Source organism: Phocoena sinus, chromosome 19, assembly GCF_008692025.1.
Source record: "Phocoena sinus isolate mPhoSin1 chromosome 19, mPhoSin1.pri, whole genome shotgun sequence".
Classification (NCBI taxonomy): Eukaryota; Metazoa; Chordata; class Mammalia; order Artiodactyla; family Phocoenidae; genus Phocoena; species Phocoena sinus.
Window position 1 is genome coordinate 47,026,755 of NC_045781.1, and position 258,334 is coordinate 47,285,088.

Sequence of the window (258,334 nt, forward strand, 5' to 3'; positions counted from 1 at the left end):
TAAGCATGTTTTCATCCCAGTCTGTCAAATGGGGATTAATAAAGCGGAGCCCCATCCCTATTTTATTCTTGTGACCAGCCCCTCTCCCCCCACCAGAGTCATGCAGTGCCGTGGCCTTGACTCAAAAGTCCTGGAAGGACTGGGATGTCAGGCTGGGCTAGAAGGGCTGGTGTGACTCCCAGTTACAGCAGTTATATGCTGTTGCTGTCAGAATCCCTGACTCGAGTCTCTCCACCCTCCACCTACCAGCTTGCCTTGCTGGGCCCCAGCTTTCTACTTCTCAGGCTCCCCTGAGGCAGGAGCCGCTGCTCCTCCCTGGAGGCCCAAACCTTTCCCTGTTCAGGAAGGCACCCCAGGGGAGAAGAAGAGGCTTCACGAAGACACCACAGAGTTGCAGCTAGGACCTCAGTCTTCTGAGACAGCCCATGACAGAATGTACTGTAAAGAGGGGTGAGGGTGGGAAAGCTCCCTCTGTGAACAGAGGCAGGCTCACTTCTTTATTCTCTGGCCTCTGGGCCTATTGGTTTAGGGTGGTTGTTGAATACACTAAATGCCATGACTCAGCTTGGAAAGAGGCCAGGGCAGCTGCCCCAGAGGCTTTGAACGTTGTGGGGTGTTGTTCTTGTGGCCAGCGTCTCAGGCTCTCCAGAAGGATGTAACTTTTGGCCTTAAGTGGTTTCCTCGTAGATAATCCCTTCACCCATCTCCACGGTAGGAGTCTTCACCAACCCTGAGGCCTATGGTGACCTAAGCCCAGCTCATCCCAAGAGGTCCAGGGTCTTGCTGTAACTGACAGCAGGGGCCAGTTCTCCATCTGCAAGCACAGAAGCCAGGCCAGCTCTGGCTCTCACACGGTTCCATCCTTGATGGCTCCCCTTTGTCTAAGGATGCACTGAATGGAGCAGATGCCACCAAGTCCAGTCTGGCTGTGCTGCTTCATAACTGTCAACCCCCATCTTATAGAGAGCAAAAGTGAGGCCGCAAGCAGCCGCCCAAATTACAAAGGAGAGACGGGTGCCAGAATTGACGCTTGAGGTCTGAACCCCAAGTCTGGAATCCCGTGAGCAGGTCTGGCTGCCCAAGTCAGGGCTGACGTGGGAGACCTGGAGGACACACAAAGGGGCAACTGACATGAGAAAGGGGATGGGCAAGCCATGGAAAGGCTTAGAAGAGGAGCCCTTGTTAGGAAAGATGAAGACCGACCGAGAGGGGATGAGATGGGAGGCTAGGTGGTTGTGAATGATAATTTAAGATGAATGTAGACCGGCTTACCAAACCTCAGAACGACTTGGGAAGCATGGGAGAAGTGAAGTGAAGCCCCACCTCTAACTGAACAAAACTCACTTACCCTGAGCAGGGAGAGGATAAATGGATTCAGAAAACATTTAGAGGGACTCACAGATCAATGTGATGTTAATCACATAGGTTAAAAAAATACAAAACAGATTAATCCAGGTTTAGATGAATCAAGGGTCATTGGGGCATATTCCCGCTGCATTAGGGTTCTCCAGAGAAGAAGAACCAGTAGGACATAGACAGGCTGAGGGTTCTGCTGTCTGCAGGCTGGAGACCCTGGGGAGCTGACGGTGTAAGTCCTAGTCCAAGCCTGCAGGCGTGAGCGCAGATGGACAGGAGGAAATGGGTGTCTGAGCTTAAGGAGAGAGCAGATTCGCCCTTCCTCCAACTTTTGTTCTATTCAGGCCCTCAGTGGGTTGGATGATGCCTATCGACATTGGTGACTATGATCTTCTTCTCAGTCTACCCATTCGAATGCTGTTTCTAGAAAACCCCTTACAGACATGTTTTACCAGCTACCTGGGCATCCCTTAGCCCAGTCAAGTTTGCACAAAAAATTAACCATCACACCTGCCCCGTCCAAATGCTTCTTCCAGAGACAGAGCCCTGGGCTGGCACTGCAGAAGATGCTAGTAGGTCTCAGGGACGATTTAGTCCAGTCTTCTCCATGGGTGGCGTTCTCCTCCTACTTCCGGACATGTCTCCCCCAAAGCACTGGGCTCTGTGTTCAGAGACAGGCAGACAGGTCTTCCTTGCCGAATCTTGTCTTCTCAGAGGGTTTACATAGGAAGAGAGGGGCACAACCGCCCTGCTGGACAGAGGAAGACCCCTTTTGGGAGGTAACTGGGCATTATATTTCAAGGCCTTGAAAATGTCACCTTCCCTGACATGACACTTCCACTTGTAGCAGTGATCTGGAAATGATCAGGGATGCAGGTCCAGATCTCAGGACTAGGCAGTTCACCACAGCATCATGTATAATGACAAAAAGTGGGTAACCTTAGTGGCCAATGGTTGAGGACTGATGAAACAAATTGTGGTACAAGCATGTAATGGTACATTATGCAGCCGTTAAAAATCGTTTTCTCAAAGAATGTTTGAATAAATGGGGACGTGCTCATAGTACATACCATAAGTTAAAAAAAGAATACAAAACTACATACACCAGTGCGGTCCAACAGAATTCTGTGCTGATTGAAACGTTCAATACCTGCACTTTCCAGTAGTGTAGCCCCTGGTCACGTGACTGCTGAGCAGTTGAAATCTTTGGCTAGTGTGACCAAAGAACTGAATTATGAATTCTAATGAATTTAAAATTTAAATCAAAATATCCACACATGGTTACTAGCTTCTGTATTGAGCTTCACGGGTAGAGTATAATTCCAGTTGTGTTAAGAAAAGCTATGTAGGGCTTCCCTGGTGGCACAGTAGTTGAGAGTCCGCCTGCCGATGCAGGGGACACAGGTTCGTGCCCCGGTCCGGGAAGATCCCACATGCCGCAGAGCAGCTGGGCCCGTGAACCATGGCCGCTGAGCCTACGCTCCACAACGGGAGAGGCCACAACAGTGAGAGGCCCGCGTACCGCAAAAAAAAAAAAAGAAAGAAAGAAAAACTATGTAAAAATATAGGGAAATAGACTGAAAGTATCCCAAAATGTACACAGCAGTTTCCTCTGTTAGTAAGACTATGCGAGATTTATGTTTTAATTTTTCTGCTTCCAAATTTTCCAACAATGAATGGTTGCCTTCGATAATCAGAAGAAAAAAGAGGTACATCAGGAGGGGGAAGAGAGAGGTCAAGCCCCGTGCAGACAAAGCTCCCACTGGCAGGAAGGCCTCGCGCTGGCCGAGTTGGCCTGGGAGCTGGGGCCATCTGTCTCATGCAGGGCTGATTTGACAGAAGTGGTGTGCCTCTGGTGACTTGGGTCTTCTCCAAGCTGCCGGGCAACCTCGCTGACACACTAGACGCTCGGCTTAGCCGGGGTGAGCACGTGTGCGCGCGCACATGGGTCCTGCCATCTGTTGCCAACCTGGCAGCTGAGTATTGCCTCTTCAGACGTGTTTGCTGGGACTTGGGTGGATTTTGTTGTGTGAATTTCTCGCTTGTTTCCCAGGCCTTACTTCAGCTGCTTCTCCAAGTTACTGATGACTTTAAGGGGCTTCCCTGCAAAGGCCTCTGAAGGTAGGAGAAAGTTCCTGCAGGTGGGTCTCAGCAGATGTCAGGGAGGAAACCTGGGCTTACTCATTATGGTTTGCTGGTGCGTCAGGAATTCAGGAGTTTGAATTATTTGAAGTGGTAAGAATAAAGGAAATGGAATTTTCCTAAATACATAGCTGGAGGCTTTTACATTTTTTCTAGGTAGGGAGGCCATAAGCAGCGGTTCTCAAACTTCAGAGTGCATAAAATCATGGGGTTCCTGTTCAAAATGCAGATTCCGGGCTTCCGTGGTGGCGCAGTGGTTGGGAGTCCGCCTGCCGATGCAGGGGACACGGGTTCGTGCCCCGGTCCGGGAAGATCCCGCGTGCCACGGAGCGGCTGGGCCCGTGAGCCGTGGCCACTGGTCCTGCGTGTCCGGAGCCTGTGCTCCGCAACGGGAGAGGCCACAACAGTGAAAGGCCCGCGTACCGCAAAAAAAACAAAACAAAACAAAATGCAGATTCCTAGTGTTAAATGCCCAAAGTTATTAACCCCCCTCCTTTTACAGATGCAGAAATGGGGGCAGAGGAGGCCAAGCCATATGCCTGAGGGCACCAGCTGGTCAGCAGAGCTGGGATTAGGGTGTCCTGATTCTCCAGCAAGGGTGTCTTGACTATATCGCACTGCGTCTCAGTCACCTGTGGCAGATGCTTGGCGTTAACGTAAGAGTTAGACAAATGTGGGTTCCAACCAAATGTCACCAACAAGATGTCCAACAACTCAGTTCAGTTCATTCACTATCTACCCAGAGTTAGCGCAGACCCCATAGTATGGGCTCAGCCACACAAGACTGCCCCGCTTCAGACGCCAGCTGAGAACGGGCTGCCGAGGCTGCTGCCCATGCTGCCGCCCAGCTCACAACCACCCATCACGTGTGATAATTTGCTAGAACAACTCACCGACTCAAGAAGATGCTCTCCTTACGAAAAATGTTATAAAGGCTACAGTGAAATGAAAATGGTCCAGAGGGGTCCTGAGCAGGAGCCTCTGTGCCCAGCAAGTGGATGTGGTCAGCAACTTAGAAGCTCCCCAAACTCTGCTTACGGGGTTTTTATTTAGGTTCCATTATGTTGGCATGATTGATTAAATCATTGCCATTGGTGATTCTTTTTTTAAATTATTTATTTTTGGCTGCGTTGGGTCTTTGTTGCTGTGCACGGGCTTTCTCTAATTGCGGTGAGCAGGGGCTCCTCTTCGTTGCGGTGAGCGGGCTTCTCATTGCGGTGGCTTCTCTTGTTGCGGAGCACGGGCTCTAGCTGCGCGGGCTTCAGTAGTTGTGGCACGTGGGCTCTAGAGTGCAGGCTCAGTAGTTGTGGCGCACAGGCTTAGTTGCTCCGTGGCATGTGGGATCTTCCCAGACCAGGGCTCAAACCCGTGTCCCCTGCATTGGCAGGTGGATTCCTACCACTGCGCTACCAGGGAAGTCCTTAGCCATTGGTGATTGATTGATCTCTGGCCTCCCTCTCCAGAGGGAGGGATGGGTGGTGGGTGGTGGTGGAGGGTGGGGATGGAAGTTCTAAGGGGTCAAAGGTGTGGTTTTCCTGGTGACCAGATCCCATCTTGAAGCTGTTGAGTTGGAAGCTATTCCATAACATCTTACGGAAAAACCCGAACGAACTTTTTGGCCAGCCCAACACTTGGGCTCGGGCTCCCCCAGGAGTCCTCTCATTAGCACACAAAGAGAGTAAATTCCAAGGGTTTTGTGCCAGGAACTGCACAAAAAAACAAAGTATGTATTTCTTGGACCACGTGGGGTATTTGCAATATTTTTAAAAATACAGTTGTAGGGCTTCCCTGGTGGCACAGTGGTTGAGTATCTGCCTGCCAATGCAGGGGACAGGGGTTCGAGCCCTGGTCTGGGAAGATCCCACATGCCGCGGAGCAACTGGGCCCATGCGCCACAACTACTGAGCCTGCGCGTCTGGAGCCTGTGCTCCGCAACATGAGAGGCCACGACTGTGAAAGGCCTGCGCACCGCGATGAAGAGTAGCCCCCGCTCGCCGCAACTAGAGGAAGCCCTCGCACAGAAATGAAGACCCAACACAGCCAAAAACAAATAAATAAATAAAATTAAAAAAAAAAAAATACAGTTGTACTGCAAAGACAGAATAGGCCTCTACAATGATGCTTATTCACACCATTTCTACCCCCAGCTGTCTATAGAGGTCTCAAGGGCACACACAGGTCACACCAGACACTGTTGGTGCAGGAGGGCTGGGTGTGTGTGTGTGTGACTCGGGGATGGGCAGGCTCCCCTCCCTGTGTCTCAGGATACCAACCTCAAACCTCAAATTCAAAGGCCCTGTAATGGAGCTCAGTGGCAGGGCTGTAACAGAACTGTGAGGTCCAGCTAGAGACAACAGCAAAGATGAGGCAATCTGATGAGGTGTCTGGGACAGAGAGGGTCCACCCCGCCACAGATGCAACCTCAGGCACCCAAAGAGCTTCCAGACTTAAAAAATGTCTCCCAGGGACTTCCCTGGTGGCGCAGCAGTTAAGAATCCGCCTGCAAGTACAGGGTACACGGATTCGAGCCCTGGTCCAGGAAGATCCCACATGCCGTAGAGCAACCAAGCCCGTGAGCCACAACTACTGAACCTGCATTCTAGTGCCTGCACGCCACAACTACTGAGCCCACGTGCCACAACTAGTGAAGCCCGCGTGCCTAGAGCCCGTGCTCTGTAACAAGAGAAGCCACTGCAGTGAGAAGCCCACGGACCGCAAGTAGGGGAAGCCCAAGCGCAGCAATGAAGACCCACCACAGCCAAAAATAAATGAGCAAATAAATAAATTTATTTTTAAAAAGAAGTCTCTTATTTGTCAGTCAGGGTGCCTCAAACTCGGGCAGGCTTCGGTTATTAATGTAGAGGTGTTAACTGGAAGAAGTAAGGCATTACATCATTACCAGACATTAGTAAGGTTAGTCAGAGGATAGTTCCCTCCCTCCCTGCAGAGGCCCAGCAACACTCCTCCACACCCTGAGGAGACGGCCACACCTCCACAGCGACCTCATGTCACAGCTGTGGCCCAGGGCCCCGGGGTGAGCTCAGGATGCTGGGCAGAGTTTGAACACAGGCAGCTCCATAACTTCCACTAGAAAACTCAGACATTGACTGTAATTCATTTTGGTGTCTTTAAATTTCAAGCTCATTTATCCAGGTCAGGAACCATTTGTTTGCATCTAACAAGTCAAGGCCTACGGTAGCATCTTTCTAACATATGGCCTGTTTGTGTGCACCTGTGCAGCCTTGTGGGTGAGGGGAAGGCTGATCGGCAGGGATCACACCATCAGCTGTGCTGGGACAGGGCACGTGGCCTGGTACAGACCCCTCAGCTCCCCCAGCCACCCAACCTGCTTTTCAGAGAAAGGGGAGCTGGGGCTGGAGGGGTTGGGCATGTAGTAGTTCACCTATGTGAATCACTCATCTCCTGGAGAATGTCTCAAAAGCAGCTTGGAGGGATCATTCTGGAATGCCTGCTGGCCCAGAAAAGGAGGCAGAAAAAGCTCCTCGACACCCAGCAAGCTCATCACCATGGCAACCCTCCATCCCTGAACTGCCCATCCCTTGGCTATCTCTCCCTAAGGAGACTGACTGAGGTGATGCAAATTTAAATGTGGGCTTGTCTTTCTTTCAAAAAAATTTATCTTGAAATATTACAGATAAATAGAGTAGAAAGGTATAATGAATAACATAAATATCTGTGTCCCCAACTCCCAACTGAAGATATAAACCCACATCATTAAACGAAGCTCCTCTGTTACCTTTCTTGTATTGTATAACCTTCCCAATCCCATGAGAGGTAACCACTATGCTGAATTTAGTGTTTATCACCCATTTGTTTATATATATTTACATTGAATGAATATATGAATATATATAATTATATAGTATATATATTACTCTGAGTCAAAGGACAATGTCTTTCTCATGTTTTAAAAATTTTATTGAGGTGAAATTCACATAACGTAAAATTAACCATTTTAAAGTGTACAATTCAGTGGCATTTACTGCATTCATGATGTTGGGCAACCATCACCTCTATGTTCGCATGCTTTTGAACTTGTATAACTGGGACTGTACGTCAGGTGTTTCGCATCAATGCTGCTTAAGAGGTTCATCTGTGTTGAGGCATGTGGCCCTGGCCCAGTCGTCTCACTGCTGTACTGTACTCCACTGTGTGGCTATTTCACAGCTGGCCCCTTCTCCTGATGGGCACTGGGTGGTTTCCAGGTTTTTACTATCACCAATGAGCCTGCCTCCTTGTGCACATGCTGGTGCTTCTCTAGGATGTCAAGCCAAGAGCAGAGCTGCTGTGTCACAGGCCGAGTGCAGCTCCAGATTCATGAGACATCGCCAAAGTGTTCTTCAAGGCGGTGCTAATGTATACTCGCAGAAGCCTGGCTGTCTTGGGGAGCTGGGAGCCTTTAGTGTGCGATTTAATTAGAGTAACTTAACACTTGGATAATGTATTTCATTTAACAAAATACTGTGAGGTGGGCAGAGCAGGATTATTAAGCATTCTCAGAAACCTTTTGAAGACAAGGAATCTGAGACACAGAGGGAGGGACTCAACCCGGATGGCAGGGCTACAATCTAAGGTTAGAGGCAGGACGCCAAACCCGCTGTAAGATGTTGCCAGTGTTCTCCTCATGTTACATTTCTCCCTTCCCTCCCTGACACAGTCACCTTGTCCCTTACTTGAGCGGAGATCTGTCTACACCATCAGCTTTCTGAGGGTACAACAATGAAGGATCACTGGCAGACCATGGAGAGGGGCTCTGGAAAGGAGAGTCTCTGGGGACTGGGCAATTCCAGGCTGCAGGGAACCAGGGTGGAATCTTCCAGACTTCCACAGCCCACTTTCCCTCTGTGGTCAACTTCGTGTGCACAAAGATTGCATCTGGTGGTCCTGTTGGATCTAAGTTGCCTTAAGAGGGCATGAAAAAAAAGCTGCAGAAAAAAAGGAAAGCCTGAAGCAGGAACCCTGGGTACACCTGTGTGCCCAAGGAAGGAGGTGCAGTGGGATGGCATTTAAGATACCTCGACTCTCCGAGGTACTGTCACCTGGGCACCAGCCCCTCCTCCCCTCACTCGCTGAAACCAGGCAGCATCCCAAAGAGGAGAGGGCAACACTGCCTACACCGTGTAGCACAGAAACTTGGTTCTGGGGCAGGGCTTATGCCTCCCCACCGGCCTGTCTGCCCAAGGCCTGAGTGTGTCTAGGTGAGGCAGCACACTCTTCCCCAAAGAGAGGTTCAGATGCTGCCCCAGGGCACAGAGGACTGGAAGCTGAAGCCCGTGTGCCCAAGCCTTTGGTGTACTTCTGACGCAAGCTTCTGGCACTGGAGTGTGCCAGCTGCCATTCTTCTCAACTGGAAGCATCTCTTCATCTTTGGCTGCTCTGTCCCCTTGCACTCAAATCTTTCCTTTCCAACGTGAATCCTCCAACTAGGAGCTGGGATCCAGAAGGCGATGAGAGGCTGTTTCATCTCGCCGGCAGGGCCCCCCGCCTTCTGTCCTCTAGGCATAAGACACAGGTGTGACCACTGGCAGTCTCGCAGTCTGATCTCAAGCAAGTTTCCTCTTCTGGTCAGATAACTTGTGAGGAAGCACCAGGCACATGGAACCACTGCATCATTTATTGATGAAGCTAAGAGCTTCTGAATCCTTCCCCAGGAGTCCACCATCTTACACCAATTCCTATCTGTTACTGGTTTTTTGGTAATTAAAAAAAAAAAAAAGAGTCATGGACTCTTACCCAACATGCCTGAGCAATTCCAGTTCTGGCTAAAGACTGATACCAAATACCAGAAGAAGACTGCACTCCAGAGAGCCACGCCGCACACACCGTCTCTGTCCTGCTGAGGCCAAGAGGCAGCACAGCACCTGGAGAGCCCTGTCACCTGGCCTTCCTGGTCCCTGCCTGGCTACCAGCAGCACCATCACGCCATTCTTCTCTAGGGAGGTTTTCTGCACCCTCCTGCAGCACCAGCTACCAGCTGGCCTGCTGGACCTGTCAGTTCTCAGGAAATCGGGCCCTGGGCGCCTAGTCCTGTTCCCCTCCTCAGCCCCAGTGGCGCACGCCTCACTCAAGACTTAGCTCTTAATGCGGCCTTTCTCCCCTAGGGACCTCATGCAACGCTCCTAATTAGAGGACTGCGCTCCTTGGGAAATAGGTGAACAGAACACATAGAGAAATCTGTTCTTATTCTTTGACCTTATGCTGTTTTAGGGCAGTTTTTTTCAGTAATGGGAAGGTAACAGATGCTCTGGAAATGTGATGCGTTTATCTGGGACAAGAAGACAAAGACTGATGGCAGGAGCAAGGCCAGGAAACTCATCTCTCAGGGATTCTCTGGACTCCACAGACCAGCAGGAAGTATCCTTGGCTACCCTCCTCAGTCATCCACGCCACGGACAAGGGAGGCGCACGGTGCCCGGCAAAGGGCTACTGAGATGCCTCCCAGCGCTGACTCAGGCCCCCACTTCCTGCAAACATTTTCCTTGGCAATTCCCAACTCCTAGATAAAGAGATGTCACTTCCTTTGGGAGTCAGGCAGATTAGTTTTCACTAAGTGTGGATGTGAAGAGCTAGATAAAATATTATCCACTTGTTCTTAAAAACTGTGGGCTATGGTTCAAAGAAGACTCTGACAGAAAAGATGATTCTCAACTGAAGATGCATACACCTCAGTCAGCCCGGCCACCCAGCCTGGCCTCAGTGAGTAATGAGGGTCATAACCTCACAGCCATGCAGGGCTGACAATCAGGTCTTGGTTGCATGAGGTTCTGCCCACATATTAGAGGACTGGAGGGGGAGACCTGTGCATGTTCCCTGCTCATCTCGACCCTGTGAGGTTCTGGTATTACTCAGGCCACTTACAGACCACAAAATGAAGGTTCAGAAAGCTGAACTGTGCTCAAGGTCACAGAGCTGGTAGATGTCCAGGCAGGATTCTGAATTCCAGTCTTTGGAAGCCTACCTCCCCCAAACCTGTCCGTGTTACTCAGGACATCCCCACCGCCAGCCCACAGGGGCAGGATGTGCTGTTTACTGCTTTATTAATATGAAGTTTGGAATTTAAATTTTCCTAAAGAGTTAAAAAAAAAAGTCCTTTGGAGTCTTCTTTGACAAACCAAAAATTAAAGCATTACTGAGGTGAGAGCACACGTGAAGTTGACTTTGAGAACATGAAAATGGCTGAAGGAAAAGAAAAATCCCTAATGCAGCAATAGTGTATCCTTATTTTCAGCCTCACATTATACCAGCAAATAGGAATCCCATTCAGGAGAGAGAAGGAGATCAGGAGAGAAGCAGGAGTGGAACTGAGAACAGAGCTGCCCGGGGACTTGGTGTTCCACCAACACTGGCAAGCCTCTTCACAGGGAGCCCTACAGCCTCTGGGGGTTCACGTGTGTGCAGGCTGGTCACTCTCTCCACCATGGTGGCCAGGACAGGCCTGGGAGGTGCTGGCTTGGCCTGGTGGACTTTGTAGCAGAACAAAGGAAAGGTGAGTGCTGTCATCTTCACCAGCCTCTCACAGGACCAACCTGTACTTTTTTATTTTTATTTTTTAAAAGACAAACTATTAAAAGTAAAATGAATGAAATCACATGAGATCAAGATACAAAGACAGAAATTCAATGTAGAAAAAAAGACCTTGCTGGGAAACAGTCAATGGGAAACACGGGAAACATTTCAAAGACGCACAAAAAGCTCACGTTGTAAACAGGATTAAGCTGCTGTAGGTTCCTCATCACATCAGGGTTTCATTTTGCTCAGCCTGAGATCTCGCTCGATTTCAAACTGCCTGTGATCCACTCGGTCTAGAAAAGCTTTCCGTTCAATGTACCTGGAAGAAAATGAAGGTATCTGTCAGCAGATGCAGTAAAAGAAAATGCCTCCCCTGCACTGTCCTGTCCCCCGCATCCCTCACCCCGGTGTAAAGGGGTTCACTTGGCCTGTGGGATTATCAGGTTACAGCAAACATAAACGGATGACCACAGGTGGTGCCCAGAGTGGACAACACGACTATTTCAGGAACATCCAGACCACTCCCATTTAGTCTAAACAAGCACGTTTCTCGTTCAGATGTGAGTGAAAATAGAATGAAAAAGAGAAACCAACAACTTATCAAGGGGAAGTACATTAGAGGCTGAAGGCAAGAAAATGTCGCAATTTTGTAACCAGGTTTTAAGGAAAGAACAGGGGCTCCCTCAAGCCCAGGTTCAGAGCCTGGCTTGGTTAGACATTAGCAGACCATGCTGGTCAAGGAGCATCGCTTTTCTCAGCAGCAAAATAGTGACACCACATTTCCTGGCCTTGGCGGTGAGCTGAGTTGGTGGGGAGAGAAAGCTATGTACCCTGCACACACGTATCAAAATGTGGGAAAAGGTGCCTCTACAAATGGAAGAAACCCAGTAAGAACTACCTCCTGGGGCTGCAGGGAAGGTGAAGTGGGCTGAGGTGCGCAGAGCGCTCACCGTCGAAGGTATTTACCTGCAGCTCCTTCCTTCCCCTCACCCTTCCCACCTTTCCTTGTGTCCTCCACCCAGATGCAGCCAGGGTGCTTCTGCGAGGACGACAGAAGAGGCCTTTCCTTAAATTCCTCCAAGGGAACGAGGTCAAGCACCTCTGCCATCCACGGCTCACACACAGGGTCCCCTAAAAGCTGGTGGTTTGCCCCTCATCTTGGCCAGGCTCAGCAGACAAGGCTTCTGTCGGCCTCCCAGGCAGGGTGAGAAGGAAGCACAGGGTTGAAGCAGCAGGCACTGTGAGGAGAAGGCTGGCCGCTGAATGAGACACAGCTGCATTTTCGTGCACCTTCTGGCCTGAACTGTGCTGCCGCTTGCCTGGGGGGAGGGGATCTCTGCTGCTAATTAATCTGTTGAGAGAGCAAAACTGCCACTGAAAACGGGAGGCAGAATTGAATCTCTGCACTAATCTTTCCTTTGTTGCACTGTGGAAAATGTGCATCTGTCATTACAAGGTCATTACGTTTAGGGTGAGAACGTTAGCAGGTTCAGGACCCTGTGTTCCTTTGCTGAGTTCAGGGCCTCGCTTGCCTGCCCACAGCACCCTGTGAGGAGCAACCCAGCCCAGCCCATCCGCTCTCCAGCCAGGCCTGCGGCCACTAACCCTATACCTCACTACAGACAGGGTGGCAGCTCTCAGCTTGAATCCCGACCCTGCGGCTTGCTAGCTGTGTCTCTGGGTAAGCCACGTGACCTTGCTAATTCTGCTTCCTAATTTGCCCGCCCCCCCCCCCAAAAAGGTAATCATCCTTAATCATTCCTACTCTGAAGGGCTGTTGTGGGGATTAAATGCAATAGTGTACATATTATGCCTAGCACAGAGCAGGTGCTCGATAAAATGGCAGAGTTGTCACCATCATTTCGGGAAGCCAGCTTCTGTCAGGGTTCTGAGGACAATCAATCCAAGGGGAACAGTCAGCTCTCTTGACGCACGTTATCAGCAACTACTAGCTACCACCTGGTCTGGGATCAGGAACTCAGCTGCTGTGTCAAAATTGCCAAGGAGGGGCCAGAATGGCTGGAAACACAAGGGCAGGGCCTGCTTGTAGGCTTGACATAAGCCCTCAAGGTCAGGTCATCAAATTTCGCAAATGAAATCCAGGATGTCTGGTTAAATTTCAATTTCAGATTCCCCGGCAGATGGGGAAGCCACAGACACTGTGGACCCCTTTTGATAAAGTGTGAAAGCAGGAGAGACTGTGGCCGGTAAGTAGACACATGACAGAACAAATTCATCTTCTGTCTACTACCAAGGGACCCATGATTCCCCAGTGGGGACTGTTAACCGAGATCACTGACGGGCTTTGTCACACTACAACCGTCACCCCTCCCCACCCCAGCCCACAGGCCCTGGTGAAGACCACGACGGAGATCAGTGTTCTGACAGCCTGCGCTTTAACTGCCTCTCTGGAAGTTCCCAAAGAACAAATGCGGGAGCCGTGGTTCAAGACAACTTTAGGGCATGTTTCAAGAGAGCCATTACCTAGGGATACCTGAGAGAGCGGGCCTGGGGGCGCAAAGAAGAGGAAGTATGTGGCTTTGAGCATTTGTGGTCTTTCTTCTTGACTTTCCTTTAAAGAAGAGGAAGTGATACTTAAATTAAGATGCTCACTGAGCATGAATAATGCCTTGCAGGTTCCCGGAAGCGGTGCTGGTGCCGGGTCCGGCTGACTTTGAGACTATCGAGAGCGAAGCCAGGCTGGGTGCTAAACAAGCAGGTGCAGGCAGAGTTCAGGTTTAGGGAACGCCTCAGGCAGCAAAGAGGGGCACATATGCAGAATGCAATTCTCAAGGGCAACCCAGACAAAGGCCATCAAGGCAGGTTTGGCGACTTCATTCCCCCGTTCACAGCATCTGCAGCTGCTAACCGGATCCTTGCGATGGCTTTGGTTTGCGGCCAAGAGCTGACCAGGAACAACACTTCTACTCGACATCCTCCTCCCACCCTCAAGACAGAAAAGGTGCCAAGGATGAGGGTGGCTCTGACATTTACTATGTGTGTGACTGTGGGCAAGATACTTTATTTTTCTTCTCCGTAAAACAGGAATAAAAATTATAACACCCCTCTGACACTACAATGAAACTGTGAGAAGTACTCTGTAAACAATAAAACCAGAAATGGCTATGAGTGTTGTGCGGTTCTTGCTTCCCATTTCTGACCTGACTGTATCACTATAAAGCCTCAGAAACTGGGACAGCTGGAACAGGGACCAAGGGACCAAATGCCCCAGAAAGAGGAAGGGCTTGTGGGGAAGGCTGCCTCCTCCAAGGTGGCCCGAGTGGACGACCTATTTAAACTGAGCCTCAGAAAGTTTTCAGGCACCTTAAGCGGGTTACAGTCCCAGAAGAGAACCACCAGCTGACAAGTGCAAGGCTTCTTTTCTGGTCTGTGCCCAGCACTCCTGGGGACCCAGACTGATTCAGCCCAGTCTGCTGGGAAGGGCAGAGGGGATCATCCCTTCCCACCACTACTGCCTTATGTGGCCCATTTAAGAGGCTGCAGCTCTTCACTGTCATTAATAAAATAAGCTAATAGCACCAAAACCTAAGGGATTTTCTAAGCTTTCCCTTTCAGAACCAGGTTAGACACAATAGGCTCGGTCATCTTTTTGATCCTGCAACCCAAATTACTTTTCTGCCACCAATTTTCTTGAGATCTAGGCCAATGTGGAGGGAAGGAAAAATAGAAGAAGAGGACGAGAAGGGTAGAAAATGCTTCCAGAGAACATGTTAGTACCTACTTCTGGGAAACCAGGCTGCAAGTGAAAGGACGCCCATCCACCCCCACAAGAAGGCAGAGTTCTGTGGGGCAGCTGATCCCCAAAAGCTCCGCCAAACAGTCACATCCGCCCACGAGAGGCGTCCTGCCCACTGGTCAAGAAAAGAAAGAGCACAGGGAGGTGCAGGGAAATCCGAAGCAGGCACATAACGGAGGACGTTTCAGGGCTGCGTTATCACTATGCCCCCAGCAGAGCCAGCAGGCGTTCTGTGCAGCATAAACCTGAGAAGGAAAGTGGACCAACACCAGAAAGCCACAGGCAGTGCAGGCCGTCTGGGGCTGGAATAAAGCTCTGTGATGGAAGTACTAAGAGGTGCATTTCTTTGCCCTGAGAAGTGCAAGTGAAAGAAGCAATCTGCTCAACATCACACAAGGCCTGTGCAAGAGGATGACTCGCAAACACCTCGAGGGCCAAAGTGAAAGGGTGGTGATTTTAATTTTCTTGTCCACTGCTTTCCTCCCATCTCACCTCAAGATTGTGCTCGTTCTGAAAGAGTGACTCTTGGGGGTCATGAAGATAGATTCTTTGGAGAAAGAAAATTATTTTCTCTCTCCTTCATGCCTCTCCGAATCACAAGCACACCTGGTCTCCAATCAAGCTCCATGACCTTCAATTTGATTGCCAGCAGCAGCCGAGACCAAGCCCGTATTCCTCTGATTTTCTCTGTGTTGATCCCTCCCCCCAAACCTGCTGGCCTCTACCTCAGCAGTGTTGGAGAGACGCGCTGCTGATGGCGAACACTGCCAGGGAACCTAGTGCGATCAGTTATAGGAATAGAGGGAAGCAATGTTAAAGGCCTTGAGTGCCGACTGGGGACACTGATCCTGAAATGCTGGACTGCGCCCTGGAGTCCATGGCTTAGAGGAAAGGCAGCGATTCTTTGCTGTGCAGCTGACCTCTTTGGAACAGGCATTTTAACCAACTTTGCTGTCTGAAAATGGTGCCTAGGTGGAGGTGTCATTCTGACTTCTCATGCCCTTATTTTCTGGGTGGTTAATTCCAATCTTACTAGGTTCCAAAACAAAGCCATGGCTGCCTGACAGCTAGTGGGATGTGCATTTAGACAGTGCAATGGCTCAGCGCCTGCTCTGGGACAGATGCTCTTCTAGCACCCCGCTGGTGGCGGGGTGGTGAACCAGACCCTGCCCTTCCGGGCTTACCGTACATGAAACAAAACATGACAACATGTATCAATTGACAATAAATGAGATGAAGAAGGTCAAAGAGGGTGATTTGATGGAGGCTTCCTAAGGTGGGGCTACTCTGAGAGAGTGAGAGTGGCATCTGAGTGACACAACAAGAGCCCACCGTGGAGGAGGACCCGGAGGAGCAGTGCAGGGGCTGGGCCGCCTGGAGCAGGGGAGAGGGTCAGAGGTGGGCAGGGGACGGCTCGGGGGGCCTGCAAACGCCAGGGTAAGGAGGTGAACACTCGTTTAAGTGCTACTTAAAATCAGCAGGGAAGAGAGGAAAAATGGTTTGTACTTTCAAAAAATCATTTTGGCTGTGATGTAGAGAAGAATGGAGGGAAGGTACAGATACAGAAGCAGGGAGCAGAGCTTGTACCGGACTGCAGGCAGCTGGGATGGACCAAAATACTTCATGACAGAACTGTCTACTGGACTTTCAGGATTGAGTGGAAAAAGGATGCTCCTAGGGCTTTCTTTCATCAGTTGGGTGGATGGTGACGGTGCCATTTTCTGAGAAGTCTGAGGAAGGAGTCTGTTTATGGAAAGAAAGCAAGCAGAGGTATCTCAAGCTATCCGAAAGTAGAGCGTCCCTATAACACCTCTCTTAGCTGAAATGGCGTGAAGTGAAGAAGCAATTGCCTTTTGGTGAAAACGAAAATCCTCTCCAGATTTCTTTCAGTTAGGGAGAAAATGTAGAGGTCTTTCGCAAAAGCAAAGTGGTGTAAGCAAGCTTTTGAACAGTGGGGGATATCCGTATTTGGTTTCGGATGTTAAGTTTGATGTAATGTCTTGGACATGCAAATGGAGATGTCAACTAAACAGCTGCTACGGGAGTCTGCAGCTCAGTGGGATGGTCAGGCAGGAGAGAGCTTTTTTGCGAGTCGTCAGCAGAAAATAGTACTTAAGCCATGGAATTAGCTTTCCTGGGGGAGAGAATATGAGGAACGACGGCTGCCCATCACTCAGCCCTGGGACTTCCCTACTTTAAAAGCCCAGAGAAGGAAGAGAGGCCAGCCTGGGAGACAGAGAGGAGATGCCCCCAAGCTGTACTGGCCACGGCTGTGGGAAGTGTTCCTGAAGGCTTGGCAGGAATACACCAGGAAGGGATTTAGAGGAACAGAGCACCTAGCCTTCCAGTAAGGCCCTAAGCTTGGCGTGGTCAGTAATGGCAGACAGAAGAAAGAAGAGGGGGCGGAGACTTGGGGTGGGGTGGGGGGAATCCTATCTATAAACATGCCAGACATTTCCCCTACTTATTTAATTCCCATTATAAACCTAGGAGTACACTGAAGAGTTTCTACTTCACAGATGAAGAAACTGGGGCTAGAGCACATGGCAGGCTGGTAGAAGAGCCAGGATTTGAATTCAACTGCACTTCAGTTTACTGTAAAATATAACAAACACGCACACACACAGAGTATAAAATGGGCAAGGCAGATGAATCATTATATAGCAAGCCAAGAAGCAGAAGATGAGCACCCTAGAGAAGTCCAAGCCGGACTGGGAGAGCTTGCTTTATAATGATTCGCAATTAAGCACAACTAGATTGTAATGTCAGAGGAACAGAAACTTGAAAGGGAAGTGGAAATGTGGGCAGGCTCACACCTGGCTGGGCTTGGGTGTTGAGTGAAAGTTATGAACGTGCCTCCTGAAGGCTGGCAGCATTCGGCTCCTTGACCTGGTGACAGCCTGAGAACTCAACATAAATAGACATATACTGTGTGCGTTCTTTCGTGGCTTGCTTCTTCACAAATTGACCTAATGGACGCATTGTTTTTGCCCATTTTTGACCTTCTTATAAATGGAATTAAAACAAATAAATATAATACATGGAACCATACTGCATGAACTTCTTTGTGTTATTATGTTACTGAAATTTACCCATGTTCATTCCAATTGGTAAAGAGTATCCCGGTGTGTGAACACATCACACTTTATTTGTCTATTACAAATAGACATCGGAGTTGTTTCCAATTTGGGGATGTTATGAAAAGTACTGTTAATTGAGAAGCTACCTGTCAGTCTAACTGCCCCTCCTTTCAAAGAAATCTCTTTTTTCTGGCTGCTCTTAAGATTTTTCTCTTTGTCACAGGTTTCCTGAAACTTCACTCTGCAGTGTGGATTTCTATTTTATTTATCTTGGGATTCTTTGAGTTTTGAAAAGTCTGTAAAGAGGTGTCTCTCATCTCTTCCCACGCTGTCCTCCAGGAGGCTTAACTTCCCTCTTCCTTATTTTTTGTCTCTCTGAACAATATTCTGGATGATTTCTTCTGGCTCTTTTCCAGTGCATGTATTTCTCTTTTCTGCTGGTCTAACTACTATTAAATCTATCCCTCTCGTTTTTAATTATGGTTATTAAATTTTTCATTTCTAGAAATTTTGTTTGGGTCTTTTAGGCCACGTTTTATAGTTTCTTCTTCTTGCAAATATTTTCAAGTTTGTCTACTTCTTTAAATACAGTAGGTATAATTGTATTAAAACCTGTCTCTGATATTTCCATTGTCTAAATTCTTCAGCTCTGGTCCTGTGCCTGCTGTTTCTTAAGGTGCTTTGCTTCTTTATGTGAATATTTTCACACAGCAAAACTGCTTTTAAAAAATTGGACAGTAGGGCTTCCCTGGTGGCGCAGTGGTTAAGAATCCGCCTGCTAATGCAGCCCTGGTCTAGGAAGATCCCACATGCCGCGGAGCAACTAAGCCCGTGCGCCACAACTAATGAGCTTGTGTGCCACAGCTACTGAAGCCCGCATGCTCTAGGGCCTGCGTGCCGCAACTACTGAGCCCACATACTGCAACTACTGAAGCCCACGTGCCTACAGCTCACGCTCCGCAACAAGAGAAGCCACCGCAATGAGAAGACTGCGCACCACAATGAAGAGCAGCCCCCGCTCATCACAACTAGAGAAAGCCCGCACGCAGCAACGAAGACCCAATGCAGCCAAAAATAAATAAACTAAATAAAATTTAAAAATTGGACAATAATAATCCAATATTGACCAATGTAGTTTCAAATTCTATTAAAGCTTTATAAAGGGAAAGATGGGATAGCACTTACTGAAGTAGAATTACTATCAAAACACAAAATGCACAACATAATCTTTTAACCTCAATTCCATCTTATTTTAGTCAGGACTGTATTACAGGAATATTTTTTATCACTATCCATGATTTGGATTCTTGTATAGGAGAACAATTTAAGTATGGTGTCTGTAAAAATGTCACAGTCTCATAATAAATATGGTAGAGGCCAATCATTACTCATAAGTAGCTTTTTTGAGATGTTATCAAATAGGACCTTTCCCCCTTAGTTTCAGCAGAGATCACTTTTGTTCCATGGTAATACTTCTTGGGATTCTCCACATATTCCCTCAGAGCAGACTCTCCCCAGGTGGCCTCTGCTCTCGTTGGCAACTGTGTAAGAGAATTTGGGGGCCTGACCAAACAGACCTTTCAGGTTTGGCTTGTGCTTCCCACCCTCTGACACTGTGGCACTGGGCACACTTCTCAGTAGAAATCTTCTTGCCCTTCTCGACAGTCCCTGTTTTGAAGTCAGCTCTCTAAGTTACATACGTGCTGGAAAGGCTCACCCAGCAGCTGACTGTCTTGCTCTCATTTCTAGAATTTAGTTGCTGTGGTCTAGTGAGTCTCAATCCAGGCTGTGCACGAGAAGCACCTGAGGAGTGATTTAAAGATACAGGTATCTGTGACTCTTTTTTTAAAAATTGAGGTATAGTTGCTGTACAATATTATATCCGTTTCAGGTGTACAAGGTAGTAATTCGCAATTTTTTTTTTTTGGCCCAGCTGCAAAGCTTGTGGGATCTTAGTTCCCTGACCAAGAATTGAACCCATGCCCCCTGCAATGGAAGCGTGGAGTTCCTAACCACTGGACCGCCAGAGAATTCCCAAGTAATTCACAATTGTTAAAGGTTATACTCCATATAGTTATAAAATACTGGCTATATTCCCATATAGCTTATTTATTTTATACGTAGTAGTTTGTACCTCTTAATCCTCTACCCCTGTCTTGCCCCTTCTCCCTTCCTTCTCCCCATTCGTAACCACTAAGTTTGTTCTCTGTATCTGTTTTTTGTTTCATTCACTCGTTTGTTATATTTTTTAGATTCCACATGTAAGTGATATCATATAGTATTTGTCTTTCTCTGTCTGACTTATTTCACTAAGCATATACCCTCCAAGTCCATCCATGTTGTTGCAAATGGCAAAATTTCATTCTTTTTTTGTGGCTGAGTAATATTCCATTGTGTGTGTGTGTGTGTGTGTGTGTGTGTGTTTGTGTGTACATACACACACCACACAGATATCTGTGACTCTTGATTCAGCGGTGCACAGGGGTGCCCTTGTCATGTAACTCTGGAAAAACCCCCAGAAGATTCTCATGCTTAGCCAAGGTAAGAACCAGAGTAATAGTTCCCTCCCTGGACTAGGGGTTGGGCCCTTTAATCTGCCAGGAGCTAGGAAAGGCAGTGAGTGGAGGTATGGGGTGGGCACTAGAGAGGGCAGGTGAGAAGAGCCAAAGGCAGAGCACAGAAGTCATCAGATCTGCATTGGAAAAATACAATCAGATCCGTGGAATCATCTGGCCAGGCAGAAGAGGCTCAGAGACAGAGGGAAAAGCAAAGAGCTTAAAGGTTGTATGCTATTAGCTGTTCCCTAACCCAGTTATGTGATTTTCCACTGCCTGAAAAGTCCTCATTGGGCAGATGTCCTTTTTAATCTTGTTTTCTCTTCCAGCCTACATTTTCTTATCTCTCCCTTATCTTCGACAGCACCACTCCTTACTTTTATAAGACCTCTATTAACAGAACAACACTGTCTAACCCATATAATCAATCCTCAGAGAAGCAGTAAAGTGTGGCACGCACTGGCAGTTCCTCTGCTGCCTGAGATCACCAGGCAAACATGGAGAAGTGGCGGGGCTGAGTTACTAGAGCTGAGTCAGAGTGGGGAGGTTCAGGGCATGCATCAGAGGCCTTCTGCAGGTAACACTGACTCCTGCTTGTGCTTTCTTGTGGGCCCTTCCCCAGATGGCTATGGTACTTCTACCTCTGTCCTGTGGCAAACCATCTTTGACAGATGGACTTAGAAGTCTGGTAGTTAAACAAGCTCATAAAGTCACTAAAGACATTTTTTTTTTAATCTACTGATCAGCTTCTACGTTCATTCAAATACTCGTGAAACCTAATCTAGAAAAATGACCCCCCAAACAAATCCCTCACCTATCTTTATTATAATTTAGCTTGTAAGTAACCTGAATGACTACCACTTAATACACACGTTTAAGTGACAGTGACAGGCAGTTCTGCAAAGGGCTTTATGTGGACAGGGCTTTATGCCTTTCTTATCGTGCTCCACTTTATTGCACTTTGCAGATACTGTGTTTTTTAACAAATTGAAGGACTGTGGCAATCTTGTGTTGTCAGATGATTGTCAGCATTTTTTAGCAATAAAGTATTTTTTAATTAAGGCTTGTACATTGTGTTTTAGATATAATGCTTGCATCCTTAATAGACTACAGTATCGTATAAACGTAACTTTTATATGCACTGGGAAACCAAGAAATTCCTATGACTCACTTTATTGCGATATTTGCTTCATCGCGGTGGTCTGGAACAGAACCTGCAATCTCTCTGAGGTCTGCCTGTGCTATATACATATATGCATGATATATATATCACATGTTTTGTCTCATGAGAGCCTCACAACCACCCTAAGGGTGGTATTACTATCTCAGTTTTACTGGTGAAGGAGCTGAGCCTCAGGGATGCACAGCGACTGCAGGGAGAGCCCCTGCTGGAGAGGGGCAGGCATGTGGAGTACCAGGGCTGTCTGACGGGCCATGCACACTTCCTTTCACTGTTAGGGGTGGGGAGTGTGGACCTTGAGCCATGGACCCACTTCTGTCGTAACTTTGTTCTTGGCTCCTTCTGAGGTTCCTAAGTACTCAGTGAACACCGTTTCTCTCAGGACATTCCTGTACACAGTTTATGGACACCCTCTTTGTATTCCAAAGTGAAGAGGAAGAGGGTGCATGTGATGGCCCAGATGCTGTCTGAGGGCTGGTGTGTCACATAGGTTGAAGCCAAAGGTGAAGCCCCACCCCGGGCCACAATGACACGGACAAAATATCCCACAATACCCGACAACATCTAGGCGCTCTGTTGACTCTGCGTTTGATGCACTGAGCTTGTCTGGCTTCTCAGAAGGCCAAATAATTCAGATGAGGCCGAGGCTGATACGGTGAGCCAGATCTGACCACATGAACAAACGAGGTGACTTACAGTTCACGGGAGCTGCAATTCAGCAAATTCAGCTTGGCAGACGTGCCTCTCCCCGAGAGAAGTGCTGCTCACGTGCCCTACCACCCCCTTCCTGTCACCCCAATGTTTTCCTCACCGACAGGACCTGCCCACATTAGAACACAGCTTCAACAACAAACCAGAGAACTCATGTTTTTTGTTTTACCGTGAAAAGCTCCTGCCTACTTAAATTGGGTGGCGCACGTGCAATGAACTAGCCCAGGGTTTGGAGGATTTTCAGAGAACAGAACGCACTACTTCTTACCCCTCCTTCCCCCGGTTGTGGATGGCTAGTTCCTCGCCAATGCCCTCCTCCTCCTTGAAGCTCTCCCAGTCCAGCTTGGACTTCTCTAGGGTGCTCATCTTCTGCTTCTTGGCTCCTATCTTCCCCAGAAGGCTGCTCATGCCACTTGATCTTTTTAACCTAGAGAAAGCAAAAACATGAAACATGTAGCAGGTAACAACTCTAATCTCTTGATTGATGGTTTTTCTGATTGGCACGGGCCTCCCTAGATTCAAGCGATTTATCTTAATGGGAGCCATGTTTGCATCCAGGGTACTTCCTGTCGCTGTGGAGAGCACAGTAAGGAGACCAGAATCCTAATGCACTCTTCCTGCTCAATACCTCTGACCACTCTAACGACCTGGGGATAGGAAATCCTGAAGACCTCTGTCTGCTCTGTATGACAGACAGGTCTCTGCTTGCAAGGAGGGAGAAGTGCAGCATGATTCAGACATGGTTTTACAATCACATGCCTTGCTTCATATTCCAGCTCGAACCATGTGACTTTAGGCTAGGTATTTAACTACATCTGCCTCGGTTTCCTAATCTACAAAGTGAATGCTTACTCACAGGGCTGTAGTGTATCCTCTATAAAAAGTGCTTAAAACAGCAGCTGGCACAGAGCAAAGGGGCAATAAATGTTATCCATCCTGAATCACGGTCATCATCTGTGCACTAAAGCCCCAGGGAGTCCCTTCAAGAGAAATAGAACCAGGTCCCAACACTGATGAGCAAGAGTTACAGGATCTTAAAAAGACCCTAAGATCAGTTTCCTTTCAACTCCTGTGAGTCAGGACCCTGGTTTTTCCCAGGAGGTGGAGAACATTCCTCATCCTGAAAGCAGGGAATGTACAGCCTGTGCTCTACTTGCTGGTTATGCTGTCGTGGACGGTGGGAGAAACCCCATATGTCCAAGTTCAAGTCCTGGCAGGTCAAATGTTTCTAGTCAATGTTAAATGTATGAGATAAAATAAGCAAGACAGAATGCAGCTAGTAAGAAGGTGGTACTAGGGGAAGGAAGTATGGAATGAACATGGCTTTTGGTCTCTTTAGAAAGTAAAACAAGTTATATACCAGCATACAGGAAACTAGAAGTCATTTTCTGCTTTACTGGGATATGCAAGAGGGTTAAAACATTTAAAACCTCTCTGAGCTAACATCACAAGGCCTACTGACAACATCAATACTAATACCTCTCACTTGCCTAGAAGGCTCAAGTGTTTCATAGCCATTTCTCATCTTACTCTCCCTAGTGCCGTGAAAGAGGACCACTGAGTCTCAGAGTTGGAGGAGGAACTTCAAGATGATCTTGTGTCTCACCAACCATTCTGAAATCCCACCTTCCTGCAGCACAGGGCCAGTGAGGGGTGGCTCACTACCCCTGCCCTGGAAAAAGCCGATAGGCCAGTGTCCACACTGAACACAAGACTCCTAGTGCTGAACCATTACCCTCCACACTCTCCTTAGCTTCCCTGTTGTGGTCATACCCTACTACAGGCTATCAGCTTAAGATCAACTCAGAAGAGGCTGGGCAGGCATCACTGCCCTCATTTGGAGTTGAACAAATGAAGTGCAGAGAGGTTAAATGATACAACAAAGGTCAAACCAACAGAAGATGCAGATCCAGGGCAAAACAAGGCTTTTCTGACCCTCGGTGTGGTGCACTGTGCTGTCTCACTTCTAACGTGAGAATTTACTCGAGAGATTTTCTGACGGCTATTTTATTCCCAATTTGCTTAAGGATTTTCCAAAGAGCTCTTTATGAGCTTTTGATTCATATCTTCTAATTCTTTTCCGGATAACAGTCCCTACAACAATCTCTCCATCAACACACACAGACTATATTTTACCAGGAACAGAGCATAAGTGGGGAGGCAGAAACTTAATATGGCTCAAATCTTTCCCCTTCTTACCTGCTTCACTGCTACTGTCCTGGTTCTCATTTTTATATTCTCACCTGGATGATTAAGCAGGCTCTTCACTTGTCTCCCTGCTTCTGTCTTGTCCCACCATCACTCACCTGCTCCATCCTGGCATCTATCCTACATGCTGTCTTCACCGTGAATTTTTGAAAATATGAAGCTTATCACGTCTTTCTGGTTAATGTCTCCTCCTTGACCCCTAATTACTCTTACAATAAAGTCTAAACTCCTTCGCTCGCAGAGTTCTTCCTGATCTTCTCTCGCCACATCTCCCCTTGCAACCTACACTCCAGCCACACCTGCAGTTCACCTCTCCCGGTCCCCCTCCCATTCATCTGGTCTTGCCTTAGCTTAGAAACCGCTTCCTGCAGGAGGCTTTCCCAGACCCTTCCCCCAGTCTCTGAACTAGATACCTCCTGCTGGTGTTTCTACTGCACCCCTGTTCTTTTCCCATTACGGCACTGCTCCTCTCCGTAACAGGTGCTTTGAGGGCTCTACGTTCAGCTGCTGCTGCACTGGTCAGCTCTGAGGAAGCTCAGAGCCACTGCGGACAACATCTCACCAAAACCACACGTCTGGAGGCTTTCCATTTCTGGCTGCAGGGTGTCCCTTGACCCTGCCTACATGCCAGAAGCACTGTGGTGGAGTGGTTGTGGCGGACAGGAGCTGGTGGCTAAATGGCCCAACCTCTTGTCCTCACATACGCAGTCCTGGGAGGTACACTGAATGCTTCTCAGAAGTCCTGATGGCTCGTGGCCTTGGAAATGCGTGCACTCTTGTATTGGCTTTTCTGCCTTCCCTGCCTCACTTTTCCCACCCCCTCAACGCTTGCTTCTTGGGACACCTCCCCAACTAAACCACCTGCACTCAAAGCCTTACCTAAGGTTCTGCTTTGAGGGGGATCTAGCAAAGATGTTGAGGAGAAACATGACTTTCCCTTTGCAGGCTCTATATCGTGTGGATACTTAAGTTCTGGGTCTCCAAATCTCTCTCTAGCACATGGATATAGTTCTGTAAACAGTGGACACTCGATAAACTCAACAATGTCACCTGGATGACAGAACCAATTAGTGGGAGAGAATCAGATTTTTGTAGAATAAAGGTGTTCAGAACACTTCTAAATTGGGGAATTCTAAGGGGAGTAATTTCCACTTATATTTGCCAATCACCTCTCAGCAACTCAGGGTTCCCCATTTTATCTGGGCAGCACCACGGCTCTGTACACCACCTCTCCCCGACAGCCTACAGCTCTGACAGTATTACCAGAATATACCATCTTTTCAACAAGTCACTTCGAGAAGTCTATGGGAAAATGATTTTTGCCGCATAGCAGTGAAAAAGGTTCTAGAAAAGGAAAAGTCGTAATCCCCCTTTAAATGAATATCAGCAAAATTTCACCTGTGCTATTATGCTTTAGGAGAAAGCTTCTATGTCTGCTTGCATTGGATCATTAACACGGTGTATGATTTCCTAATTTGATGGCCTCAAAAGCAAAATTACCCATCTTGTATTTGAGGCTAAATCAAAGTGAACGACACATTTATAGTAGCAGCCAAAACATGCGGAGGCTCATCATCACGGAGAGACCAGCACTTGGTTCCTGGAACCTGGAATGTGGGGTCTCACACTCACTCCCCACCTTGAAATGGGGCTTTAGTGGCATAATCCTGGCATCATTCCATTGCAATTTTCAGGAAGGCAGATTTACCCTGACCTTGGACCCCTCTATCTCTGCTGTTAAAGTTCATCCATCAGGCTTTCGGGAAAGCTGAGGCAGGCAGGAAAGAGCCAGATTCTGGGCAGCGGCTGCTGGCTGTCTCTATTCTGCTGTGAAGGAAACTGCAGAGAGCGCCTCAGCCTACGGCTCCCCCTCTCAGAACTGCAGCTAGGCCAGGAGGGAGCAACTTCAGCACTGGCATCCCACAGGCATTTAGCAGGTGTGTACACTGGAAAACGGGGGCAAGGGGAAGGTCCGAATGCCCTTGGAGACCTCTCCGCTGTCAGCAGGAACCAGTGCAGTTACAGGCATCAGAGCAACAGCAACACTGACTTCTCTTTGGTCTGGATCCTAAGCCATAATGGCAAGGGACTACCAGAAAGTCGGCTTTGACAGCCCAACCCCTCCCCCAGCTGCAGCTTTTCCAGTCTTGGTTCTAAAGTGGGATGAGCTGTGTCACAGAAACCACATTCAAGAGAACCTTCACCCACCTGTTAGAGGTCAAAGTTCACAGGAAGGCACCCTGCACTTGCTCCCTCACAGACCGCATCCAGGTTATACTCAGACATATCCAGACTACTGCTGCCGAGGTGTTTTCAATGTAACAGTGACATTTCAACCGCCTCCTCCTACTCTACTGATCTTACGACCGTAAGTTCGTAAGATGTGAGGACTAATCCTGTCTGAGGAGCACGGCCTTCACTCTAAGCAGGTGGCTTCCGGGCCATCAGAGAGCACGGCTGAGTGCACAGCACACTTGTGAAAGAGCCTCTTACTAAGCCTTTTTTCTCGTGCTTTCTGTCCTGTTCTCCATCAATCAGCAATTATCCCAATTCCCTTCCCACTGTACCAAGCCCGATGACGTGTCCCAACACCAGACACCAACCAAGACCTCACAAAAAAATATTCAGAATCTCAGAAGAGTAAGAGGGACAAAAAGGGCAAAATGACCATTGTCTTTTTCCTTGCTGAATTCAAAGTTTACAATGATAATTTGCTAGAAATTATGCTGCCTTTTAGCCCCCAGAATGGAAGTTTAACAAAATTCACTGCAACTAAATGATAAACTCCATCCTGTTGAGTCTATTATAAAGAGATTAAAGTAACATGTTTTCTTTGCTCCAGTCCCATGAGCATGGACACAGAGTCACTCAAATGATTTGTTTCGTAGCAAAAGCACTGCTTTATCTGGCCATGCTCAGTGATGCTCTGGATCCTGCTGTTTATTTATGAGAGGTACTGGAAAGGAGCTGGGAAAATAACTTCTTAAACAGAAACAGAAAGGATGAGAGGACACAACAACTGGTTGTGAAGAAAAGGTGGGAACATCTTTCCCATAACCTTTAAAATCAGCCTCAGGCACTCAGCTGTCTCACAGAATAGAATTTGAGGTTCAGGAATGAATTTAGAGTCATTCATTCATTGGACTCATCCAACAAAGATTAATCAGAAATTACTGTACACCAGACAATGCGCTTGGAACTGGGGATACAAAAATATATAAAGCATAATCTTTGGCTTCCAGGAGAAAATCTAGTAGAGGAGATCATCATCCAAAAAAACTGTGACCAAATACTATCAGGACACAAAACAGGGAGCGGCTGAGAGGCTGTTTAATGCAACCTCTTTATTTTAGACATGAGTTAACTAAAGTCTAAGAAGGTTAAGAAATCTGCCCAAGTTCACCGTGGGAGACTTGGGTCTGGTACTCAGTGCTTTTGACACCTGGCCTGTCTTTTCCACCTTGCTGATACTAGAGCTGAGGACAGATAACCTTTGGAGATCCCTTCCACACACCAATTTCACTGCTGATTTTGGGGTTGGGGAGGATATTCTTATTTTCCCTGTTGTCCTGGAGCTTACTGTACACAGGGCCCATGTCTTACTCATTCTTGGCTCACCCAGCATAGTACAAAGCCTTGCCATGGTACGTGACCACTACATGTTTAATACGATTCGATAATGGACTTATCCAAGTGAATCTTATAACAGAAGGATTTAACACTGCACTTGGACCAACAGGAAAGAAAAGGAAACGCCACAATTAGACAAGCAAGGATAGGGTCAACACATGTGCATGGAAGCACTACTGACCTTTACTTAGAACTTCAACATACAGAACCCAGCTCAAGCCTACGCCTTCTCTCTCACAACCTGCTTAACCACTAACAGGCAAATTATTTGGAACAAAGATTCTTTGGCAGAGATATGCAGTTTCCTTAGTGTTTGTCATCTGTTTACAAGGCAGGAGTGGACTTATTTGTAGCTTACCCATGGACTACTTTCCAGAGCCATACAAGGGTCTGGAACTGGCACGGTACTTCCTGAGAAATGGGAAGAAAGTTTATGATGAAATTCTTCAGTGAGAGCTGTCTGATTGAAACCACTATTCTCTTTCAGATCTTCTTTGGATTAAGCTGAAATCCCGAAGAATGAAATGTAAAGCCCTAGTCTCTGGGCCAATTTCACTCCCCACCTGTGTAAGTCTCTAAGTAATCTCCGCAAGGCCCAAGACAAGATGACTCAAGGAAATGGACTGGAAGCCAGTGGTAAATTAGGAAAAGAGTTTAAATCCCATTCACTTCCCAACATTGTATTGACAGTATTCTATGGGACATCGGGACTCAGGAAAGTGGAAAACCAGAAATATTGACATTGATACACTGCCAGCCAAAAAAAGGCATCTATCAGCAAAAGGTGAAATAAAAGCTGGCAAACAGCAGCAGCTTCCGTTTTTGTACAAATAGAAAACGATCTGCTACTCAGTTATCTATCTTATGCCAATCCAAGAGCAAAGGGAGGGACTTCCCTGGTAGCGCAGTGGTTAAGGACCCGCCTGCCAATGCAGGGGACACAGGTTGGCGCCCTGGTCTGCGAAGATCCCACATGCCATGCGGCAACTAAGCCCGTGCGCCACAACTACTGAGCCTGCACTCTAGAACCCGCGAGCCACAACTACTGAGCCTGTGTGCCACAACTACTGAAGCCCGTGTGCCTAGAGCCCGTGCTCCACAACAAGAGAAACCACCGCAATGAGAAGCCCGCGTACCACAATGAAGAGTAGCCCCCACTCGCCGCAACTAGAGAAAGCGCACGTGCAGCAACAAAGACCCCACGCAGCCAAATGTAAATAAATAAGTAAATAAATTTTTTAAAAAAAGAGTGAAGGGAACGTAAGTTTGTCTGATTTGATTTCCACCGCTCTGCATCTTTATAGCATGTCTATGAAACATACCTGATGATTCTGGTTGCAAAAGCCCTGAATTCTAAGCTTCTAAAACACTATATTATAGAAAAAGCCCCTTTCAACTCTTCCTTCCCTACCTGTTAAGCACAGAGGTCTATTTTGCCTGCTTTGGCCTTTGAGCTGCTGCTGGGAGGACTATTCTAGCTGACTTGGTTCTGTTTAAATGGACGGCTCTTCCTATAGAAGACATTCATTCACAGTCAGTTCTCCCCAGAGCAGTAGGGATCTTCTAACTGCACAGTTTCTGGTCTCTCTTGCGATAAAGGTCATTTATTTTTGAGACAAGTAACTTGGGGTTAGGGACTCTCAAGTGACTGAAATGGACTTTTTCTCTGGGACAAACTAACTCATCTGCTGGGCAGCAGTTTATTTGCATCATATGCCAAGAGAAAGTTAATGCCCCTCTTTGTGAAGAACAGTCGTCCACTGGTCTATTGTTCTGCTGAAACCAGCTCAGTGGGCTTGCGCCCCTTGCCACAGAAGGCAATTGTTTGTTTTTATTGTTGTTTGTCTTTATTAATCTGCCTAGTTCAGACCTTTCAGAGAGGGTCAAATTTAGACAAGCATTAGGAAAGAATGGGTCCTTTCCCACACCATTCCTTGGTGCACGTGAGGCCTCTGCAATGCTTGGTTCACACACTTAATGCAGAGAAAAATGCTGTATGAAGATGCAAAAGGGCTTGCGTTGCCAGGTGGGTGGGTGAGCTTTAGGGTATGCGAGCATCCAGTGCACTCCTGCTTCTGCGGTATGGAATGTGATGGCACCAGAACAGCAGTGTGGTCTACTGAGAAATTTCCCTCAACTTTCCTGTTTGAAAAATGTCAAACTGACAGAAAAGTTGAAAGCAGGGAACGACTATTACCTAAACACTCTTCACTTAGATTCACCAATTATTAACATTTTGCCACATGTGCTTATCTTTTTTGGGGGGGGGATGATTCATGCTCCTTCACCTCTAAATACTTTGTGTGTGTCTCCTAAGGACATTCTTCTACGTAAACAACACCTTATATTATACCCAAGAAATCTCACATTGATAGAATGGTGTAATCTAACTTAAAGTTCATATTCACATTTCCCTCAATGCCTCCCCAACGGCCTTCACATTTGTTCTCCATTGCCTCCAATCAGGCACCACATCTGGGGCTCCCTTAGCCTCCTTTAATCTAGCAGAGTCTTCTGCCTTTTGTTTGTTTTTTGGTCTTTGATAGTCTTTTGAGTCTAGGTTGGTTGTTTTACAGAATATTGCTCGTTTAGGATTTGTCTCTTTCCTATGCCAAATATGCCATGTACATGAGGTAGGGTACTTCTTACTGCACCATCACATAGTAATGGACACACAGTGTCAGGTCAGCCCAGGACTCATGATGCTAAGTGTGGCCCCTTGGGTAATGTGGGGACTCATTTGTAAACGAACATTCTCTTCTCTGTGATTAATTTGTAATTAATGTGTAATATGTAGAATAATACCTTCAGGAAGTTCTGACTGCTTATTTCATTCCTCACCTATAATGCCTTGGCCATGTCTAAGGACAGACTGGGGTGAATGAATAGTGAAGGACCCTATTTGAAGGATAAATATGCAGAAAATCCCAAAGGGATCAAAAAGCTCTGGCTGTAAGAAAGTCTCTAAAAAGGGAAAAAGCAGTAACTGGAGAATGGCCAATGGTTATGAGATCATCAGCAGAGTCCTAGACTAGATCTGCCAATGGTGAGCACAGAGGTCTCTGGCCAACACGGAAGCATTCACCTCGATACCTGGATACTCTTCTCAAGGGCTGGAGGCCTGGTGCGCTTAGGGTTAAGTGACGTGAAGTCAGTGGCAAAGCAAAACCCTCTGGCCTACCCACCAGACTTCTAGGAAATACTACTGAATTTCCCTTCTCCTTTGTCCCACTCCCCTGTGGTTGTATCTCATTCCCTGGGGAAGAGATAATGCCACATCCCTTCCTGCCTCTGCTCCAGCAACTTCCTTCCTCACACAATTCCCATGATGGGGGCTCAGGGCAAAGCAGGGAAGGGCCTCCACCATTTCACAGCAGTTGGGGAGTGAAGGAGGCCTGGGGGCTCTCCAAGGAGGAAATGTTTAGTTTATTGGGAATGAGGGTTATGCCTGGGGAGGGGAGGGACACTTTCCCCTTGAGGTGCAAACTGCTGTTGCTTTAATTTGTATGATCAGGTAGAGTTGGGGAGAATAATGTATTGACCAACACAAACAGGCCATTTACATTTCTGAGACCGAATTTTAAAGGAATTATTAAATACAGCTTCTAACAAAGCCCATAATGACATTTTTCTTTATGCAGAACCCTGGGAGCTCAACTGAGGAAGGCACAGCTTGTTTTTCCTGATACTGCTTCCATATGGGCTCCAACCAATCACAGCCACAGAGGCAAAGGAGAGATGAGGCAGAATCAGGATCTGGCGGCTAACACATCAAGGCCCTTCCGAAGGAGAGCTCTGTTGGTTTCGTCCTGTGACTGCACCAGGCCAGGGCGGCTCTGCGGACTGCCTGCCTGGTCTGAGGGCAGGAGCCACACTCACCCTGATCAATCCCATCAGGAAAAAAGCACATCTGTCAGAGACACCAGCCAACATGAGAAGCAAAGCCCAGAAGATACATGTGCTCCGACTGGCTTGTTTTGGCTAATTGCTGATTCAGGAGTTGGCATGTTTTCTCAAACCTCATTCTGTTGTTTGACTCCCGGCTTGCTTTTTCTCAGGCAGGTCTCCATCTCCTCATGAAAATGTCTGAGGATGTCAACTTTAAAATACATTTTTAAATTCTTGGCCACCTCCCAGGCTGAGATCAGGTCGAAGTTTCAGTCAGACCAGATGAGTCATGCCTGCGCTCCTTTCTAGAAATGGGTAGGCACAAGGCTTTGAACACACAGGAGTTAGCTAGCACACATTTTGCAAAATTACTCCCCTCCATGACTCAACTTCTTACCACTACTAAATAAGCATGCAGTGATTCCCGACACCTCACAGTTCTGCCGTGTGTGTGTGTGTGTGTGTGTGTGTGTGTGTGTGTGTGTGCACTTTATGGTCCTTTCATTAGATGGGGCTGAATAGTAAGAAAGGTAATTGCCAGCACGTGACACTCCTCCTGGGGCCCCGACTCCAAATCCCTCTCGGGGCGGCATATGCGCTGTCACTCGCTCGCTCGCTTGCCAGGGCGTCTTCTCTGGCTTCCTAGAAGCCGCTATCCTGGTAACTCAGGGGGCAAGTCAACGAGGCCCAGATCCCAACCTGCCCCACTCCAGGGCAGCTCCCATCTATCCTCAAAAAGCCAGGACACACCATTATCCACAGTTTTCCCATTGTCACAGGACCCCTTTACAATGTAGGATTTAAAGAGTCCTTGGGAAGCAATTACCTGCACAAGCATGATCAAAAGAAGGGGGCTGTTTCAAGCCTGAGCCCTAGGTGTCACTTTGCTAAAGCAATGCAATGGATTTCAACAAAGAAAAATATCTGTTCCCACGGAGTCTGGTACAGAAAGCAGAAAACTTTCTTTTTACTGCACTCAGGAAACGGTTTTCATAGATGTTAACCGCAGCTGGGTAATCTGTATAACCACAACATAGTTTCTCTTTAATAAATGGAAGATTTTTACCCACTGCATCACTGACTACCAAAAAGAATTCCCACCCTCCATCTCTAAGGCAAGAAAAAAATGATAAGGATAAGTAGAGTCCCTTTCCTTAATCTGCCAGCTAGGGGTTGCTAAAGTAGCTTTTTCATTCAGAAATGTAGATTGTTCTACGAGGTTCCTGTCATCCAACCCTACTGCTGAGTGATGGATGAACCTTGAACAAACCCAGTTTCTTTGCACGCTGGGATCCCCTCAGAGCCTTTATGACCATGATCCACAATGGGTCATAACGTAAATGTATGACTATGGATCACAATCAATAAGTTTGAAAAAGGAGCTTTAGCGACTACTGGCTGGGAGATGAAGGTGTGGTGAAACAAAGCTGGCCAATGTTGCCACGCACAGATGGTTCAAGAAAATGAAAACAAATCAAAGCAAATTCCACCAACTAAAGATGTGAAGGGTGGACTGTTCAGTTCTCTGATTCATCCTTGTATATTAACCATTTGTCCTGGGAAACTTGGCATCACTCTCTCCCTGCTGTGAGAGCAAGGCCTCTGACCTGTGGCTCCTTGCCCAGAAGCCAGGAGCAGCCTGGGGGAGTCTGTGGCCCTCTCCTTGGGGGCAAGTGGCTTCACGATGCTGCTCTCATCACTGTGAGGCCCAGCTGGTAATTCAGCAAAGACTGAGTGAGCATGTTCACCATTCTCACTGCCCAGACGAAGGAAGGAGGTTCGGAGCTAGGGGTGTCGACACTGATGATCTCATCTGAATGATATAGCTAAAACTAAAAGGGCACCCACGCAAAAACACACAAAATGAAAATTTACCTAGTTGTAACGAGGAAGAGCTTTTCTCTAAGAGTGAAGATAATAGAGACGATAACCCAAATATATGCGCTACTGAAATGATTTGTATTCTAAAAGAATGCTGGAAAATCTGATGACACATCATTTTTTATTCTCACTTAATACTTTTAAAAACAGCTTTACTGAGATATAGTTCATATACTAAAGAATTCACTCATTTAAAGCATGCAAGTCAATGGTTTTTAGTATATTCAGTTGTACAGCCATTACCACAATCTAATTTTGGAACATTTTATCACCCTCTCAGAAAAAACCCCCTCATACCCATTAGCAGTCACCCCCATTCCTCTAGCTCCAGGCAACCACTAATCTATTTTCTGTCTCTACAGATCTGCCTATTCTAATATTAATAGTTTTATTTACTATTATTTTTATTTTTTAAAATTATTTTTTTGGCCACTCGGCGTGGCATGCACGATCTTAGTTCCCAGACCAGGGATCGAACGTGTGACCCCTGCAGTGGAAGCACAGAGTCTTAACCACTGGACTGCCAGGGAAGTCCCAGACAGCTAATATTTTTAAATCTTAAGTTTAAGATTATACAGTTGGTATCTGCTGTAGCTTCCTATGAGAAATACATTTAAACTTTCAACTTGTCCCCTATGTTGACAGTCATATGTAAGTTTCATAAGGCTGAGGAAAATCAGAAATCTAGACTTCAGACAGGAATACTGGAATATCTGAGCACTGCTTATATAGCTAAGTCCCGCATATCAACAGTACTACTTTGGAACTGTGTTTTTAAAGCAGTGAGACATAGCGGCTTAGCATTCCGTGCAGAAACCTGCCCCTGCCACTTAAGGTTTTTTTTCTTTTAAAACCCTGGGTGAGTAAATTTATCTGAGCCTCAAGTAACCAATTAATAAAATGAGGATAATAATAACTACCTTGAAGCATGATGATTAAATGAGATATTCATCAACTCAGCCTTTATTCATTGAGTGCCTTCAGTGTGCCAGACTCTGCTGGCCACTGAAGATAGAAACACAAATTTCTTATCCTCATTTAATTCACTTGCTTGAGACAGATATGCAAACAAGAATTAGATTATGAGAAAAGCGCTACACAGCAAGTGCAGTAGGAGCCTAAGAGTGTGAATTGCGGAAGGCTGTAGAAAGGGAGGGGGAGGTGTCTGAAACGTGAAGGATGAGAAAGAATTTGCCAAGGGGACAACGTGGGATAGGAAGTCCAGAAAGAGATAATTACATGCTCAACGTATGTGAGCGCACTGAGCAGCATAATACCTGGCACACAGCAGAAAGTCAACACTTCCTGTTGTTCCTGCTCTTACCCTCTCATGTCCTTGAAAAGATGCTTCTCTAGAATACAGAAAGAAATTAAAATCTTGCTGCTACAGAAAAATGATTGATCTGAGACTTTAGGAGTTGCTTGTTCTATCTGTTCCTGAGGCTAATTCACCTCTGGCAGCAAAGTATATTTAAAATTTTGACATTTTCCCCCCACAAACTTCCAATTTTGAAAAGTTTCAAACCAAGAAAAGTTGATCTCCCTTGTCTAGAACACTCCCCTTGCCTATAGAATGGCCCACTATTTGGACTTGTCTGATTGTTAATGTTGGCTTCTTTGAGGGTATCTGGGAGTCTTCTGGCACTCGAACCCTGGACTGCTTTTCTCCATGTACACTCACTGCCTGACTGATTTCACCCAGTCCTAAAGCTTAAATACCATTCATTTGCCTCTGACCTCCAAATGTCCTATTTTCAGTCCAGACCTCTCTCCCTAACTCCAGAATTTCACTCAACTGCCCAGTGGGCATCTCCATTTGGATGCCCAGTAGACCTCGCCTGCAGCAGCTTTCCACACCTTAGTAGAGGGCAACAGCACCCGCCAGGTACTTACCTCTCCGATCTCCTCTCGTAACTAACTGCCCGACTCATTCCGCTTCAGGCGTGCAACACCTTTGCAAGCCATTCCTTCCACCTGAAATACTCTCTTCCCACATAACATCTTGTTAACTTCCTTACCTCCCTCAAGTCTGTGCTCAAATCTCAAACTTCTCACTGACACTTAACGCTTATCATCCTATTCAATACTCTAAACTTAACTCTCACCCCACAGTCCTGATTTCCCTACCCTCCTCGGATTTCCTTTTCTTCGTAACATTCAGCATTTTCTAACACACCACATAATTTATTTATTACGTTTAATGTCTATCTCCCTGCTGGAATGGAAACTCCACAAAGGCTTGAGCCAACATCTGTTTTGATCACTGATATAACTCAAACACCCGGCACAGTGCCTGGCACTTGCTAGGCACTCAGTAAACATTTGTTAAAAGAATGTATGAATATTGGGAAAATGTATCAACTTCGTATATTATAAATAGATTCCAATAATGATATCTACTAAAATAACAACTCTCGATGTTGGCTCATCTCATAGCTGCTGTCCATCCTTCACTGGGTTTTCTTCTACAGGAGACGTAAGTACTTCAGAGCAGGCACAGGAAAAGCATTTGTTCATTGCAACAGATGGCAGACCCCTCCGTGAATGGCTGTCAGGAGCCTGGAATCTGTCTTAGGCTGGCCTCGGCACCACTGGATGAGAGCCTGCAGAATGCTCAACATCCTTGCCGTAAACTGTAATCTGGGGTACACAGGCTAAGCGGTCCTAATTGAAACGCAAATAAGGGACAGAATTAAGGGGAATGCTGGATGAATCTTTGCTTTTTTTGGTCTATGACAATAGAATTTGCAAGAAAAAAAAAAAGTGGGGCTTCCCTGGTGGCGTGGTGGTTAAGAATCCGCCTGCCAATGCAGGGAACACGGGTTCAAGCCTGGTCCGGGAAGATCCCACGTGCCGCGGAGCAACTAAGCCCATGCGCCAGAACTACTGAGCCTGCTCTCTAGAGCCCTCAAGCCACAACTACTGAAGCCCGCGCACCTAGAGCCCATGCTCCACAACAAGAGAAGCCAATGCAATGAGAAGTCCACGCACCGCAACGAAGAATAGCCCCCTGCTCGCAGCAACTAGAGAAACCCCGCGTGCAGCAACGAAGACCCAACGCAGCCAAAAATAAATAAATAAAATAAAATTTAAAAAAAGTGATATTTGCATTCATATTTTGTGATAATGAAGCCCTGGAACAACCAGGTCAAGAGACCTAAGGATGGACTTAGCTGAGGGTGGCAAATGAGTTTTTTTCTCTTGTCACTGGCTACCTCACAGCCAGGCTACTTTTGTCTGTTTGCTCTTGGGGGCTAGTTTTAAAGTCATAAACTCTACTACGTTATGAGCCAGAAGCAATGCCTGAGTCCAGCCTTGAAGCTAAAACCAATACTGGATGGATGTAATTGGAGCAATTAGCTAACTCAATAATCAGCCAACTGAACAACTTCTTGTCAGAAGCTGCCAGAAAGAATTATTCAGGTGTACGGATTTGCTACAGGCAGCAAACTGAGCTGCAGCAAAGACGACCACTCCCTCCAGCTGTCACAACCAACTATGTCAAGGTAAGAGAATCATGCAGATACGACTTTCTCGCTTGTTCAGTGGGCAATTGAGTTGGTGTACCCAGTGGAAGGGATCAGATAGTGAAGAGCACCTAGAAAAAGATGCAAAAAGGAGTGGGTTCTTCTCACTGCTGGGGGTCTGGGTGCCTGGTGAGAAGATCCTAAAAACTTCCAAGGCGGGGGGCAGAGGGGGGCAGGGAGGATGAGGTCATATGTGAAGACTCAAGACTTCCAAATGGCTTCTGACCATGGAGTAATGTCCTCACAATTCTGAAGGAAAATCATTTTCCACCTATAATGTTATACCCAGCAAAACAATTAGTAAAATGTGAAGACAGAACAAAGTCATTTTCAGACACTCCAAGTTTCAAAAATTTATCTCCCATAAATCATTTCTTCAGGATGTAACTGGAGGATGAGCTCTATCAAAACGAGGGAATAAACCTAGAAAGAGTAAGACAAAGGATCCAAGAAACAGGGGAGCCACACAAAGAGGGATGAAAGGCAGGCCCAGAACAACAGCTGCACAGGAATCCGAGAGGACAAGGAGCCCAGACCTGAGCAGGAGGATGGAAGGCTCCAGAAGGGACTGGGGATGGGATGTAAATGACAGATTATCTGACATAGTGGAGACAAATACTGAGATGGATTTCACAGCCCTGTTGGAGAGTTTGGGAAAAATGTGATAGGGACACAGAAAATGAAGCAAACTAACAAATAACATTCATACATAAAAGGAAATACAAGGGTAGTCCACACCCGGGCTCAGGGGAGGGGCAGTACAAGAGTGTTAATTCCTCCTCTTCCAAAACAGGAGTTGGTGCTTCTTAAAGACAAGAATTAACAGGAAGTTAATAAATGATGTCTTTTTAAAAATGTGTAATATTGAAAAAACAATAAATAACAGTATACTAAACACAGTAGTTTAAATCACAAACAAAATAATACCAGAAGAACTAGCTAAAAGAGTTTAAAGTGGTTGCCTCTGGAAAGCAGGACCCAGGCCTGGGTCAGGAGACTGCATAATACATTTTGTTTTTATAGATTTTTAAAATTTTTATTTTGTTTATTTCATCTTTGGCTGTGTTGGGTCTTCGCTGCTGCACGTGGGCTTTCTCTAGTTGCGGCGAGCGGGGGCTACTTTTCGTTGCGGTGCGCGGGCTTCTCAATGCGGTGGCCTCTCTTGTTGCAGAGCACGGGCTCTAGGCGCAAGGGCTCAGTAGTTGTGGTGCACAGGCTCAGTAGTTGTGGCTCGCAGGCTCTAGCGCACAGGCTCAGCAGTTGTGGCGCACAGGCTTAGGTGCTCCACAGCATGTGGGATCTTCCCAGACCAGGGCTCGAACCTGTCCCGCATTGGCAGGCAGATTCTTAACCACTGGGCCACCAGGGAAGTCCTAATATACTTTGCCTTTTCACACTATGCATCTGTATGACTTTGAACTGATAACCAACCTGGGTTAATAAATCTTAATGTGCCTTTTAGCAGAAAAAGAAAAGAAAGGAATTCTTCTGAGAAGTCATCAGTCTGGCTATTTCTCCATTGGAAAAGCTGGTGAAATGATCTGTTCCCCAGTGAGTGCACTGCTGAAATGATGAAAGAGATGAAAGCTAGAACACTCTTCCCGCACTTAATAGAAAAGGTTTTGCAGGATCATATTTATTTCTCAGTAGGGTTTGTACGCTGTTAAATTTTAGAAAGACAAAAAGCTTAGATGCCTGCCCCTTCAGATATATGCTGTGCTGCAGAGTCAAAGAAAATCAGGGGAAATGGCTAATAAGGGACATGCCTCTGTCAAATGAGAATTAGGAAGGGAAGTCTGAAATGTCACTGAGATTGTCATCAAGCCAGAAAGTTTGTTTTAAATAGGGGGAGGGAAGTAAAAAAGGCAATGAAAGGAAGTCTTTAAAGCCTTTCATTCTATATTCTGGTAGAATACAGCCATTATTAATACAGCCCATTCCTTCTTTCGCTCTCTCCACAAGCTGATTAAAAAAATAAGGAAGGAAGTTATGGTGGTTAGAGCAGGGCATTAATAAGATGGTCTGACTTCTGGGCTGCACTCCTAATTCACCTGCTGTGTGGGCTTGCCCCACTTTGGATAAATCACTCCGTCACATTTTTTACTTCAGTGACTGAGACGTAGAGAGACCAATTTAACTCTGTGAGAGGCCGTGAACATTGTTAATCATTAATACTCTGCAAGAGCCTCTGTGGAAGAGAGGTACTGCAGCATCAGTTACTCATGATCATCTGGAAAGGCCAACAATCATCCATGACTTGCCTCCTCTTAAAGCACCTGGACCACCATAGCTGTGAAAAGGTTTGCTTTTTCTCCTCCTGTAATTAATTAATCCAAACAAAACCCTTTAAAACAACTGAAACATGTGAAAAGGAACAGGAAAGAGGGTAATAATAAGGACAAACTGTTGCAACAATCCCACCTGTCCAGCCAATCTTGCCAAGCCTGAAATGCTCTGAAAAACATCTATCTGTATTTCCCTGGGATGTAAATACCAGGAAAAGGCTGCTTGCTGGCCAGCAGACCTAGCCTGGTGTTGTATGGGAGAAACCATCGGCTGGAAGTGGTGCAGTGGGTGGAGGAGGTTTCCACCAGAACGAAGGAGAGAGAGGGAGAAAAGGCCAGGTAAAGCACAGTAAGAAGCTTCTTGACCCACTTTTTAATTACTCTCACTAAACTGTTAAAAATAAGGCTAAAAAACAAAAACAAAAGGTGGAACACTCCCAGCACAATCTAAACCCCACCAAACTGAAAAAAGTCTGGAGAAAAGAAGACCTCCTATTCAGCAGGTCAGTTGATGGGCTAAGGGAATGCGTATGGAGGATGAGAAATGGCTCAGCTGCCCCTAAAATCAGTCTCCCTGTGAATACATTCCATGGACTCAACTAATTCAGTGATCCTTCTGGAGCCAGCCATCTATTTCATGTTGGCCTCCCATCTCATAAATGCTGTAACCTACCCCCAGTCAGGTTTCAAATACTCCTAGCTCTCTTGATTTACAATGAAACGTTGACTATCAGAACATGAAGTATGTATTTGCCATAAGTCTTGCCAGTGACTCTTTGCCATTTGGGGGAAAAAAATTAATTTAGTTTATGCATATGGTCAAAATACAAAATGACCAAAATAATCCCCTAGCCACCGATTCTTTTTCTCTGAAGCAACAACTGTTTACCAGTTTCTGGTGTCCTTGTGCAGTGTTCTCTGCATATGCAATCACTGACAGTCCACAGGTTATCTCCTCCAGAAGCTGATTTCCTAGAGCTGTAGGTAGGACCTAATTTCCTATCTGAACACTTAAATCTCCATATATTTAGTTTTTATTGGGGTCTGGAAATAAAACTCTGCAAGTCAGAGTTTTAAAATCTGCTTCTTCCTGCCAGAGCTATTTCATGCATATCCAAGCAATGTACATTTGTATATATTCTCTTCCCATCCTGCACATAAATGATTGTATACCTCTACACTATCCTGCTCCTGGCTTTTTTAACTTATTTATGTATTCCAGGGATCATTGTGTATCAGTACATAGAGCACTTTCTCTTTTCCAAGCTGCATGTTGTTCTATTGTATGGAAGAACCATAATTTATCAGGCAGTCACTACTATGGACTTCGATGACAATCTTTTACCATTACAAACACGGAGAGCCACATCCTTGTCAAAGCACTATTATCTAACTTTGGGATCTCTGCCAATCTTGTGAAAAATAGCATCTCCTTGTCATTTAAATTTGTTTCCCTTTTTATGAGGGAAATTCAGCATCTTTTCTAATGTGTAAGAGCCATTTATATTTCCGTTCTGGTGAGTTTTCTTTGCCCTTTTAAAAACTGGGTGGTTGATATGTTTCTTATTGATTTGTAGAGGCTCTTACTAGGGAAATTTGTACCTTGTTTGGATTTAGTTGCAAATGGATTTCTCCTAGTTTGTTATTTGTCCTTGTTTATGGTGGTCTTTGCCATGGGTTTTTCTTGGCTTTTTTTTTTTTTTTAAGGAATATATCAGCATTCTTTTAAAAAGGCTTCAATCAAACTAAATGTCCATCGACAGATGAATGGATAAAGATGTTGGGGTGTGTGTGTGTATATGTGTATAGTAGAATATTACTCAGCCATAAAAAAGAATGAAATAATGCTATTTGCAGCAACATGGATGGACCTAGAGATTATCATACTAAGTGAAGTAAGACAGACAGAGAAAGACAACTATCATATGGTACAGCTTATATATAGAATCTAAAATATGACACAAATGAACTTATATACAAAACAGAAACAGACCCACAGACATAGAAAACAAACTTACAGCTACCAAAGGGCAAAGGGGGGGAGGGATAAATTAGGAGTTTGGGATCAGCAGATACACACTACTATATATAAGACAGACAAGCAACAAGCACAGGGAACTATACTCAATATTTTGTAATAACCTATAAGGGAAAAGAATCTGAAAAAGAATATATATATATGTATAACTGAATCACTTTGCTCTACACATGAAACTAACACAACATTGTAAATCAACTATACCTCAATAAAAATAAAATAAATTAAAAAGACTTCAACTGTGCTGTGTCTTAGTTAAAATGGACTTCCCTACTAAGGCAGGTGACATCAGAATGGTCTGTTTGCCGAGGGGAATGATCCAGCTGAAGTGAGAAGATGAAGGTGCGGGATTAAGGGGATAAATGCAGGAAAAGGCAAGGTCACTGAGAGGAGCAGGGCACGCAGTGGATGGGGGACGAATACGGTACTAGGAAGGGCAGGATCCACAGGTACAGGCGCTGGACAGATGGCGGAGCTGCTGCTTCTAAACTTTCTCCTTTTTTTTTTTTGGGTGGGGGGGCAAACTGTCCTACTTTGAAGCACAGGTCCTGAGGCTTTACTGCCCCTTGTCCCTCCTTATTGTCACCAGCTACAGCTTTCTCCAGTCACTCCCTTGTCACTGACAGCTTGTTTGTTCTTAGCCTCTATCAGATGATTTCAATATCCACAGATGATCCAAACTTGTTCTCTCAATTTTTCAAATTTCTCAGAGTCAGGTAACTTTTTTAGTCCAACTCAGCCACCTATTTGCATAGGCTTTCTCTGACAATCCAACAAACCTCCACAACCTTTACTTCAAAGGTTCTACTCTCTGATCATTTCCTCTTACCGTTCTTTGCTCAAATACTTTAGTACTTCCACTAACTTCAACGGCAAATCCAGGAAGGAGGAGGAAAGAGAATTTGGAAGCAGTGATGGGGTACAAGGAAGATATTTATTTCAACTCCAGGTTTTGGGAAATGAAAAGTGTAGGAGAAAAAACAGCAGCCCCCTGAGGTTGCTGTAGGGGAAGCAGTGTTTCCAGGGGACCACTTGGCCCAGTTTCAGTGAAGGCATAAGGTAAAGGGATTATTCATCAAGGAAGTTGAATCAGCAGGGGCTCAGAATGTATCACCCCAAAATATGCCACTTCAGCCTATTGATATTTTGAATTAAAGGTACTTGAGAAATAGCCAGTAAAAGAAGGACACTGATCCTCCTTTGTCCCAGTAATCAGCAGGAGATAACCTCCCACAGGAAAGGTACCACAGGGGTAGAGGGCATCCTTATCACCAGATATAGCCAAGAATGCTGAATAAACCAAACTTGTTACTTCTTCACCAATTTACTACCCCAAGCCCAAACCCCTTTGTCTTGTCAGTTCTTCACAAGTTTATTGTTTCTTTATCTAAAAGGTATAAAAGCTTCCTGTTTTGGTCACTTCTTTTAAGTCTCATACTTTTGTGGGGCACTGGTACATACAAAATTAGATTTGTTTTTCTCCTGTTAATCAGTCTTATGTCAATTTAATTATTAGACTAGCCAAAGGATCTAGGAGGGAAGAAGGGAGATTTTTTCCACTCCTACAAAACTGAAGGGAGGTCACTGAGCTCAAACTACATGCGGGTATGAAAGGATAGGGAGGGACATGGTGGGGATAAGAATCTTAAAGATGAGCATAATCTGGAGACCTGGACTTGTGGTGGCATCCACAGTGGATGTCAGAGTAGACCGTGACTGAGGGCTCTGGGCGGCTGCTTTTGCCTGTGTCTACAGATGTCACTGCTGTCAGGAGCATACAGCTGCTCAAGTTCCGGATTACTGGCCTAAGGCATTTTCTGCTGAGTTTTCTCCCCCTTTATTAATGCTTCTTTTGTTTCCCCCTTTAATTTTTCTGGACAACATCTCTCTGGTAATTCTATAAAATAGGAATCATGAGCGGGAAACTGAGGTCTTGCACACGTGAAAAATGCCTTCACTGGCCCTTAATACCTGAGGGATAGCTTCCCTGGGTATGGGCTCTTAGGTTCTACAGTATTTTCTCTCAGAACTATGAATATGTTGTTTCATCATCCTCTTGCATCCAGAGTTGCCAATAAGACTCTGATACCAACACGATTCTTGCTTCTTTATAGGCTGGACTGTTTTCTCTATCTGGAAGCTTTTAGGATTTTTCCTTATCCTAGTCTTTGAGACTTCCATTATACGTGTAAAACATATAAGTAAGCCCTCTTAACTTGATATATTCACAGTGGGCCATTTCATTCTAAGGGTCTTATTTTCTTCTGTTTGGGAAACTTTCTTCCTTTATTTCTTTGGGTATTTATTCCCCCCTCCATTTCTTCTCTTTTACCCCCAGAACTCATATTCTATGAATCCCGAAACTTCTGAAATGACTCCCTTTGTTATAGTTACTTTTCTGTCAGCCTATCTCTTTATTATTTTATAACCTAGGAAAATTCTTTGGCTCTTTCCTCTGCTCACTACTAATTCCCTTTAACTGTATCTTATTAGACTATGGAGTCCCTTCAATGAGGTTCTAGCTAAACAATCATGTTTTATTTCCAAGATCTAGGAAATAAAATTCATTCTTTCCCATAAGAGTCTGTTCTTGTTTCATGAATGAAACTTTTTTTTTTTTTTGTGGTGCGTGGGCCTCTCATTGTTGTGACCTCTCCCGCCATGGAGCACAGGCTCCGGACACGCAGGCCCAGCGGCCATGGCTCACGGGCCCAGCCGCTCCGCGGCATGTGGGATCTTCTTGGACCGGGGCACGAACCCATGTCTCCTGCATCGGCAGGCGGACTCTCAGCCACTGTGCCACCAGGGAAGCCCGAAATATTTTCTTTTTATTCCTTTCAGGGTATAAACACACTTCCCTTTAAGTCTCCTTTACATTCTATTTATAGTATTTGGAGCCTCCAATGTTAGCTTTTCAATTTCTTGAGTTTGGAGCTTCTCTCATGACTCTGGTTTTCTTGTGGTTTGATTTGTGCTAGTTCAAGTGATGTTCTAGCTCCCCAGTGTGTAAATGCTACAACCATTCACCACAGCCGTGTCCAGTAATTACATGGGAGAGGTGGGACATTCAGGACTTCTGGATTCCGGTTTCTACCTTTAATATGATTCCATCTGCCTTCTGTCCTTCAGGAATTCCTCAAACTTCCAGATTATCCCGAACATTCTTTTTTTCCAACATTGTTAAAAACATGTATCTTTCTGATATATTTAGGAATTTGGGGCAAATGTGTGGCAGCATGTGTTCAATTTACCATCCTGAGCCGTCTTAGCAGTGACCATTTAGCACTGACCAGGTAGAGAGTGTTTAAATACGAACCACCAATACCAAGTACCTGACAGATAAATGCCTTACAGTAGAAGAGAGATTCCTTAGAAGTCTCTAAGTGGCATATGGAGAAGATGATTGATCTCTTTTCTTTTCTTTGCTTACCTCCTTACAAAGCCTCCTATCACTTTTTATGATTTTCCGGGTACTGGTTTGGGGATGCCTCAATAGGACAAACTCTTCTGGTTAATGAAATAATAACTGTAAGTTAATCAACAAGCACTTTGGTTTTCTAAACCAAATGTAACACTAGCCTAATGAGTCATGAATCAGTTCTTCAGAATCTAATCAACTAGTAAAATCACATTTCTAGAATTGCAAAGCTGAGAAATGACCCTGTAACAGAGGTATCTACAACAACCTTCAAATCATAGAACATCACAATCAATCGCTAAAAGAAAAAATAATTTGGAGGAAGAAATAATGTCTGGCTCTTAAAAATAACCTAATTTAAAGGAGACTATTCTTTCTCCAATAAGCTGAAGACAGGATCTGCCTCCGTTAATAAATGCTGGGTTCATAACATTTACTTACAGAAGTAAACATTCCTTTGCTTTTTCCTATACTGAAATGTTTACACAAAAATCAAATACTTCCGTTGCTCAATTCAAAGCAGTTTCTTGTCAGAGTAATGGGTGGGGAAATCCTTCAATAAAATGTCATTGCCTTGGGGTAAAATGCAACATAAAAAATACAAGACCACTTCTATTAAGGTTCTTCAATAAGAGGAAAATATTTCTTTGAATGATATTTCTATCTGCAAGTGAAGTTAATGTTCAAATTAAAAAATTTCAGAAATCAAAGCCCCCTGGTAGACTCTCCACTTCTCTGCCACTTGGTTCTTTCCTCCCCTTCTCTTTCTCATTTGCTAAGTAAGAAAGAGTTAACTCATAAATTAGAGGAATGTTGTTTCAGCTCCAAAGAAAGCTTTTAAGGAGAGGGTCAATGCAAGGACCAGATTCTTCATTAACTCATTAACAAGACAGGTCACTGTGGCCTCAGGGTTCATTTATCAGCAGGAAAACCTCAGCTGGTAATGGCTGGTTGTTTCCTGCACATCTCAAAATTCAGAATGGAGAAGTAGACTCCATTGTGAGTCTGTTTCCTGACTTGGAAGGAAAGAAAATATTTTCATGATGACTATTCTTTTCTCAGGCTGGTGTTACATTTGGCTCAAAGGCACAATGGGCAAGCTGGGGCTTCTAATCCCACAGCACTTTCTAATGCTTTTTTGTTCCCAGTTAATTACATTGTAATGATACTATGTATAACCTCACTGGGTTTCACCAATGAGGCACTAGTTTTTAAACGAATTTTTATGTGTTAATACCTATAAATTAGGCAAGCTGTAGCAGTAACTGCCTGCCCATCCACCTGAACCACATATACCATCAGCTACAGTTCTCTTCGGTGGCTGCTGTTCTTGACTGTGAACTACTGTTCATAGCCCACAATGGATTCAAAGCTATTAATAACCCTATGGAAACCCAACTAGTTTTGCTATAATGTTCAGAAAGGCTTTCTTCTGTAACGTTGAGGTTGGCATCTACTTTGAGGAAGAAAACCATGAAAAACTGAGCAATCACTGTGCTCTCAAAAGAAGACTGGTAGTTTCTCTCCAAAATACGTGACTGGTTGGATTAGCAGAGAGCTTAAAGCAAAACTCCAAACTAAAATCTCTCAGTGGGGGAACTGTAAGTAGAGCTTCTGTGCACTTGGCATTGCTCTGGCAATTAAGCTTTGGGAAGGCTTGCTGCAAACTGCAGGTTGCAGCAGGGAAGAGGGGGACGAAAACAAGACCTGATTTCTCACCCTCCCCTCATAGCCCTGAACCAGCAATGCTGACATACCTTCCACAGCTCCAAGAAAAGGCAGCCACAGCATTTCTGGAGGAGTTAAAGCTGTTGCGCTTTCTCTCCACCTCTAGCATTTTGCATCTGCCACCATTTCTAAGGCTCCCCGTCTGTGTTCGTTCTACTGCTCTTCTCCAGCAGCTAGTCTGGGAGGCAGTATGGTACAACTGAAAAGACCTGGCTGGAGGCATCAAAAGCTCTAGGTCTTCGGACTTTGCTCTGGTCCTTAGCCTCTCTGAACTCCCTTTCCCATGGTCTTTTTCATTTCTAAAACTCTACTGGCGTTTTCTTAATTGCTAATACTTGTACAGCACACAAATTCCACGCTAAACACTTCAAATACGCACTTCAGGTGACTGAATATCACAGGCCATGCCAAGGATGTTCCCAGTTGCTAGCACGCTGCCACAAAATCCACTGCCAGGACCAATTTGTGGAGTTTGCTGCACTAGAGGTTTTATAATCCTCTGTTGACATCAGAATTTACTTTTTATTATAAAATGTAGAGAATAGTGGTGCTTTCTAATTGTTATTTTTGGGAAGAAAATCTTGGATTTTTGAAAAACCATTACTCACTATAGCTACACATCCATGTTGGCACTTCTATTTTCACTGATATCCTTCCCCACTCCCCAGGAGGAAAAAGTCAGTACAACAGGAACTTATGTGTACAAAACTCTGCCATGTATCTGCTTCCTAAAAGCTTTGGCAAAAGAAGAGTGTTTTCTTTACCAGCTGACTCATTAACAGAAAGACAGTAAAAGTTTGTTTAATTAGAACAAGAGGGGCAGGTAGTAAGGAGGTCACTGCTGGCTCATCAGTTGCCATCCCCAGTGGCTGCCAACGCCAAATGCAGTTCAGGTTCTGACCGATTCCTATGTTATCAGAGTACCTGTTTCTCTATCTGCACATGAAAGCAGAAGAATTCTTTCTCTAGGCTCTAACTTGGGAGAAGAAGAAAAAACACTTAGCGGTTAGGCGGTTTGGTTAAGAGTCAGGAACCTCATCTTGCCTTTGGAAGAAACCTAAGATCAGTGACTCTCAATCATGGGCAATTTTGCCCCCAGGGAACATTTAGCAATGTGTGGAGACATCCGGGTAGTCATAACTTGGGGAGAGAGGAAGAGGTATGACTGGCACCTAGGGGGCAGAGGCTGGGGATGCTGTTGAACAGCCTGCAATGTACAGGACAGTTCTCCACAACAAAGGACTATCCAGCCCAAATGTGAGGGGAGCAGGGGCTGAGAAGCCCTGCCAGAGGTGAAACAGCACTCCTTCCATCCCAGGAAGCAGCTCTGCTGCAACAACGACAGCAGTCTCCCTGACATGGCGCACTGAGCTCCTTGGAAACATACAAGATTTAACATCTGGTCCATCAGTGAACATTCCCTATGAGCTCTAACTTCTGGTTGTTCTTGGGAAGATGGAGACTCGCTTGGGAGAACAAAAAAGTCTCTAGACTGAATTTAGAATCTACTGCATGATACTAAACATTTCTAAATAACATTCAGCAAAACCCTTTCACATTTTAGCTGGTTAGAGAACAAAACGAGGGTGGCACTAGATAGCCAGTTTTCTCTGTGTGCACATGTTCTCTCTTGTTTCACGGCAGTTCCTTTGTTGAGGATTCTACCTTTGAGCAGTCCTCAAGTGGCCTGGGTACAGCCTGGCTACAATTCCTTCACACTAATGTGTTGACTCCATTTTTCTCCAGCAAAAAAGGCGCTGATCCGCATCATGTAGATGGGAAGCAAATGCTAATGGAACTGTTCCAAGAAGGAAAGGAATTTTAGAGAAAGTATATGTATATGACAAAACAGCTGGGGCAATTCCCACAGTCTTGAAGGAAGAATGAGGCCCCAGAGCACATGAGGAAAGCCTGGGAGGGAGTTCATGACTTCATCACTAGTTCAATTATTTTAAAAGCTTCCAAATAGACACTAAGCAATAAGCTTTGGAACTGCGTTAGCTAGTACATACGCTAAGTAGAATTCTCAAAGGTGGCCTGATGAGCTAAAAATCATCAATATCCTAATATTGACTAACCCTACTACTTCCTGCTATATCACTTTAAATCAGTTAATCAATGAAAGATCAGCTCATGCCAGGTTAATTTCCTAAGAAGGCAAAGAAAAGGGAATAATTCGGTGGATGATTTGATATTTGTGTAGACTGGGCAACAGATGAGTGTGTGACATTTTCTGCAGAATTTTAAAGAAGCATTTGTTTAATTATAAGGACATTTCAAGAATCTCAGTAAGGGGGCTTCCCTGCTGGCGCAGTGCTTAAGAATCTGCCTGACAATGCAGGGGACACAGGTTCGAGCCCTGGTCCAGGAAGATCCCATATGCCGTGGAGCAACAAAGCCCATGTGCCACATCTACTGAGGCTGCGCTCTAGAGCCTGCAAGCCACAACTACTGAGCCTGTGTGCCACAACTACTGAAGCCTGCACGCCTAGAGCCTGTGCTCCGCAACAAGAGAGGCCACTGCAATGAGAAGCCCGCACACCGCAACGACGAGTAGCCTCCTCTCACCGCAACTAGAGAAAGCCTGCGCACAGCAACGAAGACCCAATGCAGCCAAAGATAAATAAATTTATTAAAAAAGAAAAAAGAATCTCAGTAACAAACAATTTCCCCCTTATCCCCAAATTAAAGCAGCATGAATAATTTTAGCACTCTTATTTAGTATAATTATGGTATGGTAGAATATGCCGTAATAAGCCATAGTTACTTAGAACCCAATGGACTGGGGCTTCCCTGGTGGTGCAGTGGTTGAGAGTCCGCCTGCCAATGCAGGGGACATAGGTTTGTGCCCCGGTCCGGGAAGATCCTGCATGCCGCGTAGTGGCTAGGCCCGTGAGCCATGGCCGCTGAGCCTGCGCATCCGGAGCCTGTGCTCCAGAACGGGAGAGGCCACAATAGTGAGAGGGCTGCGTACCGCAAAAAACAAACAAACAAACAAAACCCAATGGACCACTGTTTCACTGTTGGAGGAAACTAACCTCCAGCAGTGGCACACAAATTCTGAAGCCAATGAAAAGCTTACCCTGTCAGTATATACAAGGCTTTTGGGGCCTATATAAGGTTTTTCATTGCTATACACAAACATAAAAAGGAATCAGGGTGATGGCTGCACAAAAATGAGAATGTACTAAATACCACTGAATTGTATGCTTTAAGATATCTCATTTTATGTTACATGAATTTCACCTCAATAAGTAAACAGAGGAATCAGGACTTAAACCACTTTAATTACTTTAGAAAACAAAATCATGGAGAGAATGCCTATTAGATAAATACCTATAACATTAATGATACAATTCAGAACCAAACAATCATATTATAGCTCATGTACAGATGATGTTTTATAGTAGACATATATTCACATGAGAAGAATAGCAAAAAAAGAAGGAAAGCTGAATGAAAGACTACTCAAAGTAAATCTCTGAATGAAAATAATGATCTTTAAGAAGAGCCCAGGAGCAATATAATTTACAAAGAATATCCCTAAAAGCTGTGAGAGATTTTGGTAATAGGAGATTAAAATCATTTGTCCCTCTTGTGACTGGTTTGAGGTAGACTAATGTGGAAGTAGGAATATAAGGAATGTGACAGAGTGAACGTTAAAATCTTGGGAACTGTTAGATCTCTTTAAGACACACGTTATTTGGTCCTAAGTTGGTGTCCAGCTGCCAGAAGACCTGGTCAAGTAATCAGTGACTGCACTGAAGCTGCACCAGGGAATAATCAAGGCCTTCTTGCAATGAGGTCTGGAGGCTTCCGGGTTTCCACCCAAGAAGAAAGCGGAAATGTCCATTAAGAGAAAAATAACAGAAATGGATGATAGTGTGAGCAACACTGAATGATAGCTCAAATGTAAAGGTTCAGTGTTCACAATGCATCTCCCATGAGGACTCGCCTTGCTTAAATTCCACTGTACACAGTGCTTACTAGTACCTGTCTAGTGTTAAGAACAGAATGGTAGTGAGATTATGCCCTGGATTCTGACATGAAAGCTCCTGATGAAATGTAAATTAAGTTGCCCAAGGACCAGTAATTTTAATTTGCCAAAGTTCTCTTGGAGTACATGACCTACTGCACATAGTAGCAGATGTACAGATAGGATGAAGGAAGTAAGAATAAACTACAAGGTTTCTAGATATTCTACACGGTGCATACTTTGATGTTCCAAGATAACTCTAAAAACTTCCACTCAAAAAAAAAAGTCAACACTCCCTACGAAAGAGATTGGTATGCCATCCAAACTCTGGAAATAACCCTGCTCCATTCCTCTCTTCTGAGGTAGTATTTTGCTGCCTAATAAAGACTTGAAAATCCAGTCAGTCATCAGGACTTCCCCACCCCACCCCCAAAAAGTGACTGAGCTTTTCTTGGAAAAATGCAGATGGTCTCATCTATCCTTGCTGAGTAACAGCAAGTAGTTGGTGCCACAATGCATTTTGGGAGCTCAAGTTCAGTAACAGGTGTCAGTATTCCTTTGTTAATCAATAGAACACAAATCCAAAGTGACTTGGAAAAACTGAAAAGAACAAAGCAATAAAAATAAAATAAAATTAAAAAGATAAAGAGGGCATCCCTGGTAGCGCAGTGGTTGAGAGCCCGCCTGCCGATGCAGGGGACACGGGTTCGTGCCCCGGTCCGGGAAGATCCCACATGCCGCGGAGTGGCTGGGTCCATGAGCCATGGCCGCTGAGCCTGTGCATCTGGAGCCTATGCTCCGCAATGGGAGAGGCCACAACAGTGAGAGGCCCACGTACCGCAAAAAAAAAAAAAAAAGAGAAAGAGAAAAAATAGCAACTTTACAGTAGAGAAACGTGGCAGACTCTCCTTTAACCAAATGATCAAAGTTAACATCACTAGCAGCAAGTTGATACCATGTGTGATAAGAAGGGCACGTTTCCTCTCTGACAGTCTTTCCAAACATCCATAGTCCCAGTCTCATCATGAAGAGAACTCAAATGGAGGGACACTACAAAATACCTGATCAATACTCTTCAGAAGTGTCAAGCTCAAGAAAAATAAAGACTTAGAAGCTGTCACAGATTAGAGGAGACTGTGTAGAGATGGCAACTAACTGCAAGGTAGAATCTAGGTTTGGATTCAGGAACAAAGAAGGGACATTAGTGGGAAAACTGGTGAAATCCAAATAATGTCTGTTTCTTAGTTAATCGTATACCAATGTTAACGTCTTTCCTTTTCCCTCTATAAATTTATTTATTTATTTATTTATCGGCTGCATTGGGTCTTTGTTGCTGTTTGCAGGCTTCCTCTAGTTGCAGTGAGCAGGGGCTACTCTTTGTCGTGGTGTGTGGTCTTCTCATTTAGGTGGTTTCTCTTGTTGTGGAGCATGGACTCTAGGAGTGCAGGCTTCAGTAGTTGTGGCATGCGGGCTCAGTAGTTGTGGCACATCGGCTTGGTTGCTCTGTGGCATGTGGGATCTTCCCGGAGCAGGGCTCCAACCCGTGTCCCTGCATTAGCAGGCGGATTCTCAACCACTGAGCCACCAGGGAAGCCCCCAATGTTAATTTCTTAAAGTTTTCTTTCTTTTTTTTTTTTTAATTCATGGGCAATCCTCATATTTCTTTCTCTTATTTGTATTTGTTAATCAACTTCTAACGCGCGCGTGCGCGCGTGTGTGTTTTAAATTTATTTATTTATTTATTTGGTTATGCCGGGTCTTAGTTGCAGCTCACTGGTTCCTCAGTTGTGGCCTGAGGGTTTCTTACTTGTGGCATGCAAACTCTTAGTTGCAGCACGCATGTGATATCTAGCTCCCTAACCAGGGATTGAACCCAGGCCCCCTGCATTGGGAGTGTGGAGTCCTAAACACTGCACCACCAGAAAAGTCCCTATGTTTTAAATTCTACCAGTGATTTCCTAAATTTTTCAATTGGTATTATAAATCCTTCTATTTTTTTCCTAAGTAATATTTGAACAGATACATATGGACATACACAAATGATTCTTTTCTCCTTCACTCTCCCACTTCCCTAAACTCACATGACACTGAGTTTATGATCTGTTATTATTGTTTATCCTTCCAGATATGTTTTGACTCATTAGCATTCACTTTTGATTAATTTCTTAATTTTGATAAATGAATCAGGGTTATGTAAGACGTTTTAATATTACAGGAAGCTGGATGAAGGGTTCAGGGAAACTCTGTACTGTCTTTACAACTCTTCTGTAAATCTAAAATTATTTCAAAATAAAAATTAAATAACAACAACAATTTAAGCCCAAAGCCTAAAATTTCTTCAGCCCTGCCTTGGTGGTCACTGTCTTGTCTTAAATGGGAAAGAAATGCTCATCTAACATGAACAAGTGGAAGACTGGAGTAAACTGTACATTGTTTTTTCCTTTCTGGCTTACCTTCATTAAAACTTTACTGAGCATGGGACTTCCCTGGTGGCACAGCAGTTAAGAATCCGCCTGCCAGTGCAGAGGACACAAGTTTGAGCTCTGATCCTGGAAGATCCCACATGCCGCGGAGCAACTAAGCCCGTGCGGCACAACAACTGAGCCTCTAGAGCCCACGAGCCACAGCTACTGAGCCCACGTGCTGCAACTACTGAAGCCCACATGCCTAGAGCCCATGCTCTGCAGCAAGAGAAGCCACCACAATGAGAAGCCTGCACACCACAACAAAGAATAGCCCCCGCTTGCTGCAACTAGAGAGCCCGCACACAGCAATGAAGACCCAATACAGCCATAAATAAAATAAATAAATTTATATATTAAAAAAAGCTTTACTGAGGGGACTTCCCTGGTGGCACAGTAGTTAAGAATCTGTCTGCCAATGCAGGGGACACGGGTTTGAGCCCTGGTCCGGGAAGATCTCACGTGCCGCAGAGCAAACTAAGCCGATGTGCCACAACTACTGAACTTGTGCTCTAGAGCCCGCAAGCCACAACTCCTGAGCCTGCGTGCTGCAACTACTGAAGCCCGTGCGCCTAGAGCTCGTGTTCTGCAACAAGAGAAGCCACTGCAGTGAGAAGCCCGCAAACCGCAACAAAGAGTAGTTCCCGCTCACCGCAACTAGAGAAAAAGCCTGTGCGCAGCAATGAAGACCCAACGCAGCCAAAAACAAACAAACAAAAAAAACAAACAAAAAACCTTTACCGAGGTAATAATTTACTGCAAGCTCTTTTTTTGATATTGAGATATAATGTGCATGTCAAAAGATGTATGTACTCTTTTAAAGTGTACCTTTCTGTGGTTATTAGTAAAGACACAAAGCTGTATAACCATCACTATCTAATTCTACAACATTTCCACTGACCTTCCCCCTGCCAAAAAAGAAACCCAAACAAAACCCTGTACCCATTAGCAGTCACCCGCCCTTCCTTATCCTGTCCAGCCGCAGACAACCTTTAACCTACTTTCTGTTTCTATAACTGCTTAGTCTGGACATTTCCTATAAGTAGAACCATACAATATGTGGTCTTTTGTGTTTGGCTTCTTTCATTTACCACAAAGTTTTCAAGGTTCATCTACATTGTAGCCCAAATCAGTACTGTACTCATTTTCAAGGCCAAATAATATTCCATTGTATGGGTTTTACACATTTTATTTATCCATTCATCAGTTGATAGACATTTGGGTTGTTTCCACCCTTTGGCTGCTATGAATATGTACTTGTGTGGACAAGAGATATCCAATTGTCCCGGTACCATCTGTCAAAGTGATTACACCTTCCCCATGTAGCTGTCTTGGCATTCTGGCCAAAAATCAACTGACTATAAATGTGAGGGTGTATTTCTGAACTCTCAATTCAATTCCACTGACCTATACATCTGTCCTTATGCCACTACCACAATGTCTTGACTATTGTAGCTTTGTAGTAAGTTTTTTTTTTTTTTTTTTTTTTTTTTTTAATGCGTTACGCGGGCCTCTCACCGCTGCGGCCTCCCCCGCTGCGGAGGACAGGCTCCGGACGCGCAGGCCCAGCGGCCATGGCTCACGGGCCCAGCCGCTCCGCGGCACGCGGGACCCTCCCAGACCGGGGCACGAACCCGCGTCCCCTGCATCGGCAGGCGGACTCTCAACCACTGCGCCACCAGGGAAGCCCTGTAGTAAGTTTTTTAAAATTTTGTTTATTTATGTATTTATTTATTTGGCTGTGTTGGATCTTAGTTGCGGCACACAGGATGTTCACTGCAGCATGCGGAATCTTTTGTTGCAGCATGTGGGTTTCTCTCTAGTTGTGGCACTCGGGCTCTAGGGTGCGCAGGGCTCAGTAGTTGTGGCGCACGAGCTCCAGTGTGCACAGGCTCAGTAGTTGCGGCTCACAGGCCCCAGAGCACGCGGGCTCAGTAGCTGTGGCACACAGGCTTAGTTGTCCCGTGGCATGAGGGATCCTAGTTCCCTGACCAGGGATCAAACTCATGTACCCTGCATTGGAAGGAGGATTCCTAACCACTGGACCACCAGAGAAGTCCCTGTACTAAGTTGTTTTTTTTTTTTTATAAATTTTTTTAAAATTATTTATTTATTTATTTATGGCTTTGTTGGGTCTTCGTTTCTGTGCGAGGGCTTTCTCTAGTTGTGGCAAGCGGGGGCCACTCACTATCGCGGCCTCTCTTGTTGCGGAGCACAGGCTCCAGACGCGCAGGCTCAGTAATTGTGGCTCACGGGCCTAGCTGCTCTGCAGCATGTGGGATCTTCCCAGACCAGGGCTCGAACCCGTGTCCCCTGCATTGGTAGGCAGAGATTCTCAACCACTGCGCCACCAGGGAAGCCGCCTGTACTAAGTTTTGAAGTTGGGAAATGAGAGTCCTTCAACTTTGTTGTTCTTTTTCAAAACTGTTTTGGCTCTTGTGGGTCCCTTAAGTTTCCATATGATTTTTAGAATCAGCTTATCAATTTCTATAAAGAAGCCAGCTGGGATTCTGATAGGAGTTGCACTGAATCTGTAGATCAATTTTGGGAGTACAGCCACCTTAACAATATGAAGTCTCCCAATCAGTGAAAATGGATGTCTTTCCATTTATTTAGATCTTTAATTTCTTTCAATAATATTTTATAGATTTCAGTGTACAAGTCTTAAACATCTTTTGTTAAATTTACTCCTAAGTATTTTACTCTTTTAGATGCTTTTGTAAGTAGAATTGTCTTCTTCATTTTGTTTTTGGATTGTCCATTGCTAATTTATTGAAATACAATTGATTTTTGTAGTATACTGATTTGTATCCTGCAACCTTGATGAATCTGTCTACTACTTCTCATAGTTTTTAGATGATTAATGAGGATATTCTATATAAAAAGATCATGTCATTTGTGAATAGAGATTTACCTTCTTTCTTTCCAATTTGGTTGCCTCTTACTTCATTTTCTTGTCTAAGTGCCCTGGCTAGAACCCCCAACACAATGCCAAATAGAAATAGCATGAGGGGACATCCTTGACTTCTTCCTATCTTAGGGGGAAAACAGCCAGTCTTTCATGATTAAGTATGATGTTAGCTGCGGTTTGGTTTTTCATAGATGCCCTTTTATTGGGTTGAGGAAGTTCCCTTCTATTCTTAGTTTGTTGAGTATACTTCACTCCTTTATTGTTTTTCACAAGTGATTAATATTCCACTGTATGGATACAGTATAATAAGAAATGTATTTGGCCCCAGTTTCCTGGAACACAGCTCCCAAACCCCTTGGGATTTCCTGAGTGCTAACAGCATCTTTTGTTATTCATAGCAAGAGCTCCTTATGATCACACTGGAGTTTATGCTGAACGAGGTGACTTAGGATAGTGCCCATAGATAGCTTCAGGACAGAGCTGGTCACAAGAACGACCAAATGGTTAGAGGCCATCAACCTCTGGGAAGGGGAGGAGGGACAGAGATGAAGTTCTATAAAAACCTCTAAAAAGCAAAATGTGATGAGCTTCTGGGTTAGTAAACACACTGAGGTGTTGGGCGAGTGCTCCCAATACCTTACCCTATGCATCTCTTCCATTTGCCTGTTTCTGAGTTGTACTCTTAATAATAAACTGGTCAACATAAGTAAAATGCTTTCCTGAGTTCTGTGAGCCATCCTAGCCAATTACTAAACTTTAGGAGGGGGTCATGTAACTCCTGATTTATAATTTTTTTTAATCTTTTTTAAAAAATAAATTTATTTATTTTTGGCTGAGTTGGGTCTTCGTTGCTGCGCATGGGCTTTCTCTAGTTGCGGTGAGTGAGGGCTACTCTTTGTTGCAGTGCGCGGGCTTCTCACTGCGGTGGCTTCTCTTGCTGCAGAGCATGGGTTCTAGGCGCTCGGGCTTCAGCAGTTGTGGCTCGCAGGCTCTAGAGCGCAGGCTCAGTAGTAGTGGCGCACGGACTTAGTTGCTCTGTGGCATGTGGGATCTTTCTGGACCAGGGCTCGAACTCGTGTCCCCTGCACTGGCAGACGGATTCTTAACCACTGTGCCACCAGGGAAGTCCCTGGTTTATAATTATTTAGTCAGAAGCATGGATAGCCCGGGTTTTGCACTTGGTATCTCAAGGGGGGCTATTCTTATGGGACTGAGCCCTTATGCTGTGAGGTGTACATTAACTCCGGGCAGTGTCAGAACTGAATTAAATTGATGAACACTTAGGTGGTGTCTGGAGAATCACAGTATTGGTTGGTGTTGGAAAACACCCCAGAATGGATGTACGTTTTGTTTATCTGTTCATCAGATGATGGACATTGGGTTGTTTCCACTTTTTGGGTACCATGATAATGCTGCTATGAACATTTGTGTACGTTTTTGTGTGGACATATTGTTTTCAGCTCTCTTGAGTATATACTTTGGAATAGAACTGTAGGTTTAAATGGTAAGTTTATGTTTAACTTTTTGAGGAACTGTCAAAATCTTTTCCAAAGCAATTATAGCATGCTGTATCCCACCAGTAACATACAAGGGTTTCAATTTCTCCACACCCTCACCAACATTTATTTCCATCTTTTTTTTTTTTTTTTTTTTTGCGGTACGCGGGCCTCTCACTGTTGTGGCCTCTCCCATTGCGGAGCACAGGCTCCGGACGCGCAGGCTCAGCGGCCATGGCTCACGGGCCCAGCCGCTCCGCGGCATGTGGGATCTTCCCAGACCAGGGCACGAACCCGCGTCCCCTGCATTGGCAGGCGGACTCTCAACCACTGCGCCACCAGGGAAGCCCTATTTCCATCTTTTTGATTATAGCCATCCTAATAGGTGTGAAGTGGTATCTCACTGTGGTTTGATTTCCATGTCCCTAATGAATAATTATGCACTGCAAGTTTTTAATTAAATGTTATTTTAAAATTATTGCAGACATTTAATTGGATGCAACTTAAGCAAGGATAGCCTTAAATCATGTAGAAATCCTTGCCGGAAACCACAAAAACACATATGCATAAAACTATTCATTGTGGGACTCTTTTATAATAACAGAAGACTAGAGGGACTTCCCTGGTGGTCCAATAGTTAAGAGTCCGCCTTCCAGTGCAGGGGACGTGTGTTCAATCCCTGGTCGGGGAACTAGGATCCCACATGGGATTAGGGCAACTAAGCCTGCATGTTCTAGAACCTTCTCATCACAACTACAGAGAAGCCTGCGTGCCCCAATGGAGACCCAATGAAGCTAAATAAAAAGATTAAAACAAACAAACAAAAAAACCCAGAAGACTAGAAACAACCCAAATGTTTAATGAACAAAATTAACTGAATAAACTCTGGTACATTCATACGATGAAATACCTTGCATCTGAAAAAAAACGAAAGAGGAAACTCTCTAAGCACTACTATCAAGTGATCTCCAGAATGTACTAAGTAAAAATGCAAGGCAGAGAAAACTGTATATAGGATACTATGTGTGTGTTAATCTAAGTAAAGAGAAATAAATGTATCTTTTTTTGTCAATGGAAGGATAAATCATTAAAAAAAGATTACTTATACTATAAAGAGAGAATAGGTAGAGGGAATAGAGACAGAAATTGAACTTATTTGAAAATTTGCTTTTATAGATTTTGCATTAAGTACAAAATAAAATTTAAATAGAAACAAAAGCAATCTCTAAAAATTAAAAATGAAATAAAACAAACTAACTTAATATGTATCTACTTGGTAGCATCACAAAAAGAAATACTATTCCAGGTGACTTTAGATCACAGTAATTTAGCTATACATTTCAAGTGAAATATACCCTAAGGACAAAAAAAACTGCAAAAACAAAACAAAAAACCTAACTTACACTATTTGTACTAATCCCACTTGGTGGTGGTACTAAGACTATTATGTGTATATTGTGAAATAAAGCAAATGGGTATTTGTGTGATATTCTATCAATCCTGCTGTTTGTTCTCAGTTTAGGAAGATAAAAGTTTCAGATTTAAGATAACCCGAGAGTCCTAAATTTGTTTCAGACGGAGCAGTACTGCCTTTACAGAAAGGAAATAAAAATAAAACAAAACAAAACTCTTTGTGTACTGAAAAGTCCTTGGGACAACGACCAACTCAGTAGTGCTAAAAAGAAACAACAGGCCCAAAATGGAGTCACTTATGCTAAGCCCCATAAATACTTAATACTACTAACGTAACTGCAGTTTCACCTCTCCCAGGAGTGGAATTATAAACCAACCAGTCTGAAATTTCTTAGTCAGCACTAGAGAGATAATCTACCTAAAATGCCCTGCCTTCCCCTAAAGGAAGGTATACCTTACTTGAAAAAATCCAGTTTTTAAATTTCCTTGTTCCACCCTCTTTCTGCTTATAAAAACTTTCCATTTTGTAAGGAGCACCTTTCTATCAATATCTGGTAGATGAGATGCTGCTTGATTCATGAATTGCTTAATAAAGTCATTAAGATCTTCAAATTTACTCTGCTGAATTTTGTTTTGTAACACTAGCAACTAACATTCCTTATCCCTAGTGTCTTGAAATAATGCTCCCCACTAAAAGGCAACAGGGGTCCTAGGTTAGATAACCTACACCAGGTCTGCGTCAAATGTACAAAATGAGCCTGGGATATTTTGTCATACCAGATAACCCGGAAGCTATCAAAGAGTATTAGGGTTATTGTCAAAAGGACTTGTGACCTTACTTGAAGAAGTACTCACTGACCAGATGAAACAATTTGGGAATCAATAAGGGTAATGACTGCAATATCCTTGATTGATTTGAAATAATATCAAATGTTTAAATTCATGAGTTCATAATAAAAAATACTAATTTGTATTTAACTGGAGGATGTTAGTGAATCAACTCATACTGAAAACGGGTACATAAAAAAGAAACAAGCATTTATCCTGTCTTTCCTATATGAATTGGGACCAAACAGATGAGGAAGAGTTGATATGTATATGAGTATTACAGCTAATAAATGAAGAGAGAATGACACCGTCACTGCTATAGGTTGACTTTGTCTCCCTGCTCTCTCCAATGCACACTGAAACAATCCCAGTGTGTTGGTATTTGGAGGTGGGGCTTTTGGGAGATGATTAGGTCATGAGGGTGAAGCCCTCACGAGTGGGATTATTAGTATACTTTAAAAAAGAGGCCCTAGGGAACTCCCTTACCTCTTCCATTGTGAGAGGACAGTGAGAAGACATCTGTCCATGAGCCAGGAAGCGGGTTCTCACCAGATACGGAACCTGCCCGAGTCTTCGTCTTAGGATTCCCAGCCTCCAGAAATGTTTATAAGCCACCCAGTGTATAGTAATCTGTCACAGCAGCCTGAATGGACTAAAACAGTTTCCAGTTTGCAATCGTGGATGGATCTAGGATCTAGGATCATAACACCATAAAAAGAGAAAGCCAGACATTATGTGTCTCCTAATACAACATCACTCTGATACAGTTTTGAATATAAAACAGGATGTGGGAAACTCTACAGGACAAACTACTTTCTTCAACAAAAACATAAGAAAAATAGATGGAATGGAGACCTAAAGATTAAAAGGGACTAAGAAGAGCAGTGGTTAAGAATCTGCCTGCCAATGCAGGGGACATGGGTTTGAGCCCTGGTCCGGGAAGATCCCACATGCCGCGGAGCCACTAAGCCTGTGCACCACAACTACTGAGTCTGCGCTCTAGAGCCCGCATGCTGCAACTACTGAGCCTGTGTGCCACAACTACTGAAGCCCACACGCCTAGAGCCTGTGCTCCACAAGAAGAGAAGCCACCACAATGAGAAGCCCATGCACCGTAACAAAAAGCAGCCCCCGCTTGCCGCAACTAGAGAAAGCCCACACACAGCAACGAAGACCCAATGCAGCCACAAATTAAAAACAAATAAATAAATTTATTTTAAAAATAAAATAAAAGGGACTAAGAGATATATCAACCAATTATCATGCCTGAACCTTACTGAATCCTGATTCAAACAAACTAAAACATATGAGACAAACTGGATATTTAAACAATGATTGAATATTTGGTAATATTATGAAAACACTTACTTTTTTCAGGTGTGACATGGTATTATGATTCTGTTTAAAAAGAAGAGAAACATATTGAAATATTTATCGGTAAATATTTTTATTTTAGAGATATATATATAATAATATTTATGAGTAAACTCACATATCTGAGATATGCTTCAAAATAATATGATGAGCCTAGACAGGGGTACAGACGAAGTAAGACTGGGTACTAATGGTTAATTATTGAAGCTGGGCTAAAAAAAGAAAAAAAAAGGACCATGCTATTAGAGAGATAATAATTTAAAAACTCCTTACCAACAAAGTTCTTAAACCTTTCTTTCTTTCTTTTTTCAGTTTTTAAGATTTTTATCGTTTTACTGAATCTCTGTCCTATGCCTCTTTCTGGGAACAGAAGAGACTATTTTAATTGAAGTAGAATGCTTATACCCTCTACTATAACTAATTTTTATGTCTAAAAGAAGAATTTCCACAGAAACTACCATAAAAACCCACTCTAAAGAATCTTAATTATACCAATCATGTCTCCAATGAAGTAATATAAAACGTTAACTATTTAAATATACAGTTGTCCTTCAGTATAAGGGAATGGTTCCAGGACCTTCTTTGGATACCAAAATCCGTGGATGATCAAGTCCTTTATATAAAATGGCAGAGTATATGTATATAACCTATACACAATCTCCTGAATACTTTAAATCATCTCTAGATTACTTAATACCTAATACAATGTAAATGCTATGTAAATAGTTGCTGGCCCTAAGCAAATTCAAGTTTTGTTTATTGGAACTTTCTGGAATCTTTTTTCTGCATATTTTCGAACCTGTGGATACGGAGAGCCAACTGTATAAGAAGAGTTAAATGTGGATCTTAGCCTTCATGTAATTCCTCTTTCTCAAAGAATATTTAAAGTCCAGACAGAACGAAAGCCTTCATTTAGAAAACTGCCAGAGCAAATATACAAAGGGAAAATTCCTGCCTATACTGGGAACAACAGGCACCTCACAACATGTCCATGGTCCCTCCTCTCGCAACCACAGCAGACATCAGTAATCAACCACTTCTTTCCTTCTGAATCTCCACAGAGCTTCATGGCAATATGATAACCAATTAGTATTATTAGGTGTCAGGAAACCTATTTGCCACCCTTGTTTATCTTTCCTTCTTCACTTCCATCTCCTTGGAAAAGCATCACGATAGAGTGGAAGGAGCTCAGACTTTGGACTCAGATAAACCTGGGTGGGAATCTGGTTTCTGCCTCTTATTACTTTGAGCAAATGAACAAACCTATCTAAACCTGTTTCTTTATCTGTAAAATAAAACAATTCCCTAGGATTAGAGACGATATACATGAAGCAGCCATGGTGGGGGTTCACCAAATGATAACTATCATTACCACCCTCTCCTGAGGCTTGCTGAAGGAATACAGGATATAAAGCCGTTACAGCTTCCACTACCTGAGGGATGGCAGAATGTCTACTAGAGCTGGGGAAAGGCATACTGGCCCACAAAGAAACAGTAAACTATTGCCTTTAAGAGGCAGTCCTACGGAGGAGTAATATGGGGAAGCTCTGCTGTGAACTGTGGCGATCTGTGATGAAAGAGCAGATAGGGGTGTACACAAGCCAAGTCACCCTTTAACTGGGCTAGAGATGATTGCTCCAGATTAACAACTAAGAATAACTTGTTACAGAGTTAGTTGTAGGGGCACTTCTCTTTCCCCACTAGGATTTCAGTCCTTTGAGGACAGATACCCTTTTCTTCCTTCTCTGTATCCCTAGCACAACACTTTGCCAAAAACATTCTTCACTGCCAGGCAGTTAAAAGGGAAAGAGAGAAAGAGAGAGAGAGAGAGAGAAAGAAAGAGAGAAAGAAAGGGAGGAAGGGAGGGAGGGAGGCAGGAAGGATGGATGGATGGAAGGAAGGAAGGAAAGGGAATATTGACACTGACTGGTTCAAGATGGTGGAGTAGAAGGATGTGTGCTCACACCCTGTTGCAAGAGGACCGGAATCACAACTAACTGCTGAACAATCATCAACAGGAAGACACTGGAACTCACCAAAAATGATACCCCACATCCAAAGACAAAGGAGAAGCTGCAATGAGACGGTACAGGGGGCGCAATCACAATAAAATCAAATCCCATGACCACTGGGTGGGTGACTCACAAACTGGAGAACACTTTTACCACAGAAGTCCACCCACTGGAATGAAGGTTCTGAGCCCCATGTCAGGCTTCCCAACCTGGGGGACAGGCAATGGGAGGAGGAATTCCTAGAGAATCAGACTTTGAAGGCTAGCAGGATTTGATTGCAGGACTTTGAGAAGACTGGGGGAAACAGACTCCACTCTTGGAGGGCACACACAAAGTAGTGTGCGTATCGGGACCCAGGGAAAGGAGCAGTGACCCCACAGGAGACTGAACCAGACCTACCTGCTGCTGTTGGAGGGTCTCCTGCAGAGGCGGGGGGTGGCTGCAGCTCACCGTGGGTACAAGGACACTGGCAGCAGAAGTTCTGGGAAGTATTCCTTGGCGTGAGCCCTCCTAGAGTCTGCATTGGTTCCACCAAAGAGCCAGGTAGGGTCCAGTGTTGGGTCACCTCAGGCCAAACAACCAACAGGGAGGTAACCCAGCCCCAACCACCAGCAGACAAGTGGATAAAGTTTTACTGAGCTCTGCTCACCAGAGCAACAGCCAACTCTACCCACCACCAGTCCCTCCCATCAGGAAGCTTGCACAAGCCTCTTAGATAGCCTCATCCACCAGAGGGCAGACAGCAGAAGCAAGAAGAACTATACAATCCTGCAGCCTGAGGAACAAAAAGCACATTCACAGAAAGAGAAGATGAAAAGGCAGAGGGCTATGTACCAGATGAAGGAACAAGATAAAACGCCAGAAAAACAACTAAATGAAGTGGAGATAGGCAACCTTCCAGAAAAAGAATTCAGAATAATGATAGTGAAGATGATCCAGGACCTCGGAAAAAGAATGTAGGCAAAGATCGAGAAGATGCAAGAAATGTTTAACTAAGATCTACAAGAATTAAAGAACAAACAAACAGAGATGAACAATACAATACCTGAAATGAAAATTACACTAGAAGGAATCAACAGCAGAATAACTGAGGCAGAAGAACGGATAAATGACCTGGAAGACAGAATGGTGGAATTTACTGCTGTGGAACAGAATGAAGAAAAAAGAATGAAAAGAAATGAAGACAGCCTAAGAGACCTCTGGGACAACATTAAACACAACAACATTCACGTTATAGGGGTCCCAGAAGGAGAAGAGAGAGAAAGGACCCGAGAAAATATTTGAAACGATTATAGGCAAAAACTCCCCTAACATGGGAAAGGAAATAGCCACCCAAGTCCAGGAAGCACAGAGAGGCCCATACAGGATAAACCCAAGGAGAAACACATTGAGACACAAAGAAATCAAACTGGCAAAAATTAAAAACATAGAAAAATTATTGAAAGCAGCAAGGGAAAAATGACAAATAACATACAAGGGAACTCCCATAAGGTTAACAGCTGATTTCTCAGCAGAAACTCTACAAGCCAGAAGGGAGTGGCATGATATACTTAAAGTGATGAAAGGGAAGAAACTACAACCAAGATTACTCTACCCGGCAAGGATTTCATTCAGATTAGATTGAGAAATCAAAAGCTTTACAGACAAGCAAAAGCTAAGAGAATTCACCATCACCAAACCAGCTCTACAACAAATGCTAAAGGAACTTCTCTAAGTGGGAAACACAAGAGAAGAAAAGGGTCTACAAAAACAAACCCATGACAATTAAGAAAATGGTAATAGGAACATACATATTGATAATTACCTTCAACGTGAATGGATTAAATGCTCCAAACAAAAGACAGAGGCTCGCTGAATGGATACAAAAACAAGACCCATCTATATGCTGTCTACAAGAGACCCACTTCAGACCTAGGGACACATACAGACTGAAAGTGACAGGATAGAAAAAGATATTCCATGCAAATGGAAATCAAAAGAAAGCTGGAGTAGCAATACTCATATCAGATGAAATAGACTTTAAAATAAAGAATGTTACAAGAGACGAGGAAAGACGCTACATAATGATCAAGGAATCAATCCAAAAAGAAGATATAACAATTTTAAATTTATATGCACCCAACACAGGAGCACCTCAGTAATACATACGACAACTGCTAAGAGGTATAAAACAGGAAATTGACAGTAACACAGTAATAGTGGGGAACTTTAACACCTCACTTACACCAATGGACAGATCATCCAGACAGAAAATTAATAAGGAAACACAAGCTTTAAATGACACAATAGACCAGATAAGATTTAACTGATATTTATAGGACATTCCATCCAAAAACAGCAAATTACACTTTCTCAACTGCACAAAGAACATTCTGCAGGATACATTACATCTTGGGTCACAAATCAAGCATCAGTAAATTTAAGAAAACTGAAATCATATCAAGCATCTTTTCCGACCACACCACTATGAGATTAGAAATCAATTACAGGGAAAAAAACGTAAAAAACGCAAACACATGAGGCTAAACAATACGTTACTAAATAATCAAGAGATCACTGAAGAAATCAAAGAGGAAATTAAAAAAAACCTAGAGACAAATGACAATGAAAACACGACGATCCCAAACCTATGGGATGTGCAAAAGCAGTTCTAAGAGGGAGGTTTATAGCAATACAAGCCTACCTCAAGAAACAAGAAAAATCTCAAATAAACAATCTAACCTTACACCTAAAGGAACTAGAGAAAGAAGAACAAACAAAACCCAAAGTTAGCAGAATGAAAGAAACCATAAAGAACAGATCAGAAATAAATGAAAAAGGAACAAAGGAAATAATAGCAAAGATCAATAAAACTAAAAGCTGGTTCTTTGAGAAGATAAACAAAATTGATAAACCTTTATCCAGACTCATCAAGAAAAAGAGTGAGAGGACTCAAATCGATAAAATTAGAAATGAAAAAGGATAAGTTACAACAGACACTGCAGAAATACAAAGCATCGTTAAGAGACTACTACAAGCAACTCTATGCCACTAAAATGGACAACCTGGAAGAAACAGACAAATTCTTAGACAGGTATAACCTTCCAAGACTGAACCAGGAAGAAATAGAAAATATGAACAGACCAATCACAAGTAATGAAATTGAGGTCCAGGAGGATCTCACATGCCACAGAGCGGCCGGGCCCATGAGCCCTGGCCACTGAGGCTGCACGTCCAGAGCCTGTGCTCCACAGCGGGAGAGGCCACAACAATGAGAGGCTCACTTAGTGCAAAAAAAAAAAAAAAATCTTCCAACAAACAAAAGTCCAGGACCAGATGGCTTCACAGGTGAATTCTATCAAACATTTAGAGAAAAGCTAACACCCATCCTTCTCAAACTCTTCCAAAAAATTGCAGAGGACAGAACACTCCCAAACTCATATTACAAGGCCACCATCACCCTGATACCAAAACAAGACAAAGATACAACAAAAAAAGAAAATTACAGACCAATATCGCTGATGAATATAGATACAAAAATCCTCAACAAAACACTAGCAAACAGAATCAAACAACACATTAAAAGGATCATACACCATGATCAAATGGGATTTATCCCAAGGATGCAAGGTTTCTTCAATATATGCAAATCAATCAATGTGATACACCATATTAACAAATTGAAGAAGAAAACCACAGGATCATCTCAATAGATGCAGAAAAAGCTTCTGACAAAATTCAACACCCATTTATGATAAAAAAAACTCTCCAGAAAGTGGTAATAGAGGGAACCTACTTGAACATAATAAAGGCCATATACGACAAACCCACAGCAAACATCATTCTCAATGGTGAAAAACTGAAAGCATTTCTTCTAAGATCAGGAACAAGACAAGGATGTCTACTCTTGCCACTATTATTCAACATAGTTTTGTAAGTCGTAGCCATGGCAATCAGAGAAGAAAAAGAAATAAACGGAATCCAAATTGGAAAAGAAGTAAAACTGTCACTGTTTGCAGATGACATGATACTATACATAGAGAATCCTAAAGATGCCACCAGGAAACTACTAGAGTTAATCAGTGAATTTTATAAAGTTGCAGGATACAAAATTAATGCACAGAAATCTCTTGCATTCCTACACACTAACAACAAAAGATAAGAAAGAGAAATTAAGGACACAATCCCATTCACCATTGCAACAAAAAGAATAAAATACCCAGGAATAAACCTACCTAAGGAGGTAAAAGACGTGTACTCAGAAAACTATATGACACTGATGAAAGAAATCAAAGCTGACACAAAAAGATGGAGAGATATAACATGTTCTTGGATTGGAAGAATCAATATTCTAAAGATGACTATACAACCCAAAGCCATCTACAGATTCAATGCAATCCCTATCAAATTACCAGTGGCATTTTTTACAGAACCAGAACAAAAAATCTTAAAATTTGTATGGAGACACAAAAGACCCCGAATAGCCAAAGCAGTATTGAAGGAAAACAACAGAGCTGGAGGAATCAGCCTCCCAGACTTCAGACTATACTACAAAGCTACAGTAATCAAGACAACATAGGACTGGCATAAAAACAGAAATATAGATCAATGGAACAGGATAGAAGACTGAGAGATAAACCCACACATGTATGGTCAACTAACCTATGAGAAAGGAGGCAAGGATATACAATGGAGAAAAGACAGTCTCTTCAATAAGTAGTGCTGGGAAAACTGGAAAGCTACATGTAAAAGAATGAAATTAGAACACTCCCTAACACCATACACAAAAATAAACTCAAAATGGATTAGAGACCTAAATGTAAGACCGGACACTGTAAAACTCTTAGAGAAAAACACAGGAAGAACATTCTTTGACATAAATCACTGCAAGATCTTTTTGACCCACCTCCTAGAGAAATGGAAATAAAAACAAAAATAAACAAATGGGACCTAATGAAACTTCAAAGCTTTTGCACAGCAAAGGAAACCATAAACAAGACGGAAAGACAACCCTCAGAATGGGAAAAATATTTGCAAATGAATCAATGGACAAAGGATTAACCTCCAAAATATATAAACAGCTCATGCAGCTCAATATTAAAAAAACAAACAGGGCTTCCCTGGTGGCACAGTGGTTGAGAGTCCGCCTGCTGATACAGGGGACACGGGTTTGTGGCCCGGTCTGGGAAGATCCCACATGCCGCAGAGCGGCTGGGCCCATGAGGCATGGCCGCTGAGCCTGTGCATCTGCGTCCGGAGCCTGTGCTCTGCAACGGGAGAGGCCACAACAGTGAGAGGCCCGTGTACCGCAAAAAAAAGAAACCCAATCCAAAAATGGGCAGAAGACCTAAATAGACATTTCTCCAAAAAAGACATACAGATGGCCAAGAAGCACATGAAAAGCTGCTGAACGTCACTAATTATTAGAGAAATACTAATCAAAACTACAATGAGGTATCACCTCACACCAGTTAGAATGGGCATCATCAGAATATCTACAAACAACAAATGCTGGAGAGGGTGTGGAGAAAAGGGAACCCTCCTGCACTGTTGGTGGGAATGTAAATTGATACAGCCACTGTGGAGAATAGTATGGAGGTTCCTTAAGAAACTAAAAATAGAACTATCATATGACCCAGCAATCCCACTACTGGGCATATACCCTTGAGAAAACCATAATTCAAAGAGTCATGTACCACAATGTTCATTGCAGCACTATTTAAAATAGCCAGGTCATGGAAGCAACCTAAATGCCCATCAAGAGATGAATGGATAAAGAAGAGACTGTCATACAGAGTGAAGTAAGTCAGAAAGAGAAAAACAAATATCGTATATTAACGTATATATGTGGAACCTAGAAAAATGGTACAGATAAACCGGTTTGCAGGGCAGAAATTGAGACACTGATGTAGAGAACAATCGTATAGACACCAAGACGGGAAAGCGGCGGGAGCTGGGTAGTGGTGGTGGGATGAACTGGGAGATTGGGATCGACATATATACACTAATATGTATAAAATAGATAACTAATAAGAACCTGCTGTATAAAAAAAAAAAAATTCAAAAAAAAGAATAAAAAAAGAAAGGAAGAACAAAAAGAAAGAAAAGGAAGAAAAGAAAGGAAGGTAGGCAGGCAGGCAGGCAGGAAGGAAGGAAAAGAAAAAAAAAAGGCAGCTTCACTTAAGAACAAAGCAGCAGTTTGCTGAGAGTCTGCCACGAGCACTACATTTGCCCATTTGTGGAGGAGGAAGCTGAAATTAGGGTGGTCACACTCCAGGACATGGCTGTGGTGGGGTGCAAAGCCCTGGTCTGCCTGACTCCAAGCTTGAAATCATGAGAGTGAGAAGCTCACAGATGTGGAGGTCCCCCCAAATCTAAGACATATCTACAGGGGAGGTGTCTCCATGATGGTATAAAAACATGGCGGCGTTGTTGGTCTATTACTTTTGGACAAACACACTGTCATTATGCAAGATGTTCACATTAGGGGAACCTGGGTGGAGGGTACATGGTATTCTCTGTTCTATCTCTGCAACTCTTCCATAAATCTTACGTTTATTTATTTCCTTAAATGTGGCAGAGAAAAGGAGAAAGTATTATTTAAAAAATTGCTGCCTAAATGCAATGGGATAGTCTGGATTGGATCCTGGAATAGCAAAAGGACACTCAAAGGAAAACTGGAATAAAGTTTAGGGTTTGGTTAAGAGTTCTGTCCCACTGTTGATATCTTAATTTTGACAAATGTTCCATGGTCATGTAAGATGTTAAAATTAGGGGAAGCTGGATGAAAAATACATGAGAACTCTATCATTTTAGCAACTTGTCTGAAATAAACTATTCAGGTTATTCACTATAAAATTATTCTAAAATAAGACCCTTGCTTTTATTAAAAAACCTAAAGCAGTAAAAAATTAAGTGAGGACTTCCCTGGCGGCGCAGTGGTTAAGAATCCACCTGCCAATGCAGGGGACACAGGTTCGATCCCTGGTCCAGGAAGATCCCACATCCACGGAGCAACTAAGCCTGTGTGCCGCAACACTGAGCCTGAACTCTAGAGCCTGCGAGCCACAACTACTGAAGCCCATGCGCCCTAGATCCCTTGCGCCACAACTACTGAAGCCCGTGTGCTCTAGGGCCCACGTGCCACAACTACTGAGCCCATGTCCTGCAACTACTGAAGCTCACGTGTCTAGAACCCGTGTTCTGCAACAAGAGAAGCCACTGCAATGAGAAGCCCACGCACTGCAACGAAGAGTAGCCCCTGCTTGCTGCAACTAGAGAAAGCCCATGTGTAGGAACAAAGACCCAACGCAGCCAAAAATAAATAAATAAATAAAAATTAAGTGAAGTAAATATTCTATATACCATATTTATAATTGTATTTGTAATGAAATACAATTTTATTAAAAATGAGGTTAATTTATTAAATCTTAATTCTTAAATAGATATCTTTTCATATTCTATTTTATGAAATGGGAAGTAAGCATAAAGCTCTCCTGCCAAGAGTGGTGGTCTCCAGGAAAAGCATTTGTGCAACTGAGTTGCAAGCTAAATCTGCTTTCCCAGATAAACTATGGTTATTCATACTTGGGTATTTGGCAGACATCTTCTCATTTCTGAGAAATGAAAGAAGTCTGTCATTTGAAGGAGAACAACTGACAGTATTTGCTGCCAATAATAATTCTGAGCTTTAAAATTCTGGAAAACTTGTATCTACCACTGTTAGCTGGACAGCTTCCCGGTACTTGAAGACTTTCTGATGAGATTGGTGGTGATACTAATGAATATAACTTGTTAATGAAATCAGTCAACATTAGAACTGTACAACCCAGTGAACTAGTATTTTCCAAATAACTAATGCATGGTGTTACAAATCATGCATATTGGTAAAAAAAAAAGAAATTCATTCAAAATGCAAGACCAAAGATTTTAATGTAATAGTACAAAATCTGATCAGTTTTCAGATTCCACATTGCAATTAAAGTTTAAGATACTACCATTGGAGGGACTTCCCTGGTGGTCCAGTGGTTAAAAATCCACCTGCCAGGACTTCTCTGGCGGCACAGTGGTTAAGAATCTGCCTGCCAATGCAGGGGACATGGGTTTGAGCCCTGGTCTGGAAGGATCCCATGTGCTATGGAGCAACTAAACCCGTGCGCCAAAACTACTGAGCCTGTGCTCTAGAGCCCGCGTGCCACAACTACTGAGCCCGCGTGCCACAACTACTGAGCCCGCGTGCCACAACTACTGAAGCCCACGTGCCTGAAGCCTGTGCTCCGCAACAAGAGAAGCCACCGCAGTGAGAATCCCGTGCACTGCAATGAAGAGTAGCCCCCACTCACTGCAACTAGAGAAAGCCTGCACACAGCAACGAAGACCCAACGCGGTCGAAAATAAATTAAAAAAAAAAAGTCTACCTGCCAATGCAGGGGACACGGGTTTGAGCCCTGGTCTGGGAAGATCCCACATGCTGCGGAGCAACTAAGCCCGTGCGCCACAACTACTGAGCCTGCGCTCTAGAGCCCGCATGCTGCAACTACTGAAGCCCGTGCTCCACAAGAGAAGTCAACACAATGAGATGCTCGTGCACCTCAACAAAGAGCAGCCCCTGCTCGCTGCAACTAGAGAAAGCCTGCGCTCAGCAATGAAGACCGAGTACAGCCAAAAAAATAAATTAAGAAAACAAAACAAACAAATCAACCGTAGGAAAAAAATAAGAAACTACCACTGGAGAACTTCATGTATTAAATAAAGACACTCAAGTGTTTGAATTTGGTGTGCTGATGAATTAGGTGCTAATGCATAAAGCCACCCACAGTGGCTGTGTTTTGTTAAGCTAGTTGATGTTTAGTATTATGTTTTTAAACAGGGAAATCAAGGCGCTGCTTTTTCAAGAGGGGAGTTATATAAAATATTCTCTTTATTTGATGGATTGTGCTGCCTAATGAAGCATGCCTGCAGCAAAATAAGGAGGAAGGGCTGATGTTGTCTTTGGCCCTTTTGCTGTTGGAGTTCCTCTGAGACAGCCTGCAGCATGTCCCTGAAGGCATGCTCTATGCCTGCAACCCTGCTTCTAAGGCTTCCAGGGAAAATCACAGAGCTACACAGATCCCACAAACCTATCATTTCCAAACTCAGACCTGCTTGCTCAGAAATCCTAGGGAGTGACTGTTTAGGAAGCTCCCCTTTCCCATTTCCCAGAGACCATCCCAACCACCACCACACTCCTTGAGTCCCTAACATCACCTCCTCTTTCCTGTAGGGAGTAAATAGGAGCTATCAAGCAGGAACTCTTTTAACTTCCAGGTCATTTCCCTACGTGGAGGCTCTAAGTGTGTATTCTCGTAGCTTCTATTCCAAAACTAATGCATGCCCCTGAGCTGAGAATTCCATCCATCTTTTCCCACCTCCTCAGCAACGTCACTTGTTTAAATACACCTCTTTCCTCTATTTTAGCTTTTCCCTCTGTAGCTGCTCCAAAAGTCTGACCTCACTTGCTCTACCCCTTCCACAGCCCTCACTCCTTCCTTCTCCCACTGCCATTTGGGCTCTGGCTTACTCCTCCTTTGAAACCACCTGGTGGAGGTCGCCAATGATGTCCTAGTTACCAAAGGCAAAAGAACCTTCTCTCCCTCTTCCTTTTGTTGTAGGTACTGGGAATGTGGGAGTTCTGGACATTTTAAATTACTGAATTGAGACCATTATTTAGAGTTAAAGATCTCAGAAAAATAAGGCTCAGCTAGAGAGTTCATCCAAAGCATAATAGGAGAGGCACAGAGAAATTAAGACACTTCTCAGTATTCTATAATTAGGAAGTAGCAGATCGGGACTTTGAAGCCAAGAAGCTAGGCTCCTGCTGGCTTAACCTCTCATTAAACTGCTACTTCTAGTCTCCTGTATTTTTTAAAATTATGTACTTCAGAGGCTTTCCCCATAAGTACATACTGATCTCAGTGTTTAATGGCTGCATTATATTCTATTGTGTAGATATACTATATTTCATTAGTCACATATTGATTGGTATTTAGACTCTTCAGTTTTGCTATAACAAAAAAAAAGTTGTAATAAACTTTCTTAAAGAAAAGAAACTACCATCATTCATATTTTGGTGTAGTACCACAAAATGATATCCAAAATTATCTAAACAGCTATTAAAATATGCCTTCCTTTTCCAACTACGTATCTGTATGAGGCTGGCTTTTCTTCATATCATTCAACCAATATAACATATTAAAACAGACTGAACAGGGCTTCCCTGGTGGGACAGTGGTTTAGAATCCGCCTGCCAATACAGGGTACATGGGTTTGAGCCCTGGTCCGGGAAGATCCCACATGCCACAGAGCAATGAAGCCCATGCAGCACAACTACTGAGCCTGCACTCTAGAGCCCGTGAGCCACAACTACTGAGCCCACGCGCCACAACGACTGAAGCCTGCGTGCCTAGAGCCCGTGCTCTGCAACAAGAGAAGCCACTGCAATGAGAAGCCAGCACACTGCAATGAAGAGTAGCCCCCACTCGCTGCAACTAGAGAAAGCCTGCGGGCAGCAATGAAGACCAAACACAGCCAAAAAAAAAAAAAGACTGAACGGAGCAGCAGACCTGAGAATCCAGCTATCCTCTATTAAACCAGACATTAAAGAGAGAAAATCACACCATGACTCTAATCTGTTGGTAAATATACTTATTAAGCAACCTAAATGCCCATCAACAAAGGAATGGATAAAGAAGATGTGGTACATATATACAATAGAATATTACTCAGCCATAAAAAGGAACGAAATTGTGCCATTTGCAGAGACGTGGATGAACTGAGAGACTGTCATACAGAGCAAAATAAGTCAGAAAGAGAAAAAGAAATATCGTATATTAACACATATGTGTAATTAAAAAAAATGGTACAGACAAACCTATTTGCAAAGCAGAAATAGAGACACAGATGTAGAGAACAAACGTATGAACACCAAGGAGGGGGGTGGGTGGGATGGACTGGGAGATTGGGATTGATGTACGTACACTACTGTGTACAAAGTAGATGGCTGGTGACAGCCTACTGTATAGCACAGGGGGAAAAAAAAAGAAGATACAATCTGTTTGCAAGACATATATTAAGTTAACCTTAAAAACGCATTCCCATATACATTAGGTGCAGACAAAAACTGTTTGATTCCACTTATACAAGGTACCTAGAATAGTCAAATTCAGAGTCAGAAAGTATATTGGTAGGTGCCCCCCGGGGAGGGGAATGGGGAGTTAGTGTTTAACAGGGACAGAGTTTCAGTATAGGAAGGTGAAAAATTCAGGAGATGGATGATGGTGAGAGTTGCCTAACAATGTGAATGTACTTAGTGCCACTTAACTGTACAGTTAAATAAGGTTAAAATAATATGTTATATATTATGTCTTTTACCACGATAAAAACAATTTTTAGTAGTATGTAGTTACTTGTTTATTATGTTAACATGTATCAGAGTTCATTATTGTTATTTGAAAATGAGTTAATAAGTATTTAAAATTGTTCTCAGTTTTAACCTTTTATACTACAAATGACAGTTATAACCAACTCAGTAAATTTTTTTTTTTTTTTGCTTTACAATGCTGTTAGTTTCTACTGCACAGCAAAATGAATTAGCTATATGTATACATATATCCCCTCTTTTTTGGATTTCCTTCCCATTTAGGTCATCACACAGCATTGAGTAGAGTTTCCTATGTTATACAGTAGGTTCTCATTAGTTATCTATTTTACACATAGTATCATCAGTATTTATATGTCAATTCCAATCTGCCAATTCATCCCCCGCCCCCCACTAGCACTCAATAATTTTGAAGAGTGCTAAGAGGTCCTGAGAACATAAAGCTTGAGAACTGCTGAGGTAGGGTAACATGCATACAAGCTCCTTTTCTCCAATAGGGAAAAAAAAAAAAGCCAGATTCTTATTAACAGGGAATCATTCACACCACTGGCTCCAAAATAGCAAAGCTCTGCAGAGGCTGATATGCTGTGCAGTGAATCAAGCGTTGAAGTTTTCGTTAGTCCGTGCATTTAATTTTTACCCCCAAAGACTCTTTTTTAAAAATTTTATTTCTTTATTTTTATTTTTGGCTGAGTTGGGTCTTCATTGCTGTGCATGGACTTTCTCTAGTTGCTGCGAGCAGGGGCTGCTCTTCATTGTGGTGCGTGGTCTTCTCATTCTGGTGGCTTCTCTTTGTTGTGGAGCACAGGCTCTACGCACGTGGGCTTCAATACTTGTGGCACTCGGGCTCCGTAACTGTGGCTTGCAGGCTCTAGAGGACAGGCTCAGTAGTTGTGGCACCCGGGCTTAGTTGCTCCACAGCATGTGGGATCTTCCCGGACGAGGGCTCGAACCTGTGTCCCCTGCACTGGCAGATGGATTCTTAACCACTGCGCCACCAGGGAAGTAACCCCCACCCCAAAGACTCTTAAAGAGCAAAAAAGTAAGACAAAACAACAAAACCACCAAATCTCATGCCTTGGATTTGCCAAACCACGAAGCCAGTCTTTCCTGAGACTCCATGCCTTTGCAGCCTGTTAGCAGTTTCCCTGACCATTACCACCTCCACTTAGTACTAAGGCAAGTGGCTTGCCTTCTATCAGATTCTCCTATCTTTTCTCCGGGGATAACAGTCCTAAGCAAATTTGGAGACATATTCAGCACCATTAAAAGTAACTGGTTTTGAATTCAGAATAAAGGGATAACTACCTCTGGCCTAATAGGGATGTGCTTCACTGTCTACTTGACTAGAGTCAATTTCGTAAGTACCATCTAAAGTTTTCAATGTTTTGTTTACTGTGCTATCAAACCCCACGTTTGCATTGCTAACGGATACACTCCAAAGAAAGCTGAAAACGATCTGCCAGAGAGAGAACTAGTTTTCTACTTGGCTGAATCTTGTGTACTTTCTACCTTTTCAGATGCTGGTCTCCCAATAGAGCTTGGAATAGCCATTTTGTGACTTACCCACACATACCTCTTACCCAATCAAATAAAAAACGTCTTCTGGAAGGAGGTCCCTTATACAAGACAGCTTTATTTCACAGACTTGGGGACTTTGGAGTGGAAGTCAGGGAAGAGCTGGCAGTGTCTCTGAAGAGCATAATGCGTCTAATTAGTCTTAACCACTGACTGGGTGTTGAGGCACATGGCTGGGTAGTGAGTGAATAAAGTTCCTTGGAGCCAAAGTAGTGGGATAAATTCTAAATCCTGCATTAGATGAGTAAGAAAAGCCCTAGGGAAAATCAAGCAGAAAAATATCTATGGTACTGGAAGATAAGGAAAGTAAAACCATTTTTCTCTGAAGATCAATTTATACATGTAGAATTATATCCACTTATTTACTGTGTCATAATACAAATAATTTTAACTATAAGTGGGGTCCATGTAACTCTTATCAGTTACCAAGGCGTCACCAAAGCCTCAAGGCTACTGGACTATCCTATTAAGATTTAAATAAAATTGGTTCAATCTATCATCTCACAGAGAAAAAACATGTTCCCGCCCACTCTCTTCTGTATATTCTTAGAGTCTTTTATTAGTTGCTTTCAGCTTCAATTTTTTGGGTTGTGTTGAATTTATAGCCTCTGCTCTGTCACTCATCTTTAGCACACACTGTCTATACACACAGTGTTACGCATGCTGGTACCCCATGATGGACAACAACGAATTCTGCCATCAATGCAAAGCTGCAGGCCATATCACACTTTTCCAGAAAGCCTCAGGATGGAAGTGGGGGTGTTGGTGTGGAGGAGGGAAGCCTCAACCCAGCACAGTAAATGACTCAGATGGAACAGAGAAATCAGCCATCTGTGTTGCTGGGAGTCCCTGGGAACTTTTTACCACCTATCTCTTCCTCTAAAGGTCCTAAAATGGTCAAGAACTCTCTGGTATTGTATGTCAAATTTACAGAAAATTGTATATGTGTAATTTTTCTAGGAGGTAGGTCCTTAACTTTCATCAGATTTTCAAAAGCCTCAAGATCCAAGAACAGTGAAGATGTACTTTATATTTAGATGAACATCAAAGTGCACTCTAAATAGTAAACAAAATTGTCTCCCCACTAGATTAATTCAATCAGTAATGGGGAAATGCAAACTAAAGCCACAGGACATACCATTTCACACTCATGAAACTGGCAATTCCGAAGTTTGCCAATGCCAAGGATTGGAGCAATAGGAACTCTCACTTGCTGCTAGACGGGTTCAACCACTTAGAAAAACAAAGACATAATCTTCTTAGGTTAACATTTAAACATATTCTAGACCCAGCAAATTCACTCTTAGGGCAGTTCTCAAACTGCTGGTTTTAACCCAATGGATCATGAATCAATTTAGTGGGTCACAACCAGTATTTTATTTTAATGAAAGTGAATGGAATAAAATGTTATATTTTTACCTCATTACACATAAACAGTGCATTTTGCCTTATTATATTTCTTACTATGGGGGTCATGGTTAAAAACATGTCCCAAAACAATGACCTGGAGAAACACCTACACACGTGCATAAGGAAACGTGTATGGGAATGCTCACAGCAATATTTTTCCAAGAGCAAAAAATGGGAAACAATAGAGGAAAATGCAAAAATTGTGGCATACTATGGAATATAATAAAGCAGTGAATATGACTGAACTAACGCTACCACATCAATGTGGATCTCAAAGTAAGGTTGACTGAAAAAAAATCAGTCAAAGAAGAATACATACTGTAAGACAACATATTTCAAGTTCAAAAATGAGCAAAACGAAATAATAAATGTTTCAGGGTACATACATGGTAACAAAAAAAAACTAAAGAAAAGTAAGAGAATGATAAAAATAAAAGTTAAGATGGTAGTTACCTCTTTGGGGTTGAAAGGGGATGCAAAACAGAAGGATACACAGGGAATTTCTAAAGTTTAATAATGCTTTCTGGGCTTCCCTGGTGGCACAGTGGTTGAGAGTCCGCCTGCCAATGTAGGCGACACGGGTTCTTGTCCCGGTCCAGGAAGATCCCACGTGCCACGGAGTAGCTGGGCCCGTGAGCCATGGCCGCTGTGCCTGCATGTCCGGAGCCTATGCTCCGCAACAGGAGAGGCCACAACAGTGAGAGGCCCGCGTACCGCAAAAATAATAATAATAATAATAATAATAATAATAATGCTTCCTTTCTTAAGCTGGGTAATGAGTGTATGGATGCTTGTTTTGTTTGTATTTCTTAGGTATACATTACGTATGTTTTTTGTATGCAGGCAATATCTTACAATGAATAGGAAAACAAAGCTCTGTCACTAAAATTAGTGTAACAGCAACAGCAGTACTTTTGCTGGTCACCACCATTCATAAGCCCAGGTTTTGATCTCTACTATTACTCTCCACTAAAAAGAACCAGGACCGAATGGGAGATGACTCCATGTCCTGGGGCAAGATAACAGTCAATACTGTTCTGGTACTTTCTAGCATTGACAGAAAGCAAGGATATTTTTAAGTCTGTCAGAGTTGTGCTGAAAGGATTAAACAGTCAGCTTAAAGACTATGTTGTTAGCCAGACTGCGACACTGCATAAATCAAACTAATTTTGTAAAAATAATTTAGCATTACAAATGGAACGTCCAGAGGGTCTAAAATGGGTTTCTGTACATGGAAAGGAATAGTAGTAACTCCTTTCCTTCTTCTCAGTAACACCCATAGGGAGTGTAAGGTAAAGACAAAAATAGCAGATATTGACAATAACTTCTCTGTGGCTGATCAAAATCCCCCTTTCTTAGTTTTCTATTAAGTGCAAAAAATCAAGATAACTGGAAATTAGCCAGCAGTTTACTCCAAACCAGATAGTTATAAGTTGTTGTTGTTTTTTTAAAATCTCGGTGTTTTTATTTATTTATTTGGCTGTGTTGGGTCTTAGCTGCAGCACGCGGGCTTCTATTTGTGGCGTGTGGGCTCCAGGGCGCATGGGCTCTGTAGTCTGCGGCACGCAGGCTCTCTAGTTGAGGTGGTCGAGCTCAGTAGTTGTGGCATGCGGGCTTAGTTGCCCAGAAGCAAGAGGAATCTTACTTCCCCAACCAGGGATCAAACTCATGTCCCCTGCACTGGAAGGCAGATTCTTTACCACTGGATCACCAGGGAAGTCCCAGTAAGTTTTATAATAATCACATTTATAATATATTTTATGTTAAGTTGTTTAAGGTGTTTAAAAGAACAAGCCACATTAAATTTTAGTTAATGTTTAATATTTAAACAACATTGTCAATAGAGAAATTAAATAATTTACTATGAAACCACAGAAATACTACAGGTAAAATAGTTAAAATGTCACATATAAGACTTCTTTTTTTTTTTTTTAAAGAGGATCTAGAGATGGCAGTCTTTTTTTAAAAAAAATAATATATTTATTTATTTATTTTTGGCTGTGTTGGGTCTTCGTTGCTGTGCACGGGCTTTCTCTAGTTGCGTCGAGCGGGGGCTACTCTTCGTTGCGGTACACAGGCTTCTCAATGCGGTGGCTTCTCTTGTTGCAGAGCACAGGCTCTAGGCGTGCGGGCTTCAGTAGTTGTGGCTCACGGGCTCTAGAGCACAGGATCAGTAGTTGTGGCACACAGGCTTAGCTGTTCTGCAGCATGTGGGATCTTCCCGGACCAGGGCTCGAACCTGTGTCCCCTGCATTGGTAGGCGGATTCTTAACCACTGCGCCACCGGGGAAGTCCTAAGACTTCTTTATTAAAAAGTAAGAAATAGCAGTTGATTGTCCACATGGTTTCCAGTAATATTAATCCAAATTCTTTAGTGTTAAGATTCATTTTTGGCTCTCCTTTCAAATATCCTACCACCCATTCCCTAATCTCCTTCCTAAAATAATTCATTAATTCAACAAATATTTATTGAGTGCCTATTTCTAACATAAATTCTTCTGGGTGCTGCTGATACAGAGGTGAGTCAACCTAGCAGACTGGGTTCCCACTGTCTTGGGGCTTATGTCTTCATCATATAAACATGGCCCTCTGCACAATGAAAATACCCAACCACTACCCAGTAATGAGAACCTTCACAGGTGAAATTCTGGGTTTAAGTCATAGATTCAGGTCCCCATAAATGCTCCCAGAGTGATACTGCTATCAGTGTTAGACTTTGCTACTTTGGGACAAGAAGAGGTCCAGCAGGAACTAAAAATCCCATCTCAAACAGAATGTTAGGTCAGATATTACAAAGACTTAGAAAGGGATAACGATTAGAAAAGCTCAGAGAATGAAACATTTACAATACACAATAGAACTCCCAAGGCACCTGTAGCCTCCATAAATATACCATGGAAAATAACACATGGGCATGTTCTCTACTAGTCTGGGTTCTTTCTGAATTTCTCATGTCTGTTTCCTCTTTGGTTCCCCTAGTTTCCTTGTATTTGTTTTCAGAACTTTTGTTACTTCGTTGCCCTCTTCCTTCTCCTATTCTGCAATGTGCAACTATGGCATGGACTGGAAGCAAGGCCTAGAAAAACAACCAAAAGAGCCTGTCTTGACCAATAATTCCCATACCTACAGGAAGTTATTTGTATTAGATGAAGAAACTCAGAAAAACCCAAGTATTCAACGAAGTTATTCTTTCCCAGAGGTGCTTTTGCCGCCATCAAACACCTGCTATTTCCTAGAGTGTATGATCTCTACAAATTAGGTGATGACAGTTGTGGGACAGTCCTGGGTCACTACTATACTCTATTTTTACTTCTCTGCTATACAGGCTTCAATGCAAAAATGATCTTCATAACCAAAAGGAAGTCTCTATATGGACCAATGGTTTTTGCTTAGTCTGTGGTGTAGCATCCTACTTTGGGTGGAGAGGTGGGGCCAGGCTGCAGCTCTAGGAGTGTTGATGCCAACATTGTGCTGAAAGATCAGTAAAGTGGAAATTAAAATACAGCTTTCTACTCTCCTGAAGAGTCAACCTCCCGTCTTCCTTCTAGGAAAGGCATCCCTATGTCCTGGATTTTCCTGGACAATCCCATCCCAACTTTTACTTTACTCCTTAAAGTATAACTACATTTGACTTTTCTTTGGAGGGTGGGGCAAAGGTGTTCATTTAGGAAAAAAAAGAAAACAAAAACCCATGAAGCTTATTTCACGTAGCATAATGCCTTTCAGGTTCATCCATGTTGTTGACTTATTTTTTATACCACTGTACAACTCTTCTGGTAAGTAAATCTACAATTAAAAAAAAATGGCGGAGCAGGTATGCTGATTTTTGGTTTGGAAAATATGTTCACCATAGCTCAAAAAAAAAGTTTGGCACAATCTATAAAACAAGCTATGAGCTGAGGTACCTTCCAGAAGAGTACACTCTGCTCTTCATTCCTATACTTATTAAGCAAACCTAAGCTAAAGATCTGTTTATAAAAGGGAAACAAATTACTTTACTATGAAACTACCCTTCACTGTGCATCTTCCTAGTAATGATTATAAACCTTCTGCTCCACTGTTTTGCACAGAAGAGGCGATAATTCTTTTTATAAATAATGAAACTACACGGAACCTGAGGCAAGGGCAGGAGTGGACCTCAATGGCTACAGCAAGAGCACTAGCTCTTATTACTATGGCAGTGGGAGATCTTGCGGCAATGGAGGGTCTTGTAGCTCTATGAACAACTGCTGGCTTTGAAATCCAGCTGCTTGCCTCTGACAACCCAGCGGTGAATGAGCTAAGAATACTATAAGAACCACCACAAGGAAACAGATGAAACATTTGGCCAACTTCATCTAGGCATGAAGAAATGTTTGGTGTAATGCTCTTTATTCCAGCATTAGAGTGAGATTTGGTTTTTTAATGTTTATTTTCTTTAGAGAAAAACATAACAAATCAAAGAATGAGATGGAGAAGAAAATCTTTAAAATAGCAAAATGGTTTCACGTATGAAAGTCTGAGCACAAAACCTTTTTGTGGCCCCCTCTTGTGACACTCACCTTTAAAATGCTTACTAAATACTTACTGCTCATCTAGTATACAATCTATGGGGAGCCTGAACAAATGCAGGAAGCTTTTTACCCACACAAAAACGGTATTTGGGCAGGATATCTATATTCTGGCAACTGTCCAGAACTGCTCAGCATTGACAAATGGGAAACTGATGTGAGTTTCCCACAGATCCTCATTCATTCATTTTATAAATATATACTGACAAACCATTATAAACCAAGTACTAGATTGAGAATAGTGAACAGATTTGATTCATGCCCTCAGGGAGCTAACAGTCTAGTGAGGGAGCAGAGAGCTGAAAAAATAAAATATACAAGAAAATCCATGTAATTACAAATTCAGGTAAGTGCTACAAAAGAAAAGAATGTTTTGTAAGATTCTTTCGTTAGAAAAGGGGCTATGAGAGATAAAGACAGTGGGAACCGAATTTAGATTGAAGAAGTGTCTCCTGAGGCTCTTTTCCCCTCTAAATAAATGTACCTAAAATAATTTTTAAAAATCTATTATTTTAAGCACCTTTCTGCCAGAAGATAAGGGCTTTATTTAATAATTTACTTTTTAAAAAATGGTAATCAATGTACAAGGCACAACATTCAAAAAGTATTTGAAAATATGTCTCCCTTCTCTCTCCTGTCTTCCAGTTACCAAATCCTGTCTCCCCTGAGACAAATACTGTTATTAGTTGCCTAAGTATCTTTCTAGAGATAATACTAAACTAAATGTAAAACAAGGCCATTCTTCTGAATTCTTTTTTTTTGTTTTGGAAAATATACTTATTTTCCATAAAAATGTTAGTTTTACTAACATGTAATGAGTTTATTACTACTTGAAAATAAATGTTTTAAATTTCTTAGTTTTAATTTCTAATACAGTAACAGATATCAAAAGCTCTTTGGGTTCTCAGTAATTTTTAGGAATGTAAAGAAGTCCTAAGACCAAATAGTTTGAAAACCACTAATCTAGGCATTTATAAATGTACGTCAATTGTTCACTTTTAACCCTACTAAACCCTGGTCATCTACTGCATCGTTTTTCTTAAATACATCTTTATTGGAGTATAATTGCTTTACAATGGTGTGTTAGCTTCTGCTTTATTACAAAGTGAATCAGCTATACATATATATATATCCCCATATCTCCTCCCTCTTGAGTCTCCCTCCCACCCTCCCTATCCCACCCCTCTAGGTGATCACAAAGCACCGAGCTGATCTCCCTGTGCTATGCAGCTGCTTCCCACTAGCTATTTTACATTTCGTAGTGTATATATGTCCATGCCACTCTCCCTTTGCCCCAGCTTCCCCTTCCCCACCACCCGTGTCCTCAAGTCCATTCTCTGTCTATGTCTTTATTCCTGCCCTGCCACTAGGTTCATCAATACCATCTTTTTTTTTTTTTTTTTTTTTTTTTATCATTTTGGTAAATGTTTTACAGTGTGTTTTGAGTATACTGGCAATGAGATGGAAACCAAGTTACTTACTTGTGGCTACAATGTGCTGTGGGTTATTTGGCCATCAACACAACACAAATTTCACCATGGTGACTGGCTAGTTGTTTTTCTATTAGCACCTTAAACATTTAATGTATTAGCATGTAGTACTACTCAAAGCCCATAAAGAATTTTCAGAAAGTAATTATAATGTATATGTCATAGCTGAAGTTATTTTTTGCTTTTGTTTTTGTTTTTTTTTGGCCATACCATGTGGCAGGTGGGATCTTAGTTCTCCAACCAGGGATCGAACCCGCACCCCCTGCATTGGAAGCATGGAGCCTTAACCACTGGACCGCCTGGGAAGTCCCTGTCATAGATGAAGCTGAATGGCAAGGTTAAACACATACCTGTGGTAGGAGAGTAAAGAGACAAGCTATTTTTAAATGAAATAACACAGTAATAGTGGAGTGTCTTTTTTGGACTAACCCTCCCACAGTCAGGTAACAATGATAAACTCTGGACAAAACATGAAAAACAAGTATTTAAAGGCACTAAAGAGCAACAAAAACCAGCCAGACATTGGAGTGGAGTCAAATGCCAGAAGAAGGGAGGCGGCTGAGAGAGCCCAGTTATATTGCTTTGCCTGTGGGCACGCGCCAGTCCCTGTGGCATGGAGTGGCTACAACTCAAGCGGAAAACTGCATTTTCATGGCAGAACTGCCCAAGTCAAAAGCACATGATTATACTCTACCTACTTGCAAAGAAGGAGCCAGCAACAGGAATATTCACGACAGTATTTTCTTCCCTCTATTATAAACACAAGATGCTCAAAATAATAGCTATAGGGCTTCCCCGGTGGCACAGTGGTTAAGAATCCGCCTGCCAATGCAGGGGACACGGGTTCGAGCCCTGGTCCAGGAAGATCCCACAAGTTGCAGAGCAACTAAGCCCCGTGCACCACAACTACTGAGCCAGCGCTCTAGCGCCTGCGAGCCCCAACTACTGAGCCCATGTGCCACAACTACTGAAGCCCACGCACCTAGAGCCCGTGCTCCGCAACAAGAGAAGCCACCACAATGAGAAGCCTGCACACCGCCACAAAGAGTAGCCCCCGTTCACCACAACTAGAGAGAGCTCACGCGCAGCAACGAAGGCACAACGCAGCCAAAAAAAAAAAGCTATAAGAAGAGTCTGACCAAGAGCTAAGAATCCTCAAATAAATAAAAAGAAGAGTGAACACAATCTAGTGGTAACAAAATTCAGATATATATGGTTTTTATATTTGTTCACGAATAACTCAACACTGGCAGGAGGCACACACCGGCAATTTCAAGCCTCCAGCCAGGAGTGCTGACTAGCCTCAACAAAGTGTCAACTTACTGCCAAAGGACCCAGATCAGTGGAACTTTCCAGTTCTCTAAGGAAGCAATATATAGTTGCCTGCAAAATGGTTCCAAAATCCAATCATAACTAGAAATTTTAAAAAGACTCAGACCAGGCTCTGAGCATCAAATAACTTCATGAAAGAATCAACAGAAAATCTAAGAGCAGCACTCTAGTTGTGCCTCAATCCAGGGTTTAAGATCTGGAAATAATTCTACTTTTTAAACTGCTTGCAAAGTTCATTCAACTCTTCCTTCCAGGGACTTCCCTGGCGGTCCAGTGGTTAAGACTCCACGCTTCCACTGCAGCGGGTGCAGATCTGAACCCTGGTCAGGGAACTACGGTCCCACACACTGTGCAGAGCAGCCAAGAAATTTAAAAAATAAAACAAGACAAAAACTTCCTTCCAGGTTTTGTTTCATGGAAAAATACAATAAAATCATCATATTTTAACACAAGGAGTGCTAACTTTTATTCCTGGCACCTCTGTACCCCACAAATTTAAAAGAACACACACATTCAAACACCCTTCAAAAGCCTTTTTGAATCCTAAATAAGCCAGAACATTTGTCAGGGAAGGGGAAAATAAAAGCCTCAGCAAGGAAACATTTTAGTTCCAAAATTCTAAAGGCAAACTGCTAACCGAAAAGGGAAATTAACTTTAGCAGTCTTAAGATAAAGTTCATGACCTTGCTGTTTTAAAGGAATTCCTAGGCATGGAGTCAGATCATAGACTCAATTCCCAGTTTAGGAACTGAAACAATTCTGGCCTGGAGATAAAACGGTGATGAATTGCTTGACACACCTCTGCTGGAGCAGCTGCTCCCATCTGTCCACTTCCCTCCCTTCCTCTAAAAGCTACTTCAAGGTCTGGATTTATCAGTTACATGTGCTAATTGAAAAGAAGGCACATTTCCCAGGTCACATTTATGGAAATAACATGCTGGCCCATTTCAACACTCACAAACAGATGTTAAACTGACCAAAGTATATTTGAATAATCTCATCTCACTTGTTCTTGCTAACGCTTACTAATTGGTTCTCTTATGGGACTTTCTTCCCACAAAATGACTGTCCATATACTAAGTTTTATAAATATTAGGATAGTTGTTTTGCTCAGACAAAAAGGAAAATAATTGCAGAAGAGAAGAGTTTTTCAAAAGAACTTTTACACAGTGGGCATTAAAAACTCTCCTAAGCCAAGGCACAGAATTCTGGCTTCTTTTTCTTTGTGACCCTCCATCCAGCCTAAACTTGCTGTGTAACTAACTGATCATGAACAAAACAGAGGCAGTTTGAACTCCAGCAGGAGAAATACACTATATTTAAAGGGTCTGCTCCCCTAAGACTGTTCTGATTAGAGCTCTGAAGCCATTTTGTCCTTTACAAGGGAACCCTGACTTCCTCTACACAATTCACCCATCCTAGCTGCGATAACCATTTCTATTTGAGAAGAAAACTCTAATGAGTTTTTATCACTTTTCTAAATATGAAGCAGCGTCTACAAACACACTATTTACCATAAAGCAAAATGGTAGGGCTTCCCTGGTGGCGCAGTGGTTGAGAGTCCACCTGCTGATGCAGGGGACACAGGTTCGTGTCCCAGTCGGGGAAGATCCCACGTGCCGTGGAGCGGCTGGGCCCGTGAGCCATGGCCGCTAAGCCTGTGCATCCGGAGCCTGTGCTCTGCAACAGGAGAGGCCACAACAGTGAGAGGCCCGCGTACCACAAAAAAAAAAAAAAAAAAAAAAAAAGCAAAACGGTAAATAAACTAAACGTCCCTATAGAGAAATGGTTGTATAAGTTACAGAACATCCAATACAGAACACTATGCAGCCATTAACAGGAATATCAGATAAATCTATCAATACAGGCACTAACATGATATGTGTCAGTGGGTATTTATGTTTTTAAGCAAAAATGACAAATTTCAGGAAAACAGGCTTGGATGACTCCATTTGTGTAAGTAAAACTACCTTTTATATGTGAAAAAAAAATTCCCAGCACAGATACAAAGATTACTAAATGCTTAGGGAAAGGTCTAGAACAGAGCTATTCAATTGAAATATAATGGAAGCAACAAATGAGAGTCACATATATAATTTAAAATTTTATAGTATCCATATTAAAAATGTAAAGGTGAAGTGAATTTTAATCATTTATTCTATTTAACCCAATAAATTAAAAATGTCACCATTTCAATAATGAAATTGGTACAAAAATTGAGATAGTTTGCTTATTTTTTTCTTACTAACTGTTCAAAAATTAGTGCATACATTACACTTAAAACACATCTCAATTTAGACTAGCCACATTTTAATGCTCAGCAGTCACATATGGTTAGTGAGGACTGTACTGGACAGAGGAGGCCTAGAAAGAGAAACATCAAACTATTAACTTTCATTTTGTTTTCTATATTTTTCTGCATTGTTTGAATTTTCTAAGCAACTGTTTAAATATAAAAATGATCAAGACATCAAAAACCTAAACATACAAGCCAGAATGATACGGGTTCTTTAAAAAAAAAAAGGAAAGAAGGAAAGGAGAAATTATCTCAACCTCAGGTTAGGTAGACTTCTTAGGACACAAAAAGCACTAACCATAAAAGAAAAAATAAGAGATAAATTTGAACAAAATTTTAAATTTCTACTCATCAAAACACACCATAAAAAGAAATACTCAATAATAGCATTTATATCTGACAAAGCACACATATCCAGAATATATAACGAACTCCTACAATTCAACAACAAACTGATGAACAACCGAATAAAAAATGAGACTGGAGGAGACATTTCATAAAAGAATATATACAAATGGCCAATAAGCACATGGAAAGACGTCAGTATTATCAGTTTTCAGAGCAATGCAAATGAAAACTTAAGGAAATACCATTTCACACCCACTAAAATAAAGACTGACAAAACCAAACACGTACCAGGATATGTACCAAGTGGAACTCTCATACACTGCTGGCAGGAATATAAAATAATACAATCATTTTGGAGATCTGTTTGGCAGTCTGTTTTTACATTAAACACACATCTACCCTATGACCTAGAAATCCTATTCCTAGGTATTTATTTACCCAAGAGAAATAAAAACATATGTCTTCAAAAAGATTTGGAAACAACCCATCAACAGGATGGATAACCTGGTATATTCTCATACAATGGAAATAAAAAGGAATGAATATGACACAGCAGCTTGGGTGAGTCTAAAACACATTATGCTGAGTAAAAGAAGCCAAGCACAAAAGAGTTACACAACATATTTGATTTACATGAAGTTCTGGAGTAGGAAAACGAATCTATCATTAATAAAAATGAGTGGTTGCCTGGGGCAGAGGGTGCGAGGGGGCTGGGAAAGAGAACCAACTAGAAAAAGGCATGAGGAAGCTTTCTGGGGTGATGGAATCATACTACACCTTAATTCAGATGGTGGCTACATGGATATATACAATCATTAAAACTCACTGAACTGACACTAAGGCTCCTGTGATAACTAACCTACTCCCTGTCAAAAAAGTCAAATGTTATGGGGAACCAAAAAGCACTCAATGGATGCTGTTTAATACATCTTCAGAATAGATGAAGACTGAGAAAATAATGAAGCTTGGAACATGGGGAATTATCACTAAAATGTCCTCTATAATTCTTGATGTGAGTCCACATGAATCTCTTCAACGTATTTTCTTCTAGTTTTATTATTTATAAATGAGATGAAGGGATGCTAACCACAACTAAAATGATATCCTATCTCTCTGCAATCTTGCCTTATTTACATCTCACCCCTTTCTTGAATATTTTCAATGTATATCCATATAATAAGGCATCTAGCTGAAATAACAAAAAAAAAAGAAAAGAAAAAAGATGGCAAAGAAGTGAAGAAACTAAATATGAGAAAAGATAGAGAAAGGACTTCCTGTGTTCAAGTACAATCTAAATTTAGTTCGAAAGAAGGAAAAACATGAAGCCATTAAATATGCTCATAATTGAAAGTCAGGGAAATGTTTCAAAAAGTCTTTTCCCCACTGGCCATCCCCAGTTCATTCAGTTCTTTTTTTTTTTTCTTGCAGTAAAAGCTGTAAGAAAGTCCCTGAAAGCAACAAAGAGGTAGTCGCCCCAAACTGTCTTAGCAATAAATTGGATATTGTGCCAAGTGACAGAATGTTTAGCTCATGTCTCTATAACATCTCCTACATCTACTCCATTTACTGCAGCACACAGCAACTTCGCTGGCAGTCACCAGCCACAGCCTGAACACTTTAATAATGGTGCATATTATACAGCAAAATCCCTTAGGTACATTTTAACCCAGCACCTATACTAAATGGAGAAAACCACCAAACAGTTATCCAAAAGGAAACACAAAGTTAAGTGCAGGAAAGGCTGAGGGAATACCATGTACTTCCTGACTAGAAAACAAGGCTTCTAGGCACATATCAGAGCTTTTGCTCACTCTGCAAACATGTGCATTGTGTTGACTTCCCTGGTGGAGCAGTGGTTAAGAATCCGCCTGCTAATGCAGGGGACACGGGTTTGATCCCTGGTCTGGGAAGATCCTACATGCCGCGCAGCAACTAAGCCTGTGTGCCACAACTACTGAGCCTGTGCTCTAGAGCCCGTGAGCCACAACAAGAGAATCCACCACAATGAGAAGCCCGCGCACCGCAGTGAAGAGTAGCCCCCGCTCGCCACATCTAGAGAAAGCCCACATACAGAAACAAAGACCCAACGCAGCCAAAAAAATATATATATATTCCCTTAAGATGTGCATTGTGAAATGTATTGCTGTGGAAACAACACTTCTATAACAAGAGGACAAGTCAACCTCAAATAAAGGAAATAGCAGGAGTGGTGAAATAAGTTTTGTGTAATGAGTAAGGAACTTCCCACATGTCTATGCTTGAAGTATGGCATGATTAAGCTGAAATGAAATGTCATTCTAATCACATAATAGACATTACAGTCTGTTTCCGGGGTCAGTTACTTGCTGAACACAAGCTTGTGGAACCAAAAACACTCTGCTTTTAAGATTAAGACTGAGAGGAGAGGGGCTTCCTTGGTGGCGCAGTGGTTGAGAGTCCGCCTGCCAATGCAGGGGACATGGGTTAGTGCCCCGGTCCGGGAAGATCCCACATGCCACGGAGCGGCTGGGCCCGTGAGCCATGGCCGCTGAGCCTGCGCATCCGGAGCCTGTGCTCCGCAACGGGAGCAGCCTACGTACCGCAAAAAAAAAAAAAAAAAAAAAAAAAAAAAAGACTGAGAGGAGAATACAAATAACCAAAAAGATAAGAATGAAATCTCCTTAGATCTGAGTTTACCTAAGGCTTTTTAAAAATGGTGATCATTAATAAAAGCTATTTATTTATTAATGCATCCAATAAATGCCTATAAATTATTTTCCATGTACCAGAGTGGACATAAAAAAAAAAAAAAAGATACAAGGCCTATGCCTTCAAGCTCACAGTGTAGTGGTACACACCAACATGTAAACTGACCGAGTACAGTACAGCAAGTGCAGCAATAAAGGCTTTTAACAGATGCACTGGAAAGGGATATCAGTTAAAGTTTTTAGATGAGACACAGACACTGACTCTAGCTGATAATGACAGCAAAGAAATTTATTTTTTAAATATTGGGGGAAAAGAAAAGATACGGGGGGCTTCCCTGGTGGTGCAGTGGTTAAGAATCCTCCTGCCAATGCAGGGGACACGGGTTCAAGCCCCGGTCTGGGAAGATCCCACATGCCATGGAGCAACTAAGCCTGTGTGCCACAACTACTGAGCCCACGTGCCACAACTACTGAAGCACACACACCTAGAGCCCGTGTTCCGCAACGAAAGAACACACCACAATGAGAAGCCCACGTACCACAACAAAGAGTAGCCCCAGCTCACCACAACAAAGACCCAATGCAGCCAAAAATAAATTAAAAAAAAAAAAGATACCGGGCTTTGCAAGTGTCCACAGGACACATACCAAGCTAGGCCATATCCAGGGCCATAAAACTAATGTCAACAAATTTAAAAGAGGTGAGGGGGATGGACTTCTCTGGTGGTCCAGTGGTTAAGACTCTGTGCTTCCACTGCAGGGGGCATGGGTTAGGTCTCTGGTCAGGGAGGTAAGATCCCGTGTGCCACATGACGTGGCCTAAATACATAGATAGATTCATAGATAGATCAGAACAGCAATCAATCAATCAATAAATAAAAGAGGTGAAATCAAAAGGAGTGTGTTCCTTAACAACAATGCAATCAAATGAGAATCAACAACAGAAAGACAACAGGAAAACCTCCAAACACATGGAAACAAAACAATACACTTCTAAATAATGCATGCGTCGAAGAGGAGGTCTCAAGGGAAATTTAAAAATATATTTAACTGAATGAAAATCAGAATACAGCATGACAAAATTCATGGGGTACAGCTAAAGCAGTGCAGGAGAGAAATTTCTAGTACTAAATACATACATTATAAAGAGGGAAAGTCTAAATCATCAATCTAAAGCTCTCACCTCAAAAATCTAGTAAAAGAAGAGTAATATAGGGACTTGCCTGGCGGTCCAGTGGTTAGGACTCTGCGCTCTCACTGCTGAGGGCCTGGGTTCAATCCCTGGTCGGGGAACTAAGATCCCACAAGGGGTGCAGTGTGGCCAAAAAAAAGAAAAAGAGTCATATATATGCAAAGCAAGAAGAAGTAAGGAAATAATAACAAGCAGAAGTCAATGAAATTGAAGACAGAAAGACAATAGAGAAAAAAAGTCAAGGAAACAAAAAAAGAGCTACTTCTTTGAAAGGATCCATAAAATCAACAAACCTCTAGCAAGATTAACATATATAGAAGACACAAATTACAATACTGGGAATGAAATTGGTTATCACTACAAACCTCACATACATCAAAGGAATAATAAGACAATGCCACAAAGAACCCTACCCACATAAATTTAACAACTTAGACAAAAATGGGCCAATTCCTCTAAAAACACAAACTACCACAACTCACCCACTATGAAAGAGATAATTTGACAAGCCCTGTAAATATTAAGGAAATAGAACTTAAAAGAAAATCTCTAGGCCCAGATGGTTTCACTGGAGAATCTACCAAACATTTAAACAAGAATTAACATCAGTTTTACACAATCTCTTCTGGAAAACAGAAAAGAAGGGAACACTTCTCAAATTCATTTTATGATACCAAAACCAGATAAAGAGAGTAAAGAAGAGAAAACAAATACCAACATTCCCTCATAAATCCTTAACAAAATATTAGCCAATAGAATTCAATTATATATATATATATATATATATATATATAAAGAATTATACACCATGACCAAGTGGGGTTTATTCCAGGGATAAAAGCTCAACATTTGAAAATTAATCAATGTATACTAGCATAAGGACAGATATATACATCAACAGAACAGAACCCAGAGATAAACCTAATTAAGGTCAATTAATTTTTGACCAAAGTACCAATACAATTCAATGGGGAAATACCTTTTTTCAAAAATGCTAACAACTGAAACAACTAGATATCCACAGGCAAAAGAAGGAAGCTGGACTCCTACATCATACCATACACAAAAATTAACTCAAAATTATGCAAAACCTAAATGTAAGCACTAAAGCTATAAAACTTTTGGAAGAAAACATAAGCATTAATATTTGTGATCTTGGGTTAGGCAACAGTTTCTTAGCTAAGACACCAAAAGCACAAGTGACAAAAAAATAACAAAGATTAAGGATTTCATTTAAAAAAAAAAAAACACAACTATGCTGCAAAGGACATGAAAGTGAAAAGATAACCCACAGAATGAGGGAAAGTATTTATAAATAATATATCTGATAAGAAGCCTGTATTTAGAATATATAAAGAACTCTTACAACTCAATAATAAAAAGACAACACAATTAAAAATGGGGAATGGGGCTTCCCTGGTGGCACAATGGTTAAGAATCCGACTGCCAATGCAGGGGACGTGGGTTCGAGCCCTGGTCCGGGAAGATCCCACATGCCACATAGCAACTAAGCCCGTGCACCACAACTACTGAGCCTGCGCTCTAGAACCCGCAAGCCACAACTGTTGAAGCCTGTGCACCTAGAGCCCATGCTCTGCAAAAAGAGAAGCCAACGCAATGAGAAGCCAGCACACTGCAACAAAGAGTAGCCCCCGCTCACTGCAACTAGAGAAAGCTCGCACGCAGCAACGAAGACCCAATGCAGCCCAAAATAAAATAAATAAAATAAATTTATTAGGGGTCGCTCTGGTGGCGCAGTGGTTAGGAGTCTGCCTGCCAATGCAGGGGACACGGGTTCAAGCCCTCATCCAGGAAGATCTCACATGCCGCAGAGCAACTAAGCCCGTGCGCCACAACTACTGAGCCTGTGCTTTAGAGCCCACGAGCCACAACTACTGAGCCAATGTGCCACAACTACTGAAGCCCACTCGCCTAGAGCCCATGCTCTGCAACAAGAGAGGCCACTGCCATGAGAAGCCTGCACACCACAACGAAGAGTAGCCCCCACTCGCTGCAACTACAGAAAGCCCATGCGCAGCAACAAAGACCCAACACAGCCAAAAATAAAATAAATAAATTTATTTAATAAATAAATAAATTTATTTTTTTAAAAAATGGGGAACAGATTTGAATAGACTTCTCAAAAAAAGATATACAAATGGCTAATAAGCACATGAAGATGATCAACATTACCAGCCACCTGGGAACTGCAAATCAAAATTACAATAAGACAGCACTTCACACCCCCAAAGATGGCTATGATCAAAAAGACAGTGCTGATGAGGATGTAGAAAATAGAACCTTTGTGGAAATGTAAAACAATGCAATTGCTTTGGAAGACAGTCTGGAAGCTCCTCAAATAGTTAAACACAGTTACCATATGATCCCACTCACTCCCACCCAAGAGAAATGAAAACACACGTCCACAGAAAAACTTGTACACAAATGTTTATAGCATTATTCACAATTGCCAAAAAGTGGAAACTGACTTGAATGTCCATCAACTGATGAATGGATATCCATACAATGGACTATTATGTGGCAATAAAAAGAAATGAAATACTGAAATATGCTACAAAATGAATGAAACTTGAAAATATTATGCTAAGTGAAAAAGCCAGAAACAAAAGACCATGTATTATACATTCCAATTACATGAAATGTTCAGAATAAGCAAATCCATAGAGAAAGAAACAGACTGGTGGTTGCCTAAGCTGGAAGTGGAAGGAATGGGGGGGTGGGGGGAGGAAATGGGAAGTGACAGCTAACGGGTACAGGATTTCTTTCTGAGGAGATGAAAATTATCTCACATTGGTCACAGTGATGTTTGCAAAACTCTATGACTCTACTAAAAAACACTGATGTGTACACTTTAAATGGGTGAAGTGTATGGTATGTGAATTGCATGACAATAAGGCTCAATAAAAAAAATAAATCAACATTATCCATATTAACAAGCTAAAGGAAAACAAATCACTTGACTGTATCAATATATACAGAAAAAGCAATTGACAAAATTTAACACCCACCCATGATAAAAACCCTGAAAAAAATCAGAAACAGAGGGGCACTTACTCAACTTGATTAAAAGCATCTACAAAAAGCCTACAGCTAACTCATACATTATAGTGAAAGATAAAAACCCTGAAAAAAATCAGAAACAGAGGGGCACTTACTCAACTTGATTAAAAGCATCTACAAAAAGCCTACAGCTAACTTATACATTATAGTGAAAGATAAAAACCCTGAAAAAAATCAGAAACAGAGGGGCACTTACTCAACTTGATTAAAAAGCATCTACAAAAAGCCTACAGCTAACTTATACATTATAGTGAAAGACTGAATGTTTCTCCCTCAGACTGGGAACAAAACAAGGATGTCTGCTCTCATTGCTCTTATTCAACACAGCGCTATAAGTTTGTGCCAGAGTAATAAGGCAAGAAAAGGAAAAAGCATACAGAGAGAATAAAGGATAAAACTGTCCCTATTTGCAATAATGATTAACTACCTAAAAACCCCAAGGAGTCTATTTTTAAAAATCCTAGAAGTAATATGTGAGTTCAGACAGGTTACAGGATATAAGATAAACACACAAAAATCAATTATATTTCTATATACTAGCAATGAACATGTGGACACTGAAATTAAAAACACAACACCAGTGGACTTTCCTGGTGGTCCGGTGGTTAAGAATCCACCTTCTAATGCAGGGGACGCAGGTTCGATCCCTGATAGGGGAACTAGGATCCCACATGCCACGGAGCACCTAAGCCTGCGCGCCACAATTACTGAGCTCATGCACCACAACTACAGAGCCCACGCGTTCTGGAACCCGAGTGCCACAACTAGAGAGCCCCTGCGCCACAACTACTGAGCCTGCATGCCACAACTAGAGAGAAGCCCACATGCCTCAACGAAGAGCCTGCATGCTGCAATGGAAGATCGCGTGTGCCGTAACTAAGACCCGATGCGGCCAGATATAAAAAAATAAATAAATATTTAAAAAAAAAACAATACCAGGGAATTCCCGGGGCAGTCCAGTGATTAAGACTCCATACTTGCACTACTGAGGGCACAGGTTCAATCCCTGGTTGGGGAATTAAGATCCTGCAAGCCGCGCAGCACGGCCATATTTTTAAAAATAATAAATAAAGTCAATTAAAAAGAGAGAGCTGGAGTGGCTATACTGTTATCAGACAACATAGACTGTAGAACAGAAAAATGTTACTGAAGATAAAGATTGACTTAAAAAATACAATACCATTTATAATCAATCAAAAGAAAATGAAAATTAGGTACAAATCTAACAAAACACGTACAGAACTTAAATGCTAAAAACTGCAAAATGCTGATAAAAAAACAAAGCTCTAAATAAATGGAGATACATACAATGTTCACTGATTGGAAGACTCAGTATAGTAAAGATATCGATTCCCCTTGGATTGACGTATAGGTTTGTATTAGTCTGCTTGGGCTGCCATAACAGAATACCATAGACAGGTGATTTAAAACAACAGAGAGGCATTTCCTCACAGTTCTGGAGGCTGCAAATCCAAGATCAAGGTAAGACCTCTCTTCCTGGCTGGCAAACAGGTACCTTCTTGCTGTGTCTTCACATGGCCTCTTCTCTGTGAATGTTTGGAAAGAGAGGTTTCTGGTGTCTCTCCCTCTTTTTTTTCTTTTTTTTTTTTTTTAATATTTATTTATTTATTTGACTGCACCAGGTCCTAGTTGCATGGCACACAGGATCTTAGTTGCATCATGTGGGATCTAGCTCCCTGACCAGGGATTGAACCCAGGCCCACTGCATTGGGAGCTGGAGTCTTAACCACTGGACCACCAGGGAAGTCCCTCTTCCTCTTCTTATAAGGAGAGGGGTCCTACTGGATTAGGACCCACCCTTTATGACCTCATTTAACCTTAGTTACCTCCTTAATACCTTATCCCAAAATACAGTCACATTGGGGGTTAAGGCTTCAAAATATAAATTTTGGGGGGGAGGGGGACACAATTCAGTCCATAATAAGGTTTAATGCAATTCCTATCAAAATCCCAGAGTTTTTGTAGATACAGACAAAATTATTCTAAAATTCATAAGAAAAGGTAAAGGAACTAAAATTGTTTAAAAAAATACTTCTGAATAGAAATAATAAAGTGGGAGAAATCAGCCTACCAGATTTCAAGATTTATTTTATAGGTCAGTAATCAAGATTGTGGGATAGACACATGTCAATGGAACAGAGAACCCAGAAACAGAACCATAAGCCAAACTGATTTTTGACAAAAGGGCAAAAGCAATTCAAAGACAGCCTTTTCAACAAATGGTGCTAGAAGTAGGACAGCATAGGAAAAAATAAATAAAATAAAATAAAATAATTAAAAATCATGCCTTATACAAAAATTCTTAGACTTGACACTGGAAGTAAAATCCATAAAAGGAGAAACTGATAAATTGGACTTCATCATAATTAAAAATATATGCCCTGTGAAAGATCCTCTTAAAAGGATAAGACAAGCTACACACTGGAAGAAAGGATTTGCAAACCACATATCTGATAAAGGACAAATATCTAGAATTTACAGACAACTCTTAAAACTTGAAAGTCCAAACAATCCGGTTAGAAAATGGGCAAAAGACATGAACAGTCATTTCACCAAAGAGGATATATATATGGCAGAAGAGCACATGAAAAGGTATTTAACACCTTAGGGAAATATATATCACTACACACCTACTGGAGTGGCTAAAATAAAAAATAATGACCATGCCAAATGTTGACAAGGATGCAGAGAAACTAAAATCCCTTACACACTGCTGCTGGAAATGTGAAATAGTACAGCCCCTTTGGAAAAGTTCGGCAGTTTCTTATAAAAACTACACATTCAATTACCACATGACCCAGCAACTGACCCCTCTCAGAACATTTACCTCTGAGAAATGAAATTTTAATTGTGGTGAGCAGAATAATGACTACTACCCCCCCAAAAAAAATACTTACTTCCTACCCTCCTGGAATCTATGAATTAGTTATCTCACCTTACATGCAAAAAGGACTTTGCAGATGTGATTAAGGATATGGACCTTGAGATAGGGGAGATTATCCTCGATTATCAATCTGGGCCCAATCTAATCAAAGGAGTCCTTAAAAGTGGAGACCCCTTCTCAGCTGGGTTAGAGATGAGATGAAGGAAGGAGTAGACCTTCACAGTTTGAGAGGGAAATCAACCAGTTGCTGCTGGCTTTGAAAACAGGGCGCCATGAGCCAAGCAATGTGGATGATCTCTAGAAGCTGGGAAGGTCCATAGCTGAAAGCAACAAAATGAGGACCTTAGTCCTACACTCACTAGGAACATAGACCTGCTTTGATTTTAGCATGGTGAGACCACAGTGTTGAACTTCCAGTCTGCAAAACTGTAAGACAATAAACTTGTGCTATGTAAGCAGCTACACTTGTAGTAATTTATTACAGTAGCAATAGAAAACTTGTTCACACAAAAACGACACACTTATGGGAATTCCCTGGTCGTCCAGTGGTTACGACTCAGTGCTTTCATTGCTGTGGATAGGGTTCAATCCCTGGTTGGGGAACTAAGATCCTGCAAGATGCACGACAAGGCCCACCCTCGCCCCCCAAAAAAACCCCACACAAGCTCACACACTTACATTCACACAAAAACCTGTACACAAATATTTGTAAAACTTTATTTATGATACTGCAAGATGTTACCATAAGGGGAATCTGGGTCAAAGAGTCAAGAAAACTGTGTTATTTTATACAACTGCATGTGAGTCTACAATCTCTCAAATTACAAAGTTTAATTAAAAAAAAAAAGGTATTGGGTTACTCATCAAAATCCAGGAGGATTCAAGAACAAAGTTCAGAGGCCAGAAACAATGCCCCCAAATCACACTGCAAACCTAGACTGATGAGGACGCTGCTGTCATGGACACCATCCACATACTGCAGCTGGCACCCCTACGTAGGCCCAAGAAGATTTGTGGAATTCCCTGCCTCTGCCTCATTAGGCCTGGACTCAAAATGCTGGGCACATAGCTGATTCATGAAGCCCAGGTTCCTGACTGAAAACTAGCTACAAAGGGTGCTGGGAAATCAAGGGTTTTGAATATTCAGCTCCTTGCCTCCCATGAAGGGTGGCATTTATGAAATTTCTTGCAGATCTCTGAGGAGGTCAGACCAGACAGACAAAAAGAAGGTCCAGGGTCTTCCCTGGCAGTGCAATGGTTAAGAATCTGCCTGTCAATGCAGGGGACATGGGTTCGAACCCTGGTCCGGGAAGATCCCACATGCCTCGGAGCAACTAAGCCCGTGCACCACAACTACTGAGCCTGCACTCTAGAGCCCGTGAGCCACAACTACTGAGCCCGCGTGCTGCAACTACTGAAGCCCGTGCACATAGAGGCTGTGCTCCACAACAAGAGAAGCCACCGCAATGAGAATCCCGCGCACTGCAACAAAGAGTAGCCTCCACTCGCCACGACTAGAGAAAGCCCACATGCAGCAACAAAGACCCAACGCAGCCAAAAAAAAAACAAAAAAAAAAGACGGAGCTGAAACAGGGAGTTACAAATAGACTGATACAGATATGAGGGAATTTCACATAAGAAAGTTCATGGATGTTTTAGAAATTACATAAAAAAATATTCCCAGATATTTTGTTTCTGAACAGAACAGGGAAAACCAACAATGGGAACAATGCAGTAAATAGCTCAAAAGAGAAAAGAAAAGCATCAGATATTTAAGATACAAAGTTTTTTTTTTTGTTTTTTTCAGGTACATGGGACTCTCACTGTTGTGGCCTCTCCCGTCGCAGAGCACAGGCTCTGGACGCGCAGGCTCAGCGGCCATGGCTCACAGGCCTAGCCGCTCTGTGGCATGTGGGATCATCCTGGACCGGGGCACGAACCCATGTTCCCTGCATCGGCAGGCGGACTCTCAACCACTGCACCACCAGGGAAGCCCCAAGATACAAAGTATTTTAATGGTGAAAATCAACAGGTTTTAGGAGAAGCACCAGTTCATATCTGATATGAAAGATAAGTCATCAAATGTATTTTTAAAGAGTATTGGGTATTTCTTCCTATGCTCAGAGTGATCAGAAATATTTCCTTTGAGTTACTCAAATTCACCACTTGTAATGAACAACTTGGTACTAGTTGCAGGGAAACACTTTTAAAAGAGCAATACAGGGTATCTGCCCTTAAAGAACTCACTCCAGTTCAGGCAAGATGAATGTTTAATATAACCTAAACATTTTCCAGATAAAGACCTAGAAATGCTAGATTAAAATATAACAAAAATTATTTTAAATGTATAGCTGAACCCACAAGAAAGAAAGGGAAACCCCCAGGGTGCCTGGATCAAAGAAGGAACTGAAAACCACAGTGGTAGCATGTAAGTTGATATAGTGGCTACAAGGGGGTGAATGGGGTGGGGAAGAAGTTTCAATAACTTCCGCCCTGGGTTTTGTTATCCACATGATAACAGGGCTGGTCTTGGACTTATAAAAGGTGGAACACTAGAACCAAAACCTCAAATAAAGTAGAAGCTACTTTATCCTCAGGGAAAGGACACACTAGGAAAAATTCACCTAACAGCCCATGGAGCAGACAAGAAAACATCTCTCTGCTTGGGCAGTAGGGAAAAGGGGGAAAAAAGTATCCCCTGAGAACTGGAACCCTGGGCCTGCAATCACATGGAGTTGGGGTTCACAGTTACTTTAATTATAATAGCTGAGTGTTTTAGAAACTTCAAAGCAAAAAAAAAATTAACATAAATATTAGCCCAAGCCAGGGCATCTAGTAGAGAATTCATCTCCACTTTTGAGAAATACAGCTTCACTAGGCCATGAGATCACTCCAAGACAAAACCTTACTAAAGATGAGTAAAGAATACTAAACACAAAAGGAAATAATCCACTATAAAAGAGACAACAAATGAAATAAAGACAGCTTTAGAACTCAAAGAACTTCTGATAAAAGAACCATCAGACAGACACTATAAAGGAAGTACACTTAAAATGATTATGAATATAAAAGAAAACCTCAAAACCATATGAATGAGATACCATGAAAAAAATAACAGGCAGATTTGAAAACAAATCAACTAAAAATTCTAAAAATAAAAAACGCAGTCACTGAAATGAAACTCAATGAACAAGTTAAAATAGATCAGACACAGCTGAAGAAAAAGTAAAAAACTAGAACACAGGAAACAGCCAGAAGGCAACTCAGAGAAATAGTGAGATGAAAAATACCAAAGAAAAGTGAAGTGATACTGAGGACTAAATGAAAAGATCTGACATGTAGGAGTTCTAAAAGGAGATAATAAAATGCAAACAGACAATATTCAAAGAGATAATGCCTCAGAAATTTTCAGAACTTTCAAAAGGCATGAAGCCTCAGATTTAAGAAACAAAACTAGATCCATACCATCTACATTGTATTGAAACTGCAGAAATCCAAAGTCAAAGAAAAGATCTTAAAAGAGCTTTATTCTTCTTAAGGCATGAATAAGAAAGAATAAAATAACTATACTTCATGGTCCAATATTTAAAGGGCCATTAGTGGAACAGCAGTAGAGAGAGAGGACCTGTATCAGGAAAGAGTGTGGGAGGGCAGAGCTGGGCTTGAAAAATGGGCAGGATTCCCATAGATGGGGAGAGATGAGAGCACCTGGGGGTGGGAGTGGGTTGTCTGAATAAGCTGAGGGAGGAAAATATGGGGCAAAGGGAAGGACTTCTTTCTGGCTGCCAAACAGAGTAACAGAAAAAAGTGTGGTTGGCTGGAACTAAAGTAGTATGTTGTTCACTAATATTAGGCTAAAGCATTTGAACTTAATAGTAGGTAACAAGGATCAAATTTTTGAGCAAGTGATAGGCTCTAAACTGAACTTCTGCCACAAATCTCTTATCCCAGCAGCAGCATTCCGGGTGCATATAGGAAGAAGGACTGTTACCTTTAAGTAAACTTAGGAAACAATTCTAATAGTCTAAGCTTTTCAAAAGACTTTAGAAAATATTCCAATTACCACAGAGAGAATCTGCAGAAAGACCCAGAAAAAAGGCAATGGGAATGAAGATGAAATATAGAGAGAAGAGGGGGAGGAGAGGGAGGTAAGAATATAAATGAATATTTATAGACATTTTGATGGTGGAATTAAAAGGACTTCAAGGATTGGGCTGTGGGCAGAGGGGTGGGGGTGGGGTGGGCAGTGGGCAGGAAAAAGAAAGGGAAGAAGACAGCACTGAGGTTGAGACTGAGTGAGTCAGGAAATAGTGGTGGTATATTTTTTCTCCAGAGACAGGCAGTGTGACCCAGCAGAAAAGAACACTGGAATACAAAGAAGCTTTAGTTTAGGACTCTCTCTGACAAGCTACTTAACTACACAGACTCCATTTCTCCAGCACTGTAAAATGAAACAAGTTAAGAGAAAATGAATTAAATGTTGGACCACTGTGGTGTCAAGGGGATTCAGAATAAACTTTCAGCAAGCAGTGAGAAATATGCAGTGAGGGTCTGGAGCTCAGGAGAAAGGCAGTTCTGAAAGGACAGAGAACCACCAACATAGAAGAGATGGTTAAAGCTGTTGGAGTAGATGAATGACATTATTTAAATGCATAAAGAGAAGAGGCCTGTGAATCTTGAGATACACAAATGCAGAAAAGGTACCTTAGAGTCTTATCAGGAAGGGGTATCCTGAGATAGTGTATCATAATTAGATGACATACCATACTGAGAGAATGAAGTTGTGTGCCATTTTCCATTGCTAATCAATTTCCCCAAGGATTGATAAAATGTAAGGAAAATACAAGCCTTTATCATGAACTTTCCCTACTATCTGGGAAGCACAGATCCTTTGCTTTCATTACGGTGCTAACCAAAGTCCTATTTCAAAGGAGTTTTAAAAATATATAACTCCGGGGGCTTCCCTGGTAACGCAGTGGTTGAGAGTCTGCCTGCCGATGCAGGGGACACGGGTTCGTGCCCCGGTCTGGGAAGATCCCACATGCCGCGGAGCAGCTGGGCCCGTGAGCCATGGCCGCTGGGCCTGCGTGTCCGGAGCCTGTGCTCCGGCAACAGGAGAGGCCACAGCAGTGAGAGGTCCGCGTACCACAAAAACAAAAAAAATGTAAATATAACTCCAGTTTTATAAAGACAGATACTTCATAATCTAAGGCTTCATGCTGAAATTCTGCCTGGCTCATTCTTGTATGATACTATAAAACACACAGCTAATCCACCAAGTTAGCCCAATAGGAAAGTTGGCTTCACCACAACAAGACTGAGAAATTGAGGTCCAAACAGGTCCAATGTAAGCTACATCAGAATAACTTTCTGAAAGGCTATCAAAAACTTGGATTTAGTTAACCCACAGCACATACAGAAACATGGCTGGGAGGCAGACATGATGCTTGTGGTTACTGTGCTCTAAAGGGAACGTCCTCAAATCTTTTCTTTGAAACTAGTTACACTAGACAAGAGCCCAAGATCAAGAATGTTTTGTAAATGGGATCCCTTACATCTTTCTAATTCTCATTTCTGGTCCAAATAAGTTATGTCACACTCTTCTCTTTTGGTTCCTGCCCCCTATAGTTCACCATTCTGCACGCAGCTGGGGCAAAATGATCCTGGTTTAAAGCAAAAGCCAATGCAAAGTGTGGGTTTTTCCTGCTCATTCTAAATAAGCAGCTACTAATTGTAAATATTGCAAATTCAAGTAAAGTCTAACATTCAAAAGGCTGTGACTGCTTTTTATGGTCATAAGCATCCAGAATTACTGTATCTAAAGATTAATGATTTTCAGAATCTTCCATTTTCTTAATGATATAGAAATATTAGCCTAGGTTACAAATTTTAAATTATTTCAGCTGAAATTTATCATAGCTTCCCTTGGATAACAGGGTTTTGGCAAGAATCCAGAGCTAGTAACTGAATATAGTAAGTGCTGCACCTCAAATCAGCCTGATTTTCAATCCCTGACCAAAATAATCAGAACACAGCTTCTCAGCCTCTCCCGTAAGAAAAATCCCCCAATCCAAATTATTTATCAAATATGTATCTTTCTATATAATCATAACCTTCCACCAAACAGCAGCAAGATGCCTGTATCAAAACGTGATCAGACCAGGAAGAAATAGAAAATATGAACAGACCAATCACAAGCACTGAAATTGAAACTGTGATTAAAAATCTTCCAACAAACAAAAGCCCAGGACCAGATGGCTTCACAGGCAAATTCAATCAAACATTTAGAGAAGAGCTAACACCTATCCTTCTCAAACTCTTCCAATATATAGCAGAGGGAGGAACACTCCCAAACTCATTCTACGAGGCCACCATCATCCTGATACCAAAATCAGACAAAGATGTCACAAAAAAAGAAAACTACAGGCCAATATCACTGATGAACGTAGATGCAAAAATCCTCAACAAAATACTAGCAAACAGAATCCAACAGCACATTAAAAGGGTCATACACCATGATCAAGTGGGGTTTATTCCGGAATGCAAGGATTCTTCAATATATGCAAATCAATCAACGTGATACACCATATTAACAAATTGAAGGAGAAAAACCATATGATCAACTCAATAGATGCAGAGAAAGCTTTCGACAAAATTCAACATCCATTTATGATAAAAACCCTGCAGAAAGTAGCCATAGAGGGAACTTTCCTCAACATAATAAAGGCCATATATGACAAAACCACAGCCAACATCGTCCTCAACGGTGAAAAACTGAAACCATTTCCACTAAGATTAGGAACAAGACAAGGTTGCCCACTCTCACCACTCTTATTCAACATAGTTTTGGAAGTTTTAGCCACAGCAATCAGAGAAGAAAAAGAAACAAAAGGAATCCAAATCGGAAAAGAAGAAGTAAAGCTGTCACTGTTTGCAGATCACATGATACTATACATAGAGAACCCTAAAGATGCTACCAGAAAACTACTAGAGCTAATCAATGAATTGGTAAAGTAGCAAGATACAAAATTAATGCACAGAAATCTCTGGCATTCTTATGCATTAATGATGAAAAATCTGAAAGTGAAATTAAGAAAACACTCCCATTTACCATTGCAAAAAAAAGAATAAAATATCTAGGAATAAACCTATGTAAGGAGACAAAAGACCTGTATGCAGAAAATTATAAGACACTGATGAAAGAAATTAAAGATGATACAAATAGATGGAGAGATATACCATGTTCTTGCATTGGAAGAATCAACATTGTGAAAATGACTCTACTACCCAAAGCAATCTACAGATTCAATGCAATCCCTATCAAACTACCACTGGCATTTTTCACAGAACTAGAACAAAAAATTTCACAATTTGCATGGAAACACAAAAGACCCCGCACAGCCAAAGCAATCTTGAGAACGAAAAATGAGCTGTAGGAATCAGGCTCCCTGACTTCAGACTATACTACAAAGCTACAGTAATCAAGACAGTATGGTACTGGCACAAAAACAGAAATATAGATCAATGGAACAGGATAGAAAGCTCAGAGATAAACCCACGAACATATGGTCACCTTATCTTTGATAAAGGAGGCAAGAATATACAGTGGAGAAAAGACAGCCTCTTCAATAAGTGGTGCTGGGAAAATTAGACAGGTACATGTAAAAGTATGAAATTAGAACACTCCCTAACACCATACGCAAAAATAAACTCAAAATGGATTAAAGACCTAAATGTAAGACCAGACACTATCAAACTCTTAGAGGAAAACATAGGCAGAACACTCTATGACATAAATCACAGCAAGATCCTTTTTGACCCACCTCCTAGAGAAATGGAAATAAAAACAAAAATAAACAAATGGGACCTAATGAAACTTCAAAGCTTTTGCACAGCAAAGGAAACCATAAACAAGACCAAAAGACAACCCTCAGAATGGGAGAAAATATTTGCAAATGAAGCAACTGACAAAGGATTAATCTCCAAAATTTACAAGCAGCTCATGCAGCTCAATAACAAAAACACAAACAACCCAATCCAAAGATGGGCAGAAGACCTAAATAGACATTTCTCCAAAGAAGATATACAGACTGCCAACAAACACATGAAAGAATGCTCAACATCATTAATCATTAGAGAAATGCAAATCAAAACTACAATGAGGGCTTCCCTGGTGGCACAGTGGTTGAGAGTCCACCTGCCGATGCAGGGGACACGGGTTTGTGCCCCAGTCCAGGAAGATCCCACGTGCCACGGAGCAGCTGCGCCTGTGAGCCATGGCTGCTGAGCCTGGGCGTCCGGAGCCTGTGCTCCACAACAGAAGAAACCACAACAGTGAGAGGCCCGCATACCGCAAAAAAAAAAAAAACAGAGAAAAAAAAAACTACAATGAGGTATCATCTCACACCAGTCAGAATGGCCATCATCAAAAAATCTAGAAACAATAAATGCTGGAGAGGGTGTGGCAAAAAGGGAACCCTCCTGCACTGTTGGTGGGAATGTAAATTGATACAGCCACTATGGAGAACAGTATGGAGGTTCCTTAATAAACTACAAATAGAACTACCATATGACCCAGCAATCCCACTACTGGGCATATACCCTGAGAAAACCATAATTCAAAAAGAGTCATGTACCAAAATGTTCACTGCAGCTCTATTTACAATAGCCAGGAGATGGAAGCAACCTAAGTGTCCATCGACAGATGAATGGATAAAGAAGATGTGGCACATATATACAATGGAATATTACTTAGCCATAAAAAGAAACGAAATTGAGTTATTTGTAGTGAGGTGGATGGACCTAGAGTCTGTCATACATAGTGAAGTAAAGCAGAAAGAGAAAAACAAATACCGTATGCTAACACATATATATGGAATCTAAGAAAAAAAAAAGTCATGAAGAACCTAGGGGTAAGGCAGGAATAAAGACACAGACCTACTAGAGCATGGACTTGAGGATATAGGGAGGGGGAAGCTGTGATAAAGTGAGTGAGAGAGTGTCATGGACATATATACACTACCAAACGTAAAATAGATAACTAGTGGGAAGTAGCCGCATAGCACAGGGAGATCAGCTAGGTGGTTTGTGACCACCTAGAGGGGTGGGATAGGGAGGGTGGGAGGGAGGGAGACGCAAGAGGGAAGAGATATGGGAAAACATGTATATGTATAACTGATTCACTTTCTTATAAAGCAGAAACTAACAAACCATTGTAAAGCAATTATACTCCAATAAAGATGTTAAAAAAAAACACAAAAAAACGTGATCAGAACATAAGAATCACTGACTGCTATACTTAGGACAAATGACATGCTTTACTGACATTAAAACATTTCGGATATGGGGATATATGTATATGTATAGCTGATTCACTTCGTTATAAGTCAGAAACTAACACACAATTGTAAAGCAGTTATACTCCAATCAAGATGTTTTAAAAACAGGGCTTCCCTGGTGGCACAGTGGTTGCAAGTCCGCCTGCCGATGCAGGGAACGCGGGTTCGTGCCCCGGTCCGGGAGGATCCGACGTGCCACGGAGCGGCTGGGCCCATGAGCCGTGGCCGCTGGGCCTGCGCGTCTGGAGCCTGTGCTCCACGAAAGGAGAGGCCGCAGCAGTGAGAGGCCCGCGTACCGCGAAAAAAAAAAAAATTAAATTAAATTTAAAAATTGGGGGATAGTAACTTCCAACACTATGGACATACAGAGAGAAATAACACACAGCATTTTAAAGAATCTATAATATACAGTCTCTAAATTGGCTCACGATTGCTCTCAGTGTGTTTATAAAACTCAGATTTTTACCTGAACTCTTAAATAACTGAGAAATAATTAACTTTCATGATTTGATACAATATGGAGACTACCTATAGGTGATACCCAAACCTTAATTAGTTCTTTAACATTTGCCAAATGCACAAAAATGTAGCAATAGATTAATTCTTGAAAAAAAAGTTTTCGGTAAAGGTTTTCAAAGGAGGGGAAATTTTAAGCCACAATGCAAACCAGCAGGTTATGAAGACTCAGTTAACATAATGATTGTGGAGAAACCCTGAATACTAGTAATGGCGTGCAGAAATGGGCCCTCCCTCTCATGTTAACACTGGAGAGATTTCAAATTTTTCTTGTCTATTTGGCAGCATTTATTATGATTTAAGGTGCACACAGTTGATGAGCCAGCAATCCCACTTCTAAGAATCTGTCCTCCAAAAATAACAGCATGAGAACATAAAAAAATATATGTGCAAGGATTATTACGGAACTATTCATAACTGTAAAATTTGGAAAACTAAATGTTCACCAATAAGGGAATGGTTATTCAAATTATAGAATGTTCACACAACAGAATATCATGCAGGCATAAAAAAATGTAGACGTTTATACTGGACCTGGAAAGATGCCTAAGATAGACTGTTTAAGCAAAAATACACGTTGCAGATTAATGGAGAAGAGTGAGTCCATTTTTGTTTTAATGTTATATGATTACAATATACTAGCATAGTAAGGGAAGGACTGGAACATAACTGATAACCAGCTAAAATTATTAGCCTCTGGGGCTGGGAATGAAAGAACAGGCAGGTAGCAAGGAAATTTCACTTCCTTCTTTCTGAAAAAAATTTAAGTGTTAGGACTGTAGGTCATTTTTCACTTTCTTATTTGTAATTCAAACAACAACGGTAAAAGCTTTTAGATCTCAAGGAAAAAAATGAGAGAAGAAAAATCATCTTCCACTTTCTAAGCACAATGGTAAAGTTTAAAACAAAACAAATTCTAATAAAAGAAAGATGTAGAAATTGTATAACACACAGAAATCTCATACCAAGAGAATAATCTAATTAGAGAAAAATGTATAGCACTTATATACCAAATCTTAGGGACGCTTCGTGTTCCTGGGATCTTGCCAAAGACAAGCTATCTTTTCAGGGAGACTCTGCCCTCTAGTGTACCCTAAAAGAAGCTAAAGCACTCAAAGTAAATCAATAAATTCGTGTTATAACCAAAATATTTCCACTTCATTTCTAGAGCATCACAATCTTCTCCTTAAATGAATGTCTCCATATCCAAATATGTCTCCATATTTCCAAATCGATTTCCTATTATCGTACTGAGTAAACTTTATGAAAGTTATAGCTTCAGCTACCTATTCTTTCCATTCTTCCCTACACTACCAAGAAGCACCCAAAGTACTTTCCTGAGACCTATTTCACACCAAGAAAAAGTTGGCACAACCAAGGGTACAGGAATATAGCAAAATAAAAGTTTAAAATTTTATAACACATACAGGCACCTGGCTCTTAAACTCACAGATTGTTGAAACTTGTTGGCACTTTAACTCAAGGGTAAGGGCAAAGGAAAAAAGAAGGCTGCTCTGTGTAATAAAGTTCAACTCCTCATAGGATTTTCTAAAAAGACTAGAATTTGTTCAACTCTGGGCAACACTGAAAACCAAAAGGGACATTTCCTAGATTCATAGTATTTGCTGTAGGTATTCAATCCCATCCTGGTGACTGCAAATGAAAAATGTTCTTACTTTGAAAGCTCTTCTATGTTTGGGATCTCATTTAGACGCCTACATTGCTTGATCCAAATGTCAAAGAGTCTCCAAAAAAAGCGGAGGGGGGGGCGGGGGCGGGGAATAACCACTAATCTCTCCATTCATAATTCTTTCACTTTCTAGCTCGGCCTGGAACAATCTCTTCAAATCAAGAATGTGAATGAGGGGCTTCCCTGGTGGCGCAGTGGTTGAGAGTCCACCTGCCAATGCAGGGGACACGGGTTCATGCCCCGGTCCAGGAAGATCCCAAGTGCCACGGAGTGGCTAGGCCCGTGAGCCGTGGCCGCTGAGCCTGCGCGTCCGGAGCCTGTGTGCTGCAACGGCAGAGGCCACAGCAGTGAGAGACCCACGTACCACAAAAAAAAAAAAAAAAAAAAAAAGAATCCGACTGACAATGCAGGGGGACACGGGCTCGAGCCCTGGTCCGGGAAGATCCCACATGCCGCGGAGCAAAGCCCGTGCACTGCAACTACTGAGCCCGCTAGCCACAACTACTGAAGCCTGTGCACCTAGAGCCCGTGCTCCGCAACAAGAGAAGCCACCACAGTGAGAAGCCTGTGCACTGCAAACAAGAGTAGCCCCCACTCGCTGCAACTAGAGGAAGCCCCCGTACAGCAACAAAGACCCAACACAGCCAAAAATAATTCATTTTTAAAAAAAGAATAAATGAGATGAGATCACCTTTAATAAACTGAAAATATTCCAAGTATTCATGGGGAAATATTTAAAGAATTATTTAATTTCAATTTCAAATCCACTTACTCTGTACCTGCAACAACTGTAGAGGTATACTTAAAAAACAATTGAGGGCTTCCCTGGTGGCGCAGTGGTTGAGAGTCCACCTGCTGATGCAGGGGATGCAAGTTCGTGCCCCGGTCCGGGAAGATCCCACATGCCGCGGGGCGGCTGCGCCCGTGAGCCATGGTCGCTAAGCCTGCACGTCCGGAGCCTGTGCTCCGCAACAGGAGAGGCCACAACAGTGAGAGGCCCGTGTACCGAGAAAAAAAAAAAACACAACAACAATTGAAGAATAATTTAAGGGACTTCCCTGATGCAGGGGACATGGGTTCGAGCCCTGGTCCAGGAAGATCCCACATGCCGCGGAGCAACTAAGCTCATGCACCATAACTACAGAGCCTGTGCTCTAGAGCCCACGAGCCACAACTACTGAGCCCATGTGCCCCAACTACTGAAGCCTACGTGCCTAGAGCCTGTGCTCTGCAACAAGAGAAGCCACTGCAATGAGAAGCCTGCACACCGCAACAAAGAGTAGCCCCTGCTGGTCGCAACTAGAGAAAGCCCGCACACAGCAACAAAGACCAACACGGCCAAAAGTAAAAAAATAAAAAGAATAAAAAGAATAAGTTAAAAGCAAATGAGGCAGAGTATAAGCATCCATGGAAGAACATGAAGGTGAAAGTCAGTACAGGGTTTTCTTGCCCCAACACACAGCATCATTCTGGAGCCGATAAGTAAAGTAATAGCAGTACCACTGAGACTGCCAGAATCAATCATTTCCTCTTAAAAGCTATTTCTAGCTAGTCCTATTCTGGAACAAATGGCTGCTAGAAGAAATGACCTTAAAACAAGCTGGGCAAGGATATTTCCTATATGAGTCCCCTAGCAACACCCTCACATAAGCTTTCTACAACGTAGAATTCAGACCTCAGTAAGAGTCCATTACCATACTCCAATAAAGATGTTAAAAAAAAAAAAAAGAGGGCTTAAAAAAAAAAAAAGAGTCCATTACCAGATAGAAATGGTAACAGCCATTACTCCCCAGTATCACATGTTGTCCACAGCTTCACTGTTGACTGCTGGCAGATTATCAAAGTACAAACACACCTCGAACTCATTTTTTAAATGTGCTATTTTTGGACTTTGCTACTTTTTTAACCTTCTTCACAAATCAACATTTATTTAAGGCTCCCTGTTAGTCATTCTGGGACAAGTTATTAAGGAGTTTAAATCTGAGCCTCATTTTCTCACAGCTACATATACAGTTATTCTGGAAAAATGAAATAAATTTAGCCATTCAGCCTTAATTATCCAGACTGGTGGAGGGCAGGGCTACAGGGAGGATGCCAGTAATTTTACTCTGCTCTTAAGAGTCCCTGGGCTTCCCCGACTTGCTGCGGCAGACACAAGTACCCAAGTTTGAGCTTGGAAGAGCTGCCCGTTGCTATCTGTTCCCTGGTGGGCGCCAAAGGAGGATTCAGTTATGACCTTCACAAATGAGGAGGGAGCATCCTGGTGCTTCTGCTGTGCTTTCAATCAGAATGACAAGTGAGACGCGTCTATTCAGGTGCCACCCAGCTCGGTGGGAGTCCGCTCTCAGCACCTGGACAGGTGGGAGACGAGGTCCCCTTCCCCCAACCCGGGGCGGGCAGGTGGCCCAGGAACCTAGTCCCGAGCTGCCAAGCGCCAGACAACCACCTCCCTCCCATGATCAGGAAACCAGAGGTCACCTTCCCACAGAAACTTTATTTTTCACAAATCTCAAGTGCAAAACACAGACGACCATTTTTAAAAAGCAGAGTCAAATTTTTAACCACAGAATGTCTACAAGAATTATACCTTTTCAAAACACAACCAATTTTTATATTTCAAAAATATCTCAACTCGAATAAATTAATTTCTTAAAAAGTAAAAAAAAATTTAAAAATGTGCTAGCTCCTTCAATTTCATGAGATAAGGATGAGATTAAAATATAGTACAGGAGGGCTTCCCTGGTGGCACAGTGGTTGAGAGTCCGCCTGCCGATGCAGGGGACACGGGTTCATGCCCCAGTCCGGGAAGATCCCACATGCCGCGGAGCGGCTGGGCCCGTGAGCCATGGCTGCTGAGCCTGCGTGTCCGGAGCCTGTGCTCCGCAACCGGAGAGGCCACAGCAGTGAGAGTCCCGCGTACCGCAAAAAAAAAAAGAAAAAGAAAAAAAATATATAGTACAGGAAACCCAGACTAGTCATGGTTAATGAGGGAAAGGCTTACAAAGGAAATGGGAGTAAATAGTCATCTCACTTCCTTCAAAAATAACAAAACACAAAATAGCTTTCAAAAAGTCCTTCATAGGTTATAAAGCTGAAGAGATACTTTTAACAAAAAAGGCCAATTAGGAGGGTAAGAAAGAGTGGTTGTAAGGCGCAGGGGCTGAGAGCCCAGACTTTGGTCTCAAATAGAACTGGACTGGAATCCAGGCTCCACCATCCATCAGCTATACAATTCTAACAAATTAAGGGCCCCTCCCTGAGCCTCAGTTTCCTGAACTCTTGAAATGTTTATGTGGAATAAATGAAATAATACATGTAAAACACTTAGCACTGTGCCTTAAATTTGGCAAACTGTCAATAAACAGAAACTATTCTTTTAAAATGGATATAGAAACATTTAACCTACAGCATGAGAAGACAGTATGTCATACTTAATCTAGAGAACAAACTGGTTCCAAAAGGAAATTAACCTGGTCATTAAAGGGAAACATGGCATTCTAGCATGTGAGAAACACCTGACTACAGGAAGCAAGCGGGTAGCATAAATGAGGAGCAGGGACAGGAACAGGCACAACCCATCTACTCTGCTCCAGCTCCTTACTGCTCTAAGGAAAGAGGGAGGGCAGCGGCACAACTTCTCATTTCTGAAGAAAAACCAGTAATCCAGAGTTTATGTCAACTCTCCTGATTTTTAAATACTGACCGAATAAAAACATCCAAGGACAGATCTGATCCATCAACTTCCAGTTTGTGAATGTCTAACCTGGAGCAGAGTCTCAAACTGGAAACTGAAGGACCCCAGCTCCCTTAAAACAGCATGTCACAAAGCTAGCATTCTGGAAAAGCAAATTCTCTGTACAAACTGTCCTAAGCACTGCAGGATATTTAGTATCCCTGAAACCCACCCACTAAGTACCAATGGTCTCAAGTCATGTGACACCAAAATATCTCACCAGACGTTTCTGAACACCTCCTACTGGCAGCACCACATTCGCTAAGAGTAACAAAGTTACTCTTTGAGGAGGACTTCCCTGGTGGCGCAGTGGTTAAGAATCCGCCTGCCAATGCAGGGGACGCGGGTTCGAGCCCTGGTCCGGGAAGAGCAACTAAGCCTGTGTGCCACAACTACTGAGCCAGTGCTCTAGAGCCCGTGAGCCACAACTACCGAGCCCGTGCACCCCTAGAGCCTGTGCTCTGCAATGAAGAGTAGCCCCCGTTCGCCACAACTAGGGAAAAAGCCCATGCGCAGCAATGAAGACCCAACCCAATGTAGCCAAAAAATAAATAAATAAGTGTATCTCTTAAAAAAAAAAAGTTAATGAGACTCATGAACATCTACTTATGAACAGTAACAAAATAAGGACAGGGCCAGCCCTGAGTCAACTAAACTAAAACCCCAAATTATCATCAAACAGGAAATCTCACTGAAGTAGAAAACTTAGAGCTGGCTGTGGGAACAAATCAAAAGGCTTAACTCCCTCTCCTTACTTCTAACATTAATTATGACAACTGGGTCCATGAGCCATGGCCGCTGAGCCTGCGCGTCCGGAGCCTGTGCTCCGCAATGGGAGAGGCCACAACAGTGAGAGGCCCACGAACCCAAAAAAGAAAAAGAAACATTTCCACCCAGTACTGTGGCTATATCGGTTTTTGTTACATTTTTTTTTTAAAGGGCTGCTGTGTATGCAATACTCGTCAGTGTTTTTATTTTTATTTTTTAAATGAATTTATTCAGTTATTTTTGGCTGCCTTGGGTCTTCAATGCTGTGCGTGGGCTTTCTCTAGTTGCAGCGAGCGGGGGCTACTCTTCGTTGCGGTAGGTGGGCTTCTCATTGCAGTGGCTCCTCTTGTTGTGGAGCACGGGCCCTAGGCATGTGGGCTTCAGTAGTTATGGCTCGCGGGCTCTAGAGCACAGGCTCAGTAGTTGTGGCATACGGGCTTAGCTGCTCTGCGGCATGTGGGATCTTCCCGGCCCAAGACTCGAACCTGCGTCCCCTGCATTAGCAGGCAGATTCTTAACCATTGCGCCACCAGGGAAGCCCCGGTTTCTGTTACTTTAAGTGAAATGCTCAATGATCTCTGTATAAAAAAGACTATATATTGAAACTTAAAAGCCAACAAAGGGCTTCCCTGGTGGCGCAGTGGTTGGGTGTCCGCCTGCCGATGCAGGGGACACAGGTTCATGCCCCGGTCTGGGAGGATCCCACATGCCGCAGAGCGGCTGGGCCCGTGAGCCATGGCCACTGAGCCTGCGCATCCGGAGCCTGTGCTCCGCAACAGGAGAGGCAACAACAGTGAGAGGCCCGCGTACCGCAAAAAAAAAAAAAAAAAAAAGCCAACAAAGTCATATTAACTCATGTCCGAGGAGCTTGGGAGACATCAGATCAACTGCTCAGACAGCAAGACTCTGTTGTACAAATTAAAGGTCCTGGGGACTGACTGCTCAAATACACTGAGTACCAACAGGTCTTCTACCTTCAGTGTGACACTGTAAGGAATTCTATCTCTTCTATCTTTGGGGCAAACACTGCTAAACTGACACCACCCAAGATGTTGTCTGAGACTCAACAATAAAGCCTCTTTTTTTTTTTTTTTTTGCTCAATAGACCGAGAAGACAAGACACAATTACATGGGAAAATGATGTTTTTCACCCTTAGGTTTTATTGCTTTAGGTCACTCTCAATCTATAAGGAGGCAACTAAATAGTAAGCCCTTCATTAAACAAGTTAACGCTTATGGGTAGGATTATAAACTTGAACGGAACTAACGGCCACCCACTGTTGGAATAAAGTAAGTAATAAATGTTGGGTTGAAGGCAAGCAGTAAATGTACCAGCCAGACCCCCACAAACACTGGTAGAAGCTGGATTCAAGTGGCCAACAGTATTGGTAGCAAGGGCTGGAGGGGAGTGGAGGGTGAGAAGTGGATCGAGAGCTTAGACTAACAGAACTACAGGAATTCAGACACATTATGCTGAGCACGGTGCTTTTTTTCTACCAATCGTAGTTTCTTGGCATTTCTGACTCCGGCCGCTAATGAAATTGGGTGTTTTGTTTACTCCATCCGCAAAGCATAAACTTTGGCTTTTTATAGCCAAAGCAGTGTGCTATTTTAAACATGTGGCGGAAATGCACTGTCAGTTACAAACATTTGCTCCTGTGATTTTTTTTTTTTTTTTTTTTTTTTGCGGTACGCAGGCCTCTCACTGTTGTGGCCTCTCCCGTTGCGGAGCACAGCCTCCGGACGCGCAGGCTCAGTGGCCATGGCTCATGGGCCTAGCCGCTCTGCGGCATGTGGGGTCTTCCCAGACCGGGGCACGAACCACGTCCCCTGCATCGGCAGGCAGACTCTCAACAACTGCGCCACCAGGGAAGCCCTCCTGTGATTCTTATTTGCTAGCAAAGGACATGGGACAGGATGTTTTACTCTCCTGCTCTGGTTTTCCTGTATTGCTTAAATCTGTTTAGAGAGAGGAAAAATAAACAAAGTGTTTCTGCTGGGCAATTTCTATAAACTGAAGCAACTCCAAAAATGAAAAAAGTCTGTGGAAAAAATATTTTACTGCATTAAAATAATTTTCTTTTAATAAATTAGATATTTCCTGTAGATTCTTCCCCTGAAAACTTTGCATACCACGTGTGCAGCCTGCAGCACATACTAATGTCTGCACTGATAAAATGTGTACACTTAGACACCCCAGATCAAATGAATTCCTCTTGAGCCTGTCTTTTCCCAAGCATAATTACAACTGTCGAAGCTTTTTGAGATGAATTTCAGAAAAATGATCATGCCAACCTTGAAGGTCATCTTCTGGATTTATTCAGAAATTCAAGGTACATGTATCACAACTAAATGTGTCCCCATTTGCATGTACAAACTGTGAGGACTTTTTTACTGAGGCAGACATATCCTTGTAATCTGTTATGTTCCATTATAGCTTTCAAAGAAACTGATTTTGCTCAAATTTCACTTTACCCCTTTATAATGGAGTCAGTAGTTCATTAATCTACTAAAAGGTATGTCATTGGTTGACCCCTCTAGATACCCTCTATGTCCTCCACGCTGCTCTCTGCCCCAAATGCTGTCCTGTACGGACAAAAGACTCTCTTCTTTATCCAACCTTAGGCTCCTTTGAGACCTCTTCTCGCCTAAGCCTCAATCTTGGCCCCATCCTTGATGGGCTTGCATAGCTCAGTTCAGCAAGAATCCTGCTAAATCAGTTTAAACAGAACTGCCCACTCATATCTGATCACTCTTAACATACGATCAAGTTCTTCATTTGCCACCTCTGATGTATAAGTCCTTGGCCTATCTTCAGCAAGAACCCTGTTAGGTCAGTTCAGCAAGAATCTCTGGTGGCACAGTGGTTGAGAGTCTGCCTGCCGATGCAGGGGATGCGGGTTCGTGCCCCGGTCTGGGAGGATCCCACATGTCGCGGAGCGGCTGGGCCCGTGAGCCATGGCCGCTGAGCCTGCGCTCCGCAACGGGAGAGGCCATAGCAGTGAGAGGCCCGCGTACTGCAAAAAAAAAAAAAAAAAGAATCTCCCTACTTCTCATGTCTCCCCTTAGCACTGTTCCATCCACTGATCATCCTCTCACCCCCAATTCTGTTCCCTAGCTATAAATCCCCAGCTGTCTTTGCTGTATTCAAAGTTAAGTCTGATCTTTCCCCCCATTGTGATAGTCATTAACAACTACTGCAATAATCCTGAATAAGTCTTCCTTACCATTTTAACAAGTACCAGAATAATTTTTTTCTTTCATAAGCCTCAGTGGCCAATGGAGTGCCCTAGCAAGAGATGGGATGGAAGGAGGAATGGAATACTTGGATATTTATTCCCCTGGCTTCCCCCTAGATGGTCCATCACTCAAGTGAAGTTCTCAGCTCCTGACAGGAGGCCCTCCCTATCTTCACTGCCATAAACTGCTCCCTGTCTTGTCCCTTCAGGTTGGTGATGGAGCCTCATTATTACTAGGCCCAGAGATACCATACTGTCCCTCTCCCTGTGGTTTTTCATTATTTTGTGAGTTATTAAACTCTCCTCAAGGTATCCTAATTTGAGGATGCCATCTGTTTCCTGCTGGGTTCCCCTAATACAGATATCATCATAGCAGATTTCTTATCTTCTAAAGGCTATTAGCTCTTTCTAAGAAAAGAAGGCATGAATACAGAATACAGTGAGATTTCCATGAGTGACTTAGTGACTTCAACAAGGTGACCTTGCCAAGCTACCACTTCTCCCTCCTCTGGTTATCTTCATAACTACGGTAACAGTGTTTTCTGAAACACATTGTTTCCAAGTAGAATCTCTAAGCATTAATAGGGATTATTTTAAGAAACACCCAAGGAAGCTAGAAGTAAAAATTATGCTAGTTGAAACTAACTATGCTAGAAACCTAAGGCAGAAGAAATGCTGCCTTTATTTCTATCTAGTACTTAATTTACAGTAACACTTCCAATAAATGCCAAGAGACACTGTTTAATAATACCAGATACAAGCCTGGTAACCCAAAGACAAGCCTGCAGAAGGCTACTTCTGTAAGTAATCTAGAGCAGTATTTGTCAATTTCAGGTTGTAACAGATTGTGAAATCAATGGGTCATAACATTTTTTTAAATGACACATACTATACATAATAATTACATAATAATGGAAATAAAAGAGAAGAGTTCACCATACATAGTAAAGGTAAATATAATTTCACCAAATTTTTATTTCACTTTTTAACATACCTATATTTATGGGTATACTAAGTCATGATGTAAAATGTATTCCTTATTGTGAGTTGCAGTCAATAAAGTTTGAAAGTCATTGGTATGAAGAAAATCCCTTTCAAACAATATAATGATTAGAAGGCTAAAAGCATGTTGCTTCAGCCAAGAGCCTCATATTTTTTATCTCAGCCCTCATAAAAAATATAGTTTATTTCATCACCCTGTACAAGCACTTTTATAACTGAAATAGGGAATTCCCTGGCAGTCCCGTGGTTAGGACTCGGTGCTTTCACTGCTGGGGGCCCGGGTTCGATCCCTGGTCAGGGAACTAAGATGTTGCAAGCCGCGGGCACAACCGAAAACAAACAAACAAACAAAACCCACACTGAAATAAAAATTTTGTGAAAACAATATTTATTCTTACCACATGATGTACTATGACACGTATTCTATTTCATTTCTCTTAAATGATGATTGCAAACCACAGCTTGAAATGTACTGGCCTAGAGTATTAAGAGCGTCAGTCTGGAGAACTCTGTTCACATTACTCTGTTCCTCTCACAGATGCCTTCCTCGGTGTTTACCTAATTTCCACTGTGGTAGCAAGCACTCAAATCCTTTTCCTTCTCAGGTTCCTGTGTAACTACTACATGACTTCTGCCACCTAGTTGCTCCAGTGGGAGAGAAATGCTTGGATTAAGCAGATAAAAAGTATGAAGCAGATGTGGACACAGGCCATCCACACATCCCTGCACTCACTGCCATGACACCCTGAGAGCAGCGTCACTGCAAACACCCGCAGCTCATGGCCTGAGCGCCGTGGAAGCAGCTGAGCCAGCACAGATGGGAGTTGGAGGATAAATATCCCAGCCTCCTTGCCCTTGCCAAGTCCACCAGCAGGACTGATTAGCAGCCACCACCAGCAGCGGCTGGAAAATACACCCTGCACTGGCTACCTTCCCACACCTTTTCACTTCCCTGCTCAGGTTTCCTGGAGTCACCTCCCACACTAATGACTTGCATTCAAACCTTTGTCTCAGGGTTTGCTTTTGGGTAAATGCACACCAGTGTAACACAGTGTTGTTTGGAGCCAGGGCTGCAAAGATGAGAAAGGCCTGTCCTATAAAAGCTCAGAACCTGACAGGAAAACCAATGATTTTTTTTTTTTTAATGTAAAAACACAAAACAAAACTTCACTGTTTTGGGAGGAAAGGATGAAGCAACAAACTGACTTAAGGATCAGCGAAGCCCCTATAGATGACTTGTTCTACCCCAAACACCTCAAGGACAGAGAGCTCCCCTTCAGGAATCAGCAGGTGATCAGTGTTACAATGGGTGTGGTCCATGTTCACTTCTCTGTAGGCTAGTGCCCTGGTTCCTCATACTAACTGTGATGTTTCCATCTTACATACAGGTTAAGAAGAAAGGAATTTTTATTTCCTCCAAAGAAACAATTCTAGTCTTCAGCTAAAAATAAAATAACCCATGTAGTATGGAAAATATGAAGGGAGAAAAACTATTAAGTTCTTGATGATGTGTTAACAAAATTATTTGCAAGTCAGCTTTGACCTTTTTCTGTTCCTATGAGGTCTTTGGGGGTGGAAGCAAGTACTCAACCCAAATCTTTATTACAAGTTCTGATAATCTGCTGATATTTTCATTCAAAAATTATTTTTTAGGGACTTCCCTGGTGGCACAGTGGTTAAGAATCCGCCTGCCAAAGCAGGGGACACGGGTTCAAGCCCTGGTCTGGGAGGATCCCACATGCTGCAGAGCAACTAAGCCCATGCACCACAACTACTGAGCCTGAGCTCTAGAGCCCGCAAGCCACAACTACAGAGCCCATGTGCCATAACTACTGAAGCCCAGGTGCCTACAGCCCATGCTCCGCAACAAGAGAAGCCACAGCGATGAGAAGCCCCGAGCACCGCAACGAAGAGTAGCCCCCGCTCGCCGCAACTAGAGAAAGCAACGAAGACCCAACGCAACCAAAAATAAATAAATGTCATGCTTTAAAAAAAATTATTTTTTAAATGTAAAGTCTACTATGTGTTCAGCTCTGTGGCCAACGCTGTATATCAGGACTTTTTTCAGAATCAAACAAGAAGCCTGTGGCTAATTTTCCTCTGCCTCCCCCGTTTTGGTAAATATTTCAGCAAAGGCACAACAGCAGCAGAATTCCTTCTCTCAGGAAAGGAGTCACGAGAGCTACAGGTAAAGGGTGTCCTTGTACCGAAAACAGCTTCTCCAACGTGCCAGGTACACCTGGACCTGAGACTAGACTACTCACCCTGATCCGGCAGGAAGTGATGGCAGAGCTGAAGGGACATTAGCCTGGGGTTTTTCTTTCTCATTTTGCTTGAAGAAGGATTTGGCTTCTTTAGATGTAGCATCCACTTCCTTAGTCACCCTGTACCAAGGAAGGAGACACCAACTTTACAAGAGGAATAAAAAGAAAGAAACAAAATCTAAGAAAAGGGCATAAATAACAACAAGGAAAAACCCACTGGGCTTTCTGTAAATTCTGGCTGCTGAGCTTTATGATTAAAGTGTACTGTAACAGTTCTAGATAAAGACATTTTCCCCTTATTAATTTAACAAATGAAACAACAGCATATGTAAGTCTGATGTCTCTCAAGTCCCCTCTGTTACTTCTGTCAGCATGACAGTCACCACTGAATCACAGTCCACGTGGGTCACCGATGTGAAGGCTGAAAAGGCCTCTTCCACTGCACCTCACACGCAGATGAGCGCTCACACTTAAGTAAAAGCTGGAATGGGGAGATGGAGTATTTGGGAGAAAAACACTGGCATTATTTCAAGGAGAAAAGCAACAGTATAAACAATTGGGAATACTCTAAAGAAGGCTCCTGCTCTATACCTAACTGCCCAAACATGAAACAAAATTCCTTAAAACCGGCCAAACAGGCAGTGATTTAAGGGTGGAAGAAAGCAACACGATTGAGAATCCTGTCCAGTTTCAAAACTGGAAAAAATGCCCTCAATAAAACTAAGTTCCGGGCTTCCCTGGTGGTGCAGTGGTTGAGAGTCCGCCTGCCGATGCAGGGGACATGGGTTCGTGCCCCTGTCTGGGAAGATCCCACATGCCGCGGAGCGGCTGGGCCCGTGAGCCATGGCTTCTGAGCCTGCACGTCCGGAGGCTGTGCTCCGCAACGGGAGAGGCCACAACAGTGAGAGGCCCGCGTACCGCAAAAAAAAAACTAAGTCCTCTCCAGGGAAGTCCCTGTTTTTCTTTAATTAACAATAATCTTTTGAGGTTCCTACTACCTGGTTTGCAAAAACTTCTATATATCCTGGCTCCTCCCTGACCTCTTCAGAGCAGTCCCTCAGAGTCATCTGAGAGGTTGTCTTCCAGGCTTAAGTCCTCATCAAGCCCGTCAAATAAAACGTAATTCTCCAAAAAAAAAAAAAAACAAAAAAAAAACAAAAAAACTGAGTCCTAAAGCAACAAATAAAAGTATTAATGGTGCCTGAAATTTCAGATAAAGAAGGGAAATGCCTAATGCCAGCCTGGGTTTGCCAAGTCAATAAAAACATTTGAGGAATTTTGTTTAAATGCCAATCTGTCAGAGGGTCCAAGATTATGGTCACTGTGTTATCACGAGTGTTCAAACAGGTCATTCAGCATAATGACAGATGAATCCTATAAATTCCAGATTTGCAGGAATAGAAGTCTCTATCTTTTCTCTTCTTCCTTCTACGCTTCTTAGGACCAAAACCAAAATTTCTCTTTAAGAACCATCTCACTCCTGCACTCAGTACTGTGTCACCCACACAAGTGGCACAAAATAAGAGGCTGAGAGTTTTACATTAAGAATCTTCACTGGCAAAGACTACCTTAATCCTGAAGGATGACCTCAAACAAACAAACGAACACTCTGTTACTCCCCTACTGAAGTTCTTATGATGGCTCACTATTACTCAGAGGATCAAATAGAAACTGCTGAACCCCCCAAATCAAGGTCCCCCCCAAATCTGGTCCTACTCTGTATTGGGCTTAATTTGTGTGTCCCTCTATTCTCCTAAGTAAACCTCTCAGTACTAAGAGTCAAAAACAAGAGGAAGAATTTATATGATAGATTAGACCACCATTCAGCAAATATTCACACCTTCCCTGTGGACCAAGAAGATAGTCCCCTACCCTACCGATGCTGAGCTTGGATACATGACTTGCTTCAACAGTCAATGAGATGTTAGCTGATTTGACAGGAAAAGAAGCTTTAAATGTATTTGTGCTGTTTCACTTGCCCCTTGAGTTCCTCCCTTTAGCCATAAGAACAGTATGCCTCAGGGAGCTGCTGGTCTAAGATGGCTGAAAAACACATGCTGCAGATCTGAACCCAACAAGCAGCTTGGAGACCAGCCTAGATTAGCTGAACCCCAGATATCCAGAAACACATGTTCAACAAATAAATTCTTATTGGTGTACACCACTGTGTTTTGGGATGGTCTGTAGCATTCCTGTAGTAGCCGCTAACACATTTACATTTCATGAGTGAGAACACTGATATCTAAGGGGTTAAGTTACTTTTTCTCATCTAGAGATTAAGTAGCAATGCTACAGAGAGCCCTTCAGTAAATTCTATTTCCCAAAGATGGTTGCCACAAATTTCCCAACCTCCATGCTCTTCCAGAACCTGACACTACCCCAGTGAAAGGGAGAGTATATGTCACCCCCCTTGAAACTGGGTGGGCCTTTGCGGCTGCCTCGACTCACAAGATTCAGTGGAAGGGGCACTACATGACTTAAAAAGCTCACTGAGAGGGCTTCCCTGGTGGCGCAGTGGTTGAGAGTCCGCCTGCCGATGCAGGGGACGCGGGTTCGTGCCCCAGTCCGGGAAGATCCCACATGCCGCGGAGTGGCTGGCCCGTGACCCATGGCTGCTGAGCCTGCGCGTCCGGAGCCTGTGCTCCGCAACGGGAGAGGCCACAGCAGTGAGAGGCCCGCATAGCGCCAAAAAAAAAAAAAGCTCACTGAGAAAAGGTGATAGAGCTTCCAGGTGGCTCTCTCTCAAGAATGTACCTCTGAAACCCCAAGTTACCACACAAGAAGCCTGGCTGCCCCGAAGCCACCATGCTGGAGAGAATACATGGGAATACCACTGAGAGAGAGATACCTAAGGAGCCCGTTCCAGACCCCAGGTGTTTCTTCCTGGCCCAGGCACCAGACATGGGAGTAAATAAACTTTCAAGATGGCCCCAGACCCAGCCACTAACTACAACTGCATGAGAGGTTCTGCACAAGAACCATCTAGCTGAGTCCAGCCACCCCAGAACTAGGAGAAATTACAATAAAACAACTGTTTTAAGCTGCTATAGAGACAACCAACATAAACCTACATCCAAACCTGAGGCTTAATGCAGAGTCCCAGAGTACTGGCCTAGAAAGTTGCTTTAAATCTCCTTGCCCTGGGTAGAATCTGGAGCAGAACTGAGATGGCTTGTGAAGAACAAGTGGAAACTTCCACTTGGAAATGGTGGTTTGAACTCTACTCCCTACCAAAACCCTGCCAAACAGTGGTAAACAAATTTACAAAGGCAGAACTACACAAGGATAAGAACAGGTATAATAGGAGAAAGATGTCAATCAAAATTTTTGAAGGTAGAAAGCAAACACACAAGTAAAAGTTGACTTAGGTCTTTGTTTGCTCTAATCTCTCAAGCTGGTAGCCACGTGAAATGGCCAACAAGCAAGCAGTATCCTAGAAAGGCTCAGTAAATGGAGATACCAGGAAACTTTGAAGGTTGGGGAGAGGAGTGGGGCTAAAACTAGTTGAAAGTTTGTATCAGGAGCGTCTAGGTCCCAGTTCCCCTTCTCTACCTTATACCACAGGCTACTGACCCCTACCCAACCCAGAACCCATTACTCGTTGGAGAAATGAAAATCACATAAGTTCCAGACTCAGATGGCAGGGCCGAAGCCTCATTCTCAAAACGGACAAATTAAATGAAGATGTATCTATTCACTCTTCCTTTGCCACAGCAATCTCAAGGGCTATGTGTTTCCTACGTGTTTCAGACGGCTGAGTTGTAAGATGTAGGGCTACCCAACCTGTGTTGGACTGTGTACCAGTAAGAAATAAATATGTGTTATGCTACAGACTTTCTGGGTTTATTTGTTACCCCAGCATAGCCTAGCAGAGCCTTACTATTACATCAATTTAACTAACAGGAATTTCAGAATAAGAAAATATGGGAAGTTATGAACAAAAAGAAAAATTTCCTAGAAGTTTCCACAATATGAGTGTTCCACAGGATATGTGACCCAGCAATTTATTTTATTTATTTATTTTTAAAATTATTTTAGCCGTACCACGCAGCTTGCGGGATCTCAGTTCCCCGACCAGGGATCAAATGCAGGCCACAGCAGTGACAGTGCTGAATCCTAACCACTAGGCCACCGAGGAACTCCCATGAGCCAGCAATTTAAAAAGATCTACAGGGCTTCCCTGGTGGCGCAGTGGTTGAGAGTTCGCTTGCCAATGCAGGGGACAAGGGTTCGTGCCCCGGTCCGGGAGGATCCCACATGCCACGGAGCGGCTGGGCCCGTGAGCCATGGCCACTGAACCTGCGCGTCCGGAGCCTGTGCTCCGCTAACGGAAGAAGCCACAACAGTGAGAGGCCCACATACCGGAAAAAAAAAAAAAAAAAAAGATCTACAAAAAGGTACGTCATTATGAAACTTTAGAATGCAGGTGATGAGAGAAGATAAAGATCAAGTAGCCCAAGTCATAGGGAAAGTAAAAGAAGACTTTCTGCGAAGTATGTTTTGTTTACTTGTTTTACCACAGTACCAACAAAACTTTTCTACCAGCAACCTAAGACAATTCAGTGGACATTTTCTGAAAAGCGACCTAGATGCAAGCACTGTGTTGAACATGAGACATATAAAAAGATATGACATTGTCTCTGCCCTGACTGGCTCACAGTCCATCAGGACAGCCAACCATGAAAACAAATCATAACAAAACATGATATATAGTAAGTGGCATAAAGGAAGCATGGAAAAAAGTATAAGTTGTGGGAATATCTCTATTAATTTCTTACTGCCAAAGTCTTATTCATGGACTTCCCTGGTGGCGCAGTGGTTAAGAATCCTCCTGCCAATGCAGGGGACACGGGTTCAAGCCCTGGTCCGAGAAGATCCCACATGCCGTGGAGCAACTAAGCCCGTCTGCCACAACTACTGAGCCTGCGCTCTAGAGCCTACGAGCCCCAATTACTGAAGCCCGCGCCCCTAGAGCCCTGCTCCGCAACAAGAGAAGCCACCGCAGTGAGAAACCTGCGCGCCACAACCAAGAGTAGCCCCTGCTCGCTGCGACCAGAGGAAGCCTACGTGCAGCAACGAAGACCCAATGCAGCCAAAAATAAAATTAATTAATTAATCAATTTTTTAAAAAAAAGTCTTATTCATATTCACTAGGAAACAAGTTCTTTAAACTGGAGTATTTCTCTCAGGGACTTTGATAAATGACACAAAGTAAAAATAAGCAGATTACTGTATATTGAAAATACGCCTAGAAGAACTCCACTTTTAACAAGCAATAAGAACAGATTTGCAGGAATTCCCTGGCGGTCCAGTGGTTAGGACTCGGTGCTTTCACTGCCGGGGCCTGGGTTCAATCCCTGTTCAGGCAACTAAGATCCTGCAAGTCAGGCGTTGACCTAGATGCAGACGGGGTGGGGTTGGGGGGGGATGTGCTATCAAAATATCTTTAAGTAGGAGAACAGTTAAATTATAGACCACTCCTAATGTACAAGAGGGAATCCTGACAGGAAAAGGCCCATCATTAGCAACAGTTAATTCAAGTGCTAGCAGAAGGAATTCCATCTTAACTTCATTTTCACTTAATCAGAACTTCCTGAAAAGTCTTTATTTAGGCAGAAACTTTCCATGACTGGCCTCTTCCAAAAGGTGAATCATTTAGGAAATTCTGAGCTAACTGGCTCAGCTGGTTATATGATAGGGAAGGATAAAAAATACTGTATTTCCTCATTCACCAAGGTTAATAAGTTACACATTTTTCAAGTGGGAGAAAACCGAAACAAAAAGGTAAAAATCCTAAATTTAACAATTAAAACATAATTAGAAAAAACCCCAAAAGACTAACTGTGCTAACACTACCTTATACTTATACTTACAAATTCCTCCCAGTCATCAGTAGCTCTTTCTCACATTTCTTAACTTGATACAAAGACAAAAAGGAAAAGCAGAATAATGACATCAAGAGATTAAAAGATATGCTCAAAATCCATTTACCAACTTTGCATCTTATTGTCAAAATTCAGGCCCTCAAAGTTCCTACATGAGGGCTCCTTATAATACTTAAATTTAAGTATAAATAATTGAACTTCTTAAAAAAATCCTGCCAACATGACAATTATTAACAGAATTTTTGGTTTTTTTTTAGGGAGAAGGCGTTACATAGAACTTTCACTTGTCATGTTATACATCTCTGCACGTATGTGTTTAAAGTAATAAGCATATATTACTTTTGAGTATAAAACATATGTGCGTGAGTGTGTATATTTATGGAAAAAAAGTTCTTTATTCAACTGCTGTTTTTTTGATAGACATGGTGCTGCCCTCTTCTGACAAATGATAGAAACAGCAGGTTCTCTGAATACTCATCCAGTATTTAAAACAATCATCCATTTGCTTTAAAAAAATGAAAGAGAAAAAAATTTAAAAAGGAAAAATAGAAAATTTGTGTCAGTCAACTATATTTATAAATATTAATAAATCCACAAAATTTAATTTGATCAGGAAATTTAATGATTTATCATAACAACAGTTATTCACCAGCTTTTCTTATTACTCTCTATGTAAAGTCAATGGTAAAGTTATAATAAATCTTTCTTAGATATCCTATATGACACAGAGGAAATAATGCGAGCCAAGAAAAATTTCCAAAAATTTAAAACCTATATTCCCAACGGTATATTAAACACTTTCTGTATTATTTTTGTAGGACTTCAGTTCACTATCAGTGTTCTACTAACCTCTCTTGGATAGCTCAATACTTCCCAGTATGATTTCTGGCAGCAAAACACATTCTTTTTTTAAAGAGATTTCCCTTTTATTTTCTGTTTTCGTTTGTTTGTTTGTTTGTTTCTTGAGGTACACGGGGCTCTCACTGCTGTGGCCTCACCCGTTGCGGAGCACAGGGTCCAGACGCGCAGGCTCAGAGGCCATGGCTCACGGGCCCAGCTGCTCCGCAGCATGTGGGATCTTCCCGGATCAGGGCACGAACCCGAGTCCCCTGCATCGGCAGGCGGACTCTCAACCACTGCACCACCAGGGAAGCCCCCTTTTATTTTTTAAAATTAATTAATTTATTTATTTATTTATGGCTGCGTTGGGTCTTCCTTGCTGTGCGCGGGCTTCTCATTGCGGTGGCTTCTCTTGTTGCGGAGCAGGGGCTCTAGGCACGTGGGCTTCAGTAGCTGTGGCTCGAAGGCTCTAGAGCTCAGGCACAGTAGTTGTAGCTTACAGGCCTAGATGCTCCGCAGCATGTGGGATCTTCCCAGACCAGGGCTCGAACCCACGTCCCCTGCATTGGCAGGTGGATTCTTAACCACTGCGCCACCAGGGAAGCCCAGCAAAATACATTCTTAATTCACATCATCAAGATTTATTTAATGGATCCCTAAAATGATTATATGGGAAAAGGGTGTCTTTGCAATGGAGAATTCTGACTCATATTGCCTAAGTAGTCTAACTTACTGCCACCAATAATCAGTGTTAATGATGTGATGTAGTGACGAGGACAAAACATCATCAATGTAGTATTTTTGTCTAAAGTGATTAATATGAAGTTAACCATGAGGAAACAATGCAACAACCCAAACTGAGAGACACTCTACAACACAGAGGGACTCTTAAGACTAAATGACTAAATGCAGAGTCAGCTCTACCCACCACCGGTCCCTCCCATCAGGACACTTACACAAGCCTCTTAGATAGCCTCATCCATCAGAGGGCAGACAGCAGAAGCAAGCAGAACTACAATCCTGCAGCCTGTGGAACAAAAACCACATTCACAGAAAGACAGACAAGATGAAAAGGTAGAGGGCTATGTACCAGATGAAGGAACAAGACAAAACCCCAGAAAAACAACTAAATGAAATGGAGATAGGCAACGTTCCAGAAAAAGAATTCAGAATACTGATAGTGAAGATGATCCAGGACCTTGGAAAAAGAATGTAGGCAAAGATCGAGAAGATGCAAGAAATGTTTAACAAAGACCTAGAAGAATTAAAGAACAAACAGAGATGAGCAATACAATAACTGAAAAGAAAACTATACTAGAAGGAATCAATAGCAGAATAACTGAGGCAGAAGAACGGATAAATGACTTGGAAGACAGAATGGTGGAATTCACAGCTGCAGAAAATAAAAAAAAAAGAATGAAAAGAAATGAAGACAGCCTAAGAGACCTCTGGGACAACATTAAACGCAACAACATTCACATTATAGGGGTCCCAGAAGGAGAAGAGAGAAAGGACCCGAGAAAATATTTGAAGAGATTATAGTCAAAAACTTCCCTAACATGGGAAAGGAAATAGCCACCCAAGTCCAGGAAGCGCATCGAGTCCCATACAGGATAAATCCAAGGAGAAAAATGCCAAGACACATAATAATCAAATTGGCAAAAGTTAAAGACAAAGAAAAATTATTGAAAGCAGCAAGGGAAAAAAAACAAATAACATATAAGGGAACTCCCAGAAGGTTAACAGCTGATTTCTCAGCAGAAACTCTACAAGCCAGAAGGGAGTGGCATGATATACTTAAAGTGATGAAAGGGAAGAAACTACAACCAAGATTACTCTACCCAGTAAGGATCTCATTCAGATTCGATGGAGAAATCAAAAGCTTTACAGACAAGCAAAAGCTAAGAGAATTCAGCACCACCAAACCAGCTCTACAACAAATGTTAAAGGAACTTCTCTAAGTGAGAAACACAAGAGAAGAAAAGGACCTACAGAAACAAACCCAAAACAATTAAGAAAATGGTCATAGGAACATACATATCGATAATTACCTTAAACGTGAATAGATTAAATGCTCCAACCAAAAGACACAGGCTTACTGAATGGATACAAAAATAAGACCCATCTATATGCTGTCTACAAGAGACCCACTTCAGACCTAGGGGCACGTACAGACTGAAAGTGACGGGATGGAAAAAGATATTCCATGCAAAGGGAAATCAAAAGAAAGCTGGAGTAGCAATACTCGTATTAGATAAAATAGACTTTAAAATAAAGAATGTTACAAGACACAAGGAAGGACACTACATAATGATCAAGGGATCAATCCAAGAAGAAGATATAACAATTATAAATATATATGCACCCAACATAGGAGCACCTCAATACATAAGGCAACTGCTAACAGCTGTAAAAGAGGAAATTGACAGTAACACAATAATACTGGGGGACTTTAACACATCACTTACACCAATGGACAGATCATCCCAAATGAAAATAAATAAGGAAACAGAAGCTTTAAATGACACAACAGACCAGATAGATTTAATTGATATTTATAGGACATTCCATCCAAAAACAGCATATTACATTTTCTTCTCATGTGCGTACGGAACATTCTCCAGGACAGATCACATCTTGGGTCACAAATCAAGCCTCAGTAAATTTAAGAAAATTGAAATCATATCAAGCATCTTTTCTGACCACAACGCTATGAGATTAGAAATGAATTACAGGGGGAAAAAACGTAAAAAACACAAACACATGGAGGCTAAACAATACGTTACTAAATAAACAAGAGATCACTGAAGAAATCAAAGAGGAAATAAAAAAATACCTAGAGACAAATGACAATGAAAACACAACGATCCAAACCCTATGGGATACAGCAAAAGCATTTCTAAGAGGGAAGTTTATAGCTATACAAGCCTACCTCAAGAAACAAGAAAAATCTCAAATAAACAATCTAACCTTACACCTAAAGGAACTAGAGAAAGAAGAACAAACAAAACCCAAAGTTAGCAGAAGGGAAGAAATCATAAATATCAGAGCAGAAATAAATGAAATAGAAACAAAGAAAACAATAGCAAAGATCAATAAAACTAAAAGCTGGTTCTTTGAGAAGATAAACAAAATTGATAAACCCTTAGCCAGACTCATCAAGAAAAAGAGGGAGAGGGCTCAAATCAATAAAATTAGAAATGAAAAAGGAGAAGTTACAACAGACACTGCAGAAATACAAAGCATCCTAAGACACTACTACAAGCAATTCTAGGCCACTAAAATGGACAACTGGAAAAAATGGCCAAATTCTTAGAAAGGTATAACCTTCCAAGACTGAACCAGGAAGAAATAGAAAATATGAACAGACCAATCACAAGTACTGAAATTGAAACTGTGATTAAAAATCTTCCAACAAACACAAGTGCAGGACCAGATGGCTTCACAGGTGAATTCTATCGAACATTTAGAGAAGAGTTAACACCCACCCTTCTCAAACTCTTCCAAAAAACTGCAGAGGAAGGAACACTCCCAAACTCATTCTATGAGGTCACCATCACCCTGATACCAAAACCAGACAAAGATACTACAAAAACAGAAAATTACAGAGCAATATCACTGATGAATATGGATGCAAAAATCCTCAACAAAATACTAGCAAAACAGAATCCAACAACACATTAAAAGGATCATACATCATGATCAAGTGAGATTTATCCCAGGGATGCAAGGATTCTTCAATATACACAAATCAATCAATGTGATACACCATATTATCAAATTGATGAATAAAACCATATGGTCATCTCAATAGATGCAGAAAAAGCTTTTGACAAAATTCAACACCCATTTATGATAAACACTCTCCAGAAAGTGGGCATAGAGGGAACCTACCTCAACATAATAAAGGCCATTAAAAAAAATTTTTTTTAAAAGACTAAATGCAGGGACTTCCCTGGTGGCACAGTAGTTAAGAATCTGCCTGCCAATGCAGGGGACATGGGTTTGAGCGCTGGTCTGGGAAGATCCCACATGCCACAGAGCAACTAAGCCCGTGCGTCACAACTACTGAGCCTGCTCTCTAGAGCTCGCATGCCACAACTGCTGAGCCTGCGTGCCACAACTACTGAGGCCTGCACACCTAGAGCCCGTGGTCCACAACAGGAGAGGCCACTGCAATGAGAAGCCCGCGGACCTCAATGAAGAGTAGCCCCCACTCGCTACAACCAGAGAAAGCCCACGCACAGCCAATGAAGACCCAATGCAGCCAAAATTAAAATTAAAAAATTTATTTAAAAAAAAAGAACATTTTAGAATAACTAGGGAAAGATTTGCGTAGAACTGTAGCTACCAAAAATGTGGCCTGCGAAACCTGTTATTGGTCTAAGACAAGATAGGTACAAAAATTTTGAATAAGTATTTAGCAACTTGCTTAGCAATTTGACAATGTCACAATATTCAAGACATGAATGATGGACTCATTGCATTAAACAGAACATAGACCAATTCAGGTACCGTCAAACTTGCAAGGTGGTCACATGTGATATTAGTCTTGTGCAGTAAGACCACATTAGTGTGTATGAAAGTTTAGGGTTATTTTATCAATTAAAACCCCAAAATGTGATAAAATTTAAGCATTTCTTTTTATAAATTTTTACAATCATTTTAATTTTTGACCAAGTGTGACTTTTAAAATTTATAGTTTAATAACTAAATTAAGAAAGTAAATTTGGTATTATTTTTTAATCCTCATTTACTGATGGCAAAACAACCCACACTGTATGCTTCTGCAAAAAAAACCCATGTTTCCTGAATGTATCAGTAGTAGTAAACCACATGATGATAATGGAAGTGACTCCGAAGAAATGAAGGACAACCAAGGTCAAACCACTTTTACTCTATGAGCCCTCATACACTGGGCTTGGGTTTTGATCACTCAGCACTAAAACCAGTGAGTTCTCTGCAGAGATGTTTTGGCTAATAAAGCAACAAATCCACCAAAACTTCTGCAGCATTTACATATAAAACATGAAGAAATAAGTTCAAAATCAAAAGAATTATTTGAAAGAAAGAGTACTGAACTAAAAAGTCAATAAAAACAGATACAAAATTCCCTACGTTAGCACTGTGGCCTTCTGAGAAAGGAGTACTTTTGGTTGCTAACTAAGAAAAACATATACCACTCCCAGGACATTAGTAAAAGACTATATCAAAGGTGTCTGCTTGGAAATCTTGACAAAGAAGGTAGTTCAAGTACAACTTTCCAATGACACCATGGCTTAAAGTATTCAGGATCTGGCTTATGATGCAGAAACTATTAACAAAGTTAGCAAAGTGTTTCTTCAATGCAATTTGAAGAACGACAGATTATTGCTAATATGAAAATTATTTTAGTATATGTGATTTAATCATGAGGGTGATATAAAGATTCTTTTTTATCAGTTTTTTGCTGACAAACATTAACTGACACTGATCTGTGTAATAAAAGTAGGATCACATGTCAACAGATGAGATGTGAAGTTTAAGTGTTTGGAAGAATATGTTCCAATGGCACAGCTGCAAGACAGGGAAACAGTTTACATTAAGGAGTCTGTGCTAGAACATAAATTAATACACTGCTTCCTTCATTGAGAAAACTCTTACTACATAAAAAACCCCCCACTGTTCTTAGTACAGTAGTAAAAACTGTGCACTATGTAAAGCTAATGTATTAAATTTAAATGACTATTTTTGATAAACTGAAAGTTGATCATAAATATGCATATGTTATAATGCATGCTGAAGTACAATGGTTATGAAGAAGAAAGTGCCTTGAGAATGATGAACTACAGAATAAACTTAGTACTTCTAAAAGAAAAACAATAACCATATGGTCTCCAATTTTAAAGATCTCAATTGGACAAGTAAGAAATGCTTATTTGCCTGCTTTGTTCGGTATTTTTTTGTCCATGCTGAGCAACTTGTGGGATCTTAATTCCCCAACCAGGAATTGAACCCAGGCCCAGCAGTGAAACTGTGGAGTCCTAACCACTGGACTGCCAGGGAATTCCCAGTTTGGTGTTTTTAAAAATCTTAGTACTTTCACACAAGGAAGTAATTCAACATATTTTTCAGAAACAAATAAACTCTAAGAGTAAAAATGCAAGTTAAAAGCCTGAAGAACAGTTCCTATAGGTTAACATGTTTCACAGAATGTTTTGAATTATATTTTCCATAAAAAAAAAAACCACACATAGGAAATTCATGCATCCAGAATTCCTTTTTCCCACTGAAATATAACTTAATTTTTTTTTTTTTTTTTGCGGTATGCGGGCCTCTTACTGTTGTGGCCTCTCCCGTTGCAGAGCACAGGCTCCGGACGCACAGGCTCCAGACGCACAGGCTCAGCGGCCATGGCTCATGGGCCCAGCCGCTCCGCGGCATGTGGGATCTTCCCAGACTGGGGCACGAACCCATGTCCCCTGCATCGGCAGGCAGACTCTCAACCACTGCGCCACCAGGGAAGCCCAATATAACTTAAATTTAATTATAACTTGACAGGATAAATTACTGGAACTGACTACTTATGAAGCACTGAAGATGAACTCTGAAAATACAGTTACTACTAATCATTTCATGAGGTACCTAGGTCAAATCATTTTGCTGTACACCTTAAACTTATACAGTGCTGTATGTCAATTATTTCTCAATAAAACTGGAAGGAAAAAAAAAAGAAAATGTAGTTAGTACTGGCTTCGTTTGGAAAAAGTAAAAATGAAAATCCTGAACTTAATGAAACTGCTTTAAAATCTACACTTCCATCCTCATTACTTTCACATTATTGTACATCATTGTCTAAATTATCTGTAGTGAAGGACCATGATTTAAAAACTCCAACCTGGTGCAGACCAATACTTTTGTAAAACGCAATAGAAAGAATTTATTAGAAAAATAAATTAAAAAGAGGTACAGGACTTCCCTGGTGGCGCAGTGGTTAAGAATCTGCCTGCCAATGGAGGGGACACGGGTTTGAGCCCAGGTCTGTGAAGATCCCACATGCCACAGAGCAGCTAAGCCCGTGTGCCACAACTACTGAGCCTGTGCTCTAGAGCCCATGAGCCACCACTATTGAGACCACATGCCACAACTACTGAAGCCCGCACGCCTAGAGCCCATGCTCGGCAACAAGAGAAGCCACCACAATGAGAAGCCTGCGAGCTGCAACGAAGAGTAGCCCCCTCTTGCTGCAACTAGAGAAAGCCCACACACAGCAACGAAGACCCAATGCAGCCAATAAATAAATAAACAAATAAATTTAAATAAATAAATAAAAGAGGTACAAAAACAGCCCTTTGAGATGGGTTTATGAGTATTATTTTAAAAAATTAAAAAGAAGAGGAAGAGCACCAACACAGAAATAATTTACATATACATCATCCTCCAGGAGTAGGGCTGTCACCAATCCCACTAAGATTAATTAACAAGAAAGATATAAGCTATTTTGACCCATTAAAAGCTTTAAAAATTAATATAAACAGCACTTATTCAAAGTATGTGTCTAGATATTAAGTACTGGGAATTGATACTTTTAGTTTTTTGCTTCAATTATAGAATTAAAAGGTGATTCCTTCTATTAATCACTTACACTCACACTTTCAATGATCAACATGTATAGTTATAGGGAATTTCCTGGCAGTCCAGTGGCTAGGACTCAGCACTTTCAGTGCTGGGGCTCAGGTTCAATCCCTGGTTGCGGAACTAAGATCCTGCAAGTCACAGGGTGTGCCTGCTGCCCCCTCTCCAAAAAAGGATAGTTATGTAATTCTTTTCCTTTTCTTATTTTGTGCTCATTTTGACTGTATTTATTGAAATGTAATTTTACGTCTGTCTGTTAAATCTTATTGTTAAAAATTTGAGCTTGGGGACTTCCCTGGTGGTCCAGTGGGTAAGACTTCACACTCCCAATGCAGGGGTCCTGGGTTCGACCCCTGGTCAGGGAACTAGATCCCACATGCATACTGCCAACTAAGAAGTCCGCATGCCACAACTAAGAGCCAGCATGCCACAACAAAGATCCCATGAGCCGCCACAGCCTAAATAAATTTTTTTTTGTTTGCGTCTTCTATTTTGTATCTCTTCTTAATTTACTTTTCTAATAATTCCTATTTATTGTGTTTTACAAAAGTATTGGTCTGCAACAGGTTGAAAATTTAAAATCAGGGTCCTTCACTACAGAGAATTTAGATAACAATCTGCATTAATGCGTAATCTACCGAATATGAGAGTTATATCGTGTCACAAAGGAGAAGATCCTTGTTCTTAGGAAACAGTTATGAAGTATTTAAGAGTGAAGTGTTGGGCTTCCCTGGTTGCGCAGTGGTTGAGAGTCCGCCTGCCGAAGCAGTGGACACGGGTTCGTGTCCTGGTCCAGGAGGATCCTGCATGCCGCGGAGCGGCTGGGCCTGCACGTCTGAAGCCTGTGCCCCGCAGCGAGAGAGGCCACAGCAGTGAGAGGCCCGTGAACCCAAAAAAAAAAAAGAAAAAAAGAGTGAAGTGTCATGATATCTACAATTCTCAAATGGTTCAGCCAAAACAAAAAGAGAGAAATACGGAAACAGATGGTGGAGAGAGGGGCAAAACATTTACAAGTGGTGACTCAGTATGATAGGTATATGGGTGTTCAGTGTAATACTATTCTTGCAGCATTTTTTTTTTTTTTTTTTTTTTTTTTTTGGGCGGTACGCGGGGCTCTCACTGCTGTGGCCTCTCCTGTTGTGGAGCACAGGCTGCGGACGCACAGGCACAGCGGCCATGGCTCACGGGCCCAGCCGCTCCGCGGCACACGGGATGCTCCCAGACTGGGGCATGAACCCGTGTCCCCTGCATCAGCAGGCGGACTCTCAACCACTGCACCACCAGGGAAGCCCTATTCTTGCAACATTTTTTTTTTTTTTTTTTGTGATACGCGGGCCTCTCACTGCTGTGGCCTCTCCCATTGCGGAGCACAGGCTCCGGACGCACAGGCCCAGTGGCCATGGCCCACGGGCCCAGCCGCTCCGCGGCATGCGGGATCCTCCCAGACCGGGGCACGAACCCATGTCCCCTGCATCGGCAGGCAGACTCTCAACCACTGCGCCACCAGGGAAGCCCACAACATTTTTGTAAGTGTAAAATTTTTCAGAAAAAAAAAATTGGGGGAGATTAAAAAGTAATACTAAAAGACTAAAAGTGGAAATATGTGTATCTATAACCGATTCACTGTGCTGTAGAGCAGAAAGTAACACAACACTGTAAATCAACTCTACTCCAATAAAAAAATAAAAATAAAAAAAGCCACCACCACCAACAACAACAACAAATAATAACAATAATAAAAAGTTTGCTTCACATCATTTATAAAACTAATAATGCCGGGACTTCCCTGGTGATCCAGCAGTTAAGACTCCGTGCTCCCAGTGCAGGGGGCCCAGGTTCGATCCCTGGACAGGGAACTAGATCCCACATGCCGCAACTAAATTTCCCACACACTGCAACCAAAGATCCCGCACGCTGCAATGAGGATCCCGCATGCCGCAACTAAAACCCAGCACAGCCAAATAAATAAATAAATAGCACAGGGAGATCAGCTTGGTGCTTTGTGACCGCCTGGAGGGGTGGGATAGGGAGGGTGGGAGGGAGGGAGACACAAGAGGGAAGAGATATGGGAACATATGTATATGTATAACTGATTCACTTTGTTATAAAGCAGAAACTAACACACCATTGTAAAGCAATTATACTCCAATAAAGATGTAAAAAATAATAATAATAAATAAATAAATGTTAAAAACAAACAAATAATACCCAACTTTTTTCTTAGATATATTTTCACTAGATGAAATAATTGTTGGAAACTGGAAATTATTTTTAAGAGTATCAACTTTAGGGGAAATTATATTTACAGAGAATAAACAAGTCTAATTAATTACTGTCAAGGAAAATAAATGTGACCATCTATAAAATTGACTGGCAGGCACTTCATCTGTTCTTGTCCAGCTCTAAATTACAGATCTGCTGTTTTCATATTAAAATTTTAAATAAATGGGGAAAAAGAAATTCCAGTCATGTGGCTCTCATCTAGAACGGCCAAGAGTATTAAGCCTATAATGTTTTTCTAAACTAGTAACAAACCTATGAATCAATTAAAAAAATAATATTAAGATGAGGAAATAATATCAGAATCAAATTTCTCTCCAGGTACTTTCAATTCTCACCTGATTTCAAAGGTTTCACTGGGGCTTATACACCAAAGTTAAGGGAAGTAATAAAGGGAGAAATAGCCAGTCACAAAGCAAGGCATGAGTAAGTGAAACCAAATACTTAACTCTTACATTTTCTTGTTTCTGTTCAGCCAACCACTTCATAGTGCCCCCAACTACATTACCATATGTAACAGGACCTTTCTCATATTCCCTGATAATCAATGGAACCACTATTTTCCTTGAGTTCAAATATAAATCTTCCACAATATTAAGATGGGTTGGAATGAGGACAGATGTCTAACACCATTTAGAAAGATGCTCCTTTTTAAAAGTACTAGTTTTGAAGTTTGTGAAAGTCATCTTACCTGACTTCTTCACCAGCAAAATCAAACACCTTGGTAATTTTAACTTTTTCTGTTTCTTTAGGTTTCTCTAGCTCTTCTGCTTTGACCAACAATTTACTTGAACTTGTCTCTTCAGCCTCCTCTCCTCTCTATGAAAAAAGAAGTGTAATCAGTTTCATATAAGGATGAAAACTAAAAGATCCATCCAAACATGTTGTTTCCAGCTATCCTTAAATATTTCATCTCTAAACAGCTAAATGCTTATTGAAATTTTATTTAATTAGAAAGGCTTGTGTTTCCTACCATAGGGAATGCTTTGCTTTTCACTTAGTAGAGTTACTATTAAAAGGCATCTAGTCTGATTTCTGTTGTAAGCCTCAAATCTCAGTTTCCAAATTTAAAAAATCTATCTGGGGAACTTCCGGCATTTCTGGCAAAGCATTCATCCCATTCATCTATTAACTTACTTTAACTTGTGTACGCAGAGGCACTTTTGATTTTGGTCCTACGTCATTGAGGAAGCTGGCCCATAGTTCATCTTCCTTCTTTTTCTTTGCATCCTCTGACTCAATGCCTTTTTCTGGCTCTGCAGCTGCATCTTCTTCCTCACTACTACTTCCTCCAGATTCCTCATTGGCATCCTCCTCGTCCTCTTCTTCTAATGAGAGGCCACCTTGTTTTCTCTTCCTAATCACCAACAGTCACAAGGAAAAGGAAAGACAAGACAAACAGGCAAAATAATTTCAGTTATCCCTTCCTGAATTCCAAACATAATGTTGCAAATATCAGAAAACTTTTAAATCTGGGGACTACTGGTTAACACACCTGATAGGGGAAGTGGGAGAGGTAAGCTGAGATTTTGTGGAAGAAAAAAAGAACTGAGCTCTTACAGTTAGCATTTTCCCAAAGCATTTAGAATCAAAATACAGTGTTCTACTTCTAAGTTAGGACCAGCTGTTTTCACCAAGAAAATACCCAAAATCACCTCACAGAATCAATCTGTTCAGAAAGAGGTTCTAATAACATACATATTCCTGGTATTTTTGACTTTTTAAAAGTCACTCCATGAAAAAAAAAAAAAAAAAAAAAAGTCACTCCATGTGGGGAACAGAGATTGAAGAGAGCCTCAGATTTATTTGCACTGTTTCTTCCCAGAGTTCTGAGGGGGTGGGGAATGGGGAATCCATGTTCCTTCCCACCTTCTGAAGATATGAAAGCTGGAATATACAAAAGCCAAGGATAAAAGAACTGGGTCCAAGACTTAAAAGAGTAAACTGCTTCTTAAGACTATTCTGACTTCAAGTGAATCACCTAATTCTCAAAATTCTCTTTCTACAATCTGATTTTTGCTTCAATGTCCAGGAAGACAGAAACACCAATCAAAGAGAATTAAAGACTTGTATTGAAAGACTCCCTTTTTGAGTTAAATAACTTGTCAGAATTTTCATAATTTTTGGTGGGAGTGCAATTCAGTACCAGGCTTATAGAAGGTAATTTGTCTATACTTATAATTTTTTTTTAACTACATATAACACTGGGTCAAACAATTCTACTTCTACAGATCTAATTTACAAATATACATGTGTACAAAGACACATAAGAAGAATATTCACTGCAGTCTTATTTGATGTAGTAAAGATGAGGACAATCTAAAGGTCTCTCAATAAAGGAATGTTTAAATAAAGTAAGGTATGTCCAGTAATGTAACACTACGCTGAAAAGAAAAAGGTATAGCTAAATATACTGCCATAGTATCATCTCCAAGATGTGAAATAAGGAAAGTGAGAAATGATATGCAGAGTATGCTATTCATTTTTTTTTTTTTTTTTTAAGAGTAGGGAATTCCCTGGCGGTCCAGTTGTTAGGACTTCCCATGCTTCCACTGCAGGGGGCGTGGGTTCGATCCCTGGTCAGGTCAAGTAAGATCCCGCGAGCCGCATGGCCAAAAAAAGAAAAAGTAGGAAATACATATATACATGATCGTACATACACAGAATTATCTCTGGTAACATAATTCTTCTGAGACAAAGCAACAAGGGCTAGAGATGGAGTACATATTTTTTGTAGCAATTGCTTTTTTCTTTTCTTTTGGTCGAACCACGCAGCTTGTGGGATCTTAGTTCCCTGACCAGGGATTGAACCCAGGCCCTGACATTGGAAAGGCAGAGTTCTAACCCCTGGACTGCCAGGGAATTCCCGGGTTTTCAATTTTAAACCAGGTGCACATATTACCTATTAACTTTTTTAAATTAAAGCTCAAAAAATTTTAAAGCTTGCCAGAGAATAAGAATTTAATCCTAAAATGTCACCAAATATTTCCCTCAATGAGAAAAAGGTTAGAAACCATGGCAGTAAGAAATCTATCATGAGACCAATCCCAGCAATCTGGAAGGTTATGACAACAGCCCCTGACTTCTAAGGGCCTTGAGGGCAGCATCACCTGGTCGGAATGCTCTGAGACTTTCTTTTTCTCTCTTTGGTTTTCTGTGTCTGCTCTTCACCATCCACTTCATCTTCCTTCACTAATTCATTTACATCATCTTCACTATACTCTCCACCTGAAATCACATAACAAGGTTGGTCAGACAGACAGGAATAAAGGTTTTCACACCAAGATGAGACATTTTCATTAAGATAAAAATGTAGTACTTTCCTCTGTTCTTCACCAGACTAAAATAGCATTTCCTGAGGGACGTCTTCCCTATTCCTGAAGACTAGGCTAAGTTCTCCTATTCTAGGCCTCCAGGGCAGTCCATATTTCCCTCCTTAACGCACCCCACTTATATTTAATGCTTGCAATTTCTGCTACGCTCCACACACCATGAAAACTAATGAAAATCGCTATCTGTAAGGGTCAAGGCAGAAGACAGTGGGGTAAGCAGGGGCAGCAGAAGCAAGAGTTCTCAGTGTTTATTGCTCCACAGAATTCCAAAAATCTCTTAAATTGAGCAAAGTTTAAATAAACAAACATAACCAAACTGATAACACAAGCCACAAAGAAAGGATTTACTCCAAGGATTTTACTTATTTATTTTTAATGAATTTATTTATTTATTTTTGGCTGTGTTGGGTCTTCGTTGCTATGTGCAGGCTTTCTCTAGTTGCAGTGAGCGGGGGCTACGCTTCGTTGCGGTGCTCGGGCTTCTCATCGCGGTGGCTTCTCTTGTTGCAGAGCACGGGCTCTAGCCACACAGGCTTCAGTAGTTGCAGCTTGCAGGCTCAGTAGTTGTGGCTCACAGGCTCTAGAGCACAGGCTCAGTAGTTGTGGCACATGGGCTTAGTTGCTCTGCGGCATCTTCCCAGACCAGGGATCGAACCCGTGTCCCCTGCATTGGCAGGCGGATTCTCAACCACTGCGCCACTAGGGAAGCCCCTCCAAGAACTTTAGAAACAGTATTTTGACTGTTCATCCTTAGCAAGATGCATTCTAAAGACCAAAAAAGTTCTATTCCTAGTAGTAACATTGGTGTTGGTATTTTGAAACTGTTCCTTTTATTATAGGTAAAAGAAAGTTAAGTAATTATACTAATCTTGTTAGGAATCCAGAACTTCACAGTAAGAAATGACACACAATTATAAAACCAAAGAAATTAAGTGAAAACAAATGTTAAAACTGAACTTAAAATTCAGAACTCTTAACTCTTTTTAAGATAAATATTTTCTAGCTCTGTTCACTTAAATGGCATAGAAGCAATGTCACTCTAGTAGCAACGAGCATTTCTTTAAAGTTCAGATTGTATTCTTTGATATGACTCAAAACAAAAATGGCTCCCTGAAAGGCCAGCTAATTTCAGGTCTGAGGGAAGGAAAGCACAAGGTGAAATGGGGGCATTTTGCTGTGCCAGAAAGCCAGGTAGTTATTTAAGAATAATGGGTCACGTTAAAAGGATATAAGATCCAGCTTGAAAGAACTTTTAGTGGCCAAAAGTGATGACCTGACCATTAAAACGAATAACTGTTAGACTGAAACACACTGAATCGATAAAAAACTGTGACACCTTTATGATATATTTTTTTAAAAGACAGAAAAAATTATTTGTACCAGGGCTTCCCTGGTGGCGCAGTGGTTAAGAATCCGCCTGCCAATGCAGGGAACACGGGTTCGAGCCCTGGCAGGAAGATCCCACATGCCGCGGAGCAACTAAGCCCGTGCACCACAACTACTGAGCCTGCACTCTAGAGCCCGCGAGCCACAACTACTGAGCCCACGTGCCACAACTACTGAAGCCCGTGCACCTAGAGCCCGTGCTCCTCAACAAGAGAAGCCACCACAATGAGAAGCCTGCACACGTCAGTGAAGAATAGCCCCCGCTGGACGCAACTAGAGAAAGCCCATGCGCAGCAACGAAGACCCAACAGCCAAAAATAAATTAATTAATTAATTTAAAAAATTATTTGCACCATTTTAGGTTACTATTAAGATTACTCCCTATTTTGAAAATTGGAAATTAAGGGAAATGAATTAAACATTTATCCTGCCCCACTAATGAGGAAAAGCTACACTTTCAGAAGAACATCAACCAATAAATGTAGAAGAACCACAAAATTAGAAAACCATCACTCTCACACTCAAATGATAGTAGTAATTTAGGCAAGGATTATCAAGTAATGTTAAAAAACAATTTAAGTTTTAACGATTAAGTATACTACCACACAGAATACTTTCCAATTCTAAGAAAAAATCATTACAAAACAGAAGGACCAAACTCTCATCATTCTGATCCAGAAGTCACAACCATGGGAATTAACCAGGTATTTTGTGTTTTCTGATGTTATGCATTATGAAACACTCAAGTCATCTATAATTTATTTTAGCTAAAATTATTTCATTTGAATCCACCAAGTATTTAGATCTAACTTCCAATTTAATGAAAATTCAAGGGACGAAGGAACAACCTAATACCATGAGGGAGCAACCAGACAAAATCAGAAGGTGAGACATTCTGCAGGACATACAGCCTGATCTCCTAAGCCAATCTAAGTCACAGAAACAGGAGTGTGCTAGATTTAAACAGATTTAAGGGATAGAACAACTGGATGATACATGTAGTCCTGAACTCAACGGTGATTTAAACAAAAAAGCTAAAGCCATTTTTGAGTCAACAAGGAAAACCTGAATATGGTTTGTATATTAAATGAGCTGAAAGTTTACTGAAATGGACAGGGACAGAATGTTCACTGAAAAGAGCAGGTTACAAAGTAACATGAAAAAACTATGATTTCTGGTTGGGGAAAAATACAAATAACTACAGCCGGGTATAGAAAAAAGATCAGAGTGGGTTTCACTAAGGGACCAATACTGATAATCTCTGGGTGGTAGGAATGGAATGATTCTGATTTTTTATGTTTAATTGCCTGCATTTTCTAATTTTCTACAAAGTTCATGCACTGCTTTTGTAATAATATATAGCTATTTTTCTTCATAAAAATGGGTGAATGTTGTAGACAGTTGAGACAAAGAGATGCATATGGCTCTGGATCTTAAACATGAAAAAAGATGCTCAATCTCACTGATAAGAAAAAAGCAAATTTTAAATTACACAAACAACCACAAAAATCATGCAGTTACTCTAAGAGTAAGAAACAGAATAACAACCCTATAGACAAAAAAAGCACAAAATGAACAAATCTTTTTTTAATTGAAACTCCAAAGACTCAGAGCTTCCATCACCTTTTCAGTCTCCCATGCTTAATTTAAATATGAGTCAAACTGAATCACCAAAAAAATCTGAGAAAGTGTCTAACATAATAATGCCCAACACATATGTACAGGGTGAATAAAATCACCTTAGCGGAAAGAGATTGTTTCCTCATTCTATCAGGCTAGCATTATTTGATACCAAAGCCAGGCAAGGAAATTACAAGAAAACTACAGACCAACATCCCTCATAAACAGATGCAAAACTCCTCAACAAAATTCAGTAATGTAGAAAAAGAATAATACATCAGGACCAAGTAAGTTTTATTCCAGAAATAAAAGGCTGTTCAAAAATTTTAAATCAATCACTGTAATTCATCACATTAACAGATAAAAGAAGAAAAACCACACATCAACAGATGGAGAAAAAGCATTTGACAAAATTCACCTCTCAGCAGATTAAGAATAGAGGGAATTTCTTTAACCTAATAAAACACATTAGGGGCAGTATATGCAGACTGCCAGGATTCAAATCCCAGCCCAGCTACTATCTAGCTGAGTGACTTTGGGTTCCTCAGTTTCTTCATGTGTGAAATGGAGAGCACAATAGCACATACTTGATAACGTTATGTGATTGAGTTAGTAATGAGTTAGACAATGTAAAGTGCTTAAAACACACACAAAAGGCATCTATGAAAAACCTATAGCTAACATTATACCAAGTGGTGAAACAGTGATGCTTTCTCCTTAAGACTGGGAACAAGTAAAGGATATCCACTCTCACCTGTCCTATTCAATATTACTTTGGAAGTCTATACTAAGTACAATAAGGCAAGCAAAAGAAATAAAAGGTATGCCTATTGGAAAAGAGGAAATAAAACTGTTTCTATACACAGACAATATGATCTAATTTGGGGGGGGAGGGGAGGGTAAAGGTGGCCTTGGAACTGTTAATTTTAGCGGCAGTTACATAACTCTAAGCATTTGTCAAAAATCCACAGAACAGTATAATGAAGAATGAATTTTACCATGCATAAGTTAAAAGTAAAAAAATTTAAAGCATTATTATTATTTGATAGGTAAGAAGTGGATTTATTTAGAGAGATACACATTCCATAGGGAGAATGTGGACCGTCTCTAAAGGCAAGAGCGGTCCCAGGGCATGGCGTCGTCTTGGAAAGTGAGAGCAGTCATGGGAGAAACACGCTCCACAGAGTGTGGGCCAGCTGAGAAGGGAAGAGGCCTTAAAGCATTAATAATATCCACAGAGCAATAAGATACTGCACACATGAAACAAGAACATGATGCTATTTAAAATTTGTGAAAAAACAAAAAAGTTATTCAAAATTAAAAATATCCAAGGGCCAGATTCAACACTGATACAAGAAAACAAAGCACATGCTGCCCAGTGGCTTCTGGAAGTTCCTGGTCCACTAGGTCAAAGAGCTTGAAGTGCTGCTGATGGGCAACAAATCCTACGGTGCTGAGACTACTCCCAATATCTCCTCCAAGAACCCCAAAGTCACTGTGGAAAGAGCCGCCCACCTGGCCATCTGAGTCACCAATCCCAATGCCAGGCTGCACAGCAAAGAAAATGAACAGACAGCTCGTGTACACACTGCACTTGTGTTAATAAAAGCCATAAAACTCTGGGGGGAAAATGTAAAGACAAAAAAAACTCAACAGAGGAGTTAGATGGTAAAATACTGAAATATTCCCATAAAGTGAAACAGAAATCAAAGGGTTAGAAAATAGAGAATAAAAATAGAGGAAGGGACTTCCCTGGTGGTCCAGTGGCTAAGACTCCCCACTCCCAATGGAGGGGGCCTGGGTTCGATCCCTGGTCAGGGAACTAAATCACACATGCCGCAACTAAAGACTCCGCATGCTGCAACTGAAAGATTCCACGTGCCACAACTAAAAGATCCCACACCCGGAGACGAAGATCCCATGTGCTGTAGCTAAGACCCGGCACAGCTAAATAAATACATACTTACATACATACTTCATACATACATAAATAAATAAAAAAATTTTTAAAGTTTATCAAAAAAAAAAAAGTACAGGAAAATAGAACCAGTCCATAAGGTCTAACATAAGATTCAACACATAAATAATGATGATTCCAAAAAAATGAAATGGAGAAAACTGTCCCCCCAAATTTAAAAAGTTCCAGAAGTGACTTCCCTGGTGGCGCAGTGGTTGAGAATCCCCCTGCCAACGCAGGGGACACAGGTGCGATCCCTGGCCTCGGAAGATCCCACATGCCGCAGAGCAACTAAGCCGGGGTGCCACAACTACTGAGCCTGCGCTCTAGAGCCCTCAAGCCACAACTATTGAGCCCATATGCCGCAACTACTGAAGGCTGCGTGCAGGGCCTGTGCTCCGCAACAAAGAGTAGCACCCGCGAGGCAACAAAGACCCAACGCAGCCAAAAAAAAAAAAAAAAAAGTTCCAGAAGGCCCAGCAGAACAGATGAAAACAGACTCATACCAAGGTACAGTATATCACTGTGAAATATCAGAAAATATCAGAAACAAAGAGACAATTCTATCAACTTCCAGAGACAAATTTTATATAAATGAGGAAAAGTTACCGACAAGAGACTTTTTAATAAAAACACTGGAAACTTAGAAAATAATGGAGGAATATCTTTAAAATTCAGATAGAAAATTATTATTATAGAATGCAGAATTACTATTACAGAACACAGAATTCTATACCAAATTAGTAATCATGCCTGGGGGTCAATATTTCACTATTTTTAGATAGTCGAGGTCTCAAAAAAAAAAAGTTTCTAAAAAAATGCATCTTTCCTCAAGAAGTTATTTGAGGATTTATCCTCATTTTGGTGAAACACACCAAGAAAGAAGACATCATGGGACCCAAGGAACAGGGAATCCAAGAGAAAATGGAGGTAAAAGGAACATCCAGAGTGGTGGTGATGATGGAAAATCTTAGGTTTCAAAAACCAAGACAAATTGGAGCAGGTCAGACGGCAAAGATGGACTTCAAAAAGTGAAAGATTATCTAATGAATCTAAATATCTTGGGAGATGATTTAGACAATTTTGAAAGTTCCAGATCAAATCAGTAGTAAGTACATAGACTAAGCAACAACAACAAAATGGCAATTATTAACTCCACAGAAAACTAGTGCAGGAAAAGCAATAACTAACTGTATATACCACATGGTCAGGCCTGAACAAGATGTCCACAAAGTAATTACAAAAAAAGGAAATAATACCAGTCTAACCCAAATTTCACATAGGAACATTGGCAGGCTGGGGAGTTGGGGAGGGTCTGAAGGTGAAACGGTGAGACTAAAGAGGGTGTTAAAATAACACCTAACATGGATGGGTTAAGTCAACAGACAATGGAAGTACCAAATTTTAAACATAGAAAACAGTTTCATGGGCTTCCTTGGTGGCGCAGTGGTTGAGAATCTGCCTGCCAATGCAGGGGACACGGGTTCGAGCCCTGGTCTGGGAAGATCCCACGTGCCGCGGAGCAACTAGGCCCGTGAGCCACAACTACTGAGCCTGCACGTCTGGAGCCTGTGCTCCGCAACAAGAGAGGCCGCGGTAGTGAGAGGCCCGCGCATCGCGATGAAGAGTGGCCCCCGCTTGCCGCAACTAGAGAAAGCCCTCGCACAGAATCGAAGACCGAACACAGCCAAAAATAAATAATAAATAAATTAAAAAAAAAAAAAAAAGTTTCTTCTGGGGAGGACTGACAGGTATGAGGGGTGATGGAAACGGTTGTTTCAAAAATAAGCCTTTCAAAAATATTTGACTATTTTGAAACAGGCGCATGCATAACTCTGATTAAAATGAAAACTAGTTTTCAAATGATCACACTGGCCGATACCGAAGACCAACGTTGGTGGACAAGAATGGAACCCAGGAAACCAACTGGGAAGCTATGGCGAGTCTTAGTGTTAATGGTAGTTCAGTAAGAGCGAGATTGGTGAGGAACTGATCAGAAATTAACCTTCTACGCAGACGCAAACAGAACTTAATGATTGGTTAGACCAAAACAGTGAGAATAAGGACAACTCCCAAGGTTTTGTTTTGTTTTTAACCTGAGCTACTGTACGGGCAGATACTTCTAATGAGATGGGGAAGCCTGCGGAAGGTGCAGGAGGGCGGAAGGGGTAGGTTTGGGTGACATTTACTTTGGCCCGGTTCGGTTTTAGAAGCCTATACAAAAACAAAAAATCCAAGGTCTGATCAGAGAGCAATGGGTATAGACGTTGCAAAGAGGCAAAGGGCATCATTATGTGAACTTTTAAACAACCAGATCCCTTTTGAGAACAGCAAGTGAAGAGACCTATCTGGAACGTGATGCTAGCTAGCAATTCTCTGGGGACGGAAGGCCTGGCGATAAGACTGCCTTTCAGAAGATTTCAGGGCTGGTAAGGGTACGCGATGACCGACCACCGCCAGCTTCACCAGAGGCAGAGCGGAGTTCACGTGCCGGTTCCCGCGCTCCGAGAGGCGGCGGCGGCCGAAGCCAGGCCGTGAGGAGCAGCTGCGAGAGACGTCCCCGTGCACACTTCCTGGGCCACGGGGCCCGCACGGTGCAAGCAGGCGGGCGAGGGCGCGGGGCGGGGACGCTTGAGGCCCGCGCCACGCGGCCACTGGGCCACCGGGCCCACGAACGCCGGGCAAAGCGCCCCTCACGTGAGGCGCGGGGCGGGACAAGCCGCCCCTCGCCTCAGGTGGAATCGCTCACCGGATGGCACGTAGTCTTCGTCCTCCTCCGAGGTGGAGAAGTCTTCGGAGTCGAATTCCTCCATGTCGCTGCCGCGCGGGGCGAACACAGCCGCAGCAGCTACCCCCAACGGCAAAGCTCTAGGGAGAGACCATAGATAGAGCTGCTGCAGGGGCGGCGGTAGCTGGGGTGGCGGTAGCTGGGGTGGCCCCCGCAGCGTACGCAAAGGCGCAAAGAGTGCTACGTAATCAAAATGCGACACTTCCGGGCCAAAGCCCCGGGCTTGACGCTGCTGTGGCGGTTGGCGGAACACGGGCTCCGTGCTGAAGCGGTGCATGCTGGAACTTGTAGTCCCCAGTGCTACCAGACGCTTTGATTTAGTAAATATGCTTAAACGAAATTTGTTTTGTCCACGGGAATACAGGTGACCTTCGTTATTCACCGGTTGGTATTTTTGTATTCTCTTACTTGTTAAAATTTACTGTCACCCCAAAAATCAATATTCGCGGTGCTTTCTGGGGTTATTCGCGGACATGCGCAGAGAGTGAAAGTTTTGAGTCAACCAGTGGTGGCTTGTACCGATGTTGGAGGCAGATGATCCGCTATCTTGCTTCGGCTCTCGTACTCTAAATAAGTGTCCTCTTCGCAATCTGTTTAGTGCCGCGTTTTTCTGCATTTTTTGTGCTTTTTGTTGGTGATTTCGCTGTTTAAAATGACCCCTGAGCGTAGTGCTGCGGTGCTGCCTAGTGTTCCTAAGCGCAAGAAGGCTGTGATGTGCCTTATGGAGAAAATACGTGTGTTGGATAAGCTTCGTTCAGGCATGAGTTGTAGTGCTGTTGGCCGTGAGTTCAACGTTAATGAGTCAACAATCCGGTACATCAAGAAAAAGGAAAAGGAAATTCGCCGATCTGTACGTGAGGCTGCTCCGGAGAGTGCTAAAGTGACATCTATAGTGCGTGAGGAAGCTATGGAAAAGATGGAAAAGCGGCTCAATTTGTGGATCCATGAGATGACAACCGATAAAAAAGGTGTGGTGGACAGCATTGTTGTGAGGCTGAAAGCCAAAGAAATTTACGGTCACGTTACCCAGGGTCAGAAAAACGTGAAACCCTTCTCGGCTAGCGCTGGCTGGCTTGCACGTTTCAAAAGGCGATATGGTGTGAGTAATGTTAAGCTTGCAGGTGAGGCAAGTTCTGCAGATCAGGAGGCTGCGGAAGAATTTAAAAAATACCTGCTAAGTGTTATTCAGGAAAAGGGGTACGTGGAAGAGCAGGTTTTCAATGCTGATGAGACTGGCCTATTTTACAAAGACGTTGGCAAAAGAACCTATATAACGCAAATGGCCTCCAAAGCCCCTGGCTTTAAATCATTCCAGGATTATGCAACCCTGCTTTTGTGCGCCAATGCCAAGGGCGACTTTAAGTGCAAACCCCTAATGGTGTACAGAGCTCCAAGTTCACAAGCACTTAAAGGGAAAAGCGTGAATCATATGCCGGTCCATTGGAGGTGGAACAAAAAAGCATGGATGACTTCTGATTGGTTCCACAGCTGCTTCATACCAGAAGTTGAATACTATCTCCAGGGCAGAAACCTTGCCTTCAAGATTTTGTTAATTTTGGATAATGCCCCAGTCCATTGCTGTGAAGAACTCAAAAATGCCCACCCCAACGTAGAAGTTCTTTTCATGCCCCCAAATACTACGTCTCTCATCCAACCCCTGGATCAGGGCATAATAAAAGCCTTCAAGGCGCACTATACTAGGGAGCTTTATAGCAAGGCTTTTGAGGCTCTCAAAGCCAACAAGGAGACTACCATGATGGACTATTGGAAGTCAGTCACTATACGCAACGTTATTGATTATGTTGGCACAGCATGGGACAACATCAAGCAGGCTACTATCAATAATTGTTGGAAAAATGTTTGGCCGGACTGTGTAGAAAATTTTGAAGGCTTTGAAGGTGTTACAGAAAGTATAAAGAACAGTGTCAAAAACATAATGCATATCGCATGGCAAATAAGTGGAGAAGGCTTTGATGACATGAGAGAAGAAGATGTGGAGGAAATTTTGGCAGAGAAGGCAGTAGAACCCACCAACGAAGACTTGGACGAGATGGCAAAACAAGGCGTTGGAGTCAGTGATGATGAAGATGTTGATGAAAGTCAGCCTAAGAGTCCAGGAATTGTCCCTCTTACAGCGGCCAAAATATCAGAATGGAACTCTGCCTTGGAAACAATTTTCAGTGACATGGAAGAGTGTGACCCTATGCTTGATCGCAGCCTCAAATTTAAGCGCTTAGCCTCCTGTGCATTTGCCCCCTATGCCGAGATGCTTAAAGATTTGAGGCAAAAAGCCAGGCAGACGGGGTTGACCCAATTTTTGGAGCCAGTTTGGGGGGGAAAATTGCCGACTCCATCAACAAGTGGTGAGAGCCAAACCTCTGAGGTTGAACTGACGGATGTCAACCTGCCACCCTCTTCCTCTTCTGCAGAATGAGTTCCACCAACCTCTCCCTTGCTTTTTGTGGGGCAAGCCAAGGTCGAGAGGTTTAACCACACTGTGCACTGTGCCATCACACAGCCTGCAGCTCTATCAACAGTAAGATTTTAGTTAACATTTTTATAAAACTTTAAACGCTTCATCTTTCATTTTTTCAGGACTTTATTTGCATTACTGCACACTATATGGTATGTGTTTACAGTACTGTATGCATTTACTGTACATGAGTACTATATGTGTAGTGTGTGTCTGTATGACTGAGGGGGAGAGTCAAAGTAGTACAATCTGTTTTGTACATTACACAAACATGCCGTCACTGAAATAATTGTTTCATTATAAACACTGCGTATCATTATTTGTAAGAAAGAGATATTAAATTCAGTGTCTTTGAACAGAAACACACATAAAGCAGGGTTATGTACTGATCAGTTGACGAAAATGGTACAACCAGAGACCCACAGGAACTCAACCCTGTATTTCTGCTAACTGAGTGTGCACGGTGACCTTACAGTTATAAGTACTGCGAACGACAAGGATCAGCTCTATTCTGGAATTCAGACATCATCCACACCAGTCCTTCCTTCAAGTCAAGTTAATCCATATGGAAATACAACCATATATAATCCTTGTCATTTGGTCGGATTAAAAAATGTTAATTATAATCCAACTCTGAGAGGCAGTAATCAGATGCAAATGAGATATCATTGACTAACATCCTATTTGTTCAGGTTTGGGTTTTTTCAGCTGATAATTGCTCCCTGTTGATACTCTGGACTAGGGTCTGTGTCACCCAGTCTAGTGTTATCTAAATCAAGGAATAGATGAAACATGTCTGTGATTAAAAGGACATTATGGTGGCTTTATGCCAACAAGCTTTTTAAAACAGTCTGATTACAACATAGTTCCCACACCACAAAATTTACTCATTTAAAGTGCATAGTTCAATCATTTTAGTATATTCACAGACGTGCGCAACCATCACCACAGTCAATTTTGGAAGATTTTCATCACCCCAAGAAGGAACCTCTGACCAATTAGCAGTCACTCCCCATTTCTCCCCAATCCCCAGCTTTAGGCTAATCTTTCTGTCTCTATTTTCTTATTCTAGACATTTCATATAAATGGAATTATACAAGATGTGGTCTTTTGTGACTGTCTTCTTTCACTTAGCACATTTTCAAAGTTCATTCGTCTTAGGTATATACCTGTGGAACTGCTGGACCACATAGTAACTCTGTGCTTTACCTTTCAAGAAACTGTCAAACTGTTTCCCCAAGCAACCATTTCATACCCTCACCAGCAATTTCTGAAGTCTCCAATTTCTCCACAGCCTTGCCAACACTCTATCTTTTTGATTATAACCATACTAGTGGGTGTGAAATGACATTTCATTATAGTTTTGATTTGCACGTCCCTGATGACTAATGATGTTAAGCATCTATTCATGTCTTTATTGGTCATGGTATATGTTGTTTTGGAAAAATGTCTACTCAAGTCCTTTGCCCATTTTTTTAAAGACTTTTTTGATGTGGACCATTTTTAAAGTCTTTATTGACTTTGTTACAATATTGCTTCTGTTTTATGTTTTGGTTTTTTGGCAGCGAGGCATGTGGGATCTTAGCTCCCCAACCAGGGATTGAACCCGCGCCCACTGCATTGGAAGTGCAGAATCCTAGCCACTGGATCACCAAGGAAGTCCCCCTCTGCCCATTTTTAAATTGGGTTGTCTTTCTATTATTGAGTTCTAAGAGAGAGTTCTTTATATATTATAAACGCAAGTCTCTTATAAAGTATATGACTTGAAAATATTTCCTCCTGTAGGTGTCTTTTCACTTTCTTGATGGCATCCTTTGAAGCATAAAAATTTTTAATTTTGATGAAGTCCAGTTTATCTAGTTTTAGTCTAATGTCCCTCTTGCTTTGGGGGTTGTATCTAAGTAGGCTTTGCCTAACCCAACACAAAATTTACTCCTGTGTTCTTCTAAGAGTTTTATAGTTTTAGTTCTTACATTTAGGTCTATGACCCACTTCAGTAAATCTTATGTGAGAATAACAGAAAAATAGATGTGAAATTAGGACCCAGTATTTGGGACTTCACCATTCTTAGCCTCATTTTCCTTGGACAGCATAAATAAACCCTACAGTGACAAACTGGGATGTAGCCTTTTGCCCCATCCCTGGGGGCTGAGTATGGGGAAAAGGATACCCCAGAGTTCTTCAGCAGACTTTCTCCTCCATTATCCTACTTCTCCCACTCTCCTCTTTACAGATTACTAGCACTCCATACATTTGTTCAAATTTACAAAGTTTCTGACCACTTTATGGGTAACCAGGGAACTATTTTCTGTTGTGTCAAATAGTTTAGTAAAGAGGTCAAAAAATTGGTTAGCAGGCCAAATCCAGCATAAAGACATGCATTGTTCGACCTGAAAAGCATTTTACATGAAGTTAAATTAGCGGCCAGATGTGATATTATGATTTCACAGAAATATACATTTCATATACATTTTGGTCATTCAGATGACCAAAATGTGTTTCTCATATATATTTGGCCTTCACCCACAGTTCCTGGCTCACAGCTCCCAAAACCCCTGGAATTTCCTAAGTGTTGAGAGTGGTAAAGGTGTCTTGTGTTGTATGAATGACTTTTAGAAGCACCTAAGGATGGAGCTGGTTGCCAGGACAACTTACCGTGTGATTAGAGGATTGGAACTTTCAGTCCCCACATCCCCACACAGCCCTCCCCTGCCCCACCTCTCGGGAGAGGGGAGAGGGGCGACAAGTTGAATCAGTTCCCAATGGCCAGTGATTTAACGAATCATGCATATGTGATGAAGTCTCCATAAAACCCCAAAAGGACAGGGTTGAGAGCTTCCCAGTTAGTGAACACGTGGAAATTCGGGGAGAGTGGCACCCTTGGAGGGGGCATGGAAGCTCCACTCACCTTCCTCGTACCTTGCCCTGTGCATCTCTTCCATCCGGCTGTTCCTGAATTACATCCTCATGATAAACCAGTGATCTAGTATGGAAAATGTTTGAGTTCTGTAAGCCACTTTAACAAATTAATTGAACCCAATTTATAGCCAGTCGGTGAGAAGCACAGGTAACAGCCTGGACTTGCAACTGGCATCTCGAATCAGGGGGTGCAGTGGGAGTCGGTCTTGTAAGATTGAGCCCTTAACCTGTAGAATCTGGTGCTATCTCTGGGTAGTGTCAGAATTGAGTTGAATTGTTGGACACACTGCTGGTGTCCAAGAATTGTTTGTTGGTTTGGGGAACTCCCAATATACCAGCACTTAAAAATTAAGAGATTTCAAATAAGCTAATTTCCAATTTCCTTTGAAAAACTGGAGAATCTGGCAACACTGGGCACATAATCCCACAAAATATCAATAGAAATAGGCTGGAACTGAGCAATGCCTTTAGACAAATCTCTCCAGCTGGCCACAGTACAAATCCCAACTCCCTACAAGTTTCCTGGTTCACTATTACCATGTTGTCTTGGTAATAATTTATGGGGTCCTTCCTGCCAAACTCAGCATCTTTAGCCCCTCATCCACCATAGTCTCTTTTTTTTTTTTTTTTTTTTTTTAAAACCTACATGTTTTTTTTTTTTTTTTTTTTTAAATTTATTTATTCATTTATTTATTTTTGGCTGTGTTGGGTCTTCGTTTCTGTGCGAGGGCTTTCTCTAGTTGTGGCAAGCGGGGGCCACTCTTCATCGCGGTGCGCGGGCCTCTCACTGTCGCGGCCTCTCTTGCTGCAGAGCACAGGCTCCATACGCGCAGAGCTCAGTATTTGTAGCTCACGGGCCCAGCTGCTCCGTGGCACGTGGGATCTTCCCAGACCAGGGCTTGAACCCATGTCCCCTGCATTGGCAGGCAGACTCTCAACCACTGCGCCACCAGGGAAGCCCCCACCATAGTCTCTTTCCACTGTCTTGGGTTATCACCTTTTTAGAAAAGGTCCTCCTCTGTTTGGTCCTGGATACGTATCTTGGGGGCTTCTGGCTGAACTCTGCATGTATCCTTCAGGGGTACTAGAAACCTGTATCTTGATCGAAGTGCTACCACTTCGCATTAAGTGTATAAATACATAAAAATTCATCAAGCTATACATTTAAGATTTGTGCACCTTACTGTATGTTACACCTCAATTTAAAAAAAAATTAGAGAGAGAATGGATGGGTAGTTTCCTACCAGACATTGTATGTCTGTCTGCAATGCCTGGAACTGCAGCAGTTATCTTGTGAACAGGGGGTAAGCTACCCAAATCAGACAATCCAATTTACTGAAAATGGCAAAGCAGAAAAAGATTTATGATGTCACAGAATACTAAACCAATCTCGAAGCCTCTCTTCATGTGGACTTACTACTGAAATAATACATGTTTTTCACAAACTATATCAGCTTTCAGCCATCCCAGTGTGTAATCATACAAAAGCTTCTTGATGGTAATATATAGCTCACAAAGTAGAGTTAATAAGACTCAAGTTCACATGTAAGTACAGTTTAATCAGATCTTTGGACAAAAATTTTACCATAAACTAGTGAGTTGAACATAAAAGAAATACAGTTAAGCATATATGTTAAGTACTAAAAAAAAAATTAAGTTGGAAAACCTTATTACAAAAGATTAAACTCATTGGCCACTGAAAAAGAAATAACAGTTCTAGTTCACAGAATTAAAAGTAACTCTTTATTGATAAACATATATACCAGAATTAGAAATGTCAGTAGAAAAATAAAATTTAAATAATTTTCTATGGTACAAAGATTAGATCATTTTGACTGTAGCATTTGGTGAAATAATCTAATACAAAAAGCTGAGCTCATTTTAGCCACAACCAGCCTGACAGAGTGCACAAAAAAGAAATGCACGTACACAGAACCTTCTGCATGTGGATAGCTAATGGCACCAGGACTTCACATTCCAGGAAATGGTCTCCTAGGGAAGGTTGGTATGCACTGCAGTTGTAATAAGAACTTAATTCAAACCAGAGCAGCTTTTGGAATCAAAAGCTAACATACAATTTAAAGACTTAGAAAACATAAGGGCTTAAAGATAATTATTTGCATGAACTTTTTCTCACCTAGCTTAGACATTTCCTAGGTAATGTTTTGCTGAAAAAAAAAATGAGTTAACAGCACAAAGAGACATCTTTATCTTGGAATATTCATTACTCATTTGTATATGGATTTAAGTTTACATGAAACGCCTTTACCCTAAAACCTCAATATTAAAGAATCCAGAAATCAGCTTTTTATGGTTGGGGCTGCCTCCTTCCCACTCATAAAAAAAAGGAAAAGTGGATGCACAGCTAAGGGAGGGGTGGTTGCACATGTCTCTAGGAAAGTCAGTAGTTGGCAAAACTTCTCAGAAGCTACATGTGATAAGATTAAAATGTTCAACACAAATGCCAATATTTTTTCATCTGGGCAACCACCCCCAACTAATTGTGTATTTGAGATGAGAAATTAAAAAGAAAAATAAACTCTAAGGAGGAATAGACATTCCTTATCATTCAAATAGTTTCTCCCTGAAAACATTTCAAGCCACAAAGCTCAAGCTATATAAAGTCTATATACACTTATTCACAGGAGAATGTTCACATACTGGGATGAATGAAACATTCAATAATTTGAAGATACCTTTTATATTTGAAGTTTTTAAAAAGAGTGGATAATAAAACAAGAAACAGATGAAAACAAACACAACTTTCAAAATGCATTAATTTTTGTGTCTTGACTCTAAAAGAAAAATAAACCAAATAAATCATGGATCAGTATGTTCAAAAATTAGCATTTAGGGGGAGGAGCCCACTGACCACTGGCCCATGTTCAATTTGTGAAATTCTATCCAAAGGAATGTTTTAGGTGAGAATGCCAAGAGGCATCCTTCAATAGAGATAATTAAAATCATTTCCTACAACAAATTTCTTAAACTGAAGGGCTACTTTTCCAAATCCAGCTCACTGAACTGAAAAATGGAGTCTTCAACTAAAGACTTAAAAATTTGCTTGAAAGAAAGATTTGAGCATTGGAGAGTAATCTTGTTGGGGAATTTGTAAAGACATTTGCCTACATTCCAACTCCTGTAATTTTCCACCTAGTCTATGTGTATATAACACTATAATTTTGATAAGTGGTCTAATGGCCGATTAGTTAAAAGAAAATGTCCAGTTACTTTTTGTGATCCTTTGTAATTTTTCCCTTTGACTATCCCTGGTAAATTGGTCCTCCTGGCTGTTTTTAATCAGAAGCCAGAGTGCATATTGCTTTAAATCAAATAGAATTGCACACGACCTCATGGGCAGTTAGCCTTACACTCACAATGAAAACTTTCCTTTAAAAATGTCAGATTTAATTACCAGAAACTATTTTGAAAACAGATAACATCGATTGCATTTCATACAGAACAGTTTAGGTGGTAAGGATAAAGTTAGATAATTTTTGCAATCCTTTTTCTTTTGAAGGTTACAGTTTTCAGGCCTTTAAATGAAAAAGTAAGTTAGGCATTAGAAGAAAAATTAAAATAGCTAAAATTGGGTTTTAAAAAACTCTGATATTTAATTCTCTTTAAGGATATAAATTCTCTTGAAGGAAAATGTAAAGGGCACAGTGGAAGGCATATCTGAAAATTAAACTTTAGGCACTTTCTGGGAGTGATACCCAATACTGTGAAAGTGAGCTGAAGACCCACCACTAGGTAACCACATTAAGACTAGGAAATCCATAACCACTAACTCTAGTTTAAGCTGCACTTATACAATTTTTCAAGAGCCATGAGTAAACCAAAGTCACTAAGAAAAACAGTAACAGAACGCTTAAAGTATCTTTTTGTGCGTGTGCCTCAATGTTCAAAGAGTGTCCTAAACAATCTGGGTGAAAATTTTCAACTCCCAACTCTTTAATAGAGTATGTTTCCAATTAAACTAAATAAAAACAATAGAATAAAAGTAATAGGAAGAGGTGGTACAGGAGCTTTAGGGGAAAAAGTCTCAATTATCTAGCTTATTTTGATAAAATGTACCAAAAAACAAATTCACATCTCTTAAAATATATTAAATAATCAGAGGTCAAGATAGTTATCCATAAAAATGTCACATCATTCAGTAGTTAGCTCCTTTTTCTTTAAACAAAGGAATCGAAGCCACTACTTGAGTTATAGATTTTTTTGTGTGCAACAGATTTCACCAAATTTGTTCTCAACACGACATTCAACCAAAACCTACTTGGCACTTACTGTCATGAAGATGTAGCAAGAGATGAGTTTGCCAAATTTTAATCAAGATTAGATCAAGTTAGATTTTAGTACAGTATATTCTGCTCAGAAATAAACTAATATGATCCATAATTTCTCTGAAATATGCAACGTTGCATTTTCTCACAGAACATTATAAATTTCAGTGTGAAGGATGCCAACCCAGAAGCACTGCTGACCTGGCTTGCGTAAAGGTACACCCGTAAAACTGCCTGAATTAAATATGTAAAAAAAAGAAAGAAAGAAAAGAAAGTTGATTTGTTTTGGTTGAGAACAATGAGTCCAAAAAGATCTTTAATTCCTGGAGCTTCAAATTGAAGAAAGGACTGAAATGTTGTTCTTCATATACCTTTTCATCCAAGTTGCTTCCCGTTTGAAGAACTAAGAAAACACATTCCATACTGTATTCTTTTTGAGGATTCTATGAAACTTAGGTTCACCATCATAGCACAAGGGTATGTGCTATAGAGTAGCTAAAATCCGTAAAAAGGAGACCACCACTACACAAAATGTCTGTCCAGTGCCCAAGGTGAGGGCTTCAAATGGAATCATTTCCTTTCCTGCTGCTCGGTACACTCCAGCAATTGCTGCACCTGTTCAAAAATTCAAGAATATTTTTTTAAAAAAGGTTAATATAACCAGGAAAATACAGCACTTAAAATTCTACCAGTAGAATGTTCTAAATTTTTTACATTAAAATTTAGACATTACAGAAATGTTTTGTTTTGTCTATTCTTTTTGCTGACTAGGTTTTAAGTATTCCTTATATGGTTTGCAAATCACTGACAAGTGTTTTTAGGTGTTGAAAAGTGACTCCTTTAAACTGAGTCTCTTAGATTTACTGAATAAAACCACCTGGAAGTCATAGCTGAAATCACAAAGACGGTGATTTCCACATAACCTGATTACAAACTCAAAAACATCTCTTATTCCGCATGCATTTAACAGGTACCTAACAAACTCTTGGCAATAAATGACAAAGAATCTTCCCTGTGGGACTGAGCAAGAAATATTTCAGGAGCAGCCACAGGGAAACCCCACTCTACTGTGTACTATACTCAGAGCTCCCCTCAAGAAATGGATGGAGAAAGGGGTGGGAAAAGGAAAAGAGGGGGACCCTAAGCCTATCAAGTTGCTATTCATTCAAAGGGCAAGAGGTGAGGGATACTTGGGGAGTCCTTTCTGTTACCCAAATCATTAATCTTTTTTATTATGTTAGTCACTGTAACTTCCTAGAAATTGAGTAAACAAAACAAAGCAAACATCTCTCTCTCTACTCAGGTACCCTGATTTGCTCACAGGGACTCAGCATTGTACAAAGAAAGTCAAGATTTCAATAGTTTGAAAATAACAGATCCAAACATCTCAGATGACAGCCCTGCCGCCCCCCGCCCCACCTCAAAATGCTCCAAACAGAATTCTCCTTGGTCACAGAAGCTAGCTGGAGACACAAGACAGAAACACAAACATGAAGTAGATTTTGAATAATGCAAGATGAAATATAGTGTTTCAATCAAGTGTCTACACCTTTTACAAATGTGATGTGACGTTATACTGACATATTTTAAGGAGAAGAAAGAACAATACTAGTCAATATCTGTGTTGGTTGCCAGGAACATTTGTGACTTTGAAATGCCCACCGCCAGAGGCAATGCACAAACACTGTGCTCCTAACATCTGAAAGGCACATGTTCCATTGGGCCTCTTTGTAATTTGTCTCCAAAAAAAGTAGGTTGAGTCAGAAGAAGCTTAAAGAAGTTGAACTGGGTCCCAAAGTGGGATTTGGATGATTAAGGGAAGACAGGAAAAAGCAAACCAGAAGGAGCAGCAAAATGGGAAGGGAACAGATTGTATGCACTAGAGTCGAAGAAGGACATGAACACGACATTTACTGCACAATTACTTTATGGTAGATATTCTGGTTAAGTATTTTATATTCACATTTTTTCATTTAGTCATCACACAGCATCCCTATTTTACTGAAGAGAAATCTGAAACAGGTCCTGGGGGCCAGTAATCCAGCAAGGAAACTGGCGCAGAGGGTCTCTAAAGATAGCAGTAGGTGATACAGTTAAAAATATTTTTTAAGGCCCGTTATGGAAACTCCTTAATGCAAACAGGAGAAAACTGGCCTCCTCCCCCGTGTTATCACAAAGGTTTCATCATCTGTGGAACACAGAGAAACTAGGCCACCCTGTCCCCAAAAAATCCCTCAAGTCAAAGAGAGGGAGAATTCTGCTTGAAGCTCAAGGTTTAAATTCACAGTGAAAAAAATTTATGTTTACATGTATACCTACAAAAAAGTCTGAAAGCATATACCAAAATGCAAACTGTGATACCACTTAGGAATGCAGTAATGGAGGATTTTTAATTTTGCTTTCTTATAATTTTTAATTTATATAGAATATACATATTATTTATATTTCATTATGAGCTTAAAAATGATTTAAACTTCTTCTCATCCCCTTGACATGAGCAAAAGCCACCCTTCCCCCCAAAAAAACACCAGACAGGTAAAAATAATTTATAATTATGAATGTTACTCCAATTCTTATTCAGAAAGTCCTGAGAGGAAAAAACAACCAGGTACTTTTCTAAACAATAATTCTTGTCATTAGAATTATTCTTCCATCCTTAAAATAACTACACCTGGATGAGTGGAAGTGCTCTGTTAACCAGCTTGCAAGGTCACAAATCAGTGAAGTGACAGCTGAAGAGAAAGGAGCAGCAGCTTCCAAAAAGACAAATATCTTCTTTTGCTAGTGACCTATTTCACAAGATCTATCTCACAAAGCTTAACATGACTTCCCTGAAGCCAGCGAGACAAAATCTGGCTCAGTAAGTCAAAGATGTTAGCCAAATAAGGGGGGACTGGGGTGAGAAAAAAAACAGGATCTGTGGTTAAAGATCACTCTTTCTTCTTCATCTCATTGAGACATGCTTCTAAACTGGTTCCTAAAATTAACTAACTAGTCAAATGAAACATTTTGACTGTATTTTAATGTCTAACATACTTGTCAAGATTCCAGCAGTAATTGGTCCCACGATGCCCATCAACAGGATGCTTACAGACATGAACCTACCATATTTGTGATGTCTGAGGGTGAAGAGAGCCAGTAATCCAGCAGGGACATGAAAGAAGAGAGAGGACACCAGTGCCCACAGGAACACACCATACCACATCTCTACAAGGGAAAGCAAAGAAAGGTCGTACATCACTGCCTTTCCCAGTGCAATCATTACAAAGGGGTAGTCACTATGCCCAGCTATTTCCTTTACAAAACCATTCAGTTGCAATGGGGGTTCATCAGTCAAATATCCAAACATTGATGGTTTGCGAGGGATAAGTAAACTATGGCCACCTCCTGTCTGTGTACATAAACTCTTACTGGAACACAGCCATGCCCATTCATTTAAGTCTTGCCTATGGCTGTTTTCAAGCTACAAGAGCAGGGCTGAAACAGTGACAGAGACCATATGACCTGCAAAGCCTAAAATATTTACAATCTGGCCCTTTACAGAAAAGGTTGGCCAACCCCTGACAAGCTACCTGTACTCCCAAACACTGAAGAAAAGGTTCACCCAGATTTGAAAATTCACTTAAATGATTTCCCTCCCATAAGGACAAATGTAAGTACCACTGACTGGGTGCTATGCAGTCAATGCCTGATGACCGTCCCTGCCTTCTTGATTATTCAGTCATCTCAAATGGAAAAGCTCTATATACAATTACATTCATTCAACAATCATTTTCAAGACAATGCAGTAAATATCAACCCCTCACCTCCTATTAGGGTATCAAAGCTCTTTAAGACATGAAATAAATACCAGAATATGTAAATGTTTCGCTTAAAGACAAATGGCAAGTGAGAGGGCAGGTTAGAAGAGGAGCTGGTTCCTTCAGAGAACCTCTATCCCTCTTAGGATGACAGTAACTCAGGAAACATTAAGATATTTGTCCAACAACTATGTATACAAACCTATGCATGCGATATCTTGGAAAATACAAAAACAGGAGGAGATACCATCCTGCCCTCATGACTTTACGATTTAGCAGACATAACATTTTCCCCCAGTGGGCCCAGGCATGGCTTCAGAATTCTCAAGAGAGCTCTTTACCCATATATGGATATAATGAAGGTGTCACACTAGATGAAATCTGTTGTCCATCCCTGCACTTGAGGCAGGTAAATACCAGGCAATTTTAAAGATCAGTCAACAGCTCAACTGGGGTTTCTGCACCACAGCACTATTGACGTCTGGACCATTTAACTCTTTGTTGTGGGAGGCTGTCGGCTGTAGGATGTGGAGCAACACCCCTGGCCTCTACCCTCTGGATGCTGGTAGCGCTCTCTCCCGTTGTGGCAACCACAATATCCTGACATTGTCACACGTCCCCTGTGGGCATAATTACCCTGGTTAAAAACCGCTGACCTGCCTGAAGCAAAGGGTTTATAAGAGTAACAGTAGTTAGGATGCAAAGATAGGTGGGGTCACATTACGGGGGGCTTTGAAGGCCAAACTAAGGACTTCAACATGTAAGCCCTACAAGGTACCATCAAAGGTTTTTTGAGCAGTAAAGGGTTGTCAGCACAGTACTTCACAGGTGGCACCTTACACTCCCAGTAGGAACACAAACTAGAAAGCCATCTCTGGAGGGTAAACTGGAAGTGTGTCTCCAAAACAGTCAACTGTGCATACCCTTTGCCACAGTGATTTTACTTCCAGGAATACACAAGGGCAAGGACAAGGTCACGAGGTTCCTGGCAGCCCTGTCTGTACTGGCAAAAACTAGACACCAACTGCATGTCTGTCGATGGAGGACTTGTGAAACCTGTTATGGTGCATCCGCATAATGAAACGTTACACAATCAACAAAAATAGGAGCAGCTCTTTACATACTGAGGGGGTAAGCGCGAACCCACAGTGCGAAGTAAAAAAGCTTAAGCTCCAGAATAATATGCAGAATAAGATCCTGTTTTTGTGAAAACAAAAAACAAAAGAAACAAATGCGTGTAAATGCTTCTGTCTACTCAGAAGAGTCTGGACGTATGTTTATTTAATAAATATTTATAACATACACAGGCACCGTTTTAAGTGCTTGACAAATATTAACTCACGTAATTCTCAAAGTAGCTCTATGAAGCACATATTAATATCTCTGACTCTTGGTTGAGGAAACAGAAGCAGAGGGAGGTGAGGAAACTTGCTGGAGCCCACACTGCAGCACGAGGCAGAGCCCAGGTTGACCCATGCTGGAAGCAATGCCCTCATCCTCTGTGCACCTCTTATATTTATTAAGATATAGAAAATTGTTATTTCTGGGGAATAGGATAGGCTGGGTTGACCCATGCTGGAAGCAATGCCCTCATCCTCTGTGCCACCTCTTACATATATTAAGATATAGAAAACTGTCATTTCTGGGGAATAGGGTTTATGACCATTCACTTTTTACTTTGATAAAACAAACAAAGCGGGGGCTTCCCTGGTGGCGCAGTGGTTAAGAATCTGCCTGCCAATGCAGGGGACACGGGTTTGAACCCTGGTCCGGGAAGATCCCACATCCCGCGGAGCAACTAAGCCCGCGAGCCACAACTACTGAGCCTGTGTGCCACAACTACTGAAGCCCTCGTGCCTAGAGCCCGTGCTCCTCAACAAGAGAAGCCACCGCAGTGAGAGAGAAGCTGAACACCACAATGAAGAGTAGCCCTGTTCGCCGTGACTAGAAAAAGCCCGCGCACAGCAACAAAGACCCAATGCGGCCAAAAATAAATAATAAAATTAAAAAAAAATTTTTTTAAAGCTTGGGAATTCTCTGGTGGTGCAGTGAATAAGACTCCTCGTTCCCGATGCAGGGGGTGCACGATCAATCCCTGGTCAGGGAACTAAGATCCCACATGCCATGGGGCACAGCCAAAAAACGGGGGGTGGGGGGGGGAGAGCGACCAGTGAGGAGCATCAGTGAGCTGGGGGAGAAGGGAGAGTGGCAAAGGGGAGGGCCAGGGGCTTTTCTTGAAGTTGCATTTGAGTTGTAAGCACACTGTAGTGTGTGGTTTTTCCCAAATCAATTTCTTTTTATTTTTACTCTTGTTGGGAGCAGGGGGAGGAGGAGTTAGGGAGCCAGGGGTGATTAGATGGGGGGCCAAATCCCCACCGGGCACCCTCCACACTCTCACTGATGACTGCACTAATTCTCTGCACATATTAAGTCAAAGTTTCGGTTAATACCATATTATACATATACCAAAATTAGGATGTCTCGCTCCTGGTTGTTGTTGGTTTTTTAAAATTAATTAATTAATTTTTTTGGCTGCGTTGGGTCTTTGTTGCTGCACACGGGCTTTCTTTAGTTGTGGTGAGTGGGGCTACTCTTTGTTGCGGTGCGCGGCCTTCTCATCGCAGTGGCTTCTCTTGCTGCGGAGCAAGGGCTCTAGGCATGTGGCTAGAGTAGTTGTGGCTCCTGGGCTCTAGAGCGCAGGCTCAGTAGTTGTGGCGCATGGGCTTAGTTGCTCTGCGGCATGTGGGATCTTCCCTGACCAGGGCTCGAACCTGTGTCCCCTGCATTGGCAGGCGGATTCTCAACCACTGTGCCACCAGGGAAGTCCCTTTTTTTTCTTTTTAATATTTATTTATTTGGCTGCTCCAGGTCTTAGTTGCAGCATGAGGGATTTTTGTTGCGGCATGCGGGATCTTTAGTTGCGGCATGCAAACTCTTAGTTGCAGTATGTGGGATCTAGTTCCCTGACCAGGGATCGAACCCAGGCCCCCTGCATTGGGAGCGCAGTCTTAACTGCTAGGCCACCAGGGAAGTCCCTCGCTCTTGTTTTGGATGGAATGCTCTCAATAAAAAAATCAGGGACACCTCATCTAGGGCTCAATGCTTATTAAAAATAACAAACGACTGAGGATGTTTTTGTACTTCCATTCTGGTGACAAATTATCAGATAGCTACAAAAGGTTTCAAACCACTGGTATAAGTTTTCTTTTCCTTTCTGCTGAACAAGATACACCTTCAGAATAATTTTACAATACTGTCAAAACTTGTCTATTTTGTTTGATGGTGTTTGGCAAATTGTTAAACCAAGTCTAAATCATGCAATGTGGAGTATAAAGTGATTAAACAGTAATGTCCCAAGCTTAAATATATATAACATAAACATATATGTATAACATGTAAAAAAATATATGTATACTAACTACTGCTCTTCCTCCACCAAAAAAAATCACACACACAAACAAAAAAGCCCTTCCCAGTCAATAGCATCTATCAGAAATTGTGGGCGGGGCTCTCAGTCCTCAGGGTTTGGGTCCCCATCGTCTTCAGGAACAAACCTGTACAGTTAGTCCCCTACACAAGAACCTTCAAGTTGCGAACTTTCAAAGATGCGAACATGCATTCCATCAACGTCAGGCGTGAGTGAAACTGCAGCTTGCCCTCCGTCTCCTGTTGCTGACGATCCTTCAGCTCTACCATCTCCCACCTCCTCTCCCTCCTGCAGTCAGTAACTCTTCTTGCCTGTTCCCTCGATGCCAGCCCCTGGATGCCAGCTGTTGTACTGGACTACTGTACTTTTCAAGGTACTGTACTGTAAGATTAGAAATGTTGTCTTTATTTTTTGTGTTTGTTTTTTATGTATTATTTGTGTGAAAATTATTATAAAACTATTACAGTACGGTACTACATAACCAATTGTGTTAGTTGGGTACCTAGGCTAACTTTGTTGGACTTATGAACAAATTAGACTTAAGAAGAACGTGCTCTCGGAACGGAACTCGTTCTTACGTAGGGGACTTACTCTACCAGATACCACTGCAAGCTCCTTTCTAGCCTCTGGCACCAGCCCTTCTTGCTTCCATGGCCCAGGAGACTTGCCCTCTCTTCTTGGCAGCAGCTCCAGAGGTTGCAGAGTCTGGTGTTCAGGTACTGCCCCTCCCTGATAAATCCCTCCTGCCTGGGCCGCTGCTGTTGAACCCTGGCCTCCCCCGCCCAAGGCCCCCTTGTGTACCACCCACTGCCAGCTCATCCCCAAGCCACAGGACAGCGTCATGCAGTTCCCTGCTAAAGCAGTAACCCCGTCTTCAATCCCACAGTCCTTCCCAGCTCCTCCCCAAATCACTTAAGAGACTCTGAACTCCATTACACCACCCAGTGTGCACAGAACTCTATAAGAACTACCCAGGGGTGGACAAACGGGATACAAACCTGCCTCCAAGACCCCAGAGCAGCTGCCGTCCTGGCTGCTGTCTGCCACCAATGACATGAGACCACTCCTGGGCCTTGCCGTCACGGGGCTTCTGCTGGAGCGCCCCAAATTTAAGAGACAAGCACTGCTTTCCGCAGCAACTCAAGGCACTGCTGGAGCTTGGCTTCTTACTGGCTGCCACAGAACCATCGGGGCAGTGAACTGGTAGGTGAGGCCTTGATCTGCCAGAGACACACTAAGTTGGTAACTTCAATAAATGTAGGTCTGGACACTCGGGTGTTCTACTCAACTGCTATGGACTGGATTCATGTGCGGCAGCCCTAATCTGACAGGACTGTGGCCTTATAAGAGGAAGAGAGATGTCTCTCTCTCTCTTGTTCTCTTTCTCTCCCCATCATGTGAGGACATATCAAGAAGGTGGCCCAAGAGGGCCCTCACCACAACCTGACCATGCCGGCACCCTCATCTTGGACTTCCAGTCTCCAGAACTGTGAGAAAATACACTTCTGTTGTTTAAGCTGCTCAGTCTGTGGTATTTTGTTCTAGCAGCCCTAGCAGATATCAACGTTCACTTGTTCCCACTTCTCTGGAGCACAGCACCTGCCCAAGGAGGCCTGCTGGGCTATCAACTCACATCTCGATTTTCCTGAAAGCTGAAAGGAATCTGTTTGCAAACAAGATCTGGCACAGCAGGCCAGCTCCTCCCTGAGTCTCTGAGAAGGAGAAGCAGTATGCACCTTCCTATAACCCTGAGCTACATCCATCAGCTAGCGCGCTGCCTACATATGTTATATCGCATCACTTAAGTCACTCAAAGTAGGAAAAAAAGGCTATATTACATTAGATGAGTAGTACAATTTATAAAACACTTTTCAGATGGATGGGTTTATTACAGGACTGTAACAGCTAAGGCAAACCTCAATTAATAAAACATTTTAAAAAAACTAAGTGATTTCCCTTTAATCTACTGCGCCTTAATTTGCCATCTATTTAATAGCTATTTATTGATTATCATATAGTACTTTTCATTCCCCTGGGTCAACACACAGTCTAAAATCTTTGTCTACATATCTTACAGTATTTCCTTGTTCACTGTTTCAAATAAAGTGCATTATCTTCAGCTTTGTTTACTCTGGCAGCTAAAGTCACATCAGTTCCCTATGCTGAAGAATAAATCAGGATATTAATCTGAAATAAAAGATTATAAGGAGAGCGACTTCCCTAGTGGCGCAGTGGTTGAGAGTCCACCTGCCGATGCAGGGGACACGGGTTCGTGCCCCGGTCCGGGAAGATCCCACATGCCGCGGAGCGGCTGGGCCCGTGAGCCGTGGCTGCTGAGCCTGCGCGTCCGGAGCCTGTGCTCCGCAACGGCAGAGGCCACAACAGTGAGAGGCCCGCGTACAACAACAACAACAACAACAAAAAAAAAGAATCTGCCTGCCAATGCAGGGGACACAGGTTCCAGCCCTGGTCTGGGAAGATCACACATGCCACGGAGCAACTAAGCCCGTGTGCCACAACTACTGAGCCCATGCACCTAGAGCGCACAAGAGAAGCCACCGCGATGAGAAGCCCACGCACCGCAATGAAAAGCAGTCCCCCCTTGCCGCAACTAGAGAAAGCCCGCACGTAGCAACGAAGACCCAACACAGCCAAAAATAAATAAATAAATAAATTTTAAAAAAGAGAAACTGTCATCGAGGTGGTTTCATAAAAAAAAAAATTATAAGGGGAAATCAGATGAAGCACTGGTGGCAGAAGAGGCCCCAAAGATGCCCACATCCTCAACCCCAGAGCCTATGAAAATGTGACCTTACATAACAAAAAGGAGTGTGCAGGTGTGATTAGATTAAGCATCTTGGGATGGTGGGGGTTAGCCTGGATTTTACAGTTGGGCCTAATGTAATCAAGGGTTCTTGTAAGAGGGTCAGAGTCAGAGAGATTTGAAGATGCTATGCTGCTGGCTTTAAAGATAGAGGAAGGAGCCATAGGCCAAAGGATGCAGGTGACTTCTAGAAGCTGGAAAAGACATGAAAACAAATTCTCCCTAGAGCCTTCAGAAGGAAGGCAGCTCTGCTGACCCATTTTGGACTTCTGACCTCCGGGACCGTAGGATGATAAATCTGTGCTGTGTTAAGCCACTAAATTTGTCATAAAGTGTTTCAGTAGCAATAGCAAACTAATACAAGCACTGAGAGTTCATTCATTCAGCAAATATAATACTTACTGAGACCATTCCATATGCCGGGCACATCAGTGAACAACAAAAACAAAAATTTTAAAAAAGACAAAGATCCCTGCCCACAGGGTGTTTGTATCTTTAAGAATATTTTTCAGACAGATATTTGAGTTAAAGAGAAAAGCCACACAGATTTCAGAATCCTCTAGGTGAGTCCTGTGTCAACAAAAGGGGTTTGTAACGGCTGGCTCCCCGGCCCTCTAGCCTCCACAGCTGAGTCACCTCGTTTCCAAGCCAGGCCTCAAGACCAACCTGGCTCCAACCAGCAGAAATGGAAGTGGGAATCGTGAGGCTTGGCACCCAGCCATCCTTTCAGCTGGCCCCACTCTGCCTTATGTTCCAGGTCAAACAACTGTATGAGCACAGCCAGTGCCTCTGATGCCAGGGTGCTAAGTAAACTGCCTCGGTCCTGGGAACTGCAGTCCTACTCAGTCCTGCAACTCGATGCTGGACTGCCTAGATGCTAACTGCCCATCAGCCTGCATCTGTCCACACTGCCCACTGTGAGACCCCTCTCTTACCCAACCCCACCTGCCTGCCAGGGGATCCATCTGTCCCCTTGTGAAATACTAATATATATATACTGGTCTCTACTCCTGATTCCTGACACAGAGCTCCTAAAACCCTTGTAGATAATGGTGCTAGGAAAATCTTTTGTTCTAATACTTAGTCTTTGACCCTGGTTCCTGATACAGAGCTCCTAAATCCCTTGGAATTTCCAGGTGTCTTTTGTTCTCATGAGGCAACTCTTGGTGGGCTCCTGGATGGTTACCAGAAAGACCAAGCCATGATTATAAGCTTGGAACTTTCAGCACCACCCTCCATTCTCTGGAGAGGGGACAGAGGCTAGAGGGAGTTATTAATTGGTCATGCCTAAGTGATGAAGCCTCCATAAAAATTCCAAAAGTACAGAGTTCAGAGAGCTTCTGGGTTGGTGAAAACATCTATGTGCTGGGAGGGTGGCCCACCCCAGCTCCAAAGGGACAGAAGCGCCTGTGCTCGGGGACCCTTCCAGACTTCACCCTATGTACCTCTTTATCTGGTGTTCATTTCCAACCTTTAATATCCTTGGTAATATACCAGTAACCTAATAAGTAAACTGTTTTCCTGAATTCTATGAGCTGCTCTAGCAAAATAACTGAACGAGGAGGACACGGGAAGCTCAGTTGGTCAGAAGCACATGTGACAACCTGGACTTCTGACTGGCATCTGAAGTTGGGGGTTGGGGCAGGCTTGTGGAACTGAGCCTTTAACCTGTGGGATTGGATGCTAACTCCAGGTAGACAGTGTCAGAACTGAGTTGAATTGTAGGACACCCAACTGGTGTCCCAGAATTGCTTGATGCACGGAAAAAACCACACATCCGGCTCCAGAAGTGCTGTGAGTGTAGCAGCAGTGTGAGAGAAAAGGAAAACAGCGAGTTTTCCTAGACACCCTTCCTCCCCAAACAATGCTAACTTACCCACCAGGACTACCAGCAGTGGGCTGCCACCTCTCTCCTGAGGCCACTGCCTAGCTGCCCACTCATCCCTTGTTTCTGTGTGCCCCTCTGGCCTGTCTCAATCCCAATGGTCTCTTGGGCCTAGCCTGGCTAGATCTTATCTGTCCTGATCTGGCCTTCCACCTATTCTCGACACAAAGCCAGAAAGTCAGTGCTAATGGGAACAAGGTTTCTTGTTGGGGTGATGAAAATATTCTAAAGTTGCTTTTTGTGATGGTTGCAAACTGCAAAAATTCATTAAATTGTATACTTAAAAAAAAAAAAAGTAAGTCAGATCATCCTTCCTCTGCTCAAAACCCTCTAACACGGCTTTCTGGGATATGACCTCACTTCCTCTCCCTGCCTTGCCCACCCCGTTCCACCCACTGCACTGGCCTCCTTCATGTTGCTTAACAAGCTCTGGTCCCAGGGCCTCTGAACCTGCTGCCCCTCGCCCACGAGGCTCTTCTCCCAACAGCTGCGTGGCTTGTTCCTCATTCCCTTCAGATTTCTTCTCCAATGGCACCATCATAGAGGGCTTCCTTGTGACCTTAAGTAAAACAGCATTCCACTTGACACACAACACCTGCCACTTACTATCCCCCTACCCTGTCTTACACTCACCACCATCTGTTCCTTTCCATACTTTAAAAAAAAAAAGTTATTGGAGTATAGTTGCTTCACAATGTTATGTTAGTCTTTTCCATACTTTTAAATTTTGTTTTCTCTCTCCCCTTTAGAATGAAAGTTCTTTTGTTTACTAACACACCTTTACTTGGTGCCTAGAAAACAACAGACACACAATAGACACGGAGTAAATACTTGTTGACTGAATGAGTAAATGACTGATCCAAGTGTGACCTATTCTTGATTCCAGCAACAGCACAACCAAAACATTAGTGGGTTTTAGTTTATCAGAAGATACACTTTGACGCTGAAGGTATAATGAAATTCATACCTTCAGAAAGTAAATGTTATTCCTGATACAGGAAAAAAAAATTCTGCCTTTCATAGCACTCAGATTTGTTAAAAATGACAACAACAACAAAAGAAATCTGAACAACTTGCAATAAGGAGGGTTAGGCAGAAACCTAAATAGCTAAATTGCAAATGCAGGTTTAAAAAACAATCAATTCAAAGCTTCCTGACAGTGATAAACCACAGACTATTTCAGAGCAATGATTCTGCCATATCGAGTTGGCATAAAATGCAAGGAACCTTTTCTGTGGGGCCAAAATAGAAACAATTCCAGAATCAGGACAGTGAACGACATTCACTGTCAGCAGGCCTTGGTGCCTCCAAAGGGATTACAGTTCACGTACTTACTGTCCATTCCAGCTAAAGAAGAGATACAGCAGGGAGGTTGTGTGTTTACCCACTGTGTTTACCCATCCCATTCTGATCAGCTTGCTGTGGTCAAGGGCTTTATCTCATGCATGTTTATACCCCCAGCCCAGAGCCTGCACTTGACCAATGTATACCTGCTAAATGAATGATCCCCGGTGATCACCACCCCCAAGTTATATATTCAAAGAAGTTCCCATAAACTCAAATACATACTGCAGTTGAATATTTCAGAACAATTGCTGAAAGCAAAACAATTCACTTAGCTACAGATTCTCTACTGTGACATGTTAAAACTATTGTTCCAAATCCACTTATCTCAATCTTTTCTTAGAGAAGGAAAAGGCAACTAAAAGCAAAACAGATTGAACAGAATATTCAGTTTCAAACTATCACCTCACATGATTTATTACAAAAGGATTAAGGTACCCTTACAGTGGACAGATCTGATAAACACCATCTTCACCAAATGATTAAACCTAGTGTTATCAATAAAGGTACAAACTGACACTAAATGTCTCCTGATGAGGTGCCCTGGGAAGTGGACAACATCACCTGTGTAGGCAGCGTTCTGAACAAAAATATTTAATCTGAATCTAATCATGAAGAAAAAATGAGATAATTTAGATTATGGAACATTCTATGAAACAATTAGCCTGGACTTAAAAAAAAAATGTCTGTCTCAAGAAACTGAAACAAGGATGGAGGAACTGTTCTAGATTCAACAAGATTAAAGAGACATGACAACTTAATGCAATGTGGGACCCTTGATTAGATCCTGGAATTTTTAAAAAAACAAAGGAGGGACTTCTCTGGTGGTCCAGTGGGTAAGACTCCATGCTCTTAATGCAGAGGGCCCAGGTTTGATCCCTGGTCAGGGAACTAGATCCCACATGCATGCCGCAACTAAGAGTTTGTATGCCGCAACTAAGAAGTCCCACATACTGCAATGAAGATCCGGCGCAACCAAAATTTAAAAATAAATAAATAAATAAAGGAAAAAAGCTAAAATTGGCATTATTTGAACAACTGGGAAAATTGGGAAAATCTAAATAAGGCCAATACATTAGATAATATTCTATCAATGTTAATTTCTTGGGTGTGATGTGTTTTTTTTTGTTGTGGCAGAAAATGTCTTCATTTTAAATGATACGTGCTGAAATATTAGGAGTCAAGCATCGTCACTTCTGTAACTTCCTTTCAAAAGGCTCGCAGAAAGTAAAAACGTTATGTGTATGCATATATATATTTAGAGAGGAAGCGAAAGAATCAAAATGTTAATAATGAATCTAAGTAAAGGGCATATAGATATTGGTTATACTATCATTTCAATTTTTCAGTAGGTTTGAAAATTTTCCAAATAAAGAATTGTGGGGAAAGTAAGGAAACAATGAAAACAGACCGATCCAGTTCAGTACTGCCTCCAGACTGCATGAACATTTCATTTTTTGGACAGTGTCTCCAGAATGCCATATATTTCTGTTGTCACTGTCAAATGTGATCTTAGTAACTTTTGATACCTTTTGCCAGATTATCGTTTTAGGCATGATTTCAAGCTAACATCTGCATCTGCCCCAACACGGTTATCTTATTAACTATTTCACAAACCTGTCCGGGAAAATACTAGGAAGGTAATACATATCAAGTCCCTGGTGTCTGCTGAATGGCGCCTGGCAGTCGCTGCCCAGCGAAAGAGAAATCACAGGTGCCTTGTTTACAACTGCAGTCAGTAACCCAACCCTCCTTCCTTTGCAGGTCTCAGGCCGGTTCTCTCATTGTTTACTGAGTCAAAGTATCTGCCAGCTTTGCGGGAGAGCCCAACCTCACCCTTCAATCACCCCTATCTCAGCCTTCTTGCCTTTAAAGGGCCAACACACAACCGTGCTCTCCCGTCAAAGGCTTTATTTTCGGCCTTCCCAAGTACTTTCTCCTCCTCTCAGTTTTCTGAGCACGACAGCTTTCTATCTCGATTTCTAATTTTTAAAAACTCTGCTCTCAGGCCCAGCAGAATCGCCAGTGTGGGTAAGAGTCAGACAGAAGCTGCATCAAAGACCTCGAACGCATGAGTGGGAGGCTCGGCAACAGGTCTCAGAAAATGATTCCTAGAAAGAGACGCTGGTGGAGGGGGTGGATTTGAACTTGGGCGGTAGCGATCGGCAGACCACCTCCCCGCGTAAAGGGGTTGGGCTACGCTAGAAGCAAAGGGTGTGTGAGTTCTGACTGACGGCCCTCAGCCCGGCCGGGACCATGCGCTGTCCGAGCTGGGAAAGCCGAGAGGCCCGCGCGGACGAAAGGGGCTGGGCGGGGATGACCGCCTCCAGTGCCCCAAACAAGGGACGGCCGCCTACAGGGCTCTGCCGAGTTCATGTCTGAACCTGGGGCGTCTGGAAACTCCTAAGAGCAAGATCAGTTCGGGCGGTGACTGAGCTCCCTTCACTGACGGGTCCCCAGCGCGGGCTCGGGGTGGCCTGGCCCGAGGGGCCCGCAAGGAAGCGACGAGGGGAGGGGTTAAGGCCCCCAGCTCTCGGCCGTGGGAGAGGGAACCTTCTTCCAAGAGGAAAACAGCCCCCAGCGGGCGGGACGGCGGGATGCCAGTCGGCTCGCTGCGTTAGGGGTGCCGCCGCGCAGCCGGGGGGCCGCGGAGTGGCACGCAGTGCGCAGGCGCGGGGCGGGGCCGGTACCTGGGAAGGAGCAGAGAGAAGTGGAGTTAGGGCACAAGGTCCCGTTGCCCACGCGCGGCACGAGCTTCAGGCTGAGGATCTGCTGCAGGAGCCCAGCCGATCCCCCGCTGTCGCCGCTCCCCTCGTGCTCCATCCCGCCGCCATTCACCGCAGAGAGGTGGGGGAGAGCGCCTGAAGTGCTGCCGTGGCTCACCCTCACTCACGGCCCACTCTGCTCTCCGCACCTCCGTCGCCTCAGCGTCACCTTCGGCCGAAGCCCTCTTCCTCCACCCCAACGGCACTGCCAAGTGATGGCTCCTCCCTCCAATCATAGGGCGCCTCAGATGGCAGGGGCGGGGCGAGAGTTGTTCCCGCCCCTGACGTTGCGTACGGCTTTCCGAGATCCAGCACCTATGGCCTACGCCCCCTACTGGGGAAGTCTCTCCTGCTACAGTGCGGCGCGCTCTGCTCTGCCCTCCTCTGCAGCGCCACCTATAGGAAAGTAAAGGAAATTAGGTATAGATAGGGAGGAAGAGATGGGTGGGTGAGTGGGTGGGTGGGTAGATAGGTAGACAGCGGTAGGTATGCAAGTAGACAGGTAGGTAGGTAGGTAGTAGGTAGGAAGATAAATACGTACATACATATGCATCTGGTAATGAGAATCAGATGGTTCAGCAGTCAGGTGAAAGAAGCTGGAAGACAATGCAGCAATACCTTCAATATTTGGAAGGAAATGATTTTGGGGGAAAACTTCACTTTAAATTTAAAAACATTGTATAGGACATAAGGAATATGGTCAATAATATTGTAATAACTGGGGACAGATGGTTACTAGACTTACAGTGGTGATCATTTTGTAACGTAAGCAAATGTCAAATAACTATGTAGTACACCTGAAACTGACATAATATTGTAGGTCAACTATATTTCAATTAAAAAATAATTAATTAAAAAGCATCGTGGGGGCTTCCCTGGTGGCGCAGTTGTTGAGAGTCCGCCTGCCGATGCAGGAGACACGGGTTCGTGCCCTGGTCCGGGAAGATCCCACATGCTGCAGAGCAACTAAGCCTGTGTGCCACAACTACTGAGCCTGCACTCTAGAGCCCGCGAGCCACAACTACTAAGCCCGCGTGTCAACTACTGAAGCCCTCACACCTATAGCCCATGCTCTGCAACAAGAGAAACCACCTTAATGAGAAGTCCATGCACCACAGGAGTAGCCCCCGCTCGCTACAACTAGAGAAAGCCCCCCACGCAGCAACGAAGACCCAATACAGCCAAAAATAAATAAATTTATTTTTTTAAAAAAAGCATCGTGCACAAAATATGTAATATTTCCTTTTAATTCAAGAACATTAGCAACATTGTTTATTAGAGTTCCCTTTTGAAAGCCTTTGTTTTGGAAGCTTTCTAATGCCAGTTCTCTAACCCTACAACTGGGATTTTGCATCAACCAAGAAACTTTTCTAAAACAAAAATAGTAAGTATTTCAAAAAGTCATGAAATATTTAACAATGCTGTCTTTTGGTACATTTCCCAGACTAGCAGATTGTATAAGAAGTGGAAAAACCAATTATTTTAAGCTTATATAACCATCAATAATGTATCACATTAGGAAACATTGTTTTTAATTTAGAATTCTATCCTGAGTCCGATTGTGAATTGAGAAATTTCTGAAAAGCCATTTAGACTTGCAGGACTCAGAGAATGTATGTTTCATGTGCCCTTTTTTAAAATATATATATATTTATTTATTTATTCGGTTGTGCTGAGTCTTAGTTGCAGCAGGTGGGCTCCTTAGTTGCAGCTTGCTGGCTCCTTAGTTGTGGCAATGTGAACTCTTAGTTGCGGTGTGCATGTGGGATCTAGTTCCCTGACCAGGGATCAAACCCGGGCCTCCTGCATTGGGAGCGTGGAGTCTTATCCACTGCACCACCAGGGAAGTCCCACATGTGCCCTTTCTAAGGAAGCTGAGTATGTACTCCAGCGAAGTAAAAGAGTGATGACTAAGAAAGAAAAAATGGGCAGTATAAGGAATGGTGGATTTAACCAGGAATGTTAGATTGACTTCTGTGCAAGTCTTAGCAGCCACCTAACCAGATTAGAACAGAAGAAAGAGTATCCTCAGGAAAAATAATGGAATTGATTTCAGCTATAGACAAAATCGTTAATCTCAAAATTTTAGGGACACGGTGGAGAAGGTACCTGTTTCTTCTCTCAATGGGAAAACACTGAAAAACAATACAAACTCCAGCAAAGACACAAACCTGCAAGAAAATTATGAAGCAAATATAAAGCAAACAAAAACTAGGTGTTTTTGTTTGTTTTTTAGACATCCACACCCTCCTTGTTTCACTTATAGTGAGATGCAGAACTATAAAACTTTTAGACGGCAATGTTGAATATCCTCATGTCTCATGATGGTGAAAGAGTTCTTAAACTAGATACAAAAAGCGAAGACCATAAAGGAAAGGATGGATAAATTTAATTACTTTAAATTAAGAACTTGTATTATTCAAGAGTTACCACAAAGAAAGTATAAACACAAGCCACAAACTGGAAGAAGATATTTACAATACATATAACTGACATAGGAATAGCATTTAGCACTCCTAAAAATCAATAAGCAAATGATGAAGAGACAAAAGACCTGAAGAGGTACTTCATCAAAGAGAAATACAAATGGCCAAAAAACCCAGGAAAACATGCTTAACCTCATTAATCAGTGAAACACAAAATGAATCACAATGAGGTATCATTTGTCAACCACCCAACAGCCAAAAATTTAAAAGTCTGAGAATCCAATTGTTACTGAGGTTGCACGGTAGCTGGAACTCTGGAGGTGTAAAAAGATATAACCATCTGGAATAATGTTGAATGAAGATGTTCATGATCCGGCAATTTCACTCCCAGGTAAATATCCTATAGCATTCATACGAGGAGATACAGACAAGATTGTTCCTAGTAGCACCGTAACAGTACATAACTGAAAACAAGCCAAGTATTCATTGAGATGGATAAATAAAATTGTATTATTTTCAATAAAATACTATCCAGTAGTGGAAAGAAATGACGAAAAGCTGCAAGCAACAACATGATGAATCCCAGGAATGTAAACTTGAGGGGAAAATCTAAGTTGCAGAAAAAAGAAGCCCACACTGTGATTCAATTTAAATCCAGTTCAAAAACTTGCAAAACTAACAATATACTAATTCAGGATATTAACAAAGGCAGTAAAATGATAATGAAATATTTTGGGTACTTGTTCTATTTTTTTTAATAGCTATGACATTATAAATATTATATATTATGTCACATATATATAACATTATATTTATTTATTCAACTAAGGAGGGCCATAGAACAAAAGTGGCTTTGGACACCCTTCATCTCACTCCAAATAAAGGCCAAAGTCCTCACAAGGCCTGCAAGGTCATACATAATCTGACCCCCTCTCTCCCCATCTCCTAGAATTCTTCCTTTGGCCTACAACACCAGACTCAGTAGCCCCTTGCTGTTCTTCCAATATTCCAGATATGTTCCCTCCTTAGGATTTTTGTATTACCTATTTCTTTCTACAGTACAATTTACCCATAGTTATCCCTAAATTAACTGCTTTACCTCCTTCAAGACTTTGCTCAAGTGTCACTTTCACAATGAGACCTACACTGATCACGCCATTAAAAATTGCAACTCACACCCCTGCACGCAGACATTCCTAATCCCCATGATCCTTCCCTTTAAAACTGGTTGGGGCTTTCCTGGTGGTGCAGTGGTTGAGAGTGCCTGCCGACACAGGGGACACGGGTTCGTGCCCCGGTCCAGGAAGATCCCACATGCCGCGGAGCGGCTGGGCCCGTGAGCCATGGCCGCTGGGCCTGCGCGTCCAGAGCCTGTGCTCTGCAACAGGAGAGGCCACAACAGTGAGAGGCCCACGTACCACAAAAAAAAAAAAAAAAAAAAAAGTAAAAAAAAACCCAACTGGCTGGGGCTCAATCCATAATGTGTGTTGAATGAATGAATGGAGATGTGGAGGATCTGAAGACTGGGATCAGGACAGCACCAGATTTGCATGGTCAACCAGGTTCTCCAGATTTAACCTCAAGAGAGAAAATACTCAGCTGGCTCTAAGGGCTTGCCACCCTGGGAAAATTCAAAGTCCGGGCTGTGGTGGGCTCTGTTCTTGGCCAACTCCTCCCATTTCAGCAGCATTCCTATACCCTCCTGAGGCTACTAAGGCTTTTGCTCTAGTTTTGTTTTGTTTTTTAAAAACTTTATTTTTTAGAGAAGCTTTGGGTTTACAACAAAATTGAGAGGCAACTACAGAGATTTCTCATATACCTTCTGCACTCACACAGTTCACAGCGTCCTCCATTAACATCTCCCGCCAGAATGGTACATTTGTTACCAAGGATGAACCTACAATGACACATCATAATCGGCCAAAGTCCATAGTTTACCTTAGAGTTCAGTTCTGGTGTTGCACATTCCATGGGTTTGGACAAATGTATATCCATCATTATATGTACATGTCATCCATGGCATATATCCATCATTAGAGCACCATAGAGCGCATTTTCACTGCCCTAAAAATCCTCTATGCTCCATCTATTTATCCCTCCCCTCCACCCACAACCTCTGGCAACTGTTGACTTACAAAAAATGCACAGGGCTTCCCTGGTGGCGCAGTGGTTGAGAGTCCGCCTGCCGATGCAGGGGACGCAGGTTCGTGCCCCGGTCCAGGAGGATCCCATGTGCCACGGAGCAGCTGGGCCCGTGAGCCATGGCCGCTGGGCCTGCATGTCCGGAGCCTGTGCTCCGCAACGGGAGAGGCCACAACAGTGAGAGGCCCGCGTACCAAAAAAAAAAAAAAAAAAAAAACTACACAATGTGAGAGCTGCAAGTTAAGTTTTATTTGGGGCAAAATGAGGACTGCAACCCAGGAGACAGCATTTCAGATAGCTCTGAGAAACTGCTCCGAGGAGGTGAGTGGAGCTAGAATACATAGGAGTTTTGCAACAAGGGGCAGGTAGTCGGGAACATCAAAAGATTACTGTTAATTGGGAAACCAGATATGTCAAGTTAAGGAATTTAGAGCTTTTCTATATATGGGAAGATGAAAGAGCCTGGGCTCACTGAAATAATTCCTTTGATATGCACCTCAGCTATCTGGGGCCAGTATCCTGTATTTTCACATCCTGGGTTTCCTCAGGGTGCACCATGGGGAGTGGCTGCAGTCTGAGGGCTGCTAGATGGCAGGTATTCTTTCCTTCCTGAGTTCCCTCAGGGCTCACCAGCTTTGTTGCAATCGCTGGTGGCTGTGACATCCTTTGTTTACTGATATGGCAGGATATATTCCATTTCTCACAACCACTAATCTTTTTACTGTCTGAATAGTTTTGCCTTTTCCAGAATGTCATATAGTTGGAATCATACTAAATGTAGCTTCTTCAGGTTGGCTTCTTTCACTCAGGTTCCCTCCTGAATGTCTTTTCATGGTTTGATAGTTCATTTCATTTTACTGCTGCATAATATTCCATCAGGTAGGTAAAAATGAAAATGATTTACCCTGTACAGATGATGGGAAGGGGGTCAATAGAAAAGGGTGACAAGGGCCTTCCTGACACCATTCCAGAGAACATAAGTCAGTACTCCATGTTTAGAGTAATTTGGCAATTCCATATTTAAAACATGGATGCTCTTTGATCCAGCGGTTCTACTTCTAGTACTCTTTACCACAGACACACAAACTCAGCCACGTCCTGGGGCCTCTCCCATCCCATGAGCTTGGATTCCCAGGACTGATTCTTTTGCCAAGGAACCTTGATTCCAAAGAGACCAATCCCTCAGTCTCTCTCTGCCTCTTCATCCTATGCTCAATTAACTCCTACGTATTTTTAAAAATATTTATTTATTTAGGCTGTGCAGGGTCTTAGTTGTGGCACACAGGATCTTTAATTGTGGCATGCATGAGGGATCTAATTACCCGACCAGGGATTGAACCTGGACACCCTGCATGGGAGCGCAGAGTCTTACCCACTGGACCACCAGGGAAGTCCCTATCTATTCAAACCAAACGTTTCCTTTTTGAAAATGTTTTCCTGACTCTCCATACTAAAGTAGGTCACCCTCTACCCATTCTTATTTATTCTCAGAGCACAAGCGACACTTACGGTTGCATATTTATCTGTAGGACTATTTATTTAACATCTGCACTCCCCACAAGAGCAAGGGCTGTGACTATGTCCCCAGGGCTTAGCCCTGGACTGACTCATTGAAACACTGGACTGGCACTGCCTATCTTTGTCCTGAAACCTGATGTGGGTACACCTAGAGGCTTGCTCGGAACCTGCTGCGCCCTGTAGCTCATGCAGAGACTTGCCCAGAGGGCCCCATATGCAGGGAGCCACATCCAAGAGCCAGTCATCGCTATCATGGAACCTTGGGAGACAGGTGAGAACGGATGAGTCACATAACAAAGGCCGTTAATTGTGTCATTGGTGACCCAAGCAGGGGCAAATGAAACTTGTGGGATGCTACTATCAGGCTGGGCTCTAAGCCCCACCCCAAATGCCTTCCTGAACCCCACCAGGGATCAGTGTCTCCCTGTTCTTAACCTCTGGCTCCATGAACCTCTTGCTCAACCTTCTTTGCCTGAACATACCACATTGCTGGAGACTTCCTAGCCGACTCCTCCACCTAACAATGCGTTCCTTCCAGGCAGGGCCAGCAGGCTGCTTTTATCCCCAGTGGCCCCACTGTCCCAGCCAACTGCCCACCATTCATCATTCTGGTCCTTGACATGTCTGCAGACAAATGCCAGGATGGTGGTGATCATTTTGTAACATATAGAAACATCAAGTAACTATGTTGTGCACCTGGAACTAATGCAGTACTGTAGGTCAATTATATAATTAAAAGTATAATAAAAGTTTGGAGAGAAGATGAGGTGAGATGGAGATATTAAATCTTCATCTCTTATAACAGTTATAAACTTAAATTTTTTTTTTTTTTGCCGGACGCGGGCCTCTCACTGTTGTGGCCTCTCCCGTTGCGGAGCACAGGCTCCGGACGCGTAGGCTCAGCGGCCATGGCTTACGGGCCCAGCCGCTCCGCAGCACGTGGGATCCTCCTAGACCAGGGCACGAACCCGCGTCCCCTGCATCGGCAGGCGGACTCTCAACCACTGTGCTACCAGGGAAGCCCTAAAAATTTTTTAATTGTGTTTTTCTTTTCTTTTTATTGTATCTAAATGAGATGACTGATGTTAACTAAACCTAGTGTTGTAATCATTTCACAATACATGTAAATCAAACCATCATGTTGTACACCTTAAACTTATACAGTGATGTATGTTAATTCTTTCTCAATAAAACTGGAAACAAACAAACAAAATGCCAGGACCACTCCCTGACCCAGAGACCCACGTCTCTGGGTAATGATCTGGCTTTCCAAGCCTGTGATGGAGTCCTCTGCTGCATCCCCAGTTCAGTTTCCTTGTTAGAATCTAAGTATTGAAGCCAAAGATATGAGTTTGAGTTCCACCCCATATATTAAGCTATGTGACCTTAGTTTTTCTAAGCCAAAGTCTCCATTAATAAATTCTGGGTTTTAAATACCTTCTCCATGCTACTGTGAGCAGGGGCAGATGGGGGCTTTATGGGGCCTGAAGTTTCTACAGCTTGACGGATACCCAACTGAGGCATCCTGAAGCTTCAGCTTCAAGGTCAGTATACCTCTGCTCCCTGCAAGAAAAGAAATGGAAGTGCCATATTGCCCTCGACCTGCTGCTTTGCAGCGAGGATGTGGGTCTACCATCCAGGTCCCACCAATCCAAGGCCACACCCAGGCTGAGAATCAGAAGCCAGACCTCCAGGATCCCTTCCGGTGACTGATGACAATGATGAGGGCAGCTCCCTCACTTCCAGAGGTAATGGGCACAGGAGTTCTGGTGGCAACTGTCAGTCCCCAGACCAACTCTGTATCCCAGTGTGATTTGGGGTATTCTATTCATGTGGACTCAAATCTGCTTCTCTGTCCTTCCTAGAGGTACTGTGACCTGTTTTCCCCCTTTCTTTTAAACATTTTTAAAGCATGGCTGGCTTTCATTTCCTGAGCTCAGGACTAGCCCTCGACACATCCGGCAACCCCCTACCCACCCCTCCTTTTTTTAAAATCCAGCATCCATTTAATAAGACGCTTTGCCACCAGAGCCAGGTGTTGTGGCTCACAGCTAGGAATCGTACTTTGCTCTTCTCCAGGGCCTGGCACATAAGGACCACAGGAAGACAACCACTCCAGAGCCTTTTTTCTTCCAAGCTCCTGGCAAGCTTTATCTAGTTACATTCACCCCGTGACTTGCCCTCCAGGCACTGATCTTGCTGCCAACCTTTTGCTCTGCCACACGCTCTGCCTGGCTTGCTGCCCTGGCCTGCTCAGCCTTCTCTCTCTCCACTTTTCCCCCTCACCGCCTCCCTCCAGGCTTATCTAGGAGGCACCCTGGACCCAGAGCTCACCACTTCCCACATCTCACCTCGCAGCTGCGGCCCTAGCCATGGCTGCTGGCTGATCCCTTGAGCAAATAAGATGGGAACACCTGACCCTTCTTTGTCCAGGAGACAGGCCTCTGCAAGCCTGACTCACCCTCTCCTCCCCACTGCGGGCCCGGAGCAAACCCCCCCTCCTCCCTTCATCCTCCTTCTCATCGTGTGGCCTTGGACAAGTCCCTTCGCTTTTGCGTTTTGCTTGTCAAACTTTACAGGCTGTAAACTCTAATCTGTATCATACAGGTGAATTATGTTTATTTCTGTGGGTAGGATCTTTCCTGTCAGGACAAATCAAAGTTCACCTTCCCTGGACAGGTGATGGGGGCATGTGGGCTCCCAGGAGATTGGGGTAGAGAGAGACTAAGGGGAGACCACAAGATAGAGGCACCTTGGCTGATTTCTTACTGAAGATACAGGTGAATATAAAAGCACTGGCTTTGGTGGTGTGTGGTGCCAGAGGCACGGGGTGTGTGTAGGGGGAGATGTACCGACTTCAGGGACCAGCTCACCACAGTGTCCCTCCACTCCCAGGCAGGGCCGGGATAGCCTTCTCAGCTGCAGGATGAGGCATCCTAACAGAGACTTAAGAGGAAAGAAAGTGCTGGAGTAGTAGCCAAGTCATCTGAACTTATTCCCTGCGCCCAGAGGAAGTGGGGGCACGAGTCTGCTTTCCATGAAGGGTGTGTGTGGCGAGAATCCAGCTCCTAAAGAGGAGTCAAAGGAAAAACAAGAAGTGGGGAGAAAGAAACATAGTCTGCGGACTTGGTCCTTTCCTACTACGTGGGGGACCTCCCAAACTCCCGGCCTCGTGCGCCCCAGCTCCTTCCCCACCACGCGTGAGTCTCCTGGCAACCGCCAGCCACAGCTGGGGGCCTCTGCTACGGCCCGGAGCGCTCAGCAGTGGAAGATGCCCAGCTAAAGCTGCTCGGGCCGCGCGGCAGCATGAGGTCCAGGGCGAGGTCGCGCTGCTCGTCCTCAGAGAACACTGGCCGGTAGCCCAGCAGCTGCAGTGCGCCCGCACACAGCTCCTGCACGCGGCGGATCTTGGCAAAGGGCAGCGTGTGGCGCCAGGCCTGCGAGACGTTGAGCGCGTCCCTGGACGTAGTCTTGAAGGCCTCACGGCGGGCGCCTGGCCCGACCCCGTGGGTGATGTTGTGGATCCAGGCCTCGAGCTGCGGCGTGAGGCTCAGGCCTGCAAAGGCGTAGAGCGCGCGGATCTCGGGCAGAGGCGCCCGTGCCAGGTCCTCGAAGCGCACCAGGCGGTAGCGGCCGCGCAGGGAGGGCGGTGGCTTGCGCATGGCAGCCTCGGCGATGCGCACGTGGCTGCGGCACACCTCGCGCACCACACGCAGGTCCGGGTCGGCCTCCACCCACTTGCCGTTGGTACCCAGCACGATGCCGTTGTCACGGGCCAGTGCCTTGGCCGTCCGCTCGCGCGAGCGCAGCACAGCCCGCGGGTCGCGCACCAGGTGCACGATGCGCAGGTTGAGCGCCGGGTCGTTGAGCAGCGGATAGAGCACCTGCAGGTTGAAGAAGCGCACCTCCTTGAGCACCACGTGGCTGTAGGAGCGGCAGGCCTCCTGGGCCAGGCCGAAGGGCCGTCGCGCGCACAGCGGCTTGCACACTGCCTCGCTGCTGATGGCGCCGCGCGGGAAGGCGCTGCAGGCAGGCGGCGAGCACAGCGCGCGGCTCTCTGCCCACTGGAAGAGGTCCGACAGGTTGCGCCGCCACGGCAGGTAGGCGTCGAACACGTCCATGTCGCACAGGAAGACGGAGCGCACCAGATCGCGCACCGCCATGTGTAGCGCCACCGCGCTGCCCTGCGACAAAGCGGCCCACACGTGCCACGCAGGCTCCATCAGATAGAAGACATTGGGGTGCTGGCTGAAGAGCTGGCCCACGAAGGACGAGCCCGAGCGCCACGAGGAGAGTACCAGCACGTGCACCCTCTCCTCGCCACCCACCGGGGACGGCGGCCTGGGCCGGGAGACTAGGAAGAGCAGGAGGCCAGTCTGCGCCAGCAGGAGCGCGGTCACCGCGGTGCTGGAGATGCGCCGCAGCCACATGCCGCCGGCCGGGGGCCTGCGGAGGGAGAGTGCAGCCGTCAGGGACCGCGACCCGCTCACCCATCCCACACCTCAACTCCTGTCTGGTGCTGCCAGGGAGCAGCCCCGGGACTTGACCACCCCACCTGTGGAGGCCTCCCAAGGCCACGGCCATCTCAGTTGGGCGCCCTTCCGGGAATGTGACTTTAAGACATGAGCCATGATCCAGCCTTTGCAGAGCTAAAGGCCAGTTGCACAATACTATGGGGCAGTGTTTCTTCCCTTTTCTCTCTTTCTCTCCCCACGCCCCCTTTTCTTTCTATCCAGAGGGGGAAATATATTTAAAACAGAATTCCTGCTTTTCACTTAAAATTCCTTTTAGGGGAAAAGTTGTAGGTAGTTTAGCTAAATAGCTTGATGGGTGATTTGGCAGAACCCTCCCTGGCTCCGCCACTTCCTAGCCTATGATCTTGGACCAAACGCTTCACCTCTCTGTAACTCAGTTTACCCATCTGTAAAAAGGGGATTAATTCTGGCTCTGGAGTATTGGGATGAGCATGGAGGGGTGGGGCATTTCTCATAACTGGAAACTTCCACTTTCTACGTAGTGTGCTTCTGCATTGTTTGACTTTTTAAACAAGCAGATACAACTTCTGTTATTAAAAATAAACATATAGACAAAGAACAGCAACTGTTGCTCTCACCCATGGAGAGTGAAGTGCTGCAGGATTCCCAAGGGAGGATATCTTTCTGGATTCGTGTAAGTTTGCAGAAGAAACCAGTTAAGGGAGAGGTAGGATGGAGACAGAGAAAGGGAGAGATGAGGGCAGAGTCAGACCCCTTTCCATGCTGAGGTTACTCACTGCTGTCCAGGGCTGCTGGGAGAGCTGCCCACCTCGGTCACAGATCCATGGGAGATGCCTGGAGGTTTTTCAGGGCCTGGGAAAGCAGGAGGGAAGCTGGGTCAGAGTCCCACAGGAGGAGATGGCCCTGCACACTGGGAGGGCTCTGCCTTCCCAGACTGACAGAAAGTTCCCCACGGGTGGGAGTGTAGCTGTCCTGCCCCTGGCTGGAGCTGGGCCCAGACCAGCAGGCAGCTGGATACATTTTTCCAGATGGGAGTGAAATAACCGTCTCTCCTGCTGGGTTTGAGTTCCTCTGATGCCACTCAGAAGCTGTGAACCCTGGGGCAAATGACTTAACTACTCCAAGACTCAATATCTTCCTCTGTAAAACGGGGATGATAACATTTGACCTTAGGGTTCTTGTGAGAGATGCTGCTACAAAGACATACTAGGAAAGGGCTTGGTAAAGTGCCATACACGCCCCATGTTACTGTTGTAGCATTCAGCTGTGTCTGGAGAGGAGGAACCATGGGAAGTCTCCACCCAGATAAGACCCCTGAGGTCACCTACGCTTGGAATCCCAGCTTCTCCCAGGCCCCCTGTAGCCCCCAACCACCCCTGAGTCCTTCAGTGGAACTGAAGAATGTCACCCCTCCCGGGGGGGAGGGATAAATTGGGAGATTGGGATTGACGTATACACACTATATATAAAGTAGATAACTAGGGCTTCCCTGGTGGCGCAGTGGTTGAGAGTCCGCCTGCCAATGCAGGGGACATGGGTTCGTGCCCTGGTCCGGGAAGATGCCACATGCCGCGGAGCGGCTGGGCCCATGAGCCATGGCCTCTGAGCCTGCGAGTCTGGAGCCTGTGCTCCGCAACGGGAGAGACCACAACAGTGAGAGGCCCGAGTACCGCAAAAAAAAAAAAAAAGTAGATAACTAACAAGGACCTACTGTATAGCACAGGGAACTCTACTCAATATTCTGTAGTGACCTATACGGAAATCGAATCTAAAAAAGAGTGGATATATGTATACGTATAACTGATTCACTTTGCTGTACAGCAGAAACTAACACAACATTGTAAATCAACTATACTCCAATAAAACTTAATTTAAAAAGAAAGTGTGGAATGAAACTGAGTTATTTGTAGTGAGGTGGAAGGACCTAGAGACTGTCATACAGAGTGAAGTAAGTCAGAAAGAGAAAAACAAATACCATATGCTAACACATATATATGGAATCTAAAAAAAAGAAAATGGTCAGAAGAACCTAGGGGCAGGACAGGAATAAAGACGCAGACGAGAGAATGGACTTGAGGACACGGGGAGGGGGAAGGTAAGCTGGGATGAAATGAGAGAGTGGCATGGACATATATACACTACCAAACGTAAAATAGATAGCTAGTGGGAAGCAGCCGCATAGCACAGGGAATCAGCTAGGTGGTTTGTGACCACCTAGAGGGGTGGGATAGGGAGGGTGGGAGGGAGACGCAAGAGGGAAGAGATATGGGGATATATGTATATGTACAACTGATTCACTTTGTTATAAAGCAGAAACTGACACGCCATTGTAAAGCAATTATACTCTAATAAAGATGTTAAAATAAATAAAAATAAAAATAAGTGTCCCACAGAGTGAAAGGAACACTGAGCCCAGCTCCCACACCCCGAGGCCCCAGAGTTTTCTCTTCTTTGCATTGCTGCTCCTGCAATGATCTCAAGGATGAGCCAATTTGGAAGGGAAGGACCTGGAAGTTTCTTTCCTCTTTCCTTTTGCTCCCCACCAAGCCACCTTCACTGTCCACCTCACCACTGAGGGAAGCTGGCATCTAAACCGTGAGCAGAGCCCATATCTACCTCTTCCCTTTATCAGGAGGCTGCAGGACCGGGTGGAGGATGCCCAACAGCTCTGTCACCTGCTGAGTCCAGAACTGCCTCCTGGATACCTCGCCCACTCCTGGATCACATTGAAGACGAGGACAGCAGCCACCCACCTGCTCTGCACACGTCACCTCCTCTCCTCGAGGGTGTGCTTCCTGAGAACAGGGTGCACGAGAGGGAGGAAACTCGAACACATATTTGCTGACATAAATTACCTCAAGTGCTAGGTGATTTAACTCAACGGCCCCTGAGGTGGGCATTATGATCTCAGTTTTTTAACGAAGGGCCCAAGGCTTGGAGAGACAGCAGGGAAGCTGGGACCCCAACCCAGGACTTCTAAGTTCCTGGCACTTTCTGTCATAGACTGCTGGCCTCTCCCATCCCTGGGAGATCCCTGCAGAACACAGGATCCTGATTCCTGGGCCCAAACACAGCTGCCCAAGCCAGCCCTGCCCTCCCCTGGGTAAGGAGGATCTTGATCCCAGGCCAAGGTGCTTGTTACGTGCACTCCAGGGATGCCAGGGGTCTTCTTAAGTGACTCACACAATACGGGAACTGTTATCTGATCCTGTGATTGGAACTCCAGAGCTAGAAAAGGGATGGAAACATCCTACCCACGCAGAGTGTCCAGAGAAGTCCAGGTCTCAGCTGGGAGTTTTCTGAGAACGTGCCTTATATTCAGCGCACCCACCAACTGCCCCAGGGTTCAAGTTACAAAGAACATGTCAGGCAGGCACTGTGATGGGTACTTCATCTTCATGATTGAATTTTATTCTCCCCAAATCCCTAAGGAGGTAGAAACTATCCCTGTCTGTTTTAGTTGAGGTAGTGGGGCTCAGAGACATGAATATGCAGCTGGTAATGGGCAGGGCAGGGGTTTAAATCCAAGTGCCAGACCCCCAGCGTGGGGCTCTGGGTGGCCCCTCTCCTAAGCCTTTGCTCAATGAAGTCCCCTATCCTGGAAGGGCCATCTGCCTCTGATATGAATTCTTTTCTTTTTAATTTTTTGTGGGTCTATATTATTTATATGTCTAATTTTTGGAAAAGGTGATACAAAGAGGCGGCATAAAATTTGAAAGGTACAGGCGAGGGAGTCGTGGGCTCAGGTTTTATTTGTCAAAATTAGAAAAGGGGCCCCATCCACCGGCAGACACAGCCCCACATCAGAGAGCAAAGGGCCATTCAGTCAACAGGAAGTGATGTTCTCTGTCCCCTTTGCCTCCCCCCAAGCCCACCTCAGAGGCAGCCCTGTCTCCAATTTCTGCAAAGTCTTTGACAGTGATGATGATGATGTTTAAATTAATTATATATTTCAAGGGAGACAGGTAGGAGTAAAGTGCAAGAGGCCACGGAAGGAATATAAAATTCCTCTTCCTACCCTGATAACCAGGACCACCTTACAGAGCTGTCTTTCTCAAGTCACTGAAGATTTTTTGTCATAAAGCATTTATAATACACAGAGCTTGAATAAGCATTAGGTATCCCTGGAAGTTTATACAAGACAGTGACCATATTAGCTTCCCCTGGGAGGGGAGTGAAATAGCTGGGAAAAGATATTTCACAATAAATCCTTTGTTTTTTTTTTTTTTCAGCCAGCCGCTTGGCATGCAGTTAGTTCCCCAACCCGGGATCGAACCCATGCCCCTTGCAGTGGAAGCGTGGGGTCTTAACCACTGGACCGCCAGGGAAGTCCCCACATTTGATCATTTGATCGTGCCATTCTCCTACTCAGCAACCTTCAGCTATCCAACTTCACTTCCCATTATTCCCAGCCAGCATCTTATATTTCAGATAATCTGGAATCACTACTGTTCCTCCAGCAAGCTCCATGCTCTCCTACCCCTCCACCGTGAGTACCCAGCCCTGAGTCCCACCAGAAGTCATCTCAGCATCTCTGAAGACACCTCATCCCTGCCTCTCTCCAGGCACACACCATTCTGCCCTGTGTGACACTTTGCCTCTCCTTCTTGCCTGTGAGCAACTTGAGGGTTGGGATGGTGGGTTTTTGCAAGGGAGCATCTGTTCTCAGGTACCTAGTGTGGGCTCGGTACTGCACAGGTGCATTGGACAGGGCTGTCTGTGTTCATTCAGAACCTATTTCCCCTTCTTTTGGTAACAGCCTCTAGATTTTTCTTTGAGGAACCACCCCTCACCCACATAAAGCATGTGTGGTTTGGGTAGGGCTGACCCACCACCCCCTGGTTCTTAGGGAGTCCTGTGTCTCAAGCCTGGTTCATCTGTATATTCCACACACTATCTCCCTGCCACAGCGACTGGCTTAGGAACGGACATCAGCCCCAAGTCTAATCCCAGGATTTTTGCAGATCTGAAGGGAAGAGGGAAATTGCCTGGGTATAAAGCCAAAACAGGAGAGAAACGAGCAGAGAAAAGAAAGACTGGGAGCCCATGAGCAAGCTGACGGCACCAGATCCAGCTGTGCCAAGATTTACCCATGTACTTTTCAGTTGGGGAAAATACTCCATTTTTGCTTAAGCCAGCATGAGTTGAGTTTCTGTCACTTACAACCAAGAGTTCTGATTAGATAGTGGATCCCCTTGGTGGGATGGGTTGAGGGTAGAACTGTAAGGGAGCATGGGCAGAGAGAGCTTCTAGGGGCTGGTTATGCCCTGTTTCTTGATGGAGGTACTAAGTACATGAGCATGTTCAACTTGTGAAAAGTCACTTTTATGTGAACTGTGCTCTTTTCTGCATGTATATTTCAATAAAAAGTTAAGAAACCTCTAACACCATATACAAAAATAAACTCAAAATGGATTAAAGACCTAAATGTCACACTGAATACTATAAAACTCCTAGAAAAGGACTTCCCTGGTGGCACAGTGGTTAAGAATCCTCCTGCCAATGCAGGGGACACGGGTTTGATACGTGGTTCGGGAAGATCCCACATGCTGCGGAGCAACTAAGTCCGTGCGCCACAACTACTGAGCCTGTACTCTGGAGCCCACGAGCCACAACTACTGAAGCCTGCGTGCCCAGAGCCCGTGCTCCACCACAAGAAAGCCATTGCAATGAGAAGCCTGCCCACCACAACGGAGAGTAGCCCCTGCCCGCTGCAACTAGAGAAAGCCTGTGCGCAGCAACAAAGACCCAATGCAGCCAAAAAATAAATTATAAAAAAAAAACTCCTAGAAAAAAAATATGCAGAACACTCTGATGTAAATTGCAGCAATTTTTTAAAATCTGTCTCCTAGAGTATTGCAAGCAAAAGCAAAAATAAACAAATGGGACCTAATTGAATTTAAAAGCTTTTGCTCAGCAAAGAAAATCATAAAACAAAAAGACAGGAGGGAGACGCAAGAGGGAGGAGATATGGGGATATATGTATATGTATAGCTTATTCACTTTGTTATAAAGCAGAAACTAACACACCATTGTAAAGCAATTATACTCCAATAAAGATTTTAAAAAAAAAAAAAAAAACGAAAAGACAAGCTACAGAATGGGAGAAAATATTTGCAAACAATGCAATTGACAAGGGATTAATTTCCAAAATGTATAAACAGCTCAATATCAAAAAAACAAAACAAAACAATCCAATCAAAAAATGGGCAGAAGACCTAAAATAGACATTTCTCCAAAGAAGACATACAGATGGCCAACAGGCACGTGAAAAGATGCTCAACGTTACTAATTATTAGAGAAATGCAGCTCAAAACTACAGTGAGGTACCACCTCACACCAGTCAAAATGGCCATCATCAAAAAGTCTACAAATAATAAATGCTGGAGAGGGTGTGGAGTTTTCTCCTTTTCGGAAGCTTCTACACTGTTGGTGGGAATGTAAATTGGTACAGCCACTATGGAGAACAGTATGGAGGTTTCTCAAAAAACTAAATATAGAGCTACCATATGATCCAGCAGTCCCACTCCTGAGCATATATCCGAAAAGACAACAACTCTGATTCAAAAAGATACATCCACCCCAGTGTTCACAGCAGCATAATTTACATTAGCCAAGACATGGAAGCAACCTAAATGCTCATCAACAGATGAATGGATACAGAAGATGTGGTACATATATGCAATGGACTATTACCCAGCTATAAAAAAGAATAAAATAATGCTATTTGCAGCAACATGGATGGGCCTAGAGATTATTATACTAAGTAAGTCAGACAGAGAAAGACAAATACCATATGATATCACTTATATGTGGAATCTAAAAAAATTATACAAATGAACTTATTTACAAAACAGAAATAGACTCACAGACATAGAAAATAAACTTACAGTTACCAGGGGGAAGGGGGGGGATAAATTAGGAATTTGGGATTAACAGATACACACTACTATATATAAAATAGATAAATAACAAGGACCTACTGTATAGCACGGGGAATATCTTGCAATAACCTACTATATATATATATAACTGAATATATATAATATATATATAATTGAATCACTTTGCTGTATACCTGAAACATTGTAAATCAACTGTACTTTAATAAAAATAAATAAATAAATAAATAATTTTAAAGTATATGGGACCTACGGGACTTCCCTGGTGGTCCAGTGGGTAAGACTCTGTGCTCCCAATGCAAGGGGCCCAGGTTCGATCCCTGGTTGGGGAACTAGATCCTGCATGCATGCTGCGACCAAGAGTCTGCATGCTGCAACTAAGAGCCCACATGCTATAACCAAGACCTGGCATGGCCAAAATTTAAAAAAAAAAGAAAAAAATATATATATAGGACATAAAAGAAAAAGAAAAAGTAAAGTATATAGATACTAGAAAATCTGTAAATGTCCTGAAATTTTATATGAAATTCTTTAGTGTATTTACATATACTACTTCATTCTGTAAACATTTATTACATGACTATTATGTGCAAAGTATGAAACTAAATATCGACATGTGGCCACTGCCTTCAGCTTAATTTCTAGCTGAGAAGGTCACCATGAAACAAGTGATCATTTAACCACAAGCATAATAAGTGTAACGAAGGGGAAGGACAGTGCTATGGGAGCCCATAGCTAAGGGCGAGTAGGGAAATCTTTCCTTAGGAAGTACTTGCTGATGGATGAGTAACCATGGGAAGGGCTGTGTGAGGAACGGACAGACAGAAGGGTTTGGGAGTAGTCAGTTAGATGAAGCAGCATCTCTAAAGGCTCTGAGAAGAAGCATTTCATGTTCAAGGGTCTGAAGGAAGGCCAAACAGGCTGTACATACAGTGTCTCAAGAAAAAGAAAAGAAAGAAATCATCCCATTGAACCCAGTCCCATTCATTGCAGATTTTCTGTTAAAGAAAGCAAAACCTAGTGATACATGCTTTCCTGGATCTCACACAGCTAGACACTGCTGACAGGGCCACAGCCGAGGATTTTCAACTTGCACTTGCCCTATTCTATACAATCTACCCAGAACTGCTCCTTGAATTTCCCCAAACCTCTTTTATTCCCTCGCCCTCACTATACATAGAACATCATTTGTGTAAAATTATAATTAGAGAAACAATACCTGCCTCAAGGAATGTGAAACAGATTTGGTTCAGTAAGAAGTACGTGAAGAGGAAAAGTGTCGGGACTTCCCTGGTGGTCCAGTGGTTAGGACTGGGTGCTTTCATTACCGAGGGCCTGGGTTCCGGGTTCAACCCCTCGTCATGGAACTAAGATTCCACAAGTCATGCAGCCAAAAAAAAAAAAAGAGGAAAGTGTCCTACTTACTGAAGCATATTGTTTCCGTAAATACAGTAATTTGGAGGGAAGGAAAAGGGACTGAGAGGAAGGAAAAGCACTCTGTCCTGCTTTCTATAATAATGGCCAATATGATAGCCTGTAAAATCTCAATTAACAAGATAAGGCAGAGAGAAATGCTAATTAATTTTATCAAAAGGCCTGGAGACCTTGTTTTGTATCCAAGACCAGCAAGATTAGGTCTCCCATAGTAGAGAGCTGGGATCCTGTGTATTCAGGCCACTAAGACATGTTGCCCATTGGCACATGGGAGAATATGGAACTGGTCCTGCACTGGTGGGAGGTCACTGCAGCTTTTTAATTCCTGTCCTTTCAGAAACACTAGCTGTATAGTCATAAATTCAGTGCCTACAAACTATAAGGCTTTCAAAGAATGGGATCAATTAAAAAAAAAAATGATCCAGGGGCTTCCCTGGTGGCGCGGTGGTTAAGAATCCGCCTGCCAATGCAGGGGACATGGGTTCGAGCCCTGGTCCGGGAAGATCCCACATGCCGCGGAGCAACTGAACCCATGCACAACAACTACTGAAGCCCACGTGCCTAGAGCCTGTGCTCCGCAACAAGAGAAGCCACCACAATGAGAAGCCCGCGCACCGCAACGAAGAGTAGCCCCTGCTCACCGCAACTAGAGAAAGCCTGTGTGCAGCAATGAAGATCCACCATAGCCACAAAAAAAAAAAAAAAAAAAAAAAAAAAAAAAGACCCAGCTATTTAAGGCTGACGCCACACTTCAGGAAGCAGAGACTGTAAAGTAACCTCTTATTTTTTCCAAACAAAAAACAACCTAACATTAAAATCACTGGATTGCTTTAAAAAAAAAAAGTTAAGAATCCTGCCTGACGTGGCTTCCCTGGTGGAGCGGTGGTTGAGAGTCCGCCTGCTGATGCAGGGGACACGGGTTTGTGTCCCAGTCCGGGAAGATCCCACATGCCATGGAGCGGCTGGGCCCGTGAGCCATGGCCACTGAGCCTGGGCGTCCGGAGCCTGTGCTCCGCAACGGGAGAGGCCACAACTGTGAGAGGCCTGCGTACCAGAAAAAAAAAAAAAAGAATCCTGCCTGATAAAATAGTTAAGTGTCATGTCAGGGATTGTCCCAAAGCGTGAGTGAGTCGATGATACTAATAAGTATTTGCTGGGGCTTCCCTGGTGGCGCAATGGTTAAGAATCCGCCTGCCAATGCAGGGGACATGGGCTTGAGCCCTGGTCCAGGAAGATCCCACATGCCATGGAGCAACTAAGCCCGTGTGTCACAACTGCTGAGTCTGCGCTCTACAGCCCACAAGCCACAACTACTGAGGCCGTACACCTAGAGCCGGTGCTCTGCCACAAGAGAAGCCACCACAATGAGAAGCCCGCGCACCACAGCGGAAGAGTAGCCCCCGCTCCCTGCAACTGGAGAAAGCTCACGCGCAGCAATGAAGACCCAGTGCAGCCAAAAATAAATAAATAAATAAACAAAATAAAAATAAATATTTGCTGAATTGATATCCAATTGATATCCTCTGTTATCCAAATCCAAAGGGAGTAACTCCCCACTTGTCCCGTATTTCTTTCTGCTGAGCATCTTAAAGTTTCGATAGCTTCTAACCATCCCTGACTAATTCTTGGCCTGAGAGACACAGGAAGGTGCTATTGTCCTACCTGATGTGCAGATGGGAACACTGAGCTACAGGACAGGGGAGGCTTTGCCACAGCAGGGCCCGAGCGGGAGCCCAGGGATCCAGCTCTCTGGGCAGCACTCACTTGTAGCTCTGCTCTGCCTGCCCTTGACTCAGCAGCTCCTCTGGTCACCAGCCTCTCCCAGCCCTGGCACAGAATCTAAGGGAGTGAAAGGTAATACTAGGTACAAATCCCTGGCTCAGATCTATCTCATTTTGGCATCAGCTGGAGTCCATCCCTGTTCAGGAATCCCAAAGGCTAAAGAAAAGAGATTCCGGATGAGGGATGCGTGGACTCTAGGCGTCAAGGGCCATCCCTGTAGACAAACCAGCTCTAGTGGAGGCCAAGGCATCTGTTACGGAGAAGGCTGACAAGGAGGGCAAGAAAGAGGAGGAGAGACGAAGAGGGAAAGAGAAAAGAAAAGCAAGAGACAAGGGAAAAGCAGTAAGGGAGAAAAGGGGAGAGAGAGGAGGAGAAAGATGGGTGTCTACAGTGGAGTGGGAAACATGGAACACCAGTTAATACTACCTGTTGAGGGCTTCCTATATGCCAAGCCTTTCCCACCCATCTTCTGATTATGAAATCAGGATTACCCCACAACAACCCTATGAAGTGCATCTGATGCTCATCCCTATTTTACAGAAGAGGAAACTGAGGCTTAGAAAGATTTATGAACTTGCCTAAAGGACCCACACAGCAGCAAAGTCAGAATATGAACCCCAACTGTCTAACTTTAGAGCACTTCACTATATAATATCAAGTGGAAAAAACACAACAAAACATCCAATTGTGTTAAAAATACATGAACATCAAAGAACACCATCAAGAAACTGAAAGGATGGGCTTCCCTGGTGGCGCAGTGGTTGAGAGTCCGCCTGCCTGCGCAGGGGACACGGGTTCGTGCCCCGGTCCAGGAAGATCCCACATGCCACGGAGCGGCTGGGCCCGTGAGCCACGGCCGCTGAGCCTGCGCGTCTGGAGCCTGCGCTCCGCAACGGGAGAGGCCACAACAGTGAGAGGCCCGCGTTCCGCAAAAAAAAAAAAAAAAACTACAATGAGATACCCATCCACTAGGTTGACTATAAGAGAAAAGACGAATAATAGCAAGCATTACTGAGAACATGGTAGAACTGGAGCCCTCATATGCTGCTGGTGGGAATGTAAAATGGTGCAGTTGCTGTGGAAAACAGGTAGTCCCTCAGATAATCATAGAGCTACCATGTGATCCAGTGATTCCACTCTACAGTACCATAAATCCAAGAGAACTGAAAACATATATCCACACAAAAACTTCTTCATGAACTTTCACAGCAGCATTAATCATAATAGCCCCAAAGTGGAAACATCCTACACGTCCATCAATCGACGAATGGATAAACAAAATGGGGTGTACCCATATAATTGAATATTATCTGGCAATAAAAAGAATACTGATATGTGCTACAACATGGATGAACCTTGAGGTGATTAACGCACAACACTGAATCTACTGTAAACCAATGAATTGGAAACTTTAAAAGGGTGAACTTTAAAGTATGTGAATTATATCTCAATAAAGCTGTTATTAAAAAACAAAAGTCATGACTATGTATAGAAAGAAATCCAGAAGGATGCATGCTGAATATCAGTGGCTATCTTTTTATGGCCAGATTACAGGTAATTTTTTTTCTTGTTATTGCTTTGCTGCATTTTCCAGGTGGTCTCCAAGAGACTTTTATTACTTTGTCAATCATAAATTATCAGTTCTATTTCATTGGTTCAAGGAGGCATGGGTGGAGTTTGCCTACTTCAGCTTTCATTGCAGGGAGAGAGGTGCCTGCAAACCATCTCCCACCTGACCTGAGTACCCAGGTGGCCAGAGGAGAGGGGCATGGGAAGGAACTACCTGAGGGGCTTGTCAAGGGCCCCTAGCCCACACTCAGCCTCAGGGCTGTGGGCTGGGCCAGGCTGTGGCAGGAGACGTGCCTGGCCCTAAGCCCTGGCCACATCTGCCGTCTCTGCGCCTGCCCCGAGGAGCAGCTGTGTGGCATCAGCCAGAGGCAGGGAGGCTACAGTTGCACACCCGGATGCTGCTGGAGAAAACAGAACTGCCTGCAAGAATCTATTGGGAAATGAAATCAAATTAGTCTGGGAAAGGAGCCTCAAGCCTCCTTGGCTCAGAGCCACCCCGGGGGCATTTCAGAGCAGATGAGCAGATATCAACGCATAAATCCCTTTTCCCTGGCTCTGAGCTTTGGGGATTCTCAAAGTACACCTTACACAGCACCTAAGTTGGTCTAAATCACAGCACCTGATGGCTGAAGTACCCTAAAGCCTGGGGCACCCACCTCTTCTCTGCAGTAACACACACAGGGAATGGGTGTAGAGGGTGCATGTTTTGCACATTCCTTTGTGTTCCCCCAGGTGTGGACTGAGCTCTCTTATATATACAGGGATAGTCTGGAGTGTCCTCTGGTTTATTTTTTAATCTCTTATTTTGATTCATTTATTTTTAAAAAGTAAACCATTCTTATAAATCAATGACATAAAATGAAAAAAGGAGGGGACTGTTTTAGAAGAAAACAACTCAAAACACAAAACAGCCAAAGACAACATGTGGACCTTGTTTGGATTCTGATTCGAACAAACCCAGTGCAAAAAGATATCTGTGAGGTAATCAGAGAAATTTTAATGTGGACTGAGTATTAGGTGATATGGGGAAATCATTGTTAATGCTACTATCACCACCCAGAATACTCTTGCTCATGCATTTCTGTACCTAACTCCCCTTACTAGACTAGAAGTGGGACCCTATCTCATTAGAGGGCGTAGGAGCAGCACAGGGGCTAAGAGTGTGAACTCCACTTGATCACTTACTGTGTGATCTTGGGCAAGTGACTTAACCTCTCTGTGCCTCTTTTTAAAAATCTATAAATAGGGGAAATAATATAACCTAACTCATGGGCTTGATTTGAAGAGTAAATGAATTAATATTTATAAAGCACTCAGAACAATGTCTGGCACATAGTACACTTATAAGTATTTGTTCAGGAATCTCCCAAATCCTGGGTCACAACTATATTCTGTGAATCCAAGGGAAAGCCTTGTCATAAGCAAAGCTCAGGGACAATAGCCTAACCAGGTCCAAGTGACCCTAGCACCCTAGCCGCAGAAAGTGGCAAGCCTAGGCAGGGGCATTACCTACAAAACAGAAGACAGTGAATAATGGCTAAAAGCCTGGCTCCTGAAGCCAGATTGGGTTAAAATCTCGCTCTACCACCAGCGAGGTGTGTGACTTTGAGCAGGTCACTCCTAACCTCTCTGTGCTTCAGTTGGCTCCTTTGTAAACGAGGCTCTAATAGCGCCTACCACACGGGTCCAGGAGGAGTAAATGGAACAATCCAACCCTTAGCATAGCCAACGCTCCCTGAGTAGCATGCTCTTATGCTCCGGTACTTGGCTCACTCGCTCATGGCTTCACCTCAGCCAAGTCCTTTCTGCTCTTGAGGCCTCAGTTTTCCCATCCTCATGCCTCCCGTACAAGAGGGAAGACGAAAGAGAGTTAACATTTGCTGGGCACCTACGGTGAGGCCGAGAGAGGTCTCTATTGCTGCCCAAGATCCAGCAGCGAGAAGCAGGGGCCGCCAGACTCACATTCAGCTGGATCTGGTTCCAAATTCACTCACCGAGCTGCTTTTCCTCCAGAGTTCCCTGGAAAAAGCCCTCGGAGAATTTTCTAGATTAAAGCCATACCCTTTGAAACTCAAATTTCAAGAGACAAGGGATCCCCAAGCAGTGATCTCCTGGGCAGCTGAAGCCCCAGGAAGACACTTTCCAACCCGCACTCGGGGCGGCGATGCTCTTTTCACGTTCTGATAAAACCACAACCACCACCCTCAGCCCCAACTCGCACAGCCGACCCGGCTGCAAGATCAGGGCCTTCCCAGCTGTGCCACACTGGCTTAGGCCCAGGCCGCGCAGGGTGTGGGCATCCCGAGCGGAGAGAGGACGAACCAACGTACCCCAAGCGAGGCGTCCCAGTCCGACTGGCGCGGCGGGAGGCAGACGCCTCTGGTCCCAGTCTCAGCAAAGGCTCCTGGACGTCTTTTCCAAGCTCCTCTCCACAGCCGCTCTGTCTCCTCTCCGGGAGAGTCCGCTGCGGCTGATTTGTTCCGCAGGGTCCCAAGGCTATGAAGGGGCACCCAGTGACACCAGGGAGAGGGCTCCAAGAGGCATGGACTTGCGAAGCGGATACCAAGATATTGGAGGCACCTGGAGACCCAAGGCGGCGGGAACCAGCAAACAGGGCAGGATTCCCCCTGAAAAAAGAGAGGTGTCGTAAGAATGCGATGTCGGCGGAGCAGTCCCAGGGTAAGGACAAGAAACAGACTCGGGCCCTCCTGCCCCGGAGCCCCCTGGGTGCCCGGCCCCGCGCCCCGCGCTACCTGGGCGGCCGCCGGAGGCCTGCGGCGCTGCTCTGCGCTGCCGGCCCAAGCGGAGCGCGCACAATGAGGCGCTTTCAGACGTGGCTGCGGTCCCGGAGCCGGCGGGCGGGAGCCGGAGCGGGAGGGAAGGAAGGAAAAAGCCGGTTGGCCCCCAGCCCCGGCTACCCTGCCCACCTCGGGCGGAGGGGCCACGCCTCGGGGGAGGGGCGGCCGTCCAGCGGCGGGGGCGGGCGAGCCCCGGGGAAGGAGGGCACAGGTGGGCCCGGGGGGCTGCCGGGGGCGCCCGGCTTGGCCAAGGATGTCAGAGGGCGCTCGCAGAGTCAGCTCTCATCCCACTAATTGACCAAAAAGTTGTCTTCCCCCTCCAATCCCCAGAGAAGGGAGGCTACTGGGAACACAAAAGGCCCTTGTGAAGGAAATCGAATCTTAATTTTGCCCCTCCTCCTTCTCGGTGGCATCCTCACAGCGAAAGGACTTGGAATCCAAACCGCTTCCCAAGCCCCCAGCCTCAGCCCTAAACCAAGCCCCAGGCATCTTGATGCCAGGCGGATCCGCGCAGCCTCCCCGGGTAGTAGCCGAGCTGGGGGCCGGGAGACCAGGTGGCCCTCAGGAGCTAGGCCTGCAGCTGGCTGTGCCCCTCTTTCTGTCCCCTCCCTGCTCTAGCCTCAGCTTGATAGCAGGTCCCGATAAATACAGGGTGTGTTTCAATAAATAAATATGCTATTTCCTCCTACAAATAACGGAGCAGAGTCAAAGCACCTGAAAGAGAATTCTGACCTCTTGTAATCAGCTGTGGGATCTAAAAGAAATCTCTGCTGCTGGAAGTATAAATTAGTGCATTCTTTCCAGGATGCGGTTTGGCAAGATGAATTAAAATCCTTATGAACGGGCTTCCCTGGTGGTGCAGTGGTTAAGAATCCGCCTGCCAATGCAGGGGACATGAGTTCAAGCCCTGGTCAGGGAAGAGCCCACATGCTGCGGAGCAACTAAGCCCCTGGGCCACAACTACTGAGCCTGTACTCTAGAGCCGGCAAGCCACAACTACTGAAGTCCGCGCACCTAGAGCCCGTGCTCCGCAACAAGAGAAGCCACCGCAATGAGAAGCCCGAGCACCGCAATGAAGAGTAGCCCCCGCTCGCCACAAGGAGACCCGCACAGCAACAAAGACCTAACGCAGCCAAAAATAAATACATAAAGTAAATATATTAAAAAAAATCCTGAGAACATCATAAGCTTTTGAATTCATAATTTCTTTCTAGGATCTAAAGAAAATAAACTAGCAAAAAGGATTTATAAGCAAGGTTCATAGATGTGTTGTTTATGATAGCAAAAAATATTAGAAACAAAAGAGTAAAAAGATGTGTATCAGAAAGCCAACAGTGATAACTTCTAGGGAGCAATTTACAGACAACTTATTTTCTTTAGGTTTCTGTAATTACACATTTCCCCCAATAGGCATTTAGAACTTATGTGGTCACAAAGAACCAAAACTTCTTTTACAAAGCATGAACATGAAGAGAAAGGAAGAAAGCTTTATTAATTGCTTTATCAATCTTACATGATGGGACCTAACCTGATTCAAACAGAAACTGGAAAATCATTTGGCAAAATAAGGGATTCCCCCCTGCCAAATATTAATTATCTCAAACCATGATGTAGTGATGGGTTACAGTCCAATTGATAATATCCTGTATATTTCCATTTCCCCCCTCTTTCAGCTATAAGGTGTGATTCAGGTTCAGAAGCTACCAACATCTGATCTGTAAATAATCTAATATTCACCAGACGCAGTTGTAATTTTCCAGCCTGTGGTTTCCACACGCCATGTGGATTTCACCAAAAATTCGCATTTACTTTGGGCAGGGCCACAAGGGTTTTGCGAAGAGCTAACAAAAGCTCCAAGGTTTTTGGGCAGAGCCCTGGCAAAGCAAGGCTGCTGGTGAGTAACCCCAAGAAGTGTGCACAACCTCTGCCCTCCCCATCCTCCCCTTTCCAAATACTCTCCCTCTGAAGAGCCACACGCAACCTTCCAGTTTGAACATTTTAATTATAAAGTTACAAAACATCATGGTTCTTTATACACATTTTGCATGAAAATAATGTAATAAAATGCAAAGCCATGTTTATACACATCTTCAGCTATCTTTCCATACTCATTACCTTTTGGTGATTCAAACCAGAAACACTTATTTATTTAAATCTCAAGAAAAAAACTTTAGGCATATAAACAGCCCAAAATATTAAAAGAAAAAGCAGAGGGGTCAGTATTAGGATATTTTGGTGCTTGGATACTTCAAAACAGGTTTGTTTCCAAAACTCTTATTTTGGTCAGTCTGAATGAAAAGGTGCTTGGGAAATAAAAACTGAGTCTCCAGGGTAAACTGAGGCATGCACTCAGGAGTGTGTGTGTGGATGGGAGTGAAGCGTGGCTCATAGAGGGCGTGTCCTTCCAGTGCCAGTGATATCTCGGTATCATAAAGCAGGTCCAGGCGTCCTTAGGGCGAGAATGGAGAATTCTCTGCAACAGAGGCCCATTCCAGCGGTCTCTTCGGCAGACACTCACTTAGTCCTGAGGGTAATCTGACTGGACTGCGTGTCATTCTGCTAAAGGCCAGGCCCGGATTGGGCTGCCTGGGCTAGCATCCTCTTTATCCCCTCCCTGCTCCTTGTGTGTCCTCTCCAAAGCGGCCCACTCTGATGGGCACCCTGCTCCTTAGTCGAGGGAAACACAAGTAGCTGGGCTTCCCGCTAGCCCTCCAAGTAAACTCTGTGGTTGTCAGGCAGTGGGAGCCAATACCAACAACAGCTCCTCTGTCACCCATGTCCTTTTCAAGAAGGGGGAGGGCTGTCAAGGAGAAGGAGTGGCAAGTGTCCAGGGTGTTGGGTGAGGGCCAAAGAGAAAGAACCTGTTGTTACACTCCTTACTTCCCCCACTGTTGCTGAGGGGCTTGTGAAAGGAACAGCACTTCTGACTGCAGCCTGCTATTCCAGGGGCCCAGACAGAGGGCAAAGAGCCAGCCACAGCAGGGCAGGGATAAAGGGCTGTTCAGCTGAGCTACCGACAGATGACTGTCTGTTAGACTCGGGGCAGGTGGATGGATGGTCCTAGTGTCCTCAAGTCGCCCACCCTCCCGCACGTGCACACATGTGCTCTGGAGCGCTCCCTTTCTCACTCTCCAGATCTCCAGTTAAAGGCCTCTCAGTGCTGGAAATCAGTTCTGAATGGGAAATTTAGATGCCCAGGAGTGGAAAGTGCTGATGATTTGCATATCTATCACCAGAGAGCCCTGAAAAGAGTAAAACGTGGTTTACAATAGGGGGAAGAAATACATAGCATGTTTCTCAGTTCAAGAGAGGAAAAGTCTTTGCTTGACCAGAGATGGGACTCTTTCCAAGCTCTCTGAACTGACTGTAGTTTTCTCCTGAAATTCAAGTCAGAGACAAAAAACAAAAGCAAATTATAGCCTTCAGGAACCCTCAGAAACATTTCCACAACCTAGTCCGTGATTATTTTTGTAGGCGCGTAGAAAATATAGAATTTGTGTAGAGGGAAATTAGAAAGGAATGTTCTTTGTCTCTGATAGGAAAAGCACACACGTGGGCAAGTGTCCACAGGCTCTTTTCAGAAATTTCGTTAAGATGACAGTCCTCAGAAGACTATAATAGTGAGGTAGCTTACAGTTTTCAGACAGGGTCTTCTTAAGATAAATGCTCCTTATACAGTTCTCCCTGGGGCACTGCTGTTACAGGGATTGTGGTCACCACCTGATTTTGAAACACAAATCTTTTGATTCTTTCAAATACCCAGAGGAAGATAAGTAGGATACTGACATACTGGATCCAAGCAAACTTTATCATTTCCCAGAATCCTGGTAGATAAGTACAAACAGTTAAGGAATCACAGATGACATTTTCTAAGGAAATGTTAAACCAAAGGGTTAGTTTAGACAGAAAATGGCAAAAATGTTTCAAATACCCTTAAGATAAAAGAGACAATAAAAGATTATTAAGACATAAATATGGATGATTCTGATCTAGAAGAATTACTCAAGAAGAAATATGAACAGGAAATGAATATTTTTTCCTGTATGAACTGCAGACAGACAGTCATTTGCATGGGGGCTACAAATGCAGCAATTTCCAGTCTGAGGCTTCCCACATCTGTTCCTTCCTGGGACAACTGAGGAATCCCTTCCTTTTTTGAAACCCAGCTACTGTTGGCCCTTTAACAGAAAGGATATGAGATGACTTCCATGGGGTATCGGATGACAGCATTAATAACAAATGGAGCTTCTGCAGCCCTTCCCACCAGCCAGATGGGGTTGGGGTCAGTCAGGATGGTGGTTACTGCAACAAAATGGGGAGTTAATCCATGAACACTCTCTTCGGCAATAAAATATTGAGGGCTATAAAAATACTCTGACTTCTCGGGCAAATTCTGCACTTCAGAACTCATAGCAAAGAAATAATTCAAAAGGAAAGAGAAACTGAATGTTCAAAGTTGCTCACATATTATTTGTTAAAATACTTGTTAAAATAAGTTAAAAACTTGGAAACAGTCTATGTGTTCTACAATTGTTGAAGGGCTAAGCAAAAGAATACTATGCTACCTCTGAAAAGAAAACCAATTAGAACTTTGTAGCAGTGTGGGAAAATATTTATATTACGAAGTACAAAAGAGAAGTCAGATCATAAAGTGTCTCTAAACTATGATAGGAGCTGGGACTTCCCTTGTGGTCCAGTGGGGAGGACTTTGTGCTCCCAATGCAGGGGGCCAGGGTTAGATCCCTGGTCAGGGAACTAGATCCCACATGCATGCCGCAACTAAGAAGTCCACATGCTGCAACTAAAAAAAAAAAAAAGATCCTGCATGCAGCAACTAAGACCCAGTGCAGCCAAAATAAATAAATAATAAACTATGATAGAAACTGTATAAAAAAATCTACACATGTACAAAGACTGGAAGGAATTAAGAAAGAAAAGTTGATTTGTAGATAAACGTTTTTGTGTTCTAAAATTCTTTATTTTTGGAATAACGCTGCTAGAGTATTACATAAAATCAGAAAGAAATACTGGAATTGCAGTCCCCTCACTTGTTAAATGTCTCTGTATAGTATCTATGATGTCTGGTTGCCAAGTAATGCTTTAGATGCCTTTAGAGAAAACCTCAGACCACCAACCAGCCAGATGTGCTGAGTCAAGCACACACTCAGGGACAGCCTGAGAGCCCACCTCTTGAAAGGGATGGATACCCTTGGCCTTCCAGCTAGAACCTTGGGTGCTTTCTCCTACTGCAGCTGCTGACATGGGGTGCGTCATGCACAGTCCCTATTTCCATCTGAAAACTATGGACAGCAACTTGTCTTTGGCTTCTTTTACAGGTATGGTGTGGGGAGGAACTCACATATCTATACATATAAACCCATCAAGTCAGTGGTGGGATACATATGGCAGTTAATTGGCACTAACCTGCCAGACAATAGGAGCAGTAGAGGGGATGGTTAGCGTGTGGGTCTTTAGATCAGGAGAAAAAGGACAAACCCTGAGCAACCTGTTCACCTTCCATAACTGAGCATTCACTGTTTTGTTTTTAATAAATAAATGTATTTATTTATTTATGGCTGTATTGGGTCTTCATTGCTGTGCAAGGGCGCTCTCTAGTTGCAGCAAGCAGGGAATATTCTCCGTTGTGGTGTGTGGGCTTCTCATTGTGGTGGCTTCTCTTGTTGCGGAGCATGGGCTCTAGGCGCGAGAGCTTCAGTAGTTGTGGCACGCAGGCTCAGTAGTTGTGGCTTGCAGGCTCTAGAGCACAGGCTCAGTAGTTGTGGCGCACGGGCTTAGTTGCTCCGCCGCATGTGGGATCTTCCCAGATCAGGGCTCAAACCCGTGTCCCCTGCATTTGCAGGCGGATCCTTAACCACTGCGTCACCAGGGAAGTCCCAAGCATTCACTGGTTTTGATACTTTCATATGACATGGGCTCTAATTCTGTTTCTCTCCAATAACGCCATTAACCTGCAAAGTCCTTGAGAAGCAGCTGAATGAACTCTCTCCATGACTCACCGTTCCTTTCCTGATAGGCAGCAACAATGTGGGTGAGGTCGTAGTCATGGGCAAAAGGGCTGGTCCCGTTGATTACAGATACCTGGGATTCGACAGGAGGATGTGATGTGAGCACCCAAGCGGCTTCCCCTCGTTTTTCCTGGTGTTTTTTTTTTTTTTTTTTTTTCGGTACGCGGGCCTCTCACTGTTGTGGCCTCTCCCGTTGCGGAGTACAGACTCCGGACGCGCAGGCTCAGCGGCCATGGCTCACGGGCCCAGCCGCTCCGCGGCATGTGGGATCTTCCCGGACCGGGGCACGAACCCGTGTCCCCTGCATCGGCAGGCGGACTCTCAACCACTGCGCCACCAGGGAAGCCCTCCCCTCTTGTTTTTCTACCCTCCTGCCCACCCAGGCTGACCTCAGAGACAACCCTCTTGTGCTTGGTGGCCCATTCCAGTATTGATAATCTTTTCTTGAAGGATGAATGAACTCCTTTGCAACAATTTAAGTCATTTACTCTCAGTCTTTCTTTTTGCAGGGATGGAAACAAGGGGTTGATATCCACCTTTTACACCTTCTACACGTTAAAAGCTATAAAATACCCCTTTCTATTCCAATGGGAGAAATGATTAATTTTTTTTAAGAGACCACATTTTCAACTCCTTTGTCTTTTTCTTGCTCTTGCCTGGATTCTCTCTAATTGATCTCTTTGAAATACAGAGATGGAAATAGGATAAAGCACAAACAGTAAGCACATAATCCTTTGAAGAAAAGAAAGATCTGCCCTCTAATATCATATTCCTGTTGACATAATGTAATATACAAACCTTCAAATAAAAAGTGCTACATTAAGTTTATATCTGATAGTCTCCTCCTTTTTAAAATACGCATGTTGGGACTTCCTTGGTGGCGCAGTGGTTAAGAATCCACCTGCCAATGCAGGGGACATAGGTTCGAGCCCTGGTTCAGGAAGATCCCACACACCGTGGAGCAACTAAGCCTGTGTGCCACAACTACTGAGCCTGCACTCTAGAGCCTGCGAGCCACAACTACTGAAGCCCGCGTGCCTAGAGCCCGTGCTCCGCAACAAGAGAAGCCACAGCAATGAGAAGCCTGCGTACCGCAACAAAGAGTAGCCCCCACTCACCGCAACTAGAGAAAGCCCACGTGCAGCAACAAAGACCCAAAGCAGCCAAAAATAAATTAATTAAAACAAAACAAAACAAAATGTATGTTGATTACAGCTAGGTGACCACGAATCCCAATTTATCTGGAACAGTCCTGGCTTATGCCTATAACAAATGATAACATCTCATATTCGTTTTCTAAAGTAGCCCAGCCAGGGACTTCCCTGGTGGTCCAGTGGTTAAGACTCCGTGCTCCCAACACAGGGGACCTGGGTTCAGGTCAGGGAACTAGATCCCGCATGCTGCAACTGAAAAAAAGATCCTGCATACCACACCAAAGATCCCACACGTGGCAACAAAGATCCCTTGTGCTGCAACTAAGACCCAGTGCAGCCAAATAAATAAATACTAAAAAAGTAGCCCAGCCCAACTTATACGGGCCTCCCTGTGATAATGTAAAGGTTAGTAAAAAGTGATCAGATGCATGAGTTCTGGCCTCAGAGAGACAACTCGTGGCTCCGTTACTTTCAAGCTGTGGGACTTTGGGAAAATTAATCAATCCCTGTAAGCTCCAGTTTCCTCATGTGTGAGATGAGAGTTCATTCCCACATCCACTCTGAGTGCTTACAATGCGGCAGGCACTGTTTCAAGCGCTGGGGTGAGAGAAGACAGAAGACGGCAGCGCTTTTACCACTGAGGGAGATGGCAAATGAACAAACTGAAAACCTCTCTTTCATATTTCAGGTGGAGGTAAGGGGAGTAAACCTGGGTGAGGAATGATGGAGGGACAGGTAAATGTTCTTTGGAAGGAGTGCCAGGGAAGGACTGTGCTCAGGAGCTTTGAACAGGGACCAGAATGGGGCAATAGGATAAGCAACCTAGAAAGGAGCATAGGGGGACAATGACAGGACCAGTGGCTGGAGAGCAGGGAAGCTGGAAGAGAAGGCATCTCATGAGGTTGCTGTAATGATTAAATGAGATAACACATTTAAACCTCTTAACTCAGGCTGGCATGTTATATGCTTAACAAATGGTGGTTAGTATTCTTTTTCTTTTCTTCTTCTTTTTTTAAAATAAATTTATTTATTTAGGCTGCATTGGGTCTTTGTTACTGCGCGCGGGCTTTCTCTAGTTGCCACGAGCAGTGGCTACTCTTCGTTGCGGTGTGCAGGCTTCTCACTGCACTGGCTTCTCTTGTTGTGGAGCACGGGCTTCAGTAGCTGTGGCACTCAGGCTCAGTAGTTGTGGCTCGCGGGCTCTAGAGTGCAGGCTCAGTAGTTGTGGTGCACGGGCTTAGTTGCTTTGCGGCATGTGGGATCTTCCTGGACCAGGGCTCAAACCCATGTCCCCTGCATTGGCAGGCGGACTCTCAACCACTGCCCCACCAGGGAAGTCCAGTATTATTTTTCAAATGTTTTACATGAACTGAAAAAGATCAACTGAAATAAATACACTGTGTGTGTGTGCCCACGCATGCACACACCCAAAAACTATAAGCAATTCAATTCTTGAAGACAAAGACTATTCTTTTCCTCTCTTCTTACATGTAAATACAGGGGTATCTGTCTCCATATTTTAAAATAACTCATGGTGAGAATTCCTCAGAAATCCTTTTCTATGCTACCCACAAAGACATGCTATTTCCAACGTTCCTTTCTCCCTCTTCAAAGAACTTGACAAACAGTAACATACAAGGACTTCCCTGGCAGTCCAGTGGTTAAGACACCACGCTTCCAATGCAGGGGGCACGGGCTCGATCCCTGGTCCAGGAACTAAGATCTCACATGCTGCGTGGTGCGGCCAAAAAAAACACCCCAACACACACACACACACACACACACACACACACACACACACACACACAACAGTAACATACAGAAAGAAAAGAGATGGACAGTAAGCAATATCCTTACGTTGTACCGAACATCTAGGCCACCATGGCTTAGGGGCTGCTTCTGCTGCAGCCTCAGGTCTCCGTTCACATATAATTGGGACCCCGGAACAGCGAAGGAGGATTGGAAGAACGCCATGCTCTGCATCACGAATGTCGACATCCTCTGAAATCATTAGAAGGAGAGACAGTATCAATTTCGGCCAGATCCAAGGGGCTCTGGGTTCTAAGTGTCGCCTGTCTGTGGTTGAAGCCTAGCCATCCCTCCTATGCCTCACTCAGCCATGCAGGAAGCACTCTGCCCAGAACCCTCTGACCTATTAATAGCTCATGTAAATTAATGTGACCTCAATGAAAAACATTCAAATTTAACTTCTGCAATGAAATCCCAAACGACACCTCTGAAAAGTCTTCTGCAGTGTGGGTTTTCCTAGAAATCAGAAAGGGGGCTCTGTTCTATTGAAAGACAAAAGGGAGAGGACTCACGTGCAGTTGGTAGGAGAAAGTCAAGATGAGCTGCACACCAAGAACGTGCTCCGTGGACTGCAGGGGAAGCTCCAGTTTAAAATGTAACATGTCCATTTTCCCATCCTGGTTCCTGTCTTCTTCTCTAGTCTAGGAAAGCCAAAAGAGGCCAGTGACCCCGCTCCTTAATAAGTCTGGGAGGAATCCATCTCACTGTTGGACGTACACAGTGACTCAGAGCTCTGCCACACAGAGGCATTATCTTCCTCACCGGAAGAAAAGAGAAAAAGGGACTTCCCTGGTGGCACAGTGGTTAAAAATCCACCTGTCAATGCAGGGGACATGGGTTTGAGCCCTGGACCGGGAAGATCCCACATGCCACAGAGCAACTAAGCCCGTGCACCACAACTACTGAGACTGCGTTCTTGAGCCCACGAGCCACAACTACTGAGCCCGTGTGCCGCAACTACTGCAGCCCGCGTGCCTAGAGCCTGTGCTCTGCAACAAAGAGAAGCCACCGCAATGAGAAGCCCGCACACCACAACAAAGAGTAGCCCCCGCTCGCCGCAACTAGAGAAAGCCCGCACACAGCAATGAAGACCCAACGCAGCCAATAAATAAATAAATTTATTTTTTAAAAAAAAAGAAAAAAAAGAAAAGAGAAAAATACATAGGTATAAGTGGATCAATCGTGGTGAAAGAGACACATATGCATGGCCCCTAAACTGCATACTTGGGCTTCTCAAATGTTCTAGGGCCAAACTGAAGAAGACCTGGAAGTGGCAGTAACAACAGTGTAAACATCTGGATGCATTGTTCTTTTTCAGTTGCCTCATTTGCTTTTTTGGTTTTATTGCTGGTGTTTTCTTTCCTTTTTAGAAACATGCCTGAGTTTGTATGGAACATTTAAATAGCATATCAAAGCAGACTTCTACTTCTCTAGAAGTCAACTTTTTAAAACAGAAAAGAAAGAATCCTAATCATTATGCATTCCCCAAACAGACTCAGCAGAAAAACACCAAGCTCTATTTATATATTCTTTAACCACAGTGCTTTGATTCAGAGTCTCAGTGTTGGACTGATGTCAGGGCTTTATAGCCTAGTGCATCTTTTAGTACCAATGAATACAATGAAAAAGAAAGCTAAGTAAAATCAGTGAGGCATTAAAACTACACAGGTACTTTATAAATTATGGCCATGAAAGTAGGGAAGGGACCTCCTTGGTGGTCCAGTGGTTAAGAATCCGCCTTCCAATGCAGGGGACGTGGGTTTGATCCCTGGTTGGGAAACTAAGATCCCACATGCCATGGGGCAACTAAGTCCTCGGGCCGCAACTCCTGAGCCCACACACCACAACTAGAGAGAAGCCCCAGTGCCGCAACTAAGACCCGACGCAGCCAAAAATAAATAAATAAATACTAAAAAAAAAAAAAAGTAGGGAAAACAGAGATCCAAGGAGGGAAAAACACAAATCACAGATCCTTAAAAAACACCAGAATCCAGTCTCACCTCATAGTGACCCTAAAGTGACCCTAAAATGACTAGCAGGAAAGACTCACTGAAATGTGATCACTGGTGACATGATTCCTTGCCACAACTCGGGATCTTGTTACTACAACTGATCCTTTTCCACTGTAGGTTCCCAGAAGGATTGTGCTGTGGGGTATCAGCATTCCCATCTGAATTCCCCATGTACTGATTCATTTGGTTTTCCACCATACCTTTATGTGGGGGAAGAGATTCTTTGTTCTTTTTCAGGCTAGTAAGGTCGTTTGAGATGGAGATATCTCAGTTTTCAGAACCTTTCAATCATTTCTTTCCTTCTAGACAATAATGTCCTTATCCTAGGCCTTGTTATAGAGAAACCTACCCTCTCTGTTCTGTTGGATACTATTTTCTCTGTCCTGTTACATCAGCTTTGCCGGTGTAGGCGAGGGATATCTGTTACCATGGCTGACGATCAGGTTACCGAGGCAATTATGTATTAGCAATTATGAGTAGGATGGAAAAGAGTTTGTGAATTCACAGGCTTGTCTTCCTGTGAATTTTTTTCAGTTGGTATCTGGGAAGATTTGGAAGACAAATCAGGTTAACTCTCTGTAGTGGATCCATGGCTTTTCTGGATCTTTAGGGTTGGATAGGAAGACAAAGATCAACAACTTGCAAGAGAGGAGAGTGACCAGGAGGGAAATGCCAGAAGAATCCAGACTCTAACACAGTCTGAGAGGGAGAGAAACACGTTTCATTTGACCTTTACAATAAGGCGAAGGTAAGCAGAGCAAGTACTATCCCCATTGTATATATGAGAAAACCAAGGCTCAGAGAGATTAAGGGATTTATGGAGTACGGCTACTATTGGTAAAGACAGGATATGAAACCACATCTTTGACTTCAAATCTGATCCTCTTTCCAGGACTAAAATGTCCAGACTTAAACTCAAGGAGAAGATGTCGGTTAAGAAAGATCTTTTTGCAAGAAGCCAGCACACTTTTACGCCATGTTCACAGATGACAGAGATCCAGCACAGCACCATAATTGGTGTCTACTTGTTAAATCCATTCATTAACCTGTCAAATATTTTCTTTTCCTTTTTTTTTTTAAAAACGTTTATTTATTTGGCTGTGCTGGGTCTTAGTTACGGCACGTGAGATCTTTTTTTAGTTGCGGCACGCGGGATCTAGTTCACTGTTCAGGGATCGAACCCAGGCCCCCTACACTGGGAACATGGAGTCTTAACCACCGGACCACAAGGGAAGTCCCAACCTGTCAAATATTTTCTGAGGGCCTACTATGTGCCAGGCATTGCTTCAGGTTCTGGGAATATAATGGCAAACAAAATGGACAAAGTCCCCCCCCTAACGGAGCTTACATTCCCAGCCAGGGAGGCAGAAAGTAAATCAACAAACAGATATGTGCTAACAGGTAGTGCTAAGTGTCACAAAGAAAAATGAAGCAAACTAAAATTAGAGAATGACCAGGACAGAACAAAAATTTTTATACAAAGTATTCAGGAATACCTGACTGTCCGAGAAGTCAGGTGAAGTGAGGTGATAAGACACATAAATGTCTTGGGGAAGAGTGAGCCAAGCTGATAAAGCACACATACTCTGGGTGAGCGGGTCAGTGTTTAACGGAGTGAGATGAGGCCGAGTGCATGAGCTGGAGACAGTGGAAGATGAGGGCCCAGACAGGCCCATGGGGATGAGTGATGGTGCAAATGGTGCATCTCCCACAGAGGACCTGTCACCAAGTAAGACTCTCGCTCCCTTGGGGCTGGCAAGGTGAGTTACATCGCTGTGCTATCACTTGGACCACTGATGGAATCAATTAGCTAATTCCATTTACTTCAAACCAAGCTTAACACAAAATGCAACAGCTACAAAGGCAGGTGTTCAATGAGCTAATACTTTTTTTTTAACATTTTAAAAATATTTATTTGTTTATTTTTGGCTGTGTTGGGTCTTTGTTGCTGCACATAGTTGCGGCGAGCAGGGGCTACTCTTTGTTGTGGTCCGTGGGCTTCTCATTGCGGAATACGGGCTCTAGGCGTGCAGGCTTCAGTAGTTGTGGCACACAGGCTTAGTAGCTCCGAGGCCTGTGGAATGTTCCCGGACCCGTACTTGAACCCATTTCCCCTGCATTGGCAGGTGGATTCTTAACCTCTGCGCCACCAGGGAAGTCCCCTCAATGAGCTAATACTTCTTTAACACAAGTTTAGGATTAGTAACTAAAATCCAATGGGTGTGTCTGGCTAAGAGAATTCATAAATCACACCATCACCTTATTTCTACAAGGTATATGTGCAATTTGGAGCAATTTTTATATCCACAGTTCATCCTGTCTCGTCCCTCTGCATACCCCAGGAGAGAAGTATTATTACTAGTAATAATTAGCAATAGTTAGATAGGTAGGTACTGTCATCCTCTTTATATAATTACTTTGAGACCAAGAGAGGGTATGGAATCCAATGACAGAACTGGGGCTAGAACTTAAGTTTACTGACTCCTGATTCTATAATAGCCCATAAGAACCCTAATTTCAAAGATTTCTTGAGTTAAAACAGGTAATCCTTTACAGATATGTGTGAAATCAATACTAACATACTAGATAGGATAAATACAGGCATCGTTGGATTTAGTCAATGCCCATCAGTCCACCTGTATCAATCAGGGTCCAATCAGGAAGGAAGAAATGAAAATAAACAGTTATTTTAACAGGGGAATGTAGTATAGGGGATAATTAATAACACAGGCATTAGTGGACTAAAAAAGCAAACAGGGAACACTTTTTGCAGGATAACTACCTAGGGCCGGAGAAGAAAAGGAAGAGGCTGGCGTTACCTCAAGGAGCTAGAACTCAGACCTCAAAAAGGGAGTGCTGTCAGCTGGTACTGGTACCTTTGGAGCTGGGATGAAGAACCCATGAGGGAGTCAATAAGGCAGGAAGAAAGATGTACTCCTTGCTGTTTGCATCACCCCAGCAATGGTTCTTCACCCTGGTTGCAATTTCTGGTCTTCTGCCACTCCCAGAACAAGGCTCACCATGCCTCCTACTGGCAGAATCTAACAGGGAGCCAGTAGGCAGAGGAAAATGTGGTTTTCAGTATCTCAGCATGAGCATCACAAAGGAGAGTATAGGAGGGTAGGTTTGGAGCTGAGACAAGACCTAATAACCAGCACAGCATCTGACAGTAAGAGTAGCTGTAAATTTCACTAGTGCCATTGTTTCCACAGTGCCTTGACTTGCAACATTTTTCTCATCAGGGATTCTACAGTATTTGATAGTTTGCTGGAATTTTATTTGGCTCCTGTTTGTTTTCATATCTTTTATTCTCTAGTCATACTCTTTTTTTTCTTTTTCTTTTTTTTTTTTTGCTGTGCCACGTGGCTTGCAGGGTATTAGTTCCCTGACCAGGAATCAAACCCAGCTCCTGGCAGTGAAAGCACAGAGTCCTAACCACTGGACCACCAGGGAATTCCCTAGAGTCATATTCTTTTACTGAAGGTTAATTTCCTAGTTTATACCAGTGTCCACTTTACCATATACTTGTCATCATTGGGGTTTCCCTTTTTTTCTTTTTAAGCTGATAGTACTCTTTTTGTTTTTGGCGGTACGTGGACCTCTCACTGTTGTGGCCTCTCCCGTTGCGGAGCATAGGTTCCGGACGCGCAGGCTCAGTGGCCATGGCTCACAGGCCCAGCCGCTCCGCGTCATGTGGGATCTTCCCGGACCAGGGCACGAACCCGTGTCCCCTGCATCGCCAGGCGGACTCTCAACCACTGCGCCACCAGGGAAGCCCTGATAGTACTCTTTGACACCAGTCTTTGGGTCTCCAGCAAAGTAGGAACAGTATACCACTCCATGTCTCCTAGACATATAAAATCCTTGCTACCTGTATTTCAATTAATCTAAGATATCATTAATTATAAAATGTACCAATATTTTCTATACCAGTAAGAAAGCAAAAATATTTCCAATTAAACTATGACACAATGCTTTCTAATCACTAAGGGTATTTATGTTATACTTATTGAAAGAGCTTTTAGACTGAGGCATATTAATATCAGATATCCTATTTATGCACATAGAAAAATATATGCAAAATAAATTGATCCAGGGATTCTTAAAACTTCTTTACATCATGACTCTTTGTACCATTTTTTGACTCAGTATTATCCATACTTTTCTATGTAAGTTTGTCCTTTGTGCCATGAAGCACACTGGTGGTTTTATACAGCATTTAAAAAACATTCACAAAGGGAACTAAAATTCACTGGTCTGGGTTCATAAGCAGGCTTTAAAATTCTGTGGACTTATCCTACTATTAAGTGCCTCTTGAACCTTCCCTTACCTGCTTATCACTTGGTTCTTAGGGTTAAAATGTTTTATTATTGTCTCTGGGGTTTTCTTTCAAGTTGCTGATGTCCCTTCTGCAAGCTTTGGTGCTGGTACTTTTGAGTTTTCATACGTAGTCAATGAGGACTAGCCAAGCCTGTCTTCTGGCCAACAGCTATTGTAAGATGCCACTGACAGGGCTTCCCTAGTGGTGCAGTGGTTGGGAGTCCGCCTGCCGGTGCAGGGGACGCGGGTCGTGCCCAGGTCAAGGAGGATCCCACGTGCCGCGGAGCGACTGGGCCCGTGAGCCATGGCCGCTGAGCCTGTGCATCCGGAGCCTGTGCTCCGCAGCGGGAGAGGCCACAGCAGTGAGAGGCCCGAGTAAAAAACAAAACAAAACAAAAAAGATACCACTGACAGGCAGACACACTCTGATTTCGGAGAGGTGAAAAAACATGTCTCGGACACACAGTACTCTCCGCTCATCTTCTTGCATCCTCTTGTAGTCTTCAGCCCCCATATTCTCTGGGTCACACATGCTTAAAGAACCAAGTCAGGCTCATTGAGGAAAAAGGTCACTCTGTGCTTTTTTTCTTCTTTCATTAGAAACAAGAAACTTGACTTTTAAAGCATTGAAAGCATAGGGACTTTAGAGACGCTGTCCAAGGTGAGCTGACTAAAGCAGAAACAAGGCCGTTTCTGACTTCTAAGGCAGTTTCCCAAATTAGCAACTGCAAAGCCACCTCCAAGCATTTGGTCACTTTTTTTTTTTTTTTTTGTGGTACGCGAGCCTCTCACTGCCGTGGCCTCTCCCACTGCGGAGCACAGGCTCCGGACGAGCAGGCTCAGCGGCCATGGCTCACAGGCCTAGCCGCTCCGCGGCATGTGGGATCCTCCCGGACCAGGACACGAACCCGTGTCCCCTGCATCGGCAGGCGGACTCCCAACCACTGCGCCACAAGGGAAGCCCTCATTTGGTCAAACTTTGACCTAAAACCACTGCTTCCTTGGCTCTCTGGGCAGTTTCTTGGACAGGTCGTAGTCAGTCTAGCTTTACGTTTAGAGTTAGAAGAGTATTTTGCCGCACTAGGGTTAAGAGTATAAGATACAAACCAAGAAACCTTGGGGACTTCCCTGGTGGTCCAGTGGGTAAGACTCTGCGCTCCCAACGCAGGGGGCCAGGGTTTAATCCCTGGTGGGGGAACATGATCCTGCATGAATGCCTCAACTAAAAAAAAGATCCTGTGTGTCATGACTAAGACCCGGAGCAGCCTAAATAAATAAAAATAAATCTTAAAAAATCCCCAAGAAACCCTTGAGCTGTAGACCTGACTGCTTAGCTGAGAGCTAGAAACTGTCACTTAGCTATGAGTCTTGTTCTCTTCGTCTGTAAAATGGGGGTATAACCTCTACCTCACAAGGTTACTGTGAGGCTTAAAGAGATAATATATGTAAAAAATCAATGGCTAACACTTTACTAAGTGATTGTTAAAGGCCAAGTATCACATACAGGAATTTAAATGTATTATCTAATGATGAAATGCTTAGCATATGCCAGAGGCATGGTAAATTAATAGCAATTTCAATTTTATTCATTTATTTGACCGTGCTGTGGAGCTTGCGGAATCTTAGTTCCCAGACCAGGGATCTAGTCAGTGAAAGCGCGAAGTCCTAACCTGGAAATTCCCAATAGCAATTTTTATTACTACGGCTTGTAAGCATATCACCAGGATATCACCAACCTGCTTTTTAAAAAATTTAGACATAATTCACATACCATAAAATTCATGCTTTTGCTACAATTCAGTAGATTTTAGTATATTCACAACGTTGTGTGACTATCACCACTGATTCCAATTTCAAAACATTTCCATCAGCCCCCAAAGAAACCATATACCCATCCCCATTAGCAGTCACTACCCATCTCTCCTCTCCACCAGTTAATTCCCCAAGTTCCTGGAATCCCTAATCTACCTTCTGTCTCTACAGATTTGTCTATTCTGGACATTTCATCTAAATGGAATCATACAACATGTGCTGTTTTGTGGTTGGATTCTTTTACTTAGCAAAAAGGTTCATCCATGTTGTAGCACATATCATGACTCCATTCCTTTTTGTGGTTGGGTAATATTCTATTGTACGGATATAACATATTTTGTTATCCATTCACTCATTGATGGACGTTTGGGTTGTTTGGACTTTTTTTTTGAATTGTTATTGCTCTTATGAATGAGGCTGCTATGAACATTTGTGCACAAGTTTCTGTGTAGACATGTGTCCTCAATTTTGGGGGGTACACATATGCCTAGGAGTAGGGATGCTGGAACACATGATAACTCTATTTTTTTTCTTTTTTTTGGAAAGAAAATCACTTTATTCTAATTAATTCACAAACAAAAGCTTGTTTAAGAGGCCAAACATCCGCCCAGCCCCAAACTCAATACCATCTCATGAGCTTCTACATGGTGAGACTACCCTCTTCCACTGCAATTCTGAAGCACAAAAGCTATTAATGATCGAGGAGAGGCTTAACTGGTGGCTTCACATTTTTTATCTTCACTATTAATTATATTTTTAATGCTAAATCAACATGGTCATGAGAGATGATTTTTCATGTCTTCAGTTGGAACTTCTAGATGAAGCTAACCCATTCACCAATTTGCATTGTTTTAGCACCTCACTGAAACCTTCACAAAGCTTAAGGTCACCCTGGTTCAGTGCACACTCCAAAAACTATTTCACCTGAAAAAAGCATGGGCCATTCTGCTGCTGCTGTGCCGGCTGGGTTCCCTGAGGCTCCCAGTAAGTGACGTCAGGCCTTGAGATCTCAGCATTACTTCCTCTTACTGAAGCCACCAGGGAGGGCATGACCCAGAGTGTGGCCGACGCTGGCTGCAGTGGTTGCCACCTGGGCCATCAGACCTGGCTGCCGGGGAGCAGCAGCAGGGGAGCCAACAGCAGATGGTGGAGCCGCTGCTGGTGGCTGAGCTGCGGGCGCTGGCCTGGGCACGGTTCTCATCTGAAGGGCCCGGCTGGCTGGAGGGGCCACGCTGAAAGCGCGGCTTCAGCTTCCACGAGGAATCTTAAATGCGCGGCAAAGCGGGGACTAGAAGAGCGAGGATAACTCTATGCTTAACTTTTTGAGGAAGTGCCAACTATTTTCCAAAGTGGCATTTTATATACTTACCTGCTTTTAAAATTTTACTGTTTTTTTGGTTTGCTTTTGTTTTACATGGCGCTTTCTAAATTTTTCCTTTTAAAATTGTTGTCATTGTAATTTTAAAATCTTGAATATGTATTACATTCCCATGTTACAAAATTATAATGGTACAAAAGGCTACGTAGTGAAAAATTTCTCTCCCACCTTAACCTCAGCCACCTAGCTCCTTCCCCAGAGCAATCAATGTTGTCAGTCTCCTTTGAATTCTTCCAGAGATAGCTGAAGCATGCATGTGTGTGTATGTAAATACACACATTCGTATATTTTGGGGTTTTTTTTCTATTTTTATACAAATGGAAGCATATTATATACAATTTTTGTTTTTTACACTTATCAATTTCTCTTGGAGGTAATTCCACATCAATAGATATAAATCCAACTTCATTAAAAAAAAAAAGCTATGTAACATTCCACTAGGTAGATAGAACAACTTTCTAAATGAGTCTTCTATTGCTACATAGGTTGTTTACCATTTTTTTAAAAAATGTATTTTATTTATTTATTGTTCGCTGCGCTGGGTCTTCGTTGCTGCGCGTGGGTTTTTCTCTAGTTGTGGCGAGCGGGGGTTACTCTTTGCTGTGGTGCTTGGGCTTCTCATTGCAGTGGCTTCTCTTGTTGCAGAGCACGGGCTCTGGGCGTGTGGGCTTCAGTAGCTGTGGCACTCGGGCTCAGTAGTTGTGGCTCGTGGGCTCTAGAAAGCAGGCTCAGTAGTTGTGGCGCAAGGGCTTAGTTGCTCCGCGGTATGTGGGATCTTCCCAGACCAGGGCTTGAACCCGTGTCCCCTTCATTGGCAGGCGGATGCTTAACCACTGGACCACCAGGGAAGCCCTGTTTACCATCTTTTGATGCTACAGACAATGCTGCAATGAGCAACTTTTTACATATGTCATTTCACATGTGTGCACAAACCTTAGGATACCTTACTATAAGTAGAAGCAGGCACATGAATTGGTAATTTTGACATATATGGACAAACAAATATGGTCCTTAAAGAGGTTTTATCAATCTACACTCCCACCAGAGATATACAGGAGTGTATGCACAATTCCCTACATCTTGCTCACCGTGCTACGAAACTTCAATTTTTGCCTATTTGATAGATAAAAATGATATCTCAATTATTCTTAATTTGCATCTAATTACAAGCACGATTTCATATGTTTAAGAGTTATGTGTTGAGAAATAGAATACTGCCTGCCACATCAGTAAACAAAGGATGTCACAGTCATTAGCGATTACACCCACGCTGATGGTGAGCTGGCGAGCCCTGAGGGAACTCAGGACAGAAACAAAGAATACCTGCCATCTAGCAGCCATCAGACTGCAGCCACTCCCCACGGTGCACCCTGAGGAAATTCAGGATGTGAAAACACAGGATACTGGCCCCAGACCGCTGAGGTGCATATCAAAGGAATGATTTCAGTGAGCCAAATCTCTAGCATCTTCCCATACATAGCAAAGTGCTAAATTCCTTAACTTGAGATCTAGTTTTCTTGTACTAACAGTAATCTTTTGTTCTTATTACCTGCCCTTTGTTGCAAAACTCCTGTATATCCTACCTCACCTCCTTGGAGCAGTTTTCTCAGGGTTACTAGAGATGCTGCCTCCTAGGCTTGAAGTCCTCAGTATGTCTGCCTAATAAAACATAACTCAACTTTTAGGCTGTGCATGTGTTTTTTTAGTTCACAGTGTGTTTTGTCTTCTATAAACTGTGCATATTCTTTGCCCATTTTTTTACTAGGTAGTTGGTCTTTTAATTATAGATCTGTAGGCACTTTATGTTAGGAAAATTAGCCCTTTACAAGTGATACAAATAGTAAAACTTTTTTCCTTGTTGTCATTTGTGTTTTGGCTTTGCTTATGGTTTTCACCAGGCCAATAATTTTTTAAATTTTACATTTGCATTTATCAAAAAAGTTTCTTTTATGCCTTCTAAATTTTACGTCATACTCAGAGATTTAAAAGCTTTCACTCTTGGGGGCTTCCCTGGTGGGGCAGTGGTTGAGAGTCCGCCTACCGATGCAGGGGACACGGGTTCGTGCCCCGGGCCGGGAAGATCCCACATGCCACGGAGCGGCTGGGCCCGTGAGCCATGGCCGCTGAGCCTGCGCGTCCGGAGCCTGTGCTCCGCAACGGGAGAGGCCACAACAGTGAGAGACCCGCGTACCGCAAAAAAAAACAAAAAACAAAACAAACAAACAAAAAAGCTTTCACTCATTTGTTTCAGTACTTCTATGATTTTAAATTTAATTTTGATCTATCTGGACTTTAATTCTGCTGTACAGTCTCTGAGGACTAGCTCCATCTTTATGCAGTGATTTAAAATGCCACCTTTGTCATATTAGGGTCCATTTCCATACTTTTTATATAATTCCCCAAACCACACTACTTTACTTATTAGAGCTTTAAGGTATAGTTTAATATCTGGTAGACCTCTTTCCCTTGTATTGATATTATCCTTTTTCTCCTAGAATTTTTGCTTACTTTTTTTCTGTACTTCCTTTATATCTTCTAACTATTTATTTGTATCTCATGATTTTAAACTATTCTCAAACCAAGAGCTCAGCCAGCAAGGAAGCAAATAATTTACTGAGAAAGACTGTAGACAAGGTCATAAATTACTTATAGAGGCTTAGAATGGAGAGAAAAAAAAGACTAAGAAAAAGGAGCTTTGGCTTTATGTTTTACAGTGTAAAACTGCCCAGTATTAAAGAGGATTGATAGCTCTGGACACCATAAAAACAAGAGGTAGTCTTGGCTTCACAAAATCGCAACACACACACACCAGAAGTAGGGGGTTGGTGGGCAGTGCTCTCAAGGGAGTGGTTTCTGGTTACAGAGATAAGAGGCTAACTAGCAATCCAACTGGGAAGCCAACCCAGGTCATGGTGGATGAACAAGTGAAAAGAACACATGAATGAAACCTAATGCTGTATCCTTGTTTTCATGATTATTTTAAGTTTTCATGATTATTTCTTAGACTCAAGTAACCAGAAAGTATGACAGATAGGAATATACAAATGTAAAGAAAAAATTTCTACCAAAAATTTAAAAGACAAGGAATGCTAACCTAAAGTAAAACTAACAAGTTAATTTTTTGTGTGTTTGTAACACAAACAAGAACAACCACCTTTGTTTCCACTTTTGGAAAGGAAACACAGGTGGAACAGAAGTACAGTGGGTTTACAGGGAAAAGGAAACGTACCTCGATACTGGCCTCTCACCCGCAGTCACCCTTCCCCAGAGGCATTATAATCTCAAATGAGAATAAAAATGGGCAATATGTCACGATTAGGGAGGAGCTGCGAAAATAAATTTGTCTCTACTCAACTTCTATTTTTAAATAAATTTAAAAGACCTGATCATTTAAAGAATCAAAGTGTTCAACAATGTTTGTTACAAAAACCTGCAGGCTTCCACCCACAGGGCAACTAATTTTGCCTCATTTACCTTATTATTTAGAAATGTATCTCCATGTCTTTACACAACCTTGGCATTGGCTGGTACTTCTCAACTTCCATTTCAGGCATCCTCTATTGTCTTCCCACAAGGAGGGATAATTTAGTTTTCTTTCCCCCTCCCTTCCAGCCAGCACCGCCACCTTCCCATCCCCCCAGTAGCGTTAAAGTCTTATTCTGGTTAGTTAACATTCAGTGTTCACCAAATTATGATATGTAAATCCTATTCATAACTGATTGCTTTTCCTTACTTTTATTTTTCTGGAGTTAATAATTATTTTATTTGCTTGCTTAGTTTTCTATGTATTTATACAATTTCAACAAACAGCTTCTATTCCAATTCCTCACAATCTGATGTCTAAAGATGTATGACTTATTCAAAGTCTTGTTCACTGCAGTATTCTACTAGTGAAAAAGTAAAAGCAAATCAAAAATCCACCAACAGGCAACTGTTAAATCCACTGCAGTTTTCCATATCATGAAATACTTTGCAGACCTTAAAATGAAGGTTAATTAACAAGTATCGATACATGTACCAAACTGAGCCTTTAATTTTACGTCATTATACATACCTGTAAGTCTTTAATATTTTACAATGAGCATGCATTTTTATAGTCAGGGAAAAAAAGGAAATTTAAAGTAATCATAAAAATAATGGGAATCATATTTTGTTTGCGGTTATTCATATGACCAATCAGATTTTAAAATTTTTGTCACTTTGTTTAGTTGCTGGGCAAAAAGTCAATTTTTTTTTCCGCTGCACAAATTTGACTGTAGGCCAATCATCTCAGAGATGTCTAAAGAGATTCAACTTTGGAAGAAGGAAATCCAGAATTTTCCTACTTCTAAAGGAAAATGTTTTCAGAAAATGAGTGTAAAGGGGGTGATTGTATAGGAAGCCCTCACTTATCGTGAACCAGATACTAGATTACAGACAGTAAAATGCTTCATTTTCATCCCAGACAGCGGCAGGATGGAGCGGCATCTAAGGAGGCGAGCCCAGGGAGGCGGGCCTGGGCCAGCAGCACATTCTGCGGAGGTTGCTTAACCAACCAGCACGTTGGCTTCCGCGTGTCAGTCTGCCTAAAAATGCCTGACCTTTCCGTTCCTACCGAGTGCTGATGCACTACTGCAGCTGCACGACGGGGTAGTTAACTAGAACACCACTCGGCCTTCACGACTCATAAGGCAACTTTCGCGACCACCCTTCCATTAGGAAGGGGCAGGCCCACGGAAATGACAGGGTCGGACATAGGTTGCCCCCCAGGCTTCTAGCCTCTGTATAGGTCACAGACGCTGACAGCTGTAGCTAACTTTATTGGGGTGGTGGACGGCTTGGAGAAGTCGAATGAAACAACAAATTTGCTCCCCAGGAAATTAAACATAAGCTCGGGTCAGTGAACTTGTGCACAGAACTTCCCGTGGGTTCGTGACTCCCTCAGACCCAAGCCGGGCTCCCCCGGACACAGGGGCCGGGGCTCCGGCCGCGGCGCGCCCTCCCACCCCTTCCCCCATCCCCACCGCAGCCCAGTACCGACGGGCGGCTGGGCCCAGGCGGGAACCACGCACCGAAACGAGCGGGACGCGCAGGTGATCCCCCTGCAGCCGGTTGAAGGCGGGAAACGTGCTCCAGGCTAGGAAACCACCGTGCTCGGGTCCTAGCAAGGCCACGAGCAGCACCTGGTGCTGGAAGCGCACGGTCGGCTGCTCCTCATAGCTGCTTCGTTTCAGCCAAAACCCTGAGGTAAAAAGGGCGGGAGGCGGAGGGGCCGAGGTCAGGGAAGCCGGCGCGGTCGCCGCGGAGAGCCGCGTCGCGCACCGGCCGGGGGGCAGGCTCACCGTGGCTCCGGAAGGCCACCAGCAGCGGCGGGATGTACGTGAGCGCGGCGGACAGCATCAGGAACAGTGCGGCCTTAGAGCAGAGCCCCGCGCGGTAGCCCCGCTCCACTGGGTGAGAGAAGAGCTCGTAGAGAGCCATGAGGGCAGCGGTGAGTCGGGCCAAGAGCTCGGGATTCCTCGGCGGTTCCAGAGATTCGACAAACTTTGGCTTCTCCTGGTTGCCATAGGCTTGGTCTCCACGGCAACCGACGGGGTAGGGAAAGGAACCAATAGCAAGGAGACGGGCTTCGGTAGGGGTGGGGCTAACGGGACGGTGCCGGCAACTGAAGTGTAGTCGTCGATTTACGCATTACTTGCGCTTTCCCAAAGGCGGACTGTTTATGTGTACCAAAGTCGTAGCCATCGGCTGTGTTAACATTTTTGTAAAATAAGATTTTCATAAATGTTGACTTAAAGTAAATACTTGCATATGTGTCATCTGTTAATCCCCAATATGGTTCATTGTGTACTTAAGTCCAACCAGTCACAGCACACCCTACATTGGAGGAAAACACAGAGAACATGAATGTGGCCGTGGTCCTGGACCTGATCCTGCGCCAAGACCAAACCATGGCTCTTTGTCTCCAAACTTTCTATCGCTTTCATTATATTCCATAGCCGGACAGAAACAGGACACAAATCTCCCTGCTCTTCAAGAGAGAGAAAGGATAATTACTATATAGCTCTGCTATACTTTGTTACCTTAATTGGGCACAAGCTTGGCTACCTGTTTTAGGGGAAGCTATGCTCCTCTCCAAAGATAATGTTGGAGTATCACTTAATTGAATGCTTTCCCCCCACTCCACCCGCCCCCTAGTATTTCGAACATGGCAGAAGGAATTTTTTTTTAACATGGTCAATAGCCAAGTTCTTCACCAAAAGGATCACATTGCAGTTCCAAGAGATAGTGTGAGGTTTGTGCTCAGAATGGAGTCCAGTAGTAGATGCTCCTATTTTGAAGGCAACCTAGAAGGATTTTTTTCCTTCTAGTTTTATTGAGGTTTAATTGACATACAGCACTGTATAAGTTTATGGTGTACAGCATAATGATTTGAGTTACATCATGAAATGGTTACCACAATAAGTTTAGTGAATATTGCTTATCTCATATAGATTAAAAATTAAATAGAAAAAAATTTTTTCCTTCTGATAAGAACTCCTAGGATTTACTCTTTCATATATAACATAGAGCAGTGCTAATTATATTTATCATGTTGTACATTACATCCCTAGTACTTATTTATCTTATAACTGTAAGTTTGTACCTTTTGACTTCCTTCATCCAATTCCCCCCTCCCTCCACCTTGCCTCTGATAACCACAAATCTGATCTCTTTTTTATGAGTTTGTTTTTGAAGTATAATTGACCTACAACACTATGTAAGTTCCTGTTACACAACGTAGTGTTTCAATATTTCTATACATTTCAAAATGATCACCATGATAAGTTTAGTCACCATAACCTAGAAGTGGGTTTCCGATGAAGAGAACAGCCGAGATCCTAACAACACAGAAAGAGGTCAAGATGTCCCATAAGGGGAAACTATCCAGGGCCCTTACCACAGTCCAAGATGACAATGTAATCAGCCATAAGTCATTATTTTGACATATCTGGTCCATTACCACTCATTTTTGCTTTAAAGCTTTTCTGGGGTGGCAACACAGCTCTTAAATACAACAACTGTTAGGCTTAAATCTATGTTATGATTCTGCCATTATACTGTACTTATGCTTTAAGTGAATGTCTTTCATTTATTTAAATAACCAGGAGACTTCCCTAGTGGTCCAGAGGTTAAGACTGCACTCCCAATGCCGGTGGCTGGGGTTCAATCCCTGGTCGGGGAACTAGATCGGTGGCTGGGGTTCAATCCCTGGTCGGGGAACTAGATCCTGTGTGCATGCTGCAACTAAGAGTTCACATGCCACAACTAAGAAGCCCACACACCGCAACTAAGAAGTCCACATGCCGCAACTAATGATCCTGCATGCCACAACTAAAGATGCTACAAGGAAGATCCTGAGTGCCACAACTAAGACCCAGTGCAGCCAAGATAAAAAAATAAATATTAAAAAAAACCCATTAAAATAAAATTTAGAATAGATGGTTCTGATGTTGCTTCCTGAGGGTGGCTGTGCTGTGAGGAAGGAGGTGTTTGCCTCCAAAGCTCCTTCTTTCAGAAGGAAACACATGCTGTAGCTGGTGTCAGCTTAGTCACTGCTGAAACGGAGGTGACTACTAAGAATTTGGGTGTATGAAGTGCTTCAGCCTCCTCTGAGATGCCATGAGCTTTGCAAAAGTGTTTAATAATAACAGATACTAATATTTACTCTTTGTTCCCCTGATTTGAGGAAACTACTTTTTGTGGTTTTATTTCAATTCTTGACAGAATATTAAATTTTTTTTAAATGCTAAAGATTTGTCTATATTTTGTCATTTTCACACATTCTTGACTAAGAACTGACGTCTCAGTTTCCATTTCCATAATTTTCTCGTGTTTTATGCAATTTACCTCCAAGGACAAAGAAAGTCGTTCTCTAAAAACTATGCATTTTAATCATATTTTACGGCTTCCCTGGTGGCGCAGTGGTTAAGAATCTGCCTGCCAATGCAGGGGACACAGGTTCGAGTCCTGGTCCGGGAAGATCCCACACGCCACAGAGAAAAAAAGCCCCTGCGCCACAACTACTGAGCCTGCACTCTAGAGCCTGTACTCTGCAAGAGAAGCCACGGCAATGACAAGCCCGCGCACAGCAACCAAGAGTAGCCCCCGCTCGCTGCAACTAGAGAAAGCCTGCGCACAGCAACGAAGACCCAATGCAACCAAAAATAAATAAATAAAATTAAATTAAAAAAAATTGTATTCTACTCCTTTCTATAAGCGCCCATTCAGGGTCTCTTGAATCAGGTTAGAACTCCGGAATGTTTGCTTCAACACTTTCCAACATTTCTTTCACCTTGGCATTTATATCACCAAACCTTTGACTTCCCAGTTCCCTCTTCCAACTCCAGGCTTTGTTTCTATCTGTTAAGGAAAGTTTACACTTTGGAAAATGCACCCTTCTTTCTGAAACATAAAATTCACATTCTCTGTGAAGTCTTTTTTAAAATTTTTATTTATTTATTTAGGCTGCATTGGGTCTTAGTTGCAGCACGTGGGATCTTTAGCTGCAGCATGTGGGCTCATAGTTGCGGCATGCAGACTCCTTAGTTGCAGCATGCATGTGGATCTAGTTCCCCGACCGAGGATTGAACCCAGGCCCCCTACATTGGCAGCATGGAGTCTTATCCACTGGACCACCAGGGAAGTCCCTCTGTGAAGTCCTTCTTGATAAGCCACACTTGGCTTTGTGTCAGCCCCCATTGTCCTAGCCATCCCTCAGTATCCATGTTCACATACCTTTGAAATTTACTCTCCATGTTTCACAAGTTGGTGAATGTGTAATTGCATATATGTATTATCCTATTTCTTCTTCTGACTCACCTCGTCAACTAACAACCCTCTCAAGGAAGAGATCCAATGTCCTTAGAACATTCAGTAAGCTAAATATAATGACCCAATAGGTAAAGAAGGTGATGCATATCATCAAGGCAGATCAGAGACACCAGTTAGAATGGTGAACTGGAAAAGGACATCAAGAAGGTAGGTAAAGATAGAAGACAGACACTGCACATCATTGAGACCATCAGATGACATACATGCCTGTAAGCTGGTGAACAGCAGACCTCTCCCCTGAGAAGTGTACTAAGTTCTTCCAGGTGCAAGCTGGTGTACACATGCTTTGAACTAGGACTCAATGGCCAGCTCAAAGGGAAGCAGGGGGTCTTCGGTCCAATTTCTATCTCCTTCACTGATTCATTATCAGATGGTGAATAACCATCTTCATTCCTCAGTGTTTAGCTCTATTCGCAAAATAGGTATTTTCATTTTTATACTCACTCTCTAGCGGATCTCTAGTTCGATAGCTTTAAATACTTCGCTTCTGAGTTTGAGACTCATAGATCCGTCTACCTACTCTACATCTTTACTTGGATGTGTCTCTTGGGCATCTTAATATAACCAAAACCAAAGCCTTGCTTTGCCCCCCCACCCCCCGCTGGCTCCACCCTATTCCAGTACATCAGTACATGGCAACTCCATTCTTCCAAAACCATGACTTAGACTCATCTCTCATAACTCACATTCAATTGACCAGCAAATTTTGTTGGATATACCTTCAAAATATATGTAGAACACAGCTGCTTCCCAACACCTCCACAGATAACTTCTTGGTCTAAACCAACAAAATCATACACCTAGATTATCACAATAGCCTATTAACTCTTCTGTTGCTTCCATCCTCAACCCCCTATAGTCTGTTGTCTACACAGAAGCTAGCCTGATCACTTAAAAAGGAAAGTCATATCATAACACTTTGTTTTTTTAACATTTTTATTGGAGTATAATTGCTTTACAGTGGTGTGTTAGTTTCTGCTTTATAACAGAGTGAATCAGTTATATATATATATATATATATATATATATATATATATATATATTCCCATATCTCTTCCCTCTTGCATCTCCCTCCCTCTCACCCTCCTTATCCCACCCTTCTAGGTGGTCACAAAGCACCGAGCTGATCTCCCTGTGCTATGCGACTGCTTCCCACTAGCTCTCTATTTTACATTTGGTAGTGTATATATGTCCATATATACACTACCACTCTCTCACTTTGTCCTAGCTTACCTGTCCCCCTCCGCATGTCCTCAAGTCCATTCTCTAGTAGGTCTGCGTCTTTATTCCCGTCTTGCCCCTAGGTTCTTCATGCCTGTCACACTTCTTAAAACCCTCCACTGGGACTTCCCTGGTGGTCCAGTGGCTAAAACTCCACGCTCCCAATGCAGGGGGCCTGGGTTCAATCCCTGGTCCGGGAACTAGATCCCACATGCCACAACTAAAGATCCTACATGCCGCAACTAAGACCCGGCATAGCCAAATAAATAAATACTAACAAACAAAAACAAAAACCCTCCACTGACTTCTCATTTCATTCTAAATAAAATCCAAAGTTCTTTAAATGGAATTCAAAGCTCAACTCACTTTTGTTCTAGATCCCTTTGATCTCACCTCCTAACACACACCCTCTTATTTATTCAGCTCCAGCCACAAGGGGTTCCTTCCTGTTCCTAGAATATGCCAAACCACTTTATCTAATATGCATTTGATCCCACACATCACTCTCTAGTCAAGCACCATGCTTTATTTTTCTAAACAGCACCTATCATTACCCAACATATTTTTTTTGTTTTGTCCCACTAGAATGCAAACTCCATAAGAGTGCAAGTGTTGTCTGTTCTGCTCACTGCTTTCCCCCAACACTTAGAACAGTGCTCCTATATGCAACAACAATAATTTCTAGGTATGAAATTCAAAGGATTTTTCACTTCATTTAAAACAGGCAAGAAACAAACACGGATTTTAGTTGCTCAGACACACAGTCTTAAAATATCAAAAATAATTTCAGAATAAAGCTAGATTCCACAACATCCATCAGGAGTTTCAACTGAGGAAATGATGAATGACCATGTTCAAACAAACAGGCCTTTCAGATGCATCAGAATCACAAGCACGTGGCAAGGATCACGTGTCCCAATTAAGTGAATATCTCCTTCCGTATTCACCAGCTCATAAACAGATGATGAACCAGAGCGCACTGCCCTGATGACTCTTGGAGGAAGAAAGGAATGACATCACTGGAGACCCTGAAGGCCTGTGCTCAGGCAGATGGCACACACACACACAGCCTAGGCTGTGATTGCTGAACCCCATGCTGAATGGCAAAGAAACCCATCTCGTGACCAGCTATCAGGGGAATTCTCTGAGCCAGACAGTCACCTCTAACTCTTCTGCCAGTTAAGGCGAAGGGGGCTCTTTGTGGTAAGTGTGATGTTACACTCCTCAAATGCGTAGTTATGATAGCTTTTCTTAAATGCTTATTCAAACATTTATTCGTGAATAAGGGAAGGAAATGGGATTTGTTTAAATTCAATTTCTAGGTCCAATGCAACCTATTATGGCTGTCCCCAATACTGAACCCCCGGTTTGTCATCAGTACCCCACCCCACACAGTCCCCTCAAACTAGTCACAGCCTCCAGATTGAGCCCCGAATCTATAACCACTCCAAACAATACTCCCCAAAGTGCCAACGCCCTAAATAGACCCCCTGCCATCACCAACCACCAGAGAACCCTCTTCTGTCATCCATACCTACAAAATCCCCCTGTTGTCACCAACGCCCCAGGCAGGTTTCCCTAATGAATAGTCCTCTATAAGAGCCCTAACCCATCAGCCAGAGCCCCACTCACCCCTTCCCCTTACCAACGTCCACTGAGACCCCACTCCTGTTACCAGTTCTCGAATATCCCCTCCCCAGTCACCAATATCCCTCACGGACATCTGTCACCAACTCTGTCATCCCCACTCCGCCGGCAGCCCCTCTCAGCGACCTCTCCTGTCCCGCCCCTTGACATGCGGCTCCGCCCCTTGACATGCGGTCCCGCCCCTTGGCGCGGCGTCCCAGCGAGCGGCGCCGGAAGCTCCGCCCCCTGAAGGTTGCTAGACTCCGGTAGCCGGAAGTCCCGCCTGCCGTGTAGTCGCCGCCGCCGCCGCTACCGCTACAGCTGCTGCCGCCGCCGGCGCCGCCGCCGTTGTTGTTGTTGTGGTTGGTGCGCTGAGCTCCGCGGCTCCGAGAGCCGGCTGCATCCTTTCTCCGCTGCCGCCGCCGCCATGAAGTGGATGTTCAAGGAGGACCACTCGCTGGGTAAGCACTCGGCCATTGGCCCCGCCGTGGGGGCTGGGGCGGCGGGTGGGCCCCCTCCCCCACTCGGGCCGCCCTGGGCTGGGCCCGGCGGCGCGGATGCCGCACTCTGGTCTCGGGTCGCCGAGGTCCCGGCACCCCGGGCGGCTGCCCACCCACCCCGCGCCGACCTCTGCGGGACCTTCCGGAGCCAGTGGACCGGGAACCGAGGTTGCCGGGACGCCTGAACGAGGACCTGGGGCGTTCACAGGTCACGGTGGGGAGGAGGGCCGGGGGCTCGGGACCCGGCCGGCCGGTCAGGCGCGACAGTCAGCCCGGTGCGTTTCTCCCATAGAACACAGATGCGTGGAATCTGCGAAGATCCGAGCGAAATATCCCGACCGGGTTCCGGTGAGTGGACTCCCCGCCCTCTCACCTCGCTGTCACCCTTGCTGTTTAAGACCCGTGATAGGGCTCCAGGCCATTCAACAGTTGACAAGTTTAGATTCCAGTCCCAGTTATAGTAGCAGATGGGCCAGACTGGGTAAGGGACCAGCTGGGGCCGGGGCGTGAGGGGCTTGAGTTGATGCTGTTCAGGATGCCTCAGTGCTGAACCTCCTGATCTAGGCCAACAAGCTGTCAGAAGCCTCTGGGCTTCCCTAGACAATTATGTAATAAACGATGTTCTAGGACAGGGCAACAGGTCACAGCCACTTTTGGGAATGGTGGTGGAGGGAGACTTTCACTTTGGTCTTGGAAGTGGTACTTTAGTCTCAGGACATTGATCTTTAACTTTGAGCCTCCATCTTTACCTGACTTCTAGTTCCCTTTTCTCACTCTGATCTTGACATCCTTTCCTGACTAAAAAAATCTGAGAAGCCACTGCTAGTGGCTTGTGTTTAATCAATGATACTTATCCTGTATTTATCCCATGGTAGGGGAGATAGTTTCTGTAACCCTTATTTATTTTTAAGGACATCCAGGCCTGTTATTGTAGCTTATTGCTTGTGAACAGTTCCTTTGGGGAGGGGGCAGGAGGGATAAATTTGAAACTTAGTTCAGAGAGAAGCAACAGACCAAATGAAGAGCTTCGTTCTTGGCTGGCTGGGCTTGCCAGTCATTCCCATTAGTCCATCCATTCTCATTTCCTGTGTTCCTTGAGATCTTAATTCCTCTGTAGTGTGAAGGCAGATCCATTCTGTGGTCCAGCCTGGAGTAACAGGCTGTAGAGGAAACCCTCACCAGATATTTTCGAGTCTGCCCAGACAAAATGTTGAAAAGCTTTGTAGTGAGGGCTGTGTTTCTCTTATGCGTGCTGAGATCAGGGATGAGAAATATAATAGTTGACCACAGAAAAGCACTTACCATTTCCCTATAACACATTTATATCAGTTCTTAACCTCCAGAGTGTGTGGTTTATTAAATCAGGGGCATATTTTCTCATGTTATGCAGTTTCCCAAACACCTCCTTGCCCACACACTGTTCATCAGCTGTCCAACAATGCAGGGCCAGAGCCTCACATTAGAAATCTAGTCCTGACCTTTCTTTGCTTTCACAGGTGATTGTGGAAAAAGTCTCAGGCTCTCAGATTGTTGACATTGACAAACGGAAGTATCTGGTTCCATCTGACATCACTGTGGCTCAGTTCATGTGGATCATCAGGAAAAGGATCCAGCTTCCTTCTGAAAAGGCAATATTCCTGTTTGTGGATAAGACAGTCCCACAGTCCAGGTGAGAGCTGTTTACTGCTATTGGCCATCTGCTTGATTGCTTACAGAACTCAAAACTTTGGAGGTCTGAAAACTCTTAGAGGTCCTGACGAGAAATCTGATTTTTGTGCTCCCTGACATCAGTAGTTCAAGGAAAACAAGAAAGGGCTTCAATAGGTGGGTGTGCGCTTTGGGTTAAAAAAACAGAACAAGGCCTGGACTTAAATTTCATCATTTCTTTTTTTTTTTTATCCTCAAACACCCAAGAATCCCTTTAAATAGTTCAGGACTTAATTAGGCTTAAGCTATCAGTAGAACTGAAGCCTGAAACGAGGTTTTCTCCAAATGATCCATGAAATAAGTCCTGTCGTTCTTCCCCAGGAGCTTGTGGTCCCTGCTGAGGCTCAGCTTCAGTTAATCACCCTGCCTACTTGCTCGCTTTCCAGGCTCAGCTCTGGCCACTGTGAGAGTACCTTGAGAGCAGCTGCCTGATCCTCAAGTACGTGGAAATGGCTGCTGGCCAGCAAAGGGCTCTGAGGTCTCTTTACAGACTTACACCTCTCTTGGTGCCACCTGCTCTGACTTTCAGAGTAACCACCCCCTTGCTCTTGCTCTTGTGCTGCCTGGAAGCAACCTTTGGGATAACTTGGGGCCTGAATCTAGGCAGGGGCATTACAGTTCCCTTCTAGGTAGTTGACAGTCTGGCTTTAGTCCTCTGTGCAAAGAGGAAAATTTTCTGGCTCAGTCTGTATCTCTGGTCAGTCCTTTCCTATTACTGATTTGAGTACTTCTAGGCCCCTCCTCTGAATGTGAATTCCTGGCTGCGTCTCATCTTAGTGACCCAAACTAAGTTTCATTTGTTATCCCCCCAAAAATAGTACTTCTGAAGCTAAGGCTTTAAGAACTCCTGGGAACTAGCCCAATGTGGCCAAAATATGTTTCCTTTGAAAATCCTTGAAAGCTCCAGAAGAGGCCTAAGCCATGTTCTAGTCCTTTTCCTATGAAAGGTAGACAACTCTGGCTACTTTTTGGTCTGATTTTCTCTTTCCCAGTCTCTACCACCTCCACCTCTTGGTGTTTGGCAGAGGATAAGGGAGAAATGGAAGGTTCTTCCGTTAGGCCAAGGTTCTGCCTGAGGAGACAGGCCAGGTCCTGCCTAATGGGTGCCATTGGTCTGCTTACAGCTGTAGCTTAGGAAGCTGTGGTGTTGCCAGGGGTGACCTGGTCATCCCATTGGGCTCTCCCAGCCTTCCTTCACCGGCCTCTGGGCAGTGTGGTGCTAGGCACACTCTTCACCAGGGAAGGCTGGTGAAGCCCTGGGCATCTGTGGTCACTCTCCGCTTCCCTTCAGGTAGTGGGGGAGATAAATCTTCATTCATGCCACCTGCAACTTCTGCAGCTCCTTGGTGGCCCTATGTTTTCTCCTTCCCGGTGGTGGCTTCTTATGGGAGGAAGTAGGTGACTAGGACCTGTGGCATTGAGTTTTATTTTCCTTGATTCTAATCCTCTGATACTTCTTGAAAGAAATGAAGCAGGCTTCTGGAGACATTAAGATTACGTTATCTAGCAATTAAAATGGCTGAAGATTTTAACTAACGCCCTCTCCCCCATTATCCCTGAAATATAAATAGAATTGGAAACGAAAAGTGATTCTCAGGGCAGCAGAGGCTGCTTCAGGGCCATTTTCTAAGTTTTATTTGCCTTTCCAACCTGGTAAGAATCCTCCCTGGAACAGATTACAGCAGTGACCCAAGTCACTAACCAGCCCCTCTGCCCAGGCTCTTCAGCACCTTTGGACCCAGTTAATGACTTCCTGCCCCATATTTAATGTACCAGTTCTTTGCTTGTTTGGTTTTATTCTTAAAAATAAATTTGCTTATAAATAAAAGAGGCATGTGACATCATTGGCCTTTATGCAACTGATGGCTGCACAAACAAAATTGCCAGTCTCCTTCCTAAAGCTACTGTTTGACTCAGTGTTGCCATTTCCTCCCCAAGGCAGTAGCAGCCTCTTTCGTAGCACTTTTCAGCCTCCTTAGGGAAGCATGGAGCCTCCTTTAACCTTCAGCCAGTGCTTGCAGCCTTTGGAGAGTGGCTGGGGAAATCAGAGTTGAGAGAGGAGGAGCCCTCCCCCATACCATAACAGACAGATCTACACAAGGATAACTTAATGTCTGAGGCTGAGCGAAAGTAACTTCATTTGTTCCTGCCTTGAAGCGGAACTTTGCAGGTGACCATCACGTAAAATAACGTGATTATTGTTTGAGTAGTTAGTATTAAATATTGATTCTAGAAATAGAGACAGAAGCAAGTCTCTAAGAGTTTTACTTTCAAAATTCTGAGTTCTCTTTTTTTAAAAAGGGGAGATCTCAACTGCCTTTTCCCATTTCCCATTGAAAAGTTGAATTCTCTGCCTAGGTGCCTGCATCCAGAATTGGGCCAGAAATGAAGGGAAAACTGCCTTGGTGCAGACAGGACTTGAGAAAGAATATCAGTGTATGTTTCCCAGTCACGGCTTTAGAGGGGAACCCAGACATGGCAATGGTGCCCACCTTTGGTCTTTGTTTAGAGCACAGATAAGAGTCTTCTTAGTCCCCTGTCTAAAATAGAAACAGGAGTATATTTTATTAAATAATATATATCTAAGATGTTATAACTTGGGAATGTTACATTGGGAAATCCGTGCTGTTTAAGATTATGGTGTTTAGTTGCTCCTGGCTCTTAAAGAGGTACTAAGTAAGCTCTTAAAGAGGTACTAAAAGAAGTTGTGATGTCTTACAGTCCAGACTTCATTTAGAAAGGTGCTTAAATTAAGCACATTTGATCATTTCTGGGTAAATACCTCTTCAAGAGCAGGGTTTATCTTAACAGTGGAATAGAGTTTATTTATATCGGAGAAAAATCTGATAAAAGGAATAAGCAGTAGTTAATTTTTGTATTTTAGAATCTTGGGCAGCCTTTAGGGCCATGTTAATTTTCACTCTGAGGCCTGTGCCTTTCCAGGATCCACAGCAGTGGCCGTTGTCCTCCCAGTTCACCCCACCCACCCTCCCCCTGCTGGGAAAGAGATAAATCCAGATACAGTGGAAGCACGTGGGGCGCAGAGCAGATGGATGGCCGGGTGGCCCATCAGCCCAGCCAATTCCTGAGTCAGGCTGGACCCCACAGCCTCCGCAGCCTGGCCTTGGCTGGGCCCAGGGGAAGGCTGTGCAGGGATAGGGCATCCACACAGTTCTAGGTCAGCCTCCCCCAGTTCGTAGGCTGGTGAGCAGCTTGAAACTGGCATGCCCTCAGCAGCATGGCCATTCCTGGGTGTGGATCCTTCTGAAAAGTGCCTTTATTATTGGTTAGTTTGTCTAGACCGGTTTATCTTGAATGGAAGTGTAGGGGACAGGGTTTTAGGGGGCAATTTAGGTTCATTTCACTCAGTACTTCAGGGTCCCACCATACCTTTAGCTTGGCTCCATGGCTTAAATCTGCCACTGGCTTTCCCATTTCTTCCCTTGTCAGACTCAGAGCTTGAAGGTGGCAGTCCCCTACCACCAGTGCTCAGCAGCCTCCTTCTTGGATGAGTGTCTCTTTGCTTTCAGATCCTCTGCTGCTCCAGTAGTGGCCCATCTGGTGCTGTGTGGCTTGGGCCTCTGGATTCTGAGAGGGGAGCCCGACTTCTCAGAGGTGTACAGAACTTGTCCTAAAGGAACACACCGGCCTTCTGCTGTACGCTGCCTGCTGAAAAGGGGCACGTTTTGCATCCCTGCCCTTCCACTTGGCTCTTCTTTTTTTTTTTTTTTTTAATTATTTTGTGTCCCTCATGACTTTTTTTTAAAGAGGGCTCTTTTTTAAAAAATTTAATTTAATTTAATTATTTATTTTTGGCTGTGTTGGGTCTTCATTGCTGTGTGCGGGCTTTCTCTAGTTGCGGTGAGCGGGGACTACTCTTCGTTGTGGTGTGCGGGCTTCTCATTGGAGTGGCTTCTTTTGTTGCGGAGCACGGGCGCTTCAGTAGTTGTGGCATGTGGGCTCAGTAGTTGTGGCATGTGGGCTCAGTAGTTGTGGCTCACTAGCTTAGTTGCTCCGCGGCATGTGGGATCTTCCCGGAACAGGGCTCAAAGCCATGTCCCCTGCATTGGCAGGCAGATTCTTAACCACTGCACCACCAGGGAAGCCCTTGGCTATTCCTTTTTTTTTTTCTTCTTTTTTTTGGTTTGGCACCCTGCACTCCACTCCACAAGAACCAAGCCTGACCCAGCGTGGTCTTGAGCGCTGCCACCTCACCAGACCCTCTCTCCCGCTTTCCCTCCCACCGCCCGGGATCCAGCTTCCCTCCTGCCGCCTCAGCCATCAGCGACAGTGACACCCTCTCCTCCCCTCCCGCAGCTCCCCATGCCAGGTCACCGCACCAGACAGCGGGTAACCGCCTTGGCTATTCTTTTAATGGAACTTTTTTTTCTTTTTAATTTATTGTATTATTTTTGGCTGCATTGAGTCTTCGTTGCTGCATGTGGGCTTTTTCTAGTTACGGTGAGCGGGGACTACTCCTTGTTGCGGTGTGCGGGCTTCTCATTGCGGTGGCTTCTCTTGTTGTGGAGCACGGTTCTAGGTGCGTGGGCTTCGGTATTTGTGGCTTGTGGGCTCAGTAGTTGTGGCATGCGGGCTCTAGAGCACAGGCTTAGTAGTTGTGGCGCACGGGCTTAGTTGCTCCATGGCATGTAGGATCCTCCTGGACCAGGGCTCGAACCCGTGTCCCCTGCATTGGCAGGTGGATTCTCAACCACTGCGCCACCAGGGAAGCCCCTTAATGGGACTTTTAAAAAAAGTATTTTGAAACTATATTTGTAGCCCTGCTCTTTTTTGGCTCCAGACCAAGTTATTCTGACTCTGTATGTGTGTGGCCTGATCCCACATTTGCTGTTTTTGAATTATACTGTACAGATGCGCCAGTCTTCTTTCTTGTCACCTAGGGAAGCCTTGGAATCAGGCGTTCAGTCACGGGCTGCTGACTGGAGCGTTTAGCTCCCAGTGTTGAGCATTGTCAGTTTTCAAGTTCCTGCCCAAGGGATACCCTGAGTATAAGGACACTGTGCTACTGCCAACTAAGTAGAGTTTCCACATGACACTGCGTGGCAGAGAAAAGGAGAACAGTGAAAGGGCTCTTAAAATCATTAGGCACAGCCATCGAATTGTAAAATTACAGGATCTGAAGGACCTGCTGCTCAAGGTGTGATACAGAAGCTGGCAGCAGTGCCCTTCCCTGGGAATTTGTTAGATAGAAATGGATAATCTCATCCTTGACCCAGACCTTCAGAATCAAAACAGGCACTTTAACAAGACATCCAGGTGATTCCCTATGCATGTTTGTATGTGTGAGAAGTGCTATTCTAAGAGAGGTCTTCACAGAAGGTACAAGAATGCTGACATTAGGTCATTAGATCTAGTTGTGTATCACATGGAGGCAGCACAACTTGGTGGTAAGAATGTCTCCTAGCTTTGTGATCTGGCATGAATTAGTTAACCTCTCTGTGCCTCACTTTGTTTTTTAAATTAACTAACTTATTTATTTTGGCTGTTTTGGGTCTTCGTTTCTGTGTGAGGGCTTTCTCTTGTTGCGGCGAGCGGGGGCCACTCTTGATTGCGATGCGCGGGCCTCTCACTATCGCGGCCTCTCTTGTTGCGGAGCACAGGCTCCAGACGCACAGGCTCAGTAGTTGTGGCGCACGGGCCTAGGTGCTCCGCGGCATGTGGGATCCTCCCAGACCAGGGCTCGAACCCGTATCCCCTACATTGGCAGGCAGACTCTCAACCACTGCGCCACCAGGGAAGCCCTGTGCCTCACTTTTATTATCTGAACTATGGATTATGATTGTACCTGCCTCCTAAGATTGTTCTGAGGGTAAAGAGTTAATACATGTAATGCACTTAAAACAAGTGCTTGGCACATAGTGTTTGCTATTATAATTAGAATTTTTATGATCAGCCTTTATAGCTGCTAGGGCACTGTTAAATTTATAAACCAAAGCGTTACTTAAAAGACAATGGAATCTGAAGACAGAAAGCCACATGATTATGGGTCCTCCTCCCCCAACCCCGTCAGAGTCTCAGAGCCTGCCTTAGACAGTAGTTGTTCCCTGGTCATTGTTCACTGCAGACAATGTTCAGAGTCTGGGGTTTATAAAGCTCCTCAAGTATTTCTAACTCAGCAGCACAACTTAAGAGTCACTGCCCTTGGGCTTGTAACTTGCTAGGAGAAGAGCAGAGCTTAGTCTGGCAGATGGAACCAGACTTGACATAGGCATCAAGGTGTGGCTGCCGCCTTTGAATTGCACACAGTGTCTGCTCCTTCCAAACCCCTTTGGTAATGATAGTGGGGAGACTGTAGTTCAGGTCTTATCAAGGTCACCCTGGACACTTGTACCAAGAGGGGCAAGAGAGTTGTGGCAGTAACGGTAGCTGTCTTCCCCTTGGCCTCATTCTGAGGATTCTCAGGGAAAAGCTGGGTTCCTCAGGGCATTCCTAACCACCAGGGTGAAAGTCTTCTTGAGAGACCCCGCTACTTGTTCAAACCCTTTGCTAGTTGCTGGCTCTTCACTCCACTTCCTGGCTCACTCTACTTCCTAGTCCCATGCTTTTAAAGATAAGCATCTCCAAAACAAACAAAGACAGACAAGCATCTCTCCCTCTGGCAAGGGGATTGTTTCTCAACTTGGCTGCATAGGGAATCATCTTGGGCATTTTTTTTTAATTAATTAATTTATTTTTGGCTGCGTTTGGTCTTGCTGCGCATGGGCGGGCTTTCTCTAGTTGCGGTGAGCGGGGGCTACTCTTCGTTGTGGTGCGCAAGCTTCTCATTGCGGAGGCTTCTCTTGTTGCGGAGCATGGGCTCTAGGCGCACAGGCTTCAGTAGTTGTGGCATGTGGGCTCAGTAGTTGTGGCGCACAGGCTTAGTTGCTCCGCGGCACGTGGGATCTTCCTGGACCAGGGCTCGAACCCGTGTCACCTGAATTGGCAGGCGGATTCTTAACCACTGTGCCACCAGGGAAGTCCCCATCTTGGGCATTTTAAAACTTACTGATGCCTGGGTCCTACCTCCAGAGATTCTGATTTAATTGGTCTGGGGTGGGACATGTCTTTCAAGCTCCCCATTGTTTCTGCTGTGCAGCTGAGGTTGAGACCTACCACCCACCACAGGTGTTCTCATGGGCACGGGTTCCTCCCTCTACCCACTGCCCCCCAAGTCCTCACATGTTCCAGGGCAGTGTCGTCAATAGAAATGGCATGTGAGCCACACATGCAATCTAAAATTCTCTAGTAGCCACATTAAAAAAGAAAAACAGGTGAAGTTAATTTTAATAGTTTTTTTTTTATCTGGTATATCCAAAATGGCATCATTTCAACATGTAGTCAAAATTGAGATATTTTACATCTTTTTTTTCATACTCTGATACTTTGAAATCTTGTGTATGTTTTACACTTACAGCACATAGCAATTCAGATGAGCCACATTTAAAGTGCTGAACATAGTGGCGACGGCACTGGACAGCAGAAATGTAGGACATTTCTGTCACAGGAGAAATTTGTAGTGGACAGTGCTGTTTCAGGGAGTCCTTATTTTACAAATTCCAGTTAGATCCTCACAGGAAGCACGATTTTATTGTACAAGATGCCAGTGACAGGCCATTCTGTATTCATACTCATCCACTCCTACGTTATTACTAGTTCTCATCTACCCACACAGCCGAACCAGCTAAGCTTGAAAATGGGCAGGAAGAGTAGGAAAGGAGAAAAACTCCCCTTTATAAATAAATGTGGTCTGCATTCCTGTTTACATGGTGGTCCCATACAGCTGCCAGGAGCAAAGCAGCAGCTGGGGCAGCCTTTGCTTCACTGGCTTGAGGCCTCCGACCCCTCTTTATCTACCCTCTGGCCCTTGTTCTCCTGAGTCCTGCATTTAAGCATCTGTTAAGACCTGTCCGGGCTTAGTGACCTCTGTCTCCTCTGGCGGCTCTCAGACTGCTTTGTCAGTGCTGGTTCTGGTTGACCCCACCACGCATGGTCATGCTGAGGTTTAGCACATGTCTGCACCTCCTCCTGCTTATCTCTAATAGAGCAGTCATGTGGCCAGAGCTCACCTGGGGCTCCAGGTGTTACTAGTCTTACTCTGGAGCCAGTGCACCTCAGCTTCATGGCAGAGAACTAGATTAGGTCTCCCCTGCTGCAGTCTGTTTTACTGCTGAGGGAAAGCCAGCTCTCCCACCCACCCATGTTTAGTTTGAGAAATATCTATTTCTGGAGGGTTCTTAGGAAGCTTGGGCAAGACTTCTTTGGATCCCAGATATAATATGAGAGCTTTTTGCATTACATGTGAGGAAAGTAACTTCCCTTCGATGACGCCGATGCAGATCTCTGGGGCACAGGGTTTCTGGCAGGCGAACTTCCACAGGAATCAGCCCACTCATTCTTTATCATGCTAGGTACGAATTATAAATCTTCAAATAGACCAGCCCTGAGGAGAGGAAAGCACAAGTACTCGTCTTTACCTTTGTCTCTCACCCACACAGGGATGGGCCTCTTAGACTCTTATTTTGCTTATTAGCTTTTCTCCCTAGCGCCCTCCCGCCCCTGCCATTCAGAAAGCATTGCGAAAGCACTAACCAGTACTAACCAACCACATCCACCCTAGGAGCTAGAGCTGGCTTCTGAAGGAATACCTTGGTGTAAGGGTGAGTCAAATGGCCTTGCCTGGGACAGGAGGATGGAGGTTGATTCTAGTCTTATCTATCGATTCCCAGAGAATTACTTTTTATCACCTACCACCAAAGGTGTGACAGAGTAGCTAGTTTAAGTACTGAAATTCTTTATCCTCAAGCCATCTTTCTCCCAACACGTAGACCCAGTGATCAAACCCAATTCTCAATGTTGTTTTTTGTTTTTCTCTTTCAAGCCTAACTATGGGACAGCTTTACGAGAAGGAAAAAGATGAAGATGGATTCTTGTATGTGGCCTACAGTGGAGAAAACACTTTTGGCTTCTGAGGGCCAGTGCTGGGCTAGGTGCACCGTTCCTGCTTGTGTATCTTGTAAATAGCTGGCCATTTTCAGTTACTATACCAGAACCTCTTAACATAGACCTATCAGTGCATTTGTAACTGGATTTATTTCTTAATATATTGGAAGGTATTGTTTCCTTAGACTAGTAAATTATCATACAGAGTTTTATTTTGAGTTTTTCTTTTTGTGCACTGTCCTCATGGCTATACTCTCCAGGGAACTTGTTCCTCTGGGAATCTTATTTAACGAAGATATTTCCATATTGAAGTGAGGTAGGTGGGAATTAAAATGAAAGGGAGGGAGATGATGCATTTATTCTCGATTATGTTTGAGGTGTTAGATGGCTAAGTATTAAAAGCATCCAAATTAAATCCTTAGCAATCAGAACACTTGCTTCACTAATCATGTTGGACTGAACTAATCTGTTCCTCTTTCTGAAACTGTTAAGGTAAATAATTAACAATAAAACTTCCTCTTATAAAGGCATTGCAGTGTGACCATGTCCTTTATTCACCTTCTTATAAATGGGTCAGAGAAGTAGCTCCTACCTCTGCCAGGCTAGGAGGAGGATTTGTGGGGCCTATGGCAGCACAGCTGGGCACAGGAAGCAGTGGTCTGTGTCATGAGGAGGGAACTTTTTTTTTAAAGTGGTTAATATATTCACATGGTTCAGATGTCAAGTCTCTCTAAAATGGTATACATGGAGAAGTCCTTCTCCCACCACTGTTTTCTGATTACCCTAACCCTCCACTTTTTGGGAAACTACTTGTACTGGCATCTTGTTTCTTTTCAGTTTGTTTTTGCAAGTTCAATTAAATACGAATATATGTCCAAAATGTTTTTTTATACAAAAGAGAACACATTGTATCTATACTTAAGTACATTGCTTTTTTTAAAACAGTATATCCTAGTGATCTTTCCATATCAGTTCATAGAAAGCCTTTTAATTTATTTTAGTATTGCATTGTGTGGATATATCATTATTACTGAAACTGAACAGGACCCTGTGGGGCTCCTGGGCACAGAAGCCTTTACGTGTTCCCCGTTTCTTGTAGGGAATAGACCCCAGCCTCCATGACCTTCGCTGAGTTTCAAAGGGCAGATTCAAACAGTTGCTAATCAGGGAAGGGAGGGGATGCAGAGACAAGGTGGTAGGAGCAGCCAAGAAACAACAGTGTAGCCTTGGGGCAGGTCCTGGTTCCAGGTCAAGGGGTACACATAACACCTTTGAGCTCTTTACAGAACTAAAACTCCCAACAAATGGAAGATGTTATGTTAGCATTCTTCATTCCAGAGAAGACCACCTGAGGCCAGATTAAAGGAACCAGAGAAGCTTATCAAGAGACCATCTGAGGCCTGGGACTGCCCTGGTGGTCCAGTGGCTAAGACTCCTTGCTCCCAATGCAGGGGACCTGGGTTCGATCCCTGGTCAGGGAACTAGATTCCCCCATGCCTCAACTAAAGATCCCATGTGCTGCAACTAAGACCCAGGCAGCCAAATAAATAAATATTAAAAAAAAAAAAAGAGACCACCTGAGGCCAGATTAAGGGAAACAGAAGCTCAGTAGGAGGAGACCACCTGAGGCCAGATTAAAGGGATGCAGGCCCTGCACACACCCTAATCTTATTGGCAACTCTGCCCATTGCTATAAAACTCCTCACCAAATCCCCCCGGGGTTGGGATACACAGTTTTTGAGGCACGAGCCCACTGTGTCCCCCTTTGCTTGGCAAAGCAATAAAGCTTTTCTGCTTCACCCAAAACTCTTGTCTCCGAGATTGAATGCAGCACTGGTGCACAGAGGCTGAGTTTTCAGCAACATTCCTAACTAGTGCCCTATTAACGGCATTTGGGTGGTTTGCAGTCTTTTACTATTACATACCGTGTTGGAATGATAACCATACACGTTATATGTACATGCATTCATGGTGCTGCTTTACAACCACTTTCTACAAATGAAAATTCAGATTTTTCCAGGCCATACATTTTATGATTTCTCACAAATTAGATGTGTAGGCTTGCCACTACACAGATGCATCTAAAAGGAAATGCTTATTTACTTCTCTAAGTCTTCCCCAGACTGTGGCTGGAGGCTAAAGCCATTACACAGATCATCAGAATAAAGAAACCAGGTATCATCCAGGGATCTAAGAACATGTAGTTAAAATGACTATCCAATTTTCTACTGGGGAAGGAACAAAGAGATTTAACTTCATCTTTACCAAATTATGTAAGCAATCCCTCCAAGTACTCTACTAATGTCAGCTTTCCAGATGGGATCAGAAAGCCAACTGTTTTTCTTTTAAAAGTAGTTTATAGTTAGCATTTATTGAGCGCTCACTAGATATACCAGATAATTTACATACATTGTTGCAATTAATCTTCAAAAAGCCCTTACGAGATAGTGTCATTCTTGCAGCCAGCCACACTGCCTACGAGTGGCAGAACTGAGACTCCAGACTTGAGATTTAAGAGAAAAGACATAGCTGGCAGTGTCATTTTGTGATTTTTTTTTTTCCTATTTACAGTATGTCTCACACTGTGCTAGACACTGGGGAAAATATGAATAAAGCATTACCCCCTACTCCAGAAGCTTACAGTCTGGTGGTAACCAACACATAAACAATTACAAAGCACTGTTCTAAGTGGTACGTAGAAAGTATTATTGGAACAGAGGAGAGAATAACTGTTACCTATAAAAACTATTCAAGCAGGCTTATTTGTAATATCAGTCAATAAAAATGGATTTGTTAATATTGCTTTTAAAATGCAACAGATGAGTGAAGGTTTTTTTTTTTTTTTTTTAAAAAGGGGATTCCTTGGCAGTCCAGTGGTTAGGACTCCGCACTTTCACTGCCGAGGGCCTGGGCTCAATCCTTGGTCGGGGAACTAAGATCCCACAAGCCACGCAGTGTGGCCAAGAAAAAAAAAGTTGCACGTAGTCTCCCCCGACTCTAGTCTGTAACAGACACTAGTAAGATTTTACAGATGAATTTTATCAAACTATGTAAGGAACCTTTAATCCTTTCTTAAAATTTCAGAGATTAGGAAAAGGGAATAATCAAAAATTAATTTTGAGACAAAATCTCAATGGCCAAAACTTTATGAGAAAAATTATACATTGATCTCATCAACATAGAAAAATCCTAAATATTAGTAAATAAAATTCAGTAGTATACCAAAACAATCATGACCAGGTAGCACTTAGCCCAAGAATGGGTTATATAGTTCATCATTATGTCTATTAATAAAACACCATTTTTTTTTTTTTTTTTTTTTTTTTTTGCGGTACTTGGGCCTCTCACTGTTGTGGCCTCTCCCGTTGTGGAGCGCAGGCTCAGTGGCCATGGCTCATGGGCCTAGCCGCTCCGCGGCATGTGGGATCTTCCTGTACCAGGGCACGAACCCATGTCCCCTGCATCGGCAGGTGGACTCTCAACCGCTGCACCACCAGGGAAGCCCTAAAACACCAAGTTTAACAAAGGAGAATGTTGGGCTGTACCCCGCAGGCCTTCAAGGCCTGTACTTGCCCAGCCTCAGACTGAAGAAAGAGCCCAGAGTCAGTGACAGAGACATCAGTTGTTTAATGGATAGGGGATCTTACACGTCTGGAGCAAAAGGGTCCTGGAGTGACACTCCACTGTGGATGGCAGACAGCAGGCAGGACATGGCAGAAGTCCAGGGAGCTGTGGTGGCGGGGGGTGGTGGGGGGAAGGTTACCTGTTATGGGGAACTGATGTCAGGTTGGCTCATCCATTACCAGGGAAACCATCAGAGAGGCATGTCCCTCAAAGCCCCTTTGATAAAACTAGCAGGGTGGAGCTGTTTTGATATAAAGATTAGAAGAATCACTAGCTGGGGGCAAGTACATAGGCAGTTACTGATTAGGCTCTATGATTAAGAGGGAAGGTCAGCCATGTGAGTAGGGTGTAGGGACTGGTTAAGCAGGGGATGTAAAGAGAACAAGGCATCCTGGATGGCCTGATCACATGGCAAAAACTATATGATCATGTCCTAGATGAAGGGAAAGCATCTCAAACAACTCAAAACCTATTTATAGTTTTTTATTTTTAAACTTCTTAGCAAATTAAGATTTCTTTAATTTGATAAAGGGTATTCATAAAAACTCTATAGCAAATATGTACATTAGTATATAAAGCTACGGTGAGTAAGGCAGTGTGGTACTGACAGTGGGATAGACAAATACTTTAATGGAACAGAACCCAGAAATAGATCTGTGTATAAAACATGTCAGAGGCGGCATGACAAGTCATCAGGGAAATGATGAACCAGTTAACAAATGGGACTGCAGCAATTAGTTACTTATATGGTAAAATTTCAGAGGCATTCCTATTAAAAACAGGAACTAAAAAAGGAAATCTGAAGGGTGAACTTTATGGTATGTGAATTATATCTCAATGAAGCTGTTGAAGTCTGCTATCAGTGCTTTTACTCAACTTTGTCCTGGCATAAAATGAATATAATGAGAGGAAATGTAAATGAGAGGCATAAGAATCAGAAAGGAAGACTAAACCATAATATACAGACAGTGATAATCCACATAGAAAAATCTAAGAGAATCTATACAAATTAGAATAAGAAAGTTCTCCATAGTTGCTGGATACAAGATCAGTTACAAATATTGATGATGTTTCTACACACCATTTGTAACCAGTTAGGGAACATTACAGGAAAAAATTTCAGTTTCAATAGGAGCAAAATGTATAAGTGCATAGGAATAAACTTAATATAAGATACACTAATATACCATATTCCAGGATGAGAACATCCAATATGGTAAAGATGCATATTGCCTCCAGGTTAATCTGTGAGTTTAATGCAATTTCAATAAAAATCCCAATCAGGTATGTGTGTGTGTGTGGTATCTGACAATTGATGGTAAAATCCATGTAGGAGAGCAAAAGCCAAGAATAACCAAGAAGTGTTAAGAAAAACAAGCCAGGGAGATTTGTGTTAGCAGTAATTAAGTAATTAAGACTGTGCCATATGGCAAAGAGACAGGCACATAAACCAGGGAACACAACAGAAACCCAGAAACAGATCCGTGTTTAAAACATAGCTGTATTTTGGGAATTCCCTGGCAGTCTAGTGGTTAGGACTCTGCACTTCCACTGCAGGGGGCACAGGTTCTATCCCTGGTCCGGGAACTAAGATCCTGCAAGCTGCGTGGCCAAAAAAAAAAAAAAAAAAAAAAAGGCAGTACTTTAAGGTATCTGGAGTGAAAAATCAAAGGGGAAATGATGAACTAGTTAATCCATTATTTAAAATTGGTTATATATACATGAAAATAGATTCCTATACTATATAATAGGATTATAAAATAAATTCAAGGTGAATTAAACATCTAAAGCTGGAAAAGCAAAACTTTAAAAAGAACGAAATAATGCCATTTGCAGCAACATGGATGGACCTGGAGATTATTATACTAAGTGAAGTAAGCCAGACAAAGACAAATATCACATGATGCCACTTACATGCTGAATCTAAAAAAAAAAAAAAAAAAGTGATACAAATGCACTTATTTACAAAACAGAAACAGACTCACAGACCTGGAAGACAAAGGGGAAAGGTAAGGGGGGAGGGATAAATTGGGAGTTTGGGACTGACATGTACACACTACTATATTTAAAATAGATAACCAACAAGGACCTACTGTATAGCACAGGGAACTCTGCTCAATATTCTGTAATAACCTAAATGGGAAAAGAATTTGAAAAAGAATAGATACATGTATATATATATAACTGAATCACTTTGCTGTACACCTGAAACTAACACAACATTGTTAATCAACTATACTCCAATTTAAAATAAAAATTCAAAATAAAAAGAGTTGGGGGCTTCCCTGGTGGCGCAGTGGTTCAGAGTCCGCCTGCCGATGCAGGGGACGCGGGTTCGTGCCCCGGTCCCGGAGGATCCCACATGCCACGGAACGACTGGGCCCATGGGCCATAGCCGCTGAGCCTGCACGTCCAGAGCCTGTGCTCTGCAACGGAAGAGGCCACGGCGGTGAGAGACCCGCGTACCGCAAAAAAATAAAAAATAAAAAGAGTTGGGAGGAAGTTCTTAAGATAAGCTACAAAAATACAAACAATAAAGAACAAGGTTAAATTTAAGTACATTAAAATTTTTTTAACATCTTTATTGGAGTATAATTGCTTTACAATGGTGCGTTAGTTTCTGCTTTATAACAAAGTGAATCAGTTATACATATACATATATCCCCATGTCTCTTCCCTCTTGCGTCTCCCTCCCACCCTCCCTATCCCACCCCTCTAGGTGGTCACAAACCACCTAGCTGATCTCCCTGTGCTATGTGGCTGCTTCCCACTAGCTATCTATTTTACGTTTGGTAGTATATATATGTCTGTGCCACTCTCTCACTTTGTCACAGCTTACCCTTCCCCCTCCCCATATCCTCAAGTCCATGCTCTAGTAGGTCTGTGTCTTTATTCCCGTCTTACCCCTAGGTTCTTCATGACATTTTTTTGTTTCTTAGATTCCATATATATGTGTTAGCATACGGTATTTGTTTTTCTCCTTCTGACTTACTTCACTCTGTATGACAGACTCTAGGTCTATCACATTAAAATTTTAAAAATTATGTTTTTTATTTCCTCAATATTATTCCTCAGTAATATTTTTACTGAGGGCATGCTGAAAAGTTGTTTTGATATCACAAAAGATTTGTCTTATTAAATGGGAATATCACTCCACCTCTCTTTAATAAAAGGTGACCACATATATTATGGAATTTGAAAAAACTTCATAACTTTAAAGAATGAAACACTTTATTTAAACAAAATTAATAGAAGCTGCAGATTGAATGAAAATGTTTGTAACAAATATAAACCAAAAAAGAATTAATACCCAAAATAAATAAAGAACTCTTCCAATAAGACAACCCAAGAGAACAATGGGCAAAGACAAAGAATCCTTAACTTCACTCCAGTCCACTGTATAAGTTGTCCATGCACTAACTCTATCGAGTGCCTTTCACAAAGATTACAATATGAACGGTGCCCCCTAGAGTTGTGCAGTGTACAACCTTTACACTAAAAGATGCAGACTTGCACTATACAGTTGGTGGCCTTACGAAATGCAAAGGAAAGTAAACTCTGGTTTATTTTTTCACACTCATCAGATTGGCTAAAGATTCAACATATAAAATGTTAGGGAGGATATGAAACATCTGGAATCCTCATAAACTGCTGTGTGGGTGTAAATTGGTGCCATCACACTGGAAAGCAATCTGACAATATTCAGTAAAGTTGAAGATGCAGATAACCCATGACCTAGCAAATTCCATGTCTAGGTATATATCCTAGAAATATCCCCACCCATGTACAAGAGACATGTACAAGAATGATCACTGCAGCCTTGTCTATATGAGCCAAGAATTGGTAACAGACTAAATGTCTGGCAACAGGAGAACGGAAGGATAATATGTGGTACAGCCATACAAAGGAATACTATATAGCAGTTAAAATGAATGCACTAGAACTACATATGTTAACATAAATAAATCTCCAAAATGGTGCTGATGAATGAAAAAAGCAAGATGCAGAAGTATATTCAGCATATCATTTCTATAAAGTTTAAAAACACGGAAAACAATTCTAAGTATTGCTCACAGATATAAAGTTATGTAATAAAAGTATAACCATGCAATTCAGGGTGGTGGTTACCTAATGGAAGGAGGGGAACAGTATCAGGGAGGGGTCAATGTGGGGTTTCAAATATAGCTAGTCATGTTTTATTTCTCCAGAAAATAAAAACCTGAAGCAAATATAGCAAAATATTTACTGCTGTTATTTTTTTTTATTGTTATGTTTGAACTATTAAATAACTTTTTAAGTTACATCAGTGAGGACAGGGATTGGGTCCTTCTCAAAGAACAGCACACGGGTGCCTCCAATTTCTCACTCCCCTTCACTCCTCAGCCCAGGAGAGGCCAGCTTCTACTTCCCTGACCCTGCGTTTGCTGAGGGTACCAAAAATAACCTTGTCCGCCCAGCTGAGGGGCTGGAGGGGAACCACGAGGTTCTTAATTCTTACCTTCCTTGTCTCTCTTTTAATATATTCTACACTCCAGATTACTCCCTCTTTGAAGCTCCTAGTTGCCGTTCTCCTGATTTTCCTCTGGCCTCTTGGTCACACTCCTTCCTGTGCTTCTCCACCTACTCCTGAACTCTTCATGTTCCCCAGGGTTCAGTCCAGGGTCCTCTTTTCTTCTCATTCTCTACACATTCTCCTTGGATGGTTTTATCCTAACCCGTGTCTTTAAAGACCTCCTATAAATGACTCCAAAATCTTGATCCTCAGTCCATCTCTCTCCTGAGCCCCAAGCCAGTCCTTCCAAATGCCCCCTCTTAGGTCCTTGGCCAGCAGTATCACAGAAATCCCAACTGTCTGAGCTCATCGTCCCCTGCCTGCAACTCCTGACACTGACCCCTTCCCCAGCCCAGAGCAGCTCCTCTTCCTGGATCCCCTTTCCTCATATACAGCACCCCCTTCCCTCCTCTCACCCACACAGGAACCTGAGAGCCATCCTCAATGCTCCCTCAATCCTCATCCCCTACCGCAGTCAGCCAATCAGCCTCACCAGCCTCTGCATATTTCTCAAGTCAGTCCCCTCCCAATGGCTCCTAAAACTGTTATTGTCTGGGCCTCATCATTTCTCTTCTTATTATTATAGTAATCCCCCAACTGTGGTCTCCCTGCCACCATCCCTGTCCCTGACTAATCCATCCTCCTTGTTACAGAGGAGAGCGATATCGCTAAAATGCAACTTCCATCCCAATACCCTTTCCTCAAAAATCCTTTAAGTGGCGAGTCATTGGGATAAAACCATTCTCCTTTGCAGGACTCAAAAGTCCTCACCGACTTGCCCCGAGTGCCTCTCCAACCCCTCCCACACTCCCCCAGCCCAGCCACGCAGTGCTGTCATCTTTGGCCTTTGCATACGTTGATTCTCTACCTCAAATACCCTTCTCTCAAAGCTGTCCCTACGTGCGCCACCAGTTTCTCTTTGTTTGCTTCCCCTTCACCTCTGAGCAAGTATACCTGGGCCTATGAGATCTTCCTGTGCCCCTTCCTTTCCCAAGTTGGGAATTAGACCTCTATCATGGCCATCCTTGCGTTCCCTGCAAAGTCACTTTCCCACCTTCCCTATCAGTCAAGGAGTTAACAAGAGGACTAACCCCGCTCCTTGTATTTCAGGTGCACAGCACAAAGCCTGATATACTGATGGTTTCAGAAGCTATATGACAGGTCCACCTGGAACTGAGAGCCTACCTAACAAGTGCTAATGCATCTTAATGTTGCAGCAGTGGCTGAAATACGTAAAATATGTACTGTAGCCACACAGAAGGCATGGGGCAGGTATGTGCACCAGGGCACCAATTCCAAACGGGGCCCAAGCATCTCCTTCAAGGAGAATTTAGAAGGAGGTAATGTAAATGTTCTTATTCTCAAAAGCCTCACTCTTCATTAGGCTGAACGGTAGAATGCTTTAAAAAGCACAATTGGGGATTTTATTTTTTTATTTTTAAAATTTTTTCTGGCTAGAACCTTTATTATTTCAGAAATAGGCATCCTATGTAACTTGAGGTGGGTAGAATAGTTATTTATGGATTACTGTAGTAAGTATTTGTCAAAACACCAAGTATCTCAATAATCATACACATTTCATTCATAAGAACTTACAGAAATAACTCTTTTGTGTCAAGAAACTTATAAATAATGGTCTATGGAGGAGAGAAGGAGAATTCTGCTAGGGGAACTCTAAGTGAAGCATTTTCTCCATTACATTTTTGATTGATATAGTTCATGAAAGAAGCCTCGCTTTGCCTTCATTTTTTTTAGTGATTCCTCTGAGAGGGAATGCAAGAAACTAAATCTGAGGGGGAAAACTGCTTTCATAATCTCAAGTGTAAACCACGAATAGGTTTTTCTGATAAAAGCTTTAAAGCCTGAAGAGATAAGAAAGGCAAGCATGTATTCCTTTAAACATTTCAATAAATTTGCAAAAATATTCAGCAACTATGCACGTATTGTTTGTATACTTAAAAATGCAACAATTTTCATGCTTCGAATATTTTTTCCTGAGTGTTTTAAGTGTTTGAAGCATGTTTTGTTCTAGACAATTCAAAAGTAAGACTTACACACACACATAATATATACAACAGGAATTCTCCACATGATTAGCATTGTGGACTCTCCTAACAGTGTCAAACAATGAGAAGCCAAACGTGATCACATCCATATCGTAAGGAGAGCCTGGAGAATCACCTAGGTCTTTGTTTTCTGCTCAGTGCTTCTAATACGTTCAGCAGATGTACGGCCATGACTTGTTTCCAAACATCCAGACCCCCTCACTGGCTCACCACAATTACAGGAGTGCTAAGTTCTAAGTATTCAAAGAAAGACTGCAGGTGTCGCTTTACTTCTCTCTGGTCCCATTACCAAACCCCTACATCACTTATGACGTTACTTGTTAATATTTTGCAATCCAAAATGAAAAATGCAGGTACACAAGTTTGCTAAATTTCATTTAACCAAATAAATTTAAAAATAGATAAAATACTTAAATTCCTGCAACACAAAACTTGGTTTTCATATTCATTTGAACATTTTAGAATTACTCAAACATGAGAATTGAAAATGTGTGTGCAATTTGGAAGAGAACTACTGAATTTATTCTCCAGAAGAAAAAGCAGATCTGAAGCATCACATTACTGGAACACCTGAAATGTTGACAAGTTCTTACCTTCTAAACTTCAACGAAAGCTGCTTGCACAAACTATTTAAAGAATGTCTGCCCCGGGCTTCCCTGGTGGCGCAGTGGTTGAGAGTCCGCCTGCCGATGCAGGGGACACGGGTTCGTGCCCTGCTCTGGGAAGGTCCCACATGCCGCGTAGCAGCCAGGCCCATGAGCCATAGCCGCTAAGCCTGCGAGTCCGGAGCCTGTGCTCCGCGACGGGAGAGGCCACCAACGGTGAGAGGCCCGCGTACCGGAAAAAAAAAAAAAAAAAAGACTATCTGCCCCTATTAAACAAGCCAGATATCTGATGTATGAAGGAAGTCAGAAGCTGAGTCACTTCATTTCTTTCTGTTGACTCTAGTTGCCAGAATACTGGCAACTCGCATCCATGTAGATTCCCAGCATCGAATTGATGGGATCATATTTTTGAACTCCATACACTGGTACTACTTCTGCTCGCTTGATTACTTTCTGTGTATCATACAGAAGAAACACGCTGAAAAGAACTAATCCACCATAAATTGTCAGTGAGTACAGAGTGGCACCAGCCACAGTGGTAAGTGGAAGAAACATAGATCCTAGTGAGGACACAAAGACGACACCCAGGCCCATGCCCAGGGGTGCTCCCATGTTCAAAAACTTCTCACTGGGTGCACATATGGCCACAGTGGAGAGGCCTCCCACAATACCAGCTGTGTACCATGCAGCTGTGATGAGAAGAGGCGCCCCCTAATATTGTCAGAGGAGCCACCACTGCACCCATCACACCAGAATGTAGTAACCAAGCAAGATGCTTTGGGCCTGGGCTCTGGTCATATGATATCAACCGGACCAGCACTCCAGCTCCAATCATGGCTGCAAAGGTTGCACCAATTGTCACCCAAGAGCCTCTCATCATGAAGTTCATGAGGGCAGGAGTCCTGCTCACTGCCAGGGCAGACAAAGCTGTTATGCCGATACTTCCTGCTAAGTACATATAGGTGGTATGAATTCTATCCTTCACATACTGAGGCCAAATTTCAGCTTCTTCAATAGCTCCAATCTCATTAGACATTCCCAAGCCATAGTAGCACAAAGCTCTAAGACCAACAGCAGCCCCTTCAGCAATCTTCCCATCTGATCAATTTTAAGTATTTTTTCCAATGATGGTTCCAAAGCTGCCTCCTTGAGTTCTTGGCTAGTTTTCCCACGCCAAATTCCAATTCTTGTCCTGGTGGCATATTCCCTGCTGGGTGTTAAGAGCCATTGATTTTTCATGATGGAATTCTTCACAACAGGGGGGGCCTTGGTGAAAGCTGGTGGAAAACCCTGGAAGGTAGTGTCCGGAGACACACAAGTCTTGCGGCCAGCATGGTGGTGCACCAGGTTTACCAAGCAGATTGGAAACGCTCAGTCCCTGGTCAACTCAAGCGCGCAGTTCCCCTTCCGGCCGGCGAAACACAACGACTACCACCTCCCGTGCCCTCCGCCCACCTCTTACTCAATTGTGGATTTTAAATTACCCCTTTCATCTTTATTTCCTCAGGGAGAAAAAAACAATCCTGGTGGTTGACATCAGGAAGGCGAGGCCACGGAGTTAGGTAGGAGGATCTACATATTTCTCTGTGATCAACAGCTCTGCTTCCTCACCTCTTTAGCTGCTGGAGACAGGCTGCTGCTTCCAGATGCGGGATGGGGTGGTGCACGCAAGCAAACGCCTGGTGCGCAGCAAGGGGCTCCACAAACATCTGCCCAACACGCTTCTCCTAAGGACGATCTCTTAACGTTTGTTAGCAAAAGTTCTGGAAATCAGGATCAGTAAACTGCAGAGTACCTTATAAGCGGCAGTGACAGACCAAGGCAGGAACTGCACACGCGGTAGGCAGCCCTCCTCATGCCTGTGCTGAACAGTATCTCATCTCATCGCCACAACCCCACTGCCGGGGTGGTGTTGCCCTCATGTCAAAGGTGAGGATACTGACGCTCTGAAAATGCACTTACCCACCGAAGATCACACACTCAGTCCATTCTGGAGTCACAATTCAAACTCAAGTCTATGGCCAAAGTCCATCCTTGTTCTGCTAGACCAGAGGTTAGAAGCTGAAGGCCTGTGTCTACATGGACCCTAGACATGTATGTAAAAACACAACTTTCTTGCTTCTCTTCAAAAAATTCTGAAGATCTGGCAACAATCAGCCAGAACAAAATAATGGCTCCTCTTTGGACAAGGAACTTGCCAGTTCACTCCACCTACTTTTTAAAAAAAAAAATTTATTTATCTATTCATTTATTTAGGCTGCACTGGGTCTTAGTTGAGGCATGTGGGCTTCTTAGTTGTGGCATGCATGCCGGATCTAGTTCCCCACCAGGGATCGAACCCGGGCCCCCTGCATTGGGAGCGTGGAGTCTTACCCACTGGACCACCAGGGAAGTCACTCACACCACCTACTTTTTAAACGTTTCCTACTCCTGGATATCTTTGGGCTTACAACCTTTGCACCATAGTTTACGTGCCATCCTTTATTTAGAACAGAATTCTTCCAAAGTACATGTAAGCAAAATACTAACCCACATTGGTCAACCCCATCTTTCATGGGAGAGGCAAAGAGCTGGGCTGCACGATCTGCCTGTGTCGGCACAGGTGAGCAAACGGTGTCATCCGGACCTGTTGAGACTGTACTCCTGCTCCCTTGCCCCGAAGCCCGGTTTCTCCCGCTGCCAGCTGTTTTCTCAGCCCAGCAGTTACTGATGTGCTGGGATAGGAGGGCATTCACATACCACTGGGGAAATGAGGAAAAGTACAGCATGAAAATACCAACTGAAAAGGGACTCACTAGAGGTCAAAATAGTCCACTATAGCAGCAATAAAAAAGGAAGTTGATGAAATCTTTGGGGGGAGGGACAGGGAACACACATTGAGAAGAGCTCTTTGCTTTCTCTCAATTAATAGAAGCTAATTCAATTAAAACTGGGGCAGACTAGATTGAGGGTGCCTCTATTGCTGGGCAAAGCTCGGGTTGCCCACAGTTTAGTTCCGTTTTTTTTTTTTTTAATTTATTTGTTTACTTTTGGCTGCATTGGCTCTTCGTTGCTGCGCACGGGCTTTCTCTAGTTGTGGCAAGTGGGGGCTACTCTTTGTTGCGGTGCGAGGGCTTCTCATTGCAGTGGCTTATTTTGTTGTGAAGCATGGGCTTTAGGCACGTGGGCTTCAGTAGTTGTGGCATGGCCCACGGTTTAATTTCTCGGAGATTTCCTGAGAGGTTGCACATAAAGGTCTGTTGTTGAACTGAAGAAAGATGCTGGGAATAGGCTCTCTGATCCTGCTCTGTTGTCAGGTTGGTTTCACCACCCAGGGGCCCACCGTGCCTCTCCCCATGGAGACACTGCTGGGTTTCAATGTGCTTTTCATTCTCTTGGCTGCCTGAGCAAACAGCCATCACTGTTTCCATTGTGAGCTCTTCTCCGTCTGGAGCCAAGCCCAAGTTCATGGAACATGTGCTTGCGACCAACATTTGGCAGCCTGGGTCCCCACTTGGAGCGACTTTCTGCCTTTGCCTTTTTCCCATCAAGACAGTTCCTGAATCTGGAGACTGAAGAGCAGTGCTGAACACGCTTAGTTCTAAAAGCTGGTTCCTCATCCTGCTAGCTCACTGGGATGAGGGACAAAAACTTCACACCAAAATCCAGGGCCCAGGTTGCAAAGACAAAAATTATTTCCATCCCTCCCTTGTTACCAACACGACTGAGGGCATACATATCTCATAGCATCAATGGGCTTAGTTTCCTGGAGAAAATTTCTCTTTGTATTATCTACTGAGTTAAGAATTTTTATAAGAAATCCTAATACAAGTGGGAAAAAATTGAGCATCCTAATCCTGAGGCCTCATTTTCTAGGTCAGGTGACAGAATGAAGAGATTAAATGCTTTGCCCACATCCACATAGGAAGTAGTGGCAGAGTTGGTACTAGAACATAATTACTTGAATATCCAGACCAAAGTTTATTCTACTATGCCAAGTCACTAATAAGGACTGGGTTTTTTTTTTTTTTTTTTTAACATTTTTATACTGATATTAATTCCACACAATAAAATGCACAGATCTTAAGTGTAGAGCTTAATACATTTTGACAAATGTTTACACCCACGTGATCAAAACTCCAGTCGAAACATGGAATGTTTCCATCATCCTAGAAAGTTCCCTTGGGCCTTTTTCCACTCAACTCCCTTGTCCCATCTTCCTGCACCCAGCAACAACACCTGCTCTGATTTCCATCCCTTTTGACTAAGTTTCGGGGCTCCAGTTTTAAGAAATAAAAATTGAATGCATGTGAATTTGCCTGAAGCCCTGAAATGTCTCTTTGCAGAATTTTCCTCTCCCTTTTGGACCGCAAGTACTACTTAAGATTTGTTTTGGATCCATCTGGACATTCTTCCAGAAAGTCAGCCTTAGCCCCAGCACAGACATATTTAGGGTTAAAGGCATCCACGTTTATAAGAAGCAAACGCCAACTATGATTCCTCAATATGTGGTATAAAAAGAACTCTACCTTCTGGAAAATAAAGTTGCTATCTCCAAAATATCTGCCTTCTTGGCTCTTTCTGTAACACACCACTCCTTTAGAGTAGCTGCCTCTGTTCCTATGGAAAGAATTGCCTGAGCCCTTGAAAGTGAGCACATATGCATTATCTTTCTACTTGGAAGCTGTTTCCTAGTTTCGATAACCTTCTGCTGCAGTGGGATTCCTCTTCGCAGCTCCTCTGACTTCCCCAGACATCATTACAGGAGGGCAGAGGCAGTTAAAAACCTAACATTGTCCTAAGCTATTTAGTCAGCAAGGGATCTGGGTTTTAGAAACTGGAAAACTTTGGCTAAGGCTTGCTCAGAACATTGTCTTAAGGCCAAAAAGTGTTGGCAAGGTCCAGGTGAAGGCAGCTTTCCACCAGCCACAGACACGACCAAATCATACGGGGCCTGCTTCTCTTTTAAGCGGAGCGCTGACGGCCAGCCTGGATCATTTTCTCCACATCAGCTTGTCTCCCCAGACAGTGAGCTAATGCTTGGCACCAAAAAACACCATAAAAAAAAAGGCATTTAACCCCATGTTTTGAGGCAGAAATGACTAAATGGAATATATACACAAAATTATTTAAATCAAGACAACTTTTAAAAATTCTAAGAGAATAAAAATTATGCACACATAGTCACAACATTGGAACCCACTTGTGAACACAGAATAAAGAGGAAGCAATGCTGAAAATTTTCAGAGAAGTAAACTTCTCTGAAAGAGCCAAATTTCAGAAGACATTTTGTCAGTAAAGAGAGAATTCTGTGGAATTAGTTGCCTAAAGCATGTTGAATCCCTCTTCCCTATGCAATGTCACTTCTGAGTATGTTGGGGTTTTTCTACAGTTTAAAACTATTGATATTTTAAACTTTTTCTATTTTTTTTCATTTTCTAAATTTTACTTTTAAAAATAGATACTATATTAACATGGTTCAAAATTTTAAAAATAAGAAAAGTCTCCCTCCCACTCCCAGGCCCCAGCCATTCCCTTTCCCACCCCATAGGCCCTGTGTTAGTGGTTTCCTGTGCATCTATTCAGAGCTAGTTTAGCAAAACATAGATATATACCTTTCATCCTTCTTTTTTTTAGAAATGGAATGTTATAATGCTGCCCTACATTTTGCTATTTTTTTTGCACTTCATTGTATTTAGAAACAGAATTTAGAAGACATTTCAATAAAGAAAAATTATATGTTCATTTACCCTTTGACACAGTGAATCCCACCTCTAAGAATCTATCCAAAATATACATTGGCAAAAATACAAAATATTCTATGTAGGCTATTCACAGAGTATTTCGAAAAGAAAGAATATGCAATGTCCACCAACTAATAAAAATGGTTACTGCTGGGGGCAGGAAGAAACAGAGGTGAGGGGACAAGGATGTAAGACCTCTCTGAATGTACCTTAAAAAAAAACTTGGGGCTTCCCTGGTGGCGCAGTGGTTGAGAGTCCGCCTGCCGATGCAGGGGACACGGGTTTGTGCCCTGGTCCGGGAAGATCCCACATGCCGCGGAGCGGCTGGGCCCGTGAGCCACGGCCGCTGAGCCTGCGCGTCTGGAGCCTGTGCTCCGCAATGGGAGAGGCCACAACAGTGAGAGGCCTGCGTACCGCAAAAACAAAACAAAACACAACAAAACTTGGAGAGTGAACTGCTACAGATTTAGTGAGAAAAAGACACATCAATCCAATGCATTGTGTGGACATTGTTTGGATCCTAATTTCAACAAAATAGTCAGAAGAAATTTTTGAGACAACAGGGGAAATAAAACACAGCCTGCATAATAAATATTAAGGAATGATTGTTAATTTTGTTGGGTAGAATATGATGGTTAGAATTCACTTTAAAATATTCCAAGAAAAACAAAATTGGAGGGGAGGGGGGAATAGATTAGATAACAACAGCATAAAGCTGATGATTGTTAAGTCTGGGTGATGGGTACATGGAGGCCCACTGTGCTATTCTACTTTTTGTCTATTTAAAAACTTCTATAACAAGTTTTTATAAATTTACTTATTTACTTTTGGCTGCGTTGGGTCTTCGTTGCTGCATGCAGGCTTCCTCTAGTTGCAGTGAGCAGGGGCTACCCTTCGTTGCAATGAGCGGGCTTCTCATTGTGGGGGCTTCAGTAGTTGTGGCACGTGGGCTCAGTAGTTGTGGCTCGTAGGCTCTAGAGCACAGGCTCAGTAGTTGTGGCGCATGGACTTAGTTGTTCCCTGGCATGGGGGATCTTCCCAGACCAGGAATAGAACCCACGTCCCCTGCATTGGCACGCAGATTCTTAACCACTGCGCCACCAGGGATGTCCTATAACAAGTGTCTAAAAAGGTACTTAAAAATTGGAAGCATTTATCAGTAAAAACATATGATCTAAATGTATGAAGTTCGAGAACCTGCCAATATTGTAGAGATGTGATTTTAAGGCATAGGTGAGATTCTAAACTTGGGTTTTTGTTTTGTTTGGCTTTGTTTTTGGGGTGTTTTTTTTGGCAGCACCACGTGGCATGTGGGATCTAGTTCCCCGACCAGGGATCAAACCCACACCCCCTGCAGTGGAAGCATGGAGTCCCAACCACTGGACTGCCAGGGAAGTCCCTAAACTTGGGTTTTAAGAGATTAAAGCAAAATGTAGGAAGTTGGCTGTCTAAGCTCCCCTTTTAGCTCTTGAGAAAACAGGCAGAGTCCAAGGTAAAGCTGCCTCTGGTCTCTATCATTCAGGGTTTTGCCAGTCTCTGTTCTGAAGTGTAAATTCAGGAGTGTTTTTAATATTTAGTTTTTTGGGTGCACATGTGATGAACACTATAAAATTTAGGAATAAAAAGACTATCTCCTGGGCTTCCCTGGTGGCGCAGTTGTTGAGAGTCCGCCTGCCGATGCGGGGGACGCGGGTTCGTGCCCCAGTCTGGGAAGA

General features: G+C 43.3%; 6 protein-coding genes and 3 pseudogenes across 10 annotated transcripts; 2 read left to right on the forward strand and 7 right to left on the reverse strand.

Annotated features, from left to right (window-relative positions):
* Nucleotides 1–7,419: 7,419 nt before the first annotated feature.
* On the reverse strand, nt 7,420–148,103 carry CFDP1 (craniofacial development protein 1). 2 transcript variants are annotated; one of them, XM_032613314.1, is made up of 7 exons: nt 147,863–148,103; nt 139,929–140,046; nt 137,956–138,175; nt 137,510–137,637; nt 120,200–120,319; nt 22,580–22,738; nt 7,420–11,347 (listed from the first exon to the last, which is right to left on the reverse strand). In XM_032613314.1, the coding sequence occupies exons 1-7, from the start codon at nt 147,924–147,926 to the stop codon at nt 11,257–11,259; spliced, it is 900 nt and encodes a 299-aa protein (XP_032469205.1). In that variant the 5' UTR covers nt 147,927–148,103; the 3' UTR covers nt 7,420–11,256. The 2 variants fall into 2 exon arrangements, with proteins under 2 accessions (XP_032469205.1, XP_032469206.1); XM_032613315.1 differs by lacking the exon at nt 22,580–22,738 and having other exon boundaries at nt 147,863–148,071.
* Nucleotides 19,250–22,164, reverse strand: LOC116744011 (annotated as a pseudogene).
* Nucleotides 148,104–148,553: 450 nt separating the features above from the next.
* On the forward strand, nt 148,554–150,335 carry LOC116744762 (tigger transposable element-derived protein 1-like). Its single transcript, XM_032614831.1, has one exon. It carries the CDS (start codon nt 148,554–148,556, stop codon nt 150,333–150,335), a length of 1,782 nt encoding a protein of 593 aa, XP_032470722.1.
* Nucleotides 150,336–155,017: 4,682 nt separating this feature from the next.
* TMEM170A (transmembrane protein 170A) lies at nt 155,018–173,846 on the reverse strand. Of its 2 annotated transcripts, none has more exons than XM_032614307.1 (3): nt 173,550–173,846; nt 160,685–160,786; nt 155,018–158,194 (listed from the first exon to the last, which is right to left on the reverse strand). In XM_032614307.1, exons 1-3 carry the CDS (start codon nt 173,680–173,682, stop codon nt 158,064–158,066), a joined length of 366 nt encoding a protein of 121 aa, XP_032470198.1. In that variant the 5' UTR covers nt 173,683–173,846; the 3' UTR covers nt 155,018–158,063. The 2 variants fall into 2 exon arrangements, with proteins under 2 accessions (XP_032470198.1, XP_032470197.1); XM_032614306.1 differs by having other exon boundaries at nt 160,616–160,786; nt 173,550–173,837.
* A 6,892-nt stretch (nt 173,847–180,738) lies between these two features.
* Nucleotides 180,739–200,084, reverse strand: CHST6 (carbohydrate sulfotransferase 6). Of its 2 annotated transcripts, none has more exons than XM_032614329.1 (4): nt 199,706–200,084; nt 198,224–198,520; nt 184,983–185,058; nt 180,739–184,156 (listed from the first exon to the last, which is right to left on the reverse strand). In XM_032614329.1, exon 4 carries the CDS (start codon nt 184,138–184,140, stop codon nt 182,953–182,955), a length of 1,188 nt encoding a protein of 395 aa, XP_032470220.1. In that variant the 5' UTR covers nt 184,141–184,156; nt 184,983–185,058; nt 198,224–198,520; nt 199,706–200,084; the 3' UTR covers nt 180,739–182,952. The 2 variants fall into 2 exon arrangements, with proteins under 2 accessions (XP_032470220.1, XP_032470219.1); XM_032614328.1 differs by lacking the exon at nt 199,706–200,084 and adding an exon at nt 198,647–198,729.
* A 136-nt stretch (nt 200,085–200,220) lies between these two features.
* Nucleotides 200,221–222,755, reverse strand: TMEM231 (transmembrane protein 231). Its single transcript, XM_032614330.1, has 7 exons — nt 222,524–222,755; nt 222,254–222,423; nt 208,193–208,321; nt 207,729–207,872; nt 204,709–204,790; nt 202,888–202,993; nt 200,221–202,526 (listed from the first exon to the last, which is right to left on the reverse strand). Exons 1-7 carry the CDS (start codon nt 222,660–222,662, stop codon nt 202,346–202,348), a joined length of 951 nt encoding a protein of 316 aa, XP_032470221.1. The 5' UTR covers nt 222,663–222,755; the 3' UTR covers nt 200,221–202,345.
* On the reverse strand, nt 216,416–220,113 carry LOC116744013 (annotated as a pseudogene).
* Nucleotides 222,756–229,170: 6,415 nt separating the features above from the next.
* Nucleotides 229,171–240,579, forward strand: GABARAPL2 (GABA type A receptor associated protein like 2). Of its 2 annotated transcripts, none has more exons than XM_032613957.1 (4): nt 229,171–229,363; nt 229,611–229,750; nt 230,899–231,071; nt 239,988–240,579. In XM_032613957.1, exons 1-4 carry the CDS (start codon nt 229,330–229,332, stop codon nt 240,076–240,078), a joined length of 438 nt encoding a protein of 145 aa, XP_032469848.1. In that variant the 5' UTR covers nt 229,171–229,329; the 3' UTR covers nt 240,079–240,579. The 2 variants fall into 2 exon arrangements, with proteins under 2 accessions (XP_032469848.1, XP_032469849.1); XM_032613958.1 differs by having other exon boundaries at nt 229,173–229,363; nt 229,695–229,750.
* Nucleotides 240,580–251,216: 10,637 nt separating this feature from the next.
* On the reverse strand, nt 251,217–252,230 carry LOC116744241 (annotated as a pseudogene).
* Between the last annotated feature and the right edge of the window lie 6,104 nt (nt 252,231–258,334).

Bases quoted from the DNA above. Each gene is read 5' to 3' on its own strand.
- TMEM170A (XM_032614306.1), bottom strand. From the start codon at position 173,682: ATGGAGCACGAGGGGAGCGGCGACAGCGGGGGATCGGCTGGGCTCCTG. The intron at 160,787-173,549 runs GTACCGGCCCCG...TTTCCCTTGTAG, and splicing joins TTCTCTCTGCTCCTTCCCAG to AGATGTGGTATGGTGTGTTC. The intron at 158,195-160,615 runs GTATGTTAGACA...ATTTTTGAACAG, and splicing joins TACTGCTGGAATCTTGACAA to GTGCAGCAATTGCTGGAGTG.
- LOC116744762 (XM_032614831.1), top strand. From the start codon at position 148,554: ATGACCCCTGAGCGTAGTGCTGCGGTGCTGCCTAGTGTTCCTAAGCGC.
- CHST6 (XM_032614329.1), bottom strand. From the start codon at position 184,140: ATGTGGCTGCGGCGCATCTCCAGCACCGCGGTGACCGCGCTCCTGCTG.
- TMEM231 (XM_032614330.1), bottom strand. From the start codon at position 222,662: ATGGCTCTCTACGAGCTCTTCTCTCACCCAGTGGAGCGGGGCTACCGC. The intron at 208,322-222,253 runs GTGCGTGGTTCC...TGGCTTTCCTAG, and splicing joins TGCGCGTCCCGCTCGTTTCG to ACTAGAGAAGAAGACAGGAA. The intron at 202,994-204,708 runs GTGAGTCATGGA...ATTTTGTTGCAG, and splicing joins TGCCTATCAGGAAAGGAACG to TAACCACCATCCTGACTGAC.
- CFDP1 (XM_032613314.1), bottom strand. From the start codon at position 147,926: ATGGAGGAATTCGACTCCGAAGACTTCTCCACCTCGGAGGAGGACGAA. The intron at 22,739-120,199 runs GTGAGTAGTCTA...TGCTTTCTCTAG, and splicing joins TCACTTCCTGCCGGATCAGG to GTTAAAAAGATCAAGTGGCA. The intron at 11,348-22,579 runs GTAAGAAGTAGT...ATTTTCTTCCAG, and splicing joins CACAACCGGGGGAAGGAGGG to GTACATTGAACGGAAAGCTT.
- GABARAPL2 (XM_032613957.1), top strand. From the start codon at position 229,330: ATGAAGTGGATGTTCAAGGAGGACCACTCGCTGG. The intron at 229,751-230,898 runs GTGAGTGGACTC...TTGCTTTCACAG, and splicing joins AATATCCCGACCGGGTTCCG to GTGATTGTGGAAAAAGTCTC. The intron at 231,072-239,987 runs GTGAGAGCTGTT...TTCTCTTTCAAG, and splicing joins AAGACAGTCCCACAGTCCAG to CCTAACTATGGGACAGCTTT.